Genomic DNA, 282603 nt, shown 5'->3' with positions numbered 1-282603 from the left:
AAGTCCTCGTGCAAGAAAGCATTTCGTATATCAAGCTGATGAAGAGGCCAACTCTTGGTGACAACAATCGAAAGGAGAAGCCTGATGGTTACATATTTAACCATCGAAGAGAAAGTTTCAGAGTAATTAAGACCGGGTTGCTGATGGAACCTTTTGGCGACCAGTCTAGCTTTGCGTCGCTCAAGGGTGCCATCAACATGCCTTTTGGTCTTGAGAACCCACTTACAGCCAAGGATATTGAGTTTGGGTGAGGGAGGAATGAAATCCCATGTACGGGTATGGAGTAAGGCATGAAACTCAGTGGACATGGCTTCACGCCACTCAAGGAATTTTGCAGCTTCAATGTATGAAGTAGGATCCTCAGGAATTGAAGAGGCAGTAGAAGTAGTGAGGGAGGCTATTTGCGATCTAGCCATGGCACGATTTAGTCAGAACGAAGGAGAGGGCAGTGAATGTTGGCCTTTGAGCGGGTAATCATGGGATGGGAACCATGGAGTTGGGTGGAAGGTAGTGCCAAAGGGAGTTGGGTTGAAGGAAGTTGAGTGGAAGAGGAAGAAGGAAGTAGACCAAGGTGAGGGTTTGGGGATGAGTCTGTCGAAGGAGAAGAGGAAGATGAATCTGAAATTGAGTGGTGATTTTGAAAGGAAATGGGTACGGGTTGAGAGGGAGTTTGTAGTGACTGAGAGTTTATTGAGGAGAGTTGAGGAGTCGTGGATAAGGGGATAGTAGGACTGGGCAGAGTTGATGAGACAATGTCCGTGGACCGAATAGAGGGAGAATGAGAGCTGGGTAAGGCAGCAGGCCCGGAGAAAAGGTTTTGTTGATTTGAAGTGGAAGAAGATGTAGGCCCAGTGGGAGTAAAGGGAAACAGAGACTCATCAAACCGAACATCGCGGGATATGTAAACATGACCAGTAGGTATATGAAGAAAATTGTAACCTTTATGATCGAGATTATAACCAATAAAGATAAAGATGAAAACGAAGATCAATTATATGTTTGTTGAAGGGTCGGAGATTGGGCCAACAAACGGACCCAAAGACACGAAAACATGAGTAGTCCGGAATCTGACAAAATAAATTTTGAAATGGTGAGACATTGTTAAGTATTGGAGATGGCATGGAATTAATGAGAAAATTGGTCGTTTGAAACGCTTCTACCCAATGTTTATTTTACATGGAGGAGTGAGCTAAAAGGGAAAGGCCTATCTCGACAATATGTTGATGACGTCTCTCAACACTCCCATTTTGTGGGTGAGAGTATGTACATGTAATGCGATGAGTGATGCAAAAAGTTTTAAGTAGAGAATGAAGAGGCCGAAACTCCCCTCCCCAGTCAGTTTGTATGGCAATCACATTTGAGGAAAATGTATTACTCACATATCGAAGAAAGGCAAGAAAAATAGCAACAACATCAGATTTGACTCGTAAAGGGAATAACCAAATGTATTTAGTATAATCATCCACTATGGAAAGATAAAACCGAAATCCCTTAGAGGACAACACAAGTGCTGGTCCCCAAACATCTAAAAATAAAAGTTGAAAGGGAAATTGAGAACGGGAAGGGAAAAGAGGATGGGGGAGAACATGAAATTTAGCTTGCAAGCAAGCTTGACACTTAAAAGTAGAAGTTGCAGAAGAAACAAGTAAATTGAACTAGAATAAAGTAAATGAGGTAACACGAGGATTGGGATGTCCTAAAAAGAAGTGCCATGTCTGTGTGGAAGTTTTTTCACTAATTAAAGCTTGCGATTGTAAGACAGAGGAGGATCTAGTGGATTGAAGATGCAGTTGTTTGGCCTCAGCATCAGGATGAAGTACGTAAAGTCCATCTTTAACAGGTCCTTGAAGGAGTATCTTCTGAGTATGTAGATCCTTCACAAAAAAACTAGAGGAATGAAACTAAAAAAATACAGAATTATCAACACAAAATTGGCTAACAGATAACAAATTTCTAGTTAGGGCAGGAAAATGTAAAAGATTTTTAAGAAGAAATTGACGAGAAGGAGTAGTAAATTGAGCCGTGCCAGTGTTCTGGATGGAGAGAGAGTAACTATCACCAAGACTAACTTGATCAGCACCATAATATGGAGTAGGATCTAAGTGAAATTTAGAGAAGTCAGCTGTGAAATGGTTGGTTGCAGCAATATAGGGAAACCAGTTTGAAATGGAGGGATTTAGGTTAAGGAAGGCAGTGTAGTGAGCTTGAAGAGAGGATGGAGGACCAGATTGATAAGTGTGGTTAAACCGATGATAGCAAGACAACACCGTGTGGCCAGATTTTTGACAGACTTGGCAGGTTGGACGAGGAACATAGGATTGATTAAAGAAGGTGGGATGAGATGGAGGTCCTTGACCCCTGCCACGACCACGACCATGATAGGACCCACGTCCACGACCTCTATTAGATGAGGAGAAGAAGACTGGGACTGTGTGGCAGTGGAGTTGACAGAGATAGGACTGGCCGAGAGCAGATGGTGGGTTTGATGAGCAAGTCTGGACTCATGGTTGAGGAGATAGCTGAAGATTTGATAGGAGGATAAGGGTTCTGGTCTGGTGGTAATGGAGGTCACGATGAATTCATAATCAGATCCTAATCTAGCTAAGAGATAGATTGTAAATTTAGAGGGAGGAAGGGGATGGCCAGCAGCACTTAAAGAAGAGGAAAGAGCGGTAGCTTTGTTGAAGTAAGCAGAAATGGGTTCATATCCTTTCTTTAGGGTAGCTAATTGGAATTTGGTCTGCATAACATGTGCAGAAGATTGTGCAAAGAAGAGAGTGAAGCGTGGTCCAAGCAGCACATGAAGTAGAACATTCAAGCACTTAAGCAAGCATCGTATCAGTGAGAGATGAGTTAATGGCCGAAAGAATAGGTTGGTCCTATAGGACCCACTGGTTGTATTCGGGGTTAGGAACTCCATTAATGGTGGAAGGTGGAGCAGCTATAGTGCCATCTATATAACCAAAGAGATGATGACCTATGAGAAATGGTTGGATCTGGGCTTTCCAAATTAGATAGTTGTCAATATTAAGTTTGACAGTGATCAAATTGGTGGAGAGGGATGAGGGAAATGGATAAATGGATTTCTTAGAAGGGGTGGGTGATTCGGAAGCCATGACAGGTACAGGAAGATACAGACATGAGTCTGTTTTCAGTCTCTTGATACCATATTGAATGGGTAAAAAGGACCGAAAGGACTTGCACAATAAATGCTTGACAAAATTCCTGAAAGGAATAAAACCTTCTTGAAAGATATTCCTATTTCTTGTATTTCCCTTGTACAGTGAGTACTCAGTCACTGAGTATTTATAGACAATTTCCATAACATAAAGAATATAGAGATCAAATCTGCACTGTACACCTCAGCACAATCAGTTTTGCCAATTTCTTTGAGAGTCTTCCTTTCTTAGCATTCTGCAGTTGGTTATTTAAGGGCTGAGTCATGTAGGGCTTTTTGGTATTTCATCGTGGGCCTTTGCTTCAATATGAACCAACTCACAGTACACAGAGGTGATCTCAGGTGCTTGTAAACATAGCCATCATTAAACAACAACAAACTTCGACAAAATACTCTCCTCATTATCCCCATTTCTGTTTAGACAAGGGTTGGAAGCCCCTTCCACAGTTATTGTAATGCATGTTGGAGAAATTGCTGAGACTGCAAAAGAGAGAGAAAATGGTACTTATATTAGACATTAATATAGAAGTCGAAAGGATTACATGTTTCTTATTTGATTGATCATTGAAAGGTATTAGAGATTAACTAACAAACATATATAGATGTATAGTATACACACAACAATATATTAAACATAAATGCCCATCCTGTCCATTGATTATTCAGGGGAGGGAGTTGGCATCCACTCCCATTGTATAAATGATAAGACACCCTTTATAATCCTTCACATGTCCAAATGTTTTGACATTTTGTGTCATTTTTTTCTCTCTTTACAATTTTCAGTCTTCAAAAACTCTAATTCATTAATCTATAGCAACTAGCAAGGGCCACCCCTTCACCATGATCCCTCCCTTATCTTCTATATTTAGTTGGTAGAGGCTGATTCCACAGTTTTTTGTACGGGTGGGCAGCGGGGCCCCGTCCCCCGTCTGCCCCACCCTCGTGTGGGTGGGATAGATCCCCCGTCCTCCAGATGCGGGGGGCCGGTGGCCCCGCCGGCACCTAGCTCCCCCAGAGGGGACGGGTGGCCCCCCGCCCCGCCCTGCCCCTGCATATATAAGGGGAAAACCCCCCCTCCCCCCTTCTTCAGTAGTTTTCTGATTTTTGTTCTCGAATCTTCGAGGCTTCTCTGTCGATCTCTCTCCTAGACTAAGTTTGCGCCTACTCCAAGACATCGTAGCCTTCGTCCTTCTTCTCTCTCGATCTCTCTTCCACTATCCTTATGATTTGTTAGGGTTCCGACAGAAGGAATGAAGAAGAAATACAAGGACTTGGGAACTGAGAAGAGACTTCTGGACTCTGAAGGATCTGTTGAAGTGTGTGTGTGTGTGTTGCGAAGTGATGAAATTTGAAGAAGAAGAGGTTCAGAGGATATGACGTCATGGAGCAATCTATTACCTGGGTAAAAGTTGTCATTTAAGTCAGGGTGCTGCGCACCGTTTCGTGTTGAGGTGTTGCGCACCATTTCATCACTTTCAATCACTTTCCCTTGATACAAACAGCAACCAACAACCAGGTTCGTTTGCAATCTCTCTTTCAATTGGAAATGCTAGCCTTTTACTATGATCAACTTCGTATTCTTGAAGCTTTTGTTTTGCTTATGAGTTGTGGAATTGTTTCTTCCATACGACACCAACACGTTCATGAGCTCCACAAAGGGCAGAGTAGTTAGGGAGGGGCAGAGGGGCGAACGGATGGAGGTCCACCCCCGCACCCCTTGCAGCGGACCCCGTCCCGTAGGAGGCGATTAGCACCCCTAGTTTTTTGTCTATCCATAGCTTCAATAAAACTCAAAAGAGAAATTCCAACATATATATCATCTCATCTCATCTCATATAATCATTACAACTTTCTCAAACTCTCATACAAAATATAATAAACAATTCAACTTTTTCAAATTCTAAAATAAAAATTATATTATAACAATATTTTATTCAATTTTTAATAAAACATCTCATCTTATCTTATCTGAACTGCATAACCAAACGAGGCATAAAAGTCTTAGCTTCGACACATACCTGTGAATTTGTTTAACCTTGTCTAACTTAGAAATCCACCGTCTGTCTTAATTAAATAGGCAAAGATATTGAATTCATCAGATGGGAAACAACGTTCAATCATTTAGAGACAAAGCTTTATTGCACTTTCATATAATCCATCCTCAACATACTCTCTAATCAACTTATTAGCTAGCTGATGAAGTCATGAAACCCTAGTTAAAGGATGATCATCCAGAGATCCGGATTTGAAAATTGATCTATGAGATGCGTTTTCCTCGAACTATACTGAAGTGTGTCACACTTTGAGTTCAGTTCTGATTGAGAAGGATTACGTCTTCTGAGAAGGGAATTGGGCCACTAGGCCTGGCTTGTGTCATGGGTTGTCGAGTTGGGTTATTATATTTATAATTAAGTCTATGTTGTTTTCTTTAATTCTTTAGATTGTGAGTCCAATGGGCCGGTCCATGTGTCAGCCTTATATGAGGCACAATCTGGATTTTGTACGTATGCAAATTATGCCACGTTTTATGACAATTTAGTTATCACTTTTTTCCTTTCTCTCTCTACCTCTAGAGACACTCACCCTCGAAGTGAGCCCTTTCCATGCACTATACAAGACATGCCTGAGAGATTAATGAGATTGGCAATAGGTTTTTTCCGTACTCTGGTTCAGAATCTCCATTCTTTCGAAAACGGAGTTGTCTTAACACATCAAAATGCCTTCAATTTGTAGTTCATCTAAGGAGCACCTTTTTCTCAAGAAACAAATAGAATTCAATTTGATGGATAGACAAAAAGTTTATGTCGAGCAAATACAAAATAGGGCTAGGCGACGGGCATCGCCACTCGCCCCACCCCATCCGACATCCACCTGGCAGGGGCGAGGGCCCCGTCTGTAGACCTGGAGGGGCCATGTGGGAGAATGCTACCACACAGCTGGGAGCCAAGAGTAGGGCTCGAATTAGGCCCAAACACGCCTGAGACTTACTTGTCCACCCAACCTAACCTATTTATATATATATTTAAAAAAATATGTTTCTTTAATAAAGCAACGTTGTTTTGTAAAGTTTTCCAAAACAATCTCATTTTACTTAAGTTTTATTTTTTATTTTTAAAATAAAATGACGTAAACGACGTCGTTCAGGATTAGGTTTAATTTAAAACCAAACCCCCTCCTCTTTCCTCTCTCTCTCTCTCCCTCTCGCCGATGCGGTGGTGCCCACGTTCTCTCCTAAGTCTCCTCTACTCTTCTTCTTCTCTTCCTCTTTCTCTTCTTCACCTTTTCCTTTTCTTCTTCTCCTCCTCCTCGGCTTATCCTCCACTTTTTCTTCTCCTCTTCCTCCTTCTTGAAGTACTAATGGTCATGGGTTTGAGAAGAGACGCATGACAATTGGTTGTGAATTTACTTAAATCTGTTGTTGTTTTGATTTCTTTTGTTGTTGTTTTGAACTTTTTAGTATTTTACGATTGTTTTTCGTTATGGATGGGCGATGAGTGAGGTGGGGCGGACGGTCGTGTGGGCCAATCTGTGTCCCGGACTGGGATACCACTCCACTGGAGGCGAAATTGAGGTACGAGACCCAAACTGTCCTGGACTGGGGATGGGGGTACCAGTCCATGATGGGGGCACCTCGTTGTAAAACTCTGTTAGGAACTTTATCTAAAGACCGAAATGTCCTCTCTCTCCAAAGTAGGCATAAAACGGTGTCGTTTATACGGTGTTTTTTTTCCCGCGACACTCCCACTTATAGACTACAGTTGTTCCTCAGTAAACACCCCCCCCTCCCCCGGCCCAATTCTTGACGTTCCAGCGCCGACGGCTTCTCTGAGTAGATAATGGAAAACAATCCGTCCGGTTCTCCAGCGAGCTTCGTCGATCAGTTAGTCGTGAGTACACACACAGACACTATACTTCTTTCTTTTTCTGTCCTTTTCCAGTTCGACATCGTACAGTGGCTACAATTGTTAACGAAAATTAAGATTATATTCTAATGGGTGGTGGTGGCGGCGGTGGTGGCGGGTTGTTTAGGTACCAGGGGATGTGGTTCTCGATCTCAACAGCATGACTAACCAAACCATTAAGCTCGGCGGGGGTCTCCGTCAGGTCTGTCACTAGGGTTTCCTTTCGCTATTCAATTCCTCTTTTTTAATAATTAAAACTAACAATAAGTGGTTTTAATAATCTCCCGTTTTACTTTTACGCCTAATGTTCGTTCAGAATCTATTTTATTTTGCTGCAAATATTAATCGAGTGGGAAAAAGTTTTTCTTTATGGGGGAACAATAGCATATAGCAGAGGGTGTGTATTTATTCGTACAATATCTGCGTATTAGAGGTTCATCGGTATTCATCGTGGGTAAATCTCCAGGACTGTGATGCTATTGCCGTTACGAAGGCAGGGAAGCTGAGGTGCTCAAAGCCAAACAAGTACTGGGTCGAAAGCTCCCAGAAAAGGGTTAGTATGGTACTATAATGTAGGCTGGCTGTGGATATCGACAATATATGAATTTTCGTGAGTTTTATTTGTCTGAAAGTACGTTTACGTTATTATAATTCATGATGTTTGAGTTCTTAACTATGGTTGTGCATTGCTGAAGCCAGATTCTTTTAGTTACTCTGCATACCATTTTGGATTTTCTTGCTTAGAACTTTCTTTTTTAATACTTTATTCCGTTGGACCATTATAATTGATTTGATTGGCATGACCTTTCATGAATTTCTTGTATCACTAGATCATCATGCATAGGTGATACTCTTGTATGTATCCCGTGTACATGGGCTATTGCCTATCATTGTTATCAATAACATTTTGTTACAGATAAAAAAATTGCTATATATTATGGTCGGCAATGGTATTAAAACAACAGCGGGATTAGCATAATTTAGGCCACATTTCCATCTTGAATACTTTCATACACACACACACATGTATATTTGTTACCGAAACCTTTCTTTTTCTTGTTTCCCCTTTTTTCGGGGGGCAGGGGGAGTCTATAGAAAATTGATCAGTCTTTGTATTGAAAATGGATGCTTATTTATTTTAGCGAAGCTATACTCCATTGGTGCTTCCATTATTTTACTTAGAGTGGGAGCTATTGATATTTAAATGTTTCATAAGCTTCAGTTCTTTCAAGCGGCTTTCAATAGTTTAACTTGTTCTTATTTTATTATCTTATTTTATTGTCTTAATTTTTCCTTTTTTTTTACAGTATGAGCCTCATGCAGGGGATTCTGTTCTTGGAATTGTCGTAGACTCTAAAGCAGATGTAAGAAATTTATTGAATTTGTTCTTATTAATTTTCTAATGCTAATAGTAATCTTCTGTTTACGCATGTATGTTACTCTTTTGAATAGATTGTATTTTTCTTTTTTCCATTATAAACTGTGAGGCCAGTTGCAATGTCTCCTAAACTTTAAGTTTGGGCAATCAGCTCCTTAATTTATGGTGTCAACAGCCGTTAGCATCCCTCTATTTTCTGTTATACTTTATCCTAGAAGTGAAGGGGTTGATCGCTCACATTAAAGTTTATCAGGGAGCAATCACAGACCTTAGGCCTTAGGGTGGTAAAGTGCACTTTACCCTCTTTTTGTTGTTTGTCAGTGAGTGTGCTGCATGTTGAACAGATCAATCTTGATGATGATATTAATTGAAGTCATTTTAGGAAGGGGTTCCATGGTTGTGAGGAAATTTGGCAACAAGGCGATACATTTGGTATGGGTATAGAGGCTCTTGTCTTTAACATGTGGGCCATTTGGACCGAAGAAATAGTCCTTCTGATGGAATCGTGGCCCCATCTGGCCAGATATATGTACGCCACTACTTAGTCTGCTCCAAAAGCATTGGATTTTCACCTTCTAGATTCCATAGAAGAAGAGAAAGGTTGGAGCCAAAAAGAATATAAATGCAATTGGTATAGCTGCTTTCAAATGGAATGGTTGTCTTTTCAGCGGTAATGAATTATATGTTGGAATAACTTGTCAAAAAGAAGAAAACATGATGTTTAGATCAACTTGTTATATATGTACAGCCAATGCCTCGCAACAATGTTGACTTGAGGATTACAGTGATTGATCTTCTTCCATCAATATAGTTTTACAAACCTTATCAGAGGTGATGCTTAGGGAGGAGAGGAGAGAAATATCAGGGAGGAGAATGGTTCAATCTTCAACTTGGAATGTCCTAGTTGGAAGAAATGTTTTTTTACTTTTACTTATAAATAAAAAAGTTGGAAGAAATGTTTTTACATGGGAGGTGATGCTACCTGTATCTTTCTACTTTTTGTTTCTAGTGTAGTTTGTTATTGAGATATGTTTTTCAGGATGCTCTAGACCTTATTCTTATTCCTTAATAGAGGTCAATATCTCCTGTGCTATATTTGTTCAATAGCGACATACCCTCTTCTCTGTGCAAATTGACTTATTTTGTTCTGTCTCTTTGAAGCATGTAATGTCAAAAATGTTATGTGCTTTTGTGATTTTAAAACTCCTTCCTGTATTTTTTGTCCTTCATTTGCAGAACTTTCTTGTGGACATTAAAGGACCTGCTTTGGCATACTTACCTGTGCTTGCATTTGAAGGAGGAACTAGGAGAAACATACCAAAGTTTGAGGTGTGTGCAAGTTAAAGGTCATATGCATGTCAGTTGCAAATCTTTACCTCTTAAGGCAACTTGAATAGTTGGTCATGATTTTGCTGTTGGTGACAAAAATCTAGCTGCAAGATGTCGAGGATCTTCTTGACCTAACTAGAAACATAAATATCAAGTCTGTGCAGGAGATGTTTGTGAAATATTGGTTTATATGTGTGTAATGACCTAACGAAAATGCTAGCTACATCTACTTTGTAATCTAAAAAAGACTAGTCAATTTGAAGCTTCTCTAGAATCACTTATAAAGCCCAGTTTATTTAGATAAAAAAATTAAAAAAAAAAAAAAAACCGTATAAAGACCAGTTTCATCCAGTAAGTAGCCAATGTGGCATGTCGCACCGACTACTATCTTTATAATCTACCCACTGTGTGTGAGTTACTCCTTTATCGGATATGGGACCAGGTGTTATAAACTCCCTCTTCATAAGTTCCTGGCATCCTCTTCGGGGTCATGTAATACAGTGCCCCAATAATACAGGGAACATCCCAGGGAAAGCTCTAGCCATGTTTGTGCTATAAACTACAAAATACTAGTCAATTTGAAACTTCCCTTGAATCACTTATTAAACGCTGTTTCATCTAGAAAGTAGTCAACATGGGATTTAATGCCCATGACTATCTTTATAACTTATCCTCTCCATGTGATTTATTCGTTTTCCCAATCTGGGGCCAGAGCGTTACAATGTCTGCCAACTACTGGACAACTTGGTGTTCAAACTTTTACACAGACAAGCTAGTGAAGCTGTGTAGTAGAAATTACTCATTATGTATCTCTTACTATCTAGCTGCTTTTCTTCCAACAACTTGGTTCCTTAAAGAATGAAGTGAATCTCTGAACTGTAGAAATTAAAGCCTTTAGATAACTTGTAGCTGCTAAAGGATTAAGTTGAGAACTTTTTTCGTGGATGATATTTAGCCATGAGGTAGTTGCATGAACCTTTTCTTGTTTGAATCCTCTGAGTGCCAGCTGTGCACCGTGATCAGTTCTTTGTTATAAATTACGATATAGTCTTTGAAACATCTTTATTTCTAAGAAATTTTGATCTCATTATTTGAAATCACCTGATGCCACTATTTTTTACCATTGGCTGTTTATTCTTTATCGTCTTGTGCTTTATCCAATCCACAGGTAGAAAGTGATTATTGATTAATATAACTATGCACTTGGTGTGTATTGTGTTTCTGCCAATATTTCATTTTTGTCATCGCATCTTGCTACAGGTAGGTACTTTGCTCTATGTTCGGGTTGTGAAGGCAAACCCTGGCATGAATCCAGAGCTCTCATGCACTGATGGTTGGTTTTCATCTGTTATTTGTTTTTGTTGATGTGTACCACAAATACATTATGGTTCTGACTTCTTCTACTAGTTTCTCAAGGTTCCTTGCTGATTTTATTTTTTCATGCACTTGTGACCTTTTTATTTCCTTGTCTTGCATTTTACAGCCAGTGGGAAAGCAGCAGAATTTGGCCAGCTTAAGGATGGTTATATGTTTGAATCTTCGACTGGTCTATCAAGAACGTGAGAATTATGCTCCCTACTCAACTCATTTTTGGTGTTTGATAGATCTTTCTATTGTATCCTCTAGCTAGGCATTTTTTCATGTATATTTCCTGTGTACTTGGGCTTTGCCTATTTCATATACTTGGGCTTTGCCTATTTTTATGAATATATTATCTTTGATTACCTATAAAAAAAAAAAAAAATATCTTTCAAATGCAAATGGTTTCCATGTCTGAACACATTGTCACTACGCATAACTTTTTCCTTTTTCCCTTTACCCTGTCGGTAGGTAAACTTAACTGATGCAGCCTGGTTTATAAGCATAGTGATAAAGCTTGAGATTGTCTTTCTTCTCTAATCTGTAATGATATAACTTTTGTCTTTGATCTAGTCTCCTGAGCTCGCCAACTTGTCCCGTTCTTGATGCTTTAGGGAAGAAGCTTTCCTTTGAGATAGCAGTTGGATTGAACGGCCGTGTTTGGGTATATACTTCTTGAGGCACTATCTTATTGTTGTTGGGCTAGACTGTCCCCTAATTCCATTTCTTTTGTTCTATTACCTTCTCTTGACTTGAGGCGCAATGTGGGGCTGGACTTAAAACTGGGTCATGTTTTATGCTACCTTGAAGACACTTCCTGATACAAAACTCACAATGTTATACTAATTTGTAGGTTAATGCCACCTCTCCATCTGCAGTCATTGTTGTTGCCAATGCAATTATGAACTCAGAATCGTTGAGTGCGGTACAGCAGAGAATTATGGTGGAGAAATTGCTTCAGAATTTGAAGTTATCAAGTTAGTCATAGAAGTTTGTGATTCATATTCATTGACTGCTCATGCTCAAGTTATTGCCTTTTACATTTTACGAACGTAGAATTCTACAAACTACGCCTTCATCCTACTCCTATGATCCTATCCCATTATTATGGTGAGTTGGCATAGCCCATCACCTTTAAATTTTTCTTTTAAAAATATGTTGGAAGATTATCATGTTCTCAGGGGATTTGTTACTGGTATTCTATAAGTGAGAGTATTTTAATAAAAATTGAGACGGATCACTCTTGTACATGTGAGCTCAGTTCTTCATAAAAAAAATTAGAGAAAAAAAAAAAAAGTGTCGCATTTTATTGTAATGGGATGGAAGTAGGGTAGAGCGTAGACTAACATTATTCTAAAAAAAAAAAAAAAAAATGAAACAAACTTGTTTAACGTTTTCTCTGCAGCGTGAAAATTAAAGAAGTGCATGCTCTGTAGCTGTCAAATCTACCGAATGTTGAAGAGCATGGTGACGTGGGGTTACGAAGACAACAAAATTTCTACGCAAGCCGATGCTCACATAATCTTGAGCATTGGCCCTCTCTGCTTATTCTGTCCACCCGTCATAGAATCCCATATGAAATGAGTTGTCAATACATTACCGTTGTGGGTTTTATTTTTATGTTATCCTTAGACCTCAAAGTTGTATTCAATTTTGCATTACTTCGAGGCAGATTAATTTATAAGAATGGATCTTATTTTTTTGTCTTTCTGCAGAGCGGTCTCTAGTGAATTTGGATGTACTTCCAAATGTTTTGGAATTTGGATTCAGTTCTGCCTAAACTTCTACTTGTCTGCACTAAAGAGCTAATAAAACTCTAGTTGGCACTCTCTTTTTCGCTTTTATTGTAGTGATTACTTGTTCATTTTCTTGTTCTTTTTTCATCCGCCGCAGGAAAAGAAAAAAAGGAAAGAACTGTACAGAGAAAATATAACTTGAAAGCTGAACTTATTAGCTACTCTTCTGATGAATCTTTGAGCACCAACTCCTAGTCTAATTATGTACTAGGGTATATAATGAGTAATACAGTCGTGAAGTGCGTAAATATTGTGAAGTCGTTTTTAAAAAAAGTGAGGTTTATTATTAAAAAATTAGTTTATTTTTATGTGAGTCTTGTATTTATTTATTTTTTTTAAAGTGATTACATAATACTTATATATTCACAACTGCAACTATTATTTCTTAGTAAATATTATTATATGACCAATTTGTGCGCGTTCAAAGATTATAAATTTATAAAAGGCGCCCTTAATTTCACAAACACCCCATCTTTCTGGGTTGCATCTAGACCTCCTCGAATACTTCATATATTCTGTTCCCTAATGTCCCCCTTTTTTTTTTTCCTTTCTTATGTAAAGATCTGTCACGGTTTTGCCTAGTTTGGAGGGCAAAGTTTCATTTTTCAACCGAATGAATATGTATAAAATAAGAAGAAGAAAGACAAAAGAATCATTAATGTGTGGAGTCATGTCAATGAATAAAAGGAACTGCGAAGCAGTGTCCGCGGCCTTAGCAGTAAACAGGAGGTCAGGTTGAAGCAAGCCACATGCATGCATTAAATGGTTGTATAGATCTTTCATTTCATGCAAGTTACAGCCTGTGACTGCCCGGGTTTTCCTTGCATTAAATGGTATCAAGACCTTCCATGCACATCTTGCCTGTGAGAATGTAGCGACCCACAACCACAAGTTCATGTTCTTCCCACATGCCACAGGATTAGTTCATTAAATGCTTTATAGCTTCTGTTTGCCACTCCAATCCCTCCCTATTTCTCAGGCCTGAATTGGGTCCAATGTTTAGTAATATATACATATATATATATATATATATATATATAATTTTAAGTTCTTTTCACAGCTTTGAAGAGAAAATATACAGAGAAAATTATTAAGATGTACATGACCTGATGATCATCAGAGCATTTAATTTGAAAACATGAGTCAGAGAAGCCCTAGCTAGCTAGCCGCGATGTGAGTTTGATGTCGCAGTTTCAGTACTTTTATTAGGAAAATGCTATTCTTACCTGCAAGGTCCTTATTATTATTTTTAACTTAATAATTAAAGAAATATTTTTTAATAATATTGTGAAAAAATTAAAAAAATGCATGAAGAAAAGAATAAAAAAAATTATACGTACGTCCGGAGGACATACTAATTTGTACGTAAGGTACTTAACAAACATGATGATAAAATTTGAAAAAATAGTTGAAAACTGCTTCCCATTTAAATAAATAAATAAAACATCAAAACAATTTTGACCTAGCTAGTAATTTATCTCGAAATATTTCTGGACAAAAAAATATATAAGAATTAAAACATTTTTCTCAAAAATTAAGTCTAAACATATTGATCATGATCTCTATGATTTCATTATTTAATTTCGCATAATTAATACCTAGCAGGTCGTTAGAAGAGATTTGAATAGTGAATTGAGATGAAAGTTAAAGTTAAATAAAATATTATTCGAATATTATTTTTTAATAATATTATTATTTTAATATTTTTAAATTATTTATTATATTTTATATAAAAATTTAAGAACGAGATGAAATGAGGTAAAAATATTTTTTTTTTAAACCTAACCTAAAACTCTCTCTAAAACTTTCAAAACAAAACTAGATAATCACAAAAAAATATTATATATATATATATATATATATATTTATACACACACTACCAGTGGCTAAACTTGTGAAAAATAAAGTGTGACTCCAAATATTGAAAATAGTCTAATGCATAAGAGTAAAATTACTGTTCATTCGTGTTCATCATTTATTATAGAATTTAAATTATGTTGAAAATTCAAATTAATTAGATAGTTTTATTCTCTTAAAAATGTTTAGCAAAACTTCATCATTTATTTAATGATGAAAAATTAATATTTTATAAATTAAAGTTGATTTAAAGTGTATATATAATATTTATATTTTAATTATCTATTTTATGTTAGTTTAAATCAATGTTTAAACCTCTACTGTTAGATTAAATATGAGAATTCAAGATGAAAGGTTAGGATTTAAAACCCCAAACCTAACCTTTTCCCTTCACTTTCCCTCTCTCACTCTCTCTCCTTCCCCTTTAGCCGCACGTCTTCCCTCTCTCTCATCCGATCTCCTCCCTCAAGCAGCCCAATGCCACAATGCGCCACCCTACGATGTAACCAACCATCTCATCAGCTTCCCATCACGCTGGCGAGCAAACCCTACCGTTGAAGCCCCTTGGCAGCTCCTCTCTCAGCCGCATGCGACCAACTCAAAATGGGTCTCGATGCACGGGTTCTCCACCCTTGCGCCACTGCGGCTCAGCTCCAGCTCTACCAAACACTACTACCGAGTTCCCCTCACGCCATGGACCACTTCCATGGAACCCACCACCCGTAGCTCCTCCCTAGCCCCGCGCACGCAGCCCCTCTACATGCACGAGTTTCTCCTTGTAGCGCCGCCGTTAGTCACCCTTACGCCACTGCACCACCACCAGCAGCCTCGTCCTTCGCCGACGACCCCTCCATTTCCTCCAGCCGAAGCCCCAACTCCTCTCATGCACTCTCTCTTTACGGAATCTGTTGATTTGTGATTTGTATAGTGATTTTGTGATTTGTGCGAAAATTTATTTGGTAATTTTGTAGTAATTTTATTGTGAGAATGTAGAAAGGAAAATAAAAAGAAGAAAAATATAAAATAAATTTACTGTTCATTCCTATTCATTGGGTGATAATCGCTCTAAGTATAAGGAGATATGAGCATGATCTGGAGTTGCCCACTTTTGCTCGATCGATCTCAAATATTGGTCTTTCAGAAATAAATGTATGTCTCCCCCACCCCCCACCAACGCGTCTGAACACTTCATTGGCCTGACGATGAAGCTGTTGTAATCAGTAGGTGCAGATTGATCGATGTACTCCGTGCCCCGGAGTACGTACGTACCAATTAACCTGCATTAATTAACTTAATTTACCCTATTCAATGTGAATAACTTGTATGCATGCATGGCTAGCTATCTATATATGTATATATAAAATTAGCTTCCTATAACTTTTTGTAAAGAAGTAGGTTCTATTAAAAATAATAAGTTTTTTTTATATTTTTTTAAAGGTAATATCTATTTTTTTATAGAAACTTATATGAAATTTATCTAATTAAATTTATACAAATTATAATATATTATATGAAAAAGTATTGGCATCAGTCCACTATTTGGCATCGACCAAAACACATCCTAAGTGGCTTCAAGTGAAATGACCAAAAACTCCCTACAACAAAACCCACGCTCCCTCTCATTTCACCAATTTCAAATTATTTTTACTTTCTCTCTCTCTCTTCTCCCGCGTCGCACATCCTCCCCCTCCCCTCGCCCGTCCTCTCCCCTCACCCCAACCACCCACGTCGCCCAAGGCCTCCCGCCTGTCCCCATCCCCGCCACCTGTGTCGCCCAAGGCCCTCCACTCGCATTGCCCATTCTCTCCCCTACCCCCGCGTCGCCCATTATCTCCCCCATCCCCCCCACGTCGCCCATCTCTGCGGGATCTGAAAGGGGTGGTCATGGAGAGGCTACAGTGGAGCTGGTGGTGCCGTCGACTGTCGAGGTGGCGGCATGGTGGTAGTGGTGGTGGTGTAGATTTGGTCATGTGGGAGAGAGGACCCTTGAGGGAGAGGGCATGTGAGGGAGAGAGGAAGGTCGGTGTGGGCTGGGGAAAGAGGGTATGGCAGAGGCGTGGAGATCCAACGTGCTCGTGGGGGGCAACGCGCGGCTGTCGGTAGCGAAATGTGAGCCGAGACGCGGGGAAACTATGTAGAGAGAGGGCGTGAGTGCGTGAGTGCGTGCGAGGGATCTAGGTTACGACGGGGAGGAGGAAGGGCTCGGTGGTGGTGGTCGGTGGCTGAGGTGGGAGGCCCAATCAACTGTGGCGGGGGGTCTGGGCTACGACGGGGACACTCGTGAGAAGAGAGAAACGGGAAGGAGAGGAGGAGGGGCTGCGAGGATCGGTTTTAAGAAAAAAAAAAAAAAGATTGCCACGTAAGGTGTGCAAAATTGCACATCACTACTAGGTTTGATCTCTATCGAAACTCATATATATATATATATATATATGCACACACATGAGATCAGCTTTAACCAATGTTGCGTACGTTTACACAATTTCACTCTAATCTCTCTCTCTCTCAATTTGGGATGACAATCAATCACGAGGCGAGCTTTAAAAAAAGCTTACATACCCCAAAGAATTGAGCTAAAAATATATATAAGCATGAAAAATAGTTTTTAGCCTATATATATATATATATATATATATATATCATATATGAATTAAGATAAAGTTTGTCAACGAATTTCCTTAAAGTATATAAGCAGGTTAAATATAGTTTAAATGTTTTTTCATAATTCAATTAATGCATCGTTTTTCAAAATAATTCATAAATTTTCCGGTAAAATTTCTCAATTTTCAGGCCGGTAATTGATTAGCTAGGGATCGAAGATTACCTCATGATCTGAACCATAAAGCTCACGATGATTCATCAATCATCATCTCTGTATATGCTTTTGGATTTATTCTAAATTAATTACTCTCATGCACCTCTGGTTAAAAAGAAAAAAAAACAAGAAAAGAAAAGAAAAATTTCACATGTACGCTACAACACATGCATTTTTACCGCGAGTCCAACTCATGGCAAATATATCAAAAACTGTAGCAAAAAGTATTTTTGCACCGAATTCCATCGCAAGTTAAACACAGAAAAAAAAAAATCATCTCAGATGCCTCATATTTAGGCTATGTTTGGGTACTTTCACTACTAGTCTTTACTTTATTATTATTTTTCAAATATTTTTTTACTATTCATTACTTTTTACCTACTATTTATTATTCTATTATTAATTTTTTACTACTTTTTCATTACTATTCACAAACATTCTCAACACTTCTAAGGTATTCTTACTATCCAAACGTAGCCAAGGCTGCGTTTGAATATTGAAGTAAGTTGAGTTGAGTTGAGTTGAGTTGAGATGATAAAATATTGTTAGGATATTATTTTTTAATATTATTATTATTTTAGATTTAAAAAATTTTAATTTTTTATTATATTTTATGTTAAAATTTAAAAAAATTATGATGATGATTTGAAATAAATTTGACTTCTAAAAGAATCCTAAGCCTCAAATAGGTGCGCGGAGAATAAACCCCTGTTGCGAGCAAATTTTCTGCAGCTTATGTGATCACGCAGTCCTCGAAAAAGGATTTGCTAAACGTGGGCAAACGGTGGAAAAAACAATTCATTTCCTACGTTGATTGGTTCGATCCGTCGAATGGAGGTTTTATGGTTTTTCAGCAGTTTCAGTTGAAGATGCATTCCTCGAAAGGCCTTTGCTGCACTTGGGCAAACGGTGGAAAAAAATGACTTTTCCTGTGTTAATCGATGTTGTCGAATGGGGGTATATGAATTGAATAATGATAGAGTTACTATCTTACTACTATATATTTGATTTTTTTTAATTTTTTATTTTACTTAATGATTAAGGAAGTGAGTATTAATAAATTTATATATATTTTTAATTTTTTCTTAGTGATTAAGGATGTTAAAAAAATACTTAAAAGAAAATAATAAAAATATTTGAAATATATTTAAATAATAAATGAATAATAATAGAGTAATAAACCTATCAGGATTTCTATGCAGTTTTGATTCTGTCGGCAAAAACATGCTTGCCTGTGTGAGATTTTTCTAGATTTTCTGCAGTTTTTTTGTTCTGTAGGCAAAGAGGTCACTCTTTCTACAGTATCAATTGATTTGTGATCTCCTGCATGCAGTTTAAGAATTCGGTGGATAAAGAAAAATTCTATACATCATACTATCGTCTTATTTTTATTTTATTATATATAATGTAATATATTTATCATTATTAAATAATTTTTTATCATTTAATAATAATAAATATATCACATCTTATATAGTAAGATGAAAGTAAGATGATAGTGTAATGTATAGTATTACTATAGACAAAACTTGAAATAATTGAGACCAACTATTAACTTTCCTGCAGTTTTACAACCGTCGAAATTGGGGAAGTTCTTTTGATTTATTTTTTTCCCAGCAATAAGCATTAATTTGTTCTTCACATGCTGCAATATTTGCCCAGACTTTTTAAACTAGTACTACAATTGCAACCGCTTGAAGAGCATTTTAACATTCATTATTATTGGGATTACCAATTATGTATAAAAATCATTAATTTTTCAGAAATTCCCTAAAACTATATCTGAGTTACATTTCTGGAAATTTAATGATCCTCTGGTATGAATTGAATTTCTGAAAAAAAAAAAAGAACTATGTCAATATCTCTATGGTACTCTTGTCTCATAGCCCACATTCCCCAACCCAAAATCATGGTATGGTTGTAAGACCAGAATTATAAAGCTACAAAGTGCACATCATTATATATATTATAAACTGCACAAGGTACCTTCTCCAACATATATACACATCTAAACTTATAGGGACCTTAAAGTAGCTGATGATATTTAAGTTAAGAGCAGTGCTAATTTGCTATCTGAGTAGTACTGCTTTAAGTGACCATCAGGTCAAATCGATATTTTAATTATTTTTTTAATTTATTTATTTATTATTTTAAAATATTTTTAAAAATATAAAAATATATCAATACATTAATAGTTATTTTTTTAGTCGTTAAGTAAAAAAAATTAAAATAAATAAAGTGTCTGTCAAATTTAAATATCAAAGTAGTATTTTAACTTAAATTCAAGGGCAACACAACCCGCTTGTATTGAACTAATAAATTATTACGTAATAATTTGAAGTGGTCACCAGCTCGAAAAGTGAACAAACTTCCAAACGAGAGTAGTCTCTCTGTAGTCTGTGCGTTTTCTTTTACAGGCTCAGCTTGATCTGCACGAATCAACCGCCACCCATTCACTGCCGTTTTGAGATCTGTGCATAACAATCATGCACAGAAAGAAAGGAAAAAAAGAAAAAAAGAAAAAGAAAGAAAGAAAGACTCGTTTTTTCTCTTGTTCCTTCTGCCATGCATGCAGGCGGGCAGGCAGGCATGCCTTCCTTCCTAGTTTATTATATAAGCATCAGCGAACAAACAAACAAATCTTTATTTCTGCTGCTTTATTATGTGTGTGTATGAGAGAGAGAGAGAGAGATACAGCTTTTCCAATCACCGTACGCACAATGTCTATCATACCATATATATATACATGCATCATAGCGAGCAAGCACTGCCATTAATTATTGCTAGCTAGCTGCCCAAGGAGGATCGACAACAACGGGGGGACCCTTATCCCCCATACACACACAGTTTTCTTTTAATGAAAACGTACAATAAAAACAAAAACAAAAAAAGGGAGAAAGTTATTCATAAAAAATCCATGCAGCGGTGAACACGACTAATAGCGAGTTTGATTGTTAATTACTGATAATTAATTTTTGTTCAAATTATTTTTTCTGTACGTACAGGTACAGCTTGGAGTACTTGGAGCTAGCTAGCTAGCTAGCACGTGCACGTACGTAAATATTCCAACCATGTGTGAACTTCTTATATACAGTGCATGGATCATCACCATGCAAGCTAGCTAGCTAGCCTCAATATATAATGATACGCGTACATTACATGATAGGAATCATCAAGAATTCCATGGATTAAGCCATGACATGATCAGTACGTACGTAGTAGAGTTCCATATTCTTCCTATTAATTATTTTCTGCGATCGATCAGAACATTAATACTCCCAACACTTTCTTATTCATTAGATGTCATGTATATATGTCGGATGGATATTGCTTAGTTTTCCTAGGACGGGTTTTGTTCATAGCCTCGGCCCTCAGAAGGTACTAATTAATATTCCATGCATGTCCGTCGGTTTCTGAGCAAAACCAAAACAAAGCTTCACGTGGCCAGGCCAGTGCATCGATCATGCATGCACGGGTAGTAGCATCAAGAATCTTATAACAAGAATCCAATGGATATAATCATGTCACGTTGCATCAAATCAAAGCGAGTACAATTTTGGATGAGTATCATGAGTTTTGATTAATAATGATGCAGACATGATTGGGACACTGTTTATCGAAGTTGGAATCAATACGTTTTGATCCAACCATTAACTTTTATCTTCTTTTTTTTTTTTTTTAATCGGGTGTATATATGAATTAATGAATATAAATTCTCTAATAGAGAGATGAAAATTATGAGTTTCACCAGCCAACTAATTAAAATCAAAAGTGCGGAATCTAAGTAGAAAGGAAAATATTATTTTACCCGCTCCAGGCTCAGTTACTGTTGAAGTGACCGATCAATCACGTAGTTAAATATTATGAAAGAAAAAACAAGAAAGGAAACCAAACACGAATAGAGAGAGAATAAAGTCGTATTTGAAATTAGCTGAATGTTACAAGGAAGTTTTACACTACATACATCCATCTAATTATCACGTGATTTGTTATTTTTATCATTCTATTTAAAAATACATAATACACATGATATTTAAATATTAAAATAGAAAGAAAAAAATAACAATGGATAGACAAGTACTCGAGAACCTGATCATAAACACGAAAAGATTGATCCACATTTTCGGTTTCTTTTATATTCCCGGCCCGAGGTTTCTGGTAAATTAACCAAGGTCGAGTACGTACACTCGGTCTCTGATTAAGTACTGCATGAGAATTTCTTGGCATGCTGATAGTGATAGACCAACCGCTTCTGTTTATTCCAATTCGATCGCCTAGGAGCCCATTTGACGGCCTCAAGTACTGTTACTTCTGGTTTTGATTTGGTTTTTTATCTTTAATTTGTTTCCTTTTTAAGTCGACTTAGCTCATTAATGATTATGTTTCTCTATAACTTTTCTCCGGAACTTTTCACTGAACTGAAACGAGGTTTCATTTCGACATTTGCATGCCACGTACGTCTAGCTATCGAGTGGGCAATATGGGTGGTCAGGTCACTTGGAGCGGCCGATCAGTAGCTAGCCGCTCTCAAGTAGAAATTTTACATAAATGAATTTATAACTAATGTGAAACACTAGCTACATGTTTGAAATTGCAGTGAGTAATGCAGTTTTTAGCTTTAGGACTTTTAGTTGTAGAGTTTTAAGTAACAAGTTCTACTATTAAAAAATTATTTATTGTTTGATAACTATATATTTAAAACACTTTCAAATATATTACATTTGTTTGAATACAATCGAAAAATGTACTTTTTGAAATAGATATAATATAAAATGTCATTTGAAAGTTGTATGTAACGTCATGCTTGTGATAAGATGAATTAATAGCAAATCTATAATTATCTAAAAATTACATGGGTATTTTTGCATATTTAAAGTCTTCTTTAAAATTAGAAGTACATTTTGCATTATTTAGAAAAATACGTTTGAAGAAATTTAACGCTTTTACTGAAATTTACTTTTTTAAATTTTTTAGATTAAAATTATTTTAATATGTATTAACCAAATAACATAATTTTATCATTAAAGAGCTTTTGAGACTATTTAAACAATTTTTATGACCTCTAGCGCAACCCCAAACAGGCCAAAATCTATTTTAAATTAAAAAAAAAAAAAAAAAAGCTTTACAATCTTATCTCTCACGCCAAATCATATCAATTTATAAATTTATTTTTATAAGATTTGTATATAGACTAAGTATTTCTCAGTTAAAATATTATCTTCTCGGCACTATTTATTACAATTTTTTCAATAGTCCTCCAATAAGATTCTTATCATTATAATTTAAGCATGTGCTTTTGATTTCTTGTTGTTAAATACCTCTTGTTAACATAGCTTTTGTGTGCGTCGTACTTTTTGTTTTTTTTTAAAGGCTTGTTTGGAAATAGATTTCATTTCAAACTTTTCATCTCATCTCATTTTCAAACATAATTTAAATACAGAATTTTCAAACCAATCATTACAACTTTTTCAAACTAATCATTACAATTTTTCCAAACTTTCAAACAAAAAATAAAAAACAATTCAATTTTTTCAAATCCCTGAACAAAAATAATATTATAAAATTATATTCTAACAATATTTTAATTTTATAATTTTTTTATTTAACTTTTTCTCTCTCCTTTTCCAAAACCTAAAAAATACTCAACTCAAACGATTTTATTACTATTCACAAAATTCTCATATTATCTCACTCCCCAAACACCTTAGGCTTAGTTTGGATGGGTTGAGATATATTTATATTTCATCTCAATATCCAAACACTATAAATGCAAACTCTTTTTAATTTCAAATTTTTAAAATTTTCATTTAATAATTACCTAATTATTACAACTTTCATCTCATATCAATATCCAAACACCACAAATACAAACATTTTTCAATTTAAAATCTTCAACTTTTTCATCTAATCATTGCCTAATTATTACAACTTTCATCTCATCTCAATATCCAAACAGTACCACAAATACAAACACTTTTCAATTTCAAATCTTCAATTTTTTTTATCTAATAATAATCTAATTATTACAACCTTCCTAAACTTTTAAACAAAATACAAAAATAATTTAATTTTTTTTAAATCCCAAAACAGAAATAATATTAAAAAATTATATTTTAACACTATTTTAACTATATAATATTTTTATTTAACTTTTTCACTCTCATTTTTCAAAACCCTATAAAACATTTTAACTTAAACAATTTTTAGCTCATTTCATCTCAATTCAGCTCAAATATCTTAGTACTATTCACAAATCATCTCAACTTATCTTATCTTGACTTACTATCCAAATTAGATCTAAATGAATCCAATACATAAAATAGTGAATAAAATGAGAGGTACAATTCAGAGTCAACGTTAGGGTTGTAAGGAGTTCGACTCCAAACCGGTCGGTTTCGGTTCCATAAATTATAGATCAAGAAAATTCGGTTCAGTCCTACGGTCTATAAATTTTGGACCAGACCAGACCGGATCGGACCAAACTCCTATATGTATTTTTAAAATATTTTTAATAATTTAATATATTATTTTTATATAGTAATTATATAAGTTAATGATGTAATTTTCATCTAATTTATTATCATTGATCAAATAAAATATTTTTTTAATGAGTTAGTTACATAAGACACATTAATAATTCACTTAATTTTAATTTAGCAATTTAAATAATTTTTTTATTAATTTATTTGAGAAAAGAAGAAGAAAATAATAAAAAATAATTAGACTAGACCAAACAGACTAATAGCTACTGGTCCGGTTCAATCTAGGAAAAATAATTTCTATCCATCACCCCCACCCCAGAATGGACCGACCGATTTACAGTTCCCCTAGTCGACGTCTATATTTAAAAGCTCCACCCAAATCACTTGTCAAATTATCATAAAGAGATCAATTTAATTTTATCTCACTAATAAACATCCATGACCAGAGGACGAGTAAAATTGACATCAAACAAAATTAAATTATTTTGACGGTAGTTATCAACAAAAAATTAATGAATTAGGATTAAAAATAGACACTTTTTTTTTTTTTTTATAAAGGGGTGAGAGGTTTCGAACTCAAGTTTTTTATTTAGAAAATCGGATAATATGCCATCGGGCTCTTGGTGGAAATAGACACTTAAGATAGAAAGAAAACCTTCAAAATATTGATTATTGATAAAAGTCACATTTGTTAATGAATTCTAGAAGTCAAGCCTAAATAGCTTTGAAAATCTGAAATTACGAGAATTTTTCCCAAAAGGTAAAATCCTAATTATAATTGTATAAGAATTAAATATGTAACTAAACAAGAATCATGGCACAAATCTGGCTAAAATTGAAATTATAATCACTTCCAAGAGTTTAAACAAAATATTTTCTTAAAAAACAAAAGCTACCGTAAATTGATAATTTGAGGTGGAGACCGTTGATGTCATCAGGCAATGGGCATAACTATAGATCACGACATGAGAGCCAAAATGAGCTCCTTTTTTTTTAAATTGGGATCTAACACGCAATTTTGATATTTATATCAAAAGTTATAGTCAAAATAGAAATGTATGTGCAATATTATCTCAAAATCTATATTATTTTTAACTACATTTATACTGAGATGTTTTCTCAAGATGGTACAAGGCAATTCCTTTATGGAGAAAAAATAATAGTTGTAATCGTGAGTATACAAATGTCATATAATCACTTTAAAAAAAATAAATAAATACGGTACTCAAATAAAAAAAATTAATTTTTTAATAACATATTCTATTATTTTTTAAAACGACTATATGATATTTATATACTCCATAACTACATATATCATTACTCGAAATAAATTCATATGCATAAAAAAGTCATACTTAGTATAAGATTCAATATAAAATATCCAACATTCAAAGTAAAGCACGCACAATGAGTATCAATGTTTATTAACTTTCTAATGGATTCAACGCACGTGATTATATATACAAATAAAATATATGTATACTGTTGATGGATGAAAAACTGCCCAACAGGTTGGAAGGAAAGAAAGAATTATTCCCGATCCGCTATGACAATTCGACCCTCAATCGATGTTTGTTGGAGCCCTCGACAGATGTCCGGTGCGGCTGTACGGTTTTGGTACGTACATATATGGCAATGACTGAAAAATAAGTGTAGAGAAAATAAAGAGTAAGGGACACAAATTTACGTGATTCAGCATGTTACCTACATTCACGGGTGTTTATGGAGGGAAAATCAACTATAATATTTACAATCTCTCAAAACCTCTCATTTCTCACTATACAATAGGAGCTAGAGATCTACTTGATGGAGAAAAGATGTTTCTCTTTGGAGCTCTCCCTCTAGAGGTTGAAGAAGAAGTTAAAGAAGAAGCCCTCTTCGAGTTGTCTAGCCGCTTGCTTTTATCTGACCCTTTTCCCGCGTGCACCTCGGTAGTGGTGAGAGATATCTGCTTTGCGTATCTGACCGTCTCCCCTCCATTTCCTACTTTCTCCTGGCACCCTCACCCCTTGTCCCCTCTCTCTCTCTCTCTCTCTCTTCCAGAGAGGTTCGCTCGAGCGATATGTCGAGCGAAGTCGAGCAAACCTCTCTGGAAGAGTTCTGCTCGAGCAACATGTCGAGCGGAAGTCGAGCAAACCTCTTCCAGAGAGGTTCGCTCAAGCGACATGTCGAGCGAAAGTCGAGCGAACCTCTCTGAAAAAGTTCTGCTCGAGCGCCAAGTCGAGCGCACATCGAGCTCCGATCTTATGTCGGCGCTCCTATAGGAGGTCGGAGCTCCGATAGGATGTCGGAGCTCTGACCTCCGATCGGAGTCGGACTCCGACTCCAATTCGGAGTCGGAGTCGGAGCTCCAATTTGGCTCCGACTCTTGTCGGAGTCGGAGGTCGGAAACGAGCACTCCGACTCCGTCGGAGTCGGAGCCCAGCCCTAGCAGGAGGTGTACTTGACCGAGTAAGATGCGAGCCCAGAGCTCAGCTGTGGCGGGAGGTGTGCTCGACCACGTAATGTGCGTAGTCCGGCAATGCGTCTGTATGTATGCCTATCGTTTTTGGAAAGTGTATGTTCGCCCGATGCTTTTGTTTTCAATTTTGTTGGTGTTGGAGTTTGTATGAAGTGATCCGCGTAAAGTGGTAAGAGGGCCCGTCAACCCCCTGGGTCCACCTTAGGCAGTTGTCAAGCTTGTCGACTCATTCCTGAAGGTAACCCACGCAACACGGTTGTGGAGCTCAGAGACCCGTTAACTTCGAAGGCTCGTTCCCGGAGGTAACCCACTGGCAACGGTTACGGCTCTATGCTCAAGTCTAGGGACTCGTATCAGTGTGAAGGTCTGCAAGTCTATGGACTTGTATTCGAATAGCCTTCTAGACAAGTCTTGGGACTAGTGCCCGGCCTAAACTTCGCGGCCAGTCTTAGGACTTGGCTTGATGGCACGAAGGTCGGTAAGTCTAGGGACTTGTGCTCGACTGGTCGTGTGGGTGAGCTCTCGGACCTAGCCTGACCAATACATCGTGGCGAGTTTAAGGACTCGACTTGGTGGCACGAAGGTCGGCAAGTTTAGAAACTTGTATTCGACTGGTCGTGTAGGCGAGCGCAAGGGCTTGAGCTTGACCAATGCATCGTGGCGAGTCGAGGGACTCGACTTTGCTGGAGCGAGAGTCAATAAGTCTATGGACTTGTGTTCGATAGTTGTGTCATGGCGAGTCTAGGGACACCGCTTTGCTGGCACGAGGGTCGACAAATCTAGGGACTTGTGTTCTATTGTTGTGTCACAGCGAGTCTATAGACTCAGCTTTGCTGGCGTGAGAGTCGACAAATCTGGAGACTTGTGTTTAACCGTTGTGTTGCAGCTAGTTTAAGGACTCGGCTTTACTGACGGAGGCGCTTGTTCGTGCTAGAAAAAGCCAACTCGGTCAACATAAATGACCCAAATCACATATTGGCAAACCTGAATTGCTCTGCCAGAGCGTGACGAAGGTTGGAGATGTGCCGATGAGGCTTGTGGATTGTCATATTTCGAAATGACGGTGGTTCGATGTGCCCACATGCGCCAAACAATTTGTCTTGAATGAGTCATATTGGGCGTCTGGGCAGTGCCTGAGCAGAGCCACGTGGCCAATGTTCCACACCATATGAAGTAGTTTTGTAAGTAGAAATAAATTCACACAAATTTTGAGAGAGACAAAACAGAGTTTTAGTTGCGGTAGTTGATTTATGCTTGACTAAGAATTGTCCATAGCCAGTTGCAATTTCTCGGCCTTCCGCTCTCATCCCTTCCTCTTTCTTCTCTCTTTTCCCTTTTTTTTTAGAACCTGTGCAGCGCCATATAACTTTCTTGTGCTACAAGCCTTGGCCACATGGGTGACTGTGCAATGTATGGCCTGATGAGTCCCATGCAGTCGAGAGGTACTGCACTTGATCAAATGGGTCCAGTGTATCTGAGGAATTGCCCAGAGCAAGTGAGTCCCATGCACCTCAGGTACTATCCCAAGCAGGTGAGAACTCGTGCAGCACCATATCCTATCCCAAGCAAGTGAGAACCCGTGCATATGAGTACCAAGCATAAGAGGTGAGTCCGAGAATATGAATCCCGAACAGACGAGTCCCTAGCAGAGGAGGTGAGTCCAAGCATATGAGTCCTGAACAGACGAGGTGAGTCCGAGCATATGAGTCTCGTGCATCTCAAGGGCTGTCAACGTGGCCGTGGAGCTTGTTCTGATTGAGCACTTGTGCTGTCGCTAGGTGGCAGAGGAGTTTGAGTTATAGCTGAGCAGGGTGACGCAGGGCACTGGCCTAGCTGCATACTTGCTCGCATGAGCATGGCCGAGCAATTCTGACCGAAATGCGTCTGTGCATGATGTTTTGTGGCTGAGCAAGGAATGCTTAGGCAGCAGGTGGCTGAGAAGCTAGTGATCAGGATGATGACCGAGATGGGTGACCGAGTTGTTCCCCACATCGAAGAGGAAGGTGTACCCGCCACTGCATGGCCGAGCAACCTGCTCACCACTGGGTGGTCGATGTGCTGGCAATCCTCCAATGGGCGAGGAGACCTTGGCTGTGAGTTGGCCGAGGAGTCCAGTGCATGTTTCGTGCACTCGGTGCGAAGTCACTGTTGGCCACCGTGTGTCGAGGCACGAAGGTGGGATTCAGGCAGGAACAGAACATGCAGGAGGTCCACATGGTGGTCGCCGGCACCCCCACTATGCCACGGTGTGACTGGACTAAGGAGATATAGGCCACATGCATTCTCATGAACGCGGCCGTGCGGCGAGGTCCCCGTGGTGGCCAGATTGTCGTGGACCATCTCCAAGGAGACAGACGGCGTCGACGATTCGTTTGGTGACCTTTGGCACAGGCCCCTGGCTATGCCACAATGAGGGATATGCTGATCTTGGCACGTGTTGCAGTGCACAATTGTGCATGGCCCAAAAGCTGGGTATAACTCCACGGGTAGGGGCCATAGTGCGTCAGACAGAAATCGCTGATGGTTCATGTGCTGGCCGCCGGCGAGTCAACGGGCCTTGTGGTGGATTGCCGCAAGGCTCCCGATGCAGGTTGTCATGTGTCTGTTGTGCACTGTGCGTGCCATGCATAGTTCATATGTGCATGCATGACACAGTACACTTAAGTGCATAGTATTTACCCACTGTATTGGTGTATGTGTACAATGTATTTAACGTGCATAGAGCATTGTGTTAAGGGTTTAGGAACTATGCATTTAATTGCACAGTATTTGCCCGCCAATGCATATGCTATGTGTATTTGTCCCGTGCATAAATTACACCCCCTGGGTCGGGAATATAAGTGGCCCGGTCACTCAGCTGCAAGTGCCATGTGCAGGCACTTAAGTGTATAGTATTATAAACTACATGGGCGAGGAAGAGTTTATTCGCCTGATTTTTGTGATGGCGTTGTTAATAAAAATAAGAGTAAGAAAGCTGGGAGTACTTATCTGAAGGAAGCTTCATTTGTTCATTCAGGAATTATTTTGCGTATCAAAAAATCGTCATTCTCCCACCTCTGACGTAAAAAATTAATCAAATTCCACAGATGACACCAACTGTTAATGTAAGAAAAATATTTCAACAGGCTGGAAGGGGAAAAAGAGTCATTGTCGGCCAGCTATGGGGATTCGGGTCTCAATCGGTGTTGTTTGGAACCCCTGTCAGTGGTTCGGTATGGTTGTATGGTGTCAATGCGTACATCTATAGTTATGAATGGAAAATAAGTGTAGAAAAAATAAAAATAAATGGACACACAAATTTACGTATTTCAATATATTGTCTACGTCTACAGGCATTTGGGGAGGAAATTTTCACTATAATATTTACAGTCTCTCATAGCCTCTCATTTCTCACTGTAAAATGGGAGTTGAATATCTACTTGCTGGAGAAGATATATTCTCTTTGGAGCTCTCCCTCTAGAGGTTGAAAAAATCAAAGAAGAAACCCCATTTGAGTCGTCTGGCTGCTTGCTTTTGTCTGACCCTTTTCCCGTATACGTTTCGATAGTGGTAAGGGATGTATGCTTTACGTGTCTGACCATTTCTTTATTTCCTACTTTCTCCGGACACCCCCTATCGCATGACACCCTCACATCCTTGTCTCTTATTTTCTTTTCTCTTATTTTGTCTTCTAATGATGGCCTGGTGGGCTGGATTGGTGTATTTTATCCCTCACAAACATATATATATATATATATATGTATGTATGTATGATACGCAATGGATGAACGTAACACCAAAACCATTATTGATAAAGATGAAGTACTGCAGCCTGACCCCATTTTCGTACACTTGTGCTAGCTGATGATCTAGAGGCTCCAGCACATGACCATCTACACTACCATTATAAATTCAGACCACAAAAGAGGTGAGTGGACTTGCCATAACGCAACTCCGACTGTGGAACAAATTCAAACCCAACCCGGCAGGCCATCTTCTCTCTCTCTCTCTCTCTCTCTCTCTCTCAGCTGCAACAAGAATGGAAGGCCGTCATGGGAATCATGAATACAAAAAAGGGTTGTGGACAGTGGAGGAGGATCGAATTCTAATGGAATACGTAAAGGTGCATGGAAAAGGGAAGTGGAATCGCATCGCCAAAATGTCAGGTTTGTAGTAATATTTTTATTTTGCTGGAAAAAGTACTTTATTTGTGCTTAAATGATCATTTAGCTGGAAACATGGGAGCTAGCTGCAGGTTTGAAGAGGTGTGGGAAAAGTTGCAGACTAAGGTGGGTGAATTACCTAAGTCCTAGTGTAAAGCGGGGTGATTTTTCAGAGGATGAAGAAGACCTCATTATTCGCCTCCATAACCTTCTGGGAAACAGGCGAGTGATGTTCTTCATATATAATTCTGATCTCCATGCATATTTATCTACATTAATTTTCTTACATGTTAATTGATCTATATGCCAAAACGTACTAAAATCTGTGTTTTATGATCATTAGGTGGTCTTTGATTGCTGGGCGGGTCCCTGGCAGAACAGACAATCAAGTTAAGAACCATTGGAACACTCATTTGAGCAAAAAGCTCGGAATCAAAAAGGAGAAAAATAAAGTTGGTGTTAATGCAAGGTTATCTTCAAGAGATCTTGGCGGCGACAATCGTAATATCTTCTCGAAATTCAATTGCAACGAGACTTTCAATGACAACGTCGGGGAAATTGCAACCGAAACAGTGACGAAATGCGATTCTCATGATGATGATGCATTCAAATTTATAATTGACAGACAAGAAGATACAATAGATTACAATTATGGGAGTTCTTTTCAATTGTTTAGCGATGATCTAAGTTCACATATTGCTTATTTAATGGAGCCCCTAGATGCATATTCTCTTGATTTCGTTTGGGATGGTTAATTTGTAGACTTTCATGCCTAATTGTTTGTAGATTCTTCTTATTTAATGGAATTTTCTTTCATGTTGTCTCTTCGAATCTTTACCACAAACATATAAAATTGTAAATAAACGTGACTACACGGTGTTCTTTCGTCATGAATAAGGGTTTCAATAAACGCGAGAGGTTTAAAAAAAAAAAAAACCATTCGAAATTGATGAGTCGTTCGTGATCATAAAATCATGATTAATTATTAAACATTAATATAATTTGAACTTAGACGTGAAGTTATATTTAAAGAAAAAAAATAAGAAATCATATTATTTGAAGAGTAATGATACATACAGTTGTAGAATGCACAAATATTACATAATCGTTTTGAAAAAGAGTGGACTACAAACTCATTAAAAAAAAAAAACAGGGGAAGATATAAAGTTCCATTTTTGTCGTTAAATTTGATCTAAAGTTGAGTTCCTAAAACTACAGAATTAACTGAAAGAGATTTGTTACAGGTACAAAAGATTAAATAAAAATAAATTTATAAATTGATGTAATTTTATAAAATCCGTTAAATCTACTTTACATTAAAAGTAACTTTACAATTTAATATATTATATCAAATTACGTCAGTTTGTAAATTTATTTTTACATCATCCTTTTATAACTAAAGTATTTCTCAAATCTATTGAGTTTTCTGGCCATAAAACCAGCTGGGATTTTTTTTTTTTTCTTTTTTCCCATTTGGTTTAAAGACGACGATGAGAAAGCTGGAAAGTTTTGGAAATAATTCGCGACATAATATTATAATTCGAGAGTTGAACTTTTGTATGGGCATCCTAAAAGCCGCAGCTAGCGAGCATCGTGTCAGGCTAATTGCCTCGATCATGCGCAGTGAAAGTTGATCAGGACCAGCTCTGTTTTTCAGTCTCGTGAACGCCATAATCTTGATCACATTCCTTTTTCTAGATCAGTATATAGATCAATATCATACAAAAGTACGTCCATTACTTTTTGAATTTTTCTCAAACGTCTGAGAAGAATTTTTGAAGATAATTTATCAAAAATATGTTTAGTTGAGAAAGTTTTTTTAGAGATGTTTTGCTGAATTTTTTTTAAATCATTTTAATTTTTTTAATTGTAGAAAGTCAAGAGATAAGATATTTTGATGAAAATTATTTGGTCCAAAATACGATTTTTGAGTTTCGTTGCTTTTTCATAAAAGTGAACAGATAATTTCAACTAAAATGTAGCGAATTAAAAATCGATAAAAATACTCAATTACGACAATTTCAGGCACTTTTTGTGACAAAACTGGATGCTGAAAAAGACTCATTTTCTTGTAGTTTATATACTCAAGATAGAAAATAAAGACAATGACAAAAGATATATTTTCCATGACACAAAAAAATAAATAAATAAAAAAGAAAACTCGAGGTTTGCTTAGGAAATCTTAGAACCACAAATTTGCACTGCCAGCGGTGTGTCAACCAAAGTCAATTATTTTACTTTTTCATCGCTTTGATGCTGTGTTTATGGGTACTACTCATGAGTTCCTAGGGTTCCCTATATGGTGAGTCCCAACTGATCATTGATTTTTCTTTTTCTTTCTTTTTGTTCTTCAAGCCATTCATCATTCTTCATATCTTTAGTCGTGATTGTTGGGAGAAAAAGAAAAAAAAAAGAGGGGGGCAGAAAAGGTGGGTGTAAAAGATAGGAAATGCAGGAGGGGACTCTGGCATATATGAAATAATTTGGAGGCAGTATGACAGCAAAATGTCTTGAGAGACCCATCAAAGGTTATGATTGAATGGGCAAGGCCTCTGATTTGTGCCCTAAAACTCAAAGGATGGAAGTTGACCTTGTCCTTTTGAGTCCTATCCTAGATGCAGCTCAGTATTTGGATATTACTCCTTTTTTCTGTGCATTTGGAAATTAGTCCCTTGGATTGGAGTGACTGTTCCCCACAAATAATTGCCTTTTTGAATGCTGCTGTAAAAGGTAACTCATTTCACATGTATCTTCTTGAATTTGATTTCCCTTTCAATAACAAACTCATTTCACTTTGAGAAATCTCCCTTCTCAGTTCTCTGTTATTATACTACTCCTAGCCTTTACTTTCAACCTTTTACCAAGTATTTTGTAGAAAATATTCCAATAGTAGCAAGGAGGGAGGGTGCTCTCACAAATTCATCAAACAAGAATTTTTATAGACTTAAAAATGATAGGTAAAAATCACTAGATGTGAGCCAAACTAGAAAATCAATTGCCTTCAATCTCTGAGATGATCAACAGTACAGTACCCTCATTAACATGATATGGATAGCCGTAGAAGGATCCCAATGCATTTAACTCATGACTGGGCAAGAATTTCAGAGGAAGAGTCCCTTCCAAATGAAAGGAGTTCTTGGCAACAGTGTGGTCCATTGCAATAATTTTTTGGATTTCGACCTACCCACCATTAAGATTGAGAAAATAGACTACTCCATACACACATGATATATTATATGCTTGATATGTTGTTTGATCTTTTGCTTATTGTCTGCATGTGCTTCTCGTGGGAGCCTCTAGCAAGCAAGCAAGCATGCATACACGGTAATGGAGTATGGGAAGACCCTACAAATTAAGGCAACTTTGAGCTCTCATAATCTCGAGTACTGCTCCAACTTCAGCCACTTATAATGAGATTTGGAGTTGTTTTTCTAATCATTATGCCGTGTAATTTTTTTGGCTACTAGTGGAGCACTCATCAAAGGGTTTGTGCTGGATACATTAATGCAGAAGATTTGGTTTTATTGCAACAAACGATCCTCAATCTTGAAATGTTTTGGTGCAGGTTAATTTATGAGCAACATATATAGAGAGCCTTCTGCAATGTAATTAAATGCAGTGTGGTCCAATTGCAATCATTCTATGCAGTTAAATGCAGGATTATTCATTGTTAATGCAGGGAATATGTACACCTACACACACACGCATATCACATATGTATATATAAATGTATGTATGGCTCAAAGGAGTTCTAGATAACATGAGTGGTCCATTGCAATCATTCTAGGTAATTAAGTGCAGGATTTTTGTCATTCATGATTTCAACAAACATTATCTTCATATTAAAATAAATAAGAAAGTTGTTTCACTGTTTCAAACTACTTCGAGTTTATGAAAGGAGATTTTGCACAATTTTGAATTTTGCACTCAGTATTTTGGAGGGTAACAAAGAGCAACAAGTAGAGAGCACGCAAAGAGCTGATCTGCTTTAATTAGTGGAAAATATTATCCATAAAGGCAAACACATTAGTACATATTAGCATATTTGAAGTAAATTAAACACCAAGGAAAATAGCTACAATTAACACTCGTATGGGTATGGATATATCACAAAAATCATTGACTTTAAACCATAAGAAAGCCTTCTTGTTGAGAATGATATGAAGAAAAAGTAAAATAAAAACAAAATCAATCACATATGAACACAAGATTTACGTGGTTCGACAACATGCCTACGTCTACGGAATTGCAGAGGATTTTATTCTCTTCAAAGTTAAATACATAGTGAGGCAATACAATAAGCCGTCATACAAAAATACAATATATATATATATATATATATTTTTATATATTTATATGTATATGCGTCGTGAAAGCTTAATTAGGATTATTAGCAGGTAAACCCTAATTAAGGGTTAGGTCAGACTGATTCAAGAACAAAAACCGGTCAAAAACATTTCCCAGGAGTAAACCCCCACAAGGTTTGTCCATGTTCGCTTTGACTTGGACCAATAAAGCATGTGTTCCATGGCCCAAACCTCATTGAAAATCCACTCAAAACCCACAATGAATTATTGTCTGATAAGATCATGGAATCAGGCCACCACAAAACAGAACCAGGCTCCACACACAAAATCCAAACACTTGTGTATTAGTGTATAATTGAAACCAATGCATTTTTCTTCTTTTCTTTTGTTGTTTCTTTCTGTTAATTAATTGCTTCAAGTTTGGTTTTCTTTTAAAAAAAAATATGACTATATATATTAGAAAAAAACTAGAGGATAAGCTAACCCATTCACAATCTTCTCACTTTTGCTTAAATGGAAACTAGCCAAAGTTTGCTTTGACCATCCACAGGGTAAGCCTCTTTGTCCTCACTCCATTGACTATGTCCTATATCACACTCCACATCTATGGAGAATGAAAGTTTAGTGAATGAGATTATACATACATTATCCATACATTGACAAGTTCTTTTGAAGTTTAAATCCTGATGTGTATTGAGTTTTCATTAGGTCATTAAAATGCTTAGCTTCCTTTAAAACAATGTTCATGATAAAAATACCATAATCACATTTGATTTTGATTTTTGATTTTAGATATTGTATGCATGAACTGATCAACTCATGCCTTGGGAGTTTTAAATTTGCAACTTGATTGTTGCGACTCGCAATAAGCAGATCTAACACGTGAAATACCAAACTGAAATATGAATTAAAAGTAAAAGACTACTACTACTACACCAAACAGAATCGACAAAACTCTAGGGCAGAGGCTCCCAAACAGATCAATTTCTAGGTCTGGTGCTTTCTCTCTTTTGCTTATTAGGGCCCAGGGTGCATGTGCTTGACAGCGTACTGCACTGTTAAGTGTATGTTGGGGCCTAAAATACACGACAAGGGCCTACAAAGTAAGGCAACGGCCTTTAATGACTTCCTTATCATAGAAAGAACACTTGGGTTCTCATAATGGTCACTCCAACTTTTAACAAATTTTGAGATTTGGAGTTTTAGATACATTGGCTGCTAATTAAGCGAGAACTCGTCAGAGTTATTAGATACATTGGCAACACAGTTCATTCGATTAGGCAAATGATCTAATATCTTGATCATATAGGAAGTACAATAAATTATTGTTGTACCTCACTCAAACAATGAATAACATAAGGAGACGAATCTCAATCGCCCCGGGTCGCTTTTACAAAGGTTCTTCGTAGGTCTTGAGTTCAAACCTTTAACGTAACAAAACCAACTAAATCCACTCTCGTGACATGATCGAAGTTCGATCCACCATTTTGAAGAAAGAGATGAGACGGTCTACCTGTCTTTACACATACACGAGAAATCACTCACTGGTGGACAAGAGGTGTCGACAATGGCTACTGCATGATCGTAATTTGGAGAATTGCAGAATTTGATACATTCATTTTGGAGGGCAAGAAAGAGCAACATGCAAGAGAGAGCATGCCAAGAGCTGCTCTGTTTTATTTAGTTGATAAATTGTCTAGAAATGCAAATACAATACAGTGCACATGTGAAGTAAAAATGCAAGGGAAATAGTAACTTGAGGAGTTGATACAATTGAGACTCATTGCATGTCGACGGTAGGTGAAAAGCGAGTCTCAAAATTCCAGACATGAAAAGATCCTTCAACAAAATTATAGTAGCCACCCATTAACTGCAGTTTCTTCTTTGCAATCCCAGTTCGGACATATGGATAAGTCAGTAAGTTAATCAATGACAGCTTCACTGCCTCCTGCATAATATGTATTCATGACTATCATTAGTTTCCAACATGCACAGGAAAGCCTTGTGCATAAAGGAAATGTTTCTCTTCATCGTAAATATTGTCCATCTTCAAACGTATTTACGTGACATATTATAAGTAGTTCATATGTCAACCATTAAAATGGAAGAAAATGTATTTGCAATCGTGAATTGTGTAACCATCGCGTAATCACTTTAAAAAAAGTGAATAAAACATGAGACCCACATGAAGAAAATTAATTTTTTAATAGTAGACCCTACTCTTTTTCAAAATGATTATGTGAAGTTTATGCACATCACGATTATAAGTAGAATTACTCTTTTTGGTAAAATGGGTGGATCTTTTGAGTTCTGATTAAGAGATAAAGCAAGGGGATAAAGCCAACCCGTTCACAATGTGCACATTGTTCCTCAATTGGTAAATTGCCAAACGTTGCTTTGACCTTGGCCGCTGCAGGTTTTCCGATTTTGACCCACTCGTCGATGAAATCACTGCACATATCAATCGATTTCAATTACAATTTTAGCATAACCCTCTCCCTAATTTTTTTTATCCTTCTTCTTTAGAACAATTTTCCAGAGAAATTACTTCAAATTTGAGATGAAAATAAAAGTAAAAACTCGTGCTTTATAGCCTTACAAAGGTAGAGAACCATCCTCAGGATGAGTCATAAGCCTCTGTATTCCACCGCAGCGACTATGTCCAATGATCAGGATATTTGGTACCTAAAAATTATAAAAAAATGAAAAAGAAAAAAGGGTAAAAAGAAAAAAGGACAGATTTTGCAGAACCAAAAGAAGAAAATTGGTTTAAATGAATGATATTTCATTTCACCTCGAGTACTGAGACAGCATATTCAATGGCTGCACCAACTCCAGAGTATCTTAGCTGTGCAGAAGCAATTGTAATAAAATGTATATATATATATGAGAAATAATTAAATTGAATGGGAAGTAGGATATATGTGTGTGTGTATATATATATATATATATATATATATGAGAAACCTGGTCAAATGCAGGAACCATGTTAGCAATGTTGCGGACCATGAAGGCATCTCCTGGTTTGAAGTTGAGGATAATAGAGGGGCTCACTCGAGAGTCTGAGCATGCAAATACCAGAAACTATACACCACCATAAAATTAAAACCAGAAGTACTTAGGCTTTTGCTTATATTTTTGTGCACTTTAATTGTCTAATGGAAGCCTAGACGGTACCTTAGGATGCTGGCTTTCGGCAAGCTCATGGTAAAATTCTCTATGCTTGCTGCAAAAAGAATCAAACCAATTGAAGAAAATTACAAAGATTAAAAGAGAAAAACAAAGTGGTAGATTTTCTTGTTGGCTCTTTTGAATTAATTCAGCCTCTGTCAGTACCAATACTGGCAATAACTATAATCTAGTTGCAGAGAGAGAGAGAGAGAGAGAGAGAGTTGCATGTCATACTCAAAGTTGTTGGTCTTGAAGTAATTAAACCCTCGTTTAATCATTTCAGTTGGGTCAATGGGAGCAACATCTATCCGTCGTAATTCTGCAGTCAGTTTCTCAATTTTTGCAGCCACCTCCTCATTCGAGTCTTCCTTCTCGCTGCAGCCAATCAATATATATATACACACACACACACACACACACACACACACACACACACACATATACATAATCATATATCATTGTCTTCAAATTTGTTGAAAAGGTTACAAATAAATAGGGAGAAGAATAAATAACATTTTGCAAATTCTCAACCTTGGCCTACTCAACTATATATGTATGACAATTGACAAAGATCGTACATATGTTTCTTTTGTCATCTCTGTCCATATGATCCAAAAGTTTTAAACTCAATCATATTGTACTAAACTACTAATCATTAACATGAGACATGACACTCACAAATGCTGAATGCACATAGGACAAATGTTTTCTGAGATTCTCTGAACCATCATCAACTTCTCCTGTTTTGTCCTTTGAAGTTTACTGTTTACAATCTTGCCTTTTTTTCACCTAATTACATAATTATTACCTAGTGGAAAATTCTTAAACTTGCAGCCTATGGCAGATTTTAGAGATTGTTGGGATGAAAAATATAGAATTACCTGAGAAACCTCTTCAGTCCTTCAACCGCTGCCTCCAATGACTGCTTCCTAGCCATAGGTGAAGCTTAATCTTCTGCAAATTCAGAAGAAAGAGGTAATTCTGTATCTTTGCTTGGTATATTGTAACATCTACAAACTGATCTCTTGGTTTATATTTTCAACAGAAAGCTCCAATTTTATGAGTTTCAAGGAACCAGCTAGATTCGCAAATATATATATATATATATATATAAATATATGTATGATAAAATTCTCTTCCCTAGTTCGTAAAAGGGAGAACTAATATTTGGAGATCAGGCTAATTAACTGTCTTACATGGCAATCGAAGTAAAGAATTCACTGAACATGTAACTTAGGAAAACTAGAAACAAAGTTTACCGATCTTCTTTATAAAGATATATACATCGAGAGGGACATGAATTACTGAAGAAATAATATATGGACAGAAAAATTGGAAGGATTCTTACTTCAATTTGCAGCCTATATTGACTCACAGCTAAATGTAAAAACAACACAACACTTTCGATGCATCTTGAAGTGACTGAATGTCTCTATTTATAAGCGAAGTCTATGCATGCCTCTAACTAACATGCATGCATGCATGGCTTCCTCATAATTGAGCATTATTCACGTGGAAAACACCGTAAGTACCGGTTAAATTTGTCAAGGCGATAGAGAAAAAGCACTCTTTCTTTCATTCTTGCAAATGCTGTCTTGCTCACGATGTTGGCTTGTGGAGCCGGTCTATTCTTGTGATGATCCGATTTGATGACTCGACCCAATAAGGATTGGTTATGATTTTTTGGTAGATTTTCAATAAGATTTAAAGTGAACATGGATAAGCCTCATGGGGTTTTGGGGCTAAAAATCTTTGACATGATTTGTGACTTGAGAAACATTAGACAGAAAGTTCTTTTGACGTTTGAGATATAAGTCGTTCAAGAGAAGCTTGGGCAAAGAATTTGCTTAGGGCTCGCTTGACACTTCATTTGAGTAAATAACCAAGTAATTGTGAAATTACGGGTTTCCGTCATACGTACAACCTTATAAATATGTAATTAATGAATAGTATGGTTGTCTAGAATAGTATATTTCATCCCAAAGTGTATTTTATCATTCATTAAAATAATAAAATCTTCTATAATTCTGTAGACGTAGTCATGTTGTTGAACAAGCCACATAAATCTTTAAGTCATGTGATTATTTTTTGTTTTTTAGTCTACTTGTTTATCATCGTTTTTCAAAACAAACTATGAAACAAGTCTCTATTTCTTGTTTATTGAACAGGTCTCTATGCCTTATTTATTCTTTTTCTCTCGTTCCTGTGTGCTACGTAACTAATTCAGTACAATGTTTAAAACATTTACATTCATTTTTGTCCATTTCTCGACCTAACTCCATTGTGCATGCACGAGTCTGCCTACTCCTTTGTGCATGAGGGGGCCTACTTCTGTCTACCCTTCCCACCACGGGAGGTGCCAAAAATCAGTCTGCTTCTAACGTACGTTGACGCGAAACTAGAACTGGCCAGGCAAAATGCATGGGATAACTGGGAAGGTACAATTCATTACCGGAAAAACCTCCAAGCTGGTCGGGTGCAAACCGGTTTTAATACCGGCCAATAGCATTTTGTCACGTAGGAGGTGCAACAAATCTCCATCTACACTCACATGTACTAGATTCATTCTTTATTTTCCATCTCTTCCTCCACCCCGCTGCAACTTCTCTCTCTCTCAAATATGTTCTCTCTCTCTAAAATACACTCATCTATAAGTCATTGCCTATGATCAATTAATAATCATATTAAATTCATCATCATCTTTCTACACGTCAAACCAGTCCAAAAGATACCCACAACAAAAAATGACAATGAAAATCTAGACCTTAGAAAAAAAAACAAAGATGTTGCTAATTATTTGAAAAAAACAAAAAGACAAAGTAGCAAACTTTTACTGCTTTCATAGAGAGCTAGGCGGCCTGCAAAGGAGAGTGAGGAGAGTGTATTTGAGAGAGAAAGAGATAGGGGTGATAAACGGTCCGGTTGGACCGAACGGACCGACTGTTTCGGTCCAGACCGGACCGGACCGAGACTTGGTCCGGTCGGTCTCGGTCCACATTTTAGAGGACTGAAAAGTTTCGGTCTGGTCCACGGTCCATGATTTTTCCGGACCGGACCAAATGAAAGATAAAAAATATATATATATTTTATATATAATAATTGTACAATTAAAAATATAAAATTTTAAATATGTTATTAATACTTGTTAATATTCTATAAATTAACAATATTTTATATATATCTTCATCTAACCTATCACTATTAACAATATAAAATTTTAAATATGTTATTAACACTTGTTAATATTCTATGAATTAACTAATATATAATATCAATTAGTTAATTATATAGTAATTATATAAATTAATAATATAATTTTCATCTAATTTATTATCATTGACTATATAAAATATTTTTTTATTGAGTTTGTTACTTAATCCACATTAATAAGTCACTTAATTTAATTTAGTATTTTAAATAAATTTTTTTATTAATTATTTAAAAAAATAAAAAAAATTAGGCCAGACCGGCCTGACCGGACCGATAACCATTCGGTCCCTTTGGGGGTTCAGTCCGATCCCGGTCCAGCAATTGACCGAAAATATTCGGTCCATCACCAGACGGGACCGGACCATTTTCACCCCTAGAGAGAGAGAGAGAGGAGAGTTTAAGAGAGAGAGGGGGAAGTTGGAGCGGGGTGGGGGAGAAAGAGAGAGAAGAAGGGAAGAGATGGAAAATTAGGAAAGAATCTAGTGTATGTGAGTGTAGATGAAAATTTGTTGCATGTCCTACGTGGCAAAGTTTTATTGGCCGATGTTCAAATGGTTTTCACCTGATTGGTTGGGAGTAGCTCTCTTCGTTACCCTGTATATATAGTGGCTGAGAAATAATATTTGCATTCGTAGAGTGCATAAGCTCTGCACGATATCTTTGAAAAAATTAAGTAAATAGTGGGCCACATGAAAAAAAACTAATTTTTTAACAAAAACTCTACTTAGCCTTTGGTCTATGGATCGCACGCCACACACCCACATGGTGAACCCTGTATGTGTGTTAGGGATCCCGGTCTTGTCCCTAAACAATAAGTCCACGAGCTCGTCTCGGTGGGGATGATGACCGAGTGACCTTACCCTCTTGCTTGGTCTTTGAACAATAATTGCAATGAAGGGTTCCTAAGTTGATGAATGTTTAGTGTTTGAGTGATGGAATGATAATGATGATGATGGAATGGGTGTTCTAAGAGATGATTATGAGTGTTTGATGCCATGTGGACAGCTTGAGGATTGCCTTTGATGTTGGGGCCACTTAGATGATGATTAGGGTTGGAATGGTGAAGTGTAGCTAGGGTTTTGTGTGGTGGCTAAGGAGGATTTCGAGATTAGAAGAGTTGGCTTAAGGTTGGAGTGTAGGATGAGTGGCTAGGGTTTGGAAATGATGTGGAAGAGTGAGACTAGGGTTTGGTGGCTAGGGTTGGCCGAATATGGTGATGGATAATGTGATCCCTAAAATGTAGGATCAAGAATTGAAGGTTTCGGTTTTGGCAATGTGAGGCAAGTCTTTGGTTGACTAGAGTGATTCTAGGGAATTAGAGATTTGTGGGATTGATGGGATGATCGGAGAAATTGAATGATTCAAAGAGTTGAGAGATTTTAGGGATTGGATATAGTAAATGAAATTTGAATTTGGTAAGAGGAGGGAAGTCTTTGTTTGACTCGAGAGATTCTAGGAATGGAAGGCTTTTAGAGATGGAAGGATTCGAGGGAAGTTCCTAGAATTAAGGGATGTGATTGGGATGAGTAAACTTTTCTAGAATTAAGGAAGTTGCCAAATGGGACTCTTGAGGGATGGCTAGGGTTTATGGAGATGATGGAGGCTAGGTATGGTAAGTGGCTATTATGGGAAGATGGAGGCAATGTGGATTTCGGCTAGGGCTTAGTTGGATTGGATGAAGGGTAATTATGAGATATGGACAACTAGGGCAAACACTATAATTGTCGAATTATAGTGTATGGATGGATTGAAAGGGGCAATGAAAATATATGGATGAAGAATATGGATGAATACGTATGAACATTCAAGAACACAATGATGAACAAATTTAACACCAATTCAAGAATGCACAAAGATGAAGGAAACTTTTCATATATTGAATAAACTAGAATCACACATATCCACAGATTTCAAAGTGATGAAACAATAATCAAAAGATAGATAAATGGAATAACACTTATTCACGAGTTGCAAGGTGATGATCATCTCCTTGGTGTTCACGAATGTCACCCAAGTAGCCCAAGTGCAAATGTACCAAAGTGTTCACAAGAACAAGCCAAATCATCCACAATGGGAAAAATGTCAAATGATCAAAAGTTCTAAACCAAGGTGCTAAGGGTCCTATTTATAGAGATTACAAAGTGGAAACCCCCAATAGATCTCTTGGAATATTATTAAATAAAATAAATAAAAATGATAAAATGATAAGGCCTTGCATGACCAAAGTGGCCCATGACATATGTTGGCCCTTGGTGGTCTAGGCTGGCCCATGACATGGGCCATGGGCACGGCTGGCATGCTGGTAGGTTGGCCAGACGTGTGGCTGACATGGCCCAGGCATGGCTTGAGCGCTGACCTGGTTGGCATGGTCCAGGTAGTGTCCTAGGCGCTGGGGCTACACGTTAAGCTGTGTCGAGCGCTAGGTTGCATACGCTGGGCGTGCTGGCCTGGTCACCAACCTCATGGCATCTTGGACTGTCATGGTAGAGCCCATGGCATGCCCGTGGGCCTGTCCAGCCTTGTCTCGACATGGCTGATGGCTTGGCCGTGGGCTACAACACATGGGGTCCTGACAATGTGGCCCATGTCACGGTTCTTTTCTCTCACACCCATCACTCTCTCGAGCTTCCCTCAATCATCCATCTTCTCCCTCAACGCCAAAATGAACTTCTCCCTCACTCCAAGCACCCCAGTACCCACAGACCGAAAAGTATCTCTTCTTCCTCACCCCGATCGTCAGACTCTTCCCTCACCCATCACCCTGACGCCCCTCCCCTCTGTCTCTTCACGTTTCTCTCTCACCCTTGAAACCCTAAAAGATTTCATTTCATCCTTTACTCGTTCATTTCATCCTCAATGAAGACCCTGTCTCCCTCACCCCCTTCAGTTCCGATCTTTCTCACTCATTCCTCCTTTCAGTGGCCTCTCTCTGTCTCTCTGTCTGTCTATCTCATCGAGACCGAGACCTCTCTCTTGTAAGGATCTCGTGTTAACCCCAACCATCTCTCTCGCACTCAAACTCTAGACGGTGGGTTGAGGTGATCTTGTAATATCCAGACGTCACAGAGAAACCCAGATTCCTAGATCAACAGTGGCATCACGGTAACACTAATTTCACGAAGGTTTTTTTGTTTTCGTTGATTTTGTGTAAGTTTTTTGTGCAGGAATATCATTCACTGTTTTTTTGTAGATTTTGTCTAAGTCTTTTCTAGTATACATTGATTGTGTAGTTTGGTTGTGTAGATTTTGTCTAAGTTTTTTATTTGTGTTTAGGTATTTTCTAGTATACACTGATTGTGTTGTTTGGTTGTGTAGATTTTGTCTAATTTTTTTATTTGTGCTTAAGTTTTTTTGGTAGATTTTGGGTAAGTTTTTTGTCCAGGAATATCATTCACTGTTTTTTTTTTTTTTTTTTGTAGATTTTGTCTAAGTTTTTTCTAGTATACACTGATTGTGTAGTTTAGTTGTGTAGATTTTGTCTAAATTTTTTATTTGTGATTAAGTTTTTTTTGTACAAGGGTGAGGTTGTTGTGTAGTTTGGTGAAGGTTGTTTTTTGTGGATTCTGTGCATTGAGAAACAGAGGGGAAATGACAGAGAATCATCGGATTCATGGTGATTTCTGATGAAAAAGTATAAAAAATAAATAAATTAAAGATACCACACTTGAAGATAGGCTTCTTTTTATCAATAATTATTTCAATAAAATCTGAAAAATTCCTAGTTTTTTATATGCATCTTTTTGATAGTCAATTATTCTCCAAACCATAAAAAAATATCCAATAAAATCTTGATATGCATCTATCTTAATTAGATCTACACAGAGAACAACAATACCAAAAGATATCCAACAACAAAATTAGAAAGATATAGGTCCACTTTACTACTTCTTCTTGATTGAAGAGGTGAGAATTGAGAAGGGAGCGGCATGGTAAACATGACATGACGTAGAGGGACCAAATTTATGATTGAAAATTGTTAATTGTACTTAGAAAAAAATTTATAAAAAAATTATTTCTTTGTGGGTTAATCATTGATATACTAAAAATTATGAAATCTAAAATTTAAATTTTAAATTTAAAAAAAAAAAACTGACAAAATAAATATTATACACGAAATTATAAGTAAGATTGATAAAAAAAAAATGGACCAAGTCAAGGGTGAAAACAGCGAGGTTTTTGGCCAAAATCGACACCAACTAATGTCTGAAAAAATAAAGGAGCAACCGACTGTAACCGGTCGATGGGGAGGAGGAAAATCGGCCGGCAGTTCTCAGTCTGTGTTCGATTCCCCTATGGCGAGCTTGTTCAGAGAGAGAGAGAGAGAGAGTTGCAGAAGAGAGAAATTCAATCGAGGAAAAAGCCTGGGGAAGAAGATGGCCCCATCTTGAAACGATGCCATTCCATTTTTTTTTTTTAAGTAAGTTAATTTCATTAAACATAAAAAGTGATACATGAGGAGGGGGTGGGGTTTATTTGGGACCAATATCTTGGTCCCTACCCCTGTCCTACAATAAGACGCTGTCTTATATAAAGACGGAAAAGTGTTCGCAAAAAAGCGAACAACGGTGTAGGTGGCGGGTGCACTGTCACATATTGTCTGGAGTGTATTTTTGGAGAGGTCCACGATCCCTCTTACAAGATCACTGGTTAGAGAAAGCAGTAACATAGAGCAGCCGGAATCTAAGCCAAGTCGGCGGCAACAGACCAACACAAGTGGTGGCGGCGCGTGTAGGACACGCGCCACCTGAGGAGGTGAATGGACGAGCAGATCTGAAGGACCTGAAGCCTCTGAGACCAATGGGACTGCGTGTCGCTGCCAAAGCCCTTCTAGTACGCAGCTGTGAGTGAAAAACCTGCACTGCAGTGGCGCGCGTGTGTCGAACTCGCCGGGCAGAAGCGCATTCTTCCTCTACGAACATGAAGATCAATGACCAAAGAGGCTGAACCGGCGTCGCATATTGGTCGGAGGTTGTCGGAAGGCAATAGATTAGGGAGGATCGGTGCTGAGGAGAGAAAACTAGATAAAAAGTTAGGGAAAAAAGACAGACAACAAACTATATATATGAAAATACCTCTGGGGCTGGCTAGGGGAGGAGGTGGTCGGAGCCTAAGCTCCGAACCCCCTCCACCTAGTGAAAACAAAGGATCGGTAAACTTTAGAGAGAAAGAGAACTAGGAGAGAGAAAAAGGCCAAAGGAAGAGATAGCTTATAGCAGGAAACTTGCTTAGGCGCTTCCTGTTCCATTTAAGTTTAAGTGGAATGACGTCGTTTCATATATATATATTTGATACATTTTGAACAAAACGACGCCGTTTGGTATCGTTTCCATTATGTTTTGATAGTTTTGTGTAAAACGACGTCATTTCACTTAAGCTTAAATGGAACGGCGGCGGCATTTTGATTAGGGTATATTTTAAAAAAAGAGTTTTATGTTATTGGCCGGTTCAGCAATATGGTCCAGTTTCAAACCGAGACCGAACTACTGAACGTCGGTTACTTCAAATTTCTACCGCACACTAGTCGAATCTCCATCGGTTCCAACCCGTTCCTGACACGGCTGTTCCCATCGGTGGTGACCAGTTGCGTCGGTTTCTATTCACTCCTAGACCAAGTGTTTCTTTTGTGGTACAAAATGCACAAAGGTTGCTGTCTCAATAAACTCATAAAGGGGCTGGACCAGCTAGCATTCCAGCCTATGCCCGTTCTCTAAAGAAAAATATTACTCTCATCGACAATTGGGTCCGATTGGGTCCCGATAATTTTTTTTATTTAATAATTAATGAAATATTTTTTAATGATGTTGTGATTTTTTTTTTAAATATTTAAAAATATAAAGAATAAATAAAAAATAAAAAAACTTTTTTACCCTCGCCGAGACCCGTTCCGAGCCTGCTCTTCCAAAACTGGACTAGGAGAGCAAGAGACAATGGATATGTAAAATAGGCCTACAGAGAACAAAATCTGGCCCAAGACAACAAAATAAATGTATTGGATCTGGATTAAAATTGGAATTCGAATTTGACAACGCCAAATAAAACTCACAACATATGAAATGAATTTTAAAATATCTAATTTTTTAAAAAAATATTCATGCGAATAATAATAATATGATAAAATTTATTTTATGTATCTATTTTTTTTTTTTTACTTCAGACCATATTGAGAATTGTTTTGCCTTTTTAATTTTTATAATATTTATTAAATATTAGATGTTATTTAAAAAAAATTAATACCATTAATAATAAATATTATAATTATATGAGTATTATTTTTATTTTTCCTGGAGGCGGTGGCACTCTCAGATTGATTTATGGTTAGACTTCTTCTATTTAACAGCCTTGTATCACACATTTATTAATGTGAATTTTATTTTTTATCTTTATATTTAAAAACAAATTTACTTAAAAGTCTTACACCACAAATATGTTAAGGAAAAAAAATAAAAAATAAAAAAAAATAAAAACTGATGTGCAGTGTTAGGATACTGAATAAAAAAATTCTTTTATTTTCATTCTTCAACACGTACGTTATGTAAGAATCTAAGAGTAGAATTTTTTTCATGATTATATATTATTATTATATTTTTTTTTTCACGTAAATCTACACCTTTTTTGTCGTGTATATATGGCGCAGCAAATGCAAATGCCCGTAAATCAATTAATAATTTGCTCTCCTACGAGATGAGCAAAGCACACCTCCGACTCTGAGAGCCTCTCTTTCTTGCGTTGCGACTCTCGAGTCTCATCCCCTTTTATGTAAGCATCTCTCTGACGTCAATTTCTGATCTTTACTGGTATTTTTTATAGTCTTATCATTATTATTCAGTTCGAGGCTACAGCACTGTTTCCTCTCACTTGGGTTTCGTTTTCTTTATTTTTTCTTCTATCTTACAGTCAGAGGAGGTCGCTAATCGGCTATGGCGACTCAATCCGGCGCTCCTCCCAATCCAACGGACGGGAATACGCAGAACCCTGGTTTGATTTTTTTTTTTTTTTTTTTCTATTTTTTCCTTTTTCGCATATTTTTGGTTTGGTTTATTCTCTTTTTCTTTTTCTTGCTGTTAATTTGTTTTTGGTTGTCGAAGCTGTAGTGTATCGGACCAGTCATTAGAGCCTCTATGTGTGTGTGTGTGTGTGTGTGTGTGTGTCAGCCGCGTTGATGTTCTCGATCGATTGGATGAACAGAAGCCTATGATCCTAGAAGTCTATCTAGTTACTTCCACTCTTGAGGCGTATACTCAAGATTGGGTGAATACAGAATATGTTTAGTATTGAAAAATAATTTTTGTAAATTTCGGTTGCAGAACTTGCACAACAAACGAATCAGGATCAGCAAGAGTCCAGGGCAGAGGCTCCCAAACCAAGTATTACACCATCGGTGTTTGTGAACTCCGAGCCAATGCGAGAGGAACAAGTGCAAAATGCAGTGAAATTTCTTTCTCACCCAAAAGTTAGGGGCTCGCCAGTCATCTACAGAAGATCGTTTCTTGAGAAGAAGGGCCTCACAAAGGAGGAGATAGATGAAGCCTTTAGACGTGTGCCTGTAAGTATGTTATTTAATCTTTGTTTTATTTCCCTCCACACTGCTTTTGGATCTTCATCTAGAGCATTCATTGGAATGCAACTTATCCATGTCCGTTCTCTATTTTGTGCCTGACTTTATTTTGGAAATTACAGGACCCACAGCCAAGTGCACAGGCAGGCAATGTTAATCAAGGTAGTATATATTTAGTATATATTAGTGTTACAGTGGGAGTTGGATTTTATTAGAGTTTGACTAGTCCTTTTATGACTATTGTCAGTGTGTAATTTATCGTGGTACTAACAGATGGGCAGGTGAGGTCATCATCAAACAATCAGCCACAGGCCCCAGTACAAGCTCTACAGCCTGTAGTAGCTGCTCCTACTGGTGCCATGGGTGCTTTAATGCGGTACCAATTTCACTGGTCTCATGCTGTTTTGGCTGTCGGATTACTGGCTGTTTCAGGTGCTGGAACAGCTGTACTAGTTAAGGTAGCAAGGTTTAATCCTCCCTCTTCTATCAGGCCATAAGTCAGACATGTGAACATGTTAATAGCTATTCTATCAAATGCTGATTGCATTTGATGGTTCTTAACCAACTTCTCTTGTGGCTGACTGCTACTCAGAACCAGTCAGCCACAACTTATCAAAAAAAACTTTTGGCTGACTGGTTCTGAGTAGCAGAATTTTGCTAATTGGTATCTCAAGCTTGTTCACATCAATTGATTACATATTCCCTCTTCTAGAAAGCCATTGTTCCTAGGTTGAAGTCTTGGATACGCAAGATTGTGTCGGAGGAAGAAAATGACCTTGCAGAAAAACGGGATTCAAAACCTAGTTTGGCAGAAGAAGCAACCGCTGCTGCAAAAGCAGCTGCAGCTGCAGCTGCTGATGTTGCAAAAGCAAGCCAAGAAATGTTGCAATCAAGAAATGAAGGTGGGATAATGCTGGGTGTTCAGCCTATTTTTTCTGAAGAGATCTGTATCATATTTGCATTTGTTCTCTCTCTCTCTCTCTCTCTCTTCATTTTTCGCTCTGCAATGTTTGATGGTCAGAAAATCTCTTTTGATTGCTTTACCTTGTTCTATGCATGGCCAGAGAGGAGATATTTTGAAGAATTTACGAACGTCTTAGATGTGCAAGTGCAGGAAATGAAGTCCATGACTAATGCCATAAGGAAACTGGAAGGTACTGAAAAGTTTCTTTCCAATTAAATAAGCATATATACGTGCCTAAAAAAACATTTTGCATTAATTTTATCTGCAATTCTGAGAAGAGTTTGTTCTTGATTGGCTGCCCTAATCAATTCACGTTACACTTTCTATATGTTAAGGTTGAGTTAGGACATCTCTTTGGCTCTTGGGAATAAAGGAATTTAATCCCCTAGTCTTTCAGCTTCCAACTAAAGGACGGGTCCCAGTTGCTCCCTTGCATCATTACAACTTCCTGTGTGTGCAAAAGAACTTCTAATGGCTATGTATGTAGGTGTAGACATTAAAGACCCAAGAAATTGGGTCTTGGATAAGCATAACTTGGGTTTGTGGCCCACATTATTGGTTGATTGCACTATGTATGGTCCACAGTTGCCCAAGAAAAAGGACACTGAAGGATCCTTGGGGGATGCAGATGGCTTTCTTGTTATTTGAAGGATGCATAATCCACACTTTGCCCAAAAGCTGTTGTGTTCATTATACAAGCTTTTTTTTTTTTAAAAAAAGTATTAAAACTTCATTCACAAAAACGCAAAAGTTACATCCAGGTGCACATGGGTGCATATAAAGGCAAGCCAATAGCTTCGGTTAGAGCAAAAGTCTGTACCCCTCTCAGAATGGTTACTGGACAAGACTATACAACTAGATTAGGCAAACCTTTAGGAGTTAAGCCTATTTCAAAGAAGAAAAAGATTCAAGAAAATCTTTTAAAGCTAGCATATTTTCTATAGAGGCTGCCCAAAGGAAGAGAGTATTAAAATGTAAAATTTTGAGCTCCATTCACAATCCTCAAAATTTCTGTTGTTCCGTTCCTGTCATTTCCCTAGCTTTATGAGATTTATAGATGCCATTACACATTTCCCTCTTCTACTGGCCAAATAATGGAAAAAATATAAAGTAAAAATGATTCCCCTTGGTTTGTTTTTAAACTAAAATATTGGCAAAGCTAGACCTTAGGAGAGGGGGAGGGAGAGAGAGAGAGAGAGAGAGAGAGAGAGAGAGAGAGTATTTTACTGCTGGAAACTCACGTCTTGTTCACCTGGCCTTGTGAAATAACAGGACATATGTTTGTTTTGTGACCATCTTGCAACATGTCACATATATTATGAATGCCTGTTAGTGTCACATGGATACCTAGTTTAGTGCCCAAGCAATCTGTCTAGTTATTGTCTAGGTGCCTAGACTGGTCTGGCTATCTATGCTGTTGCATAGATTTGCGTAGCATTCTGATATGGTGCTGAATTTGGTGGTATCTTGATGGAATCCTCTCGCTCACTGAGATAATATCTATTCTGACATATTCTAAATAACCTGTTTTCTAAGTTCAAGGACATATCTACAAATTATCTCTCACCAGTTTCTCGTAATAAGCTAACCTTATAATTGCATATCCTTTCTTTCTGCCTAATCACCAGGACAAACAAGTGCCCAAGGGAGATCCTCCTTTGTTGATCAAGAAGATCATAAAGTCACTATATCAAGTTCACAGGTGAGCAAAACATAGGCATAAGTTGACAGTGTTTCATGCTCCATCAAAGATTTGGAACATACTGTTCTCTCGTTCACATTTGACTTGTCTAAATCTACTAATTCAAAATGTGATGCAGCAACGACACGTAAATGGCAAGGCAGACAATGACTTGCACACAGGTTGTTTTCTAGGGACCTTGTGCCTGTACTTTTTGTGTAACTTTTTGAAGGGTTTAAATTTCAATGTCTTATGATTTGAATTTTTCTTTACAGTGAGATCTTCCTCACCTCCCAAAACTGCAGAACCATCAATTGCTCCTCACCCTAAGTCATATATGGATGTAAGCTATTAAACCAATCTTTCCACTGATGAGAAACACTACTGAAGAATTAATTCTTAATGCATGGCAGTATCCTGTACTGTTGTCTTTAATGATAGGCTCACTACCTCCTACCACCCATTTACTCCTAACCCCTTTATTCTTTTTAATTTTCTTTTTATTATTTTTTTTACTTAATGGTTAAGAAAGTGACTATTAGTGAAGTTGTATATATTTTTTAATTTTTTCTTAATAATTAAGGATGTTAAATACTTAAAAAGAAAAAAAAAGTTTCAAATACACTATAGAGTAGTAAATGGGTGGTAGGAGGTAGTAAGCCTATTATTATCTCTCTATATATATAATATATATATATATATATAGAGAGAGAGAGAGAGAGAGAGTTGTGTGTATGAATTTGTCTGATGAGAGAGATCTGTGCCTAGTGTTGCATATTATGATGTAAGTCATTTTTTGAGTCCTACTTGCAAGCTGGTGTGGAGGGCACACCTTCCACATTGTTGCCATGGAAATATTTGATTTGTAAGAGAAGTTTATGATAAGATTCTGTTGCTAACCAAATCCTGTCATGTGAATGGTTCTGATGTTCTCCACACCGGCTTGAAAATATAGTTTTTCTTATTGTTCCAACTCACAAGTGCTTAGTGCCAATAAATGGTCCCTTTTTTTGTGTTTGATTAATTGTAAAGCCAGATAAATTTTTAGCTCCAATATCAACTCAAAGTCTTGATTAGGGTTTTAAATGAATTCTGCTCATTGGAATTCTATAATGGTGTTGCAGATTTTGGCCATGATCCAAAGAGGGGAGAGGCCTACTAATATCAAAGTAAACTCTGTAACTATATATTGGCATCAGCTAGTTTGTGAGGTCATTGCTAATACTTTGTCATTCTAAATTCCTACGCAGGAAATAAATGATCTACCCCCAAACCCCAATCAGCAACCATCAAATCCTCGTTTAGCACCCAGAGCTAAGGTTTGGTTCTAACCATTTTTAGTTTGAACTAGTTCATTTTTCTTTTTTCCCTTCTTTTCAAGAATAGATTTTATGGACTAAGGAAGACTAACTGGATTGTATAAGGAATATAATTTTAAAGTTGGAATCATTTTGTTCATTGAAGAGTTTGTGACCGCTACTTAGGCTGAGGAACAGTAATTAACATTACCAATTTTGGAATTCCAGCATTACAACAGGTGGCTGGATGAGTTAAAATTGATTGTACCCTTAGCACAGAACATGTTTAATGGCTTGGCTCTTTTTAAATAAAAATTGATTTAATGGCAATTGTACTTTCTCTAGATAATTCTGAAACAGTTTAGACTTTTATAAGCTTTATAATTTGTTTTGACAAGTCAATATCTATAAAATTATAAATAGAATCATTGTTCAATTTGCTTACTTTAATCTCTGTTTAAAAAGACTAATCTGAACATGCTTGCAATCACATTGCATAAAACTGATTATTGATTTTCTGTTTATAAAGAGAGTTAACTGATAATTACTTTTATGTCCTCCTGAGTAGCCGTGGGAATATAGTCAGGCCCAGAACATGTCAGGCCAAGCACTTCAGTCACAAGTAAATGGGGAAGGCTTGATTTCCAACGTACAAGACAATGGAATAAACTCTCAGTTAAATGGTGATAATTCAGTACCTTGGTGGACACGGAAAAATGTCAAAATCACAGAGATTGAAAACGAAGATGAAGTCAAGGCGGGGTCATACACTTCACAAACCAGTGAGAAACCAGTTAAGCGTACCTGGGTCCCTCCTCAGCCACCCCCAGTTGCAATGCCAGAAGCAGCTGAAGCCATCCGTCGGCCAAAATCATCGGTTCAGAAAGAGCAGTTGGCCGATGATCAGTCAATAGCACATCCTTCAGATGTGACTGATGATCTGCAGAGGATCACAAAAATATCTGAATCTGGAGGGGCTGTGGAAATTAATGGTGGGAGCTCAGTGTTGAACTCCACTGAGATACAAGAGCATGGCAATGGGTTTGAACAGAGTGAAATCGGGATAGAATCTGTTTAATCCATTTGAGTTAAGTAGCCCACATATTAGATAGATACCTTTCAAGTTTGTTGTAGTATCCCATGGAATATTTTGGATCCACTTGAAACGAATAACATGATCGAACTGCTATTCTGTGTTTGTAAGTGAATTTGCTAGGTATCTCAAAATAATTTAATAAGAGACAGTTACAATGGATAAAGAGGGGGAACCATTAATACATTATTTTCATTCATTGTATGCAAGCATTTGTGGCTTTTTTTCTTCGTTCTATGGGTGTGTTATACTTGTAGCCTATTTGCAAAACTTTCATTGTTAATTCCTAAACTTCTCAGACTGAAGAATGTTTTATGGTAGATAAATGTTTAGCAGCTGATTCGAGTTTCACATTGATTTTACGAGCTAAACAGTTAGCTGCTGAACAGCTAAATCTGAAGTTTCTTCAGAACCAATCCAATCTGCATAGTATGTCCCAAACCAATTCAGGCTTAGATCAAAGGGCTTGGTTTCTCTTCAATGAGATATTGTATACAATTTCCTATTTGTTATTTTGCTTTTTATAACATCAACTGCAAACATCCCAGTAGGCTATTTTCTGTATTTACGGGCTTTTTGCATACTGACTATAATAATTCAGCTTTTCAATTTTCTGATGTAATATTGCTATTCATCATTCCATAACGTGATATTAAATAATTGGACAACAATTTATTATGTACTACTTATCTATCAATCATTTGATATCATGGCAAATAATGATTTAAGGGCAGTATGCCTAAATTTAATCAACCAGTGAATGCACCGAGTAGTTGACCATGGGAACACATTTCAACTGCTGGGCCTTCTGAATTGGATGCGATTACAGTTGTTCTTCATGGAGGATGCAAGGCTGTACGAGACTCGGGAGGAAAAAGCTGTGAAAAGGGAGGAGGTACTGGGGAGTCTGCACCAGATCGTGAGCGACTGGGCTAAAAAGGGTTTAATTATTGACGAAACTAGAGCAAGGTCTGACCACTCGTTTCCCTGTTTCAGAACCTCCTTCATTGCTCTGCAGATGAGTGTTCCGATGAATCTGCTAAAAGTTCATTGCGAAAACCGCTTATCAAGTTAAAGTTTACATCTTTAGTGAAAGCGAACTCTTAACTTGATTGATTCAGACCATATTTTGTATTATTCTTTCCCTCTCTCCACGTTGTGTCACTCCTTTTGCTTGTCTTCTTCCATAAGAACTGATGCCATTTAAGGACCTAAATCTGCTTGCAAATTTGTCTGGAATCCACGCACAAGTCCGGCTGTGGAATCTAAAAGGCTGTAGAGATTTGGGTGCTTTGTTGGCTTTTAATTCCCTTATTCCTACTTGAGAGTTGATTAGTTGTTTAAGTACTTTGTTATTTTATTGGAATGTCCTCTAATCTTGGTATTTCTCCGCTATAAATGAGAGTTTTATTTATCAATAAATCTGGAGATGGGGTCACTCTTGGACATGTAACCTCTCCTTTTTAAAAAAAAAAATCCCATATTTCTACTTGTCCCTGCTTTATTTTTTGAACTCCTGAAAAAATATGAGCAATCTTTCATGCTCCCCAAAAGAAAATTTAGAGCGTGCAGAGTCTCATCCACATTTGAGTCATCAAAATTTCAGTCTTTAGCTAAAGTCAAGTGTGCTGCAGCAACCAGTTAAGGCAGTTATTTACGGGTCAAAATTCAAATGCCTGTTCTATACTGTTCAACTTTTCAAAATGGTTTAAATGTCATGAATGTTCTATAATCCAATACCAGAATTAGGATGGAAGATATGACTTTCATGGCTGAACAAAGTTGAAATAGATAAAAGCAGAGAGTGCCATTACCATATACCAACCAGCATGAATAGCATTTTAATTTTCACTCATTATATTACAAGCATATCTAGACCCAGTACCACTTATTCTATATAATCCCTTTCAGGAAAAAGCTGAATGCCCACCAATTTTCACTGCTATATTTGACCGCTCGAAATTTTTTATTTTTTTATTACTTGATGATTAAAAAAATTATTTTAAGTGTATTGGTATATTTTTTATTTTTTAAAAATATTTAAATATATTAAAAAATGTAAAAAAAAAAAAAAAAAAAAGTGTTACAAAAGCCTATCTTCCAGGTCTTGTCTGCAGAATGGATCTGCTTTATGGGTAGTCAAAGCTTGGCCGAAAGCATTATCTAAAAAACTATATATTATACTGTCAATCTGTCTGTGCACTCTCGGTGCATGTTCCTGTAAACAAGCCATTCACATTTCAACACATGGACCAATTTCGATTATTTATGTTTTGGGGTGCATTAAGATTAGACAGACACTTTTGCCGACCATTGCTTGACTGAGTCGAATGAGAGGTGTACGCGTGCTGTGCTCTTCCCCAGTAATCTTAACGACTCGTGCATGATAATATCTAAATGCTTTCTCTGGTAATAATGCTTTTTGTTTAGGTATTGCTTTCGGTGATCATGGTTAATTATCAGAAAAACTGTTTCTGGCACTCATGTGCTGGAAATGTTGCATAGATTTTATGTTTTTTTGGCTGTCATTAGTGGAGTCACAGTAGGATATATATATATATATATATATATATATATATATAATATAGTGCATAGGTATTCTCGCAAGGGCGTGCATTCATATCAGTATTGCATTGTTGCAGTCGGATCATTGTTCTATGTTAAACTTGCTTTTATATTTTCTTTCTTTTTTTTTCTCTTGTTTTTAATAACTCAGAACAAGAATTTCTTGGAGGGAGTTCGAGTTGGACCCTTAGTTCGTACGTAGTCGTACGTTCTTGGTCACATTCATGATGATGAGCCAAAATTATATAAGAAATGAGGTACGTACGTACCTTCCTGAAGAGTTTCAAGTGGAACTTTTGTTTTCCTCACCAAAGGAGAACATTCACCGATAAACTAACGGTTACAAAATATAAGGTTTAATGAGGTGAAAGTTTTTTACAGTCTTTCCAAATCAACATATTACAACAAAAAAAAAAAAAAAAAAGATCTGGAACCAAAAGTATGGCTCTCACCAATTTCTCGTTTGGTGACAGTTTTTATATAATCTGATAAACAGATTATAAAATTGTGACTAGAAGCCGCAGTAAAGAGTTTTGTGCTAAAACTTGTTAGTTTGGACTAGTTAGAAGAAACTTTCACGTCCACTTTTACTCGATCCTTGATTAGGGAGAGCGGGAACATAGCGTAGCAATAAAAAACTGTGACGAATTGCCGACCGGGGGTCGTTACTAGCGGTGGCGGCACGTGCAGACCACGCATTACATCTAGAGTAAAGAGAACAATCGGATCTGGAACGTCTAATGCCATTGGTCCCAACTTTCAAGTGGAACTTGGTTTCACAAAATCATATATCGTTTGTTCATAATATTTTCCTTATACTTTATACGACTGTATATTTTTATAGAAATAAAATCTTATCGTATAAGTAATGTAGATTTATAAATAGAATAATTCTTTATAATTTTATACTTAACTACTTGTAGACTGGCGCAATGTGCGGAAATAATTAATATTATTCTAATTAATCATCATGAATTTATTACTTTATATGGATGAAGATATTATAAGGTAATGTGGCGAGAAAATGTTATTCATAGGAAGAACATGATAACTTCATATATATACTTCACACGGGTGTCCAATATAATTTTTTTATAAATTGTCTGAGGTAAAACTATATTAAATTACATTTTTTTCCCAAACGAGGGAGTAATAGATTTGAATATCAAATGACAACTAATTTTCCAAAATATATTAGCTGTAGTTCGAGACTGATACAATTGACTTTGAATAATTATTTTCATAAGTTACTATTTACTGTACATACCCCATACTCTATAAAAAAATATTAAAAAAAAATGTCAGTTATGAAGTACGGAGGTGAATAGTAGTTTATGCATAGTAAAATCTAATTGCATAACAAAGGGGGTGAATAATATTGTTATAATATTATTTTTAATATATATTATTATTCTTTTAAAATTTAGAAAAATTGAATTGTTTATTATATTTTATATGAAAATTTAAAAAAATTGTAATGATGAGATAAAATCGTTTTTATGTCCAAATAAACCCTTCAAGTTGTACTATATAAAATATGAGAGGCACAAACAAACTACAAGCATACGAAACAAGTACTACTTGTTGAAAATAGCCTGCAATGACATTAAAACATGTCTTTTAGAACATGGATGCATGCATGCATCATGATTTGTCTGATGACTAAAAAAAACTGTCATTTTCTGTGAACGTTTTTGCCCAACTTGAATGATTCATGTTCTGTCCTCACCTACTGCCTCTTTGTTTCTAGCGAGCGAAGACTCGTCTCACGAGTAAAACAAGTTTTGGCCTTTAACATGTTTTAATCGACGGACAATCTACTTAATTAGCTAATTGGCACCAAGACAAATTAGTACTATTAATATTAATATTAATATTAATATTTTTTTGTTGTTTTTAGCCATAGGAATATTATTGGTTCGTGATTCCTGAAATTCCATCTCATTCGACCATTAATATATATGAACTAATTAAAATTAATTTCGTGACACCATTTTAATATATAGTTAGATCATATTAATTAATGGTGTAATTAATTGAAATTTTTTATAGAATTCCTCCTTCGTTATTATCATTATTATTATTATTATTATTATTATTTTAGAAAAATCATACTTCTTTTTGTAATTATATGAGTATGTGACCACCAAACTATCAAAATTGTCGCTTAATTCTCAAATTTGAAACATAAATTACATATTAAATATAAATAAATGTGTTATCGCACGATTTTATGATTAATTAACTATCAAAGAAAGGAACAAATTAAATAAAAATCGATTGACAATTTGGTTGTTAATTTGGAGTTATTAGGAAACAAGACATGCATCATGGCAGTTTTTGAGAATAAGTTTAAATTTATTTTTGCTTACTATTCAAGGGATAAGCATCTATATATTTCACATTATTCAAATTCCCCAAGTAAGTATCATAGAGATTAAAAGTACTTCTTCTCCCACTCGGACACAAAATTGCTAGCCACCCCAATCCAGAGATCGAGCAATGTGATGCACGAAGCATGCATGATGCTCGCCACCTCAGATATCATGAGGAGCCACACACATGCCTAGCACTTGCCGCCCCGGATGCATTAGCTTCGGAGCACTTGACATAATGATTTAAATAAAAAAAAGTAAAAAAATCGGTAGTTTATTTGTTTGAAAAAAAAATACAAGATTAAAGAAAGACAAAATTTAAAAATTAAAAAAAAACTAAACTTTAGTAAAGTATGAGTATTGGTCTGTATTCATATTAGATTATCTATTTACTCTCTATATAATAATAAAATATTATTAATTTTTTATTTTTAAAAGAATTGAAACAAAAAGAAAAGAAAATGAGTACACTATCAGAACAAAAGGAACATGAACAAAAGACTTCAGTTCATGTGCACCACAGGGCTATTAAGGGCCTTTTGGTAAAACATGATCATTCATTAAATTCTACAAGAGAACTACACGTCAAATAGTCAAGATTCTTAAGGATCTTTTGGTAAAACGGGATCATTCATTAAATTCTACAAGTGAGCTACACGTCAAATGATCAAGAGTTTAAGGATCTTTTGGTAAATTAACATAACTTAACGGACTTAACGAAAAAAATAAAAAAATTTAATAAAAAAAATAAAAATTACTATTTAGAATTAAATAACCACTGACTATATATATATATATATATATGATGCTTTCGGTCAAACTTGATATAGGATGGGTCCAAGAGTAGCAAACAAACAATTGCTAGAGCATTTTATAATAATTGCTAGAGCAAAAAATGAAATGAAATTCATTCCGACATTTATAATAATTGTTGCGTTCGGTATAAACCCATATTCATTCTAATTGATCTTAATTATAAATTATAATGTCAGCTTGCAATTTATACACATAATAAGTATTACTTGAAAAGATTCCGCTAAAATATATTTATCACTCTTGAATTATAGAGCATTTTACACATTGTATCCTTAATTATTAAAACTAACACATTACATCGTACTCTTAATAAGAAGAATATGAGGAAAAAAACCAACGACAACTTCTTCAAAATTTAAAAACTTGATAAATAACACGTTTGTCTAATTCTATCTATTAAGATGGATAAAAAAAAAAGTAATCTAAAGATGCGCATTGTAACTCTTTTATAGTTCGAAAATACAATATGCCAATTTTAATAATTAGAAATATATAGTAAAACTTGTCTATCATATTTAGAGTAGACAATGATTAAATTTAGCGCTTCTACGAATTAACCGATAAGTCTACCAATAGAATGCACCGATTGGAGCATTCTTAATTTTTTTCCTTAAATATTAAGAAATATATTTCATAATGTTTAAGAAAAAAAAAACAATTCAGTGCATTTTTTAATGTTTAAAAAAATAAAAAATAAAAATGCACCAATCGATATAAAACATCGACCAATCTACCTAACATTTCTCGGTTACATTATGCACAAATGCAATGTCATGTCTAGTCCATAATCCTAGAATAATGTTATGGCAAGTACCCTAGTGGATACACATGCTAGCTCCATTTAAATAAATATAAAAAAAAAAAAAAAAAAAAAAAAAAAAAAAAAAAAAACCAAAACCCAATACACATGCTAGCAGTGCTAAGTACGATACACATCATACTTAGTGTGATAAAAGTAAGATGAGAGTTATGGCGTATAGAATTTTTTTTAATAATAATAATTATTATTGAATTGGAAAATAATGGTTTAAACTTTAGTGGAATTCAGTGCTAGATTACTACTCTAGAGGACCTCAATCTTTATTTTCCCACATTAATTTTCAACGGTTTCTGGTTGGACATCACTATTAATTGCGTTGAATATAAGATAATGTGAGAAATACAATGCCAAATGACTTATAAGAGATTGAAAGCACTTTCAAAACCGTATCTGACACGAAAACCCTACCAAGAGATTCGATTGCTTCCCATAGTAGAGTAATTACACTATTGTTATTTTACAACTTTACCTTAAATGGAGAGTATTTATGTAAAATTGAAATTAGTTTTCATGGACTGACAGAATTTCATCGGTTGCTTGTAAAACAGTTGTAAAAAGAGTTGTAAGCTTATTATTTTTCTCTACTATATTACCATGATCTTATGATATGTATATCTTGTTCTTGATCTAAATGGAGTCAGTCACATTTTTACAACTTTTTTACTAGGTAGCAAAAATATTGAGGTTGGAATTTTTCGGTCGAGAGCTTTCTTATAGTACTATGATGATCTATATGTTCCCTATCCTCGGACTAAATGGAGTTGGTAAATAAAATGTATAAAGGAAATAAAACGGTTTGGATTTAATGTTCACATTTTTAAATAATTATCTTTTCATTTTAAATAGGATTGTAAAATAGTTGTAGGTTTATCATTTTTCATCTAATAACAAGTTTCTTTAAAAAAAAATTAAAGATTTCTAAAACAGTAAAGAAAAATGACAAACACAATACTTTTTACAACATATTTTCACAATTATGTTTTAAAATAAAAGATATTATTATAAAATACCATATAAAAGTAATATTATTTTATAAAAATACTCTCATTTTACATCATGTATTGTGAAAAATATTATAAAAAGTATTATGAGTATATCATTACTCAGCGAGTGTGGTGTATTAAACGAACTCTCTATCTACTACATCTCTTATAGGAGTCCAGCAAACTCTTTCATTGTTTTTATCTAATTTTGAATAAAACAAAACCAATTAATATTTAAGTATTGTCCTTAAGCATTGAAAAGCATAAAAGAATATATCTATTTTATAAGATTTATCAGGAGTTTTTCTTGTAGTTAATTACCAGCAAAATGTTAGCTGTAGTATTTTTATTTTTTTTTATTTTGTCCGAAAATGAGTTTGGACCGAATGCAAAGGAATCAACGCAAGAGCGATCTCCAGCATCCCCACGTCCCCAATCAAAACGACGTCATAGAGTTTGGTTCCCCTGCCGTCTAGCGTCCTTATCCTGCTTTCGTCCTTTTATGGTAGCGCTATCCCTCGCTATCCCCCACTTCGCATTTTGTTTGGTTGCATAATTATATAGCACTTCTGCTTCTGCGTATACTATATATCACGATCAGCTAATGCAGATTCTGTGGCTACAAATTGGCCTAAAAGCATCTTTTTTCAAGTCTCTCCAGTCTTTCTAGCATTTCCGGTTCTTTGCCTCTGAATTCAAACCTTTTTTGAATCAGAAAGCTGAATACTTTGATGGCTCTGAATTTGGTTTCTCCGGCTGAAATCAAGGCCACCCCCTTCTTGGGTTCCGCCAAGTCTACCTATTTCCCCAAGCTTCCAGGTGGGTTCCGTTTCTGCCATAAAAATAACTTGGAAGAGTGATCATAAGAAAAGTTGCTTTACGCTGCTTGCTTTTGGTTTTAGCATAATTCAGCGGAGAGTTCTGTTTCTTTCTACTCCAGTCCCCCCCCCCCCCCCCCCCCCCCCCAAAAAAAAAAAAATAAAGTGCAAAACGTGGGAAAAGAAAACCGTTTATTGTTGGACTTCGTAGCTTTTTGCGCATTAGATTTCCATGTTTGAGCATGGAATGAGAAAAAATATCTTCTCTCTTTCGGCAATCTCGAACTCGTGGGGCCTTAATTTTATGATGTTTATTTCTTATGATGTTTAGCTGGGTTTGCTTTAAAGAGGAAGGATTGTAGAGAGGTATATGGGAGAAGAGTTTGTTGTTCTGCACAGCCACCTCCACCAGCATGGCCAGGACGAGCTGTTCCAGAACTTGCTCGTAAGACTTGGGATGGTCCAAAGCCTATCTCCATTGTAGGATCAACTGGGTCGATCGGAACTCAGGTTAAAAGATACTTAATTCATGATTGAAGATAAAACTATAATTCAGGAGCCATTTGTGGCTGCACTTCTGTGAAACATGTTTTGTTTTTAGAATTGTGAATTCTTCTAATCATGGGATAATGTTGTTGATAATAGCTAGATATTGCAAATCATGATTGAAATAAAGGTCAAGAAAAGAGAATTACAAACTGACAACAATAGCAGATTTTGAGATCAATAAAAATTGATAGCACCATATGTTACCGAACAGGCACTATAAAGAAATAGCTTGAGACGAATACATTTTTTCGTTTTCTTTTTTCAATTATTTTGCTGAGCAACACATCAATAAGGCATTTACTTGGCCGCTAATTGAACAACTCTGTACTGCATATGGGTTGACCGAATGAATTCTCATTTTCAGTATCAATTCCATATTCTACACATTGTAGTTTGAGATGAAGGTGATTGTGCAATTTGCATTGACATGGCTCTTTATCTCTAGCTCCTTTTTTTTTTATCTTCACTAATTTTTTAGGGCAGATGTTTTTTGTTTCAGGAGTCAAACTAGTGCTTGGCGTTACATGTATGTCTTAACCCTTCATTAGTTGCTCATACTCAGCTTTGGTACTGTTTTACAGACATTGGACATAGTGGCAGAGAATCCAGATAAATTTAGAATTGTGGCACTTGCAGCTGGTTCAAATGTAACTCTTCTTGCAGATCAGGTAGCAGTTTATACAATCTCAGCTAGCACTATAACAAACTGGGGTTTAACGACTAATGTCCTAGCAATCTGGGGTTTAGATGGCATGATCTAAATCTTGTTCTTACTTGTTTTTCCTTAATATCAAACTAGCACTATAACAAACCGTCTTCATATACATATTTGTTCTTACTGGACAGGTGAAAACATTCAAACCTCAATTAGTTGCCGTAAGAAACGAGTCTCTAGTTGATGAACTCAAGGAGGCTTTGGCTGATATTGAACAAAAGCCTGAAATTATTCCTGGGGAGCAAGGAGTCATAGAGGTTGTTACCATCTTCGTCCTTGGATCTTTTTTTGGCTAATGAAAGACATTCTTGTTATTCAATAGATACTTTCTATTATTTTTCAGGTCGCCCGCCACCCAGATGCAGTCACTGTAGTTACAGGAATAGTAGGTTGTGCAGGACTAAAGGTAAATCCCTAAAAAACATCCGTAGGGTCAAACTAAACCTGATACTTTTTTATATATAAACATACATTAGCTAACTGAAATGATCTTGTTATTCTTTCTCAGCCAACAGTTGCTGCAATAGAAGCAGGGAAAGACATAGCTTTGGCCAATAAAGAGACTTTGATTGCTGGAGGTCCTTTTGTCCTTCCTCTAGCTCAGAAGCATAACATAAAAATTCTTCCTGCTGATTCAGAACATTCTGCCATATTTCAGGTATGAAAACACGATTATAAATTGCTAAGCTTATCCAACAAATCATGCATATTCAGATACCCCCATTGCATTTATTTTTGTTTTGTTTTTGTAGTTCAATGAAGCATTCCTAAAATAACTTCTTGTCTCTTGCACTTGAACGATCATCTTATTATTTTGCCTCGAAGTCCACTTATTAAAAGATCTCCTTTCTTCAGTGTATTCAAGGCTTGTCTGAGGGTGCACTTCGGCGCATTATTTTGACTGCGTCTGGTGGGGCTTTCAGGTATTTAAGATACCACTTAAGCTTGTAACAACAATTGTATATCTCTTTTGCAAAATTGGAGCCAATATGCAATTAGTACAATTCGACATCATTTGGATCTTTTCCTGTATCTTGTTTTGTAAGTATATAGAGCTCAATGGTTGTTCATTTATTTGAAACTCAAAATAGTTTTAGTGAGCTAGAATATACAGTCTTTTTCAAGAGCAGATAGTAAGCACAAATAAAATCTTTTCTAAGAGTTCAATAATATATTTTATTCCGTTTAATTCAAACATTGAAAGCTCCTTTCCTTGCATGTAAAATATCTGACTGGTATAATTCTTTCATGGTCAATTTCAGAGTATCACATTTCCTACCTCTGGTATTTAAAACATTTAAGAAACCTGGATTGAACAATTTGATTCCTTGGTTACCGACAGGGATTGGCCTGTTGATAAACTGAAAGAAGTTAAAGTTGCCGATGCCTTGAAGCATCCTAACTGGAATATGGGGAAAAAGATTACTGTAGACTCTGCTACCCTTTTCAATAAGGTTTGCACCTTTATGTTATCTGTAGTTCTAGTTGGAATACCATGTTGCCATTCCATTATCAGCTAGTGTATTTGTTGCCTGCAACAAGAAATTAAGTTTTCTTTTTTTTTTTTTTTTTTTTTTCTTTTAACAGGGCCTTGAAGTCATTGAAGCCCATTATCTGTTTGGAGCTGACTATGATGATGTTGAAATTGTGATTCATCCACAATCTATTATCCATTCAATGGTTGAAACGCAGGTTTAATTTCTAGGCTCTGCGTAGTGGATGCCTTTCATCATGTAGAAGATGTCTTACATGAGTAAATGCTTTTGTATAGAGGCAGTGAAATAGAATTGATGATGTTTTTCAATATATATATATATATATATATATATATATATATATATATATATATATATATATATATATATACACATATATATGTATGTGTGTGTGTATTTATATCTTAAAAATCTTCTTTTATCTATCTCTAATTATTTCTTTTTATTTACAGGACTCATCTGTTCTGGCACAATTGGGGTGGCCGGATATGCGCTTGCCCATCCTCTACACAATGTCGTGGCCAGACAGAATCTATTGTTCTGAAGTAACTTGGCCCCGCCTTGATCTTTGCAAGTAAATAGCCTTTCCCCAATCATCTTATGATTTTAAGCTCAATGTAATTTTCTTTCCAGACACCCATGGGGTCTCTTCCATAAATTACCCGGTTTAATTGCCTCCCATGAATTACCATAATTCCCTGGATAAAAGTGAGAGGTTTCAATTCATGCATTTCTAATCCACTTCGTTTATATGTACAGATGAATTATCATATTGGACTCTCGTATAAAGTCAGAAAATTGTGACTGGAATTTAGGGACCTTTTATTTTATTTTTTCTTTTTCTAGAGGGGCGGCTTAGGCAAGCCAACCCTCTAGAAATTATGCCAGCCATATGTATTGATAGCCATAGTCGTGGATGAGAGAGGCATAATTAGCCGACCAACCCTTGTTATTTTAGTTCTTCAGGGTCTTGAATAATCGTTCTCACTTAGAAAAGTATTCATCCACTTGCCATGAGTCGATTAGGTGTGATGACTAATAAGTTCCAAGTAATTCAAAAGGGTCAACATGTTTATAACTTCTTGTCTGTGCTCTTTTTTGATTATATGCGTTGAAATGGGTTTATGCAGGCTTGGTTCGCTTACATTTAAAGCCCCTGACAATGTAAAATACCCTTCTATGGATCTTGCATATGCTGCTGGACGTGCTGGTGGCACCATGACTGGGGTTCTTAGTGCTGCGAATGAGAAAGCTGTGGAGATGTTTATCGATGAAAAGTATGTATATCTGTTTCTTGGTTTATACAAATGTATCCATTCAAACATTGGTTTCCTCCTTAGTGGAATTATTGTTTGTCCAGATAATGTCTAGATCTATTTCTTGATAGATCTACATTGATAATGCGATCTTGTGCTTATATAGATAAATTTCTTGATGTCTGAGCTTCACGTTTGCCTGCCTACAGGATCGGCTATCTAGATATATTCAAGGTTGTGGAGCGAACATGCGAGAAGCATCGGGAGGAATTGGTGGTTTCACCTTCCCTTGAGGAAATTATACATTACGACTTGTGGGCAAGAAAATATGCTGCGAGTGTGCTTGAGTCTTCCAGTTTAAGACCCGTTCCTGCATGAGTGAACAGCTAGCTCTTGATGGCCTTGACAGAATTGGCTCGATTTGGGGGAGTGGAGAAGGTGTTGAATTCCTGCAAGAAGTAGGCATTTTGCCAAGGGTTTTGGCGGGGAGGGAGTTAACTGTATCATACATTGGATTTGGGTGGGAAGCCAAGCCATTGTATCAAACATAAAAATGAAAATGGTTAAGTGAAATCTGTGTTCCAAGATAGATTCGAAATGTCTGAATGTGTTCACCTAGCCATTTGAGTCTCTGGTCAAGCGCTCAAAAAAAAAAAAAAAAAAAGTGTATTTATGTACTTAAATTCAAAGATATCGAGGGGAATCAATCTTAATAGGATAATGGAGTAAAGCTCTACGATTACAAGCTCTAGTATGAAAAATTCTATTTTCTACTGCAATATCAAACATGCAGAGTTTGGAAGCTTAAAAAGTGTTTTTTGACAGAAAATATTCATTTGCTGCTAGGGGTGTTCATCCGGGTTCCGACCCGGGAATCCGGGTATACCCGGACCAGAAAATATTCATTTGCTACTGTAAATCCCAAACAAACGTTAAATGGATTGAGCTTGTGCTTTGGAAGGCCTTTTTATAAATTTTTGGACCCAAACTAAGGATGGGTTTTGCCCTCAAGGCCTAGCGCAGGTATGGACACTTCACAAACGGCCTGTTTTGGTTGAAAACCAGATCGTTCGAGGCACCACCGACTAGTTTAAAATATTAGGACCGAAAACTCATACCAACCCAACCCAAAAACACGTAAATATTAAAAACTTCAGCATTAAAACCTCAGATCTTCAGCTATTATATTGTTATGCAAAAATCTATTTTCAAACATTTTTTTATACATCTAACGCACCATTTACGTGAAAACCTTTTATATCAGTTATACTGATTTTTTTTTTTTTTTTTTTTTTAAGTTGTAATGAGTTCTGCAATCAACTTTTAGAAATTTTTTACCTAATCATTATTCAAATACAAAAACTAATACAATTTTACAAACCTAAAAATAAAAATAATATTCAAACAATTTTGTTTAACTTTATAATATTTTTATTCAATTTTTTCTTTATCATTTCTCAAAATCTAATAAAACATCTTCACTCAAACCATTTCAATACTATTCACAAAATTTTGAGATACTTAAGTTTCTAAACATGACCTAAAACTAGGATGAAGTTTTTATTTTCCTTCTCTTTTACTGAAAACTCAATTCTTGTTTGCTGGTCTATGCATTAGCATGGACGTTGTAATATGTTCCACCTATAGAAGTGTAATGATCTGGCCCAATAATTCTAATGTCGGAATATTGATAATTTTTATTGGACCTAAATTATATTTAATTGGTCATATTGGATAAGTCCGCAAGTGATAAATTATTGAAGTTGATTAAAAGTTTCAATTAGGCTCAATAACTCGGTTAAATTCCAATTAGTATTTATTGAACAAGTTAGACTCATTTTAAAATTTAAAGACCGGCTATTAGAAATTTATTTCAATTTAAAATTATCGTTGATTGAAGTCCCATACGCAATCTCAGTTATTATCAATCCTACATTGAATGAACTGCTAGATCATATTTTTAAATTCAAACTGTCTTCTTAGATAATCACAACTAAGTGTTCAGCATATTAGTGTTACTACATGTATTAACCGAGTCTAACTCAAACTCACTGGCACCCTTTCCCAAATCTCTTTATAAATATCTTCATTCTGTGTGCTATTTGAAAAAAACTATAAATCTCCATAAGTGCAGCAATCAAACCCAAGATACCCAATCCAACAACGTTATCGATTTTGTGTTGGAAATTTTAGAAAGCAACACTACAAGGTAAGTTGCTTGATCATAAATTGGGATTGATATACATTAGCCACTTATATATATTATTATTAAAACTAATTCTTTAGAAGCTAGTGTTTACGTACCATACATATCATGATATTTGTAAGCACGTCATTCATCATGTTTTATTCTGCATGTTATGGTTATGTATATATTATGCATTTCATACATCTCACGTTGTATAAAACACATATGCTTTCATTAGATCAAGTGTAAGATAATAATAGTTTGATATAATGACCATTCAGATGCATGGTACCAATGCGATTTATGGGTGGACATGCAAGTCACGGACCTAAGCGTGGTCCACCATAGTATGCTAGAATACTATTAGCGGCTCTTCTTGCAGCCACAGGATGTGGGGTTGGTGCACAACCTTGTACATAAAGTTAAGTGTGAGGACCAATAAAATAAGTATGATAAGTCATATAATTTAAGACAAGTCATGCATTACATAAGCATAGTATGAACAATCATAATTTTAAGTTCTCAGTATTAAAAAATTTTTATGAAAACCATATGTTAATTATGTTTACGTTATGATGTGTTTCTTACTGAGTCATCGACTCATTTTAGTTATTTTTATGTTTTTAAAATTACTCCAGGTCAGAATATTTATGAAAGTAAAGCTGCAAGACGACACTTAGTCCATGGAAGCATGACAGAGGTTTAAATCATATACAAAGATTTTAAGTTATAATTTTTATTGCAAAGATTTTGAGAAATTTTAATAAATGCTCCCGCACACACTCTCTTATAATCTCAATATTTTAATAAAAAAACGATTTTATTTATTATATAGAAACTTCGTATATACACAAGTATAAGAAAATATTTTTTTAGTCAAACTCAATAGTAGCACTCCGGCTCTCCAGATCTTTAAAAAAATAATTTTATTATTAACCGTGAAAAGTAGAGTATTACAAGAAAAAAGAATGAAATTCATATGTGATGTAACAAAATAGGATAATAATATACCTACAACTATTTTACAACTATTTTACTACTCACTTCAAATCAACTAATATAATTGTTTCGTTTCATTAAAAGATATTTTCAATTTTACATAATCATCCTTCATTTTAAATAGAGTAGTAAAATACTCGTAGACTAGTTGAAGTTTATCATTTTCCAATAAAATAAGGAAAGTAGGGTCCTTTTTCTAGATTTTCCATTGCATCTAGCCGTTGAGAGGTATTTATGCTTTTTATTAAATGTTTTTGGGGATGATTGAGACTGGTCATTAAAACTAGAAGATAATGGGAGATTTGAGAAGAAAGAACATCAAAATGGCTCTCTTTGTGAACATGGCCAGCAATTCTTTAAGGAACCTTACCCACTCTGTTGGACAAAATTAACCAATCATAGAGACAAATACACATGGTACCAACTACCGATATAAACTATTTTCTTTTTTGTTTTTTTTTTGAAGATTTTCTTTTGGAAACTATTCAATTAATTAAGTGATGTTTTGCAAGTGGCCTGGTGGAAACATGGCACACTTTCAAAGGAAACAGGCCAGAAAGTTTGATTGGGACCGCCCTTGAGAAACCTTTTTTGATTGAGAATGACTATGATCATTGATTGATAAATTTGTAATTGGTTTCTTACAATTAAAAGAAGGGACGAGAAAAATGCTCTCCATTAAATAGTTTCATACTCTAGTCTCCAACTAATTTGACATATTCTATCTAATTCTTTAAATCAATAACTTAAATAAAAAAATTTAGATGCGGTTTTGATAGTGAGTTGAGATGACAGTTAAAAGTTAAATAAAATATTATTAGACTATTATTTTTTAATATTATATTATTTTGAGATTTGAAAAAGTTGAATTATTTATTATATTTTGTGTAAAAATTTAAAAACATTGTAATGATAAGATGAGATGAAACCTTCTTTGTATCCAAACGGGACATTAAAGTGTGACTGACATGACAAAATTTAGTTCAAATATATCCTTTTTTCAAGGTCAATCAAATACTACAAGAGAATTTCTTTTTTCTTATTTCCTTAGGTTGAATTGAACCAGCTTGTTGATAATTATTTTGGACGGTGAAATAAAACTTATACTAACTACGACACCACCTGCTCTCGAACTTATCCCGTTCTAAAATGCTTTCCTAGTAATAATATCACTATGACATAAAGGGCGCCATAAGCATGCTCCAGGAAGTCGATTTCAAAGGAAAAACAGCATACAATGGCAAATATAAAAACAAAACTTTGGAAGAATATTAAAGTTGATGCCGATGGGTTATTGGTTGGATTTAGATTGAACCACAAAAGAAAAAGGCAAAGCTAACATTGGTTGGAAAGTAGAAAAAAGTGTTTCTGGAAAGTGGGATTGGTGAGTCATGGAGGGTCTGTATCCTGTGCAAAGTATCCCAGATAATTTGGGTAATCGTGAGAGTTTTACAGGCTTTGGCATTTGCATTTATGCACCAAAAGATGTATAGGAAAAGATGTAGACCTGGATTCCTTCTGCATGCAACATCTCAGTCCCTTCTTTCTTTTCTTCTTCTTCTTCTTTATATAGGAATGTGTAGAAGAAGCTTGAATAAAGTAATTCATTCCAATCATTTACAGATAATCTTTGTTTACTTTATTCCTCGTCATTCTGTATTGATTTATTCTCCCTTTTTTTTTTTTTTTCTTTTTTTTTTTTTATATCAAACACTTTTTAAGTTTTTAACACTCCTAAACTGAGATTATTGCACTAAGCTCAGTTTTGATTCTGCTTTGGAATCAACAAGGCTGTTCTCTCTTTCACTTCAAATTATCAACTATCGGTCAAGTCTGGAGGGTATATGGTGGCTGCTCTAAGTTCTAACTTCCCCTACTTGGGATTAGAAGAGTGGAAAAAATGAACAAAAAGACAGAAAACAAGACCAAGACCCTATGGGACCAAACCTAATGTCTTTCTTCTTCTTCTTCTTCTTCTTTTTTTTTTTTTTTTTTTTTTTTTTTTTTTTTTTTTTTTTTTTTTTTTTTTTTTTTAGCTAGTATATGGTGTAGGGATGATGAGTAGAAAAAATCAATTAGTTTAGTAGGAATAAAATTTTAAAAATTAAATTAAATTAAAACATGTATACTGTATAGTATAGGAAGCTGTGTAGCAAAACCCTGTTTGTTAAAGTATTGAGTTTTGGTCTAAATATATTTTCTCCGTGGAAAATGATATTCTTTCTTCTTAATCTTATCATTCTTAATTACACTCTTAATTACACTAGTTGATGTAACATATTTAATTAGTAATTTTCTATTAAAGTGGATGACATAGAAAATCATTTATACCGTGTCGCTTTACCTAATGTATCTAGAAAAAAAAAAAAATTCTTTTCATCAGCTACTATTCACCACTCTATACCCCACACCTTATGAAAAAATCCACATACCCTATAAAAAATACCCTCACACGGGACCACACCCTATAAAAAGGTTATAGGTATGAGATATGAGAGTGAATAGTGATTGATGCATATAATTCCTCATTTAGAAATGACAAATTTAAGATAGAGAGTGGTTGGTATTGCTATATTAATTATATTGGCTTGGTTTGTTTTTATTTTATTTTTATATTTTCTACATATTTGTATAGATGATAAATCATAAGATATTATATCGTCTCAAAAAGATTTTTTGTTTTTATTTTTTTAATAAAAACCCATCATTTCATAAGAAATAGAGAAAGTGCACGTAGAGAAAATGACAGTATCTTCTCTTTTAAGTACTAACAAGCCTTTAATTAGTACGAAGTTACTTTCATTTGGTCTCATAAAGGACGTTTTGGTTTTGTTTAAAGGCCAGAGTGCTAGAAATATCTATATATACCTCCTGACCTTAGGGAGTCTCCAATGGTGTATTTTAAAGACCAAACTCATTAAAATTTATTGAAAATTAATGTTGAGTTGTTCGGTTTTAGACTCTCTTAATTAAAAATGATTTATTTACGTTTGCAAAAAGCTCCATTTTTCTAGCTGAAGAAAATTCTACAAATTAATGTGATAAGGTAGTTTTGTTAATTAATCTTTAATCTTTCTTTAAAAAAAAAAAAGATAATCGATAGAAGTGTCACATTTTATATAATAAAATGAGAATGAAATGAAAATATAATTTGTAGCTTTATTAAAAAAATGAGAACCCTTTTTTATTCTTTGGTTGGGATTAAAATAGTTTATTAATGGTTCATTTGGATATTGAGATGAGTTAAATAAAATATTATTAAAATATTATTTTTTAATATTATTATTATTTTGAGATTTGAAAAAATTGAATTATTTATTATATTTTGTGTGAAAATAATAAGATGAGATTGGTTGAAAGTATATTTGAATCCAAATGGGACCTTACTAAGAAAATATTACCATAAAAAAAAGCGTGCATATGATTGTTAGAAAAGATCATAGTTGAGAAAGATAAATGTTTCAAAACATGATTGTTGAAAAATAATAAAAAATGATATTTAAGAAAACTGAAGTTTATTCTTCAGCCTCAATTATTTATATTATATATCCATCCTATTATTGTATACAATATAATTATATTTAAATAACATATTTTATAATATTTTTTTTACAATTACTAATCATGAATGGGATAATACCTGTTCTTAATAACGTAGTATATTTTTTATAATATTATATACAGTTTTAAAATGTGTAAGTCTCGCATATTTTAAAAAAAAATTATAATATATTTATATAAATTTTAGATTTATCCAATTTTTTCAGATAGAATATACAGAACTTATATACTTAAAAATTGCAAATATCGTTAACATGCAATAAATAATCTGTCGAATTTTTTCTTCTCTCGCCACAAAGACTATAAGAACCTGTTATATGTAAATATATATATATATAATTATTTTTTGATTAAACATGCCATATTAATTATATTTAATTCGATAACATGATATATAATGCTGAAAAAAATATTTAAATCCGCTTGAAAATGATGAAAGCTATGTTTGTAATACCAATTAATGATATTGATCTGACCTTTTTTAGAGAAATAAAAAAAAAAGAAGAGAAAATTAACCAATCAGAGTGTATCCCACAAAATGACACAAAACAAATATATAAAAATGTTTCCGTGAGTGATGTATGATCATATATAGTTAATTAATTAATTAAGCCACCAAAATCATGTAGTACTCGGCCTTATCCATTTTGAAGTACTTGTCAAATAATCCAAACTTTAATTAATTAAATATCATCATGACTTGGACGCAACTGTCTCTCTCTCTCTCTCTCTGATTTTCTTCTAATTAATTTAATTTAAAACAAGGTTGGCTGAATCATGAAAATGGAGTACCTACACTCTTAAGTTATCTGTTAATGATGTGAAATTGTTCTCGCGTTGCGTTTTACGCCTTCCCTTGCGCCGTTTTGAGATCCAGACGATTTCTGATCTCCTCATCAGTAAGGAAACTAGAAAGGAAAGCTGCATTTTCACACGCATTCATGATCTTCCCCGCCGCTTTCACTCACGGTTCCCACCCTCCTCACGCGGTGCTAATTTAATTTGAAATTTAAATGAAAGGTGCATGCGGTCATGGATAACGTGCATCATACTTTATAAAATTAAAAAATTATTATTATTATAATGCATTAATAAACGGATTTAGAAGTTTTATTTGTTGTTAATCTAATTATAAAGACATATTTTTCAAAGAGGCAAGAATATTATTACTATAATTAGAAGATTGGAACCATTTTATGGGTTTGTTTAATCAGCTTAATTTGTAATTGGATGAGAAATGTATACAATTTATAATCACGAATATTGTCTATGTATAATTTTTCTTATCAGTCATTATTCATTTGATTCACACTCCACATTTTATAAAGAAAGAGTAATATTACTCATCATCTTAACTTTCATTATCATTTCATCATCCTATGATGTAATATTAGATGATTATAAATTATTTATTATATTTTACTTGTAAACCTATCATTTAATGCCACATTATGAAATGATGAGAAGATGATGAAAGTTAAAATAATGAATAGATTTTTTCATCTAAAATACCAGTTCTTTTTGGTCAAGATGAGGGGATACATGCAATTCATAAAACATAAGAACACCATTAAAATTAAGCATTATACGAACACTCAAATTCAACATAAATATTTACACACAAACTAAACCAAAAATTACAATTAAAAAAAAAAACATCTAAAATCATATATAGTATATATGTTTTGTGTTTTCTAGGATGGATTTTGATTCACAAAACCGACCCACCCACCTCTCATTTTTTTCACACTCAAAATTATTTTCAATCTTTTAGAAAGGCTGCAAACTCCTACTCAGTCCATTGACGTTAGCGAAGAACCCTACCAAGTCCTTCCTGTACGGCAAGGACCTCTTATCCCCTTCCTTCACTGCATTCCCTTTCTTCCCACTTTCCGGCGACGCCTCGTCCGTCGTCTTTACCGCCGTCCTCTTGCTCTGCGTCAAGAAGACGAACGTGTCTTTCCCCTCACTGTTACTCCGGTAAAGAAGGTCCCGGAACTTCCATCTCTTGGAAGAGCCGGTCGAATTGCTCTTCTTGCAGCTACCGGGCGAAGAAGGTGCAACGTTGGCTGGTGGTTTTGTTGGGGCCCACACGCAGTAGGTTCCGGTTGGGATTCCGTCGAGCTCGTCGGCTTCGGAGGATGAGCAAGACGCTGGCTCGCGGGCTTCTTCTCGTTCTCGCTCCTCTGTCATGAGCCTTCTCAGAGGAAGACGACGAAGCTTCGAGGTATTTGAAGAATCAGTGCTTGTACGGGAATCGTTAACGAGTAGGCTCTGGTCGAAGATCGGGTAGATGGGTCTGATCTGGCCGTTGTAGAAAATCTCGTCTGCTGGGATAGGAGACGAGACTGGCTCTCTGCACACAAAAGCGAACTCAAAATCGTCGTCTTTGTCCTCGTATCCATCCTCGTCCTCGCCGTTGTTCTTGGACATGTCTTCTTGTTGTTGTCGTTGATGAGTTGCAGCGTTTGAGATAACTCGAGATGAAATAGGTGGGTTTTCTGTAGCCCAGGGAAAGATGTTAGTGTCGGAGTCGGCTTCCTGGCGAAGTTCCTCCACGACTCTGGCAGCGATCTCAGCTAGTTTACCGGGGGAGTAACTGTTGAAGCTGGGAGAGAGCGAGACCACTGAACCCCCCTGCATTTGGAGCTCGATAGCTAACTATTTCCGCTTCTTTTGCAACTCTGTTTTGCAGACGCTCCGGCACTTGAGATTGAGAGAGAGAGAGAGAGAGAGATTGAAATGGCGGAAAGTGTGGAGGGTTGGGGCCAGGGTTATATAGGTGGGAGAGTGGTTGGGAAATGTGAGCAAAAAGATAACCTACAATCACTCCAATATCGGCTCTAATTATCATGACAAAATTAATTAATTATAATCAATTTAGCTATTTTTGGTGTCAATAACTCAATGATATTTACTTTATAATTAAGATTTTAAATACATAACACTAAATCATATTTTATTATTAAATAATATAATTTATATTTGTTATTTTTTGTAAAATTTGTATTGTTTGAATATTATTTATAAGAATTAAAAAACTATTTGTTAAAATAATATATTTTTTTCAATGGTAGATAACATGTGTGTGCTTGTGGTGGGGACATGTGAAAGAGTGATGACTTCTGAGAGAGTTCACACGTGTTGGAAGGATATTGCAATCTAGAATGCTGGTGGGGTCCGTGTGAAAGGTGAGGATGGGACCCGACCACAGACCTGAGACCACTACTGTTTTTCCCTCGTCCTTTGCCATCCATTATCTGAATCTCACTTTAATAAATGTAACCCTGTATACTTTGTTTGGTACAAATAATTCTCGGATTCTCCAATTTTTTTGTTTTTGTTTGTTTTAATTCTTACTATTCATTCGACCTAAGGTCCTAAACTGTTTTGTTTTTCGACATTACTTTTCAATGTTAAAAATTTTTATTTATAATATATTTTGAATAAAATAAAACCCGAAAAAAAGCTTCCTATATATTCTTTTTTCGAATTTAATTATAATAATGGAGTTTTTGTTGATCAGAACGTACAGGGATATGAATAATGAATATGAATCTTGTTTTTTCAATTGCAAGGCTTATGGAGACTCAGAGCACATGTTCTGATCTCATATACTAAAGTTCGTAAATTTTACTGATTTACTAAGGGCTCGTTTATTTTCGAAGATGAGATGAGATGAGTTGAGATTAAGGTTAAAAAGTTAAATAAAATATTGTTAGAATATATCTTTTAATATTATTTTTGTTTTGGAATTTGAAAAAGTTGAATTGTTTATTTTATTTTGTATTGAAAGTTGAGAAAGTTGTAATGATTAGGTGAGATGAAATGAGATGAGATGAGGTGTTTTCTGAAAACAAACGTGGCCTAAATTAACCAATTCTTACATAATATTGGTCATCAATATCATCTTTATGACTATAAGTATAAGTAAACGAGTAATGTCAGATATAATTTTAGCTGTTAGAATGTACAAGTCTAATATTTTTAAGATGTACAAGTTTCGTAGACTATTTTTAAAAAATGAGAATCATAATTAAAAAATAATTTTTTTTTTTATGTAGATCTCATATTTATCCATTTTCTTCAGAAGAGTAATAAGAAACTTCCATAGACTATATAAATTATTTTCTTTAAGTAAATAAGATAGCTAGACAAGCCTCTTAAATTTTCAAGTACTTTCAACTTGATTTGTTTACTATATGAGTTGTTTGCTAACATAAAATCTTATAGAGTAGTGATATTTGAAAACATTTATATCATACACACACCATCCACATGTTATAATTTGATTTGTAAGACTTAAATTTTAAAATTTATATTCCAAATCAAATTAAGTCACGTAAATGGTGTATAATATAAAGACTTTCAAATAGTACTACTATTACTGTATAACTTGTATACAGCTATAGTATATACAAAGTGAGCGAGACTAATGATCTCAATATAGATTTTCAGATGTAAATACAACATATAGAACGTTTATTTATATTTTGTTAAGTCTATTATTAAAATGATAAGATATGACATAATTAATCTAATTTATAATAATAATAATAAGTACTGTTTCTTACAAATATAAGATTTATCGAATTATCTTTTACAAGTTCATCATATATATATATATGTGTGTGTTAGTTTACATATATAGCTAACTTAAATGTTGTAATTTTAATATAGTTAATAAGTATTAAGTAAGAACCCATTAAAATAAACTTATAAAAATGTAAAAGATTTCATTAATGTAATTCATTTTTTTTTTTATAAAAGAGATTATGAATTAAAAGACGGTGGTGGAGCTAGCTCAATTGGTAGAGATTGTAGCCAACAATCGTGCAAAAATATAATACTGATCATGTACGTATATCAACTTTATAGGTAGGAACTATGGATGGTATGGGCGTGAAGGACGGCGCGCGGGCACTGACTTGTACGCATCATATTCTGCGTACTAAGTCGTGACACGTGTCAAGTAGCAGATCATCTGTACTATTTTTTTTTTTTTTTTTATATACAAACAAGTTGCTATGTACATATAAGTTTAAGTATTAACCTGCGTATTAATATTATTATCTTTATATTTTAAATTTAAATTATCAATATTTTTAATAAAATTTATTTTCTGATCAATCATATTGAATAATTACACATATTAATATATAAAATCACTTATAATTAAATTTTTCCGTATACATAAATTGCATAAGCCGCTCTTCTAACCAAATTCATAAGAGCCAATTTTGTTAGTAGATGAGCAATTTCATTTGTTTCTCTATAGTTGAATATCACCTATTAAGGCCATTCTTTCAACATTGACGTAGTTTCATACACCAAAGATATATACTCTAGTTAAAATCTTCGTTACCGTTAGTCGCCTTTTCAATAACTTGAGAGACTCTTTCAAATTCTACTGTAACAAAACCAAAATCTGCACATATCTCCATCGCCTTTCTTAAAGCCATACCTTCAGCTATAAGGTTCCATGTTATAGCTAAAGTTGCTGCTTCACCGATTTCTTGAAGCTTCGCATTTCTTTTTTCCTTATACCTTTTGGTTACAAAGGACACAAATTAGTTTACCTAACTTTATATATCTAAATTTATATCTAGTTTCCTTATATATATATATATATATATATATATATCTAAGTTTGTATATATATATATATAATTTTTGTAATTTTGTAATTCGTAAAAATTGATATGCCGTATATTATTTTAACTAATATAATTAAAAAAATCTATTATCAAGTCAGTATGTAGAGTATATTTAATAAAGAAAATGATAGTATGCTCCTCATTTTGATTCTTCATGTATTTATTTTCTTAAATTTTTTTTTATTTAATGGTTAAGGAAGTGACTATTAGTATCTTGATTTTTTTTTTTTTTAAAAATGTTTAAAGATTTTTAAAAAATATGAAAAAAAGGAAAATAAATAAATAAATGGGATTTAGCTTAGGAGGCATGCCCAAGAGTGATTGCTGGGCGGCACCCTAGCAGTACCCATTTAATAAAGTGCTTATATATCATAAATTGATTTAGGAAATAAATCTTAAAATTTAAATCTTAAAAAATCAAATCTTACTATTTAAGTCATGTGGATAATAAGACAATTATAAAAAGTAATTTATAATATTACTTATATATTCTCATTACTCGAATTAATTCAATCTCTTTGAATTTTGAATCTGGATCTTAAGATGAAATTCGAAAATAAATTTACATGATAACATATATATATATATACACACATATAAATAATTTACATAACCTTATATATATATATATTAATAAAATAAATATCTAAAACTGGATGATAAATATGTGGGTATTATATATTAGAGAGTCACATCTATTTGTCGGCAGTTGATCTAGAAGAGATTTTGAGGAATTGATCAATTGCTAGCTAGCTGGAGTCCGTAAGCTGTATGATGTTGATAGGAAACCTACCCAGGTTTGGGATCCAGCATCCTAATTTTAATTTATTATTAATTACCAACCTAGCTAGCTAAATCACACCAATTGCAACATAATAATCAGAACAAGAAGTTATAAATTGGGTGATGGCCATATCATTTCTTGTTAATTATATGCTATGATTGAATATGGCATATATAAATATATATATATATATATTTTATAAAAAGTTGGGTGGTGAAGATCAAAAAATCAAAAGAGATGAGATATATATATATATATATATGTTCTAATTAATTTGTTGAACAAGCTGTTGAGTACTACTAGTAACATTATTTTTTGAGTATATATGTATGAATGATGATTAGAAAGGGTTTTAGTTGACTAAAACTTGATTGTTTGTCTAAATTAGAATTGAGTGCTGCTACACTCACCGCTCCCAGCGATAGCTGGGAGCTACCGTTAGTTATAGGGTTTTATTTTATTTTTATTTTATTTTGTCTTTTTATACATGTATTTTTTAACACTTTTAAATATTTTTTAAAAAAATAAAAAAATCATAATATTATTAGAAAATACTTTCTTAATCATTAAGTAAAAAAAATTAAAAATAAAAATAAAAAAGCAAAGCGATAGAGTTGAATGGTAAAATGGAGAGGGAAGAGTAGTATTATCTATTAGAATTTATTAGGGTACATCAATCATCACACCCCCGAGGTGGCACCGATATCGATCGTGGCCTAATGCGATTATTGTTTTGTCAAGCTAGGCATATATATGATTAACTTATGCTAATCAAAATATATCAAACTTGTGGACAATGATATATGTAATCAAATCAAAAGAGTGGAGGAGTAGTAGTTACTACATATATATATATATGTTGTAAGTTTAGAGAAACGACAGAGTACTGAATTGGTGTAAGTCAAGGAATTAGCTAGGTCGTTTGTCATTTTGTTGATAAATTATGACAACCTGCGGCATGATTAGCGGCAACTTAATTATGTGAATGAATGGAATGATTTTGATGCAATATTCCTCGATCGTCACTTGGATTTCACTTTTATCATTGATTTTTAATGTACTTTTTGTTGCAGCTAGCTTGTGGTTTACATCATGAATTGCCAATTAGCTAGCATGGGTAAAGAGAGAGACAACGTCGTACATATATAGTACTAGTACTACATTTTCTTTTCTTTTTCTCTTTGAGGGTTCTTTGATGGTTGCATTATTTCTTTGGTGCAAACCTATCTTCGGTCCCCTTAGTATTTCCCTTTTGCTAATTAATCATTTGTACTTCACTTGTTAACATCATCGCATTCCTCCCCCATCATAGTCCATGGATCCACCGCCACCCTTTGCTTGATCGAGTTTTATCAGTTTTAAAAGACATGCAAAATGATATACACAACTATTTTTATAACTCTTTATAATAATTTATATAACTCTGTTTTAAATGAGATACATTTTTATAAAATAATTTATAAAAATAACATCACTTTACATAAATATCACAAATACTTTTTAAAATAGGGTAATGATATCCTTATACTCCCTTTACTAATGACTCAAAATGTAGAAGAATGTCAATTTTTATAAAATTAAATTTATTTTTAATTAAATTACATGATTACGTTAGTTGATTGAATGTATTTTTTGCTAGATTATGAAGAAGGTCATGTTCTAAGAATTTTAATCCAAATTTAAAGAGTAAATGGAAAAAAAAGTAGATAATAAAGCAGTAATAAATAAGGTGTAAATATATCATTATCCTTTAAAATATAATTATATAAATAATCATAAAAAAGACGTGCTTGTATTAATATTACTATACTCTTTTAAAAGTTAGTAGAAAATTATTCGAATGATATACGTACGTCACCTTTGACGTCGTATTTATGACATTTGATAAGTTTATTAATAACCAATGTACTGATTATTAAAAACGAAAATATAAAAAACATGCTATTTTATAATTTCACGCAGTTAAATAATAAAATATAAACATACCATATTTTTATACCTGATCACCATATTCTAAATAAAGGGCATATAGTTCTTATAAAACAAATCATAAATAATTATAAAAGTCTAGTCAATTTATAAAAATATCTCTATTTAAAATGTGATTGTCAAAAACAAATTATAAAAATGATTGTACGTATCGTATCTATATACATGTACATGTACGTATTATTTGAATCCTCTACAAAATGCATGCCCGTGAGAATTATAAAATAGGCAAAAATAAAATAAAAAAGAGCATAGATTCAAATAAAATGATATATAATCTATTTCAGACCAACTTAGACATGATCGAAGCTTTTTCTACTAGTCATTAGAAGACTTTGGAAACATTTTTCCCGTATGACGTAGGATTCTGCATTAATTAAATAGCTAATTAGAGTACTACATGACAAACTGATCATGCAGAAGCACCACTAATAGATATAATTAGATTTTTTTTTTCCTTTTTCAAGTGGGGGCTTATTACACTAAAAAAATATTTGTGACGAGTTATTTATAATAAAAATAATTATTTACGGCGAGAATGGACTAATTTTAGTAAGAAATAACTAATCATTTTCGTAACAAATGACTGACTCTATATACATATATATATATATCTGTTCAGGCACGGGGTTCAGGGTATCATTATTGTATCTCTCCAGCTGTTCTCGTGGGTAGCTACTTTTAGGCACAAAATGATAAAATACTATTCGATCGTCTCTGTATCTTTCAATTATCTTTGCTGTTACTTTAGGTATAAAGTGACAATTATCTCACAGAGGACTATATATATATATATATAGACACGAAAAGTTAAACTTTACAAACCCTAATTGACGGCTGCAAGAATAATGGACAATTTCAAAAAGAAGATTCTAATTTCATAGAGTGGAATACGGTACCCAAAGAGACAGATAGAAAACTAAGACACTCAATTTTCTAGAAGAAATTATATTATTGGATTTCGGTGAGTTTTGGTGGGACAAAGGAATTAATTTGCTATATATATATATATATATATATTTGTAGGACTGAAATTCAGTCTGAAAGCTCTTGTTGTTAGAGGGAAAAGCTTCCTGACTATTATAATGTATGTACAAAGAATAATAGTAATAATAATAATAATGACAAAGACCCTTTATGGATTCAACAATTTGAATTTTCTTGGGTATATATATATATGCTTGCTTGCTAAATCCGCATTAATTATATATATATATATAGGTCTGTACGTTGGAAAAGTATTAGAAAATAATTCCTTTGACTTTTCTTGATCGTTTTTAATGTGAAAATACAAGGACAACGGGTTGACCTTTGAGGAGAAAAGAATAGATATCCCAATCAATTAATTTATTAAAAATAAAAAATAAAAGCTTTGTTCTTTTTCACTTGTCTGGTACTACGTGATTATATTTTATAAGAATTTCGTTAGTTGATCTCATTTTATTTAATTATTATAATTTTTTAAATTTTATATAAAATAAAATAAATAATTTAACTTTTTCAAATTTTTAAATAAAAATAATATTTATTTAACTTTTAATTTTTATTTCAATTCATCTAATTTCATTTTATCTGTAAAAACAAAGGGGGCCAAATCATTCACTTTGAAGGTCATCCTCTTCGTCATAAATGGTCTCTTTGTCTCGAAATAATATAACTCAATAGAAAAATCTCAATTTATTGAGCCTTTGATACAATCAATTACGAGTAATTTAAGAGTATTATGTGATCATTAGTTGATGTAAAAAAATATATAATTCAAATAGGCAAGTCAAAAATAGATGTTTGAATCATATCGATAATTCTTTTTTTTTTTTTTTTAACTTCTATTTCTTTTCATGGATTCTCTCTCTTTTTCCTTTTTTCAACTCCTGCTAAATATATAATAATATGTGCAATTCAAAGAATATTATTTACTATTGAATGCTGAAAACTAGTATGGATTTCCATTCTAATTCTTGAGATAAAGTGAACAAACAGATGTTATAAAAATAAGTTTACAAATGTCAGTCCAATGTGATATATAAAATTTTCTTTACATTAAAAATAAGTTACAATTTAATATATCATATCATATCACATCAATTTATAAATTTTTTTAATAAAACTTCTTTATATGGAAAACATCACTTTTTTATTTATTCATCCTCTCTTTTCTTAAAAAAGTTTGGGCTACCCAAATCCCAATGGCTTGCTAAAATTTGTGTTGACACACAACTATATATGGGCTAGGCTTAGATAAAGTGTCGTACACCCAATATAAATTGTAATAGAGGTGATGGACTAAAGCTGGTTCACATGCAGAAGGAATTTGCTCTAGGCCCACTGAAAATGAATAGCCATAGCGCATCTCCCTCTGTGTCTATGGCTGTTATTTCTTACCTTGGACTCTAAAGGACAGACCTTTGAAGGTGGAGGATTTGATTTTTCCTGTATCTTAATTTGATTTCTACCTCAGATTCTTGGTACATTGCAAATGCAGATTCTTAATTAGGAGTGTTTATCCAGATTCCAACCCAGGAACCCGGGTATACCCGGACCGAGTTGGTCCGGGTCAGACCCGGGCAGGATCCCAAATAGATTTGGATTTTTTGAAACTTGGAAATATGGGTTCTGGGTTATACTTGGATTTTTTTTTTTTACAAAAACTTTTTTATTATTAATTGGACTTCAAATATTTTGTCTCCATATAGAATTTCAAATCATATTCTCAATTGAAAACCCATATAAATCTCTTTTTAGTCTTACTTCTTAATACAACATAAGCCTATAAACAATTAATTAACTTTTTAACTAAATGCATGTAAAAAAAAAAAAAAATCAATATTCATTATGTAAAATGCATGCGACATATAAGATGCAATCAGCTACATATTATATTGTTTGAACTAATTTGCTAAGAATATTACAAAATACATACATTACTTTAATCAAACTCTAATACACATCAAATTATTTACAAAAAATAAAATTTTTTTTCTATCAATTAGCTTTTCTTCCCACAATCATAGGATAGTGGTTTTGACAAGCTCTCCTGGCTAAATCAGAAACTAGTATTTGATGCGGTTGCACACCATATGGAAAAGGAATAGGTTACAAACTAGAAGCAATATAATAGGTGTACATTAACCTAACAAAAATAAAACTCTAAAAATCTGCTTGTTTGTAGAATTTTATTCTCTCACCAAGTTTCCTTCACTCTCCATAGGAGAAGTCCCAATTCTTAACTCTCAAAAAGAGCATCAAGAAACAAACACACTAAGGCTCCGATGCTATAAAGGAAGTGGAAAACCCTGCACAAAACTACAATGACAATGGCATCTTAGTTTCATGCATGAATGGATTCTCAATCAAAGCTCTCTCAAGTCCATTTTCCTTCAACCCCATCATTGTCTCCATCATTATGAATTAGAAGGCTTTGAGCATTTGGAGCTAATAGTTCTAAATGCTGAGCTCAATCCCAACTAGATTTAGAGTCAACAAGGTTCTTCAGTGTTATAAGTGGGTAAGAGTGCAATCATGATCACGTGTAAGGTTCTTCAGTATTAAAAGAGTTGTAAGCTTTGATCTCACATCAACCCTAATGAATGTTCTAAAGAAGAAGAAAAAAAAAAAAACCTTAACAACCAAACTGGGTCCGAAGGCTACCAAGAGGGCTTCTTATTGAAAATACCAGAACAAGATACTATAAGATTGACCAATGAAAAGATGCTTTAAGCAGTTAGGTTGGCAAAAGGTAGCAAAACTAAGAAATAACAGCATTCAAGATTCGAGAAAGAACAAAATAGAAGCAATGATAATCATTTTCTAAACATCATAAATAGCTGTAGCCTTTAGATTATGCAAGAAGAAAGCACTTACTCCAGATTTTTTCTAGCATGAATGGGAAGAGAGACTCACAGCAGCCTCTGTTGAAGATGAAATTAGATGATCATCTAAAAAAATATTAAAAATGAGTTAGATAGATAAAAAACCGAGATAGATAGATATTAAAAAAATATTTCAAGTTTCAAACTTACCTTCAAAGTCTATCGACTATACGTATTATTCCAATTCCCGGATGTCGACAGGTTGGGTCCTCAACCAATTTTGAATGCAAATGAGGGTTTCGACAATCTCTAGAGACAATGAACTCCTAAAATCATCCAAGATGCTTCCTCTAATACTAAATGTGGACTCCGAGGCAACAGTGGAAATGGGGGTGGCTAACACATCATGTGCTACCTCAGCAAGAACAGGATAATTGGTGGCATTAACTCTCCACTAATCCAAAATATCAAAACTGGGTATTTTTGTGCACACCTCTCCCACAAATGCCGATCTATTTCTGATCTAAACTCCATAAACCCTTGCTCTTGAAGGTATTACTCTAACCTCATATCAAATTTAGTCGATGTAGTAGTAGAAGTAGAAGTAGTGCTTGGCCTCTCTTGAGCCACATTAGAACTCCCCCCACTACCCACATGAAATTTGTTATACTGCTCAATCAAGCGGCTTAATAAGAGTTTAACCTTGGCCTCTATCCTATCCACCAACTCATCCCCTTTGCACTATTTCAACCAAAACTTCATTGCTATCATTTTATATCGTGGATCAAGCATAAAAGCAACATATATAATCAAGTTGAACCTATCTGTGCTACCCAATACTTTTCATACTTACTTTTCAAATTTATGCTCATGGTTCTAGTGATAATATCATGACTATTGCACCGGGCTTGTTTGTGTTTTTCAGCGGTACTCAACATAAAATACGTGGAGTTCCATCTAGTAGGAACATCTAAGCAAGCCATCATTCCACTAATATTTTCCTTTATTGCACAAGCCATGAACTTGGCAAACCTCGACGGTGAAGACTTCACATATCTAATGGTATCTCTAATCCTTATTACAAACTCATAAACATCTCTCAAGCCATCCATAACAATCAAATTCAATATATGGGTAGCACCCAATATGGTACAATCACTATCCTTTATTTTCCTCCCCATGTAATTAACAGTAATATCATTAGATGAGGTATTATCAATTGTGATGATCAAAATCTTATTAATCTCCCAATCATTCCTTAATTTCAAGATACCATCAATCGACATAGCTAGCACCAAAAGGCACCAAGCAAGCTTGTATACTGCATGCAGGAACTAAGCTTGTTTTACCCTAGAAGTTCAAGAGTTTCAGTGTTACTGCAATAACTGAGTGTGTTTGTATGATTCTGTTGTTGTGGAATCCGACCATCTCAGGATTGAGTTTCTGTTCTAATAAAGTTTCTTGCCGGCTAGACTTGCGGTCCCATTATTAATTGAGTAATGATACACACAACAAAAACCTCACATTTATTGCGGAACAAAAACCGTGGTCATAATTAACCATCTTGGGATTTAAAGGAAAATTCCAAAACCTAGGTGTGCACAGTTTTTTAACTATCAAAGACCAACACGAAAGCTATCCTGAGACCCATCACTCAATTTTGGGTTCTGATCAACAAAATCAAATCCCATTTAAGGGAGTTACCAGTTTGCCATCAACAACACCAAAAGGCGGCTTTGCTGCAATATGCATTCTATTACTAAGAGCTAGGATCATAAGGTTGTTAGAAAGAATATGATCAAAACACCTTAATAATAGTGTGAGGGGAGTAATCCCCAGGGCCGGGCCCGGCCCACAAGGCTCGAGCAGTTCTAGGGCTTGAGGACAATGGGTGGGTAGGGCTAGGAGGCCCGAGAGGAGAAGCAATCAAGCAACACGCATTGGCTAGGGGCTGGAAGGCAAAATTTTCTGATACCACTATTGGTCAACAACCCCAATGCGTGAGGTCAAAGAAATTTTTTGTCCCTGAACCCCAGCGTCTGGACAGGCCTAAGGAGTGGACGCATCTGACCGAGGCCACGCCACATTTAATGAATGGTGGAAACAAGCACTTTATGACAAGGAGCCATGCCACATTTAATGAAGTCTGAGGATAGGCACGCCATAATGTGCCTCTTAGGTTATCAGTGGTCACCAAGATCCAGTCTGGCAAGTCTGTTGTACAACAGGGAGCTAGCAGGGACACACAACCAGAGTACGGAGTGACACATCCACAATCCCCTTCCCAAGGATTGCCCCAGACCAGGTATATATACCCCCTCCCTCAGCGAGGGGAGGGGTTCAGACACTTTGATACTTAAGATTTCATAATCCTCTTAAGGAAATCGCATACTGATTTCGGCATCAGAGTTGTCCCCCATCACTCCGAAGCTCTCATTTCTTCATAGCTGTAGATGGATGAACTGGGCTCCCGTGGAGTTGCTCGGGCCGCAAAACACGACATCAACAAATAGTTATCTGTATATAGTATTGAGATTGGAAAGGAGTACAAGTAATGTGGATCACACCCAGCACCATGTTGCACCATGTGCACCATGTGCCATGTTTTGAAAAGCAATTCTAGACAAATTACTATATTGAAAAAACAAAAAGGGTACAATCAGTGTGGATCACACCCAGTTGGAAACACGAGAATGCTTTGGGAATGGACGGATAGAAACGAGGAGGAGGCCACAGACATTTTGACTCAAGATCCATCAGTGAAATTATGTGCTATATAGCTTGAATTTGGGGGAGGAGCATTTGGATGTGATTTGATCGATGATGTTAGGAATGTTGAAATCAACTACTTGAGTGGGGAAAGTCTGAGTAGCATCCATCAAAACCTTGAAGTCGCCTTTGGAAATGATGTTACACAGTCTAAAATGATGTCATTTAAGACTTGGATTTAAGCGCATCTGAGATGATGGGTAAGAACATTATTTAGGCTTCAACAGTACTGGGATTTAACATCAACCTGGGGCAAGTGTGTATGATACAGGTACCTTCAAGAGGCTTTAGTGCCGAATCTCATAATTTTTTTTTTAATTTTTTTTTCAATGTTATCATTGAGCGGTTCCCACTTCTCAACCATCTTTGACCCATCGAACAACCATCGATCGCCATGAGTGGGTATCAAGGAAGGCCATCCGATTTGTTTAGATAGTCTAGTCAAAAGACTCGGCAACCAAAAAAAAAAAAAAGACTAGTGACTCGTAGTATAGGAATTCTAATTCACGGATCATAACAACAACAGTGACTCATAGTATGTTAATTATCTTTCTTTGAAATGAAATTGAGGACATAGCTTGGAGATACCGGCGGGTGGTGGTGGAGTCCACTTGGGAAAGTACTGTTTGGGGTTGACGGTTGAGGACCAGACTATTCGGATCCACATCTGTAATCATACTATTAAGAAAAGTGTTAGATTCATAAAAAAAAAAAAAAAAAAAAAAAAAAAAAAATATTTCATAAAATTAAATTCATAAAATAGGGTGATTAAATTTGATACGTTTAATATTTTTTATCCGATATACTACAATAAAACACGTTAATTTATGAGTTTAATTTTGTAAAATCTATTTGTTGACCAAACATTTCTATACTGTTAGATGTACTGCTTTTGGGCTTCCCACAGAATCTTACAAAACTATTGAAGTAGAGAGTCAAACACTACATTATGCCAACTCCTGTTGATGAAGCATCTATCAGCTTGTAAAGAGTAGTCAATTCTGTCCTACTAATTTCAAAGCCGAATCCATTGTTTCTATGATCTCAAAGTTGATATGCCAAGTTGTTTCATTCACATGTAATTTTCTTGTACGACAATTTAATTTCCTGGCTTTAAAGCTCATATCCTTCAAATATGCAGCAAAGATGATGGATGACCTTTGCATGATTATGGATCAGCACAACATGTCCTCATAAAAGAGGCAGAGCATATGACAATGTGTGCACAGGGTTACGAGGTAGGTGCGTTTAAGAAGGTGACCAGAATTTCAGAATCTGGACCTGCCTCCTTTTTTTCAGGGATGAAGATTAATTGAGATTAAAATTAAAAAATTAAATAAAAAATTATAAAAATATATTTTTTAATATTATTTTTATTTTAAAATTTAAAAAAATTGAATTATTTATTTTATTTTGTGTGAAAATTTAAAAAATTGTAATGATGAGATAAGAAATTTTCAAAATTTTCAAAGTTTTGAGTTTTAATTTTGAAGTAAAGTCCGTTTGTTTTTGCAGATGAGTTGAGATTAAAGTCAAAATTAAATAAAATATTGTTAAAACATATTTTTTAATATTATTTTTGTTTTGGAATTGAAAAAGTTGAATTGTTTATTTTATTTTGTGTGGAAATTTAAAAAATTTATAATAATTGGAGGAGATGAGATGAATTGTGAAAATATACGAGTGCCTCACGTCCTCACCTCCTGTATTTTGCTCAAAATTGCATCCTGAAATGCTATTACGAGTTTGGCAAAGATAAGCACAAACGCACAGAGGATCCAGATTCCAGCCCCTAAAAGAAATGTAAATTTGTAACACTTTCTTTTATCAACCACAGTTGGTAATACACCATGCGATTACAACTGAAAGGACACCATATGTAGAACTCAAAACATCTAAAGTATGAAATCCCACTTAGCCGCTCAAGTATCTGCTGCGTCCCTCATCATCTGCTTCCCTTAGAAGCAGCTGATCAAAAGTATCTGCTTTTGTTTCGTTCATGTTCTTGACAGCAACTGACAACTGCACTTCTTATCCTCCAAACAAAAGCAAATTAAGCAATCCATTTGTAATTCCTGCACTTATATTACAGAACCCATTCGAACCCTCACTTCATCAGAGCCACCTTTTATGCAAGGCTGGTTGGGGTCTTGAGTTCCTGGAGAAACAAAAATATCAGAGATCTCACTCGAATAAAATTCTCTTACTTTAGGCAAAACGTGAAATCTAAAATTCAAACTTAGACTGGAAAAGATACCAGCAAGTATAATTTTTTTTAAAATCTGAATCAAATAAACCTTTACTCTATACACTACATAATTACTTAAATCTCACAAATTAACTGGAAGCAAAAAGAATAACCATGAACTAGCAATATGAGTTCATTTTGATGACAGTAGCAGGCATAAGCTGGAAGACCTGCACTAGAACAATGGCATAACTGCATAAGGGAATATAGCCACCAAGAATAAAGGAGACGATATAAGCATAAAGTGGAGATAACAGTTATGCTCCACCTTAATTATTCCCCACTCGGACAGAGCTTTCATTCTACTAGCACATCCTCACCCCATATTATCTAATGGTAGAGAATTTGCTTACTGCAATGCTTGAAGAAAAACCATTCTCCAAAAGTAGGATTCTATACGCCCTAAAGACTAAAGCTACCGCAAATATTAAACAAGCAGATTCTGCAAGGTAAACACATTTTGCTTCAAGCAGATTCTTCTGGATAGACAGATATCGTAATCCAAAGAACCTTTTTTCTGGCCAACTTTAGCTCCTTGTACGACTTACACGCATATATTAAACAAGTAGCAACAGATGAGGTTTCCCAGATGGACGGACCTTATAAACAAAATAGATTTTTATTCAAGTTCCACCTCCCAAGATCGATGCATCAGCAAATTGTTGAACAATAGAGGAATTTCTAAATTCAAAGAGGCCTTGTGTCAATTTGTACAACCTACAAGTGAAAATCAACTACATAACCAACGTTTTTGACACGGCTAAGTAAATTTCCAATTTGATGACAGAAGTGGTACCTTGGATTTGAATGACTTGATAATAGCAATCAACAACTTATCTCCGGCTATTTGTCTGAGTTTTAGTACCAGTTGATTTCGTGATATCTTCTTTTCCTAGAGATAGACCAAAAGTTCAAGACATCAAAACATATAATATTAAAGGATATCTGAAAGAAAAGGAAATTAATTATTTGTGGCCTGTGATAAAAGTGCAATCTGGAGTACTTACTTTGTGAGCTTCATGATATTTGCTGATCACCGAGACGGTGTGAGGTGGTAAGAACTTCGAAAGTGCAGAAATTAGAACTGGAAATGGAACCCAAGGTGAAGTGGGAACACTCGATGGTTTTGGAATCCTTGCAAACTCTACAAAATTATACGTACAGATAAATCCCTAATTTCCCAGTCAAGGACATCCATAAACACACATACACAAACAAAGGCCAATTGCTGACCTGCCAAGCAAGACGGAGCTCTGAAACTTATAACAAACTCAGGCAAAATATGAGTATTCATGTGGGTACTCCACACAATATATTTCCTAGGAGCTGAAAGATTATCGACGGCTGAATCGAATTCTTCGGAACTTGGGTGACACTGCTCGGAACCGATCTGCACAAGCTCTGCCTTCCCCAATATAACACGACTCAGGAGAAGATATCGCAGACCGTCCTTGTCGACTACCGAGTTGCACGCACTATACATAACGATGTTAGTATTGGCATAAACCAATTACACTGGAGAAAGAGACGCACTGAAAGAAACTGTGATAAACAAAAGGTTGATTACCTTTCCAAAGGTGAATAATCCGGTGAAAGATAAACGCCGCCGCCAAACAATCCATTATTCTGAGATATCCCACAATGACCAAAACCATGTGAAGCAATCTTAACTATGTCATCCTTGGAAGCACCATACCAAGCATACCTGATATTGGCATTGCCACCGCATTTCTTCTCCATTGCCTGGCCATAAATCCGGAACGTATTCAACCTCGCTTGTCCCATCAGACCGCCAAAACCATTTCTATGAATACCGACTACCTTTGCTTGCACACCAAGCGAAGCGAAACCCAACACGAATCTCCGTTTGACGAGGTCGTATACTCTATCTCCTTCAGCCAGCCTAACCAAGTCGTCGAACACCGGGAAATGCTCAGTAGGGGAACCGGAGACACTGCTTTCGCAATCAGAAACCGATGCTTCTTGATCAGTAATGGTGTCAGACTCCGAATCTTCCACACTCGTTTGCCCAAACTGCTCGTCGGATTCTTGTTCAGACAAAGAGTTAGAGGTCGTAGTCTGAAACCCATGAGGAGAAGAATTCATGTTTCCAATTGGAGAGAGCGCTAGCCGACATTGGTCTTGATCTCCGTTGATATTCTCCATATCAGCGAAAGAGCGTGAAATCGCAACCGCACAGTAAGAGAAATGCAAGAGCGATTTGTACAATATAACCGCCAAGACAAAACAGACTAAATACACAGGTAGAAAAATGGGAACAAAGACCACCCACCCAGAAATCCAAATGGAAAGAAAACAGAAGCTGAAATGGACCGAGCGGAAAGGACTAATCGACGAATTCAGAGAACGCAACGTATTTGCATAAGAATGGATACTAAAGAAGAAAAAAAGAGAGTATCAAATCCAAAAGAGAATGCAATTTGAAGATATGGAGATTTATATAGGAATGAAAAGACAGGGTCGCATCAATTTATTATATGGAGGAAGGATTAATTAAACGAAATGAACAAAAGGAGATGTGATAAAGGAATAACTTGGTGTAGAAGAAGAATCAATGCATGTAATTGAAAGACGTGCGAGTGTGGTGACGGTGAGATAGTAACTGAATGGAGAAAATATTGTTACTTACGAGTTTGGGAAGAGGAAAACAGTCTTTTCGTGTTATATATACCAGAGAATATAAATATATATGAAGTAAAGGAACCGCCCAACGATTTGGTAATATTACTAAGGCGGTGAAAGGCCGCCCAAAGATTTGGTAATATTACTAAGGCGGTGAAAGCGGCTCAAACTGTTTTTGCGTGTGAGAGAGAGAGCCAGTCGTTTTATTTATGTTTTACTTTTCCCTCTCGAGGCGAGGCGGTTACCTCCGTCGGATTCCTCTCCCCCTGATTTGATGTCGAAACCCCATAATGCCCCTTCATAGTCTTTTTCTGCACCTGTATGGATAATGATTATTTTTTCTTCTTTCCTATTTAATCTAGATAAGGATTCATTTGATTTAATAAATAAAATATATTATAATGTAAAAAAAATTATAAAATGGATTATAATTAATAAATAATTTATGATAATAATAATAATAATAATAATAAAAATAAAATGATAGGAACACAAAACTCTGATCTGTGAATTACTTGGGAGACAAGTCAATATCCTCCTCATTTGGTGTTCCAGAATAGGAAAAAATAAAAAAAATAAATAATAAAAGGGCAACCTTACACAAGTGACAAGACTCCAGCTCAGACAGACTATGGGCTTTGGTCTTTCTCGTTTCAGATGATATTTTAGGAATAATCCTTTATTATCAATTACTATTTATTATTTCACTTTTATAAAAACATTCCACACTTTATAAAAAAATATTCCCATCTTATGAAAAATAAATAAATTATAGATAGTATAAAAGTAAATAATGACTGGCATAGAATTTTTCGTTAGCAATTAGCAATCCCATCTATATAATTAACTCAATTGAAATGAGACAAAAAAAAAAAATCATCTTTTTTTTTGTGTCTTGGACCCTACTTTAATAAATACAATAACATTAAAGTCATTGGATGCTGCTACAAGACGTGTTTGTTGAAGAAGCGAGGCCCAGCTTCTTCGCAGAGGATTGGGTAAAAGGCTAAAGAGGAAAATGGGTAAAAAAAAGCAAAGCCACCCCTCTGTACGGCTTTAGTCGTTCTATTCATGTCATTTACAATTTATGCAGTTATATGTATACACAACAACATGTATGCGTGGCTGCTGCGTCCCGTTTCATCACATCCAAGAAGCCCATCCAGGAAACATATGACACAAACGCTCCGGATCAATAGCATCCTGTATCAGCTGTTGCACCTGCAAACGAGAATTCTCTTTAATTTTACATCAGATGATATATACCCAAAGTGGACGGAAGAGGTTCCAAAATTCTGTTCGAAAGCCAGTCCGTTGCATATGGTTCGGCCTTCAACAAGAATTCTCTTTAATTTTGTTTTTTTGTTTTTTTCAAAAAATTATCCTCAAATATATATTTTTATAGGGGAAATTACATTTTGTACCTTTGAACTACCATCCATTTTTAAATTTACACCCTACGCTTTTTTCTTTTTTTTTTTTTATTGGCACCGGCCGTCCAAGAATTTAGTCCTCACTAATCCTCGATTACACCCTAAACTACCCTAAGTTTTCGATTTACACACCAAACTACACAAAGATTGCAATGTGCACACTAAATTCAATAGGTTTCAATGTGACTTGCGTCTATCTAAGGGGTTAATTCGAAGTTTATGAAACCAGTTTTAGGTCAATACAACAATTTTCATAATTTAGGGTGCAAAAGTTAATCTAATGGTACTTTGGGGTACAAATTGAGCATTTTTAGAGTGTGTACATTGTTAACATAGAACCCTCCACCCTGCAACCCCAGCACAGATAGGAAGGCTGATAATGACCCACATGATTGTCTTGTAAACATCAACTTAAACTGAAAACTATACAGAAATTAGACCACTGTTACCAACCTCGTGGCTATGCTATGAACTAGAACTTGAAAATGGTGATTTGGCTAAGAGGCTATATGAACCATTGAGCAAGAACACTGCTTTCAAAAGCTCATATTAGACCGAGCAATGTTTAGAGATGGGACACACCCATCTACAAAGAAACCAATGGGAAGAAAACTTATTTCTAATCTTGGTGTATCATCATGCTCACTAACCGGCCAGTTGATCTTACAAGCACAAACTTAAACACCGTATGGGGAAAAATGAACAGATTTATTCGGCTGTGATTATGTGCATTGGAAGCAACATTCAAAATTACCTGCCCATGTACACTTCGCATTTCACCATCTTCATATCCATCTAGTTTTTGTTTGACACGCATCAGTGCACGTGCAGCATCCTTGTTACCTTCATACTCATCATGTGAGCCTTCAAAGATTTCCAGATCGTCATCCATTTCCTATCACGGGAAACAAAAATGTGAATGGCATCAAGCCTATGCATACAGTTTGGCCCAGCACCCGCACTCTTTCCACTCTTCTTCCCTATTTTCCATGGACCTTCCTTGCACTTCCATGGACCTTCCTTGCCTAGAGCATTTTTATTTATTAAATCTTATCAGTTCAGGTTCTGTTCAGCATTTTCTAGTTTTAAAGAGTGATTGCAAAACTTTATGCAATTTTCTGACAATAGACCACAATGGAACATTCATTTTTATAATATAAGCACATAATCGGCTGGTTGAGGCAATCTCTTCATTATTTCATTGAGTATATTCTGTACAGGTGAGAGGAAGCGGGAAGGATAAAATTTGTTGAATTTTTTCCAGAAAGGGACTTCTACGATGCACTCAACCTTCAAGTTTGAGGTTCATTCCTGTTGAAGAGCATAAAGTAATGAAGCTACTTTGAGGGTAGCATTCTTTGGTTGGACAGCAGTACTTCAAAAGATTCTCACGGCGGATGATTAGAGAAAGAGATGGGTGATAATAATGGATTGAGTAAAAACATCGATTACCTTCTTCACTGCGAGGTGGTTAGGGAGTTGTGGGCATTGATTTTTCATATTTCTGGGTTTGAGTCAGTCGTGCCCCAACGGGGGTGGTGGAGATATTAATGTTTGTAGGATGGTTCCTCTGTGCTTAATGTGGTGCATTTGGCAGGAGTGCAATGCTAGAGCCATTGAAGATGGCAAGAGGACAGTGTAAGAGTTAAAAGCCATATTCTTAAAACCCTCCATAGATAGATGGCTGCCACCATTGAAGGTGGATCTGTGTGCATGTGAATGCAGCATTGAACAGATTGGAAACCAAGGTTTTCATATTTTGCAGTATTTCACCCCTTTTTAAGGTCATTTTCTTTGTATTATGCTATTAGAAATGCTCATTTTGGACTTGTTTATCCATTATTAACTTTCATAAGATAGAATATTTAAAGAATTCTTTTCTTTTCCTGGTAGATCCCATATCTATTTGAATTTAACTTGCTAAACCATTATCACTACACCTTGGACTGCGTTATCCTCCCTCCAGCTTTTTTTTCATATGCAGAAGATAGCATGCATCCATATGGATAGAGAAAGAGAAGTGCTACAGCCACAAAAAGATTTCACAAAAGTAAACTCACAAACTGACATGACTTCTTGTGATCCGTTAGATTTCCTTTACAATAAAAGTAACTTTACAATCTGACGTGCTACATAAAGATACATCAGTTTGTAGGTTTACTTTTGTGAAATTCTTTCGTGGCTAAAGCATTTATCTTAGAGAAATTTCCAAAATACCTTTTGACGCTGCAAGGCCTTCAGAGGAGATAATGCCCACTTGTATAGGGGATCATGTATAAAAACCTGCAGAGAATTCACATCTGTTATCATGAAACTTAGAAATTGCAATTGTTCATTACTGAAAGAATCTGGTTAAAGTCAATACTTCAACAATTGTCAGTAATGCTTCTTTATTTGTCCGCATAACAGAAAGAGTTTCCTCACAACATCTTCTGAAAACCCCTTCCACTCCAGTTACACCCATGCCATCAATGATGTCTCTTGTAAGCCTGAATGGAACCTGCCCAAGTTGACATAATATTAGATTAAAGCATAGAACAGTGACTGACCAAAGCAAGCAAAGTGAAAACAGAGAAGAAATCTTCCATTAGGGAAAACGAACCCTCTCTGGTGTCTTAAGCATCAACCCTTGCTCAAAGGCAACACCAAGATCTATATGAACAACTTCAGCACTGGCTTGATCAATTAAAATATTCATGGCATGTCGATCTCCAAGGCCAACAATGTAACCAACCTGAAAACGAAGAAAGTCAGTATTTCATCAAGGTTCAAACACTCCACATGTGATACTTAGCCAACTTTACACAAGGAAAAGATCTTTTCACAGATAGTTACAGACGTGGTTGGGATTTGAGCTTAAAATGGTATTCGGACAAATTGGATGAAGTTCTCATGCTTGGTTAGTTAAGCATCTTGGGGGTAGAGAATCAGAGTGTAATGGGAAGAACAATATCCACACTGATTCAATTACATGATCAGAACTGTCCGTAATAAAGTGTTCTGGCAACACCACAATGGTAAAATTAGCAGGCAATGTGATACAAAGAAACATGAAGACAGCATGGAGGTAAATTCTTCCATCTCTTCTACCAGCTTGTGCCAAAAGCACATCATGTGTATTTAATACAAAAGCCCAACATAAAAAAGTAAAAATAAAAAATGCAAAACTGCTCGAACAGACTTCCAAGTAGTGTATAATGATACTCAACTAAATATCCCCTAAAAAACGATATTCCACTAAATATTAGAGGAAAAGTAAATCCTCGAAGATGAAAATCATTCTCGTATTCCACAATATAAAGAATGGTCATTCTCAAATAAATATAGGACCCAAGTCAACAACACCATGAGGGTAGAACACACCAACCATGGAACTAGCAGCCACACTCCGTGTATAAGCAAGTCTCTTCTCAAACCAGTCAGCTGGTTGTAAAAATCTCTCCAAAAAAAAGTAATGCATGACAGGCCTGCATAAGGTGTCCAAGAAAAAGGTGGCTAAGTCCTAAATGTGAAAAAAAAAAAAAAAGGTAGTTTCTACCCAGTATAAGGGTTTAAATTTGAAAAAAATAAATAAAAAAAAAGGAGTTTCTACCCAGTAAGGATTAACCTGAATTTCTCATAAACTTCTTGAAATGCCTTGCGCTTGTCTTTCTCCTATATAAAAGATCAATATCAATTTATTTACTTGAAGGTGAATGACAAATACCAATAACAGTAAATGACAGAATGAGTCAGTGTGTAAATGATAGCAGCACAACTTTGGCACAACAATTTCATGGCACTGCCATATGATGAAATTATAATTCTTTTAGTATTGGAAGCATTTAATTATTTGGCAGTGCCATGTAGGCGGGATGTGTAAAGTTGTGTATAAGATGTATATCATTACTCTTTCCCAATTCACTTCCACCACTATCAAATGAGTAATGCTAGGTACAACTCTCGAATAGACAAGCCATATACAAGCCCTTTGTAAAAAAGTGGGTCCCACTAATAAAGAATAGGCTTTTTTTACACTTTTTTAAGGTGGGGTCCTTTTTTTTACAAGGGCTTGTATGGGATTTGTCTATTTGGGGCTTGTACAAATCATTTCTCCTATCAAATTGCCATGCTTAGTCTGAGGTTTGGAATTGTCCACTGTGGGAACAGAATATTTAACTAAAAGTAACAGATATGAGAGAGTTCTCATATATGCTTTTGCTAAAGCTTTCCTTGATAACATTTATGACACGGTTTTGAAAGGCATTCATAAACTGGACATCAAGAACAAGCATTGCACTGTGGTTTAGCCTTAGCATTAGATTATGCATGTGAATTAAAAAAGAAAAGCGAATGTTTAGACATGATGCTACAAAATTTTAAAGATAATGACTGAACTTTTACATTGTCAGCCTCATTTTCCCATCCCTTAAAAGCAATATATCTTTTACCCAGTTAAACCCCTAGAGACCATGCAAAATCAATATAACTTTTACCCGGTCAAACCCTGAACTTGTGTAACAAGCCCACATCACACAGATCAAGTAAATCATCAGCTTTTCCCAGTGCAACAGCCTAAGGAAGGCCCAAGCCACATCTTAAAGCCATACTCCAAAGGACTAGTCAATGTTACAACTTTAGCTCCTTGAAATCATTATAAAAGGCAAGCTTCTTTCCGAGCAATGAGGGATTCCATTCAGTTATACAAGCTCCATTCCTTAAAATCTCTGACGTCCTTGTTGGGCAAAGTCCATCGTAGATGGCACGGCTTAAGTCTTATACTTCTAGTCTTGAGATTGACTTTGATACCATTTATAATAACCCAAGGAAGGCCCAAGCCCCCCTCGGAGTCATTATGAAAGGCAAGAACTTCTCCCTTCCAATCAATGTGAGCTTCCATTTACCACCGTCCTATACTTGATCCGGGGCATTACACATAGATGGATTGTGGCCCCGAGAAATTGTTTTCACCAAAGGGTTTGAACCTTACATCTAGTGAAATGTACACACAAGACTAAGACCCTTACCATTTGAGCCAATGCCTAGGGTTTAAAGAAGATTTTCAGAAAGAAGAAATGGTAAAAAAATGCAATACCATATCGATATTAAATTGTGGGTTAGAGGGACAGAGCTTGGAAATAATATAAGAGCACCCTCTTGACAGCCTTATTTTTTGTACAGATGATGAATCAAAGCATTTATATAAGAAATTATATTTAAAGATAATTATTGTTATTATTACTGTTGTTATTGTTGTTATTATTAATCGTTTACTAAGAGTGTTCATTAATTTCCCTTTGCTTAAAATTCCCCTGCCCACTATTCTTCAAAGTAAAATTCTTTTGATCATCAAAAATAATTTCTTCTACAATAACGTTGAATTTTGTGACCCAAAAGTTCATCTTTGGGGGGACCAAACTGACATTTTAGTAATTGAATATTTTTTTTAAATAATATCTTTTGTTATATAAATAATAATAAAAAAAACGAAAAACATATTTCAAAATACAATGTTTTTATCAACTTCAGCATAAAAATGGATATTATTTAATGTCAAAGTTTTGAATCAGAAGGCTAAAGTTTTATTAAAGAAGAAATATCTAAGTTTGTCCACCGAGTGTTCCTTGTCTTCAAAACACTGGTCATTTCTCTCGAAACAAATACATCACGCCAGACATAAAGGGATCATATTCCAAATTGCGGCAATTTCAGAGTTACCCCTTAAACCTCTCCAACAAGCAGAAAGATCCACAGCCCTCCTAGGCATCATCCACACCACTCCAATCCTGTTAAACACCTCATACCATAACTCCGTTGCCACATCACAATGAAGTAACAAATAATTCACTGATTCTCCACATTTTTTAGATATTTAATACCAATTGATAACAATTAATCCACGCGTCCTAAGATTATCTAAGGTCAGAATTTTCCCTAGAGAAGCTGTCCAACCAAAGAACATGACCTTTGAAGACACCTTACTTCTCCAAATACACTTCCAAGGAAAAGAGTGTACCCCATTCAAACTAGTCAACATCTTGTACATGGAGTGAACTATAAACTTCTTATTAAACCATCTTATCCGTCTCAGCCGGGCCAAAATTTGTATCATACAACAAACCAAACAGAAAGAGATTGCATCCATTTCCCAATCATTCACTGCTCTAGAAAAATGTACATTCTATTGAGGCGAACCACTAGAGCAGTCCAAAACATCAGCCACTGAAGCATCCTGATTCTGAGTGATTCGAAAAAGACCTGGAAATACAACATTAAGGGCCCTACCACCATACCAAGGATCATGCCAAAAGCTAGTCCTGGAACCATCACCAACTGCGAAACTAACATGTTTGGCAAAATCATCCCAACCACTCCTAATATTTTTCCACAGTCCCACACCATGTGTACCTCTAACGTCACTAGAGCACCAACCCCCCCTAGCACTCCCATATTTGGAATCAATCATAGCCCTCCACAAAGACTCACTTTCCTGATGATACCTTCATAACCACTTCCCAAGAAGGGCTTTGTTGAAGGTCCTCAACTTCCAAACCCCCAACCCTCAACACGACATTGGACTACAAGTCTTATCCCAACTAACCAAATGAAACTTGGTTTCCACCCCGATACCTCCTTAGATTAAGTCTCAAAACATCTTTTCAATCTGGTTAGCCACGCCAATTGGTAGGGGAATAATGAGAGAAAGTAGGGAGATTAGAAATATTGCTTTTGATTAAGGTGATTCTTCCCCCTTTTGACAAGTATAACCTCTTCGCCTTCTCTCTACGTTCTCAATCACCCCATCCCAAGCTGCTCTTGCCTTAAAAGCAGCCCCCAAAGGGAGCCCAAGGTATCTTATCAGTAGTGATGAAACCCGGAAACCCAGAATGTTTGCCAAACTTCTCATATTTCACATTGGGCCCACCGGAACGATCTCGGATTACCAAGATTCACCTTAAGGCCGTATACAACCTCAAAACAAAGCAAGAGCACTCTCAAAATTTGCACATGACCTGGATTCACATCACAAAAAAGTAATGTATTATCTGCAAACAAAAGAAGAGAAACATTAATCAATCCATTATAAGACCTTCCCACCGAGAAACCTGCCAAAAAACCACCATCAACTGCAACCCCGAACATTCGATTGAGTGCATCCATAACAATGACAAAAAGGAAGGGAGACAATGGATTACCTTGTCTCAATCCATGTGAACTATTAAAGAAACCCATAGGGGAGCCATTCACCAACTTGAGAATCGTGCAGTTGAAACACAATGCTTGATCCAATTACACCACCTCCCCCCAAAGCCACATCTCTCTAGTAGATAAAGAAGAAAGTCCCAGTTAATGTGATCATAAGCATTCTCCATGTCAAGCTTACATAAAATACTCGACTCACCCGATTTAATTCTACTTTCCAAACATTCATTAGTTATTAAAATAGAATCCAGAATTTGTCTCCCTTTAACAAACGCCTTCTGAGATTTTGATACAATCTTCTACATAACTGTGCTTAGGCAGTTGGCAAGAACTTTGGAAATGATTTTATAAACCCCATTGACAAGACTAATGGGACGAAAACCCTTCACATCAGAAGCCCCAGCCTCTTAGGGATAAGTGCAATGAAAGTTGCATTTAGACTCTTTTCAAACTTCCCAAAAGAATGCAATTCATGAAACACCTTCACGACATCCTCCCGAACAATGTCCCAACTAGCCCGAAAGAAGGCCAGGGTAAAACCATCTGGACCAGGCGCTTTATACTTAGCCATCCCTCTTACAAATTGTAAAACTTCATTCTCCTCAAAAGGTCGTTCAAGCCATTGAGCACTAAAGGGGCCAATCTAGTAAAATGCTAAAACCATCAAGATTTGGCCTCCAAACAAACTGCACCATGAGGATCTTGTCGTAAAAGAGACAAATGTGCTCCTTGATCTCAGACGGATAAAAAAAACAACACCAACCTCAATCAACTCAATAGCATTGTTCCCCCGATGGGAATTGGCTACCCTATGAAAAAACTTTGTACATTTATCCTTTCTTTAACCAAAGAGCCTTGATTTTTGCCTCCATGAAATCTCCTCCATCAAGATCACCCTCTCAAGTTCTGGTCGAATGATACTTTTCCTCGAGGTCTCCTCATCCGAAAGAGTTCTACCCTCCGCCCTACTCTCCAAACCCTACAGCTCCTCAAGAAGAGATTCCTTACATCTATCCACATTCCAAAAGACTTGCTCATTCCAGTTCTTCAAGTCCTCTTTCAAAGCCTTTAGTTTTCCAGCCAATATAATACTCAGGGTACCTCTCAACTGGTAGGATGACCACTGTTGTTTAACTAGGCTTTTAGGATCTATTGTTTTACAGCACGTACCTAGAATAGCTAAAACATTTAAAATGATCCAGTAGACATTTGAGATCAGCATCATAACGTAAATAAACTACATTTATCGCGTGAAAAGCATTGAAGCATCTGGTACTTACATTTGTCATGTGCTCTCGGCACTTGGGAAATCGCCAGTCACCTATTCCATACCGACCATGAGCACCTCCATTTCTTGTACTACAAATTGAAGACAATTTTATAAGTAAATGAACATTTTTTAATTAATAAGAGCTAATGATAATACCATATAAAGATCTCATTTTTTTTAAGTATATAAAGATCTCATAGACCAAAGTTAACACTAAAAGCTTGCACCTGTTGGAATTTACTGACCTCCCAATAAGATATTCCCCAAGAGGAAGGGTGCCATCAACCCATTCTAGAACACCAGCACTTGGAGTAAAAGGAACAACCTATTCCATAAAATATGAGATTTTCCAAACTTAATGAACACCACAATTGTTTATAATTAACGTTAAAATGTTTCTGCACATATCTATATAACATAGATAACCAATAAGAATAATTGCAATCTTTTGTTACACAAGACTCCGTATACCCCAGAATTAGTTTTACAGAAGAGGACTACTAGAGTGAATTCCATTTCGGATAAGTTTAAACTTTTAAGATAATTGGTGATCTGACATGATATCATAACAATAGTGCTAAGTTAAACCCTTGACTTCACACTTCACCCTCCATTCTATATAAATATTACATATGTTGTTCCTCACTAATTTAGGAGTCTGGTGAAACACATGGACTTTTTCGCAATGGAAATCCATAGCAGTTTTATTTCATGCAAAAGTTTGAAAAAAACTAACGTGTCCTTCACCAGAACATCCATCCATATAGTTATGCAAAAAGGTGTTAACCATCTAAGTTATCATATTTGAAAGGAGAAAATACCTTGTATGTGCGTATTCCTAATCTTCTTTTCCAGGTATCGCGATGGTTCTGCAAAAAGGTGTTAACTAAACCAAAAAATTGTTCCATAACCTACAATTAAATCAAAAGAGATATACCATCAGTATATATGTGGGGTAAAATAAGAATACTTTCATCCAAGTAAATATACATTAGAGCATTTGAGAACGAAAACATGAGGAAATGCCCAGCAAAACCAAGGTTAAGACAATATCGTTAAAGAGTCTGTTACATCTGCCATTGTAAAGAAAACAGTTTGCACAAGAATGGAGAATGAATAAAGGAGAGGATAACGATGATTCTTTCTCTATCAACATTCTATCATATAGGGATCAAACATCACTTAGGGCTCGTTTGGACACTTGGAGTATCTCCGAATTCTGTAAATAGTAGTGAAATGGTTTGAGTTGAGATGTTTTATTAGGTTTTGGGAAAGGAGAGAGAAATAGGTCTTTGGAAATGTCAGCACACAAGGGAGAGAGAATTCTTTCATTTTGCAACACCATTTTTGTGCGGTGGGTAAATACGAGATTTCTAATGAACATCGCCTTTATCAGACAAATCGGTAGAAAAGGGAAGAAAATCAGTCTTTGGAAATGTCAGCACACAAGCAAATTTCTCACCAAAATTGGGTTTTAATTTCTTTACGAAAAATTTGAAAGATACTGAATGAAAAAAGTTAAAAATAACCGTATTATTTGAGAATGATAATCCACAAATGTAACGAAATAAAAGAATCTATTTGAACTGACATCATACATTGTAATGGACTAACTCAAAAGGCCTAGACACGCAATAGGCACGAACGACACATGACAATGCCTTTTCGGTTGGCACACCTCACAATCTAAAGATGACACATATGACAAAGACTGATAACTTAAGATTCAATACAGAAGAGAAGGATGACAAAATGACAATATCATTGCAAAGGTGATAGCAAAGACTTGAGTGCTCAAGGAGGAGCTACCATGTACAGATAGGACAGACCACTGATTTCATACCCCATACTAACCATCCTCATTGCTTTAAGATCTTGAACTATATACAAAGACAGGTAAAACCTTAAAGAGCACTAAAAGTTTGTGAAATTGTGCTGGTAGACAATGCATGAAAGATAAAACAGAATTTTGAAGGGCATAGAATAGGTCCATATCAAGACTAAGTTGTGTGATTCTTGGCCTGCAACTTTTTCTAGGACCATAAACAAGAGTAACAATTTGGGGTGCTCATATTGATTGACCCCACCCTTGTCTTAACTCAATGACGGCCTCCTATCGATCAACGTAGCCCGTTCAAGTCTGGAATTACTTCAAATAAGTGATAGAAGTTCAAAGCTGCCTAAAATCTATACACAAATGTGCTCATATTTCATCCAGCAAGCCAACTAGAAAGCAAACAACTTCAAAATCTAGTCATTTGGCAAGATGAAACATTAAAGAGTGGCAAATAGATATTCCACTTTTCACACACCCAAAACTTTTGAATTATATTCTTTGAGAGTGAGGATCTACTTGGCAACATAATTGTTTTCAAGTATTCTTAGATATTTCCTTTCCAAATATAACTCAAACATAAAACACTTTCAATTTCAAATATTCAACTTTTTCATATAATCATTACAACTTTCCCAAACTCCCAAACAATACAAAAAGAAAAACACTACCTTTTCAAATTTCAAAACAAAAATAATATTCAAAAATTAAATTCAAACAATTTTCTTACTTTATAATATTTTCATTCAAATTTTTTTTCTATTCTTTCACAAAATCCAATAAAACATATTAACTCAAACTATTTCACTACTATTCACAGATATACTGAGATATTCTAAGTCTATAGATGGGCCCTAAGGCCTCGTTTGAATAACGAGGTTTTCTCAAAACTTCTCATAATTTCCTTCCCAAACATTACTCAAATACAAAATACTTTTCAATTTCAAATATTCAACTTTTTCATTTAATCATTACCTAATTATCATCCAAACACAACCCAATACAACTTTCCTAAACTTCCAAACAAAACACAAAAAACAATATAAAATTTTCAAATTTCAAAACAAAAATATTATTCAAAGTTTTAAACAATTTTTTAACTTTATAATATTTTTATTCAACTTTTTTTCCCTCATTTCCCAAAACCCAATAAAACATCTTAACTCAAACCATTTCACTACTATTCACAAACTATTTCACTACTATTCACAGAATTCTGGGATATTCTAAGGATGCGTTTGGGAACACAAGTATTCTAAGACATTTCCTTTCCAAACATACTCAAACACAAAACATTTTCAATTTCAAATCTTCAAATTTTTCATCTAATCATTATCTAATTATTACAACTTTCCCAAACTCCCAAACAAAATACAAAAGACAATACAACTTTTTCAAATTAAAAAAAATATATATTAAAAAATAATATTCAAACAATTTGCTAACTTTATAATATTTTTACTCAACTTTTTCTCTCTTCTTTCCCAAAACCCAATAAACATCTTAACTCAAATTATTTCACTAGTATTTACAGATATTCTGAGATATTCTAAGTATCCAAACAAAGTGTCCAAACGAGCCCTAAGATTGCTCTTCTCAAAAGTATGATCCTATTTTCACCTCAAATATCCGATTAATATTTTCCCAAACTAAAGTATTTATGTTGAAGCCAATCCCATATGGCACAAGAAAACTTAAGACGAGCAACATAGAACGGATGTTGGGCTCGCTAGTACTGATGATCTTGATGGATATGATTTGAGCATTGTTATTTCCATAAGCAAGCGCGTAGATTAGTGACGTGGGCTTTATCTGAGGTCTAGCAGCATGAGGCATTTACCTATAAAAAATATCTCCCTAAAATCGAGCTCATAATGCATAATTTTTCCAATTAAGTTTCACTAAAGTCAGTGGGGGCATTAAACAAAGATGCCAAGTTAGCCGAGTCAAACTTAGTATCCATGTACTTGTTGAACCAAAAACCAAACAACAGCAAACAGGTGTGGTATACTCTGAAGCTGTCAAAACAAGCCCAAAAGTTGTTGAAGGAAGGGAAACTTAATTGAAAGAGCTCACAAATGCAGGAATAAGACTAAACAGGCAAAAACACTACAAGGACACCTAAATATCACTAGAACCGGTTGAGAAGTAAAATTACCAAAAACCTATGAAACCGGCTGAAACAAATGAAAAAAAAAAAATCTGAGAACAACGGGAAGTAGCTAATATGAAACTGTAATTCCGAACATCAACTGAATTGGCAAAAAATGAGAGTCGGCCAAAACATCAGGTCCAAATGACCCGGTAGTTTGGATCCAGCACACACCCTGCTTTCTTCTTCAATTCTACAGGGAATCTATGAGTCTCTTTGAAATTGCAAGAGCACAAGAGGACCCTCACACTATCACCGTAAGAGCTCCACTCCCATGAGCACGGAGAAGATTGGTAAACAGACAGAAGACAATCACGAGAACAACCATCAACGATTATAATAGTTGAGACACCACAACAGACACCTCTCTAAGGGAATCAACGCACAATGCCAAGTCACCTCCACCATCACTAAGGCAAACGGCAACAGCCACAGAAAGCACACAACATATAGCACTGAACATGCCTGAGGCAAACAATTTCTTAGGTGAAGAAGAATCAACACAGCATTCATGAACAAGTTCTGTTGCCCACCACATCAAAAAAGCACACCAGCAATGATTTCCCAACAATCATTACGTCATCACCTTTGTTTACAAGTATAGGTTTTAAGCTTAGTCCTGCCACCTGAGCCTAGTTGCACAACCAGAACAAAGGAACAAAAAGAAAAGGAGGCTAAAAAATTGAGGGTTTTGGAAAAGAGAAAAATATATATCCTAACAGCTTGCTCTGATACCATGTAAAAAACGGTTTGCACAAGAATGATGAAGCATGAAGGAGAGGAAAAATATGATTAATCCTCCTCGTCAACATTCTATTATATAGAGATCAAAGTTGACCTATTTATTGGCAAGTTGATATTCTCCCTATAGACTTTCTTCACTACAAAAACTACATAACAAACTTTCCAAAACAGGAATAATCATACGCAATTGGTTCCCAAAATTCAAAATATTAGCAAGGAAGAAGAACATGGTAAGTGCTTGACACAAATGAGCAACCCCCCATGATTCCGATTTATTTACACGGTTCCCTGCAGATGGTCACTCCATAATTCTATAAACACACTCTTGGAACTGCAAATATGGAACCACATGCTGCCAAGCATGGTCGCTTGGAACCTTATGCTTTCCGATTAGACTGATTTTGAACTTTTGCATCTTTTCTCAAAATTTAATGGTTAGATGCTAAGATAGAAAAGACAGTGCCGTGTGCATGTGCATACCTGTGTCCGCATGAACATACACGTGTACGTACATGCACACAAATACATATGAAGACATCCACGTGTGAGCGTGTGTAGACACATACATATACATACATCCATGTGTGTGTCTACAGAGAGAGAGAGAGAGAGAGAGAGAGATTTTGATTCATACAGCATCTTGTCGTAGATCATCATTTCCAGATTTTGCCAGCTGTCGATATTTGTGACCATCAGAACCAAGGCATTCAACCACTTTTGGAGCATTAATGCCATTCATTACCCTGCATGTCTCACCAATTTCAATTAGATACAAGCATCACAACAGGTACCATTATTGTAGTGAGAAAAGAAAAAGAAAACAATAGTTAACTGATATTAAATTGACTTATATCGTCCAATACATACATAACAGAATCTGCTAAACCTTTGAAGTATGGAAAAGAGCCTTCGTGATACCGACAGCTACGGTCAACTGGGAAGGTAGCCGTCACTACGGGTACCTAAAGAGTCAACATAAATGCATAATGCTAAAATTTTAGTACCATAATGGCGAGATAAAGGGGGAAAAAAAAAGGAGTAAGGCAATGTCAACGAAAACATATATAATGTCATCAAACATTAGTCATGAGAGATGCAAAAATCGACATAGAAACTAGGGCATATTAGCATAATTTCATAGGGCGCCTAATATTAACATTTTCTATTCCGAGTAATATAACATGAATCACCTGCAAATGGTGAAAGATTCAAAAATGGAAAGAATCCTTTTTTATCTTTTTTTTTTTTTCCTTTTTTGGGGGGCAGCGCGGACTGATTACTGAAAAAGTAGGGGTTCAGCTGAGTCAAGCTCTGCGTTAAGTTCTTTGTTGTTTAACAGAAGTGTCGCAACATATAAAAACTGGTCTTGCATTTTATAGCAGTCATCTGGCAATCATGTAATGATGCTATTGCTAAGAAACATAATCTGCATGGGGATTTATGAGGAATTCAAAAAGTAGTCCAAGGGATGTATGTGTCATCCTCAGAGTAAGCTTGCCCGAATGAACTTATGGCCGGGGGAATAGGTGGATTAAGGGTTTGCATAATGTCTTCTATGCACTTGTATCGTGTTGACTTGATGAGGAAAAAAGGGCATAGATATCGGACAACAAGATATTAAGATTGTAAACATAGCACTGTTAAAGAGAAACAAAACCTAGTCCCAAATACAGAGGACGTCAAAGTACTTGCAAGTTCCACTCTCTCTTATCATTTATGTGGTGTCATGTTAATAACCCATCATCATATCTATACAAAACCTAAAATTCACAAAATACAGATTGCATCTATGTACTTACAAGTTCCAGCGGTCGAAGACCACGTATTTCTCTTGGTAGTGCCATCCTTTTATTGGTGTCCTGTTGACATGAGCTAGTTAGGTAGGTGTCAACAATTTAGAGATTCAGCTTTTATGCTAGGAACCACAATATTGAGTTTTGAACGACCATAACTAAGAATGAAAATTTGGAAAACAAATTAAGAACATTGAATAGATTTGACTAACCTCTCTCCTCGTTTCTAGTTCTGCAAGTTTAATATAGATCTCCACCATTTGTTTCATCTATACATACAGAGAAAAACCTCAATTGTTTAATACGAGACTTTACTTAAGAATGGAACCTTTTCAAGATGCATTTATAGAAGTCAGAATGATGGAAATTACTTGTAGTATAATAACTCCATGATTTGCTGATAACTCTTGTAATAGTTTCTCCGCTGCATTTTTTTTATCCAAATCAACAACAAATGAATTCCGGCTATGCTGTTTGTCCTTGATACGGTCACCATTGGCAAGAGCTAGAAGCTAGTGTCAACAAAAAATGATAGTAAAACAACTAAAAGAAAAAAGAGGGTGGAAAAGGCCACATTTGCAATACATCCAGTCAAACATGCATGGTTGCATATGATAAAATATGATCCGTGAGATGAAGGTTCTGGTTACTCATTTAACCTATCAGTTGCCACACAAAATTAATCAAAAGACAAATAACACTGGAAAGAAAACTGTATCCCATGCTGTATGCTTCAGAGCAGTAAAAGAAGTAGAACTTGTATACCTGAAAGATTGCATGGTATGGATGGTCAATTGCCATTTTCTTCACCAGAGAAACCAAAGCAAACTGCATAGCCCGACAATCCATGGTAAATAATGAACCCCAATTTCAAAAATAGAAATAAAAACATCACCTCAGTGTCAAACCTGAAAATTACGAGGCCCTGAATGGTCCTTTGAGCTACCCATTCTTGATGCAATTTGATACACTAGAGGTATAAATTTGTAAGATTGAACCTACAAATATATTTAAATAATGCATCAAACAACCCAGAAGATAATTATCTGAAGAACAAAACCCTTTTTAATTAAAGCTGCCTTTACAGTGTACCTCATCAATTGTGCTAAGTATGCTATTTACAACATTCTGTCTAGAAGAAAGACTGAACCACAAGGAAACTAGTCGAAATACCTGAAACCACATATGTTAGGTCCTCAAAGGAAGTTAAATTCACTTGAAAGAAACAATATACCCATTAAATTAATTAAATAGGAAACAATTTCTCACTGGCATTCTAAATAGGTTCAATTCAATTCAAATGTAAAGTAATTGAGATCTAGTGTTATAATATTTTCATGTATCAGACTACCAAGCTTCTTAACCTCAATTCTCCACCTATATAGTGCAGAACATATTTCAATTTAATTCAAATAGAAGATCTCCATAAATAGGTTCATACCACTCTCACATCATATTTGTCCCCTATAACCAAGCAACGCTTATATCCCTCCAATGACAGGCTGAGAAAATTGTCTCTGTCATCCTGTAAGGTTAATGGGAACCAACAAAACAAGTGGGGTTATATTTTTTTTATCAATAAATAAGAATTTTATTAAAATAGGCATAGGCAAGTACATGGGACATATACAGAGCAATACGCATGCATGAGTGTCTAAAGATACAAGGAAGTCATGTACTTTCATGCCATTAAAGTCTATTACAATCAACCAATGGAATAAAGTATTAAGAAAAATGTTTTAATCTCATCCATTGTCCGTTCACGATCCTCAAAACTCCAACCATTCCACTCCATCCATATGCACTACCATAATCAGATCGGAATCATCTTCCACATAGCTGCCATTTGAGAGTTACCTCAAATGCCTTGCCAGCAGGCCAGAAAATTAACGACCCTTCGTGGCATCACCCAATTGAGCCCCACTCTAGCAAAGATATCATTCCACAAACTTATGGCTACATCACAATGCAATAATAGATAATCCATAGACTCCCCAATTTTCTTACACATATAACACCAATCCAACACAATGATCCGGTATTTCCTTAGATTATCTAAGGTGAGAATCTTCCCTAATGAAGTCGTCCACACAAAAAAAAGAAGCTTTTAAGGGGACTTGAGACCTGGTTTGGATAGTGAGATGAGATGAGATAATCTGTGAATAGTAGTAAAATGGTTTGAGTTAAGATTTTTATGGGGTTTTGGGAAAGGAGAGAAAAAGTTGAATAAAAAAAATTATAAAGTTAAAATATTGTTATAATATAATTTTTTAATATAATTTTTGTTTTAAGATTTGAAAAAGTTGAAAGTTTTTCGTGTTTTGTATGGAAGTTTGGGGAAGTTGTAATGATTAGGTAATGATTAGATGAAAAAGTTGAAAACTTGGAATTGAAAAGTGTTTATGTTTGTAGTGTTTGGATATTGAGATGATATGGGATGAGATGAGAGTATCTTGATATCCAAACCAGGCCTTAGTCTTCCATATGTTTTTCCATGGGAATGGACTTGTAGAAGGGTGTCGGAAGGGAATTATAATATGATTGTACAGTAAATCTCCCCTTCTTGGATAGTGATCACAAAAACTAATCAGCTTCTCCATTCACTCTACAATCATACACAAGATTGAAGAAATCTGTAAATGTGTCAATTTCCCAGTCTTGGGGATCTCTAAGGAAAATGATATTCCATTGAAGAGAGCCACTAGATAGATCCATGAGCTCTGCTACTGAAGGCTCCTACCTTCGTGCAATGCCGCATATTGATGGGTAAGCTTCCTTTACGATTCGATCTCCATACCATAAATTATTCCAGAATTTAATTATGGAACCATCCCCAACAGCAAAGTGTGTGCATTGATGGAAGTTTGTCTAGCCTCTTCTTATGTATTTCCAAAGCCTGGCCCAATGTGATCCACGCACCTCATTCGAGCACCATCCTCTCCATAATCCACCATATTTTAGGTCTATGACTTCTTGGTATCTCTACAACTGCTTGCCCAATAAGGCCTAATTGAAAACCAAAAAGTTCCGAATACCCGTCTCGCCTTCGTGTATTGGAGTACAAACACCATAGCCCAATTCACCAAGTGAAACAGATAGAGTACTTTTTATCAATGTAACTCCACCACCTTTGGACAATATATCCTCTTCCAAATAGCTAGTTTATGCTCCATTTTTCTAACACCCCATCCCAGATAGACTTCGACTTAGAGGAAGCACCCATGGGAAGACCGAGATGCTTCATTGGCAAGGTGGAGACTTTGCACCCCTAAATACTGGCCAAGCTCAAAACACTTGGAACATTTCCAACTGGAACTAATTTTGACTTGGCGAGATTCACTTTCAAGCCCGATGCTACTTCAAAGCAAAGTAATGATTATGGCTAGCACCACAGAAGACAAGAGCATTATCCACAAATAGGAGATGAGTCATCTCAAGAGTGCCGGTTCTTTCTTCCCCTACTACAAATCCAGATAAAAATCCACCTTCCATGAGACATGCGATCATTTTACTAAAAGATTCCATTATGAAAACAAAAAGTAATGAAGATAGGGGATCACATTGCCTCAAACCCCTCGAACTTCCAAAGAAGCCCATTGGAGTACCATTCACTAATATGGAGAACGATGGAGATACAAAATTTAATCCAAGAGCACCATCTCGCTCCAAGGCCACACCTCTCGAGCATGTGTAACAAAAAGTTCCAGTTAACTCAATCATATGCCTTCTCCTTGTCGAGTTTGCATAATAACTTTGGTTCACCCGACTTGATTCAACTATCCAAACATTCATTGACAATGAGAATCGAGTCAAGAATTTGTTGACCTCGTACGAAGGCATTTTGGGGCTTGGAAATAATCTTATCCAATACCGTACTTAATCTATCAGCTAATACCTTCATAAGGATTTTGTACATTCCGCTTGCCAAGCTGATAGGATGAAAATCCTTAATTTTCACCACCGAAGACTTCGTTGGAATGAGAGCAATGAAAGTATATCATTAAGGCCTTTTTCAAATTACCTCTTTCATGAAACTCATGGAAGAAGCTCATGATATCATCTTTAACTACTTCCCAGCATGCCTGAAAGAAAGCCATAGTGAACCCATCCAGATCCAGAGCTTTATTGCCTGGCATACTTCACCACCTTGCAAATCTCCACCTCCTCGAATGGCCTCTCTAGCCAACTTGCTTCTTGATGGTCAAGCAACTCAAAAACAAGGCCATCCAAACTCAGTCTCCAAGAAAACTGCTCCAAAAGTAGTAGTGCATAGATGTTGGTGATGTGATCCATTATCTCAGACGGATTCGATGTAATCCTCCAATCTACTAATAATGACTCAATTACATTGTGCCTTGTATGTGAATCAACAATGCGATGGAAGAACTTGGTGCATTTTTCCCCTTCTTTTAACCATAATGCCCTCAATTTTTGTCTCAAGGAAATCTCTTCCATTAAAGTCAGCCTTTCAATATCCAAGGTCACAAGCTTTTTGTGAGCCTTTTCTTCTTCTGAAAGACCCCTCTCCTTCTCCACATCCTCTAAACCCTGTAATTCGTCAAAGATGGATTTTTTTTGGTGTTCCACATTCCCAAAAATCTGCCCATTCCACTTCTTTAGGTCCAAGCCTTCAGCTTACAAGCCAGCACGTAACTAGGATTTCCTTGTATGAGATGGGTTGACCACCATTGTCTAACTCTCTCAATGAAGCCTTCTGATTTCAGCCACATGTTCTCAAACTTAAAATATCTTTTACCTCCCTGGATGCCTCCACAATCAATGAGAATGGGATGTGATCCGAGCACAACCTTGGAAACCATTTCTAGATTAGATCTGGAAAATGTGCTTCCCAATCGGAGGAAACAAGGAATCTATCAATTCCTGACCAAGCTGGATCTCTCTATTACTGGACCACGTAAAAGTGCCACTAACCAGAGGAATGTCCAAAAGATCATAAATAAATTCAGAAAAATCCGCCATTGCTGAACTAGAGCTAGGACCTCCTATCGCTCACTTGGGAAGTGGGTGACATTAAGATCACCCCCAATACACCAAGGAAGGCTCCATAAGTTACAAAAACCAGCCAATTCATCTCACAAGCCTCTTCTCGCGATATTAGAATTAGGACCATAGACACCGGCAAAGGACCATTGATAACTTTCTTCCACATTCTTGAAAGAAAAGGCCACTGTATATTCCCCCACACACTCATCCGTCTTTTCCACTACCCTTTTATCCCACATTACCAAGATGCCTCCCAAAGCCCCTTTAGAAGGCAAATACAACCACCCCACTTGACAACAATTCAACAAACTCTGTATGATGCTAAGGGAGATGAGTTCCAATTTTGTCTCTTGTAAACAAACAACATCAACTTTCCAGACTCGGAGCTGATTTCTTACTTTGGTGCGCTTCTCCAGAGATTATAGGCTTATTATACTCATGTCAATTTGAACAGGTATACATGTAGTAAAAAATAAATATGAATTTTCAAGAATGATTTGCAGATTTCAAAAATAAATACATGTCGTAATACAGAAACAAGTAAAAAATAAATATGAATTTTCAAGAATGATTTGCAGATTTCAAAAAATAAATACATGTAGTAATACAGAAACAAGTAAAAAATAAATATGAATTTTCAAGAATGATTTGCAGATTTCAAAAATAAATACATGTAGTAATACAGAAACAAGTTGGCAGATTCATATGCACTAATTCTGACTTTTCAGGTCACCAAAGGCCTGTGCAGGAAATATGCAACAAAGACGCATTCTTGTACAATACTTTGAGGGAATGAAGGAATAAAATTAATACCTGCAATTTTTCATCCTCTTCCTTGTCCATTGTAAGTTGCTTTTGCAGATCTTGTATTTTATATGAGTAATCAATCTTCTCCCCCTAAAATATTGCATGTGAAAATACATTACGAAGATAAAGCAACTTAATAGGCAATAAACACCACTATAGCACCAACTGCACAGGAATAAACATCTATTGGGAGTTAGAATTTACCCTTGATGAACTGTTTAAACGTCTAATAAGTGCTTCCAACTCTATTGTCTGCATAATCAACTTACCCATGAGAACACAAAAAAAGGATAACAGACTTCAATTTCTGCATATAAAGCTGATCGCTCTCTCAGTTTGGTACCTTGTGTTTTCTTAAACGCATTGCCGCTTGCCACTCATTAGAGTTAAGCCTTTCCTCGTAAGACCTAAATAGAGCATCTGCGTAATGTGCGAGGTGAAAATGAGCCAGGCTTCGTCTTTCCATGGACTTTTTATTTGTAGTCTTATGATCTTCAGCAAGTGACACAGCAGGTTTCAAATACTTGTCTAAAATAGTTCTTGAGCTGCATTTTCACCGAAGTCAGTATTAAAAAAATCAAGAAAACCAATTAATTAGTGTTTCAGAAACACAGAGATGGTATCCAAAACAAAACTCCTAACTTGCTAGATCGAGTTTCTGCCAACCACTTTCCAACCAAGCGATATACATCTGCAGCTTCTTCAGCTGACTGGTAGTTCTGTATGATATATTTTGCAAGGCTGATAGCCATCTCATCCTGACCTTGGGCACGCAAAAGCTTTGCTTCTTCAAGCTGCCATTATATAAAAAATTAGAGGAATGCAGGTGCCTACTATTTCTGAGACATGTCTCAGTAGTAGACAGCAAAACCAATGCTCACAATTTGAGGTGCAAAATCCATGTATTTAAGTTGATAAATGAGGTTCTATAAAAAATATTTTAGGAGTTATTTAGCTCCCTATTCCAATTTAGGATAATTCATAGGTAAATCATTTTGTTTCCACTAAGGCAAAAAGGGACCAGTCAAAAGATTCGCTGCACAAAGGTTAGCGAGAGTTTAAAGGGAGAAAATTATGATGTTCATAGTTGCAATGGCATTTTAAAAAATCTACAGAATATGACCAGCAGGAAAGATAAGATATTGATTTTCAATCGTGTCAGAAGCATACAGGAGATGTCAACCACTATATACAAGCTGCTGTATACGAATTGGAAGATGAAGCACTAGGCAAGTGAGGTTCGTTATAGAAGCACAAAAAAGGCTTAATTATGAGTACGTCTCCAACATCCGGAGATCCAGAGCTGATTCATCTTCGTATAAAAGATCAAGATAAATCATCCTTGAGAAGATGAAGTGGGAACACACTAGCCATCACTTGTAGACCTGGACCCACCATATACATGTCTAAGACTATGATCAACTGATCTTAGAACTTTTTTTTCAATTACACAGAACCTCATCAAGATAAGGCCCTTCAGACACACCCCTGGGGGAGTAACCCCTCGATACACAACCCCACCCGCCAAAACCCTAATAAACTGACCTAAAAACTGCTCAACTGGATTTGAACTTCATCAAAACTAATGTTTTATTTAAACATTGGCAAAATAAAAATGAAATATAAAAGACCTGTTGGAAAGTCCAGATTAAAGCTTAATAACAACTATCCAGCAATGATCATGCACTGTCAATAACAAATACTAACAGTAGCTCTTGACAGTATACAATTCACACAAAGTTGCAAAGTTTCTCAAATAAGGAAAGGTTTAACAAGCTGTCTACCCTTCCAATCCAATACAAAGTTGAGTATTGCTCTCCAGTTTCAACACTGAGGAACTTAAACTCATGCAAAGCCGCAGCTGCCTGAGAAAACCTACAGCCCTATAAAACAAACAAGCTATCAGAAAATGGATCAATTCATGGTTTGCATATATTAAAATGCTGATGATACCTTACGAAGAGTGGATGCAGACTGCAAAAGATGCTTCATCGTACTGTCTTTACAGCGTAAGATTTGAAGCAGAACTCGCCTGAATGCTATAAATGGTTCCAACAGATTCATATGTAGCTGTGTTCTTTCTAAAATGGAGTCCCAATTCGTATTCAACCACGACAACTAGTTAGCATTCAAAAACTTCCATCAGAAGATCAGAATTCCCCACTTGATCTTCCTTATACAAATAATTTGAGTGCGTACAGAAAATGTGAAAAGATTTTAGCACAACAGGCCATGATAATCACAGCTTCTTATCTCCATGACAAGCAGGTTAAAAAGGAATAAAGATGACAGTTCTTCACAGAATATGGTGACAAAAGTTTTTCATAAGGACCTAGGAGTGCCCCTCTCGTTGGCATTATGTGAACAGACAAGGCTCAAATCTTGTTCATAAGAAAACAGACCCAACTGACATATTACCACTCACCAAGAATGGACTGAGAAAGTATATTTCAAAAAAATTAATATCAGATATAAGTGGAGTTGAAAAAACAATTCTAGTCAGTGCATTTTATGGTAAGAAATAAGAGATCTATAAAAAGGAATTGCCGAATGAAATATATCTACAAACAAAAAAAAGATTCAAGTGATCTATAGAATCCAAAGAAATGAATATGTTTGATTATTATGATCTATAAAAGAGAGATTAATAAGAAAATACCAGCTCTGAGGTTGGAATTACTGGTTCAGAAAATACTTTCTTCTTCTCTGGGTAGTATTTTATTCTCTCATATGGAGATGTTGTCCAACGTAAATCCCAAGCTATGCCAAGATGATAAAAAATCTGAACAGGGGGATATTGACAGATAAGAACATTCAAACAGGCACCATATAAAAGGGAAAAAAGATTCCGCTCATCATGATTGGCTGACAAGATTAAGATTTCTTTTTTTTTTTTTAATTAATAAGAGATTTTATTACCAAGAACGGGTATAGCCCAAGTACACATGAAGTATACAAGACGAACAAGATTAAAAATCAAACACCTATCCAAGTGATTTAGGCTTTTGAATTTCAAACATGAATGCTAGGCTTTCTGAACGAGTTATATATTCATTTGGACCATTCCAGCACATGACAGACTGAGTTTTGTAATTGTAAAATATTTTAAAAGTCTTTACAGGTTTTCTAGAAGTTCAACTACCAACGTTGACTAAAATCAATTCCAATTATCCCAAGAGAAGGATAGCAATGTTATAAATGTCAAGATAAGTCAAAAATGATATATGAATGGCCGAATCGTTGGCATTGTGATTTCTCTCTATTATATAAACTGTACAAAAGAATTCTATACATGGAAAGAACTACGCATATGCTAATGTTATCCCTATACAATCTGTCAAATATTAAGCTAATTATTTGGAAGAGTAAATCAAGGAAACAAATATGAAAACAAGTATGGAAACAAATATGGACAGCAAAGACAGTAAAAAACCAGAAATGCTTTGGACTAAAATCAACTACCGATAAAAAAAACGTATGCTTCATAATTAAAACAAGACTGGCCATTGGCCTAGATGTTAAAGCATTGTAATACCTGGAGCTTGACTATTGTTGAGTAGATATATTCGGTGCTCTCTTCACTCGCATGGGAAACAGACAGCACAAGCTCCTAAAGTAAATGAAGCACAAGCATTTTAGATAAAGTCCAGCAGCCCGTTTACAAACTCGGCACAAGTATTTTAGATAAGGTCCAGCAGCCAGTTTACGAACTCAAAAGCTGATAAACATTACCTGCTTTGCATCTTTCAGTTTTGTATGGAATTCATCAAAATCTCCCTCCTTCAATGCCCTCAAGCAACTAATTTTCCAAAAGTACAAACAAAAAGATTGAATAAGCTGCAATTTGCTAGAAATATGCTGCTTTCTTGCTAACTCATTACATGCATTGAATAACTATCAACATATGCATGCATCTATATGGCATCCCATATCTAAGGACGCTGACCACATGTGATCTCAGCATGAGTGACTTAATATTTTTATGCTATGCTTAAAATCTAAAAACAATGTAGTATACAGTATGCCTTGTTGCAGCATTGTTCAATTCAATTGTCAACGTTTGAAATATATTGGGAATAATTTATAGGGGTATAGGGACTGTTAACGTATACAATTTAGGATTAAATATACAATTTAGGAATGTAACTCTGTTAATATTAGCTGTACAGAATATATTTACCATGTATAGATGCTGAATATTAGGAATAATTTAGATTTTTCCGTGTATAGCATATTATCTACTTTCCTTGTATAGATTGGTGATTACGTTGATAATGAGAGGTGGCTGAACTGTGATAGCCAGTTTTTTCCCAAAAAGCTCTCTTCATACTCTTGGTTTCTGAGTATTTTGACATGGTATCAAGAGCAGGTTCATAGTTTTCCTGTCTTCTACAATTTTATTTTTTATTTTTTATTTTTTTTTACCTTTCTTGCATTTTCGGTGCTGTCTGAGGTCGTGTTTGGCCTTTCGTGTGATTGTCGGCGCTGTCTAAGTCGAACTCTGGGGTTCCTTGTGGCTTTAGGCGCCATCTAAGTGCTCCTTGTGGATTATCGGTGCCATCTGAGTGGATTTCAGTGCTTTCTGTGAGAGTTCTTGGCTCTGTTCTGGGTTTCGACGTTCTCTGTGTGATTTCTTTGAGTTTCTGCTAGATTTGGCGCCGACTAAAGTTTTATTGGTTTGCATTATTTTTTTTTTCGGCACTTTCTATTAGTTTCTGTTTGGTATTTGGCACTTCCGGTTGGATATTTTATTTTTGGTTCCATCATGTCATCAGATAAGTTAGACTCGTCCCCTATTCATTTTATTGGCAAAAATATTCTGCTTGGGAATTTCAGTTTCAATTATTTGTCAAAGGGAAAGAATTGTGGGGTCATATTGACGGGAGTGATGCCGCACCTAGAAATGTAGAGGCTTTGTCTAAATGGGAAATCAAGGATGCTCAGGTTATGACCTGGATTCTTAGCTCAGTTGAGCCTCACCTTGTTCTCAATCTGAGGCCTTTGATATGTGGAATTACCTTAACAAGGTTTACAATCAAGACAACACGGCTCGGCGCTTTCAATTGGAGTATGAGATGGCTAATTTCACACAGGAAAGTCTCTCCATTGAGGAATATTTTTCTGGTTTTCAAAATCTGTGGGCTAACTATTCAGGCATTGTTTATGCTAATGTTCCCACTACAACTCTCTCTGTTCTTCAAGCAGTGCATGAAACAAGTAAGAGAGATCAATTCTTGATGAAGCTCCATTCCAACTTTGAAATTGCTCGTTCTAATCCGATGAATCGTCATCCTGTACCATCTCTGGATGCTTGTTTGAGTGAACTTCTTCATGAGGAGCAGCGTATAGTAACTCAGGCTACCATGGAACATCAGACTAATGTTAGTGCACCTGTTACTGTGGCCTATGTAGCACAAGGGAGGAATAAGGGTAGAGACATGCTGGTTGTCCAGTGCTTTAGTTGTAAAACTTTTGGTCATATTGCTCGGGATTGCCCCAAGAAGTTTTGTAACTACTGCAAGAAACACGGTCATATCATCTCCGCTTGTCCCATTTGCCCTGAAAGCAAGTAGGGTACTGCTTATCATGCCTTCGCTAGTGCCTCTAGCTCTGCTGCATTGCCTACTGCCTCGCCGGTTGTTCCTATTCCTGCTCCTACAGCCTTAGCAAACCCGAACACACTCACTCCTTAAATGGTACAACAGATGATCATTTATGCTTTTAGGCTCTCAGGTAATCATAAAGTTTCTTCTAAGCCATGGTATTTTGACTCCGGAGCCTCTAACCATATGACCAATACAGTTGTTCCTCTTTCCAATGTCAGAAATTACGATTTGGTGATCTTTCATCTTCCTTAACTGATGTTTTTGTATCTCTTGACCTCTCCACAAATCTTATTTCTGTTGGTCAATTGATTGATAATAATTGTAATGTTCATTTCTCTCGTTCTGGTTGTGTTGTGCAGGATCAAGTGTCAGGGAAGATGATCACGAAGGGGCCTAAAGTGGGACAACTCTTTCCTCTCCACGTTGCTCCTTCCACCATTATCCCTATTTTTGCTTTACTTTCATTTGCCTGTAATGTTGTTAGTTCTGGAAATAAGATGTGGCATAGATGTCTAGGCCACCCAAACTCTGATGTTTTTCGTACTTTGTTTAATTCTGGTTTATTGGAAAATAAAGCATGTTCATCTCTTGATCTTTCTTTTGATTGTACATCATGAAACTTGGCAAAAGTAAAGTTCTACCTTTTCCTCATCATGCATCTCGTGCCTCACAATGTTTCGATATTATTCATAGTGATATTTGGGGGATTGCACCTGTTGTTTCTCATGCGCATTATAAGTACTTTGTTACCTTCATTGATGACTTTAGTCGCTTTACTTGGGTTTACTACCTACGGGCTAAGGCCGAAGTTTTTTTAGTATTTAAACACTTTTTTGCACTTCTTGAGACTTAATTCTCTGTCAGCATCAAGGTCTTACGCTCTGATTCTAGCTGAGAATACATGTCTAATGTGTTTCAAGACTTTCTTCAAAGCAAAGGGATCATCTCTCAGCGTTCTTGTCCTTCGACACTGCAATAAAATGGTGTTGCTGAGAGAAAAAATCGTCACCTTCTTGATGTGGTAAGAACCCTTTTATTTGAATTATCTGTTCTTCCTCGTTTTTGGTGTGAAGTGCTTTCTACTTCACACCAATTGATCAATCGCTTACCCTCGCCTACGTTATATAATGTTTCTCCTTTCTTTAAGTTGTTTGGCCATTCTCCTTCATATTCTTATCTTCAGACATTTGGTTGTTTGTTTTGTGCATCTCCTTTCTCATGAACGACATAAACTTACTGCTCAATCTGTTAAGTGTGCTTTTCTTGATTATGTTATACCTCAAAAAGGTTATGTTTGTTATGATCCCATGCTCGTCGTATAAGGGTTTCTAGCAATGTGGTTTTCTTTGAAAATCAATATTTCTTTCCATCTCATGTTGAGTTGCCATCTTCATCTTTATCTATTATGCCTAGCTTCTTTGATTCTCCAATGATTGTGGAAAGGTTTAAACCTGGTTTTGTGTATGAACGACGTTGTCTTCATGAGTCTGGTTCCACCTCATTTGTGCTCCCTCAAGATCTCGACCCGGCGCCTGATCCTGCTCCTATTTCTACCACTCTTCGCCGGTCTACTCATCCTTCTCGACCCCCTGATCGGTATGGTTTCTCATCCCCTGTCTCTCTCATAACTACTTTATCCTCTATTTTCATTCCTTCCTACAAATAAGCTATGGAACATGAGTGTTGGCAAACTGCAATGCAAGCGGAACTTCACGCACTTAAGGAGAATCATATTTGGGATATTGTTTCTTGTCCTCCTACAGTCAAACCTATTGGGAGTAAATGGGCTTTATCTGTAAAGCTTCATTCTGATGGGTCTTTGGACCGATACAAAGCTCGCCTTGTAGCTCTGTGTAACAAACAGGAATATGGGGTTGACTATGAGGAGACATTTGCTCCTGTTGCCAAAATGACCACGGTTCGAACCATCTTAGTTATTGCCACTTCACAATCTTGGCAACTACATCATATGGATGTGAAGAACGCATTTCTTCATGGTGATCTCCAAGAAAAGATCTACATGAAGCTTCCCTCTAGTATGACTACTTCTTCTCCTCACGATGTTTGTAAGCTAAGGCGTTATCTGTACAGGCTCAAGCAGGCTCCCCGGGCTTGGTTTGAGAAGTTTCGTAGTACACTTCTTACATTCAATTTTACACAAAGTCAGTATGATTCTTCTCTTTTCTTCCACAAGTCTGATGCGGGTATAGTTCTTCTCTTGGTTTATGTGGATGATATTATCATTACTGGCACTGACTGTGGTTTGATTACTAAGCTTTAGAAGCTGTTACATGCAACTTTCCATATGAAAGATCTTGGCCAACTCACATACTTCTTGGGACTAGAGGTTCATCATCGGGCCAATGGTATTTTCTTGAACCAACATAAGTATATTCAAGATCTTATCACCTTGGCTGGTTTGGAGGACACTTCTTCTATTGATATATCTATGGAGGTAAATGTCAAATACAGGAAAGATGAAGAGGATCTTCTAGATGATCCTACTCTCTATCGGCACTTGGTTGGGAGTCTTATCTACTTGACCACTATTCGACCGGATATCTCCTATGCCGTTCATCAGGTCAGCTAGTTTATGTCTTCTCGTCGGCACCTTCATCTTGCTGCAGATCGCCGCATTATCCACTATCTTCGGGGGTCACCTACTCGTGGGTTATTCTTTCCTACAAGCTCATCTCTTCAACTTGTTATCTACAGTGATGCTGATTGGGCTGGGTATCCGGATACGCGTCGATCTACTACGGGTTGGTGTATGTTTTTGGGTGATGCCTAAATTTCTTGGAGATGTAAGAAACAAGATCGTCTTTCTAAATCATCTACTGAGGCTGAGTATCGACTGAGGCTGAGTATCGTGCCATGTCTACTGCTTATTCTAAAATTGTATGGTTACGGGGTCTTATGGAGGAGCTTGGCTTTCCTCAGACTAATTCTACCGCTCTTCATGCTGATAACACTAGTGCTATTCAGATTGCAACCAATCTCGTCTTCCATGAACGCACCAAGCACATTGAGGTTGATTGTCATTCTATCTGAGATACCTTGGAGAGTCGGGTGATATCTCTTCCTTACATTTCTTCTGGTCTCCAAGTAGCCGATATCTTCACCAAAGCAATGACTCGATAGCAGCATCAATTTCTTGTTGACAAATTGGTGTTAGTTGACTTACCAGCATCAATTTGAGGGAGGATGTTAACGTATACAATTTAAGAATAAATATACAATTTAGGAATGTAGCTCTCTGTTAATATTAGCTGTACAAAATATATTTACCATGTATAGATGCAAAATATTAGGAATAATTTAGATTTTCCCGTGTACTACGTTCCTTGTATAGATTGGTGATTACGTTGATAATGAGAGGTGGCTGAACTGTGATAGCCAGTTTTTTCCCAAAAAGCTCTCTTCGTACTCTTGGTTTCTGAGCATTTTGACAGGGACATCAGATGTATCTGTTTTTAGTCAACATAGTTACTCTTGAAATGTTTACAATAGACAACTATTAAGAACAAGACCAAACCCAATTACCTGTGCAAGTTTTCGTTGAAATGGTCACTTTTGATTTGCTGACTTGAAGATGGAGATTTAGTTCCCACATAAAGTAAGGAGAAATCCCAGTTTCCTGCACGCCAAGCAGCCTCATACTGCAAACAGTTCAGAAACAAATGTGAGGAAATTAAGAAGTCAGCATCAAACTATCCCAGTAACTTGCTACAACCAGAAATACAAAATTGTTACTCTCCCCTGCTTAACAAGACTGAAAAATTAATAAAAGAAGGCAAACCTGCAGTTCAGTGAATTCCTGATCATGCTGAAACTGACTGTTCCGAGAAGTCAAGCCTTGGCAATACAGATCCAGCACATGCATACACCCAACTTGCTGCAAAGATCTAATCAACCCTTTGTAAGGGTTCCTATTTGTAATCTCGTCTTCCAATCTGAACCCTGAGAGATGATCTGCAGGTCGAATCTGTTCCAGTGACAAATATGTGGCACCACCATCCATTTTCACTGAGGCATCTGATCGTACTTGCAAGTCATAATATTCAAGAGCCTTGCTCCAGTTCCCCTTGTGCTCAAAGGTAATGATTTGAGACAGCAACTTTTGATGCCATCACCAAAAAAACAAAAACAAAAGAGTGCAAGACTGTGAGAACATACTCATGTTCTGAATGTATATAACTACTAAAAACCAACATATAAAGTCAATTTGTCATGAACAGATAAAAAGTTACAAACTCAGACTTTCATTCATCTAACCTAAATTACAGAAGGGTGTCTTGGTCCCGGTCAGCTATGCATCAAACCAGAAGAATTGATGAAAAACATCAGCATTATCTTTGTCATTCTAATTATTTATAAGAAATGTACTTCTTAAAAAAGATAGGAAGCATTCAAGAAAACCTCAGAAGAAAAAGAAAAACAGCAATTTGAACAATCTGAAAAGCTAGAAAATAGAAAAGTATCATGAGTTGCTATCCATGTATAAAGGGCAATGGGGAAGATCTTTGTCAGCTCTACAACGAAAGCTTGCTTATCTTTAAAGGTCCATGCATTTCGCTCTCTCAGAATGCACCACATTAAGCATCAAGGAGCCAACCTCCACATTATGAAAACATTATCATGCCTCTGCTGTCCTCCCCAGAGTTACCAATTCACCACAGTAATGTTCTGCTTCCTTAGGTTGTCCAACATCCAAATCTTCCCCAATGTTGTTGTCCACGCACAAAAAAAAAAAAAAAAAACAACAAAAACCCACCCTCAAAGGACCTTCACTCTCCAAATGTTCTCCCAACAAAAGAGAACCTGTAGGTAATGTTAAATCCTTATAATATGACCGCACCACTCACACCACCTTGTCTTACCCTGAAATTTGAAAACCCACACCACACTTCACGCCAAAAACCAACCTTAAAACCATCACTCATCTGAAATCTAATAAATTTTGACAAATAATCTCTCCCCCTTTTGACATGTTTCCACAAACCTACACCAAAAGGCCACGTTACCTTGATCAAACACCAACCAACCCTCAAACTGCAATAATTTGTATCTATCATCTATCTCCATAAAGCCTCCCCCTCCATTGCATAATGCCTTAACTATTTACCTAATAATGCTCGATTGCATTGAATCAATTTTCTGACCCCCAAACCACCTGATTTTATTGAAGTACAATGTACAATTACTCGATCAAGTTACTAAATCAAATTTAAGATCATCACCAATTCCTTGAGTGAGGAGTCTCTATAAAGCTTTTCAAGCCTATTAGCAACTCCTACTAGAATGGGGAACAAAGACAAATAATATGTTCGCAAATTTGAAAAAGCACTTTTTATTAGAGTCAATCGACCATCCTTAGACGACTATAGCCTTTTCCAAGTATGCTATTCTAAATAGATATAGCTTTATAAGAAGCACCCAAAGGCAAACCCTAATATTGCATCGGTAAAGAAGAAATTTTACAGCTAAGAATACTGGCCAAACTTCCACATCACCAGCAGGAACAATATCAGATTTCACCTAATTGATAGTCAACCCTGAAATTGCTTCAAAACAAAAGAAAATAAAACACAAGAATCGGAAATTAAAGTATCGCCAAATTGATCTTGGTCATTACAATAGCTACTAAGTTTGCCATCTTTTAATGCAATTACGTTACCTAACTAAATCACAATGTAACCGAAACAAAAAAGTGATAAATGGATCAAAGGATCGACCAGGAGGACATTTGTTTTAGAGATTAATGTAGTCATAATCATATAGAACATTCAGTAACTATCCAGACAGCCAATCAAACTCAGAAAAGTTTGGTTATAAAGTTTAACATAGAGAGGAAATTTGTCATCAAACAGTTCTCCGAAGAAAAAAGCTCCTAATGAGTCTCATGAATCAAATGAATATGTAGTGGATAAGAAAATTATTGATCATGCAAAGGGCCTTGTTTCTTTTGCTTCTCATGGGCAGTAAGGCTTGAACCGTCTGTCCTTTTTTTTTTTTCATTTTTCCCCTTGTACCTTTCGAAAATGATTTATACAGTTCTATGGTGTGCATGCCCCGTGCAGTCCCTTTAAAAAAAAGTGATGCACACCTGGGACCCACATGAAAACAAAAACTCACTTTTCTTCAAAAGGGACTGCTCGGGACTTGCACACTCTATGACTGTATCTATTATTACTCTTTGCGTTTTAGCTCTAATTGTCATTTCTTTCCTGGTGGGGACAAGGGGGCATGTGGTAGGGAAAGCAAGGAAACAGTGAAATGCAAAAGTCTCATCTCAAAGTGGTACATAATGTGTTTTTTTCATAAGTTCAACTTTATTAATTATCAATACCGTTTAATCTAGTACACAAGAGTATACATGAGAAACACCAAACGAGAAAATGAGAAAGAAGTCAAAAGTCCTAAAAACTTGAAATAGAGCCACTAAAATGAGCACACATGCAATTCCCATCGCAAGAAACCCACGCAACTGTGATAATTTCCAAAAGTACAACACTACTACTAGTACTATGCAAATGATAAGAACTAGGCACAAAAAGAAACTGGTAATGGGAGAGAAAGGACTTTCAGAAAGGTAACTGATAAATTGAACCACCTTGTGCGACTGGATAATCCCGTATAAGCTGTCAGGTTCATTGATTTGAGTGACAGCAGAGAGAAGTATTCCAATGTGAAGTGGTAACTGGTAATAAAGAAGATCCAAACAGAAAAATGGAATTAAGAGAACTGTAAAGAATGTAGAGAAGACAATGATAAAAAGAAAACTGTTCTAACATACTTAAGAATCGCACAGATTGTTTGCGACTTTCTATTGCTCTAGAAAAATCTACTATTGGCATGCCCATGAATACCAGTTATAAAAGCTCATATCCTGAAACAGTATGGAGCACAGCATCACCATAGAAATTACCACTTCAATATGGGAGAAATCTGGGTTCCCAAGTGTGAGGTTGCTGAAATGCTCTTCACACCAATGCTCAACATACATCATAGATGTAAAATATGAACCACATAGCTGTGAAGGGACACAATCCATGTCACAGAAACTGTCAGATAAAATTAAAAAAAAAAAAAGTAAAAATATAATAAATAAGAATCAAGGGAAAGTTCAGCACTCACGACTGCGGATTTAGCAACAACAAGGTAATCAATGCAAAGCCAATAAACCTGGGAATGAAAATAACTTGTCAGGAAAAAATCTACGCTCAAGAAAAGTTGGCACCTTTCAGGAACTCAGTTAAACAAAGACTTAAACCCAACTGAATCCAATTTTTTATTTGTTACATTCCAACTCCAGAAAGAAAATAAAAACATATCCATTTTGAGTGCATGTAGCACAGAAGACCTTGTCCCATAAAGCAGTTGGCGTCGTCTCAGCACTCGACATAGAAACTGAATCTCTAGCCTTCATGGATGTGGAACAGGATTTTGAGCTATAATTTGAAGCCTTTGCACACTGCAGAACAAAGCATAATTACCGTCTCTTTTTGGCCCAACACATTTATTAAAAAAAAAAAAAAAAAGCAAACTGATGTAATTAGCACTCATGGTTAGATTGTCATCGTTAAACCAAACTGTAGAAGCACAAATGCCATTCAATTAGATTAATCCTTTCAAATATAGCACCATTTAAGACAAAAAACGTAATTCGTATGATTAGCTTCACCAAGGTAAAAAGTTCTTAGTTAGCACTACTTTCAAGTTCAGTCAAGCATAAATATGTACTTCACTCTTGAGAGCAATGACATCGTGCAGGAAACTAAAAAAAAAAAAAAAAAAAAAGAAGAAGAAGAGAGAGAGAGGACCAGCTCACCCATCTCAAGACCAACTTGGCTGAACATGGACTCAGTAATGCTTTACAAACTTTGGCAACTTACAAAAGATGGACCTCATCCCATCAAGAGCAAATACCAAAACTTCCTTTTTTATATAGGAAAGGACCAAAACAAGAAAACTTTTCCCCCAAAAATTTCCTGCATTTATTTTCCTCAAAACTCTTTCTCAATAAGCATTACTTACCCCCACCCCCAAAAAAATCTCCAACAACCAAACATCTCTCCTCCATATATTTCTGACAAATCAAAGAAAATTTAATAAAGCAAAGTTATATACAAAAACTAAGGCATAATATAATATGGATAGATGTTTCTGAGAGGAAGATATTAAATTTACCAACCACTACCGAACTTAAAACTTAACAATCTGAGAAAATTAAAGTAAATAAGTAAATAAGCATCAAATACAAACTATAACTATGGTTCAACAAACTCACCTTAGAGCTTTCTCTCTTCATTTGTCGAGAAGAAGACTTTTCCATAACGTGACATAAACGTAGTTCATTAAAGACATTTAAGAAGACTTGAATTGATTTGATCAACTTGTTAGACCCTGTGAATATATGTTCCTGCAACTGTATGTGAAACCAAGTTAACAGAGAAACTATGTTTGAAGAACTCAAAAGATAAAGCAGACTAGGACTTCAGACATGCATGACTTGAGTCATTTTATAATGTAGCAAAATCATTATTGTTTACTGATATGCAATATGTGAAAAGTCTATTTATTTCAGATCATTATTAAACAAAAATATAAATATAAATTTTTTTAAAGTAACAGAAAACAAAATATATTAAACAAAAATATAAATAACAGAAGACAAACTTAATTCAAGGCAAACAAAGAAGAATGCAGTAAACTTGAAAAACATTTTACTAGCTCAGAAGAAAGAAATGTTATCAGTTTAATCTTTACAATAATGATGCACATGGGTCGGTGGACCAGTGTACATCTCATGTTTCGGTCACCCTTCCACTTGTCTGTAAAAAGTTTCTTTTCCTGAATGATGCCTAGCTATCTAGTTCAGTATACGTACTCCTAATTTGTTTTGGCCTAAATTACATCTTGTTCTCAAATGGTGCCACTTTCTTAGCTTATCACTTGTCAAATAAACTTCCTCCTTTCACTATGTCTTATACAATAGCAATGCAAAATATTTGAAATTTGGAGTATGGCTGACCTTATAACTATTAGTGGATTATATTTATTTGAATTAATTCCTAAGTTTATCTATGTATTTCGGGTATAGACAGATTTGTACAGCTGTATAGGATTTATAATTTGAATATTTAGATTGGGTAGATAAGTATGGGAAACATATCTCATCCAAGATTTGAATCCCTTTAGGATAGGAAGTCAGATTTCGAATTTCTGATCTATGTAATCTATTTGTTGCTATTTAATGAATGAGAAGGAACAAGAGGAGATATTCAGCCAAAGAAAATTGTTATGGTATCAGAGAAAGGTTAAGAATTCTAGGTTTTTCTGATTCCAAGATTTCGGCTAGGATTTTTCTGTTTCCAGAGTTGCGGCTATTTTTTTCTCTAGTCTCAAGGGTTGCAACTAGGGTTTCTTGTCTATCATGTCTTCTGAAATTAGAGATTCTTTTCTGATTCGATTCAACGGAAAGAATTATGCTGCGTGGTCTTTTCAGTTTCAACTATTGGTGAAAGGAAAGGAACTATGGGGTCATATTGATAGGAGTAGTGTGGCACCGGAGGACAAAGATCGGCAGGCTTCTTGGGAAAGCAAGGATGCCCGAGTCATGTCTTGGATTTTTGGATCATTATCTTGAATTTACACTCATTCAAGAATGCTCGTGATATGTGGAATCATCTCAAGCGGCTGTATACTCAAAATAATGCAGCTAAGAGATTTCAACTCAAACTAGAGATGTCGAATTTCTCTCAAGGAGCTCTCTCTGATTTTTATTCTGGTTTATGTAACTTGTGGGTTGAGTATACAGATATTGTATACACTTCAATTCCAGCAACAAGTTTGTCCGATATTCAAGCTGTTCATGAAGCAAGTATGCGGGCACAATTTCTTATGAAACTAAGGCCTGAATTTGAATTTATTCGTGCTAATCCGATGAACCGAGATCCTATGCCTCCCACTTGATATGTGTTTGGGAGAGATATTTCGAGAGGAGCAAAGATTGATGGCCCAAATAGCCATGGACAAGCTACTCCAACTCCTGTGGCATATGCAGCTCAAGGAAAAACCAAAGGGAGGGATTTGAGCACTACTCAATGCTATAGTTGCAAAGGTTATGGGCATCTCGCTGCAAAGGAAAAATCTAATTGTAAGCGATTATGCGCACTAATACGCGCACTTATTCAATATGATTGGTCAGAAAGTAGATTTTATTGAAAACAATGCTAATTTGAATTTAGAATATGAAGGCAACAACATTAGTACGCAGATTGGTATGCAAACTTGCTTGTACATAGCAAAACTCCGCTGCAAATTGCTCTAAGAAAACTTGCAACTATTGCAAGAAGCAAGGACATATCATCAAGGATTGCCCGATACGTCCTCCACGTTGCCAAGAAACTACTTCTTCAGCTGCTGCCGAGGCTACGAGTGCTGCCAACTCTACCTTGGCCACTTCTTCTCATGCTCCAGCTTCCACTTCTCAAAATCCCACCCCTATTACACCAGAAATGGTCCAAAAAATGATCATCTCAGCTCTTTCAGCTTTTGGTATTTCAGGTAAAAACAAATCAGCCTCTAAACCTTGGTATTTTGATTCAGGTGCCACCAACCATATGACAAGTGCCTCTCACTCTCTTGTTAATGTCTCACAATATGCTGGTCCACCTAAAATTCACACGGCAGATGGTAGTTCCCTACCTATCACTGTTGTAGGTAACATTTCTCCTTCCTTAAATACTGTTTTGGTGTCTCCTTCATTAAATACCAATCTGATTTCTATTGGACAATTAGTTGACAGCAATTATAGAGTGTCATTCACTTCTTCTTGTTGTCTTGTACAGGATCAGGTGACCGGGAAGATGATCGCGAGGGGTCATAAAGAGGGTCGGCTGTTTCCTTTATGTTTAGATTCAAAATCTGTTGAGTCAAAGTCTTTATCTTTGTTTTCTTGTAATGTTGGTACTTTGAGTATGAAGGATTGGCATAGGCGGTTGGGCCATCCCAATTCTCACATACTTCATAAGTTGTTATCTTCCGGTTTAATTGGCAATAAAGGATCTCATGCCACTCGTGCCTTTGATGTTATTCATAGTGATGTGTGGGATATTGCCCCGATAAAATCTCATGATCGTTATAAATATTTGGTAATGTTTATTGATGATTATACTCATTTTACGTGGATTTACTTTCTTCGCACTAAGAATGAAGTATTTCCGGTATTCAAGCATTTCTTGGCTTATCTCACTAATCAATTCTCTGCCTCTCTTAAGGCTCTTCACACCGATTCAAGAGGAGAATATATATCCACTGAGTTTCAAATGTTCCTTCAAGATCAAGGAATTATTTCTCAAAGTTCTTGTCCATATACTCCACAACAAAATGGAGTAACTGAAAGAAAGAATTGTCATCTTCTTGATATGGTCCGGGCTCTCCTAATTGATTCGGGTGTGCCCTTTCGTTTTTGGTGCGAAACTTTGTCTACTGTTGTGTATTTAATTAATAGATTACCTACTCCAGTATTAGACAATGTTTCTCCTTATTCTTTGCTATTTGGGCACTCCCTAGACTATTCTCAATTGCACTCATTTGGTTGTGTTTGTTTTGTGCATCTTCCATCTCACGAAAGACACAAACTTTTTGCTCAATCAGTCAAATGTGCCTTTTTAGGGTATAATTCTTTTCAAAAGGGTTTTGTTTGTTATGATCCTCAAGCTAAACGCATTCAAGTTTCTCGCAATGTGGTCTTCTTTGACAAACAACAATTTTTTCGTACTCATCTAGACCCCATTCCTCCTAGTTTTTGTGTTTTGCCAAATTTTTCTAATGAGGATACAACTTCTACACCAGCTTCCACTCGGTTTAAACCTAGTTGTGTTTACACCAGGCATAAACCATCTCATCCAGCAGATCTGACCGCTCGTTGGCCCCCCTGAGCATCCGCGCATGGCTCCTGATCAATCCCTTGACACATCTTATGATCCACCATCTCGTCGGCATACTTCTAGAGTCTCCAAACCCCCGGATTGGTATGGTTTTTCATCTCATTCTTCTATGTTTGCTACACTTTCTTCTAGTGTTATTCCCTCCTCTTATAAGCAAGCTATGAAACATGAGTGTTGGAGGAATGTCATGCAAGTAGAAATGGATGCACTAACGTCCAATGACACTTGGGATATTGTGTCTTGTCCTTCTTCTGTGACACCTATTGGTAGTAAGTGGGTGTATTCTATGAAGCTTAGATCAGATGGGTCCTTTGAGAGATATAAATCTCGTTTGGTAGCTTTGGAAAATAGAAAAGAATATAGGATTGATGACGACGAGACATTTGCTCCTCTTGCTAAGATGCCGACTATTTGTCTCCTTCTTGCCATTGTCGCTTCTCAGTCTTGGTGATTGCATCAGATGGATGTGAAGAATGCTTTCATTCATGGTGATTTAAAAGAGGACATTTACATGAAACTTCCTTCTAGTATGCCCCTTTCCTCAGCTAATGATGTTTGTAAGCTGAAAAAGTCATTGTATGGTCTAAAACAAGCTCCCAGAACTTGGTTTGAGAAGTTCCACAATACCTTACTTGAGTTTCAATTCACTCAGAGTGAGTATGATGCTTCTTTGTTCCTTCATAAAAGTGATTCTGGTTTTGTTTTTCTGTTGGACTATGTGGATGATATCATTATTACTAGATCCGATATTGAATTTATTCAGAGGGTTCAGATGCATCTTCGTAAGGTCTTTCATATGAAAGATTTGGGACTGTTGGCATATTTCTCGGGGCTGGAAGTTCATAATCAGCCACAAGGGTTATTTATTAATCAACATAAATACACCCAAGACTTTATTCAGTTGGCTAGGTTGGGGGAGACTACTTCAGTTGCTACTCCTATGGAAGTCAACGTGAAGCATCAAAAGGATGAGGGTGATTTAATTTCAGATCCTACATTATATAGGAAGCTTGTTGGGAGTCTAATCTACCTCACTATCACACGTCCGGATATCTCATATGCTGTCCATATTGTCAGTAAATTTATGGACACTCCTCGGCACTTGCATTTAGAGGTTGTTCGTCGTATTATCAGATATTTGATTGGGACTCCTAACCATGGGTTATTTTTTCCTGCTGGCACTTCTCTACAACTTATGGCTTATAGTGATGCCGACTGGGCTGGTTGCCCAGATTCTAAGCATTCTACAACTGGTTGGTGCATCTTTCTTGGAGATTCACTCATCTCCTGGAAATGCAAGAAGCAAGAGTGTGTTTCTAAATTCTCTACTGAAGCTGAATATAGAGCTATGTTAGCAACTTGCTCTGAGGTGATGTGGTTGTGGGGCATTCTTCAAGAGCTTGTTTTTTCGCAAGACAAGCCAACTTGTTAGACCCCCACGTCGAGTTGCCTCTAGAGGAGCCGCCCATGCCCTAGTCATGGTGGAGACATGCACCTTGGCTAGCCTACAACCATGCCTTGGCTCGTGGGATGACATGCACGGGGCGCCCAGCATGCATGCATGCCTTGGCCCGCGCGATGGCACCCACGGGGCGCCCAGCATGCAGGCTAGCGAGGCTAGCAGGCGCACGGCAGCATGCGCAGCACAGACCCGAGCGCACATGCGCGCAGCGCAGGCCAGCGCGAGGCACCAGGCGCCCCAGCGGGCCGCACGCCCAGACTCTTCGCAGTGCGCAGATCCGTGCGCACACCAATGGGCCGCATGGCGCTGCGAGCACCCAGGCGCCGCACAGGCAAGCCAGCCCGCGCGCGCGCGCGCACACGCCCAGGTTGACCATGCCGCACACCCGCATGGCCTTAGTAGCCCCTGCCGCACATCAGCTTGACCATGGGCCCTTGCCGCATGCCAGCACGCCCACGCCCACCCTGCAGAGCACCAGCGAGGCTAGTGGCACGCCCCATGGCGTGCCATCCAGCGCACGGCTCCAGCCCGTGCCATGCAGCCAACGTCCAAGCCACCCACTTGGACCATGCCGAACCAACACTTAGCCATGGGCCAACCAACCAACATGCAACCACTTAGCCCACCATGGGCCCGTGCATGTCACACCATGGTTTAGTCCATGGCTCTATTTTATTGTTTTATTTACTTGATCCTTTAATTAATTGTTATTTACTTTGAAGGGACCATTTTAGGGTTTCCAAGTTGTAACCTATAAATAGGAACCTTAGTCATTTCATGAACATCTTTTGGCAAATTCCCTAGTGGGTAGACTTTTGTTCTTGAGATCACATTTCGGTGCTAGAGCACTTGGGCTTTTTGGGTGCAATTCGTGAATCCCAAAGAGAGGATCACACCTTGCAATTCGTGAATAGGTGTGGTTCATTTATCTATCTTGTTTTACAACTTCGTGCAATTCGTGAATCCAAGTTGTTGTTCTACTTTTTATGTTCAAGTTCATCAATAAAGAGGTTTATTTCATCTATGTGCAATTCGTGAATCATAGTTGAATTGGCTATCTTTTGTTCACTTTGTTCTTGATAATTATATCATTTGTTCATCATTTGTTCATTGGTGTCATTCACCCCATTACATTCATTCAATCCAAACCAACACCAATTTCGACCAACACAAGTGTTAGTCAACTTCTCATAGTTGAGTGATTACTCGTGTTACCCTAGCCGCATCCTTCCATAATCAATCAAGTCAAATTCGGCAATCACTTGCCTAATTAGACTTGACCTAGCCGACCCTCATACTTCCCATAATTAGAGTTCCTATAATTTAGGAACCCTAATTGACCATTTCCTACCATATCCGGCCATATCCTTGTTTCCTTCTAAATCCTACAAATTTAGGAAACCTTCCTAAATTCAAATCCCAAGCCGTCCAACTCCTCCATCCTTGTCCAAACCCTAGCCAACAACATACCTTCCCAAACCCTAAACACCAACCCGAAGTGGCGCCAACCCTAGCACCTCCTAGTGCCGTGCGCCCACAACCATTCCTAGCCATACACTACCTTGAACCATTTCCTTGTTACCATCATCCTTCTAGCCTAAACACCTAACCTCACCATATCATATCAACCTATTGGTCACCTTGACCATCATTGGACGTGGACCAAGCAAGAGAAGAACTATGACTCGGTCACATTGAGGCAAGCTTTGGATTGGCAAGGCAAGTGTTTGGGGACTAGACCGGGGTCCCTAACACAACTCCTCTTCATGGTGACAACACTAGTGCCATTTAAATTGCTGCCAATCCAGTATTTCACGGGCGTACCAAACATATTGAAATGGATTGTCACTATATTCATCAAGCCTATGAGGCTATGTCTATTATTCTTCCTCATATCTCTACGGATCTTCAAGTAGCTGATATATTCACAAAAGTGATGACTAGACAGCGGCATCAATTCCTAGTTAACAAATTGATGCTAGTAGATACACCAACATCAATTTGAGGGGGTGTATTAGTGGATTATATTTATTTGAATTAATTCCTAAGTTTTATCTATGTATTTCAGGTATAGACAGATTTGTACAGCTGTATAGGATTTATAATTTGAATATTTAGATTGGGTAGATAACAATGGGAAACATATCTTTGATTTGAATCCCTTTAGGATAGGAAGTCAGATTTCAAATTTCTGATCTATGTAATCTATTCGTTGCTATTTAATGAATGAGAAGGAACAAGAGGAGATATTCAGCCGAAGAAAATTGTTAACTGCCACCTTATGATATTGTCCATTCTTACATGTTCACAATGAGCACACCAAAAGGCACACTCTACAACAAGAAACAAGTTCTTTCAGCTGAGAGTCTCCTTTTGAAGATTTTAAACCAAAAAAAAAATCTAAATATTTTGGTTTTAAAATTGAAATGGCAGAAGAATAAAATTGGAAAGTGACAAAAATTACTCCAACCTGCAACGAGATAATTTTGTGAAGATCAACATCCATATCTTTCCTGCCAGCCAGATTGACAACAACACTTGGCAACAGAAGCTCAGCAACTTCAGATTTCAGCAACACAATTTCTTGACATAATCTGCAAGCCAAAGGTCAACCTAACTAATTGTGCAAGGCAACCACAATGAAACACCAGTAAACACAACTTGATTTAGGAATTCACAGGAAACTAATCATAAATCCAATACCTTAGAATCACATCATTGCAATAGCCAATAAGTGAGTATACAAGCTGACAAATCCACACCTCAAAAGTTTTACCATGCGTTACCCATAATGTGGATTTCTCCAAAGAAATTGCTTCAGCTGATAACAAATGCAATCAGTGGCAAGGAAACAAGAGCAGGACATGAATTATTAGAAAGCAAAATTCAAGGTATAACTTAGCCATGTTCCCAGCTTTCTTGTGGACAACAGACGAGCATTGATGTCACATACAGTAATGGTAGATAGCATAAGTGCAGAAGAAGAGCCAGCAAAGCTGGGTTCCTATGGATTACATGATCCATCCATATCTAAATGGAAAATTCTACAAACAAATTCCCCCCACTTTCATCCCACTATGATGAAGTGGCATTGCCAATCAACCTTTAAGTTTTTCTTTAAACAAATATAGGATGATCCAAGAGTGATAAAAGTGCCCCCTTTCACATAGTGAGATGAAAGTAGGATGGAAGTGCAGTCTGTAGCATTACTGTATCTGCATCATCTTTACCTACAATATAAAGGACAACATAATATACATTCCAACTAGCAATCATGAACATCACTTGTCAATGAATAGATTTCAACTTCCTTGTATCATTTTCACTTTGTTATCACCATATGAGCCCCCCATGCATATTCAAAAACTTATAATGTGTACTTTAAAGGTTAGTTATATCATAGTATATAACTAAATAAATTTATATAGATAGATACAACTTGTGCATATTTAAGAAAAATTCAAGGCAATGATAAAGTAGAAAGAAAATACCAGTTTCTGTTGTCCCAATAAATAGATCACAATAGAGAATTAAAATAGAAATAAAGGATATGAACAAGCGAAAGGCTAGAGAGAGAAGCTGACTCCGTGGAGGTATCCAAGGAGGGCGCCGGTACTTTAAGTTTGAAAATATGTGGCTGAAAACTGAAGGCTTCGTAGACAGGGTCAGGCAATGGTGGTCCTCATATTAGATACGAGGAGCCCCTAGCTTCATCTTTCCAAGCAAACTCAAAGCTCTTAAAAAATACTTAAAGCTTTGAAATACTCAATCTTTCGGTGACATAAGGAAACACAAGAAAATCAAGATGGAGGAGATTCAGAAGTTAGAGAGGATACAAGAGGAGTGGGTTCTCTCCAGGGAAGAACTATCCCGAAAGACAGAGTTGATCTCGGATTTAGAGAGGGTTATCTTATTAGAGGAAATTTCTTGGCTTAAAAAATCAAGAGTATTGTGGTTGAAAAAAGGGGATCGAAGCACGAAATTCTTCCATAGAATTGCTAACTCCCATAGGAGAACCAATACCATTGAGATGCAGAAAATTGACGGGGTGGATTGTAAGGAGGGTCAAGTGATTCGTGAGCATGTTGATTTTTAGAACATTTGCTTTTAGAACAAGATGAGTGGAGGCCAATGCTTGCTGGCCTTGGTTTTCAGTCTATTGAGCCGCATGATGCCTCTTGGTTGGAGAGGCCTTTTGAGGAAACGGAGGTTCATGATGTAGTGAGGAGAATAGTCAAAGACAAGGCACCAGGTCCTAACGGCTTTTCTATGGGCTTCTTTCAAACATGTTGGGAAGTAGTTAAGCAGGATTTTAATGAGGGTGTTCTAGGAACTGTTCTCGGCTAGAAGATTTGAGAAAAGCCTTAACGCTACTTTTATTGCATTGATACCTAAGAAAGTTGGGGCATCGGAGGTAAAGGAGTTTCGGCCCATTAGCCTTGTGAATGGGGTATACAAGATAATCTCCAAGGTGCTTGCAAATCGCCTAGGGGTGGTATTGGGGAAGATTGTTGCAAAACCTCAAAATGCATTTGTACAGGGTAGACAAATATTAAATGCAATTCTCATCGCCAATGAATGTCTGGACAGTAGATTAAAAGCTGGCACTACAGGGATCCTTTGCAAGTTAGATAAAGAGAAGGTCTATGACCACGTTAATTGGGATTTCTTACTTTACCTACTTTTGAGGTGTGGTTTTGGAGAGATATGGCAGTTGTGGATCAGATGGTGTATTTCAACAGCAGAATTTTCAGTTTGGATAAACGGCAATCCAGTTGCCTTTTTCAACAGCACTCGAGGCTTAAGACAAGGGGACCTGTTGTCCCCACTTCTCTTTGTCATTGTAATGGAGGGCATAGTAGAATGATCTCGGCACTGGTTAATAATGCTTTCATGGTTGGTTTCTCAATTGGTGAACCCAATAGGGGTACTATTAATATTTCTCATTTGTTGTTCACAGATGATACATTAATCTTTTGTGAGGCAGACCATAACCAGGTTCAAGATCTAAAGGCTCTTCTACCCTGTTTTGAAGCAGTGTTCAGTTTGAAGGTGAATTTTGACAAATCAGAAATGGTGCCAGTTGGAAGTGTTAACAACACAAGGCAAATAGCTAGCAAGCTGGGATGTAAGGTTGCCTCTCTTCCCATGAACTGCCTAGGCCTTCCGTTGGGGGCTGCCTCAAGAGCTATTCCAATATGGGACACAATGATCGAGAAGATAGAAAGAAGATTAGCAAGCTGGAAGAGACTGTATCTATGGAAAGGTGGTAGGATCACCTTAATTAAGAGCACACTATCTAATTTACCAACTTAATTCTTGTCTCTATTCCCTATTCCAGCAAGTGTGGCATACCGGATTGAGAAACTTCAGCGTGATTTCTTGTGGAGTGGAGTGGAAGAGGAATTCAAATTCCATCTAGTCAGTTGGGAGCAAGGTATGCTCCCCAATCTTCTCTGGTGGGTTAGGTATTAGAAATATGAGAATTTTTAATCAGACATTACTTGGAAAATGGTTGTAGAGATATAATATGGAACCAGAAGCCCTATGGAAGTTGGTAATTGAGTGCAAATATGGAGGTTTTTTTCTTTTTTTTTTTTTTTTTTTTGTTGGGGGGGGGGGGGGGGGGGGTTTACTCGACATACAAGATTCGTTCTGGGTGAGGGCTCTAGGATTAAATTCTGGAGCGAGATATGGTGTGGAAACAATGCCCTAATGGATTTATTCCATTGTGTTTTCTGGGTTGCATGTGAAAAAGAAGCTTCAATGGCTGATCTCATGGTGATATAGGGGGAGCAAGTCCAATGGAATATGAATTTCAGTAGGGCGGCCCAAGATTGGGAAGTGGGCAACTTTGAGGACTTTTTTAGCCTATTGTATTCCACAAAACGAAGCAACCAGCGAGCTGATATGTTGTGGTGGATACCCGCAGGCAAAGACATTCTCGGTTCGCTCTTTCTATAAGTCTCTCACACACTAGCCTATCATTTTAATAAAATTGTTTACTTATAAAAAAAATAAAAAATAAAAAGAAACTAACTTCTAATAAGTTTCTCTGGGGTTGGGGGTGTACTAGAGCTTCAGAAGAAGATATAAACATGTGGCTAAAAGGCTGTTGAAAGAAACAACTACGAAGCACCTAGGAAAATAATGATACATCTTCCTTTTATAAAGGAATTAAAAATGTTGATTATGGTAGGTCATTCATGGCTGATAACAAGCAAACCAAATATTTACATGTCAACAAAAACTTAATTCCCACAATTACAATAACTTCTAAAACACCAAATCATCAATACAACAAAGCTTCAAAAAGCACCTTTGAACTTCCTTTCCAGATCTGAAATGAACTTTTCCACTAGCTTGATATTAGTGCCCTTGGAGTGAACCTGCAAGAAATAACAATACAAGAGTTTTTAGTGCACAAACTACTCCCTAATTGTCAATATTGGTCTGAATACCTCTTTCCATTGTTTTCCTTCATTTATATAGAAAAGGGTTACAACCGAGCACTGATTCCAACGCTTAATTGCTGCTGGTCTTACTATACACGTTAGCTGCTATTTACACATTAAGTCTATTTACTGTACACAAAGAGTCTATTTACTGTATACGTTATCTATTTATCTGCTATACTATCTAGATATAGAAAGCATCTCCGTAAAAGTATCTCTGTAACACTAATGATAAAGAAGATAATATCAAAATCAAGAATATAACACGTTGACTGTATTTAGTAAGTTACAAGATCTGAATTACAATTATAAAATTGCACGCAAAAATAGCATGAAAAGCGTGCTAAACCTATTTTCCCAAGCAATTAACCCACAATGCTGAAGTAAAAATAATGTGAGTGCAATATCTTCCAACATGGTCAAACCATCATCATTTGGTTTCTCTTCCCATTCAAACTACCTTTTCACTTCCAAATATCTCATACAAATGGGATTCTGAACCTCAATGTTGCGTCCAATTCCTAACCAGTGAAAATAACTCCTAAAAACTTTGACTCATCCTTAAGGTGAAGAATTCAAGATGACATCACTTCCAGCAATAAATGTGGCAAGATACCCAACCAAAGTAAGATTTTAAGCCTCTAGGCCAAAACAAGAACCTCAGCCCATACGGCCAAAAAGATTTACAGCATTTAATGAGTTGAGAAAAAGAAATTTTAAAAAATATATATTATAAAGAGAAGAAGACTTACCTCAATAAGAGACTTCTCATAAGAATCAAATGACATCAAAGCCCTTTGACCACTTTCAGTTGAAAGTATTCCCTGGTTGGGGGGCAAAAACAAATGATGAAAACAAACAATAAGCTAGAGAATCAGAAGATAATTTGACAGGATCTAAGCGAATCTTTCCAAGTAAGCATCTTTAGATAAAGTTTAATGAGTAACTAAAGATTGTTTACAAGAAAGGTACAGATGCACAATTTTGCTTTTTTTATGTCGAGGAATCCTAGAAACCATGCAAACAAAGCGTGTCTTTAACACAGTTAAACCCAAATCTGTGTAACGGGCCCCCATCACACAAATCAGAGTAAATCATTGGCTTTTCACCGACGGGATGTGGCTCTTAGAAATTTTTTGCACCCAAGAATTCGAACCTTAGACCTAGAGGGAGCATATACCACCAAGACCAAGGCAAAGACCACTTGAGCCAACCCCTAGGGGTTCGCTTTTACATTCTCAAACATGGATTTGAACATGCAGATACTCAAAATAGATTTCTGACATATACAATTAACTGTCATGAGCATGAACAAGGTCTAGAAAACAATAAAAATAGCATGCCATGTCAATGGACAGCTTTGCTGTCCATAATTATTCTTCTTTCCTTAATCTTCTTTTCTTATTTTACACCTTTACGACAATTACTTAGGCTTGTACAGTTAGCATATTGACAGAAGATATAGTTTCCATATTAGGCTAGAGTGCTAGAATCACTCGGCAATTAGTTTTCTTTCCATGTATAGTTCTCTTGTAAAGTTCATATATAATACACAGATCACTGAAAGGCCATTGATCCGGCTATTCACACAATATTTTGACTCACTTTGACATGGTATCAAGAGCTGGTTGAATTTTTTTTCTCTCGGTCTCCTATTTCGGCGTAAATTTGTTTTTCCTCTCCTAGGTTTCGGCTGTCGGCACTTTCTGTCTTGTTCTCGGTGCACCCATAGTCCCAGCTTCTTGTTTTCAGCCTCTGGTTTCTGGGTAGGTGCTGTCGGCACCTTCTGTCTCTGGTGTGATCCATTTTGGCAGCTTCTAGTTTCGCATCCTCTGCTTTTTCTGGGTTCGTGTTTCTCGGTCTCTCAGCTTTGGTCTGTTTTTTTGTTTTCGTGGCAGTTATAGCAACGTGGGCATTTTATTTTCTCGGATTTGTTGGATATTTTTCGGTGGTTCCAGGTCCTTCATTTTTATTTCGGTCTCCTTTATATTTCTGTGTTTTTTTTTTTGCTTTGTCTTGGGATTCCTTTATTTGTGATGGACTCTGCACCTGTGTGTGTCAAGTTTACAGGCATAAATTACTCTACTTGGGCATTTCAGTTTGAACTTTTCCTCAAGGGAAAAGATCTTTGGGGTCATATTGATGGCACGAATGTTGCCCCAAAATCCGATACTAATAAATCCAAAGATCTTGGGGCTTCTCCTTCATGGGCTGTACTTGATGCTCGGATTATGTCTTGGCTTCTTGGTTCGGTAGAGCCACATATTGTCACCAACTTGCGGGCTCATCGCTCTGCTCAATCCATGTGGAATTACTTGAAGAAGGTTTATCATCAAGCTAATGATGCTCGTCGCTTTCAGTTAGAACATGCGATTGCCATGTTTCAACATGGTAGTCTTTCCATCCAAGACTACTACTCGGCATTTCTGATTCTTTGGCATGAATATACTGATTTGGTTACAGCGGATGTTCCTGATGTTGCTCTTTCGACTATTCAGACACTTCATGAGACTAGCCGACGTGATCAGTTTCTTATGAAACTACGCCCAGAATATGAATCTGTTCGCTCCTCTCTACCGAACAGATCTCCTGTTCCTTTTCTTGACATATGTTTTGGTGAATTACTTCGCAAAGAACAACGTCTTAGTACTCAAGCTATTCTAGAGCAATCTCAAGGCAGTTCGATAGCAACTGTGGCTTATGCTACCCAAGGACGAGGATCCCCTCTAAATTCTAAAAATTTGCAGTGTTTCTGTTGCAAGGAATATGGGCATATTGCTGCCAATTGTCCTAAGAAATATTGTTCTTATTGCAAGAAGAAAGGTCACATTATCAAAGAATGTCGTATCCGCCCCAGAATCGTCAGGCCCAAGCACTTCAGACTTCTGTTATTGTTCCTCCAGCAGCAACTTATGCAGCCCATGGCTCTTCCTCAGGTGCTTCATGTAATCTTGCACCTCCTGCAGCAAATTACTGCACACCAGAAATGGTGCAACAAATGCTAATTTCGGCATTATCTGCAATGGGGTTTCAAGGTAAAAATTCTACTAAACTCTGGTATGTAGACTCTGGGGCTTCTAATCACATGACGATACTCCCATCGCTCTGTGTCATGTTCGGCCCTATGCTAGTCAATCTGCCATTCAGACTGCCAATGGCAGTTCTTTGCCCATAGCTGCTGTCGGAGATGCCTCTTCTCAATTTACTAATGTGTTTCTTGCTCCTCAGCTTTCCACGAATCTTATTTTTGATGGTCAATTAGTTGATAACAATTGTGCTGTTAATTTTTCTGGTGATAGTTGTGTTGTGCAGGACCAGGTAATGGGGAAGCCGATCGCGAAGGGACCTAAAGTGGGGCACTGTTTCCACTATTTTTACCTATTCCCGCATTTTCTCCAGTTTCTTCTATTAAGTCTTTTGCTTGTAATAATGTTCCTGATCTGAGTATGGTGTGGCATCGTCGTTTAGGCCATCCCAATACTCAGATCTTATCTTATGTATTGCACTCTGGTTTTCTTGGTAATAAAGAACGTTCTTCTTTATCTCTTAAGTGTGATTCTTGCAAACTTGGTAAAAGCAAAACTCTTCCCTTTCCTTTGCATGCTAGTAGAGCTTCTCACTGCTTTGATCTTATCCATAGTGATGTCTGGAGACCTTCCCCTGTTAGTTCACATGACAAATTTAAATATTATGTGACTTTCATTGATGATCATAGCAGATTTACTTGGGTCTATTTTCTTCGCTCTAAATCTGAGGTTTTTCGTACTTTCACTGAGTTTTTAGCGTATGTTGCAAATCAATTTTCTGCAACTATTAAGACATTACACAGATTCTGGTGGTGAATATTTATCTACTGAGTTTCAGGCATTCTTGGCTTCTAAAGGTATCATTCATCAACCTTCATGTCCCGCTACTCCCCAATAGAATGGAGTAGCCGAACGCAAAAATCGTCATCTTCTTGATGTGGTACGTACTCTCTTGTTAGAATCCTCTGTTCCATCCATGTTCTAGGTCGAGGCTCTGAAAACTGCTACTCACTTGATTAATCGTTTACCTTCCAAAGTCTTACACATGGAGTCCCCCTATTTCCGCTTGTTTGCTAAGCAACCTAGTTATGATAATCTTCGTATTTTTGGTTGTGTATGTTTTGTTCATTTACCTTCTCATGAGCGACATAAATTATCTGCTCAATCTGTTAGATGTGCACTCTTGGGATATAATGTGTGTCAAAAGGGATTTGTTTGTTATGATCCTACATTGCATCGTACACGCATTTCTAGGAATGTCATTTTCTTTGAAAATCAACATTTTTTTCCTGTAACCTCTGTGCCCTCTCCTTCTACTGTGGTACTCCCCTCCTTTGAGCAGCAATTCTCTGATCTTCCTCAAGTCAGCTCTCACTTTAAACCAGGTATTGTGTATACGAGACGCTCCCGCCCACAGCCTCTCCTGGTGGCTCATCCGATATCTAATCCTACCATGCTCCAGAACCAGTCAGTTACAGTACCTCCAGTGCCTTTGGTACGTCACTCTCCTTGAGTGTCGGTACCCCCAGATAGGTATGGGTTTACTTCTTCCAGTTCTAGCAGTTCTATTTCAGCTCTTACTGCTGCATTGTCCAATTTTGATATTCCCACTTCCTATTCACAAGCTGCCAAGCATGACTGTTGGCAACAAGCTATCCAGGAAGAAATTGCCGCTCTCGAGGCCAATCACACCCGGGACATTGAGTCATGTCCTCAAACAATTGTTTCTCTAGGTTGCAAATGGGTTTACTCAGTCAAGGTTCGATCTGATGGAAGTTTGGATCATTACAAAGCTCGGCTTGTTGCACTTGGGAATATTCAAGAATATGGTGTCAATTATGAAGAGACCTTTGCTCCTGTGGCAAAGATGACTACTGTTCGTATGATTCTAGCTCTTGCTGCTTCCAATGATTGGCCACTACATCAGATGGATGTCAAAAATGCTTTTCTTCACGGGGATCTTAAAGAGTGCATATATATGAAGCCACCCCCGGGATTGTTTTCTTCTTCGACTTCACATGTGTGTAAGCTTCGTCGCTCCCTTTATGGTCTCAAACAAGCTCCGAGGGCCTGGTTTGATAAATTTCGAACCACTTTATTACAATTCTCATTCAAGTAAAGCAAGTATGACACTTCCTTGTTTCTTCGGAAATCAGACATGGGTATTGTTGTTCTTTTGGTTTATGTTGATGATATTGTGATCACTGGTTCCGATTCTGTTTTACTTGGCCAGCTTAAGATTCATCTCTCTGAGTCCTTTCATATGAAAGATCTTGGGTCTCTCACATATTTTCTCGGTCTTGAGGTGCATCGTAGTCCATCTGGTATTTCACTCAATCAACATAAGTATGCTACTGACCTTGTGGCTACAGCTAGCCTACAGGAGGCTACCTCTGTTAATACTCTCATGGAATTGAATGTCAAGCTTCGCAAAGAGAAGGGTGATTTACTTGTGGATCCCAGTTTATACCGGAAGTTGGTAGGTAGTCTTGTCTACCTCAGCATTACTAGACCGGATATTTCCTTTGCAGTACAGCAACTCAACCAATTTCTTCAGACCCCTTGTCATTTTCATTTGGCTGTTGTCCGTAGGATCATACGCTATGTTCAGGACACTTCTGCCCGTGGCTTATTCTTTCCTGCAGGCAATTCTCCTCGCCTTACTGCTTATGGCGACGCTGATTGGGCCGGTTGTGCTGATACACATCGATCTATCACTGGTTGGTGTGTGTTCTTAGGTGATGCATTGATCTCCTAGAAGAGTAAGAAGCAAGACAGAGTTTCTAAGTCTTCTACAGAATCTGAGTACCGGGCAATGTCTCTTGCTTGTTCCGAAATTATTTGGCTTCGAGTTTTTTGCTTGCTGAGCTAGATTTTTCTGAGACTGATCCTACACCTCTACATGCTGATAATACGAGTGCTATTCAGATCACGGCCAATCCTGTCTATCATGAGCGCACGAAGCATATTGAAGTCGATTGTCACTCTATCCGTGAAGCATTTGAAGCTCGTGTTATCACTCTTCCACATGTTTCTACTGAACTACAAATTGGTGATATCTTCACTAAAGCTCTGACTCGCCATCGACATTGCTTCTTAAGTAGCAAATTGATGCTTGTTGATCAACCCGCATCAATTTGAGGGGGCTGTTAATGGACAACTTTGTTGTCCATAATTATTCTTCTTTCCTTCTAATCTTCTTTCATTATTTTACACCTATACGACATTTACTTAGGCTTGTACAGTTAGCATATTGACAGAAGATATAGTTTCCATATTAGGCTAGAGTGCTAGAATCACTCGGCAATTAGTTTTCTTTCCATGTATATTTCTCTTGTAAAGTGTCAAGATTGGTCTGAATACCTCTTTCCATTGTTTTCCTTCATTTATATAGACAAGGGTTACAACCGAGCACTCATTCCAATAGCTAGTCTTACTATACACGTTAGCTGCTATTTACACGTTAAGTCTATTTATTGTACACAAAGAGTCTATTTACTGCTATACTATCTTGATATAGAAAGCATCCTGTAACATCCCCCCTCAAATTGATGCTGGTGGATCAAGAAGCATCAATTTGTCAACCAAGAATCGATGCCAGTGCCGAGAAAGAGCTTTAGTGAATATGTCTGCAGTTTGACGTTCAGTGGAAATGTGAGGGAGTTTAATCACATGTTTGTCAAATGATTCACGTATAGAATGGCAATCGACTTCGATATGTTTCGTACGCTCATGGAAAACAGGATTAGCAGCGATCTGAATAGCACTGGTATTATCAGCGTGAAGAGGAGTGGGATGTAGCTAAGGAAAACCAAGTTCACCCAATAACCCACGAAGCCATGTGATCTCAGAGCATGCAGAAGACATAGCACGATACTCGGACTCAATAGAGGACTTGGAAACTCTGTCTTGCTTCTTACTCTTCCAAGAAATGAGTGCATTGCCTAAGAACATGCACCAGCCAGTAACAGAGCGACGAGTATCTGCACATCCGGCCCAATCAGCATCACTATACCCCACCAACTGTAAGGAAGATTCTTTAGGAAAGAACAACCTGCGTGTAGAGGTGCCCTTCAGATATCGGATAATGCGACGGACAGCGGCTAAATGAAGGATGTCGGGGAGCCTGAATAAATTGACTAACTTGCTGTACAGCAAAAGAAATGTCAAGACGAGTAATCGTCAAGTAGTTCAAACTCCCAACAAGCTGCCGATACAAGGATGGATCTGATAGAAGCTCCCATTCTTCCTGTCGCAACTTAAGATTTACCTCCAAGGGAGTAACAACAGAGTTACCTGATTAGAGACCACCCAATGAAATGACGTCCTGCGTATATTTGTGCTGGTGTAACAACGTACCAGTTGGAGTAAGCTGTACCTCAAGGCCAAGAAAATACTGCAGGGGACCAAGATCTTTCATGTGAAAAGAGGCCTTGAGATGCTATTGTAATTGCTTAATTAACTCAGTATCGGAGCCAGTGATCACAATGTCATTGACATATACGAGAAGCAATACGATTCCTGCAGAAGTCTTGCGAAGAAAAAGAGAGGAATCAAACTGACTCTGAGTAAAATGAAAAGCAAGCAGGTTAGAGTGAAATTTGTCAAACCATGAACGCGGAGCCTATTTCAGTCCATACAAGGATCGGCGTAGCCGACAAACCTCTGAGGAAGGTGTAGCAAACATGCCAGGAGGTGGGGACATATAGATTTCTTCCTTCAAATCCTCATGTAGAAAAGCATTCTTCACATCCATCTGCCGGAGAGACCACCCTTGCGACCCGGCAAGTGCCAAGATAGTTCGCACAGTAGTCATTTTGGCAATAGGTGCAAATGTTTCTTCATAATCAATACCATACTCCTGTCGGTTCCCAAGAACCACAAGACGAGCCTTGTATCTGTCCAATGAGCCATCAGCTCGAAACTTGGTTGAGTAAACCCATTTATAACCAATAGGTTTGACATCAGAGGGACAAATTATAAGGTCCCAAGTGTGATTGTCTTGAAGAGCTTGGATTTCCTCTTGCATGGCCTGTTGCCAACACGCTTGGGTGGATGCCTGGGTATAAGAGTGAGGAACATAAATAGTGTCGAGAGTGGCAGTAAGCGAGATGTGTAACCCGGGTGGACTACCGAGGTATAGGATCCGCAAAATCAGATGACGGATCAGTGTCTGGAAGGGGCGTTGAAATAAGGGGAAGACGTCGATGATACACCAAACCTGGTTGAAATCGCTTAATAGAAGAAGACACATCATCAAAAGCGGGAAGAAGAGTAATAGGAGGATCAGAAATAACCTGAAACTGAAAGAAATATTGATTTTCAAAGAAAATCACATTCTGTGAGATTCGGGATTTATTTGCATGAGCATCATAACAAACAAATCCTTTATGAGTAGGACTATATCCCATAAAGGCACATGTGACAGACTGTGCAGCAAGCTTGTGACGCTCAACAGGTGGCAGATGAACAAAACAAACACACCCAAATGTATGAAAGGATTGATACTTGGGAGATATGCCAAATAATCGAAAATATGGAGAATCATAATCCAGAGTAGTAGTAGGCAAACGATTGATCAAATAGACAGCAGCAGATAAAACTTCTACCCAGAACTTAGAAGGTACAGAAGAATCAATCCATAAAGTACAGACGACATCTAAGAGATAACGATTTTTATGCTCAGCGACTCCATTTTGTTGAGGAGTATAAGGACAAGAACGCTGAGAAATGATCCTCTTTTGCTGAAGAAAAGTTTGAAAAGAATGAGACATGTACTCTCCCCCTGAGTCGGAGCGTAAAGTTTTGATACGAGTACTAAATTGTGTCTCAACAAACGCAATAAATTTTTGAAAGACAGAAAATACGTCATCTTTAGATCGGAGAAAATATATCCAGGTGAATCGAGTATAATCATCGATAAACGTCACAAAATAACGATACTGACCATGAGAAATAACAAGACTCACACCCCAAACGTCAGTATGCACGTTCTCAAAACAGTTAGAAGCACGACTACCATACGCAGGAAAAGGTAAAATTTTACTTTTACCAAGACGACAAATAGCACAATCAAAAGATACAGGAGAAGAAGAAAATGAATCTTTATTGCCCAAAAAACCATGTTTCATAAGATGAGTCAAGACAACAGAATTAGGATGACCTAATTTCTTATGCCAGACTTCATTGGTATTGGCAATAGCCGTACAAGCAAGGGAAACAACATGAAGAATAGAAAACTGTAAGGGAAATAAACGTCCTATTTTAGGCCCTTTGCAATCACCGTCCCCGACACCTGATCCTGCACAAGACAATCACCACGAGAAAAATGAATATCACAATTATTATCTACCAATTTTCCAACAGAAATCAAATTGGTAGACAATCCAGGAGAGACAAAAACATCGCGAAATGAAGAGTCCAAATTACCAACAGCAGTAATAGGAAGAGTACTACCATCAACGATCTGAATATTTTGCACGCCTCTATACTTACGAACACCATGGAGACCCTTTATATTACTAGTCATATGATTAGAAGCGCCCGAATCAACAATCCAAGAAGTTGAGTTAGTACTCGTACCTTGCAGGCCTAAAGCCGTAAAAGTAGACACAATCATTTGTTGAACCATTGCTGGTGTGAGAACAAATGAATCAGAGCTTACAGTAGGCGGCGCAGAAGATGAAGAAGAAGACTGTACAGCAGCCTGAAAAGCTTGGGATTGGCGATTCTGAGGCCGTACTCGACAATCTTTGATGAGATGACCTTCTTTCTTGCAGTAGTTGCAAACTTTCTTACGACAGTTGCGAGCAATATGACCAAATTCCTTGCAACTGAAACGTTGCAACTTGTTCCTCCCTCTCCCTTGTGCTGCATAGGCTACATTCACAGTGTCAGAAAAGACCTTCTCAGAAGTCATACCTATTTGAGTGGATAACCGCTGTTCTTCACGCAACAAATCTCCCAAACAAATATCCAAAGAAGGAACCGGATTACGGTTCAACAAACCAGCTCGAACGGGCTCAAATTCGGGTCGAAGCTTCATTAAAAACTGATCCCGTTAACTCTCAGCATGAACTGCTTGAAGAGCCGCGAGTGCTGCAGTGGGAACCTTAGCATGAACAATGGCAGAATACTCGCACCAAATGTTAATAAAACCAGAATAAAATTGTGCGATAGGTAAATTGCCTTGACTATAATTACTAATTTCCAATTCTAATTGGAACTTCCGAGCACTATGATCTTGGTGGTAAATGCAGTGAAGATAATCCCACATAGCCTGAGCCGTAGTAAAACATCGAAGATTGGTCACAAGGTGAGACTCAATCGTCCCCAATAGCCAAGAGATTACCTTGGCATCCTTGACCTCCCATTGAACAAATTCTTTTTCATCAGTGGGAATTTTAGCAGAATTATCAATATGATTTGATAATTCTTTTCCTTTCAAAAATATCTTAAACTGAAATTCCCACGTAGGAAAATTCTTTCCAGTAAAGCGAACAATAGTATTTTCAATAGACATGATGAAAAGCACTTAGAAAAATATGCTCTAAGTAGTCAATCAATTAAGCTGCAAGCCTAACTTAAATTAGGACCAAAATAAGCCAAAACTGATAAAGGCCCAAAGTCACGGTAATAAGTCTACTCCCAAAATAAAAAGGCCAGCCCAAACAACTGAAATTCCCACGTATAGAAAGCAGAAAATTTCACCCAGAAAATTTCGATACTCACCAAAGGAGACACCCGCACAAATGAATCGGCAAACCGATAGGCCCGATATCACGCAGAGAAGAAGGTGCACCCCGCACCGACGTCAACCAGAGGAAGCCGAGCACCTCGCAACCGCCACAGAAACTGCCGTCTGCCACAGAGAGAGCCGACAGTCCCACAGTGACCCAGCCACCACAAAACAAGCACCGCGAAAGAGAAGAACTTGCCAGGAAACAAACGGCAAACCAAACCACGACAGAAATGACTGATGGTCACTCAGCCACCCACAGACAACGCCGATGGCCACAGACGGTGCCGACATCCACACAGCCACCAAAAATACGAACCCACCACCGAGAACAACCGAAACAGCCGAGAACCACCACAAATAGTTCCGACGCCACAACCAAGAACAACCGAGAGCAAGAAAATCTTGCAGAAATAGAGGGAAAAAAAAATTCCTCCTGTCGCACACGAAGGATTTAAACCACAGAGATGAATATCAGGTTAGGGGCTCTGATACCATGTCAAGATTGGTCTGAATACCTCTTTCCATTGTTTTCCTTCATTTATATAGACAAGGGTTACAATCGAGCACTCATTCCAACAGCTAGTCTTACTATACACGTTAGCTGCTATTTACAGGTTAAGTCTATTTACTGTACACAAAGAGTCTATTTACTGCTATACTATCTAGATATAGAAAGCATCTCTGTAACATAAAGTTCATATATAATATACAGATCACTGAAAGGCCATTGATTCGGCTATTCACACAATATTTCGACTCACTCTGACATGCCAATTACCACAGACTCAATGAAACAAGAGTCATTGTAATAACACCACATTTTTTTTATAGGTAAACGATTAAATTGTTATTAATAAGAATATGCATAGCCCATGTACACAAGGGGGTATACAAGAGATAACACCTATTTAGGAGGAAGAAAGAGAAACAAGAAACTCATGAATATCAAGGCCATTAAAATCTATAGCTTTGGCCCAAAGAAAAAGAGTTCTAACAAATATTAATATTATCTCCTCCATAGAATGCTCCTTGTCTTCAAATGTCCTGTCATTTTGTTCCTTCCAAATGCACCATAGAAGACATATAGGAATCATTTTCCACAACGCTGAAATTTGTGGGATACCGCCGAGATGTACCCAACATGCCAAAAGCTCAGCCGCTGTAGCAGGCATAAGCCAAGCTAGTTATACCCTGCTGGATACATCAACCCAAAGTGCTCTAGCAATCTCGCAATGTAGTAGGAGATGGTCCATTGTCTCCCCACTTTGTTTACACATACAACAACATTCTACAATGATCACCCCAAGTTTCTGTAGGTTATCCCCAAAGCCACTGTCTAGGCAAAAAAATCCGCCCTCGGGGGGGCCTCGTTTCTCCAAATTCGTCTCCACGGAAAGTGATTAATTTGCAAGTGTGTGAGGGCCTTATAGAAAGAGCAAACTGAAAATGTACTTTTCCTAGTAGGTGTCCAGCACAAAGTATCAGCTCCTTGAGTGCTCGGTCTCATGGAGTATAAGAGCTAGAAGAAATTCTCAAAGTTGCTGACTTCCCCATCTTGGGCCGCCCTAGTGAAGCTCACATTCCACTGGAATAAATCCCAAACCCTTTCCATAAGTTCGGCCACTAAAGCTTCTTTCTCACGTGCAATCATGAACACTTCAGGCAATAAGTCTTTAAGAGCTCTGTCGCCACACCATATGTCATGCTAGAATTTAATTCTTGAGCCACCTCCCATCACAATTCTAATATGACGAGCAAAAGCCCCCCACCCTCGCCTGATATGCGTCCATAAACCCACACCATAAGTCTCGCTCACCTATTTAGAACCCCCCCCCCCCCCCCCCGACCTCCATACCTAGAATCAATCATCAACTTCCATAGAGCTTCAGGTTCGGTATTATGGCGCCAAAGTCATTTCCCAAGTAAAGCCCGGTTGAACAATCTCAGGTTTCATACTCCCAAGCCACCAGAAGGGATTGGAGAGCATATTGTGCCTCACTTAACCAAATGAATGGGATATGTGGATAGTACCTCGATGTGTATCACCAACCAAGAAACCAATCAAGAAGCCACTGTTAACCATCACTGACATCATTTTGCTAAGTGCCTCCATGACTATGACAAAGAGAAGTGGGGACAAGGGATCCCCTTGCCTTAAGCTTCAGGAACTGTTAAAAAATCCAATTGGACAGCCATTCACCAAAAATGAGAACCTCACTATCTATATGCACCATCTAATTCATGTAAACCACCTCTCCCCAAAACCACATTTCCCCAGCAAGTCCAACAAAAAGTCCCAATTGACATGACTGTAGGCCTTCACCATGTCTAACTTACACAAGAGACCCAAATTACCCACTTTTATTCGACTATCAAGGCATTCGTTAGCTATAAGAACTGAATTCAAGATCTGTCTTCTCGTACGAATGCATTTTGCAGTTTCGTAATGATCCACCCTAAAATCTACTAAGTCGGTTTGCGAGCACCTTGGATATAATCTTATATACCCCATTCACAAGGCTAATGGCCTGTAATCCCTAACCTCTGATGCCCCATTCTTTTTGGGAATAAGTTTAATAAAAGTGGTGTTAAGGTTTTTCTCAAATTTTCCAACCGAAAAGAATTCATGAAATACCTTCATTAAGTCCTCCTTCACCACCTCCAAGCAGGTTTGGAAGAAACCCATAGAAAATCCATCCGGCTCTAGTGCCTTATCTTTTACCATGTTTTTTACCACTTCATGAACCTCGGCCTCCTCAAATGGCCTCTCCAACCAGGTGACATGCTGCTGTTCAATGGACTCAAAAGCTAGCCCATCGATCTTTAGCCTCCACCCCTCAAGTTCGGTAAGTAACTGCTCAAAATAACCAGCCACATGATCCTGGATCATCAGGATCTCCATACAAACAGCTCCATCGATATTCAACATCTCGATGGCATTGGTTCGCCTATGAGACTTTGCCACTCTATGAAAGAACTTTGTGCTACGATCACTTTCTTTCAACCGCAAAGCCCGTGATTTCTACCCGAAGAAATCTCCTCCAATAAGGTGACCCTTTCTAGTTATGAGATCAGTTCTATCTTCCAAACAAGTTCCTCCAATGAAGTTGATTCTCTCCTAAGCCCTTTCAAGTTCATGAAGCTCCTCCAGTAGTGACTTCTTGCGGTTACCTACATCACCATAAACCTGCACATTCCAAAGTTTTAAATCTTTTTTCAGAGCTTTCAACTTACTTGCAAGAATGAAACTAGGAGCGCCTTGGATCTGGTAGGAGGACCATCATTATCTAACCCGTTCCACAAAACATTCCGTCTTTAACCATATATTCTCAAATTTAAAGTATCTTCTTCCTCCTTGAATTCCTCCACAATCTAACAAAATAGGGAAATTATCAAAACAAAAGCGAGGCAATCGTTTTTGACATACCTCCGAGTAATGAATTTCCCTTTTCGGGGAGACTAAAAATCTATCCAATCTCGATCACAACTTATTATTGGACCATGTGAAGATACCACCCATAAGAGGAAGATCCACCAAGCCAGCTCAAAAATACAGTTCAAAAAATTCACCATGGCTGATCGCAACCTGCTATCTCCTGATCTTTCACTTGGGAATCGCACAACATTAAAATCCCACCAATGCACCACGGCAAGCCCCACCAGCTGTATAACCCAGCCAACTCCTCCAAAGAAGGGTTCTACTGCTGTCCACTGTCAGCCCATATATTCCAGCGAAAGCCCACTGTTATCCTCCACATTTTGAAATGAAACAGCCATTGTGTACTCCCAAATATACTCCTCTATTTTTGTCACCACCCTTCTATCCCACATGACTAGTACTCCATCTGATACTCCAGTTGAAGCCAAAAAGACCCAATCTACATATGGACAACTCCATAAGCTTTTGACCATGCTTCGTGGAATATATTCCATTTTGGTTTCCTGCAAACACACAATATCCGCCTTCCACTCTCGGAGCAAGTTTTTTATCTGCAGGCGCTTATTTAGTTATTAAGCCCTCGGACATTCCATGATATAATCTTAGGCTTCATGGAGACCCCCTCCCTCTTGGTCTTTCTCGACTTGAGCTACCCTCATAATTGATAGACCACGTCAATCTCTTGAGCTCCCACTGTTTTTTTGCGCCAGATTTAGACCTACAGTCCAATTCATTAATTTTGCACAGAGGATCTGTCAACTGTAATGTTTCCACATTGACTTCCCCCACACCATCAACCATCGCTATTTCCACTTCCCCACCCTCTGTGCCTTCCATCAGCTAATTCTATCCACCTCAGCAAGATCGCAATTAGCCAACACGACAGAAATTGAGATATATGCAGGTAGAATCGTCAACTCCACCATAGGCTGACCCACCAGAGAACATTCCTCCATGAGGATCAACCCCTGTTCCTCTATGCTCTCTGTCGGTATCTTCTGTCCACTCCTTGCCAGGAAAGAGTCGGTCGTCATAATGGGTTTGTGAAAAACCGTGTTTGCTACCGAGACGACCCTCTCCAACGGCATATCTACCATCACCTCCACTGTCGATGGATCCACTGTCTGCGAGGAGACCACTGACACCCAAGTCCTAGGCCCAAGCCCATTTTCCCTTTCCCTTTATCTCCTGATGGGCCCCCTTTTTAACTGCCCACTTGAAGCAACCCTCCTGCACTACCCACATTTTTACCTCCTGTATCAAAGCCCATCTCTCGAATGAGGCCAGATTCATTCACACTAGGGCCCACTTCAATACCCCTTTTCTCCAAGCCCACCCCCATATCTCTTTTCTCCTTTTCACATTGTATTCACGTCCAGAAGCACAGAGAGTACGTTCCCCTCTGCCAGGCCGACAGCTGGCCTGCCACAGCCACCCTTCCTCTGCACAGTGCCTATCCATATTGTACGAGGATCGCTATACCCCTGTCCATTACCCACACTTGCAGAGGCTCCTCTTGGAACTTCCTTGGCACTACTACCTCCACCATTGTCACTGGATTGCGCCAGCTTCGATGATGCCACCAAAGCCTCCCTATAGGAGCAATGTTGTTGTTGAGGCTTACGGTTCAGCCCTCTTCCTTCTTTAACGAAATCCCACAGCACCTCCATCATCCTCCTCCATCCCTTCCCTTCCACCTCCTCTGGTACAAAGATGAAACTATGCCTACTACCACCACCATATTCCACTACTGCCATGTACCAACCGCAAGTGTTAGAGCACCTCAATGAGATGAAACTGCAGTTCCCTTCACGTACAGTGGTATAAAAATCCTTTGTTGCACCCTTCAAAAAGTCCTCTATTGCTTTGGCAAGCCACTACACCGTGAACAATCCCAATCTCATCTTATTCATGACCTTCCAACTTCTCTCAATGATGAGGAGTGAACTTCCTTCCATAGAAAATGAAAACACCTTTGATTCAACCAGTAAATGTTTTGGAAACCTCAGTTTGGTCACCCCTAAAACTCTAAGCTCACCGAAATCTAACCATCACCGAAAAGAAACCACCATCTTGGTTGTACAGAACACCTAGATGCGATTGGTTGTACAGAGAGAAGATAGAGAGTTAGACCCTTAGCACAAAAAAAATTTAACACCACATTTACAAACTACACAGCAGTAAATCCCTTTGCCAATATCTTAAATCTGTACATAAAAGCATCAAGGTAATCGTTTCAACTGAAAGCTCCCAAGCAATTATAATACATAACCACCCCGAATTTCCTTTCTTTGCAGGAATTTCTAGAGATCCCATCTTCATGTAGGATTGGGTGCCTAGTAAGGATCATTTTACACGCAGTAGAACACTTGGTTATTACATTTCATAAACATCTCCCTATACAAAGGGAAATTGCTTGGGGCACAGACCCAAGCACAAAATAGAACATGTGATGGGCAAAACAGATTTACTGTTCATGCACAGTTCAAACTCATGTTTTGTCTCTCCCGTGTTGTATTTTGTGTTCAAGTCTGCGCGTGTGGCATGACTCATACAAAAGACATGGCACAAAACCCTCCATTTGCCTTTCTTGCTCCAGATATCAAGATGACTGAGAAGGAGCTGTCTCATCTTATAGATTCCAAAACTACAGTTTTATTAAGATCAAAATGAAACTAACAATATGACTCTGTAGATTGAATAAACTGAGGTATAGTTTATCACCTACGCACAAGTTGTGCAAAGAACCAGACACTTGATTTTGATCTTCTACAACTTTACATTTCTAAACCAATCAGAGGCCAGGTATCAAGTGCATTGAAATAAAAGCAACCAAGGGAAGCAAAACTATACTGTCCAATGCCATTCGTTTCCAGAAAGGGTAGAGCTATATGGACCTTTGTTCACTTACCCGAAGAGCTTGTGCAGTCATATCAACTATCTTAACAGAATCATCCATCAGGTACTTTTTCAGAAGTCTCAAAACTGCAATCAATAGTTCTTCAGATACGCCAGTAACCATGTGAAAATTGAGTTCTGTAGCAGAGTCATGATTAATAGGTCGCCAAACATGCATGTGACTAGACTCTCCAGGAAAATGGAAAACAACACAATGTGGGTCCCCAATACCAACCTGCAGTCACAATCAACACAGAATGTTGCAGGTCCAGTTATATGAAGCCTATAATACTAATTACAAATAGAAATGATTTAATAGTGATACCCTAGAAATGAAATCAGACACCAATGCTCTAACACTATCAGCGTCATCCGAACCACATAAACGGACAAGTGTCCAGACTGCAGGCACAATCTCATGGTCACCATCCCAATATCCATTTGTCACGAGATCTTCTGCATTCATTCCTATCCGAAAAGTTTCGTCCATGAGTAACTTCTTGTGCAGTGCCTGGAGACTGGAAGAGCATACCAAGTGTATACAGCATATCAGCCGCACTTGCAAGCCATTTTAGATCAATAGAATTTAATTGACAAAAAATATACCTATATACATTATATAAATTGCAAACAGAACAAATAATATGATAAGCAGTTTAATAGCATACCAAATTCCCAGTATTTTATCAAAATATGAAGTTCTTTATACTTTATTTACCATTTGAGGCAAAATCAGACCATAACTCAGTTTCAATGAACTTTGCAAGTACAGACAAGAATGGAAGACAGGAAATCACCTCCACAAAAGTAACCTTGGTGGAAGGTAGAAAGATCTCTTCACAAACTAAAAAGGCCAAGTAAAGGGGGAAAAAAGTTAAAACAAGATGTGAAGTAAATCTAAATCTCTATAATAGCAATTTAATCCATTAATAGTTGAAAATATTCTACCTTCAATAAGTGGTCTCTAGGAGAGTAGGCTTGGCACAATTCCTGATGGAACTTTCTTATTCCCTCAAATATATCTATCTCAGGAAAGGGTTCCAATTCCTGCCATAACAAAATTGCCAATTCATAGACTGTTTCCACCAGGTCGAGTATAAGCCTTAATTACACATGAATGGAATCTACTTCCAAGGACTCGAACGTACTCTGATATAATCGTAAAGAGCCGGATCAGAGTCCACAGTTAGATGGAGAAGCAACGACAAAACTTGAGATGATCTACTGCCTGAATGTTCTCCATTAGCTTCAGATGGAATGCAACATGCCACCAACTTTGACACCAGAAACTGTAATGACACAAAATCAGAAGGGGGACAGAGCATGTTTAGGAAGATTTAGAAAGAAAAGAGAAAAATAATTGTGATTTGAAGATCAACAATCAACAAATACCTGAAGTTGTTCACCGAGCACACTGACAATTTCTTTGGATGGATTACTTCTAAAAGTACTTAGCAATGTGGAGATGATACAACAACATTGGTCTTGTAAAGCATGGCAACCAATGAATTGTCCAACCAAGTTGAAAAGATAACTGGCATCAGAAAGCAAAAATGTTAATATAGACCAAATATAGAAACACAAGGAAGCACCCCCAGACCAAGAAAACCCTTAACTGAAAAGAGGTTAAAGCAGATCAGAAACAACCACCACAAAATACACCAAGAACCCCAGCAAACAATATACTCTTGAACTTTCCTGATCGATCAATAGAAGCCAAGCCAGAAGGCTTTTTCCCACCCGTAAATAAATACCTCACCATGAAAACTGCAACTTTTCATTTCATCCAACCACCCCCCCCCCCCCCCCCCCCCCCCTCCCCCAAGGTGCAGGCACAAAAGACGAGAAACAAACATGACACTTGCGAGAAAAAAAAAATCCTGTAATGTTTCATTAAGAGAGAAGGTTCTTCAGAAAGATAAAGCAGTTAGTACAAATAAAAAGACGAAAAAAAAATGGTATAATGAAAGAGGGTGCTACATGAATTGCTTTTGATGACAAAGCAATTATAACATATTTCAAAGCCCAAAGTTAGTTAAAGCTAAAGAACCCACAACATCTAAGAAGAGCTTTTGACGGAAATTTAAATGTAAGGGGCCTCAAACAACACCTCCACCACCTCTTAAAACCAAAAATACATACCAATTGGATAAATTCTCAGTACTAAACACTAATAACTAAAACATAAGGTCTCTCAATCTGAACTCACGTGGAAGAGCTTGAAACAGCAGCTCTGTGCCAAGAATATTGATAAGCACCTCAATTCCAGCCAACCGATGGCATTTATGCCTATGATGAACTGCTGCTGCTATTTTATAATGCATTTCCACTATAAACTGCATGATGAAAATAGTAATTCATTTCAAAAAATGAAAAGGAAATGCTGAGAGCTGATGAAGAGATCTGGAATTTAAAATTGAAACTGAAAATATCCAGAAAAGAAATATCATTATGAAGTTGTGAAGTTGTAGCATCACCATGAAAACTCTATCTGGCCTAAAAATGTTAATCTTGTCAACAACACTAGCAGTTATAGGATTGTCCTCCCTGCATAAGTCCAATGAGGAAAAAAATGGGAACATAGAAACTAAAGAAAGGAAGACAGACAAATGAAAGAGTGGTGAGGCAATGCACATTTCCAAAAAACCATCAACAACTGTTTGAATCGCATGTGCTATTGTATCTCTGGAAAAGAAAGGGACTGGAGGATCTGATGCACAAGAGGCAAGAGACAGAATGTAGCTGACAATTGATACCTACAAATTCAAAGCAGCATGATGACATATTATGAGCAAACTCCTCAAAGTTCCCTAATTCCAGAAAGGAAAAAAATGAATTAGATCTAAATCTCAATCAACCAAACAAACCAGGCATTGGATAATTAAATACAGCAAGATGCACATGGAAAATAGTATAATTCTAAAATGACTTGATTCTCACATAGCATTAATTTAGTAGTCCAACAAGATGTCCAAATAAGAACATAGGATTACTAATTCTTTGCCTTGAAAAAAAATTAAATGAAAGGAAGCCATTGTTTCTTGAATTTCACATAATTTCTTGGACTAAAAACATGCTTCCTTCTACCATATAGTAAATTATACTACTTATCAAAAAATAGATATAGTAACTTATACTATCGAGATGATTATTTGAAGAGCCATGAGATGATGTGATGTGTTTTAAATTAGGTTAACACTTTTCATGCATGCCATAGAGCCTAAACTCACATAATCATCAACCAATATAATTAAAAAAAAAAAAGAGAGAGAGAGAGAGAGACAAGAAAATCATGGGCAAACCATATGTTTCTTTATGAGTTTATAAAAATAAAAATAAAAATAAAATAAAATAAATAAAAAAATAAAAAAACAGAGAGACAAGTAAATCATGGGCAAACCATATGTTTCTTTATGAGTTTGTCACGTTCATTCTCAGATATCTCAGCAAGATGCAAAATCGAACTCTGAAGAACAACTGCTCCCTTTTCCCAACCAGATCTCCTACTGCAATGCAATGCCATACAAACAGCGAAGATTGGCACAAACTGACTTTTAACCAGAACTGCCAGTGGTTGAGAAGCAACCTGGTATAAATTCACTGTCAGATGAATGACAAATTATGCAGCAAAATACTCGAGACAGAAAAGAACCAGAGACAAGAACAATCAACACAAAAGTTTCATGCCCAGAAGGGAAATTTACACAATATATTTCCTGTTATCATTTAACAATGACATTTAGAAACATGTGTTCAACCCAAGAAATATATATTACAAGCTGAAAAACTTAAGAGGTTCCATCCCCTCATAAAGAAAATGGAATGGATATTAGAAGTTGCTAATACCTTTGCAACCCAGCATAGGTTGGACCTATCTCCGTGCAGAACCAGAGCTGGAAGAAGCCAGTGGCAAAAATACTGGATGAAATAACTAGGTTCAGCATCTGAAACAAAAAGTCGACGTACCTACAAAGAACAGTTGCAACATGTTCAGACGGAATGAAAAAAGATGCAATATCGCAAAAATAAAATAAATATTAGGAAATATAAAACTTCAATAATGCAATAGACCATATAAGATAGGTAACATTTGTTTTAAAAGTAGGACAGGTAACATGGAAATTTCAATCAGTTGAGCAACCACTATTGCATGCACATATATGGAACTAAAAATAAACATGTAATTAGATGCAATTTTTTTTTAACTCATCAAAAAAATTTTATTTCCAACCACCAATTTTGATCTCCACCTCCCTCATTCTGTCCCCATCTTTTTCAAAAGAAAAACCCTACTTATCAATGAGAATGTTATGCAAAAATAATGCAAGACAGTTTTGCTCACAGATTATAAGAAAAAAAGGGGCAATATTCTAACATTTCGTTATTGGTGGAGGAGAATCTATTGTAGTCAGATTCCTCAATAAATATGTTAAATTGTGGACACATCGTCCCCCAATAATTTTTTAGCAAATTGTTAATGGCTGCTACTTTTCTACCATGTTGTATGTAACAAATGTATTTTGATGGCAAGTGTCAGTTCAAAATGTTCTTCTCCTGTCTGGGTTTAAAGGTACAAAGGTGTCCTAATGTAAAAGATAAATACATAAATAATTTAAAAAAAAAAATTGCAACTGAATCAATTAACCTGATTGAAATCCACCTTTAATTTTTGCTAAAAATTGCAAGACTGAATATTTTGACTCCGTATCTTTATAAACTTTGTGCTGAACTAACATTAGGTGCAACATGTGTTAAATATGATAGCAAGATCCCTACCTATGTTTAACAAAATAAATTCAACAGTCGTTGGGGGTTGCTCGAACAAGCTAAGACAAATTAAAATGGTTCCTAGGGGAAAACGTAGTATATTACCTCCACAAGTGCAGCTAAACTTACACCACAAGCAACCCAGCAAAAGATTATCGATCCCATGAGTTCTTCCATGTACTGCAAAAGGGAAATTCAATATTACTAGAGAGAGGTAAACTTTCAAGTAATCTTGATCATTAACATAAATGTTCTCAAGAATCTTTAGGGCAATAAACAGTCCAACCAGATTCAAGAAATTTTACTTACTGCCAGAAGAAACGGCTAATTCACAGGCCAAGATTTTACAAAAATCAATAAAAGAACTCATAGGATTGTAAGAAAAAACCAGATTCGGGCGTTAAAGGCACTTCTACTTTGCTTTAAAGCTGTATCCGGTTTGAAGTGAACTTATCGAAGTCAGAGTTGGTTCCAGTTGGTAACGATCGCAACATCCGGTTGTTGGCTAACACTCTTGGATGTAAAGTCTCCACTTCTCCTATGAAATACCTTGGCCTTCCTTTGGATGTAGTAATTGTAAAGTCTCCACTTCTCCCATGAAATACCTTGGCCTTCCTTTGGGGGTAGTAATTGAGAAGATTGAACGTAGATTGGCAAGTTGGAAGAGATTGTCTTTGTCGAAAGATGGTAGGATCACCCTAATCAAGAGCACTCTGTCCAATTTGCCAACTTATTTCTTATCTTTGTTCCCAATTCTAGCGAGTATGCTCCCCAATCTCTTATGGTGGGCTGGGAATTAAAAATATAAGGGTATTCAATCGGGCTCTTCTTAGGAAATGGTTGTGGCGGTATAATATGAAAGGGGAAGCTTTATGGAAGTTGGTGATTGACTTCAAGTATGGATGTTTGTTGGGAGCGTGGAGCACTAGTTAGGTACGTAGGGTTTACGGAGTAGGAGTATGGAAGCACATTAGAAGGAAGAAGGGGGGGGGGGGGGGGGGGGGGGGGGGGGGGGGGGGGGGGTTTGCTCGCCACACTAGAATTGTGTTGGGAGACTGATCTGAACAAAATTCTGGTATGACTTATGGTGTGGAGACAGCACCCTTAAGGACTCATTCCCTATAATTTTCAGGATTGCATATGAGAAAAAAGCATCAGTGGCTAAACCCATGGTGTCTAGTGACCTAGTCCAATGGAATGTAAGTTTCATCAAGGTGGCCCACGATTGGGAAGTTGGCAGCTTTTCGGATTTTTTCAGACTCTTGTAATCCATGAGACCGAGTACTCAAAGAGCTGACACTATGGCGGGTACCAGCTAGAAAAGGTACATTTTTTGTTTATTCCTTCTATAAGTCCCTCACACATCCACAAAACAATCACTTTCCATGGAGAAGGATTTCGAGAAACAAGGTGCCTCCCAAGGTGGCATTTTTTGCTTGGACAGCTCTTTTGGGTAAGACTTTGACGATGGATAATTTACGGATACACAGGGTGATTATAGTGGACAGGTGTTGTATGTGCAAAAAAAAAAAAAAAATGGTGACACTGTGGATGATCTTTTACTGCATTGTAAGATTTCTAGAGCGTTATGGATAATGTCTTCAGAAGGTTAGAGCGAGCCTGGGTTATGCCTGCTACTGTGGTCGAGCTTCTGGCAAGTTGGACGAAGCTGGGCGGTATTCCACGAATCACAGCTATGTGGAAGATGGTTCCTAGTTATATTCTATGGTGCCTATGGCAGGAACGAAACGATCCAACTTTTGAAGACAGAGCGCTCATTGGAAGAGATTAGATTACTCATTGTTAAAACTTTATTCCTATGGGCTAAAGCTGTATATTTCAATGGCCTAGACTTTCATGATTTTCTTGTTTCCATTTGTTCTTCTTAAATAGGTGTTACCTCTTGTATACCCCATTGTGTACTTGGGTTATACCTATTCTTATTAATACAATCATTTATTTATAAAAAAAATAAAAAATGATTGTAAGAAGATGGTGGCTACCTCAAAGATTTTACGTCAATTTCAATTGGACTGTTGCACATTATTGATCTTATTTCCAGCTCTTAGGACTTTATGCTCTTTTTCCCTTTTTTGCTAGGTGCACCACTTGTATACCACCCCTCCGTACTTGGGTATCACCATAAATTTTAACTTATTTATCAAAAATTAAAAAAATAAAATAAAATGAGGCTTATATTCATCACCTTTAATATAGATGTATACTTGAGCTGCCGAGATAGATTATGAAGTACTGCATAGACCAATTCCCTGAAGGAAAAAGACTACTGATTTAAAGAAACTAACCATAACCAATTGATAATGAAAACACAAAATATAGAACGGGGTTTTGCACCTCTGACAAGGATCAATAGCAGCAACCACGCTGATCATAAATACAGCCTGCATGAGCAATAAAAATCACGGAATAAATACACAGAGATATCTTCAAAAACCTGCAGGATGTTATAAGTTAACAGGTTTACATCGCTTAGTTACTACTCTGCTGAACACTGATTGAAACAAGTTTTTAAACATTCTAGGAAATTAACCATAACAGGAAAATGAAATGCATCAACGACAAATAGATTACTTATAAAAGAATTTATATATGAATTTGCATAGGAAAATTGCCTGTCACTAGAAGTCATACTCATCTATCATGTACAATCATCAGACATCCCTCCACTTTGACTGCTGAATGCAAGGTATAGATCATAGCCATTATAATTGACACTTTGGGAAACCAAGAAGCTAGGCCTTTCACGAATGAACATCTTCACCATCTTTGCATATTCATTTGTCATTTTGTGGAAGTAAACATATTAATTTGGGGCCTTGTTTCACATTCTAATACAGTGCCTTTATTTTTCTTTTATTGGACTGGTTGCGCTTTTCCCCACATACCAGATATGTTCAAAAGAAAAAGAGGAATGCAGAAAATAAAAATCATGCTCCAAATTAATATATATTGAAAAGGCAAGACAAGGCAATATTTACCTCCAACTCCACTTTCTCACTATACAAAGCAAGATGCATAAGAGTAATAATAACAGTCTCCATTAAGGGACGAGGCTGAGGACCAGCAGCTAGGACTTCCTGTGCAGTAACAAGTTTTTCTTTTGAGGAAAGCACCAAAGCAACCCCAAAATTGGAACTAGAAAGAATATTAATAATTGTTAGTATTAATAATCACCGTGCGGTAATCTAAATAACAATATATGTTACTAAAATCTCACACATCTATGAAAGAATCTTAAGAAAAGTAATGATAAGGTTTCAATCAAATGCTATATGGATAATCCATTACAGGAATACGGACTTTCAGAGAATGGGATTTTGTGCCTTCCCTTACAGATGGTTTAAACAAACTCACCAGAGAATGGGACAAAACACCCATAATATCATAGCCAAATGTTTGGTAATATCTATGCAGCAATTCGAGACATGAGAACATGCATTAAAGGCATTGAATCAAGCAAATAATCTGGGGAGCAACAGTGCTGCTGTGTTTTCATGAGAAACCAAGATCACAGTTTGATGATTGGAGAACAATATAATAGCTAATATATTCTTGTGATAATCATTGCCAATGGACAGCTTTGTTGTCCATATTCGTTTCCATATTTCTTTCCTTGATTTACTCTTTTGTACAATTAGCATAATATTTGACAGATTGTATAGGGATAGAATTAGCATATACTTATTTCTTTCCATGTATAGAATTCTTTGTACAGTTTTTATAATATATCAAAAATCTCAAGGCCAGACAATTCGGCCATTTCATACAATTTGACATGGTATCAGAGCTGATTGCTAAGCTCTTTGTTTCCTTCGATTTTTTCCTTCTTAGTTTCGGAGACTTTCGGCACGTCTATTCATTTTGGGTCTGGGTGTTCTGCCGTCACAACAGCATCTCGTGGGATTTTTTGGCTTCGTTTGGGTGTTCTATTGTCGCATCATAATCTCGTGGGTTTTTCAGCTTGGTCTGGATTGTTTTTGGTGAGTCCGACGTGAATTTCTCACCTTCTCGGAATTGCGCTTCTTGGTCTAGGTGTTTTCGGCACTTCTGCATCTCTATGACTCTCACAACTTGTTTCTGGTGGGCATCTCGGCACTTCTATGCCTTCGTGATTATCGCAGCTTGCTTCTGGTGGGAATTTCGGCATCTTTTTTCTTTTTCTTGGTGGTTATCACAGCAACTTCCTCGACTTCTCTGTGTGTAGCTCTCGATTTCTCTTGCTGAACAGTGACTCGTGACCCCTGCTTCCTCTCACAGACAACTAAAAGGTCCTTATCTCATTTCATTTTGGACTCCTTTGAATTTTTTTTTTTTGTTGTTTTGCTTTGTCTCAGAATTTATTTATTTGCAATGGACTCCGCACCTGTGTGTCAAGTTTACGGGCACAAATTACTCTACTTGGGCATTTCAGTTTGAACTTTTCCTCAAGGGAAAAGATGTTTGGGGTCATATTGATGGCACGGATGTCGCACAAACATCCAACACTGACAAATCCAAGGATTTCAGGGCTTCTCTATCATGGGTTGTACTTGATGCTCAGATCATGTCTTGCCTTCTTGGTTCGGCAGTGCCACATATTGTCACCAACTTGCGGGCTCATCGCTCCGCTCAATCCATGTGGAATTACTAAGAAGGTTTATCATCAAGATAATGATGCTCGTCACTTTCAGTTAGAACATGCGATTGCCATGTTTCAACATGGTAGTCTTTCCATCCAAGACTACTACTCGGCATTTCCGACTCTTTGGCATGAATATACTGATTTGGTTATAGCAGATGTTCCTATTGCCACTCTTTCAACTATTCAAAATCTTCACAAGACTAGCCGGCGTGATCAGTTTCTTACGAAACTACACCCGGAATATGAATATGTTTGCTACTCTCTATTGAACAGATCTCCTATTCCCTCTCTTGATATTTGTTTTGGCGAGTTACTTCGCCAAAAACGACGTCTTACTACTCAAGCTATTCTGGAGCACTCTCATGGCAGTTCAGGGACGACAATTGTGGCTTATGCTGCCCAAGGACGAGGACCACCTATATATTCTAAAAACTTGCAGTGTTTTTGCTGCAAGGAATATGGGCATATTGCTGCCAATTGTCCTAATAAATACTGCTTATTGCAAGAATGGTCACATTATCAAAGAATGTCGTATCCTCCCCCAGAATCGTCAGGCCCAAACATTTCAAACTCCTGTTATTGCCCCTCCAGCAGCAACTCTGCAGCCCATGGCTCTTCTTCAGGTGCTTCCTCTATTCCTGCACCTCCTGCAGCAAATTACTACACACCAGAAATGATGCAACAAATGCTAATTTCAGCATTATCAGCAATGGGGTTCCAAGGTAACAATTCTACTAAACTCTGGTACGTGGACTTGGTGGCCTCCAATCACATGACGAATAATCCCACCACTCTGCATCATGTTTGGCCCTACGCTAGTCAATCTGCCATTCAGATTGCCAATGGCAGTTCTTTGCCAATAGCTATTGTCGGAGATGCCTCTTCTAAATTCACTGATGTGTTTCTTGCTCCACATTTTTTTTTGGTCAATTAGTTGAGAACAATTGTGCTGTTAATTTTCCTAGTGATGGTTGTGTTGTGCAGGACCAAGTAGCCGAGGAGCCGATCGCAAAGAGACCTAAAGTGGGGTGCTTGTTTCCACTACTTTTGCCTGTTCCAGCGCTTTCTCCAGTTTCTTCTATTAAGTCTTTTGCTTGTAATAATGTTTCAGATCTTAGTATGGTGTGGCATCGTCGTTTAGGCCATCCCAATACTCAAATCTTATCTCATATATTGCATTATGGTTTTCTTGGTAATAAAGAACATTCTTCTTTATCTCTTGAGTGTGATTCTTGCAAACTTGGTAAAAGCAAAACTCTTCCATTTCCTTTGCATGCTAGTAGAGCTTCTCACTACTTTGATCTTATCCATAGTAATGTTTGGGGACCTTCCCCGGTTAGTTCACATGAAAAATTTAAATATTATGTGACTTTCATTGATGATCATAGCAGATTTACTTGGGTCTATTTTCTTCACTCTAAATCTGAGGTTTTTCGTACTTTCATAGAGTTTTTAGCGTATGTTGACAATCAATTTTCTGTTTCTATTAAGACATCACGCAAAGATTCTGGTGGTGAATATTTGTCTACTGAGTTTCAAGCATTCTTGGCTTTTAAAAGTATTATTCATCAACGTTCATGTCCCGCTACTCCACAACAGAATGGAGTAGCCGAACGCAAAAATCAACATCTCCTAGATGTGGTACGTACTCTCTTGTTAGAATATCCATGTTCTCGGTTGAGGCTCTGAAAACTACTACTCACTCGATTAATCGTTTACCTTCCCAAGTCTTACACATAGAGTCTCTCTATTTCCGCTTGTTTGCTAAGCAACCTCCGTACCTTTGGTTATGTATATTTTGTTCATTTACCTCCTCATGAGCGACACAAATTTTCTGCTCAATCTGTTAGATGTGCATTCTTGGGATATAATGTGTCAAAAGGGATTTGTTTGCTATGATCCTACATTACATCGTACATGTAAGAATGTTATTTTCTTTGAAAATCAACATTTCTTTCCTGCGTCCTCTATGCACTCATCTTCTACTGTGGTCCTCCCCTCTTTTGAGCAGCAGTTCTCAAATCTTCATCAAGTCAGCTCTTGTTTTAAACCAGGTATTGAGTATACGAGACGCTCCCACCCACAGTCTCTCCCGGTGGCTCACCCGATATCTGATCCTACCACACTCCAGAATCAATCAGTTGCAGCACCTCCAGAGCCTTTGGTGCGTTGCTCTCCTCAAGTGTCTATACCTCCGGATAGGTATGGGTTTCCTTCTTCTAGTTCTGATCATTCTATTTCAGCTCTTACTGCTGCATTGTTCAATTTTGATATTCCCACATGCTACTCACACGCTGTCAAGCATGACTGTTGGCGACAAGCTATGTAGGAAGAAATTGCTGCTCTAGAGGCCAATCACACCTGGGACATTGAGTCTTGTCCTCACACCATTGTTCCTCTAGGTTGCAAATGGGTTTACTCAGTCAAAGTTCAATCTAATGGAAGTTTGGATCGTTACAAAGCTCGGCTTGTTGCACTTGGGAATAATCAAGAATATGGTGTCAATTATAAAGAGACCTTTGCTCAAGTGGCCAAGATGACTATTGTTCGTACGATTCTAACTCTTGCTGCTTCCAATGATTGGCCACTAAATCAGATGGATGTCAAGAATGTTTTTCTTCACAAGAATCTTAAAGAGTATTTATATGAAGCCACCCCTGGGATTGTTTCCCTCTCCGACTTCACATGTGTGTAAACTTCGTCGCTCTCTTTATGGTCTCAACAAGCTCCGAGGGCATGGTTTGATAAATGTCGAACCACTTTATTACAATTTTCATTCAAGCAAAGCAAGTATGACACTTCATTGTTTCTTCGGAAATTAGACATGGGTATTGTTGTCCTTTTGGTTTATGTTGATGATATTGTGATCACTGGTTCTGATTTTGCTTTACTTGTCCAGCTCAAGACTCATCTCTCAAAGTCCTTTCATATGAAAGATCTTGGGTCTCTCACATATTTTCTTGGTCTTGAGGTGCATCGTAGTCTCTCTGGTATTTCACTCAATCAACATAAGTATACTAGTGACTTGTGGCTATAGCTGGACTACATGAGGCTACCTCTATCGATACTTTCATGGAACTAAATGTCAAGCTTCTCAAAAAGGAGGGTGACTTACTTGTTGATCCCAGTTTATACCGGAAGTTGGTGGGTAGCCTTGTCTATATCACCATTACTAGACCGGACATTTCTTTTGTTGTACAGCAAGTCAGCCAGTTTCTTCAGACTCCTCATCATCTTCATTTGGCTACTGTTCGTAGGATCATACGTTATGTTCAGGGCACTTCTGCCCATGGCTTATTCTTTCCTGCAAGCAATTCTCCTCGTCTTGCTGCTTCTAGCGATGGTAATTAGGCTAGTTGTGCTGATACACATCACTTCATCACTGGTTGGTGCGTGTTCTTAGGTGATGCGTTGATCTCCTGGAAGAGTAAGAAGCAAGGCAGTTTCTAAGCTATCTACAGAATCTAAGTACCGAGCGATGTCTCTTGCTTGTTCCGAAATTATTTGGCTTCAAGGTTTGCTTGCTGAGTTAGACTTCTCTGAGACCAATCATACACCTTTACACACCGATAATACAAGTGCTATTAAGATCACGGCCAATCCTGTCTATCATGAGCGCACAAAGCATATTGAAGTCGACTGTCACTCTATCCATGAAGCCTTTGAAGCTCGTGTTATCACTCTTCCACCCATTTCCACTGAACTACAAATTGCTGATATCTTTACCAAGACTCTCACTTGCCATCGACATTGCTTCCTAAGTAGCAAATTGATGCTTCTTGATCAACCCGCATAAATTTGAGGGGGGCTGTCAATGGAAAACTTTGCTGTCCATTTCGTTTCCATATTTCTTTCCTTGATTTACTCTTCTGTACAATTAGCATAATATTTGACAGATTGTATAGGGATAGAATTAGCATATACTTATTTCTTTCCATGTATAGAATTCTTTGTACAGTTTTTATAATAAACAGAAATCTCAAGGCCAGACAATTCAGCCATTTCAGACAATAAAATGGTGTTACACTGCTGCTGTGTTTTCCAGAGAAACACTTTGACTACTGGAAAACGATAACGAAAGTTCATGTATTCTTGTGATGATCATAATCTGGAGTTTCAGGTACACCAAAAATGTCATCAGCAACGTTCTTGCATTGTAGCATTCTCCTTGATAAGTAATGCAAAATTGTATCGAAAGAGCAGAGGGGCACAACCCATGTTCAACAACTATTTTTACCAAGAGGAAAGGTGAAATGAGTCAACTTGTGCTAATACAAATCCCCCGCCCAGGGGAAACCAGAGTGTAGGGCAGCAGGGATCAACCAGATATAGTAGATTTGTTAGTATAACATACCAGATATCCTGGAATAGCTCTTCATGACCATCCCATGTTTGAAAAAGAACACCCAATCGCCTAGCGAGGAAGAATCTAACTCGATAATCGGGATCTCGGAGCAACACAAGCAACCCTTCAATCAGCGTCTATAGATATGCCACAGCGACCATAAAATGAAAGAATGGAGAAGAAAATAACAGAAATAAGTACATGCAATCAGTTATGATGACCACAAAAAAAAAAGAATCATAATGGTCTCACTAATCCTAAACATCAAACTTACAACCAAAATATAATGATAAAATAAAACTATTAAAAAACTCCAAAGCAACAGGTCAGCAAGGTGTCAAAGGTTCACAAATCCAAACTATTAAAGCAACTAGTAGCATAAATGTTATATAATTTCTCTGATACTCATTATGTTCAAGCAAACTCCATAATTAAAGTGAACACCTCACAACAGGTCACCTGGCCAGTAAACTAGAGACACATAGTGGATGTGTAAATACCCCTGACTGTGTCTTTGCAACTTAAGGGATTCAAAAATACATAATCCTACTCATGAAGCATTGTTGGACCTAAAATCCTCAGCATGGATGGTATAACCAGTTTCAGCCAAGCTGATGCGATTAAAATTTAAAATATTTCAAGCAGAAAAGGGAAGGTACCAGGAGCAGTTATATGGGAGTTCCAGTTTCGGATTAAAATTGTCTGTTATAGAATGTTGGAGTGCAGTTAGGTTGGGGCACCGAAATGAGCTTATTTCCTCTGGTTTTATTTCCTCATAATGCACTTAGATATTAATGAAAAGGTTCCAAAGAAATTTGATTTTAACATTAGGTTGTTGGTATCTTGGAGACTGAGTTTTTTAGAGTTTAGTCATCTATGTGTGTCTATGCACACATACATACATGTACGTATATATGTTGTGACACAGATGTTGGGGGACATTTTAGTTCAACCAAATGTTTCTTGTTTATTTTCTTTGCTTTCCATCTCTTTAGGGTTTTACTTTTTATCCCCATAGCTGGTTCTTGAGTCTTATTTGTTGAAATCATAGAAAACTGGAAATATATCAAATCAGCATCTTTTCAGACATAAACCCAACACTCTAATTCGGTCCTCTGCAACCTCAATTTATGGTAATCCTTCTGATGACAGATGAATATTTTATCTGCCCATCCCCTTCCTTCAACACACCTAAACAAGCATAAATGTTTAATGCCATTGCTCTCTATGTCAAGTCCATGACAGTCTGTGTCTCATACCCCTGTTTGTACTTCATATTTTCCATATAAAATATGTGTGTACATGTGCGTGTGTGCATCACGACAATATAATCACCTGGCCAATCTGAGGATGAAGTAAAACAAAGTCGCAGATGCAATCAATCAGCCTAACACGACCAAACCAGTCAAGAAGTTCTAAGACAGAGACTTCGTTCACCAGATCTCCGAGATGTGCCAGTCTCTACAAAACAGATCAATCTATTACTCAATTTAAGTATAAGATGAACTCTACATTACAGGAACTAAACAAAGACAACCCAAGAACAATTCATCATGAGAAGTTTAAAAAATCATAATAAATCAAACAGAAAAAATTGAAGGGTTTCATCTGATACATTTTCTTCGCTCTCACCATGTCATTAATTATCCACTACACAATTAATCAACTCACCTCGACAATTTTGGATCAGTAAATAATAATTTTATTGATGATAGAATAAATGAATATTTTCTACTAAACAATTAAAGTATCAAAAACAATAATCACGGAATATGAATTTAACGAGAAAGATATGCAAAACCAGTTCAGAATCCACCTCCTCCAGAGATAGACGAGCAAATTTATCCTTTCTGACAGTGTCCAGGGATAATAAAGAAGATAGCAACCCATGAATTGAAGCAAGTATATTAACACAGTCGACCTTAAGACTCACTTGCATCTTAATCATGTCATTAATGAAATTCACCTGCAAAATAAGGCAAGTGTAGAACTGTGAAAAAATAATGCATATATCTCAAGCTAAAAAGCAACACGTCCTTCTTTTCTCTAACAGATTCTTAGATGGGATTTTGTGTCCAGCTATTTAATTACCAAATCTGTAACCTTTGCAGAAGAAGGCCAGTAGGGGTGTTGACAGAGATTGTATAGAATTTTTTCGCACACCTGAATTAAAATATAAATAAATACATAAGACAAAAAAATAAAATATATATTCAATACACCTATCCAGAAAATACAGATTATAAGTTTGGACTACACCTTCCGATCAGATTCTTTGCCCATGAGTTCAAATAGGACATCCCATGTAACAACTTGTAAAACTGGGAAAAAACTTGAAATAAGTGATATCATGCCCAACTTCCACTTCTCTGAAGAAAAGGACATGCCGGTGGAAATTTTCCCACCAACAGTTAAAATTTCCACATCGCTGGAATTCTCATTCACATCCAACTCCATGTCCATAATCCTACTTTTGTTGCTATCAGATGGGAGAAAATCCCGTACAAAATTATCAGATGCAGATAAGTCTTGCAAGCTAACATCAGATTGGAAGTTTCTTGCAATAGAATGCTCTTCATAAACTTTCGCCAGGGCTTTTAACAGCCTTTCCATGGATTGGACTAATGAACCATAAAGGAAAACATCCAGATTGTTTTCTTCTCTCCTTTTCGTGAAAATTGGACAGCAAATGAAACATTGTAATGATGCAGCAAGAGAGTTTGTTCCGCCAAAAATGAAGTCAGACCCTAAGGAACCGAGAGATTGAAAATCACTGTGATTTTCTTGAATGAAGCTAAGAGCACAATCCAGTAGCTCTAACAAGTACTTGCCCATTTTGGACATAAATTGTGAAACTTCTTCGCTTTTCCTGACAAAGAAAACATAGCCCATAAGCACACTTAACAGCGAATAAGAACTATAAGGGCCTACATCAGATGTCAACAGTTGCAAAATACATCAGTCATTTTCCATAATATGAATGGCCTCATTAATATGGAAGTGCTTGGGGGCTGGTTTTTTAATGAGGTGAAGGGCGTATGGTGTGGGTTTATGGAAATTCATTTGGAAGGGTTGGGAGAGTTTTGCCAGTCAATTATGTTTTGCGGTTAGAGAGGGTTCTAGGATCATATTTTGGCATGACATTTGGTGTGGTGACCGTGCACTCAATAGGGTGTTCCCTGCCCTCTATCGCCTTGCTTCTGATCGAGACACCTCAGTGTCGGATCTTTTGAACCGTTCTAATGGTTCTCATCAGTGAGATGTTCATTTTACTAGAGCTGTGCATGATTAGGACATTTAAGATGTACCTACATTTTTCAGTCTCTTACATTCTATGAGGTTTGGTAGCAAAGAAGGGGATAGGATGCTTTGGAGGTCCAATGGGAGCAAAATGTTTACAATTCGAGCTTATTACAAGGTTCACATAGTCATATTTCTTTCCCTTGGAAGTGTATTTGGAGGTGTAGAGTGCCTTCCAAAGTAGCTTTCTTCATTTGGACTGACTCTCTTGGGAAAATCTTGACTGTGGACAATTTGTTAGGAACCCCAGTCTTGTCCCTAACACTAAAGACCACGTGCTTGCCTTGGTGAGGATGATGACCGAGTGACCTTGCCAACTTGCTTGGCCTTCCACAAAGGGTTGGTGTTTGGGTGATGGAATGATGGAGATGATAATGAACTTGGGTAGGCTAAGTGTTTAGGGAGGGTAAATCAATGTGGGCGTCTAGGGACTTGTCCTTGAGTGTGGCGCCAAGATGATGGGCTAGGGTTGGATGAGTGAGATGAGGTTAGGGTTTTGGATGATCTAAGTGATGATTATGAGTGTTTGATGCAATGTGGATGGCTTGAAGGGTGCCCTTGGTGTTTAGGCCACTTGGATGGTAATTAGGGTTGGTATAGTGAGGTGGCTAGGGTTGATTTTGAGATTGGGAAGAGTTGGCTTAGGGTTGGAGTTTAGGATGATGCTAGGGTTTAGGAATGAGGTGGAAGAGTGAGGCTAAGGTTGCCGTGGCTAAGGATGAGGGATTAGGGTTTTGGATGTTGGATGGCTAGGATTGCCGAAATGGATATGGTGAGATTAGGGTTGGCGAGTTGGAGGGAGTTGGCTAGGGTTGGATGATTTGAAATGGATATGGAAAGATTCTAAGATAGAGGAATCTTTTAGGATAGGTGGAGGATTTGGGTTTGGCTAGGATGGTAAGTCAATAGTTAACTAGAGAGATTTTAGGAAGAGTGATTTAAGGAATTGAAGAGGATTTGCAATTCCTTAAATTAAGGGATTTGAAATGGGATTTGAATTTGAATGTGAGGAAGTCAAGACTCCTAAAAGAAATGAGTTACCTTATAGGGGCTTGAGGTGGGCAGCTAGGGTTTGTGGAGGGGAGGCTTATGATATGGCCGAATATGGTAAGTGTGGTATATGGCTAGAGTTTTGTGGATATGGAAAGATTTATGGGCAAGCCACTTCTGGTAAGTAAGACTCACGACTAAGACAAAATGGAATGAGGAAATAATATGGTGGCCAAATATAGATGGAAGCCAAATATGGGAAGTGGACTTCGGCTAGGGCAAGTTGGATAATGGGAAGAATTTATGGAAAGTGGCAAACACTTTAGTGGTTGAGAATGAGGATATGGAAGGATCAAATGAGCAATGGAAGAATGAACACCAAGAACAAAATGATGAACACCCAAGAACAAAGTAAAATACTTAAGAACTTGAATGAACAAGAGGTAACAAATCAACTAATGATTCACAGATTGCACAATAGTTAAAATAAACCTCATGAATTGATAACTTGATAAAAACAAGGATAACAACTTAGATTCACGAATTGCACCAAGTTGCAAGAACGAGATAAATGAATCACACCTATTCACGAATTGCAAGGTGTGATCCTCTCTTTGGGATTCACGAATTGCACCCAAAAAGCCCAAGTGCCTAGCATCGATGGTTGATCTCCTAAACAAAATAATCCTCCTCTAGGGAATTTGCCAAAAGATCCCAATGCAAAGACTAAGGGTCCTATTTATAAGGATTACAATTTAGAAACCCTCAATAGGTCCCTTAGAAAATAAATAATTAAATTAAAATAAACAATAAGCAATAACATAGTTGGCATGGACTAAGTTGACCCATAGCATGCATGAGCCCATGCGTGGGCTAGGCTGGCCCATGGCATGGGCCATGGGCATGGCTGACATTGCTTGCAAGGCTGCTGGCATGTGGCTAACATGGCTAGTGGCTTGGTCATGGGCCATAAAACATAGGGTCCTACCACAATTTGAGGAAGTGTGGTTTCATTATCATGAACTGGTGTTACATGTGTAAGAAGAATGGTGAATTTGTGGATCATTTACTTTCGCAATGTGAGTTAGAAAGAGCATTATTGGATGAGATTTTTAGTAGATCCGGCATTGCTTGGGTGATGCCTTCGAGGGTGGTGGATCTCTTAGCTAACTGGAATGGTCTTCATGGTTGTTCTCAGGTGGCTATGGTTTGGAGGATGATTCCTTTGTGCCTTATGTAGTGTATCTAGATGAAAATGAATGGTCAGTGCTTTGGAGATAGGAAGCGCACTTTGGATGAACTTCCGACATCTTTGTGTATGCCTTATTGCTTTGGTTTTCTACCATTGTGCTCAATGGAAGTAGTGTTCATGATTTTCTTATTTGATATTTCATTTTCAGGCTCCTAGAACATATTGAGGTGTTTTCTTTTGTATACTCTCTGTGTACATGGGCAACACCTATTTCATTTGTATTAATAAAAAAATTATATGCATGGCCTTCAACTGCACAGCTGTACAACATGGCATGGCATAAACTTGAAAAAGCATAAGAAATTCTTAGATCAATCTTTTCAAACATAATGTAGGTTGCACATGGAAAATAATCACAGTTTAAATCCAACACATTGACAACGGTTCATGTGAGCACAAGTCCAAAGCTGACTGATACCATAGAAGAAGCACAGATGCAAAACAAAGACAACCATGAAGGACTGCTGAGATTGGCACATACTAAAAACTGAAATAGTAGCTTGGAGGTATGCCTGATCCAGCACCACCATGCAGAGCCTTTTATTGTATTTAATTAACAATATCAGTTAAAATAGTACATAGATAGCTTTAGAAAGAGAAAATAAAACATAAATTTTACCTCACCAACAAAGCAGGGAAGATAATAACTAACTTTCTGGTACAATAAGACCCAAAAGAGTTGATAAGATGAAACAAACCTTGTCAGATATGATCCATAAATCAAGTTTGAGAATAGTGAACATCTAAGTAAGATATCTGACATCATCCTATTTTCGATTTCCTTGTCTACAAAAGATTCAAGAATACAAGTCTCCATTTCCTGCAGCAGCTGATCCCTCAACTGTCGTGGAAGACGTACGCTTTGAATGCTTTGAGATGGGTAAACCTGAAAATGATAAAAAGTTTCAAAAACTTACCTCATAATATCCAAATAGATTACGTACAGCAAGAAAATCCAAATAGACAAATGATTCTCTACATAATATTTCAGCACCTCAACACCAGAGTTGTCATCAATTCTCGCGAGAACTTCGATAGAGCACTCAAACAGTTCATGCTGACTACGATGCTCAATGTCTTCTGTCTACACACCATCAAGTTGTAGTTTCTAAGTAAAATCAAAATGTGTATAGGAAATCAAAAGTTGGATGGTAATCAGAACAGATCAACACATGCCTTCACCAGATCTACCATGGCTTCAGTGTCATCCACAAAAGAGTAAGATTGTGAAAGCCCTTTGTAACATTGTGTAAAAGGAGAAGAACCGGCACAAAGAGCATAGACTGCTGCTGGCAAGAATAATACTATCCGCTCATTTAATCCAGAAGACTCCTACGCAAAAAGTGAGCAGTTATGCAGACAATACCATTGTATCCCAAAACAGATCAACCTAAGATTTGTACTAACATAATTTATGAACATGTCCAGTGTGCAAGCTTAAAAAGTGAAGAATATACACAAAATAAAAGAAAGGAAATATAAACAAGAAGAACTAATAGGATAAATGAAAAAACTATGGTCCACATGCAAATCCAAAACGTAAATCCAGGATACAAGCTTGCAACATGAACATGTTCATAATCCCAGACCACTGAAAGGATAGATGAAGTTTATGCTTCATTATCTTTGGTTAAAATCAATAAAGAGCAAACCTATAATTTTTTTTTTTTTTTTTTTTTGTTGCAAAAGAAAAACCATCGATTTAATTTGTAGGTGTCATAATGGGCATACTTCTTATCATGCCCACACTAGGACCGGCAGTGATGTTCAAGGTAAGTGCAGGCTGGCAATATATGTCCACCTACTTATAAACTTTACAAACAACACCAGACCCCCCCTAATTTTAGGAACAAGAAAACTGATTAAACAGCTGAATGACACCTTCATTCATCAACAGACCAAGGCAAGCTGTAGTGAATCATCTCTAGTACAAACAAAGTTTCCGAGACATAAACAAACAGGACTGGCGACTACAATTGATGAAAGTATGTGACATCCAGACCCCAAAAGTGTAATTTTTTATTATTATTATTATTATTATTATTATTATTATTACTATTTTATTGTTATTTTTATTGTTATTATTTTATTAGATATGTTTTGAGGTAGTAATTTGTTTTGAATAGTATTTCTCTACTGTTAAACTATACGCCTCTTTTATTTTTCTGTTTGGTCTCCCAGATTGGGTAGTTTCCTGATTTGAAACTAACTTTCAACTCAAAAAACTTCAAAACTCTTATATCCTCTCAGTGTTCCTTTCCTTGCGGGAGCAGTTTTCCAAAGTTTAGTCGAATTCAAACCTCTCTCCAGATCACTCACGATATCTCCCCTACCCCTCATCTATAAAACCCACGAGACCCTTAACAAAAACCATGAAACTTTCACACACTAGCCACCATAGCAGCCTTGGCAGACACAGCAAAACCCACAAATTGAGATACCTACCTCGCCGGAAACCATCACTAAGCACGCCAATGGTGAGCCTTCCTTCCTCCACTGCGTGCGTGACCCATAAGTCCTCTGGGTCTTTGTTTTCTCCCCACCGAGAATAAAAACAGCCCCTACATTTGTTCCCAGCCACCATCAACCAACAGCCACCTCGTCGGACCACCTCCCATACCACCACAGAAATTGTTGACCAGCCCAACCCCGTCGAGCCCACTCCCTTCTGATAAGCCCATCACCGTCGACCACCATTTCGTCCCTAGTGCTTATCGGCTGGACAGAACCTCTCTCTAACTCTCTCACCCTTTTCTCTCTCTTGTGTCGCACCACTGCCCAGAGACACCAGCTGCGTCACCGGTCACTCCCAGCCACCCAAAGCTGCCGTTGCACTCAGCCCCTCTCTCGGTGAGTAATCGCACAACCTCCTCTCCCGTAAGCAAGTCTCCTTCCTTTTATTCTTTTGTTTCAGCCTCCCTAAAATACCCACGCATTACTATAAGTTTTACGGAAATACCCCTCAACCTAGTCTTACCGTAAGATGTGTCTCCTTTTATGTGTTTTGTTTTCAGCCTTTCCCAAAAAGCCCCTCCACTAATTCTGTAATTACCTGGATGCCCTTTTGACCCTTGTTGTGTAGCCTCTTGAGCCTCTATTCTCCTTGGGCCTTAAGCCCAATCAGCTAGTGTTTCTTTAAGAGGTCACCAGTTACGACATGAGATAGTGGAAGTAATGCTAAGAGATAATTAGTATGATCATTTAATTGCACGTGTACTGTAAATGTTCTAATTGTATATGAAAATATGATGTTTGTCTACGCTACACTACAAGCTAAGTCAAGGTTAGATCACTTTCATGATATTCGAAGAATTATAATGATATGCATGTAATTGAGCTTATGTATGTTATGCTATTATGGATTGCGATTTGATAGATGATATGTCATGAAAATCACGTGTATGCCATGCAATGTAATGTAATGAAGTATTTAGATCATATAAGTCATGTAATGTTCATGTAGTTCTCAGACCATGTATGCCATGAAATGTTTATGTTCAGATCACATTATGCCATGTCATGTTATGCTATGTACAAGTATATGCCATGCTAGAAAAGTTCATGAAGTCCAACAAACTTCTCATGCATTAAAAAAGATCAGATGTTAAGGGTGACACGAACCTAAGCGTGTTCACCAAAGGTTATGATAAGGGTAACACGGACCTAAACTTGTTCACCACAAGTTATGTTAAGACAGTGCCATGGAACTAAACGTGGTTCACCATATGTTAAGTGAAACACGGACCTAAGCGTGTTTCACTCCAAGTTATGTTAAAGATGACACGGACCTAAGCGTGTTCATATCAAGTTATGATAAGGATGACACGGACCTAAGCGTGTTCATCACAAGTTATATTAAGGGTGACACGGACCTAAGTGTATTCATCACAAGTTTTGATAAGGGTGACACGGACCCAAGCGTGTTCACCACAAGTTATGTTAAGACGGTGCCACGGACCTAAGCATGATTCACCATATGTTAAGAGAAATACAATATAAACAAGTCATGTATGATTGTTAGAAAATGCATGAAGTCAGTCATTTATGCATTCACATTACATGTTTGTCATGATTATATATGATTCCGCTCAAGTTAATGATGAATAGATATTCTATGTGAATCTGTGACAATATATGTATGTATGTAAAGTTTTTCAGAAATTAAGCCTATGTTAAATTAAGTTATGTGTACAGTAAGATTGTGAATCTGTGGTATATGAAGTCTTTCAAAAATTAAGTTTATGCTAGGCTAAGATGTATTTTACGGTATGATGTGCTATTTACTAAGTATTCAACTCATTTTTGTTTGTTTCTCTATTTTCTTCTATGTTTAACTATCACAGATGATAAGTATGAGGACTCAGAGCTGGAGGGCTAGGAATAGATCTGGTGTAAAAACTTAGAAAGGAATAAGTGTTATTTACACAAGAATTAGTTTAGTTTATGTTTTTACTTTATGTTTTCAGTTTCATATTTCAAAAATAGTTATGTTCAGTTTAGTTGACGTTTTTGAGTAAATGAGGTATTTTTCATACGGTTCGAATCTCTTCACCGGGCATTATGTTATGAATGTTAGTAACATCTCTATCCTACGGGAACGGGGTGTTACAAAGTAATTTTACTACTAGTTTTGCTAGGGAGAAGCCGTATTTTTAACACACAGGCCACACCACCCAGCGTGTAGGTCACGTGGAGATGTCCGACTAAAACAAAACAATTAATCCCGAGCACTTGAAAAAGATCATACTCTGCCAACTCTGAAGCTGACCCAAGCACCTCCTGGCTCTGAACAATTATTTCAAGATCAGATTTTGATTTTCTGTGTTGTCTTTGTGTGGATTTTCCATTTAGCTTCCTTGAAAGGGTGTTTGGAAAGAAGGAAGAAAGGAGGAGAAAGAAAGCTGCCCAAGAAAAGAAAGAAAAATAGAAGTTTTGATTTGGGAACCGACAACTTGAAAGAATGGCCACACTCTTACTTTTGAGACTGTTGTTGCCTCTGACCACCACCACCACTTCTTTCTCTCCTCCCTCCCCTATTTCTTCTTTACCAGATTGTCCTTGCAACTCCCTGAAAACTCTCCTTTTTGGAAGCCCCAATTTGAGTCTCTCTTCTCCCTATTCCCTTCATCTTCATCATTCACTCATTCTCACCATAGATGTATTTGACAACACAGACACTGTGTGGGCGCACGCACACAGAGGTGAATTTAAGAGTTGGGTTTTGTAGATTGAGATGTTTTAGATGCAAAAGTTAGTAAACTTTTTAGCTTTGGAGAGTTTCATATCCTTAGCTTCTGTTCAAATGCATAGGCTATACTGGGGCACGAGAAAAGGGGGGTTTGGGGGGGAACACTACGTGCAAGTGAGGGGTGTTGAAATGTTGGGCGCCGAAGGCAGGCAACAGAGAGCTCACAGGAATAGGGAAGGAAGGGAAGGACTCAGGAGAGTTGCCTTCCAGAGCTTTTCATTTATTGAGTGGGGGATTTTGGTCTTTTTACTGTGCCAGGGTGGCAGGTGTGGATGGTGTATTAAAACTAAGGCCGAATAATAGATTTTTCCTTTTACTACAATTGACGAAAGTAATTTTACTACCATTTTCAATTACTCATGATAAGTTTGCAAATTCATAGAAATATAGATGCCAACTGACCTTCCAATTAATATGACCCAAAATGGCTCTCAAAAGACTTTTCCTGAGGTGTGAAATGTCACGAATGTCACCCTGCTCAATGATAAGATAGTATATGAACACAAACATTTGTATAGATACATAATCGAAACTCATGGCATTGAACCCCCCCCCCCCCCCCCCAATTATTGAGTATCACGTTGCATTGTGTACTCAAATTCTTGAAGGACCATACGAGGAAGTAAACCAGTCCCCGATGTGTATAGCCAAGAAATGTCCTGACTCATTCAAAACATAATCATCCAAACCTGCATGAAATTTAACATTCCACCACTCCAGCCCAAGCTTCACAAAGCCAACATGTACGTCATGTTTAGTTCAGCTTAGGCTAGCAAGACCTGTGAATGATACTTTTGCATATAATTTGTCTTTCTCCAACAAAAAGTTGGGGAGTATTAAGAGGGATGGTAGAGGAAAGGATAAGGAGCCTCTATTCCCTATTATTCAGCTGTGTAGAAGAGAAAGAGGTTTTACCTCCCTTCTATTTGGGCATGAACAAGGAGAGAAACAGTGAAACACAACTATGCATTTCACGCTTTTGTTTATTTAATATTGGATGAATGGGTAGGCTCTCCTTCCAATATACCTCCCTTTTAACCCACACATTTGCATTATCAATTTTGGATGGATGGGAAAGGGAGACAAAATGAGCACGATCTCCTTCAAAATACCTCCCTTCCTCCCCCCACCCCCCACATTTTTCCCCTTCTTTCTGGCAGAAACCCCCTCATAAACACAATGGTGGGGATACTACTCTAATTCATAAAACAAAATCATCTGTATCAATAAACACAACTTGAGCCAAAAAAAAAGACAAGAAAATTCCAAAGATAAAAGCTTAAGACACTTACTTGAGAACCTTTCCTTGAGAAGTAACAAGAAATGAAATACAAAAGAGACCTGAATACAATTCCACACAATTAGATAAATCCATGCAATAATAGGAAGTGCCAACATTTGACTTGAAATTCCATGGTAAAACATATAAAAGCAATTAAAGAGAAAAAATAAAGGGCAAGAGTATCATGTATCAAATTGGACACTTTCAACTCTGGCCTTCCTCTAAACAAGATACATATGTTTTTTTTTTTTTTTTCTTTTTTGATAGGTAAATAAGATCCATGTGTCTAAAACATCATTGCAAACCCCTAGGGGTTGGCTTAAGTGGTAAAGGTCTTAGTCTTGGTGGTATGCTCCCTCCAAGGTCTAAGGTTCAAATCCTCTTGGGTGCAAAGAATCTCTAGTGGTCATCGAACTAGGAGATTTTCCCCTTAAATTATCCGATGTGCACTTGCGGGAAACTCCTTGCCGAAAGCGTGTGCACCCTCGGAATTAGTTGAGACCTTGTTCTCAGACACCCGGTGCCGTTCAAAAAAAAAAGACATCCTTGCATTCTAGATGAAAAACTGACTTTAGTTTGTTGCTCAAGGGGAGTCTAGTCGAGCCTGCAGATTGACTGCTATATAAGGCTTCCTTGGTTAGGCAAGTTTGGCAAAGCAAGGTTAGAGTTTGGTCTTCAACGATGTCAACAGAGTAATATTCTTGAAGAAGGATCCTGGAAAATAATTATTATGCAAAGTTCATGGGCACCAAGGGTTGGTTTATTGAAGCAAACTGGGATTGTTCTATGTAGAAGGTCTACAAGAAGGTATTTTCCATTACCTGAGGGAAACATTGTTACTCAGGAAAAATACGAAGAAAAGTGTAATGGCTCTAAGATACTAGGCACGCAGAATACAGAGCAAAGGCTCATATTACATTTGAGTCGACATGGTTGAGGAATCTACTGCAACAAATTGGATTTCCAGTCCCTGTGTAATTATTTTGTGATAATCAGAGTGCTCTTCATATTGCTTTAAATCCAGTTCTTTCATGAAAGAACCAAACATATTGAGGTCACTTGTCGCTTTTTTCAAGAACAGATCCTCTCTAAAGGTATCCTTAGATCCTTTTCAACACTCAGGATTGATATTTCCACTGTCTTACTAAAAGGTATCCGTACTGCATCTTCCATACTGGGACTATTGCTAGCATGAGGGGGACAATCAAGATACATATGATGTGTTATGTACTACTATAATTCATTGAGCATATTTATGTCTTTTCTTTACATATATGCATAAATGAGAAATGTGAAAGGTAGAGAGAGATTTTTTAATGCCCTTTTATCTCCTTCCTTTCTTTTCTTAACCTAAAACTTTAAATCATAGTTCGTCAAATCTAACATAAACACTGAAAAAAAAATGAAGAGGACAATAATATAGGAATGCAGGGATCCGTTGCTCAAACCAAATCACGCCAACATTATGGAAGTTCCTGGATTGTGCGAAATAAGAGTAGCACCAAAGGCACCCTATGATTTAATAATCAAAACTGGAAAATTGGCTATGGAGATTCTGTGCAGTCAAAAATTCATACAGACACAAAGGGGTTCGACAGGAAAGGTTGACAATGTGGTGGTATTTAATTGGTTAAGTCATGAGCAGCTCAAATGTTGACTTTTATATTTCTAGGTCTTGACCCAAGAGAGTTATTAAGACATGCTTTGAAACTTGGGTTTCAGCAATGATGGATGATTAAATGCAAACTTGGAAAATTAACGATCTAGGAGTAAATATCAAACTATTTTTGTCATCTGACTTTCTAAGTAACAGAAATGTTCTCAGTTCCTTTATTTAAAAAAACAACAAAGAAGCAAGGAAATGATATCACCAACGAAATGAGTGCACTCTATTGTGGAGGATGACCCCTTCTTGCATATTGTGGAGTGTTTAAAGAAAAAGAAATGAGTGCAGGTTTAAAGATTATGAAATGTCCGTGCCAGAACTCAAATCATTTGCTGAATACCCTCTTTCATTCGGCAGTGATCCACAACAATGTAGCTTACTTTGTTTCGTCTTGCCAAGATTTTCTATCACCTTTTCCTTTTCTTAGGTACATCAATCTCTTATATACTTTTTGAGCATTGCAAAACACTTATCTTGGGCAAGAAAAAATATGTAGCCTGAATAAAATGCACTTACACGGACGGCATTCGTTTGAATAAACTAAGATCCCATACATCTTGAGGCACAACATATGTATTTATTAGATCCTGGAAGAAGAATATTTGACATAAAAACACTTTTAGAAAAATAATAGGCATGCTGGTGTAAATGGATTGTTATAAAAGGCATCTCCTAATTGCTTAGGGAAAAAAAAGCAATACGCAAAAGTGCAAGAACACAATCTAATAGGATATATTTCTCCCATGATTGACAAAATCAAAGAGGATATATTTCTCACACTCACATATGAGATTATGTTACCAAGAAGCACCAAAGTAGCATCAACCTGCATGGAAATATCAAAATGAATTAGCTTTCCCCCCATTTCTCCCTCTTAGGGGGATTATTAAACAAGAAGAAACTTGTAGGTTATATTAGCAAAATTTCCCCACAATTAGAGGTCATAAGCTGGGTTTATTTATCATCCTGACTATAATTCAGGAAGGCATACGAAAAAAAAAAAAAAAAACCAGTCAAGCATAAGTGTTATGGAAAGTATAAGAAGAAAAATCAGTTAAAGAAATTTACAAGAACTAGAACCCTCAATAACTCATATCGACGATACCAAAGATGATTATACAAATGAAACTTACAACTGCAGTTACATTACTGAAAATTGGCAACCCATGCATTAGACAGCTCCATATTACTTGCCAACTAGAGTCAAACTGCAAAAAAAAAAAAAAAAAAGTATGTATAGTGTCATTTGTTAATCAGGGCAATAAAGCAGACATAGACTCCAGTACACCGGACGTGCGCAGAAGAATCCCATAGAAAACTTACAGAGTTTTACAATGCTATACAAATATAAAACATAGGCCTGGCCCAAAGGAATTATCAATCAAATATAGTCAAGTACTCCAAATATAAGACAGATTTTGGAGTTCATGGGGTCATGCCTTTAAACTAAATGATGGAACTTCAGAAGCTGTCTCAGTTAAAAATACATTCAATAAAAAGGCTGGAAAATATATACCTCATTCAAAGTAGAAGATGACCTTGATGAAGTCTCCCCATTCGAATCTGGAACCAGCAATAGAGAAGAGAGTTCCTGCAAACTCCTTTTGATGAAAGTAAATATATCTATGAGCTCAGGACCAAGAAGTGAGGGGCAGAGAAGAATCTAACCATGCTATGCGGCAATCATAGAAGGAGGTGATTGGATCTGGCCTAGATACCAAAGTGGTGGATGATTAACTCATTGCATGGATTAACTAGAACTTATCGCATATTTGGATAAGATGGATTCCTAAATAACCAATAGCCACGATGCATTCATATGGACATCACAATAGGGGTGAACTACTAACACTGCCTAATGTTGAAACTGACAAGCAGACAGTACCTCATATTTATCATAGATGTGCTTAAAGACACATTTTAGATAAAAAGTAATGTATGGTGATTCAGAGTTTATACCGCAGAGTCCACAGCAAACCATCATAAGCATGACCCATGTTTGCATCATTCAAAATTCTGCAAAACATTCTCACTTGTCAGTCCATAAGAAACCTAATCCTCTTTTTCATGACAACATGCATGGCTATGGGACGAGGCCTGATCAAAGGGGCAAAAGTGTGGGTTAGGAGATTCAGATAAAAGGAAAGGAGGGCATGCATAAACAAATAAGGATTTGTAACTGTGTTACCATGAATCCAATAAGAGAACAAGAAAATCTTAAAATCCATTTATTGTCAAGTATCCATTGTCTAAACAAGCATGCATAGATGCACAATTTCATGCTGACTTAAAAAGTCCTATCAGAATTATGCATGGGTACATGCAACTTGATAAGTTGATTGATAAAATAATACAATAGATATGAAACCTTCCTTCCAAAGGCAACAATCGACGATCTAAGTATGAATCTAACGAGCTGGGTTTTAATAATTCATAAAAAAGATTATCATATCCCATCAAATTAGATTAGATTTTCATCTATTAATGATCATGAAGTTCATGGATTTGTGTGTGACTCCATAAATGTCCAAGTACATGTAGCAAGAAAACTGAAAATTCCAAATATGATATTAAGATTTTAGTAATGATTAAAAGCATTACAATGTGTGATTCCAGAGTATCATGGGTAATAATAATCAACAAGAAGAAGGAAATGGAAGTGGTGACAATTAGAAATGAGGAAAGCTTTTGAAAACCCCATGTGAGGTATCTTTTTCAAAGGGAAAAAACATTAAACCTGTTGCAGAGATAGGAACATAGCAATAGACAATAAATCTAATAAAACTGAAGCATATCACAATCACCCTATCTATTAGATGCAAAAAATTACCTTTCAAAGCTTGAACATAAGCCCTTGAACCAGTAGACAAAAACATCTTTACAAATGCAGGTGTGGTAGTTGCGAATGAGACAACAGAATGCAGCATTCCTGTGGTGCAGGGCCTTCAAATTAATATAATGCAATAGATTATAATTATATGAAGAGAAATGTCAATGATCATATGCAGCCATGCATAAACAAATAAACACATGCACAAATAATTATATAAGAAAGATAAGTCCAAAAGAACTTTGTCAATCACCCACAACCACCTCAATTAAAAGACGCTAGATACGACATAGATCAATACAATGTAATTCTCGAGAATCTGTGTTCTTAATAACTAGTGTTCATGACTTTCTGTTTTTAATTTCTGATTACTAGAATGTATTTAGGTGTTCTTTTGTATACTTCATGTGTACACGGGCTTCGCCTACTTCATTCGTATTAATAAAATTTTTATTTTGCTTATCAAAAAAATAAGTAGGGTATTTTACACTTACAAAGGATTTCTCTGTGGTTCACTTAAAATACATATGATGAAGTGCAAGACAAAGGTTGCTTAACAATCTGACTAAGACATCTTAGTTAATTCACAATGAAAATGAACAGTCAACCCTTAAGTAGACCGTAATCGCCCAGTCCTGAACATTAACCTGCTCCCAGACCAATAGAGTATTTTAATATTCCTGTTTATGAAGTCAAACTTTCCTTCCCCAACACAAACACAGGCCCAAACAATAAGTCAATAGAAACAAAATGACCCAAACGAAAGATAAGACACAGAGGATCTCCCTAAAAAGATGTCCACTTTCGAGAAGTGTACACAATTATATAACTTGTCAAATACCTTCAAATGTTGTCTTTCAAAATTTTTAAAACCCTTAAAGGTAATTTAAGAATCTATCTTTTTGTTTAAGAGATAAAACAATAACTGCTTTGCCCCAAAAAAGTTAAGTTGAAAAATATACAGAACCGGCATGAGATGGAGGGAGTAACATACTGGTCCCATTGGAACATGATAAGAACTTTATTCAATATCCATCCGTAAAGAATAGGTCCAATGGCAAGATTAAACATCAATATAAAACTTCAATATAAAACTTCAAACATATTTGAAACTTACCATAGCCATTTCCCTTTCACAAGAGCTTCTCTTAAATGGACAGATACATGCTCCCTCTTGATCTGTTTTTGAGTCGATGGTGCTTTGCTTGTGTCAACACATGCCTAAGGAGTGAAATCATATTAACCAGCAACCAGGGCTTCTTTTCCACCAGAAGAAAAAAAGAACAAATAAAATAAATCACAACTCTTCTGAAGACTACTGCCACTCCGAAGTATTTAAATGAAAAATATTAGAAGCCAAGAACCATATATAAATTGACATCATTGGGAAATTTTCAAAAGGTGAACATTGAACCAATGAAATTTATCAAAAATTCTGCAAGACCAAGGCGGCCAATTTTTCAAGTAAACAAAAAAAATGCATTGTTAACGAAATTTATAATCCACAAAAAGGGAACAAAAGTCCTTGAAGTTAGTTTATGTAACCTTCAGGTCGCCAAGAAGCACCACGATAAAGAAAAACCAAAGCAGCGATTGCACAGCATCAATAGCTAAACTAAAAGCAGGTAAAAAGTACAGAGCATATAAATAACTACCCGATAAAATACAACAGCTGCAAGTTCCACTAAACGACACTGTGAACTACTTAGAGTCCCAAGCTTATCATCTTTAGTTGAATCACTCCTGAAAGCAAAAATTTTATACACAAACATCAATCAGAGCCATACCAACCCCTCCCCCCTCCCCCCTCCCCCCCCCCCCCCCCCCCCCCCCCCCCCCCCCCCCCCCCCCCCCCCCCCCCCCCCCCCCCCCCCCCCCCCCCCCCCCCCCCCCCCCCCCCCCCCCCCACCAAAAAAAGAAATAAAAATACTCACCAAGGCACGCCAGTGCTGGATATATTGCTTTGATCTAGATCCTTCCAAACTACATCCAAAAGTTGTTGTACCAAAGAATTCCCATCAGCACCACCTCTAGTTAAATTTAGTTGTAACCTTGCGTAGAGAATAAGTGCATCCTGCAAAGAAAAATACTTGTAGTGTTTATATATGGCTAGATTACCATTCTTCAATCAAGTTGGATTAGCTTGAATCATGTCTAGAAGATTTGTAGAGCTTTTTTATTCTTGTAGAAGGCTAGGTGATAACCCACAAATTGCTACAGTGTGGAATATGGTCCCTATTTGCATCATCTGTTGTAGTTGGAAAGAAAGAAATGATACAACCTTCAAGGACCACGGTCAGGCAATGGAGGAGTTAAAGAATTTCTCTATCAACACTCTTTTCCTTTGGACTGCATCAATAGACTTTAACGGACTTAGCATGCATGAATTTTTTAGTTGTGTTTCTCTGTTCTTTTATAGTAATAAAATTTATTTAAAAGGTTCAAAATGCATACTCCAAGTACACCAGTTGTATACAAGAGATATACCTATCTAGAAAAAGGAAACGATACAAGAATATCATGTAAATTCAGCCCATTAAAGTCCATAGTAGTCCAAAGGAGCAAGTACTGAAAAAGGTCTTGAACTCCTCATAGTCCATTCCTGGTCCTCAGAAGTTCTAGCATTTCTTTCCCTCCAAACACGCCATAAGAGTTCCTCCATGGGTCTTGAGCTCCTCCAGGATGTTTCTCCAATATACTCCTTATGTACTCGGGTTACGCCTTTTGTGCTTATGAATAAAGACTTATTACTTCAGAAAAAAGATATATATGTCTACATATATTCCTTCAGAATCTAAGGTAAGTTTCAATTTCGCTTCGTAAATATAAAATTCTTTATTTCATTCCTAATTAAGTCTACTCTGAGCAACATGGTCCCTCAATCTATCAACCAAATAACACTAGCACAATGATTAATGACAGGGTTTGTCCGCAATTTTTGTGATGGCATTGACAAATATTTAGATGAAAGGTACATTGTTCAAAATTTAATTTCTAATGCTAAAATTGGATCTTTTGTATTTTTTTTTTTTTTAAAACAAACAAACAAACAAATTGGAACCTCCTAAAAGTTTTAATGACCAAAAAGTATACTTTAGCCACTTAACAAAAAATAAAAGCATACTTTAGCCAGAAAGAATGAGAAGACAAAATCTCTAGAAAATGCATCATAAGGAAACCTTAAGCGTTCGATCATGGGTTGTTAACCAACAACGGATTACAAATTGCTGAACGGCATTATGAATTTCCAAGGACTGGCAGCCCAAGTTTGGGCCATCCTTTAACAAGAACGTATTTATACATTCAATAAGCTTGCGTGAAATCTTTCCCTCATCCCTGTACAAGTACCAACAAGGAAAGACAGAATTGCACACAGCCATTATCAGCAAAAATAAATCCCAGTAGATCAAAACCAGAGAGAGAGAGAGAGAGAGAGAGAGAGAGGGGGGGAATTGAATTCATGCTTTACCTTATGAAAGAGAAAATCCCAACAAACCCCTTAACAATATCTTCCCTAAAATTATCAGGGAAATCACCAGGAGGATTTTCCAGAAGTGAATGGAGAGTAAGGACGCATCGAAACACCTCCTCTTTGGGATTATATTCACTGTCTTTCCCACTAAAGCTTGCTTTCAACTTCTCCATGTAAAGAAGCACCAAGCCTGGACGAAATAGAATAAGCCAAGATTGATCAATGACAGTGTTGTTTAATAGTTAGAAAGAGATGAGTGCATCAGAACTAATTTGAAAGAAAAACTCACTGCAATATATGCGCCTTCTCATGTGAAAACGATAATCTCTAATTGCCAAAAGATCCCGGAGAATTATTGAATACTCCGACTGAAAGCTTGGAGCATTGCTTAAAACATCCCATATGTGATTGAAAAGCAATTTGATAGCAGATAACAAAGTCAACATTTTTCCTGGAATGATGATGAGACAAAACAATGAATTTGCTCTTATCATTGATAGTATGAAAAGCTATTTCTATTAATGCAACACCTAAGTAGATAACATGCAAGCCAGATGATAGAGCATAGAATTCTTTAAATGACCCCCCCCCCCACACGTCCTTCTATGAAGGCTATGAACTTTTGTTGACTTGCAGTAAACAAAAAATCTGTAGCTCTCTACTTGTAACGACCCAATCCAATATTATTAGGGATGAAACATGGATAATTTATTAGGCCTATAATAGGTTAATGGGCTATATTGGATAAACCCACGAATTATTATTTAGGCCCCGTTTGGATATTTGAAATGAGTTGAGTTCTTTATGAATAATAGTGAGTTGAGATGGTCGAGTGAGTTTTATGGAGCTCACCTAAGATGAGTTTAGATGTGTTTGGATGTTAAGATGAGTTTAGATGCATTTATGGAAAGTTGAAAAAGGTTGTGGGTCTCACGTGTAAAGAGGTGTTAAGTTGAAAAAGTTGTGGTTCCCACGTGTAAAGAGGTTTTGAGTTGAGTAATGTTTAGTGATTTGGGAGTTGTCTTTGGATATCAGAATAGATCTAAAACAGAACCCAACTGAAATGAGATGAGCTAAGCTCATTCAAGAATCCAAACAAAGCCTTAGTGAGGTTGGTCAGGAATTTTTATTAGGCTCATAGACCCAAGAATTTATTTTAAGGTCCGTTAAGGTTGAGTGGGAATTAATGGATTGATATTTTAGAAACTCAATTGTCATTACTGAATTTTTGGCCCATAAAATGAACCCAAACTCGTAAGGCCCAATGTCTGTTCTCTACAACTCTAAGTTCTCTATAACTGATCTAAGCCATACACGTCTCCACTTTCCACAAGGATTCACTCCCAATGGAATTCTCTCCCACAAGGATTACAACTTTACAAATCATTTTCGCGTTAAAACTCTTAAATTGACTCCTTATATATATACTTAGTCGCATGCACTTTACGTGCATCTCATCGCTCTTCAAGCCCTAGTGTAGTTTTCTATTTACCCTCAAGACGCCGCAACCTCCAAGGGATCTCAGCCCATGGCAATATTCTCTCTCTCTCTCTCTCTCTCTCTCTCTCTCTCTCTCTCTCTCTCTCTCTCTCTAACTTACTTGACAAGTATATTCAACAATAATACAAAGCATATGAACAACCTACCCGAAAATTTAGCATCTTCAGCTCGTTGCACAACAATTCGAAGAGTCTTGGCATATATCAATTTTGGCAACCGTCGCTTGCTTGAGGATATTTCCGAGGATGCGCATTGAATCAGCAAAGTAACGAGAAAAGGCCATGTTTCAGCTGCAGAAAAAATACAAAACCATTCCACTTCTGCTTTCAACAATTCTTGATGAAATGATCATAAAAATACATTTACTTCTCACGAAATTTTGATCTTACAATGAGGAATTTCATCAGGTCTTAGCCTTGCAGAGTTCTGACCAAGAAATTTACAAAAGGCAACCGATCTTTCTCCATCCAACCACGTATTCAACAACCTTATCCCTTCCTATACATGCACATGTAGCAAAATAGCAATTAAACAAACGAAAAAAACAGAAACATAAAGTAGCATTCATTTGGTGGCTCATAATTTTAAGAAAAACATAGGAGACTGAAATTTACAATTATTCGCCCAAGAAAACAAAATCATTCACAAAACCGAGCAATCTGGATCAATTGATTTGAGTACTGTACTCATCCTTCCAAATATAATTATGGGAATAACGTATACAGAAATTCTTGTGTATGGTTTTCTGGATGAAATGAAGCAGAAACAAACACACATTAGTTCACTCTGTTCCTTGCCGGGAAAGTGTAGGCAATTAAGTAGACTGAGATTATTAATTTCAGATTAGTCTATGGCCCCGAAAAAACAACTATCGAAAACAAACGCACGCGAAGTTGTCTACCTGCCAAGAAATTTAGGGAAACTTTAAGATAATCATAGTTAATGAACTTGAATTCATTATGCAACTAGCGAAACAAGAATATCCACTCAAACAAATCCTTTCATACTCGTATTCACTCAGTTGAGTCGACATTTTTTGTGTTTTTTCTTTTCTTTTCTTTTCTTATTTTTTTTATTCCGACAACAATGATTCGTTATATTTCCTATTCGGCACTTTCTTAGCAACCAATCGGAGAGCGGCTAAAGAAAATCCACAAAGGAAACGGAAGTTACTTCGCGAGCTTTTGCTTTATCGGATGAGAGCTTCGAGACAATTTCCTGCACATCCCTCGAAGTGACCATCGCTGATTTTGGGACCGGAGCCCCAATCCCGACACTCCGAGAGCGACGAGTGATGGAGTCACCGAGCGAAAGAAGAGAAGCTAGCTCTTTCTGCTACGTTCTGAGAGTGCTCTGGGTGTTTGGGGAGCGAGAAATGGCGGGAAAATGAAGTGTGGGCCTCTGCGTGACTCTCTGGGCTAAGGGTGGGAGACACAACGTAGACGTTTTTGTGGACTATAAATACGTCCAAGACTCCAAAGTCCAAAGCGTGTTGTGAGGAAAATTGGGAGAGACGAGACGACGATGAGGAAATTACGATCGTCCCCCCGGATGTTTCTTTTAATTCCAAATACAAACCGTCGTCGTTTGCCTTCCCATATTCAATAAAGCCAACCCCATTTTCTGTGGCGACATAAAGGTGGTCAAGTCGCCTCGCGAAAGTTTGATCAGGCGACGAAAAAGAAAACCAAAAATGCCGCCTCAATAAGTCTGATAAAGCATGGAAAATTGAAAATTTCAAGATTTTAAAAAATATTAGCATTTTTTTATATGAATTTATGCTAATGTTTTTATATGAATTGCTAATTTATGCCGCCTCATCACTAGCACTTTGACACTTCTTTTGGTTTTAATTCCTTTTAGTTCATTTTATTGCCTACATTTTTTCTATGGCCATGGCTATATTTTGCATGGAACATCCATGTTAATTCTTATTGTTCAAAATTATATTACTTAAATAAAATTTCAATTGTTCAGAAAAAGAAAAAAAAAAGATATATAATTCCAATTAATTGGTAAGATTTGATTTGTAATATTTAAATATATCTTCAAAATCAAATTATATCATGTGAATATTTTACTAAATATATTCTATACGTCTTAAGAATAAAGTTTTTCGAAATAATATACTAATCTTGTTTAGGTAACTAAGAAATACTCAAAAAGGTTTAACCTTATTTAATATTTTGCATATTTTCAAGATGACATATTTTAACGTTAACAATCAAAACAACATTAAAAATGTTGGGAATAAAAACAACATTAAAAAAAAAAATTACATAAGATAAAAATAAAAAATAAAAGTAGCCACCCCGGCCTAAACGTGCGGTCAACTTTTTTTTAATAATATTTCTCAAACATCACAATGTGCATATACGTCGGAGCAGCGGCTCGAACAGATAAGTATTGCGTGCTGAATCTAACTGTCATATTTCTCAAGCATCAAATGCTCAGGCAATGCGTACGTACTTTAAAAAAAGGCAGATTCCATCGTGAAAAAGCTTTCTTTGTGGGATTCATATTTTTATAAAAATATTTAATAAGATTCGTGCATTTAAGATATGTACCTAATATTAATCTTGGAATCAGTTTACATATATCTTTTGCAAAAATTTAACTAAAAAAGGTATATAGGGTATTTTAATTGATCTAATTTTTATACATCCCACGCTAGATTGTCTATAATAAGTGTTAATATTGTGTTTCGCATATATTTGAGCCAAACTCTATCAATTCAGATCTTAGAAAACGGGCACTACACAACGTAGAAAATACTGCGGCTTCGAGAGGGTGATCTTTGGGCCGGGAAACCTCCTATGCCAAAGTTAGTAAATATTCTTGAAGTGTAGTAAATAAGTAAAAAATTCTAGAGATTAAAAGATATTCTCGTACCTGGGATCTACTATTTATACTACAGGCCTGAGGAGCAGATCGTGCCTTCTTTCATTAAGTTCGCATTCCATGTACTGTTCCTTTTGTCAAAATCTTTAAATATGGCATGGCTTTGCGACGGTGTCATTAATGTGACGTATTGTCCGGGTGGCAAAACCATTAATGCGGCATGTTTCTCCAACTTTTTCCTCTTAATTTGTTTTCCTTCTGGTCCGTTCATGCCTTTTCTGTCAGTAAATCAACGGTTCTCCGTAAATCACGCCTGCTGTGTGGGCGGGCACTCTAGGATCGGACACTACTCGAGGATTCCTCAGATCGACGAGTCACATCCTCTGTAGCAATATCCCTCCTGTAAGTTATATACAAAGGAGCCTCCTAAAGAGTTGGGTTCGTGGTTTTCTGCTCTAGGCTAGGCTTGATCGGGCATTTTGAGCCTCGTGGGGAAAATTTCCTTATAATTACCCTACTAATTCTCACCAGATAAGTACGGTAAGAATTCATCACAATTTGGTCCCGCCTTCTTACCAAGGCCAGAAACTTTATTTAGGCTTCCTGAGATCCGAAAGGCTTCTGCTTATTGACATTTATGACTGCGTTGCTATCTTCCATGATGGGCTCACATTTCATTACATCTTTTCAGCCTCACTAATGAAGGGGTGTCAAGCGGCTTTTCACGTTGACGTCGTTTCATAAACCACATCCCCCAAAACCAAAACGGCTAGTATCCTTATCGCTATGATTTATGAGAGTCTAACCGTCACCTTCTTTTTATAAAACATGGGAGTGAGACCTGATTTTCGTCCATTACGCTGTGATTATCCCTCCATTCTGGTTCTCTTGATTTTTCATATCTTTGATCAGTCTTCTTTACTACTTTGTGCTCTGGCAGTGATGGTTTATGAAAAACCTGTTCAACCTAACATTCCCAGCTGGGGCTCTGCTAACATTGGGTCATTGTTTTTGGGTAGTGGATGGCACTCAACTACCAACAAATCAACGCTGGCCCCCTTAGCCCTTACCTTCCAAGTACCAAAGTCCATTTCCTTTGAAGTTTCAAGCCCCGATTAGGGCGCCATCTATGCAGAGGGTCATTCCAGTAAGGTAGTCCTATACCCATCCATGTTTTCATACGGCTTGAGATTGTCGTTCCCTCGCCCTATTTGTGACCTTCTAGATTGCCTCAGCTTGGCTCATTCCCAACTGCATCCAAATACCTGGAGATTATTGATTTGCTGCAGTATTATTTGGCGGTGGTCTTTGTTGGAATCCTTTCCGAACAACGCGGACCTTACTAGCCACGAGTTTTTTCTTGCCCATAAGGTGTTACGCCTAGAAGGGAATGCATGCAGTTTCAAGGCATCACATGCTCTAGTCACCTTAGAGGCCAGATACCACAAGGCAAAAGACTGGTTTCCCAAGTTCTTCTTTGCATCTAGCCACGGATGGGAGTTTCTGGTGGCCCAAGTGAATCGCCGGGAGTTTCCCATACGGAGAGACCAGGGAAAAATTCTGGAAGATAAGGTAGTGCGTCCTACAACCACTCCTTATGAAGTGAAACGTCTTGCAATTGTGTGAGAATGGTTGCAAAACCATCCCAATAGTGTTTTTCCCAAGGTTCTCCTTTCTGGGGAGAGTTTGAAGAGTTCTCTGCCTCTCCCGGGACACATTCCTTCTGATGAGAGGTCAGTTGCTACGCAGTCCCAAGTCACTCCGCTTCGGAAGCATTCCTCAGGCGTTCCTTTGCTGAATAAGGGGAAAAAAGCTCGTCGAAAGAGTGTTTGGGCCAAGGATAGGCCTCCTCCCGGGATACAGGACCCCTTAATACGGCGATCGGCTACTTTGGAGACCAGCCATCCCATTACACCAGTGGTCCCAATGCCAATTGTGGTGGGCGAGCAGGCGAGCAATTTTCCTGTAGCGTCTCTTCCGGAGGTGACTATTGAGGCGTCTGGAGGCGAGGTCAAGATGGACACCCTCCTTTAGAGTATTTTTGCGGCTACTACTCCGAATGAGGGACAGCATTCTTCTTCTTAGGCCTCTCCTCCTTTTTCGTCTCATTCGGCTATAGGGAGTCATTCTCTTGAGGCGGCTGATGAAGGGGTGGAAGCTTCTTCCAACAATCGTGTGAAGGCAGAAGATTATATATGTGGCGCCCCCAATCTCCCTTATATAAATACACAAGGATCGAGACACCAGAATGTTGACAACACGGTCACGCATCCCAACGAAATGTGCTCAAGTGTGTGTGCAACATGTAAAGGTGCACAATAAAAGTCGCAGCGGATAATATAAATAAGTCAACTAAGTACCAGAAATTTAAATACAGGTGTCCAAAATAATTTATCTTTAAAAAGTTATACAGTCATCACAAATATATTACAAAAGGTAAATACATAAAAGACTAGGATAATAAATATCGATGCACGAGAGCAATCTCAGATCGCTCTCCCAACGGAGCCAAAGCCTAAGACTCATCATCCTCATCTGCATCAAAATCTGCGATACCATAAAACGGTACCGCAGGTAAGTATAACCCAAATAACCACGTAATATAAATGCATTAAATGCGACCAACATGCATGCATAAAAAGAATATACATTTCTCTCAAAACATCATTTTTCTCGAAAACGATTAATTTCAACACACGCCAAAATCCAATTTTGGCCCAAAACATTAGTAAAATACTTTTCCAGAAAATGGTTTACACAGAACCCAACCATGTATCGGACACTGTAGGCGGGACTCACAGGCGGGACTCTACCACCATCCCTGCTTACCACCATCCCTACCACGTGCACCGTAGGCGGGAATCACAGGCAGGATACAACCACCATCCCTGCTTACCACCATCCCTACCGCGTGCACCGTAGGCGGGAATCACAGGCGGGACTCTACCACCGTCCCTGCTTACCACCATCCCTACAGTTCCTTTCCCTTTTTTCTCAAATCAGTCAATCCAAACAAATCCAATTTCTCACACATGAAATCATAACTTTTCCAAATCACACATGCACATGAATGCAATACACGAAAACCCAATTTTCTTTACAAACATGATCATGCATGAAATATTGATATGTACATGCACCAACACTGATCCATAACAATCAACAACTAATAACCAATTCAATCAAGCAACCAAACAACTCCAATCACAATTCCATCCGACCCCCGAACTCCTCGGACTCAGTTCGGCATGTCAAACAAATACAGTGTAATATGTTAGTGTAAAAATACATTTCAATTACGAAAGTTCGTTGGAGAAATACTTACAGTGTAATATAACAATTTCCGAAGGATCACGAAGTTGAAAAAGGCGACGTTTGAGCAACACCACAGTGTAAAATACACTGTGGCCGTGGGTCACAAATACTAACTTTCAAACGGAGGCAAACGAAGACCCAAGATTGATAGGGTAGGGCCTAGGGAGGTCGGTGAAGCCAATGGTGGTGGTGGTTTGCTGTGGGTGGCAGCGGAATGGGCGGTAGAAGACCAAAATACCCAAATTAAAAATGTAGATGGTGGAGCTTCACCGGTGGCGGATCGGAGCTGGGGTTGGGTCCAATGGGTTGCCAAGAGGTTGAGGATGAAGTGGTGTGAAGATGGTGGCCGGAGGTGGCGCGACGGCGGCGCTGGAACGAAAGTGACGCCGCGGCTTGAAGGGCTACTGGTGGTTAACGGCGGCGCGAATGGAGGTGAGGTTGGTGGGGTAAGGTCGCCGGTGGCAGGCGAACACAATGGGGTGGGCGGTGAAGGCCACCGCTGGCTCACGGCGGCGCTAGCGTTGAAGCCGACGGACTCACGGGGGAGAGGGAGAGGTTGGGTCGTGCGCGGGAGAGAAGGAAAATAAGGAAGAAAAAAGAAAAGAAAGAAAAGAAAATGAGAGAAAAGAAAAAATGGAGGGAAAAGAAATGAGGTCCAATCCTCATAACTTGGGTCACAAAAATGATCCAACGGAGATGATTTTAAAACCATAAGTTCAATAAAATAATTCAAACGCAATGGTAAAGTCAAATTGAAATAATTAAATCCCACAGTAATTAATTTAAATATTAAAAGTAATTTAAATGCATAACAATAAATAAATATTTGGAAAGCACATAAAAATAATTTTCACCAAATTAAAATCATAGAAATAAACTTACTAAAAATTCAACCAATTTTAAAATAAGAGGATAAATTTTTGAACAATCAAAAATAATCCTTCAATAAAAAAATACACTAAAATACGGGGTGTTACAATATAGAAGGTAAGTCTCCTCCAAATATTGCAGTCCCCGAGGGCCCGAAGAGTCTTGCTACGGATTCCTCTGTCCAGGCCGCATTCCCAGAGAGGGGGAGTTCCTTTGTGCATATTTCAACTAATGATGGTCTGAGGAGTCCGGTCATCAACTCATTTGTCCAAATTCTGGATGATGCGACAGGCCCCTTCTGGGGGGTTTGAGAGGGGACCCACCTGCTTCTGCTGAAATCTCTATGGGATTACCTAAGTTTGTAGGCCTTGCAGAGGCCTTTCCTTCTCTATCTTGGCTGGCCATGGAAGTAAGACATCGGTCGGGCTGTTGAGTGCTTGTCGGGTTTTTTCCATGAGATTTGATCATTTCTTTCCCGCCTTTACTCTTTTCTTTTTTCTGCTTCCTTTTTTTTAGCCTTTCCTTTATGTCGCCAGGGTACTTCTCAACTTACGGCTTTTATCGTGGAAGATCAAGAGGCAGCCATTCATGAGAGTTTGGAGGAGAGGGAACAGTTGAAGCGAGAACTCAAGAGGACGAGACTCGACCTATCAGGTGAGCGCAAGAGAGTGAAGAAGTCGAAGCACTGCCAGAGGAAGCACAAGTAAAAGTGCGAAGAGGAGAGAACCCGACTGGAGCAGCTTAATCAAAGTTTCTAAGGCGACTAATCTTAGGCGCAGGAGGAGAGGGACCGGTTGGAGCAGCTGAACTAAAGTCTCTAAGGTGACTTATCCTAAGCGCGGGAGAAAAGGGAACGGTTGGAGCAACTGAATCGAAGTCATCAGGGCGCCTTCCTTTCTTTACAAAGGCAACTAAGGTGGGTCTCGAAGTTTCACAACGACGCGTGGGGACGCGGGTAGTTGAAGGTTGTAGATCAATGTGGGCATTCCTTTTGAAGAGTTCGGAGCTGCGTTCAAGAACTTTCACCAAGTATCTTTAACGGCTTGCTTTTGCCGAAATTCCCACCAATGAGGCATCATTTGAAACCAACCGTAAACTGACAAAGAAAGAGATACCGAATGCTTTCCCTGGTCCCGCCGTACTTGTTCTAGCATTAGTGGAGCCGACCAACCTTATTCTTACTGCCGCTGAGCCGGTCAACCTTGCTCCTGTTGTCGTTGAGACCAATGCTCCTGGCCCTGAGACTTAAAGATTGTATTTGTTTCGTTATACTTTTTTTTTTACACATGTATCTGTATTTTGTTGCTCAGTGGTTGTATATATACACACATTGACTAATATACATATATTGTTTGTCATGTCTCGTCTTTGCCTATTTTTCCTTCCTTCTTTTGTTTTTGTGCAGCCGGCCTGGGAATCATCGAAAAAGGGTCCGCAGAGCTCCTACCTACCCCACTGACAGGTCATGCCATGCTTGCTTATCCTCCATGGATAGTCATTCTAGAAGTACGGGCATCGTTTTAATCGTTATTCGGGCGATCATGTCCAGTCGTGCCTTTGAAGTTTCCCTGTCTACCCCGTTGGCATCTGATTTAACCTTTTCGACTCCACTAGTTGCTTAACCATTGAAATTTCTCGGCCTACCCTGCTAGCATCCGATTTAACCTTTTTGACCCCATTAGCTGCTTAGCCTTTGAAGTTTCTCGGCCCACCCCGCTGGCTTTCTTAGCTTTTTTCTGCATAGTCAGACTGTTAGTTTCTATTGGTGAAGATTCATTTGATCGAGATTATTCTGTTGATGGAGATTCCACTGATGCAGACATCGTTTGTGGAGATTCCGTTGATAAAGATTATATTTTCGGGTGGTCAAGGGCCGACCTACATTTCTCCGCGAGAGGGATAGGCAACATTTTAGGCATACATTTCCATTTTTGCTTCGCAGGGAGGTAAGTTGTTGATGGGGTTCCCATTTAGTAGAGTTGACTTTACCGATTGAAACTAGTCGATTTTCACACTACAGAAAATAATTGCATTAATGAAACAGAATTTACACAAGCTTTTAAGTAGACAAACCGGAGTTGTTTAGCTGCTGCGACTAATTTTTTGCCCATTGTTGTTTGATTTTTTCCTTCCTTCATTGCTCATCATTTTTATTTTCGCTTCCTTTTTTTTTTGTTTGTGCCTTGTGCAAATTTTTGGGTTCTAAAAGCGAATACAAATTGTTAGGCTGACATGCCTTGTCGCCTATTTAGCACCCTCGGGTTAGGTAACGGTTAGAAACCCAACGGGTTCTGAGTAATGGGAATAAATCTCATATAGTTATCCCGCTAGTTCTTTATGGATGAGTTTGGGAAGAATTCATCTTATCTCCTCCCTCATTTATGTCCCGTCAAGTTCCCTTCCTGCCTGGTCACGTGTTGAGTGACCATTTGTATTTTACGTACATGGCAACACAGTGCTAATTACGTTTCCACATTAAATGGCATCCCTTCGATTTCGGCATCATGGCTCCGTTCTTTACTGGCATTAACTATGCACATTGTATCAGTAGATCAGCTCTGCAGATGTTTTGATACTCAGGGGATTATGGTTCTCTTGGGGGGGACACATGGCATGGGTTCTCTTTTATTCTGTGACTCTTTCTCTTTTAGGCCTTGTGGGGAAAATCCGCTTACAATAAATCTAGTTAAACTATTAAAATAATATCTTTTAATATTGTTTGTTATTTTTTATTTATATATTCAACCGTCTTGTTTTCTAAATCTAACTTTCATATTTATTACTTTATTTATTTATTTTTTATTCAACGTTCATTTTTTCTGACAGTAATTTTGAAGTAATTCTTTTTTTATATATCAGTGATGGTCTTCATAAAATTTATCAAGGTGAATGTGAAGTTAATTAGAATGACAATGACCTTCAAGGTGGTAACTCAGTTGGTATGAGTTAGTATTTCATGGCTTTGAGGTTAGGATCGAGTTCGAGTCAGGACATAAGTTGAAACCACTTGTAGTAGTAAAACCTAACCTTTAGGTCATGGATTGGGTTTTAGATTAGCTGGATACTTTGAGGGTGATGTGGTGATGGGCTTGCTCTTAGGGCAATAGTTATGGCTCAAACCAGACATTTCGCAGCGGCGAGGGGCTCCTATGATCACGTCCAAGGATGGTTGTTACGCTGGTCGCCACTATCTCCCCTTTCTATTGAGGAAAAATAAACTAAAAGGATAGTGATCGAAATGCAATCGGTAATGACTATGAAACTTTAGTGATGATCAATTAAAAAAAATGATTACGGCTTAAGGGCTTGTTTGGAAAGTGAGATTATTTCATCTGGTCTCAAAACTTTTTATAATTTCATTCTAAAATATTATTCAAACACAAACACTTTTCAATTTTAAATATTAACTTTTTTTTATCTAATTATTATAACTTTTATAGCTAGACTTCTAAACAAATTTAAAAAACAATACAACTTTTTCAAATTTCAAAATAAAAATTATATTAAAAAATATTTTATAATAATATTTTAACTTTATAATTATATTTTAACAACATTAAAGGCTAAGGGCTCGTTTGTATAGTGAGATGAGATGAGATGTTTTAGATGAGTTGAATAAAATATTATTTTTTTAATATTATTATTGTTTTGATATTTGAAAAAATTGAATTTTTATTATATTTTGTATGAGAATTTGAGAAAGTTGTAATGATGAAATAAAATAAAATAGATCGAGAGTATTTCTATATTCAAATGGAGCTTAAATCTTCATACTACACATTACATGACCCTACTGAGCAAGCGTGAAGGATCTTTATAAGAGATGATCCCACAAATCATGCACCAAATCAAATCACACAAGCAACGGCAAACTACTCCAGCAGATCTGGGAGTAATCGCTTTGGTGCGATGTTGTCAAACAGCAATAATGTCTCTCAGGGCTTCAACAAACAGCAAGGAAATAAAACTCACAATGGGCCGCGTGACACTAAAAAGTCATTCACTAATGGAGCAAAGCCCACGGGCCAAAGACGTTACCAACCGAAGTGTTAACTCTGTGATCAACTCGGCCATATAGCCAAACAGTGTCCAACAATGCATTCTTCGGAGCCCACTGCCAATTGTGTCTCATCCTCTCATCAAAAGGACACCAAATGGTTAATTGATTCCGCTGCTTCTTATAACATTACAGGTGATTTGACAAATTTATCAATTCACTCAGAGTATGATGGCACAGATGAAGTAGTAATCGGTGATGGTTCAGGTTTGCGTGTCTCACACATTGGTTCTTTGGTTTTTCATTCCCCAAACCATACCTTTCAATTAAATGATACCCTTTGTGTTTCGAGTATTCGCAAAAACTTAATTTCTGTCCATCACTTCACTACTCAAAATTGTGTTTTTATTGAATTTTACCCCTCTTATTTTCTTGTTAAGGATCAGATCACGGGGGCGATTCTTCTCAAAGGTGCATGTGAAAATGGTGTTTACACGCTTCCGGACTCATTGGTGGGCTCATCTCCACATATGGTTGCAAATATGCATGAGAGGAGGTTGATTGATGGGTGGCACAAGCGGCTTGGACATCCATCTCAAAAAATCATAACTTATCTTGTTAATGCTTTTTCTCTTCCCATAAAAAAAGAACATCAAGTGTCAAATTTTGTATTTCTTGTTCTATCAATAAAGCACATCAACAACTTTTTCATTCCAACAGTCTCCAAAGTCATGCACCTCTTGATCTTATTTACACCGATGTTTGGGGTCCTTCACATATTGATGGTCTTGATGGCTCCGGCTACTACTTAATTTTGGTTGATCATTTTACTAAATACATGTAGTTCTATCTTATGGCAACCAAGTCAAGCGTAAGTAGCATATTTCCTCAATTTAAACATCTAAAACAAGGTTTCAAGCCAAAAGAAAAAGTGTTTATTTTGACAACGGTGGTGAGTTTGTGGCTCTCAAAAATTATTTTTTAATACATGGAATTAGCCACTACACCACTGCTCCTCATACTCCCCAACAAAATGGCATTGCCGAACAACGTCATCGTCATCTTGTTGAGACGGGACTAACTCTTTTAAAAGATGCCGATCTACCACTCTCATATTGGCCTCACGCCTTTCAAACAGCTGTTTACCTCATAAATCGTCAACCAACACCTCTTTTGCAAAACAAATCTCCTTTTGAAAGTTTGTTCCAACAATCACCAAATTATCTAAAATTAAGAAAATTTGGTTGTTTGTGTTTTCCCTTAACCAGGCCTTACAACACTCATAAACTCCAACCCAAAGCTAGCCCATGCGTGTTTTTGGGCTATTCTCAAACCCAAAGTGCGTATCAGTGCATGGACGTAAAAGGCAAAAAACTTTACCTTTCACGGCATGTCCTTTTTCACGAAAACACAGCTCCCTTTTCTTCTTATTCTTCCGAAAATCCTCCTGGAACCCTTGCTCTTGCGTTCCCGTCGCCAACGCCCATCGTGCCGCCTCAAGTGCCGCAACCGCCCAATTTTTCCCCTAGATTTTTTTTTATTTGATAGCAATTTTTCTCCTAGATATTGGATATAGTAGTAGTGTGTCGTATATATGGATAATCTTTTTGAAAGTCTGCCTGCCACTACTTATCATGATTACAGTAAATTATCTTATAGAGAAGCTACAAGTATTGACCAAAAGAAAGACAAGGGAACAATTACGGGCAAATCTTCCCTTAGATCCGATTCTCTCGTTAATTGGTACGTCTGATGATCTTAGAACATTAGTAGTGGACTCAACAAAGTTAAATTTTGGTCAAAGAATAGCTAAAGTGTAAAATAAAGTGTAAGAGCATTGGTATTGACTTCATCAAAAGCCTAGCCAAATGCAAAATTTAATGAATTTCATTAAAATAGGGCTGAATTAGATTTGTCAAATAGATAAATGTGAAACTTTGAGTTACAGTAAATGTATAGGTTTCTTCAAATTTGAAGATCTACTATTCATTCATCAAATCTATTTTTTATTCACTTTTAATCTCTTAAGGTCTTTTTTATTCACGTTTTATCTCCAACCGTCTTGTAATAATAATGTAAAAATCAAATTAAATTGTTAATCAACATATGATTAGTGTGATTGTAAAATATGAAAAAAAATAAAAATATTTTTATTAAAAAAATAATATTATATTATTATTTTGATGAATTCAATAACTAATTCAATGTGGAGTTATGACTATGGAAGTTTTGAATTTATAGAAATTATGTACTTTTCATCAAATTTTAAAGATAACTTTGATGAAGCCAATGCTCATGCTCTAACAATAGACTCAACAAATGAACACTGATTTTAGCCATACATTATATCACTAGCCAAATTTGTTGAGCTCAAGGGACTGGCCAAATATTATTTTTGGATTAAAAAATTATCTTCCATCTGCTTCTTGCCTCACTTCTCTCCTGTGCATAATCAGTCGCTTAAAATTCTTTTACGTAAATGAGGAGATTAGTCCACAATTTGCCATTAATGTTGAAAAGTCACGTCTATCGAAGGAACCATTTTTCTTTTTTTCTTTTTTTTTAATCTTTTCAAAACTTATCAAAAGAAACAAATGAGATAAAACATGATCAAAAGCAACTTGTACTGCTTTAGCTAGGTGCTAAATAGTCCGGAATATCTGTAAAGAGTAATGATACTTTAATACAACAATAAACTTTAATACAACTATAAATTTTAACACAACTATATATCAATTGAAAAAATATGACCGTTATAAAAAAGATCGTTAAAAAATTATATTCGTTAGAATAATATGAACGTTAAAAAATTAATGTATAATTTTTTAATAACGAATAAATATTTAAATTACAATTAAAATTAAAATAAATAAAAAGTTCAAAATCAATATTTTAAGAGAATAACATAGATTTATTGAGTCTGTTATTTAATATTATTAAAAAATGACTAATTAAATTTATAAAAATAAATTTTCTAATCAAATTTTAACCAAAGTTTATTCAACCCACTACTAATGCTCTTATTCGTCGTGTCTGTAATTTGTGTTTAGGGACAAATATATATAATATATAAAGGAGCCGTTTTATAAAGTCAAATCATGAGAGACTTTGGAGTAGATTTTTGAAACAGAGCTAAGGTAGCTAGGTACCTAACCTAGCTATATATGCACAGCCAAAATATGTATTAGATTCTTTTTATTTCAAGTATATTGCAATTTGTTAAGTTAATCCATGCTTTACCCGTCCAACCATATGGATAATGTTCTAGCTAGGTGCTACCTTTTATTTACTATCAATGATCACCATATATATGTAAATTACGAGCTCATGAAAGCTAATTGTCACGATCATTACAACCATTTTAAGTTGAGAATCAAATTTGATTTTGTGGAGCTTGATTTATTTTTGTGGAGGTCCAATTTGATAACCTAATTTGATAATGATTTTCAATGAGACTTAGGTCGTAGAGTGAGGCGAAATTTTTTTTAAACTGGTTTGTTATTCGAGAATCTCTAAATAAAAAGCTTACTCGATATTTACACGATAGGTCACTTGAGCGAATCTCATATATAGAGTTCGCTCGAGCGAACTTTAAATAAAAAGTTTGTTCGACGTTAGCTCGACACTTCATTCAAATGAATAATTCATAAATCGTGAAAATTAAGATTTTTACAGTACAATCTTATATATATTTATTATGAATTGTATATATAGCCGTACTGAATATTGTAATTTCGCTCCACAATATACTTTAATATACATCGAGAAAATAAAATTTTTTGCAGTTTATGTAGACATAGACACGTTGTCAATAAATAAAGATCGATTGTTTCTTAGTTTTCACAGCAGCAAATTCTCACGATCAATCCAAAAACTTCTGCCACTGAACTTGGAATCAAGGAGATGGTGCCAGCCAGAGGACAGGACCAATGGTCGGCTCCAAGAGGCTAAAATGGGACCCACAAATATGATCAGTTGGATATAAATTAATAGAAAAAACAGGACAAGTTGTCCACCAATAATTCTGGGTGCATGCGACTATGCGAGCTAGAAGTGAACAAAGAGATAAAAAGCAACAAAATAACAACAAAACTGAGTGTGTGCGGGTATGATATTTAAGTTCACCCTGTCCACCGGCCCCAACAGGAATATAAATTGTCTTGGACTTCTGGTCAGAGGGAAGAATATCTGTAGGTACGTGACTTATTCGATAAATAAAACATGCGCCGCAGTCACCGTCGGAAGTGTCGCGCATGCGTATGAGTTGTGACTAATTACTGCGAGTAATACAATATATGCATGTGAATGTCGTATTACGTACAGCTAGCCCTGGACGTGGACTTGGTACGTACTTCACGTGTAGTGGTTCTAAACAAACCGCATTTACGCACTCGAAGAGAAGTCATGCCAACAAACAAGCTGAACTTTTATTCCTTTTAAGTTGTCAACACATGAATGATCTTATATTTCACATGCACGAACATATATTTATAGGTTAGCTAGACATGACGAACTTGGACAATCTACGTTGCATGTCCATGATCCTCAGTTCCCACTAAACTCAAAATTACTTCGTTTAGCCAAACGGCAAAGGAGTCGTTAGATCAAGAGAGAGTTAATCTATTATTAATGTTGTGTTTCGCATGCCTTTAGATTGAGTTCTAGAAACTCGGATATTCGAGATCTCACTTGCACACCTTAAACAAACATGAAGAATGGAGGCTGGTGAATCTCTGATGCTAAAATTAATATATTTCTTTAATAATTTGTGTGTAAGCTAATTAGAAAAATCAGAGAGAGTTCTTCGAATCTAGGAATCAACTTTTATGCTAGATTTCAGGTGAGAATAGCTCATCCCTGACTTTAAGGGGTCTCATCATTTCCACTGTTCAGAGTAATTTAATATGATGTGTAGTCTGAAGAATGGTGCCATTAATGCAGCGTGACTCTTGACTTGCTTTATCCACCTGTTAAGCCTTTTTCATGCCCACTATTAGGAGATTACAAGTTCTTCCTATTTCCCGGCCGCCTACTTGAGCAGATTCTCAAAAGTAAGGTGTTAGTGGGGTGGTGTCAGGACGATGAGTCTCATCTACCCTTATCGTCTGCTTTCTCTATGCAAAGATTGCTTTTGGGGGTGGGTTGCGCTTGTGGGCCGAATGTTTTGCATAGGCCATCTGACTCTTCTTAGTGGAGGTTCGTTGGACTTGACCGGACCCTCTAACTTACTTCATCTTGGGCTCGCAATTGTGTCGATAGGGGAAAAACCCTTGCATCCATCATGCCGACCCTTTTTTAGCAATGATAATATTGGTCCCAAAAAGGAGCCAGAACCAAGTTTTTCGTTTCTCTATTGAAAGCATCATTGCCCTACATGTGGTGTGGATAGCTTAAAGCTTAAGGACCAAACAGGCCTTATGGTGGGGTCTCTAGCCTTCCTATTGTTATCAACTTGACTGCACTAACTACGAGGGATGGTAATTTGACCATCACCACGATGACAAAGAACGCCACAGAATCTGATGATCAAAGGGGTCGAGCTAGCAGCTAGATGCTCTCACTTTGAAACCGTTTGATTGTGTGTCTAAAGGGCCAATCCCAAATGCGTGATCATAACTTGAAATTCAAACCGATGTTTTATTTTAAGACTCTAATTAATATTGGTTATTCAATGATCCTCACCTTTTCTTAGAGAGTCCAAAGATACCGTCGGCCTAATATTGCAATGGTCCTCAACAAGGCAGCACTGTAACTGCATTTCCTTGCTTCTGTACGTCTTGTATATATGTAATTTAATTCCTTGATAAAAAGATGCATAAAGGATTTTTGAGTTAAAGAAAACAAAAAAAGAAAAAATAACTTTTGAATTGATGTGTTAATCGGCCTTTCCGAAACTTTTATTTTGGTAATGGAAACCAATAAAGAAGAAAAAAAAAAGTGAAAGTAAAATGTAGATAAAGATAGATTATAGGATGCTTGAAGTTGCTTGAGACTTACGACTTCCCTTATTTGTTATTAACTTAATCAAGAGGAAATATTACTTTGAAAGTGAACGTGTTTAAGATCATGAGGATCGATCTGATCGTTGAATATACAAAGCACAATGTTGCAGGCAGGCAGGCATGTCCTAGATATGCTTAGGAAAATGCAATAGGCGTTTGAGTTTTTGTAGTCCCACAGTACTATAGCTACTAGTCCTTTTAAGCACCACTAAATTTACACCTAAGGATGACAATATGGCATTCTTATGATTGACATGTTAATATTTGTAAAGAAAGAAAGAGAGAATGATGAACTGAATAATTGGCAATACTGCCAATAATGCGTAATCCACTCCATACAAAAAAAAGGAACCCGGAGTCAGGTGTACGGTGGAACGTGGGCACAGGTTCACTTTATTCACCTGACAGTGTGTGTACTTTGGGCCCTGTTGACTGGAGTGTGTTGCTCACGCCATCTCCCTTACATATTGTTCTTCTCAGCGGTTAAAGCGTCCTCGCTCCCTTGCTGCTGCGTGTATCACGTCATCTTCATGATGAGGGCTTCGAATCTTCTTCATTTTAAGATATCAGCACCAACCCGCCCAACTCCAATACAACTTTCATTTGAACTTGGAATCCAATAAGTTTGGATCAAAATCTGAAAGAATAATTATAAAAAAAAAGTGCCCTGTCGTTAAAACTTCAGCTAAGAAACTGAAAAATTAATATATCCTTCCTTTATCACTTTTTAATTGTGTCAAGTTCAGCATTATTAAATGAGCAAATTATGGTCTTGAATAATACAAAAGTAGAACCCTTTTCTACCTCATTTCAATATCCAAATTGCCAGAAATTATGTACCAGATGTGGACAAAACTAATAGGTGGAACAGCAGAATAATGTTTTCAGCAATGGCTGAACTAGCTAGTGCTGTGTAAGGTTGCAAGTGAAGTGGCACTGAGGAGGGTGGTACAGAGGAAGGACGGACGCATGAGGCACGTGGCATTGGGGGCTGGGTCGTGACTCCTGATGACGTGTGAGGGTGGGGGAGAAGAAATGAGAATCTCCTTTGCTTGCAGGAGGAGAGAACGAGTTGGGGTCCACTCGTTTAGGGTAACTCGTTTTGGGCCCCGCAAGTTGGAGTGCCCTTTCGGTATGCTCTCTTTATCGAGGTCCCAAATATTCACTCATCGGCTTCTGTCAATTCAGACACCGCTAAATGTGACGACCAAGCCGCGATATCTGACGTCTAAACCCCTAATGGTCACCATCGCACGGCCATCCTCGTCACCTGCATGCCCCCACCAACACAAATGACCGGGGATGACATAATGGCCGTTCGATTTGTCAGTTGAGATTTACTCAAGCTGATGTAATGTGTGGGGTTAGTGTCGGGACGTGAGGCAGTGGTGGGACCTACCTGTTTGGCCACCGACGGTGTATTGATGTAGCTGCAGAGTAGAGCTGCTCTCCTAGACTTGCTTTTTTCTTCTTCTTATTTACAGCCCCTTCGGCCCCTTCCCCAAGTCGCTCAAACATACAGACAAGACTCTTCGGTTTCTTTCTCATTCTCCTCCTTCTTAATCATCTGTTTCTCCGAGAGACAGACACCTACCTACTTTATAGTTATAGAAGTGAAATAGTGATATAGATGGAGTGCTTCTGAGTACTTGGGTCAAAAGGAACTGCGTTTTTAGCTGTTGGGGTGTCAGTTTAATGGGTCTTGCTTCCTTGCAAGTTTGCATGGATTCGTCTGACTGGTTACAGGTATGTTATGCCTTGCATTAATTTGAAAGTTCAATTGAATAGCTGATCATAATCATTTATAACATCATTTAGTTAATATCCTGTCTTCAAAATGCCGTTCAAAACAAATAATTCAGTTCAATTTTGATCCTGAAAACACGCTTTGTTCTTGTACAAAACTAGATGGCACACAAAGTCGAGGAAGATAGCAAAACCGCGTTGATGTATGAAGTAGGACGCTTGAAGAAAAAAAATGGAGTTGTTTTCTTTAATAGTGATCGTAATGGCATTATGTTTTACATGATTAGAATAGCAAGGCATCTGTATCAGTTGCAAATGAAGGGTACTAAGTTGAAGTTTAACTCCAGACTTTGATTAGAGAATATTTTTCTAGTTCCAGATTTTTTAAAAGCTGGTTTCACAGATAAAGAAGCTAATAACTAATGGAAATATGCCATAATACTCTCGGTTTAAGCGTAGCTCCTGCAATATCTATTAATTCAGACATTCTGATTGACATCCGAAGGGACAAGGAATATTGTGTTAACATCCTCATTATTCGGCAGCAGAAAGGACGTAGAATGTCTAGGCATTTTCATTATTGTTTTGGCGCAGTTTCTGACATATTTCCTTTATTCTTGTCCTTTTTTATTCCAGGGCACGATTCACGATGACTCTGGGATGAATTCCTCCTCGCCGTCCGAGGACATGCTCACATGCTCGAGGCCCTTGATGGAGAGGCGGCTGAGGCCACAGCACGACCAAGCTCTCAAATGCCCAAGGTGTGACTCAACCCACACCAAATTCTGCTACTACAACAACTACAGCCTCTCTCAGCCAAGGTACTTCTGCAAGACCTGTAGGAGGTATTGGACCAAAGGAGGTACCCTCAGGAACATTCCTGTGGGTGGTGGCTGCAGAAAGAACAAGAAGGTTTCTGCTAAAAAACCCAATGATCAACCCATGAACCAAAATCACCCAGGATCTTCATCCTCCCACAACCCTACCGACCTTCAACTTTCTTTCCCTGAGGTGCAACTTTCTCATCTTACTCATATTCTAGGCACGCATGGGACGCTCGGGAACCCAAATTTTATGGACACCAAGTATCATGGGATGCTCGAGAACCCTAGGCCTATTGACTTTATGGAGAGTACTAAGATGGAAAATGTTGCTGGGAATTCTAGGAACTACGATTTTATGGGGAATGGTGACTTGGGTATGGTTGGTGGGCTGGGAGATTTGAGCAGTGCCCATGGTTTGGCACCAAATTTTCATGGTCTTTGCTCTCCATATGGAATGTCCATTGATGGAAACAGTACTGCCGGAACTTTCATGGAGACATGCCAGAGGTTAATGCTGCCATATGATGCAAATGATCATCATCATCATCATCATCATCAGGACCATACTGCAATAGATGTGAAGCCAAACACCAAGCTCTTGTCCCTTGATTGGCAAGACCAAGGTTGCTCTGATGCTGGAAAGGACTCGTTTGGGTATCTCAATGGTCTAGGTTTGTGGACCGGCATGATGAATGGTTACGGAACATCTTCATCCAATCCATTAGTCTAAAGTAATCTCAGCATGCACTACTTCGATCTCCACATGAGTCAAAGATCTACCAACCATGCATGCATGATGAATGGTTACGGAACTTGATCTTGATCATCCAGTCCTTTATCTAAACTAATCTCAGCATGCACTACTTGGATCTCCACAGTCAAAGATCTACCAACCATGCATGCATCCCCATTCAATCTCTTAAGTTTATCCAACTATTTGTATGTATGCCTGTGATGGAAAGATTGTGTTTTTTTTTTTTTTTTTTTTCCGTGTTTCTTGATTTCTACGAACGTGGTCTTCCATCTCTATGGACATGAGACACGAGTGTGAATGAGAGAACATTATGGTCCAAAAACGACAGCCTGATTAATTAGTGTCTCAATTATTATGGGTTTATGTAATATTATATATATTTCTTATAATCACCTTGTCAAAACTTGTCTTGTGTGTACGACATTCAAATCTCTAGGATTTTGTTGTAAGACCGAGGAAGATATGATAGTACTCTGCATTTTAAAATTGAAAAAAGTGCTTGATCTTGCATAGTCTAATATTTCATGCTGCTGTCTTTTTATATTGTGACAAGGGATTAAACTATTTTATATGCAAAAGCGTTCGAAGTGCCTTTCTTTTTTACATGAAAAATTTTACTTTATTTTCTACGCCACAAATTAACATGGAATTTATCTTTTTTACAATTTTATTTAAATATATACATATTAATATAAAATGATACATATATATTTAAATATAAAATAAAAATAACAAATCACATATAATCTAAAAATAATAAATAGCATTTCTCACTTACTAAAGAAGAGAGAGCAAGCTTTTAGAAAAGCAAACATTCTCTCTAAGTTGAGTTGTCGCTACCTTGTGGCTCCAAACCGCATAACAATAATTCTTTTACAATTCCTTTGTATAATTATATTTTTGCCTCCTTCCCTCTCTCGGGAAAAAACAAAAATTAATAGCTTCATATCTGACTTCTGCGAGGAGAGGAGAATTCGGACAGTTGTGAGATTCAAAATTTTAATCTCATCTCATTGTTAAAATATTTTTAAATTTTTACATAAAATATAATAAAAAAATTAAAATTTTCAAATCTCAAAATAATAATAATATTAAAAATCATATTTTAAACTTTCATCTAAAACTAAAAATTCTTATCTCATTATTCAAACCTACTTGGCTTCCTCCGCATCCTCCCTCTACTTCCCTCCTTCCTCCATTCACGCATCTTGTATATCATGATTTTTTTTGTTCAGTTTTATTTTACTTTCTTCAAGGTCAAAAATGACAGATCTACAAATTTCCAAAAAACTTCAGCAAAACACGCGCAGCACAAGCAGATCCACAGGTCGAAAATTGTTTGAATGAAAGCGATGGTTTTGCGAAAACCACCACGCATGGTTCTCACCCACCACCCACATTTGCGTATGATTCTCACGCGCCACCCTTTTGGCAGCTCTTCTTGACACATATCATATCACCGTACTCGCCACTACTAGACCTTTAATTCAGATCTGACATTTGTACTAAAAATAGACAAGTGTATTGTTTTCACGGTCCATCACAAGACTCCAAAGTATAGCGAAATTGGTCCAAAGTGTAATCCGTCCTTTTTCGCATCTATCTTATTACTTTCCTTTTTGGTTTCCTTATTGTTCATTAAAATAAAAAAATAGTTCGTCTCTCAGGCTTTTCTTTAGAGATTGAGTCGGTGAGATTGAGTCTCTGTTTAGGTAGAGAATGTTGTCTCTTGGACATTTGTCTGTAGAGAGTATCAGCAATAGTGAATATCAGACTAATCACAAAGGATATAGTGTATTGGGAGAGCTCCAAATGCATTATTTTGATTTATGATGTCATGTTTGACATGGAGACATCCCAGAATATATCCGGTCATGAATGTAAGTTTTTCTGGTGAATAAATGATGACAGTCTCCCCTTAAAAAAATTTATATTTTAAATGAGATATATTTTTAAAAAAATATTATTTTATAAATATATCTTTATATTAAAATATTATTATAAAAATAATTATACATGCATCATTACTTATTAATTATTGTTTCATTTTGAAGAAGAGGAGTCTCCTAGCTAGTCTACTGCTCTCTTCTTTCTTTTCCTTCCTCTTGCGGGATCAATACTTTTTATTCATATATTTTTTTTTGTAATTTAAAGATATATATATATATATATATATCATGTATGGTTTTTGGACATCAAAAGCTTAAATAACATTATTATTCATGAGTAGTATGAACCCCACCATCAAAGATAATAAGATGATCAATATGTTATGTGTATAGTTCTGATCATTTAAGTTCAAAAATTATAAGAAATATTATCAGAAGACAGTATGTAGGTATGTAATGATCTTATTTAGGTATATATACAATTATATATATGATATCTCTAATGAGATACTTTAATTATAGCAATATTTTAATTAGCTTAATTTAAGGAATGCGATTTTCTAAACTAGGTAATTTTCATGTATGAAAAAAGTATGGAGGTCAAGTCAAATAATTTATCGAGTAAATAATTTGCATGCATGTTTAGCATAGGAGTTATTTTTTATATTTTTGAAAACTTTTTAAAACGCATATGAGTTATTTATATAAAGAGACGTGTGTTTTGCAATAAGGTCATCGAGAAGTTTTATATTGAATGTTTCATCTTGCATGAAAAATTGGAGGTCCGGCTCGCTTAAGGCTTGTATGGGAAGTGAGATGATCTCATCTTATTTCATAATTTTTCATAATTTTTTTTTATAAATTTCACTCAAATTTTTTTACTTAATCATTATAAATTTTCTAAAATTATAAACAAAAAGCAAAAAAAAAAAAAAAAAGAAAAAAAATCCAGATCTTTTAAATTTCAAAACAAAAATATATTAAGAAATCATATTTTAACAATATTTTAAATTTATAATATTTTTATTTAACTTTTTCTCTCTCATTTTTCAAAACTCAATAGCATCTTAATCCAAACCATTTTACTATTATTCACCAAATTCTCATATCATCTCATTACCCAAACATGTCCTTATAATAATAATCATTTCTTTACGTTTCTTCTCAATCTATTAAAAAATGAGCTCCGAAATTCCTAATTAATACTATGGGATGGATACCAATGTATAAATAATATTTGGTTACCATGTTACAAAAGGCCATAAGTATTATATGATTAAGTACTCCATATTGTGCATAAAAAAAAAGTACTCCATATTGCTCCAAATTATTAAGAATAGTTAACTTAATTAATAATAAAAAAGTTATTTTTTAATTGTTTCCTTTAACTTTTGATTTAATTTTGATATATTTAAATTTTTTAAAAATATTATTTAATTGTGAATTTGTGAGCCGGTTTGTTAGTGTATCAGTGCTCTATGTACATACATCTTCTTGGACTCAGCATGTCGGGAAACATAATGATTGATCAAATTTGTATTTCATTTTGTCACAAAGATTTGCTATTTATATATATACCTTGCTCTTTTTTTTTTTTTTTTTTTTTTTTATTGGGTTTTTATGGTCTTTATTTATAAAAGGAAAATGGACGGGTTAAGCATATACATCTTCTTGATGGTCAAATTCAGCTTAAGTATATAAGCACACGTCTGGCCCAATTTCAATTACGCTTTCATATGTCTTGGGACAATTCGTGAATTGTCTCAAATTAAATTGATGTATACAATTTTAGAATATGTAAATTTTAAGTATTTTATTTTAAAAATAGATAAATTTAAAATTTATATAAAAAAATTTATTTTTAATAATAAATCTTATTATTTCAATACTCGCATGAAATGATTACCCCATGATCAGACCCAGATGGTGTCTTAAGCCCAAACCAACCCAACCCGTGGAAAAGAATTAAATGATCCAAAACGACGTCATTTTGGTTGAAAGTCCTGACCCTCTCTCTCTCTCTCTCTCCATTGTGCTGCAGCCGTCGTGCACTGCCACTGCCAATGCCTTGTTCCATAGGTTGCGCCACTGCAATCCTTTACCATCACCAGTTACTGCTCGTCATGTAGGTATGCTTCTCCGAAAATCTCTCCTCTATTCCCTCGTCTGCTTCTCTCTCTCTCTCTCTCTCTCTCACACACACACACACACACACTCAAACTTGTGTCTCCCTCTCCCTCTCTCTTTGTCCACAATGAGTCTTTTGTTGATGCTTCCTGCCGTCGTAATCCCCTACTGTCTCCGAGTGCAGCTTCGTCACGCCGACCTCCCTTTCCCCCGCCGTTCGTCCAGCCCTCTGCCTCATTCGCCTCATACTTCCACCCACACTGTTTCCAGCACTATGCTAGACTTTGCCAAAAACAATTGTGAGGCAATTCAGTGTTGTTAACAAGTCAGGTATGCGCTAGTCTTATGCTAGACTTTGCGAAAAACTAACTGAGGTTGATTGTGTGGAAAACTTGCATATTTTGTTACGAGAACAATCTCAGTCATTTTCTACACTCTTCTTTGTATCTTAACAAAATAATGAAATATTTTTGTCACAACTGGTTTGGACATTAGCATTTTTTACTCTATTCTCAACTGCATAAAAAAAAAAAAGCGATTATGAATTCTGAAATTTTTATATGATTATATGATATTCCATCTGAAAATCGATAGACGTTTTGTTTCTACTTTTGTTCTAGTCTACCACGAGTGTAAAATTGTGTCCTTTGTTATTATATTGGTACCAACATTTCTATTTCCGAGTGCACTCATTTTGGAGACAAAGTGGCTTTTTGCGTTGTCTTTTCTGCGTGTACACTCGGCACGCCGAGTTTAAAAGAGAAAGATTTCACTTTTGTTTCTACTTGGTTGGCTACAGGGGTTTGCACAACCCTACTATATGGGTTAAAAATGGTTTTTGTCTATATTATTATTGTACAGATCATGCTAGTCAACCACCCAGCTCTTACTGCTGGGCGTGACTGCTAGTTCATTCTTTTTTTTAACAAAATATTTTTAAACATCTTTAAACATTTAAAAACAAAACTCACAAATTCACTAGTAGTAACTTGTAACGTTCCAATAGAAGGCCCAAACTACATGATCTATACTCTAAAAGGACTAATCAATGATACGATTGGAGCCCATTGAAACCTTATAAAGAGCAAGAACTTCTCATTCCCAAGTAATGTGGGATCTCATTCACTATCTACCTTTATCCTTATCATATGAGGTATCACATAACTTTTTTAAACGTTTTTTAAAAAATAAATTACACTAACTAATAATTTTTTACATCATCAAAAAACTAATATGAGTTTAGAGGGTTAGGATTTAGTACCCTAAAATTCAAGTCAAATTAAGATTAGATTAGATCATAAAAAAAAAAATGGATCATGTTTATGAGGTGAAGCCCTACACATGTGAACCTGAATTTGCCACACTAGACTTTTCAGCAAGTCGGACTCAAGCATTTTCAGTTACATTTCGGTGGTTTAATCAAATTACGGACGCTGGAGGCAGGTCTGGCTCTTCCATTAGGTAAATTAGGCAGTCTCCTAAGGCCATTAATGGAAGGAGGCCCACCAAAAAATTCTATGTAGAATCTTTCAAACGAAAAAAGCCTCAATTAGAGAAAATTGATTGACTGAATGAAAGTGTAATGCCCCGTTTTTTCCAAGGTTATGAATAAAATTACTTTTAGAAATCTTGGAGAACCAGTGCGCTACTAACTTTGACTTCAAATTTTTTCTTCTTAACAAACCAACAAACATAAAAGATTTCATAAATAAATAAAGTCAATCTTTGTTAAAGTACTTAAAGTCTAAAAGAGTATGTGAAAGCAGATATTAAAATCAATCAAGTCCCATGTGCTTATCAGATATAACTTATTAAATTGAAATCATGAAACTGAGCATGTCATAAACTATTTGGGTCTCTGCCTTGTCTCCCTGCCCAAATCTCATCCTGTAGTTCCTCCTGCATAAAGATCATCACTTGGGGTGGTTAAAACATAGAAACAAACAAAAATAAGTTGAAAACTCAGTAATAGCACATCATGCTATAAACATAATTTAACTTAACCTTAAAATTTTTCATGCGTAATCATACATATATATAGTACATGAATTGATGCTAGCTGTAACTTAGCAGATTTTAGGAAGTAATCAAGACAATACATATAATAGAGATGAATGAATGATTGACTCCATACATCTCATATGAATTAATGCATGACTTGTTCAACTTGTCTTTGACTTGCATAGTGACCATCATAACATATGTGCATCGGTCCAATTGTTGTTGACTAGATAGATCATAGAATGACATATGGTGAACCATGCTTAGGTCTGTGACACTGTATAAATCATAGCATAACATATGGTGGAGCATTCTTAACTCCGTGTCACCGCATACATCATAGCATAACATATGGCAGAGCACACTTAGGTCTGTGTCACCGCATACATCATATCATAGTATATGGTGGATCAAGCTTAGGTCTGTGACTTGCACATCCACCAATAACATAAGGCCAAGCATTAAAGCTTACATATCGTTTACATGACTTCTTTCTTATCTTATCTTATCATAATGCATGTGAACATGTTGAATTCATGAATTTTCATGGCGTGTTATACTTGTATGCATGGCATAACACTAAAATGGCATATTAGTTTGAGCACTACATTACATAATATAAGTATGATTTTCATGACATAACATCCATTCTAACAAACAATCAAATCAACATAGCATACATAATTGCCTCACAAGCACATTGTCATAATTTATTGAGGGTTCATAAAAATGGGCTAACACTTAATTGGTTGTACATAGCATGGGTAAAACGCACATTTTCATGCAAAACTAAATAGTTACAGCACACATAAAAGTTATAATCATGCTACTTACCTTATATCAATAATCCAATATTTCCAAAGTGAAGCTGATTACCTATAGAATATGTACGTAACTTATATCAACTTCTAGTCAAATACATACCTTGTAATTAAAACCTAAAATACTAAAATAACCTATATTTTCTCAAATCTAAAATCCTCATAACCTTACATATCATCACACTCAAAATAATTGATTCCCAAGCAATTTCTCCAAACAACTACACGATTAAACCCTAAAATATTCTAACATTTCATGGGCCCAAATTCTCATAAACTCATATACCCCACATAAGCCATACTAACAAGTTTTACATTCAATCCCGTGACACCCTTAGTAACTACCAACCTAACATATGCTAATTATTAGCTTGCGAGAGAGGGAGTGAGAGGTGCTATGGGAGAGAGAGCGAGAGAGAAATATGGCACGGATAGAGAGAGAGAGAGAGAGAGAGAGAGAGAGAGTATGTTTATGTGGGTATAGAGAGTTACGTGGAGAGAGATAGTGTGTGGAAATAGAGGGAGAAATTGAGAAAGAGTGAGGGCCATACCGTGGGGCAACCAAGAGGGGCTGGCTTCCATGGTGGTTGGCCTCTATGTGCGGTGGCTCTACGTGAAACCTCGTGGTTGGGCTGCATCCGTGTGGAATCGAGGGTGGAACAACTCGTACGTATTGCAATGTAAATGTCTTCCGTTGACATGGGAGGTGTTGGACTCATGGGAGACGCGACATGTAACGGTTTCTGTTGTGGTTCCCGATGGTGTAAGGCATTGCAAGGCGAAGGATCAAGAAAAGTTGCTCCATTTCGCTTCCTATAAACGGGGTCATTGTGGCTTTTGGTGGTGGTTACAGGGGTCCTATAAAAATGTTTATTAACAAATGGGTTGGCCCACTTTGAGTGATTCAAATAATCTCATGGGCCTCCTATATTTTTATATGCCAACTGTTCAATAAATTCTAACAAGTCTGGTCTTGAGTCCAAAATATGCTCAACTTGTCCAATAAACATTTTTGGGCATTTAAAATAATTATTGGGCCTATCACCAATTAAATATGCCTTACTTGATCCATAAATATTAATTGACCTTTGACCCAAGTATTGAGCCTCGTAAAAAAAATCTCATAATTGACCATAATAATTTATGGGTTTGTGGCCAATTCAATATTACTCAATAAATTTCAATTGAGCTTCTATAAAGATTGTCTTATTAATATCCTCCAAAACCATTCACTAAACCTTAAAGTGCCTGAAACAAAACTGTTGGGCCTGTGGCCTAATTAAAACTCTTAGCCAAACTCAACAAAATTAGAGCTAGTAAACTTACCCAAAATAGCTCATTTAACTTAATTTAGGTCTAATAAATATATCCTTATAAATATTGGACCGAGTAGTTACAGAAAGAACTTCTAAAATATCAAATAAATCTTATGTAATTGGTCATTTCTCTAATTGATTTATCATATTTATCTCTTCTTCTCAAAATTCAATTTTTATTGAACTTTTCTTGTATTATAGATTTTTTGATTTGGGATATTTTAGCTCAGGATCAAGCCCTTTATTTAAATATTAAGTCATTGATTTATAAAAAAAGGGTTAGTAATGTTCCCTAGTTACTGAAAACGTCCTCATTAGCATGATTTTTATTTTTCCACGAGTATCATTTATAATTACGTTTCTAAACCTATACGTTGATTTGGAATTTCTTTTTTCTTATTCTATTATGTTTGAGTTCATTTGATAGTGACGAAATTTTTCTCTTGTTCATCCTCATTTTCATTTCTCTCATTCTAAGGGTAAACTTGTTTTTTTTTTCACTATCAGTTTAATATACAATATAAAAATTATAAATAGCACAATATATTACTTTTCGAGCGTTGATAAAAGGGTTTTGTATAAAAATAAACTATAGGAATAATTTTTAAACTATTCGATAAAATAAATTCGATAAAATCTTCTATAAACTATAGGAATAATTTTTAAATAAAAATGTAATATAAAAATTAAAATTAAAATATAGAATTTTATTTTCTAAACATAAAAAAGGCCTCACTGGACATTCTCGCCTTAGGCCCTACAACCTATTGAGCCGGTCCTGGCGGGAGGGAACTCAGGGAAGCTCTCTGATATTGAAAGCCTCCATCTCCATCTTCCTCAGCTGCCTTCCTTTATCTGCAGAGCCTCTTAACGACGCCGTCACAAGAGCACCATCTCCTGTACTAATACTTCTTCAGATGGATGACTTGTGGAAGAACCGATTGTTTGCAACCCATGCGATTGCTGCCACAGGGTCCGTGACATTGGGCATAGCTGTCACTTACCCTCTTGATACTATCAAAACCCTTGTCCAGGTTCCCTGTATTTTCGTCCATTGTGCATTTAAGATAATTTTCATAATCTTTTCTTTGGTTCTTCCCAGACTGCTTTCTACCTAAATCCTTAATTTTTTCCTCCTTTCATGATTATATGTGCGGCGATGAACAGGTTGGTTCAGGTTCCGGTAAACAGTTGACTACTGCAAAGGTTTTAGACAGAGTTCGATCATTATCTGGAATTTCAGGTGACTTCTAATTTTTTAAAAACTCTGCTGATTTTCTAAGATTTGAATTATATTTTTAAACACTTGACTAGCTTGCAAAGCTTTTGTACAGTGGGGCATGATGTTCTACCTCTCACTCCCAGACTGCTTTCCTTGAACTGTTTGAAAACTTAGGTTTTATTGTAATTTTTGGGTTTCTAATATGACTTCTGGTTTAGTAATTTAATCTTTTGTATTTTTTATCGACTATGAATTACAAATTTCTAAATTGGTGTCGTTTTTTTTGGATCATAAAATGAAAGTGGGTTATCAAAACTCTGATTATTATCTTTTTGATGCTTTCGTTGTTGTGTGAGAACAGAGATACAATGCGTTTTGATCTTCTGTTTGGTGTTTTTAAGTCCTATTTAATTTCTCATTGCTGATTGGTACTTCCTTTGATGCCTGTGGGAAATCTCTTTTCTTATACATTTGCGGAATTACTTGCATATTTTCCCTACTTATATTATATAAAAAAAACTTATGTATTTTCCCTCTTCTTTCTTCATTACCCTTATCTACTACTGAAGTTTTTTTGATAGGATCTACTACTGAAGTTTTGCTTGTCTTTTATAGGTTTATATAGTGGCTTTGGGTGGTTGGCTTTGGGGAGAATTTTAGGTGTTGGATCACGCTTTGGAATCTATGAAATTTTGACAGCTTTTTATAAAGGTACTTCAGTTTTCCTTTATTTATTTCTGTAATTAACTGTCTTATATTTAAAATTTTAGTTGGTGAACTAGTGTCACCCAGTGTTGTCATATGCATATGCTAAGTCTACCCTCATATCATAAATAAAAATAAAAGCATGAAATGAATGTGAATTGCAACATGCTATTTGTTGAAGTTGCTATTTTGTATTAAATGTATAAAAAAGTTTATCCAAAATACATTTTGGCCCCTTTGAGTTTTAGTCTGCAGTCAATTTGGTCCTTGAAGTTTAAATCTGATCAATCTAGTTCCTGAAAATCTTGGGTTGCAAGGCTTCTTCTTTGCCTATGAAGTACCTTGGTCTTCCATTGGGGGCCCTTCATAAATCCAAGGTAATATGGGATGGTGTTCTTGAGAAAATTGAGAATAGATTGGCTGGTTGGAAAAGGATGTATCTATCTAAAGGGGATAGAATAACTCTTATTAAGAGTATGTTATCTAACCTCCCTATGTATTATTCCTGATTCCAGCTGGTGTGGCTAATAGGATGTAAAGAATCTTCTGTGCTTTCTTGTGGGGTGGATTGGGGGACGGGAAAAAGTTTCGTTTGATTAAATGGGACAAGATTTGTACCCCCATCTTGTAGAGGTTTGAGGATTAGAAAGTTGAGCATTTTCAATGGGGTGGGGCTACTCTGCCGCCCCACGCCCAACCATTTTTTTTTTCCTTTTTTCTTTTCACATTTTTTAATACATTTAAATATTTTTAAAAATAAAAAAAATACACCAATACACTTAAAATCACTTCCTTAATCAGTAAGTTTAAAAAAAAAAAAAAAGAAGTCAAGCGGTCACTTTGAGCGGTCAAAGTGGGAGGCAAAGTAGTGTTTTCCTTTTCAATAAGGCCTTACTCGGGAAATGGTTTTGGCATTACCATCAAGAAAGTGATGCTTTATGGAGGACCGTGGTTGACGCTAAATTTGGAAGCATTTGGGGAGGTTGGATTTCTAACTAAGTGTGCGGATCGTATGGTGTAAGAGTTTGGAAATTTATTAGGAAGGGCTGGGAGGATTTCATTCATAATTTCAGATTTGTGGTGGGGCATGGAACAAAGATCAGAATTTGGGTCGATGATTGGTGTGGTGATGCAGCTCTCAAGGAGGTTTTTCCTTCTCTTTTCAGAATTGCATTGCATAAGGAAGCCTCTGTTGCTGATTATATGGACTCTTTGAATGGCCTGTTGCAGTGGAATGTATCATTTATCAGAGCAGTTCAAGATTGGAAAGTGGGAGATATTTCTGATTTCTACAGCACCTTGTATGCATTGAATTTGGAGTGTGGTGTGGAGAACAAACTGCTGTGGATACACCCCGGGAACAAGAATTTCTTAGTTAGATCTTTATACAATGCTTTTTCTACCCATCCTTCTTTTGTTTTCCCTTGGAAGCGCATTCGGAAGTGCAAAGTGCCCCTAAAAGTTGCTTTCTTTGGTTGGCTGGCCTCTCACGGGAAATTTCTGACCATAAACAACCTGAGGAAGCGTGGCTTCTTCATAATGGATTGGTGCTTCATGTGCAAAAGGAAAGGCGAACAACAGACCATCTACTTCTCCACTATGATGTGGTGAAGGCTTTATGGGATGAAATCTTTGTAAGGCTGGACATTACTTGGGTGATGCCAAAGAGAGAGAGCTGAACAAATTTGAGAGGCATTCAACAAATCAAAGCAATGTGGAAGATGGTCCCGATATGTATTCTGTGGTGTCTATGGCAGGAGCGCAATGAACGGATGTTCAAAGACAAGGAGCACACAATAGTGGAATTAAGAGCTTTGTTTACTAGAACTCTATGTACATGGGCCATAGCTCTACACTTCAATGGCCTTGACTTTCATGACTTTCTTGTCTCTATTGCTTCAACATAGATAGGACATACCTTTGTATATCATCTTGTGTACACGGGCTATGCCTATCATTATTCAATAAAATTACCTATAAAAAAAAAATATTTAATCATATTTTATTTCTCATGGAATTGATGTGTATTTCACATGATATCTAATGAGAGCAACATTATGTGGACAATGTGTCCATCTGTTGGACTTTAGGCCTTTTTGTCTCTATATAGAGAGAGGTAGAATAGAATTGAAAACCTTAAAGACAAAAGAGTTGGAGTCTTTCACAAAACTCGAATATCCTAAGGTCCATGGAGAAGCAATGCAACCCTATTGCTGCTACAAAAGGCTACTCTATCAACACTACAACAGAGGGATATGTAGCTAGCAAGCTGCAAAAGCTGGACCAGCAGCCACCATGATAAAGCAAGAGGAACCTGCAGCATGCTTTTGGTGCCAGAATGTTCATGCTGTTGCTCTACCGTTTATGTACATTTTGCAGAACTGATTGTATTCTATAAATAGAAACTTAGTTGTCTTTTTCCTCTTTCCTTAATCTTTGTAGCCATATGGTTTGTCGGTTTGTGCAATATATAAAGGGATAGTGTGTAATGCAGAACATCAATTAATGAAAAGAGTCAAACATTTTTTTGGCCTCAGTTGCTCTCTCGATTTCCTTTCTCATTTTCTCTTCTCTCCAGGTGCAATTCTAACATGGTATCAGAGCGGGTCTAACCTACTTGTTTCATCCCTATCATCAAACATCATCTTCATCATCTTATTTGTAGCTTATTGCTCCTATGGCTGAGGCCGAAACACAACATAAACCTTCCCTATCTGAGGACCCCAACAACCCCTTCTTTTTGCACCACAGTGATAATGCCAACACTGTGGTGGTCACACCTCACCTCACAGGGCCTAACTACCTCTCTTGGAATCGCTCATTCACCTTAGCCATTTCCATAAAAAACAAACTTGGTTTTTTGGATGGAAGCATTGAAACTCCTGCACTCACCAACACCCTTTATGTGCCTTGGCTCCGCTGTAACAACTTGATCCTATCTTGGATTCTCAACTCAATCTCAAAAGAAATTGCATCTAATGTTCTATATGTGAGCTCAGCCAAAGAAGTTTGGGATAAGCTTAAAGCTAGGTTTGCACAACCTGACAATGTGCGCATCTATCAACTGCAACAACAACTAGGGTCCATCAATCAAGGAACACAATCCATGAGTGACTACTTTACCCAACTTAATGCAGTGTGGGAAGAACTGCACAATTATAGGCCACTACCCCATTGTTCATGTGGCCTGTGCACTTGTAAAGCCTTAGAATCCATAGGAGAAGTCCAACAAACAGATTCAATCTTCAAGTTTTTAATGGGGTTGAATGATACCTATGATGCCATTAGAGGTCAGATTATTCTTATGAGTCCCATACCCTCATTAGATAGTCTTTTCTCTAGTGTTGCAAGAAGAAAGACAAAGGGAGGCTAGATCCCTTGTGATGCCCCCAAATGAACCATCAGTGCTGGCTGCTTACCATGGTCAAGCCAAGAAGAAGGACAAGACAGACATTACTTGTTACCACTGTGGCAAGATGGGCCATACAAGAGAGAAATGCTATCGACAAGTTGGATTCCCACCCAACTTCAAATTCACCAAGTCTAAACCTGGGTACTCAACTAATGGACCAAACACTCACTCAGCAAACCAGGCTGCTGCTCAAAACCAAGAAAACAACAGCTCGAGTGCCCCACAACTTCCTTTGACTGAGGCACAGATTCAGCAGATAGCAGCTCTTCTCAATGCTCAGACTTTTCAGCTCAACTCAAAGGAGATGAACATGCCAACCAACCATTCTAGCCCTGACCTCCAAACAGCCACAGATGCCAAGTCTCCTAGCTATCATTCCTCCAACATGGCAGGTATAACCCTTCACATAGAAACTGTCTTACAAGCATGCCATCTTTTTCCTGCAAGAAACAATCAAAAATCAAACTCACAATGGATCCTCAACACTAGAGCCAGACCACATGGTCTGCTTCATTTTATTGCTCACCACCATCACTTGTAAGAAATACACTCAAGTCCACCTTCCAAACAAAACATATGCTGAGGTGACACATATAGGCACTGTTAAAATTTCAGATAAACTCACCCTCACAAATGTCTTATGTGTGCCCAGTTTTGCCTTCAATCTTATATCTGCCAGCAAGCTCACCCAAGATTCTTCTCTTTGCATCATTTTTCTTGAGAAATTTTGCTTCATATAGGACCTATCTTCATGGATGACGATTAGTCTTGCTGAAGTTTCCAATGGCCTCCATTTCCTTAGACCACCCCTTTCCTGTCATGTTATTCAAGGCCTTCCATCAAACACAGAAACTTCCAGTCAGCACACCAACAATCAAGACTCAAGCTCTAGTCAACAACAAAACTTTGATCTATGGCATTTTAGATTAGGACATGTATCCCATCAAAGGATGAATGTTATTCAATCCCATGTTCCTAATGTAAAATGTAATAGTGATATGCAATGCACAATCTGTCATTTGGCTAAACAAAAGAGGAAACCTTTCCATTAGAGCTCCATTTCCACATCTACTCCTTTTGAACTAATTCACTGTGACATTTGGGGGCCATACTCCCATCCTTCCATTCAAGGCCATTAATACTTTCTAACCATTGTGGATGACAAAACTCAAGTCACTTGGGTCTACCTAATGAAGTTCAAATCTGAAACAAGAAATATCCTACAGAATTTCATTTACATGATTAAAAATCAATTTGATGCCAAAATTAAGCAAGTGAGGTCTGACAATGGTCTAGAATTTCAAATGACGGACTTCTATAATTCACAAGGCATTTTACGTATAAAAAAAATAATAATTCACAAAGCATTTTACACCAAAGACCTTGCATCTACACCCCTCAACAAAATGGGGTGGTGGAGAGGAAGCATCAACATCTTCTCTCCACTGCCAGAGCCCTTCCTTTTCAAGCTTCCCTTCCACTCAAATTATGGGGAGATGTTGTGTTGACTGCAGCACACATCATCAATAGAATTCCTACACCTGTCCTCAACAATATGTCTCCTTATGAAACCCTCTTCTCATCTATTCCCTCCTATTCTCACTTAAAGGTCTTTGGATGTCTATGCTTTGCATCCACTGTCAAGAACCATAGAAGTAAGCTGGATCCTCGAGCAAGAAAATGTATTTTCATAGGCTACCCACCTGGAATCAAAGGATACAAAGTTTATGATCTTGAAGATCACTCGTGTTTTGTCTCAAGGGATGTGATTTTTTATGAGTCATTGTCCCCTTTTCAACACCAAACTTTTGATACCACCCCGCCAACTCAAAACCTAGTCCTTCCAATACCTATACAAGAATCCATCTCCTCTCCCTTCACATCCCAACATTTCACTCCTTCAACCCCTACTGAACTGAATTTACCTCACAAAATGATGAACACAACCTGCCTCCACCCTTCTCACCTTACACACAATCACCTGCCTCTCCACAAATCAACACAACACCTATCACCCTCAGGAGGTTTGATAGAACTCGACACCCACCTGCTTATGTTCATGATTATCACTACCAGACAGCTCATACCAACCCCTCTTCACATTCGCTTCATATCCCTATTGCTCATCCTCTCCATCACTACCTCTCCTACAAAAATCTTTCCCCTCATCACCATTCTTTTGCTCTCTCACTCTCCCTCCTTCGAGAACCTCAAACCTACCAAGAAGCTGCTAAGTCTAAGTATTGGCAAGATGCCATGAATGTTGAACTCAAAGCCCTAGAGGAGAATGACACCTGGACAATCACTGTGTTGCCTGAAGGAAAAAGGGCAGTGGGATGCAAATATGTCTATAAGATTAAACTCAAGTCTGATGGTACAATAGAGAGGCCTAAGGCTAGATTAGTAGCAAAAGGCTGCACTCAAAGGGAAGGATTCGACTACCAAGAAACTTTCAGTCCAGTTGCAAAACTCATCACCATTCTTTTGCTCTCTCACTCTCCCTCCTTCGAGAACCTCAAACCTACCAAGAAGCTGCTAAGTCTAAGTATTGGCAAGATGCCATGAATGTTGAACTCAAAGCCCTAGAGGAGAATGACACCTGGACAATCACTGTGTTGCCTGAAGGAAAAAGGGCAGTGGGATGCAAATATGTCTATAAGATTAAACTCAAGTCTGATGGTACAGTAGAGAGGCCTAAGGCTAGATTAGTAGCAAAAGGCTGCACTCAAAGGGAAGGATTCGACTACCAAGAAACTTTCAGTCCAGTTGCAAAACTCACAACTGTCCGCGTGTTTCTTGCCTTAGCTGCTACTCTCAATTGACACCTTTATCAATTATGTGCATAATGCCTTCCTTCATGGCAAATTGGATGAGGAAATATATATGGAATTGTCTCCTGGTTATCACAGTAAGGGGAGTCCACCACCAAGGGAAAGCTGGTTTGCAAACTCCACAAATCACTCTATGGACTCAAGCAAGCTTCTAGGCAATGGCACTCCAGATTTTATGAATCCCTTGCCTCCATTGAGTTTCAACCCTCAAAATCAGATTACTCTCTCTTCAGTAGAAACAATGAGGATGGTTTCATAGCCTTGCTTGTCTATGTTGATGACTATCAACATAGTCATCAACCAACATCAAAGAAATTGATAAAGTAAAGGTCCACCTACACTCTCAATTCAGAATTAAAGACCTTGGCATCCTCAAATTTTTCTTGGGATTAGAAATTGCAAGGTTAGCTGCTGGGAGCCACTTGTGCCAAAGAAAATACTGCCTAGAGATCTTAGAGGATGCAGGGCTTCTTGGGTGCAAAACAGCAAGCACACCCATTGAAACAAATCACAAACTTTCACACTTAGCTTCAGATTCACTGAATGATCCCTCAAGCTACAGAAGGCTTGTGGGAAGACTGATTTACCTCACCATAACCAGACCTGACATCACTTATGCAGTAGGCATACTCAGTCAATTTATGGACAGACCAAGTGAGGTGCACATGCAAGCTGCCCATCAAATTTTGAGATATGTGAAAGGGTCAATAGGGCAAGGTATACTCTTCTCCTCTCAATGTGATCTACACCTCAAGGCCTTTAGTGACTCAGATTGGGCAGCCTGCCCAGAAACAAGGAGATCCATAACAGGTTTTTGTATCTTCATTGGTAATTCCTTGGTTAGCTGGAAATCAAAGAAACAAGCAACTGTCTCACATTCTTCTGCAGAAGCAGAATATTGAGCACTAGCTCACACAAGCCGTGAGCTAGTATGTTTAATTTCCTTATTAAAAGATGTTAACATTATGCATACCAAGCCTGCCACCCTATACTGTGATAACCAATTTGCTTTGCACATAACCAAGAACCCAGTTTTCCATGAAAGGACCAAACACATCGAGCTAGATTGTTATTTTGTTAGAGAAGAAGTGTTGGCCAAGGTTATCACTCCTTTACATGTTGATTCAAGGTTTCAACTTGCAGACATTTTCACTAAGGCACTGAGCACTGCAAATTTCCAGTTTCTGTTGTCCAAGATGGGCATCTTAAATATCTTTGCCCATCTTGAGGGGGAGTCACAAAACTTGAATGTCCTAAGGTCCATGGAGAAGCAATGCAACCCTATTGCTGCTACAAAAGGCTACTCTGTCAACACTGCGACAGAGGGATATGCAGCTAGCAAGCTGCAAAAGCTGGACCAGCAGCCACCATGATAAAGCAAGAGGAACCTGCAGCATGCTTTTGGTGCCAGAATGTTCATGCTGCTGCTCTACCGTTTATGTACATTTTGCAGAACTGATTGTATACTAGAAATAGAAACTTAGTTGTCTTTTTCCTCTTTCCTTAATCTTTGTAGCCATATGGTTTGTGCAATATATAAAGGGATAGTGTGTAATGCAGAACATCAATTAATGAAAAGAGTCAAACATTTTTTTGGCCTCAGTTGCTCTCTCGATTTCCTTTCTCATTTTCTTGGGACCAGTAATTTATATGTTGTAATGATTACCTTTTTGTTCTATTCACTGAATATTTGTAAGCATATGTAGCAACGTCACGTCTTTTCACATTATTACCACAAGACAGCTCAATGTGTTCAAGTTTCCATTGACCACTTATAGTTTGACCATCTGATTATGGATGGCTTGTGCTGGAAATTTTCAATTTTAATCTTCTGCCATAAAGTTCTCCATATCTCTCTTAAAAATATTGGACAACTAATATGGTGTTTTCTTACACCCCTTTGGAAAAGAATTCAGCAATATGTGTAGCTTCTGAAGTCACAGGATGAGGGAGCATCAGATGTCTTCATTTATTTATGGTTGACTAACTTTGAAGCGTCCATATGGATGGTGTGGTGTATAAATACTATATTCTTAGAATTTATTTTTACAAACATTAAGTGTATGGCTTCTGACAAATAGGAGAAAAATACTTTCTGGCAGATGGGCGGGAAGACAATTTTGTCTCTGTCTCTGAGGCCCTATTGGCAGGAGTTGCAGCTGGTGCAGTAGAATCACTCATAAGCTGTCCCTTTGAACTTTTTAAACTTCGTGAGCAGGTCAAATCTGCTTCTCCCCTTCAAAGCTCTACCTCTGTCATTGGAAAGGCAACTGTTGCACCTGTGATTGCAAAATTACTGCGAGGATACTCCCCGGACAACAAGGCATTTAATCATTCTGTTGGCCTTTTGTCCACACTAGCAACCAAACATCCCAATATGATGGGTGCATTACAAGAGTACCCATGGATGATTACTGGGTCTGGGAGGCCACCATCTGTCTACGATGTTAGGAGGCCATCAGATGTCATCTCTTTGGAAGGATGGGGTGCATTATGGAGAGGTAGCCGGTCAGGAGTTGTTCGAGATTCTGTCTTCAGTGGCATTTTCTTCTCTAGCTGGCAATTTCTTCACCGAGCAATGCTTGACTGGAAAGCAGTTGGGATGCATCCTTCACCCAGGTTTAGATTCATACCTCAGTGAACCATGTTATGAGATTTTTTTTTATCAGTAAATAAGAATTTTATTAAAATAGGCATAGCCAAGTACACGGGACATATACAAGAGTAACGCCTATGTATGAGGGTCTAAAGATAGAGATTTGAATTGCTGGACACTCTCTTTTGTGCATTAACTCTGGTTTTTGTTAAGAAAGTTGCTCAGATCTAGTATCTCCTCACCATTTTGAATGTTTAATTGATGAACTAAAGTCTGATTTGATGAAAGCAAATGAATATATATATTTATATATTTTTGTGGCCGCTTAACAAAGCGTTGCTGAATCTTTTGTATGGGGTAGATACTGAGTCTCTTTTGTATGTGGTTCTTGTCTGGATTATCTTTAAATGGATATTAAACTGTAAGAAAATGATTAAATTCATGCTTTCCCGTAATTTAAACTTTTGGGGCAATTACTGATTTGATAAGTATCTTAGTGTGGAGTCCCCCTTACTGAGAGGGAATTTTATCCTACTAGAAGAGTATTAGAATATCCATTAAATGATTACATTCATAATTTTTCATCAGTTTGAGCTTTTAAGACAATTGATGATTGACAATGATTTCTTTTATTGTTAGATTGGTGTCTTTGTGGGGACTTGATATGCATATGGGTTTGTATTGGTGGGGCCTTCTCTTTCTATGTCTCTCTCTTGCATTTGCAACTACCGGGTGGTAGTCTCTAGCTTTCCCAAATTGACCTGATTTGATCACTTGGGTGATCCATTTGTATTTGCTCATAATGCTTCTGGTTGAGTTGGCATTGTGATCCTGTTGTTGGGTTATTGTACCATTGGATTAAAGTAACATTTTCATTTTCTACACTTGTCTTATTTAAGGTCTTATCTGATTATTTACGCTAGATGTTAGATATCTGATCCTCATTTAGTAGCACCTATATTTAAAATTTTGCATCTGTTCATGTCTCCTTTTTTTTGAAGTAATTGCTCTCACTTAGGTCAGATGAAGAAATCGGGCCTCTGTCTCCTTTAGGTGTTAGTCTTGCCGCTGGGTTTTCTGGTTCTGTAGCTGCTGCAGCTTCTCATTGTTTTGACACTGCAAGAAGTCGATCGCAATGTGTTGTGCTGCCCAAGGTATGTCACCTGTTATTGACTTGGTTTGTGTACTTCCTTGATTATAGTATAAACTTCATGATTTTATTTTCAAACCACTTGACACTGAAAAAATGGTTTCTGTTTCATTTGCCACAATGTGCCAATTGATTATATTTTATTTTTCTGTAACTTCTTTTTCTTTTCTTTTTTTGATAAGTTCCGTAACTTCTTTTGCTTTACCTTCTACCATGCGCTACCGATGAGTGCTTTTGGTCTGGGCAAATGGATGAAGTGGAAATGCATTGATCCCTTTCCTCGTATGTGTGTGTGAATGATTGCATCTGATCACTATGGTTCCATGTGTTACTGTTTTGCACTCCTGTATTATGGTTCGCTCTTCTTGCTGAATTTAATTTATATGCCTTAGGGAGTCGGAGGGACTACCATCTAACACCATGTTTTTTTGGAGAAGTTGGAGGAGGCAACGATAGGAGGGAAAGGATTCACAAAATCTCTTTTTTGGTTAGGAGGGAGAAAGGGAGGGAGAGGAAGGAAAGACGGCCTCTTAAGACAAATGCATGATGTTTTAACTTCATCATGCAAAACTATTTAATTTGGGGCATAGCTGTGAAAGTAAATTTGTACTTTCCGAGTCTCTCTTTTCTTTCCTTCCTATCAAACAACACAAGGGACAATAGGATGCTCCTCACTTTCTCATCATTCCTTTCTCTCCTCAGTCCTCACCCTCCATCTCTTCTCTTCAAATCTCTATCAAACAGTGCGAACAATTTCATGGTCATAAACCATAACAGAAATTGTCGTGATTCAACCGATGTCACCATCCTATTTTTGGGCTATAGGCTGTAGGCTTTGACCAGACTCTGCTTTCTTACCCATACTTTGAAGTTGCTTTTCGTTCTTTATGATGTGTGTTTCCAGTTTTGTCATCTATGCAAATAAATTTGAAGGAATGCATATAAATGAATGTAAAAATGCTGAGGAATGCTATGATTATGATCAAGAGTTTTCTGGTCTCAGTATGTCGCAATGGAGAGGCAGCATCTCAAATGGAGCCGGCCGGGGAATCGGTTTGAGAGAATTACGGGGATTCATCCTGCAGATAGGAATCTCCTGTTCCGTGGAATCTGGTTGAGGATGGCTCGCAGTGGTTTTGCATCATTCATGATTGTGGGCAGTTATTTCTTATCAGTTGATTATCTTGTTTGAATGGAGAACAAAATGGCATAGAACTGGCCATCATCTTTTTTTCACAGGCAATTGATTTGGCAAATAATGCTTTCTCAAGAGAAAAGGATAAGGAAAATAGAGGAAGATTTTGATTTGGGCAACTATAAATTCAGCAGTGTTGTGCGTTACCTTCATGAAACAACTTATCAAAATCGTAGACATTTTATTTATCCGATCACCCATTGTGGCTTATTTTTAAACTCGAGTCAATTACCCCATCCTCTCATTTGCTAGATCTGGAAAAAGAAATTGACACATAGCATTCCACAGGCGAATTGATCTTGCATTCAAGTTCTTGTTATACGGTTATGCTACTTGTTATTCCACACCGTACATTATATATATTTTAATTTTTTTTAATTTTTTAATAATCAAACTCTAGTCGAAGAAGATGAATTTTATGCATAAGTTACTATTCACTTTCACACTCCACATCTATAATTTTTTTTTTGTAGATTGTGAGTATTTTTTATATAGTGTGGAGTAATAAATAGTGATGAATGTGAATTATTTTTTTCTAAATATATGGTCAATTGGGCCGAACTTTGGTTGTTTGTAGCTGCTCAATCCACGAATTCCACACAACTGAGACCCTAATTCGACCGGACAACAAGCGATTCCTTTTGCATCAAATACGAAACGGGTTAGGTGCCTCTCGTTCACGTAGTTGGAAGCCACATTTTGTTAGATTCCGAGATTTCATTGTGATGGACGCAAAACATTATCTTAGCTTTTTTCCCCTTTTTGTTTTCTTGTTGGAATGGTTGGTTTTTCTGATCCAAATAAATAATTCTTTTAGCCTAAATATGAGTTTTAGAGTCAAAAGTATTATTTTCAGCTCAAAACCCCATGCATATATGTACTTATCGAAATATATATATATATATATATATATATACATATTATACTTATACAATATTATATATGTAAGTGTATAACTTAATATGTACGGATAAATAATAACATGTAAGTAACTTAATATTAATATTCATGTTTAATAATAAGTTTCTATCAGGAAGCATAAATAATAAGATTAAACTTCCATGTTATATTAATTTTAGAATATTCATAATATATGTAGCATGTAATATAACAATTAATATATCTGTTTGATTTGGTCCAATTAGGTGTTCAAATCATGAAAATTGGGACTGAACTGGTTTTTAATCGATTTCAGTTCTTGAGCACTAAAATTCACTAAATCAGTATTGAACCGGACTGAATCGATTTGATTCGATTTGGTCAGTTTTTTCTTTTAGTCCTACTTGCATTGCCAAATTTTCATATGAAAATGGAAAACTTTGAGTTGCTTGGGATGCTAAAACATCTTAGTTAAAGCATACTTGTCATTAGGGGTGTAAGTTTGGACCGAAAAACCAGAAAATCGGTCTGGTTTAGTTTTCCGATCAGAAACTGGTTCTTTACTTGCACAAACTGGTCGGACCCGCGGTTCTGGTTCCGTGGTTCCCGGGAATGGCCCTGTTGGAAAAAAATTTATAAAAAATAAAATTATATATATAAGTTTTATACAAAAATAATATTATGCAAAATATTTTATATATATAAGTTTTATATACAACATATAAAAAATCACTATAACTAATACTAATAATCTAATATAGACAATATTTATACTTATACTAATATAGTTATACTAAATCACTATAACTAATACTAATAGTCTAATATATTATATAGTTATACTTATACTAATATAGTTATATTAAATCACTATAACTAATACTAATATATAACTAATACTAATAGTCTAATATTAGTACTATTATATAGTCTAATAATTACTATAACTAAATCACTATAGTCTATAACTATGTATTAAATGTATTACAAATATATAAAAATCATGATTATCATTTAAAAAAAAAAGAAGAAAAAGAACCATCTACATAGAAGAAGAAATGTTATATATAAAAAAAAAAAAAAAAAAATCTACATAGAAGAAACCAACAGGAAACGGCGCCGTTTCCTCTCCAAAACTCCAGAAATCAACATTCTAACGACCCCATTTAGGTTGCGTTTGGATGTTGAACTGAGTTGAGTTTAGATGATAAAATATTATTAGAATATTATTTTTTAATATTATTATTATTTTAAGATTTGAAAAAGTTAAATTGTTTATTATATTATATGTTGAAATTTAAAAAAGTTACAATGATGAGTTGAGAGGAGTTGAGGATCCAAACGTACCAACTTCCAGAAGGCAATAATGCCAATAAATATTAAGGTTGTGTTTGGATGTTAAACTGAGTTGAAATGATAAAATATTGTTAAAATATTATTTTTAATATTATTATTATTTTGAAATTTGAAAAAATTGAATTCTTTATTATATTTTATATTGAAATTTGAAAAAGTTGTAATGATGAGTTGAGATGAGTTTATGAAGCAAACGAAGCCTAAACCCTAAAGGCTAAAATCGAACCTCACTCTTATCTCTTCCTCGCCTCTCTGTAGACTGCCCCATTCTCATCTCTGCCTCACCTCTCTGCCCCACTCTCATCTCTGCCTCTCCTCTCTGTCTCAGATTCTCGCCTCTCTTCCTCGCCTCTTTGCCTCTCCTTTCTTCCTCGCTGCACAGACCTTCGGCCCACCTCACAGTAATGTTTTTCGATTTTTTTTTTTCATTTCATTACTTGTTAGATTTAGATATTCATTTCGGCCATGTGACAGAGAACTAAGACCTAATTGAACCCACAGATTTTCTTTTTGTCAGAGAATGAAAGAGTGATTTGTGTCCACTTCAAATTTAAATTTCACCCGCTTGCAGTTATTATGCAACTCAACAACCATGTATATAGGACCCAACTACTTTTAAGTTTCTGTCATAAGTATTAAGTATATGTAAATTGTTGGGTTAAATTTCTGAGATTTTTTTTCTTCTTGGGATGAAAGAATCAAGGTGGTATAAAGCTCACAACTTTATACATTAAAACAGAAGGACGAAGACTTCTATCACCATTAAAGAATGTCGACAAGTATTTCCTAGTTATTGCACAATTATAGAAAGTACCTACAAAAAGTTGGTGTGCTCAACGGAGGAACTCAAAGAACAGATACAATACAACAATGGAGAGAAATAATTCTAAATAGAACTGAAAGAATACTTTAAAAAATATTATTTGCTCACTTTTTGTGTTATTGAAAATGCTAGCATTTTTTGTTTCTGAGTTTGGGAGAATATAAAAAATTAAATTTATCAGTGAAATGTAGAGATCTTGTGTCCAGTTCAATACTCCAGTTCAATACTTCAGATCTCTTACACGCTTGAAATCTTCTTTCTATTCTCGACTAAATATTTTTTGAAGCAGTTTTTTTTATTAATAGATTTTTAATGACAAACTAACATTTTAAAATATAAAAAAACTGGACCGGATCAGAAATTGGTAAAACCAGAGATATCGGTTTAGGAGGGTAACCAATGCGTAATCAGTTTTAGAAAATATAAAATCAGTACATACCGGTTCGATCTTAAATTTTATCTAAAATCGGATCGGTTACACTCCTACTTGTCATGACCTAGCCAAGCCCATTAAGTACATTGGAGTATGCTCTTTAATAGGGGTGGCAATTCATGTTCGCGGATTGTGTCTACTTTGTGTCAAATTATAAATATTTGACTATATAGATCAAATCCAAACGCGACCCGTTAAGCTAAATTAGTCAAATCTTTAAACCCTGACATGGTCTATTTAAATAACCGGGTCGTGTCGTGTTACCTATTTTTACCTGTTTAATAATTAAGTTGAAATCGGTTAATACTACACGATTTATTTCAATCCATTTCATGTAAATGAGTTGAACTAACCCACATAATCAACTTGACACGATTAACATAATTTTATATAAAAATTAAAATCTATATTTATTAGTAGCTACAATATCTCAAAGAAAAACAATAAGATTACCTACTAACAAAAAAATCAATATTTTTCAGACTTTAACCTATAATAAAATCAATATTACAAACACAACAATAAAAATATAAACATATTGAGAAATATAAATATTATAATCCAACAATAATAAAAATTTAATTTTGAAATGAAATTTAAAATGTTTATTGTGGGTTGATTTTGGGTTAAGCGGATTGACTCATTATTGATGTATCTATTAATCATTCCGTAACAGGTTAACCCATTTTGATTTGAATATATTTTTTATCAAACCTAAACTCGTTAATTTTGTATTGAGTTCGTATTGAGTTCATGAGTATCATGTATTGCCACCTCTATGCTCTTTGACCTATTATTTTTTTTTCAAAGCTCATTATGGTTATTGAAAAAATTTATTTTAAAACTTAAGGCCTGGTTATTTTTTACAAATCATCTCATCTCTTTTAACTATTATAATTTTCTCAAACTAGGAAAAAAAAAATACAAAATAGAATTTAACTTTTTAAATTCTAAAAAAAAAATTATATTAAAAAAATTATATTCTAATAATATTTTATTTAATTTTTAACTTTCATTTAATCTTATCTATGAAATCAAACGAGAAGATAAATATTTCTATGGTTTATTTTAGGCCTGGCCCGTTGTGATGAATCTGCTAGACAACCCAATGGGTTGGCCATAAATATTTAATAAGCCTTTTGACGCGGTGCTGATGTGAGTGGGATAGGCCCAACCCATTAATGAATAATCTGGCGAGCAAGTCGCAACGGAGCTCTCTCTCAATAGGGTTACAACTTACAACAACCAATTCTACAGCCCTCTTCACTTGTTGGGAATCTCGATTGTCCGTCTCTCTCTCCGTCTACCTATCCCTCTCGGGTTCTCTCTTCACTCTCTCCATCTCTCTCAGTTCGCTCTCTCTCTTCTCCCTGTCGTGCGGCAGCCCGCCGTGTGCCGCGTCTGCCCAAGCTCTACACTACCAGCACGCCGTCCCTCCCTTCGCCACTAATACACTTCTGTTTCTCCTCCTTCTCTGTGAACGAAGCTGCAACCCGTAGCGGCTTCACGACCACTGCTTCCAGTCCCTCTACCCTGCAGTCGCCACCTTTCATGCCTCGCACTCCGTCCATCCAGAACACGTTGCCGTTGTTAACACGTCGTACCCCAGAGCTGGCCGCCACACCACATCCAGCCTTGCCGCCTCAATCTATCGATCATCTTTCACGCAGCACCATTCGCCCCACAAATCTGACCTACTAGAACTCCGAGTTGGGTAAGATATTCGTTTGCTCTACCCGTGTAATATACATCTATTTACGTGATTCAATTGGTTAGTGTTTACTTGAAATTAGGACTGTGTAGGATTGTAGGTTTGACTTGGGTTTTGGTGATAAATTCTAGGCTTGGAAATCTTTGTTGCTGACTGATTTGGGATGTTTCGCTAATGGTTAACTGTGGATATGGAGTTTTGTTGAAGTGGAGCGTATTGGACATGGCTTTATAGTCAGTTTGGGATTTTGAAGGGGTAAGGTTTTCCTTGTTACGTGTAAGATAAGGTTGGTTTTTGCTTAGTTGTATTAACCTAAATATTTTTGGAAAGGAGAGGTTTTGGTTCGTACAATGGTTAGTACGTTACCTTTGTGTTGAGTGAAGGTACTTGGAAGAAATAGAATTGTATAGATGGTTTTTGCTAAATTCGTGTCATAGGTGAATTGGCCTTCAAGTGCATTTTAATGTATTCGGGATCATTTAGAATTTGATGGGAGTTTAGGTATGATTTGTTTTATTTCTTAAAAATGGTGTTCAACTTTGTTAACTCAGGTTCATGGTAATTATATTTAGGTGACGACTGATATTCGCTTGGTACTATTGTGAGAAAATTTTGAGATGTTAAAAAGCCCAAGTAAGCGGTGTTCCTATGTTAGATTTTGCCAAAGTCTCTATATCTGAACATTGAAACATGATATTTTATCATGACTGGTGTAGACATGAGCAGTTTTCTCCTTTGTTTCTCTACTGCATAAAATGGGAACATGAAGTCTGAAATATGTTATCTGATTATATGATATTATATCCAATCATTATACTATTCTGTTATTGCATTGTATTTGAAAACTTTGAGTCAGAAGATTCTAATCTGCTTTGGTTACGGGCTCTACCACGGGTTATAATAGTGGTCTTTGATTTCTAATCTTGCCATGGGTGTAAAACTGTGGCCTCTAATTTCTGATCTTGCCACTAGTGTAAAATTGTGGCCTATGATATTTCTGACCTTGCCGCAGGTGTAAAATTGTGGCCTCTTATTTCTGACATTGCCACCAGTGTAAAATGGTTGTCTCTGTTCTGAGTGCAATTACTTTGGTGACAAGGTGATATATATTCTGCTTGGCTATCTGCAGAATGCACAACCTTGCTACGAGGGTAAACATGACCTCTGTTTTGAGTGCACTCACTTTGTCACCAAAGTGATCGATGTTCTGCTGGGCTATCTGCATATATGCACAACCTTGCCACGGGGGTAAACATGGTCTCTGTTTCTGTTTCTGTTTCTGTTGTTGTTTCAGTACGCTTGTGCCTAATTTCTTTTGTATATATTATTATTGAAAAAGAAATGTGACTTATCAAAAAAATTATTGAAAGAGAAATGTTTATTAAAATATCACTACTATTTTTTATAGTTGTTTGTTTCAAGGTTTTGAAATCCATTCGGCCAGAATTTTTCGTACCGGAACAGTAACTGTCACAGGGCAGATCATTGTTCCGTACTGGCTCAAATTCCAGTTATTCCAGTCCATTATGGTATTCCAGTTGGAATGTGGATTTCGGTCTGAAATTAAGGTGAATGCCCTGAATGGTCTTTTTGTAAATTACTTGAAAAATGAGGGACAAATTCACAAAATGGTATTTTGATTCTTGAAGCCCCAGTCGACTACCCCCATTTTCTCCCCCCTTCCCTTGTGAAATCAGATTCTCAAATGAGTCAAATCTCAAATCCCTACCCAGCCACACTCTGCCGACTGGCACCCACCACAATCAACATCGTTGCAGCTCGAACCTCCTGACGCCATCGCAGACTCCGTCGCCATTGCAAACTCCGTCGAACTCTTTCCCGTGTGTTGTCTAGAGGTTAGTTTGAACTTTCAGTTTAAACTTTAGTCTGTTTCCTTTCATGAAACCCTCTTAGATTTCCCGTGTGTTTCTAGTATTCTACTTCCTTAGATCTTCTAGCATTGTTTCCTTTCTATGGTTTGGTAGATTCATGTATTGCTTTCAGAAATATCTTTCTATTTTTACCTAACAACGAGGGTTTCAGTTTCAAAAGAAAATCTAGTGCTCTAGGATACATAAAAGAACCTGAACCAGGATTCTGCAGTTATAGCATTCCAACAACATCCAAGTACCTAGCATGTTTCTCAAACTACTAATAGATCATATATGCGATTAACATCTATTTTAAGTTCTCATTGGAATGCATGTATTTCAAAGTGGCTTGGGATAGAAGAAATTAACAACAGGGGACTTTTTTAATTTATATCAGTGAAGAAATGGGACTTTTTTTAATCTATTTCAAGGATGTAGATTGTATATCAGCGAAGAAAGGGGACTTTTTTAATGTATTTCAGTGAACGATTTGCATTTGGATGAAAATTTTATATCAAGATATTACAAACTTTGAATGTAGAAATGTTTTATTATTTCCCAGAAGAGGGGATTTTTTCAATGTATATCAGTGAAGAAGCAACAACCAATTTTTTCTGTTGTGTGCATATTTTTTTTGTGCAAATTTTTTCCTACTTATGTTTATGTTGTTTATAACATTTGGCTGTGTTTCCCATTGCTGTTATGTTTATCACTCACAAAAAATGGTGTTTCTTGTGTAGAAACTAGAAAGCCTTGTTTCCATTGCTGTGTTTGTCTGGGTTTCCCATTGTTGATTAACATTTCAAATGTTGATCCTTATTGTCTTGTTGATGAATATGAGTGATTATATTTTAACAGTTGGATTGAGAATTTAGAAGTATTATAGAGTTTTACAAATGTGTGTTTTTAAGACTTATATTAAGAAGTATTATTGAGTTTCTTAGGTGTGTATGTTTTTAGTACTTGTATTGATGTTATTTTGAAATATAGTTTCTTTATATATATAATTTATTCATATAACGTCTATTCCGAAACGGTACACCAAAACGGATCGGTACCGAAATATTCCATGAATGCCTCAACCGGAATGGATTTCAAAACTTTGGTTTGTTTCTGCATTCTGTAAATAGCTCATGTTTACACACTAGTATAAGTTTATTGCTTGCTGAGTAGGTAGACTCACCCGTTTATTCACCATTTTTTTTAATACTTGATAGTTGTGACAGTTGGAATAGATGGCACGTGACAAAATTATAAGAGAAATGTGAGATAAGTGCCTATGACATAGGTGGATTAGTCTGAGTTAAGAGAAATTTTGTCAGTGTTTAGTTATTCTGTTTGGAAGAATTTTTGAGACATTTGATTTTGGAGGATTATTGTACCTAAGTTTAATATTTTGTGGATTTCAGGTTAAAGGGTTCACCCCTGGGTACGAGGCGTGACATTACTAGTTTTAACGATCTCTAGTCCATGAGTTATTGGCTTCATTGATCTACAAAACCATGAAGCTTATTGCGCTTGCAAGATCCATTCGTGTTCATCGCATACTGCCTGAAGGAACTGGGCCTTTGCAGTTCCGTTACTTCCAGTCTGATTTTGTTCCCAGAGATCCCAAGGCCAAGCCGAAAAGGTTCAAATATCCACCATCCTATGACCCCTATGGCCCTAGACCCCCACCCTCTGAGAAAATTATTAATCTTTCTGAACGGATTGTGGCACTATCCCCTGAAGACCGCAGACAAATTGGTCCCACTCTCAGCAACAAGCTAAGGCTTCCAAAGCTGCAGCCAGTTTCAGTGGAAGGTATTGACTTGGGCACACAGGGAGGAGCTGCTGGATCTGCAAAGGCTGAGGAGAAGAAGGCCGAGAAAACAGCATTTGATGTGAAGTTGGAGAAGTTTGATGCAGCTGGCAAAATCAAGGTAATCAAAGAAGTCAGGGCTTTTACTAGTCTGGGATTGAAAGAGGCGAAAGACCTGGTTGAGAAGGCTCCCGTTTTGCTTAAGCAAGGGGTCACCAAGGAGGAGGCAAATGACATAATAGAGAAACTAAAGGCTGTCGGAGGAGTTGCGAGTATGGAATAGAATTCCGGGGTGTTTTGATTGGTTTCTGGGATTTTGGAAAGTTTCGGATATTTAAAAATATCAATTTTGTAATGCGGATGGATAGCCATCAAAAGAGCTTTTTGGAGAATAATTTATAGTTGAACTTATTAAGTTGTGCTTGATTTGAATAGAGGCCGGTTGAGCATTTTTTGTTTTGACGTTGAGATGAGTTTAATTGAACTGTGAATAATATAATATTTTGTGGATGTCATTGCAAGAATTGTGGCCTGCAAGCTATCATGGGCAAGAAATTGTCCACTTATATTAGAGTAGTGCTTAATGTTGATTGTCAGTGATCAGTGCGCATGCAGTACTGATATTAATCAGCTTCGCTTCGATCGATTTTATTCTGTCTTTGACTTTATATACTACGGCAGTGGAAGTAGAGAATTAAGCTGTGGATATGGGATTGGATGGACTGTTCAAAAATAAAAAGAACAAACCTCTCTGCACTTCCTTCAAGGGTCTCTCCTTTTGTGGCAAAACATGATCGGGAGACTCTTCAATATATGAATCGAAATAAAAGGACCATAAAAATATCTTTAACAGAAGTGCTATTCATAGTAATATCTTATTTAACATCCATATCAGGCTACAACTAATTCTGTAATATCTTAGGTTACAACGCTTCTGACGGTTAATATATAATTCCGTAACGTCTTTAATGAATTCGTTATAATATCTTATTTAATGGTTTATAATCAAATACTAATTGAGAGATTCTAATTCCATTTGCTTTTGAATATAAAGAGTAGCACAACTCAAATACTTACTTTTCCTGATTAATTCTTTTATTAGTAAGTCATTAATTTATTTTTTGCAATATTGTAGAAGTTCATTATTCATTTGAATTGATCTAGTTTTTGTTGGCATATTTTTCTTTGAAAATTCTTTGTTGTATGGTAACTCAACTATACATTGTTTTCTATTTCAAAAAGCATTTGGTAAACTAGAGCATATTTCTTTTTCTATTATTGTTTTGAAATTATTAATTTTTTAGATTAATAATGCATGTGTTAATTGTTCTTCGGTCCTTTTATATTTTATGAATTTATTTGTTTTTCTTTCATGTTAATTTTATGTTTTGTTGGAAATAAAAAAATTGAATTCAATTTATTGCCCTAATATACGAGTAGTAATTCATTCATTTGTTACAAAAAAAAGGATATAATAAAGTAAGAAATGGATCTCCTAATATAACTTTTGCATTAATATTTTTTACTAAAATAAATGTGGTTTTAAAACAAATTCTATTATTATAAATATGTGCATTTGATAGTTTATAATTTATATTTAATTTTCTGCCATTAGCTTGTAATAATATCTTTTTTATTTTCTCAAAATATTTAGAAGGTATTAATCCTCATTGAATATTTAAAACTTTAAATCTGTCCCAATATCTAATAATATAATTTGTTTGAAAGAATATTCTTAATTAATAGAAATTGTAATTTTGGTATACCATTTTTTTGAACAATTTCATGCCACAACTTCTCCCTTGCCCTTCACCTCTGGTTCAATTAGAAAAAGTGGCACCCAATGTGGTTTGATAATAATAATAAAAGAGGCTGAAGGTTGTGGTAATGGTGGATGACTTATAATTTGAGAAGAGGGAGAAGGAGAAACTACTTTCGAATAAGTTGGTGATTTTGTAGAGGTTGATGGTGAGAATTGGTTATAAGAGGGTTGTACTGGCGGTAATGATCCTAGCTAGTACTGTGTAAGGTCTTGGGGATGAATATTCTTTTATACATATTAGATTAGTACAAGTTGCTATCAAACCATTTACAAGAAGTGGATTAAATGCTTGGGAGTATGTCATTAGTCGACATTCTTCTTGTAACAATATTAAGTTTTTAGCACGTCAAGTTCCAGTAAAATGGTAGAAAAAGTATTACTATGAACATGTTACGAAGATGTTCTCGCAAGTTATCAAAGCTCCTAAAGTGATCTGATGAGAATGACTTGATAACGGGCTATTTTCATCATCATTGTCAGAAACTTGTGACATAGCTTCTATTAATTTATTTAATTCCATTTTGCTTGTCACTGAAGCTAATTGGACCTGAAATTTGCTGTGCTGAATTAAAACTTCAGGAACTTTGATAACTTGCAAGAACATCTTTACAACATGATCTACCTTTTGTATGAAACCCGTAATTCTTTAACATGGATAAGCATTTATTTAAAATGTGTTACGTTAAAAAAAAACAATAAAAAAATGAATTTAAGAACCCGAGAAAAAAAGGTACACCGGCCATGAACAAGATAAGATGGCTGTGGTCCGACATCCTCTGCACAAACTGGGAAAGTGCTGGAATTTTACCAGTTCTTACTCCCACATAAACCTCAAAGAAATGATGATTGATTTCAAACACTATATAATCGAAAGAGAACACATTTGATATGAGTAAGAATCTTGCGATCCATCAAGTACATTCCATTAAATACTTAGAAGTCAGACTATAAAATATTTTTCATTTTCATCATCAAATTACATAACATCAAGCTTCAGCGGCCTTCTCTGCCGTTGCACTGCTATCTGATTTGGCACGTTTAGCTTCATAATCTTTAACGGCAGCCTTGATTGCATCTTCAGCAAGCATGCTGCAGTGCAACTTTACGGGTGGGAGAGAGAGAGATTTTGCGATTTCCCCAAGGAGATTAGATAAAATAATGCCTCATTTAGTTGAGATAAATCTCTCAAGAAAAAGATGAAAGAAAATTTCCTCAAAATAATACCATATGTGGGACTTGGTTTGACTATGTAGGTACTCAAACGATCTTTCTTACATAAGAAACATATATTTCTTTCCTTTGAGTAAAACAGGAATTAGGCTCATACTGCATGTCACTCAATCAAAGCTTAAACAGGACAAATTAATGAAATATGTACAAAAACCATCCCTTCCTTTCACAATGTCTCTCTCTGGTATATAACTACATTATTTATTTATTTATTTATTTATTTTTATTATTATTTTTTATTTTTAAATAAGGCCGTAACTACTCATAAAATCCTTGTTGAATATATATATATATATATATATTTTATGTCGGGGAACCTCCCCAAGGCAAGAGACCTTCGGACCCATCCTTGCAGAGTAAACTCCGGCTCCGTGTACCGCACCCTCAAAAGTTTTCCTACACTGAACTGGTTAAACCGCAGACTTTTCATCAGGAGGTGTGGCTCCTAAAAATTGTTTGCACCTAAGGGGATTTGAATTTTGGACTTGGGGAAGCAAACCCCCAAGGCCTTTAACACTTGAGCCAACCCCTAGAGTTTAACAAAAATCTTTCTTTTGTGCTTCATTACTTCCAAATCTCATTTTAAATCTTTCTACACAAACTATAAAATTTAAGATTGTTTCATACATCACACATGGTATCTAGATTCATGTTAATCTCTTCTGTTTATGACAAGAAGTAAAAGGTCACTTATTTTCTTCGCGACAGCAAGTAACAGGTTAAGAGACACAAAAATAAAAAGAGTAATGCTACTCATCATCCAAACTTCTATCATCCTTTCATCATCTTATGATGTGACATTAGCTGATTGGAAATTATTTATTACATTTCACTTATGAACCTATCATTTAATTCCATATCATGGGATGATGGGAGGATGATGTGAGTTGGGATGATGAATAGATTTTTTCAAATAAAAAAGAAGTAAAAGACAACCCCTCACAACAACTAACTACAAGGTAATTGCAAATACAAAGCAGAAAGATGCACAATCATACATTTATAACTACGGAGGCAGACATATATAGTAAGGAAAAAAAATAACTCGAAATAGATTTAGAGACAAAGGGTAGAACTCACGTGTTTTTATAGTCACAACTTCCTCCATTTGCTTTCCCTTCATCCATTCAGAAGCTGGTAAATGAGAGAGCAGAGCAATTAGAACAATCCTTCGAGTAAAGGACAATAAGCTGAATCAGAGAACAAATAACAACTTTATAAATAAGATAAAACATCACATAATTCATGGTAATTTCTAACTCAAGGGCACAAATCTGGATTCTCTATATCGCCGCTATATCCTAAAACTTTTTATAAGGAGCCAAACAAGTAACCACATGCAATAATCTAGGGGCAGTCTCATTACTTCCGCTCATATGAGATACAGGATGCGAAGCTTTGGCATCCTATTCACCATTGATGACTTAGAAAGGTGTTAAAAGGATGCATATATGAGGTTAATTGTAGTAACAAGGAAACATCTCTTTCTCGTTCTTTCTCTAGCTCCCTCTCATGACTTTTTATTCTTGCCGGGAATAATTCCTAATTTTGGATTCCTTTTAGTGTTCTGTCTTGGTTTCTTGTCTTGGATTCCTTTCTTCTTTTGTTTTTTTCTTTTTCCTTCTTCTAGCTTTCTCGATGATAGGTGATGATGGAGTGTAGTTTTTGGATTGAAGCTAAGCAGTTCGTGTTCAGAAGAAAAGGGGGAACCTTTTTTGTATTGTAGAGAAGTGTAGAAAGTTTACGAATGCCCTATACCTTAATGGAGATGTGCTGGTTTGGATGGCTAAGGTGGTTGAGGAATGCTCGAAGTCCTCTGGTAACAAGGTACCTTATCAGACTAGAAGGGAGGGAAAGAGAGTTTTCCTGGTCCAAGTTTGTCAAAATTCGTATGGTGGGTTTGTGAAATTGGTTGAGTTGGGCACGGGTAAGGGAAATAAAATCATTGCAATTCCTGAAGGAAGGAATGGAAGTGGATGGGATGGTTTTGTGAGGAAGATGAGAGAGATGGTCGGTTTAAGTCCTTATATTTTTGTTTCTAAAAATAGAGGTGTCTTTAACAAAGATGCTACTAATAGGGTATCTAAAGGAAAAGATGTGAGTTTGGTCACTTCTTGTAGAGGGGTGTCCTCTTCTCAAGAAGCCCATTACTTGTCAGCTTTGACGTAACCTGTAAAAGATAATCTTGGCCCTAACAATTTAAATGGAAAAGTTAAATTCAGGAAGGATGTGGCAGTGTCGACTGTAAGGAACATGAATGTAGTGTTCCAGCAGAATCTTCTTGATGATGGGGTTGACGGTTGGCATCCCGAGATGTTACAGAAGCTCGGAGAAGTCGAAGGGTCATTTTGGCATGTTCAAGTAGAGCTTCTTAGATGGAAGGACAAGTTGGATTCTATGTTGAAGATAGTAGATGATGGATTGGGGTCTAATTATGGGCTTGGGTCACATCCCAAAATGTAATAAAGAAGCTGCAGAGGAGGTGAAGGGGGGGTTGAATGGGCCTAAGGCTTTTAAAGTTAATAAGGGTACTAGGTTGGACATAGGCCCACTTAAGGGGCCTGTTTTATGGAAACCTCAACCTAGTGGTGGACTGAGGCCCACTCAGGGATTAATGAGCTTGAGAAGTGAGTTGCCTTTGCCCAAGTCAGTGGCGGCTCCAAGGGTTGGTCCATCTTCACAGAGTGGGTCATCGTCGGCTGGCCAGTTTTCTAGGGGTATATCGGCGACAAGATCTGCTACAGTGAATATGGCGAATGGGTTACTTAATCTAGTGTGGGATCAGCCCAATCATGTGGTGGATCCGATTCAACTTTTGTTTTCACAAAAGAGGTTGACGATAGAAGGAGACCCTATCGGCAGTAACTCGACGGTGTGCGTGCCTCAGGCGACTCTCCAAATAGAATCTCGTTCTCCAAAGGGACATATTTGCAACGTTTTATTGTTCAAGCATCTGATGGCTCTGTTGGATGAGTCTGTATCACAGAAGGGTGCGATGGAGGTTGGAGGCTCTTTTAGTGATGCTTCTAGTCGTGCGATGGAGTTTGGGAACGAGGTGTCTTAAATAGGTCCTGTGTCAAGGGATGTAGAAGGGGAAGAAGATGACTGCTGTGAGGGATTTGGGGGGCTGAGAAGTCTGTCTCTGAGGTTCCATTTACTCAGTTTAATCTAACTAATTTGCAAATGGTGATAGGTGGTGGTGAAGGTTTTGAATTTGTTGAATCTAGAGAGTTGTTTGAATTAGTTGAAGACCTCAATCTTATTCCTTTGTGATCCATTAATCCAGGTATAGAATGGCCAAACAAATCATCTGATTGAATGTTGAGGAAGGTGGAAGAAATTAGGAATTGTGTGGGGATCTCTTGTGACCGATTTGAGGAACCGTTTAAAGCTCTCTTTATTGCCATTGAAGCTGGTCAACCTGCCCTGGCCAGATCCAATTCTAAAAAGGAGAGGGAGTTGAAAAGATTAGAGTGTACTATTAATTATAATATTAGGGAAGAAAGTGCGCCTTTCAAGACAAAGGCAAGGAGAGAGAGCTGTCGACAGTTTTTCATGAAGCCCAAGATCATTTCTTGGAATGTTTGGAGGCTAAATGACTATAGGAAACGTCTCCGAGTGAAAAATATGGTTCATCAGTGGAAGGCTGAAGTTATCTATTTTCAAGAAACTAAATTGAAAATAGTCAATCAATCGGTGGTTAATAGTCTATGGAGTTGTCATTGTGTGGGTTGGGTTGAGTTAGTTTCTAATGGAGCTTCGGGAAGTATCATTGTTATGTGAGATAGGAGGGCTGTGGAATTAGTAGGATCATTATGTGGGAGAATTTTTGGTTGCATGCCATTTTAAGAATGTGGATGATGGAGTTGAATGGGCATTTGTTGGTGTTTATAGGCAAACTCGGATTCTAGTAGGAGCATTTTATGGGACAAAATGGTGGGACTTTGCTGTTGGTGGGATCTTCCTTAGTGTTTTGGAAGGGATTTTGATATTACACAGTTTCCTTGTGAGTGACTAGGGGATTCTCAGATTACTAATGCTATGTCTGTATTTTCAGATCTTATTTTTGAGCTTAAGCTAGTTGATTTACCCATGGTGGGAGGGGATATTATGTGGTCAAATGGGAAAGCATAGTTCCGGTTGGACAAATTTTTGGTTTCAGCTTTTTGGGAAGCCGCATTTTTGTAGTTAAGTTAGAAAAAGTTGTAGAAAATTGTGTTTGACCACTATCCAACATGTTGGATTGTGGGGCATTGTTAGTGGGAAGAAATACTTTAAATTTGAAAATGTGTGGTTGGAGGATGGGGGTTTTGTTGAAAGAATTACGAGGTGGTGGGTTCATATCATTTTACTGGTACTCCTAGTTTTGTTTTAGCTAAACTTAAGGGACTAAAACTGGATTTGAAGAGATGGAATGCAGAGGTTTTTGTCAATGTTGAAAATAAAAGAAAACTGCTTATGGAACAGTTGCAAATTTTGGAGGATAAGGAGATAGTGGGAGAAATTTCCAATGAGGAAAAGGAGATGAAAAAGGGTGATGACAGAAATTGAAAAGCATACTCTTATAGAGGAAATTTCTTGGAGGCAAAAATCTTGAGTCATTTGATTGAAGGAAGGTGATAAATGTACAAAATTCTTTCACAAAATGACAAATTCTCACTATAGATACAATGCTATTGAGGTTCTTCATGAATGTGATAATGTTCTTACCAATAATGGGGAGATTGAAAATCATATTGTGAATTATTATGAGAAGTTTTTTCGGGAAAAATATTCCTGGAGACCAAAGTTAGATGGGCTGGTTTTTGAGTCCATTGATTAATTAAGTGTAGATTGGTTGGAGAGAATTTTTGAGGAAGAAGAAGTACTAGATGTGGTTAGAGGGATGTCAAAGGAAAAAGCACGGGGCCCGGACGGTTTTTCCATGGCGTTTTTTCAACCGTGTTGGAATATTGTGAATGATGATATTATAAAAGTATTTGGTGAATTCTACTCGTTCCTGAAATTTGAGACGAATATTAATACAACATTCATTGCTCTCATTCCCAAAAAGGCGGGTGCTGTGAAAATAAGGGATTTTCGTACTATTAATTTGGTAAATGGGGTGTATAAGATAATTTTCAAGGTGTTAGCTAATTGTATAAGTGTGGTTATGGACAATATTATAACGAAGTCTCAAAATGCATTTGTGAGGGGAAGACAAATTCTTGACTCGGTTTTAATAATAAATGAATGCTTAGATAGTAAAATAAGAATGAGTAAATATTGAATTTTAGTTAAATTGGACATGGAAAGGCTTTTAATCATGTCAATTGGAAATTTCTCCTTTACTTACTTGGAAGACTTGGTTTTGGTGAGAAGTGGTGTTCGTGGACTAAATATTGTATTTCGACGATTAGATTTTCTATATTGGTAATGACACTCTGGTTGGTTTTTTTTTAAAACTCTAGTGGATTGAGGCATGAAGATCCTTTATTTCCTTTCCTTTTTGTATTAGTTATGGATGCTTTGAGTCGTATGATTGAAGTGGCTGTGGAAGAGATTTTTTTGTTCGGATTGGTATGATTAGTAGATCCTTTATCTCCATTCCACAATCCTTTCCCTCAAATCTTAACTATGTTAGAATTGGTAGATCTCATGATTTCAGCAGTTCTAGCTTGGTGTTGAGCAGTAGATATGTTCTTCTTGTCTAGCGTAATTACAGTATATTGGTTAACATCCCCCTCAAGTGCATGGGAAGTTGACGAACCATGAGCTTATCTCTTAACAATAGAAAACGAGTTGTAATTAAACCTTTGGTAAACACATCAGTAGTTTGATCCATAGAAGGTATGTATTGTAATGAGATGTCTTTATTGATGACCTTTTCACAAATGAAATGGTAGTTGAACTTTATATGCTTGGTTTTGGCATGGAAAATTGGATTGGATGCTAGAGCTAGTGCATCTATATAGTCACACCAAACTGTAGGAATTTGATGAAGAGGAACATGTAAGTCACGAAGTAACATTCGTAATCAATATATTTTTGCAGTGAACAGTGCCAATGATTTATATTCAGCTTCTGTGCTGGACTTTGATACAACAACTTGCTTTTTAACAGTCTAAGATACAAGACATTGACCTAAGTAAAATGTCATAACCTGTGGTAAATCTTCTATCATTTGTGGAGCCTGTCCAATCTGGATCACAAAATGCATACAAGCTAAGTAAGCCACGAATGAAGTGTAGTCCATGATTGAGAGATCCTTTAAGGTATCTAACAACTCTTTTAGCAACTGTCCAGTGAGTAGTGTTAGGGGAATGCATGAATTGGCACAACTGGTTGACTAAGAATGTTATTTCTGGTCTTGTTAATGTGCAATATTGGAGGGCACCTACAATCTGCCTATACTCAGTTCCATCATCAAGAGAGACTTTATCAGCTTGAGACAGTTTTGAACCAGAGACAATTGGAAAGTAATAAGGTTTTGTCCCAGCCATTTTTGCTTTGCTAAGAAGATCCATTATGTACTTGGCTTGATTTAAATGAAGCCCATCATTGTCACGAAGTACTTGAATGCCAAGAAAGAAGGACAAAAAGCCAAAATCCTTCATTGCAAAGTGTTAGCTGAGATGCTGAATAAGCTGCTCCATGTGATTTAAATGTGTTCATGTGACGATAATATCATCTACATATACAAGCACAAATATATGAATGGAGTTAAAGTGGAATGTGAAGAGTGAATGATCCATTTGGGATTCATTGAAGCCAAGATCAGTAAGTGCTTCTGAAAGCTTATTAAACCAAGCCTGAGGGGCTTGTTTAAGGCTATAGATGGATTTTTCAAACTTACAGACATGATTTGTAAATTTTTTATCTACAAAGCCTGGTGGTTGTTCCATGAAGACTTCTTCATTTAACTGACCATGGAGGAAAGCATGGTGCCTGGAAGATCTAGGCCAACATCTTCGTATAGAAGAAGAAATCAAGCTTATAGTGTAAGGAAGAGCATGACTCTTTGACCTTTAATATGCACATGGTAGAGTAAGATAAGGTCCACAAACTCAGACAACCCAATCAATTTGGATGTGAAAATCGAAAGAGAAATAATAACTTTGGAAGATAACAAAGTTACTTCTAAGGCAAGAATCAGAAGAAACTAAAGGTAAGTTGCTTCCATTGTGGAAAGCCAAGCCATTACAAAAGAGACTGTTGTTTCTTAAAAAGAAACAACAAAACTCTGACTCCAAAAAGAATTTTGTGCATGATTTTTGAGGTCAATATTATCGAATGAGATAACTCTTGGTGGATTGACTCAAGAGCAACAAAGCATATTTGGCAAAGACAAGAGTTTGTTCCAAAAGTAAGAGACATCAGAAGATGGATGTGTTATCTACATGGAAAATTCATCCACTGATACAGATAGAGGCAGAGGCACAATAGATTTGGAGTTCATCTCTGGAAAAGTGCTTACTCTCAAAGATGTGTATCATGTACCAAAGTTATGAAAAATCTTATATCTGGTGGTCTTCTGAATAAGTATGAGTTTAAATTAGTCTTTGAGTCAAATAAATTTGTGCTGATTGAAGGGGAATTTTTTGGCCAGGAAAGCGATATTTGAGTGAACGCATGTTCAAACTCAATATTAATAATTAACATAATCTTCTGCTTACATGCTTAATTTATATTATTTATGGCATTGTTGTTTAGAACATATTAATGCTAGAATACTAAATGGCATGGCTAGTTTAAATTTATTTATTTTATATATGAAATATATGATAGATAAATGTAAAAAAAAAAAAAAAATGTGACGTATATACGAGTTATCTATATATTGTTGTGTTTATACTATGCAATTAAAGGACCAAGTTAATTGAATAGTTATACACAAATTTTTAACGTATTGGAGAATACCATGAATTATGGTATTGAATACAATAAGTTTTCTTTGATGTAGAAGGTGGTTTCTTTTTGTTCTAGAAGGATATACTAATGCTAGTAGGGAAATGCTTAGTGGTGTAAAGAAAATGAGAAGCTGAGTAATAAGCTATTAATAGACTCATAACAGAGTTATGTTAAAGTGTTTAGTTACAAGACACTTTCGATAAGTTTATCTATATGAGTGTTGAGGGTGGTGTCGTCTCTTATGTAAATTAGACTTTGTCTGTAGAGCGCTTATAAAACTAGGATATAGACACAAGGTCAATCCACATGTCAACTTTTTTGAACTACTCAAAGAGAAGAAAATTTATATGTGAGATATATTCAGCTAATCACATATAACCGCTAGTTTAAAGCATGTCTACTATACTATCCTGATTAGCTTTGATGTGTTTACACTATATAAATGTTAAAGTCCAAAAGATACCTTCATTTATATATAAGTTTTCCTATTCTAACTAAGATGTAAAAAACTATTTTGCCTCCTAATTGTATCGCTCAATTTGATTGCTTGAATTTTTTTTTATTTAATGATTAAGGAAATGATTTTAAGTGTATTGTGATATTTTTTTATTTTTTAAAATATTAAAATATATTTAAAAAATGTGAAAAAAAAACCAAAAAGTAACAAGCGGTCAATTTGAGCACTTCGAAAATGGTGGGGGATTGTTGCCTATTGGAAATATTTTCAAAATAATTATATATTATATTTATTACTAATATTATTGTTAGGATTTATTTTAGATGTTATCAATTATTTTGAAAAGATAGAAATTATAGAGTATTCTTATGCTCTACATGGGTGGACCGTGCATGGAGCCATCCCACATGGGCCTGGGCGTGCGGCACAGTAGCCTAGGGCTCACAGAAACTTTAATGTAATAAGAATAAAAACCAAAGGCCTATGCCTTGTGGGATTCGAACTTGGGTCATTTGGTAATAGGTGCATTATATATACTTATAAAAAATCGATTTTACTTAAACGAGAAGTTTGCATCATTGGGTCATCTATAAATAAATCATTTGGCTTGCAAATTAATAAATCTTAGAATCCAAATTCAAAATTCTCTTTCTCCCTAAATATCTTTTTCTTTAAAAACTTGTCATTAAGTTCTGTTTATTTGCATAAACAAATTTCTAATCTCTTAGTAGAATATCAAAATCTGAGGGTATTTGGGTTTAGTATCATTTGTGCATAACACAGTTAAATAAACGGACTTGTTTTGAACTTCATTATATTTTTTATGCAAATTCGCTTGCAATCCATGTACATACCATTATTAATGGGGGTAAATATTGTGATCTTAAGGAAAGTAATATCGTAACACGCATTGAAAAAAACTTTTTTATCACTATTTTCTTCTTTTAATTTGCAGCCCCCTTTGCACCAACATACCCTACATTAATAATTAATATTCTAATCCATAGATTGATCTTGTCCTATATATATTGGATTCCATGTGAAAGGTCAGCTGCCCTTTCACTTCAATGAGCATTTATATATATATTATTGGTAAAATATACAATAATATAATAAAAATTATAATAAAATTAAAATTAAGATGAAGTCAGTTATGATTGAGGCACGAAAATCTCGCTTTCTTTAAGGAGATTCAAATTCGCGGTGTACAAAGTCTCAAATTAATCGGTACAGTAGAACTTATCTTGACTTGACTCATTCAGGATACAATAACCCAACTGATCATCGTATGACTTAAGTTTACTCTACATAAGTAGTTGAATCCAAAGTTCCACTCAAAAGAACACCTCTGTTTTATCTGGAAATACTTTAAAACATATATACTGATGACTAAGCTTATTTTTCTTATCTCACTTTCTCCCGTACAAAGAACTAAACAATATAAATATATATAAGACTAAGAAGGAACCCAGGATGTACCAAGACATAAACGGAAAAAGAATAACAATGAAATAAATGGCCAACGTTAACAAGTTTTTAAAAATAAAATAAAATAAAAATCAACGTCTACAATTTAATTAAAAACCCTCTTTAATAACCCTTTAAAGCCCAACGTTCTTCCGAAAGAAATAAACGGCAACTGAACAATAAATAAATTAAAACCTTCGGAATGTTAAAGAAATTAAAATTACAACGTCTAAGGCATAAAACCGCTTGAAATCAAAAAACGGTTTGAACACTTAAAGATCAAATCTCTCCCTAACGGCAATGTTATTAACTACCAACAAAAAAATGAGAGAAACTCAACGGTAAATAATAAACATCATTAAAAAATACCAACATATATATATATATATATATATATATATATATGACAATTGATGCTCATGTCAACTTATAATTTACGACATACAGCTCTTTCAACTTTCATGTCTTTCAACCATCATATCTCTTTGGTACGTGACTGCTGGGAATGCAATTTTTTTCCAGTACTTCACGATTTGTTTGGACTCGTAATAGGTTTTAGAAGACTATATTACATGGATGCATGCTACTACTATATTCATCTAGCTAGCACTACTACAACTTTATAAATTTTTGTCTCTACAAGAGAAATGCAGCTAGCTATCTAGCTGTACGTGGATGCATGATATATATGCTTCTTCATTATTGCATCCAACTCTCTCTCTCTCTCTCTCTCTCTCTCTCTCTCTCTCTATATATATATATATATAGTGTCGTCCCTTCATCCTCAAAGGTGCATGTTGAACTTCAAATAGTTATATCATTGACCCTAGCTAGCTAGCTAGCCCTGCAACAAACTCGACAGAATTATACAAAGGAAAAAACAAGAACAACCATGGTACGTATATCATGATCAGTAAAGAAACAATAACGATGAAACTTGCATGCAATTTACTTTTTGAATATTATGACTGTCGTTGTATAAGTACATGCAAGCATGTATACTCACACACACACATGACACACACACACACATATATTCGTTAATCTTTTATTCTGAAATGCATTTTCCATGTAATTAATTAATTAAACTCTAACTAGTTGACACCCGAATAGTAAAATATGAGCCTGTAAAAGAAAACTGATCGACGAGAAAACAAGAGTACTACTCGAAAAGCTTAAATTAAGAAAATTCTAATATAAAAGGAAAACCGTACGCGGCATACATGGCGTGCCTTAAATTTAAGAAAACCAGTTAAATAAATAACAATATCATGATAATGTAATTAATATGTCCTTTTCTTTTCGGATAAACGTCGATTTGTGTCCACCCTTGCTAGCTAGCTGCATGCAGGGCAAGCCATGATCTAGTCCTCCTTGGTATTGATCATGATGTCCATGCATCATCATCATCATGATGATGTATAGAAGTGATCCGATGGTACGTAATTCATCACTAGATATTCTCTTTTCTAATTACTTTGATCATAACTTCCAATATTGTACTTAAATAAACTTCAAAAATAAAAATCTGAGGCAATTCCGAACACTTGCTGAAGTTGCATACATAGAGATATATAAAATTGTCTTATTACCTTCATAAGGGCGGGGTACGGCCTATTTTTAATATGCTTTCATGGATGCTGGCATTATTGTTATTTAAAGTACTACGTACTAAGATCAAGCTTTATATATAATTAAGATAATATGTAATAGGTGATCACAGTAATCATGCATATCAATCTCCCTTGATTTCAATGGAGCATAATTCATGGAGTTAATTTTGTTTACTTCCTCAATTCAAGCTCTTGTAATATTCTGTATAGCAAGCAACTTAATTGCTCATTCCTTTTTTGTAGCACTGTTCATCCAGGTCCTGGCCGAAAATCTGGGTATATTCGGACTGGAATCCGGGTTAGCTTGGGCAGACTCGGGCCGGAATTTGAATAAATCCTGATTTTAAATCTGAAACCCAGATTTACAACCTGGTACAAGCAGCCAATGCATCAATTCGATGAACTAACGAGATTGCAATGAAGACGCTTGTTTCTCCTACTGGACTGGGCCCAGGCGGTGAGAAACTGCAATGGAGTGGAGATTCCAGGAGGATCTAGTGGATGAGCAAATGGATTTAAGGCATCGAATTGCCATGGGTCACTATAACACAATTGTTTTTTAGTGACGGTTAGGAAATTGTGACAGTCCCTAGACCGTCACTAAAAGGTATTTTCTGTGACAGTTTCTGCAAACCGTCACTAAAGATAGAATGAGATTTTTTTACGTTCCAACGTATGGGAAATATGCGTTCGAACGTTACATATACGTTTGAACATTATGTCTGTTTACGTTTGAACGTAAAATGTTTTGGCGCAACCGTTCGAATGTTATTAATTTTACGTTCGAACGTAAAATGTTTGTACCAATGTTCTAACGTTAAGTAATAACATTCGAACGTTCATTGTAAATTTAAATTAAATGACTTTAATTTAAAAATTATGTGGTTTTTATTGTGCATAATTTGTGAACAAGTCTAAAAAATTGAATTGTATATATTTATATATACACACTTTGTAATATATAAATATATATTATTGATTTATATATATTTGAAATGCAGTGATTTAGTATTAAAGTTGAAAAATATAACATCAAAGAAGATTAAAAATTGAAATTAAAAAACGATAGAAATATTCAATAATATTTTTCGTTACAAATATTAAAAATAAAATACAAAATTTGATATTAACAGTCAGATGATAATGTTATCCACAAAAGTCGAACTCCGTACCTCCTCAGTCAAGGTATCAACCTTGTCGTTAAGGATAGTTACACGATGGGTGAGTTCGGCAACAGACGCCGATATAGCCTCGAGCGATCGATCGATCTTATGATCGATATGCGCAGTCAGCTGTGAGATGACCGCATCAACCCAAGCAGGCCGCACATCTCTTGCAGACGTACTCGGCGTATGCTGACTACTACTCCCGACATGACCTGGCTCAGGCTGCGTCGGAGGAACTAGATCCTCTACAGGGGGTGGCTGACGTCCCCTCGCCTGTCCAATGCTACGTCGATGCGTGGTCATGTCGAGGGGGCTCATCTGATCTTTGACCCGCTCCTCTGGCTGGGTCGGCACTCCCCGTGCAAGTAATAGTCGGCTGATGAGGACACCATATGGGAGATTATCCGTGGAGACGATGCTCGCCTCGTAACGGATCCTCTGAAAGATGTGCAATGGCAAATCTATAGGATCTCCACGTGCCACTCGTATCAAAAATTGTGCCCGAAGCCGACTAAATGTGGTTTTATGAGCCACAGGATCGACATTTGTTGCAACAATAAGGTGCAACATGCGGAAGAAATGCAGCAGATGGTTCTGGTTGAAGGCGTTCTTCCGCTCGATCTGCATGCGATCCCTCCCGATGAGGATGTAGAAATCCTCGTCTCGGTCATCATCCCGAGCCTCGACGCCAGTATCCTCAGCCTCTGACTGGCCTGCATCTCTGGCTGATGCTGGCTCACATCCCCGACCAGTAGATGATGTAGAAGTGCCTACATCCTCACGGGGTGTCGAGTGTGCAAATGTCTCCACTCCTCGACGAATCCCAAGGTGCTCGCAGATGACATCTGCTGATACCTCAATGGAAACACCGCGTACAGTCACGGTGTGAGAGGATGCATCCTGAGGCATGTCACACATCCCCATATAGAATTCTTGAACCATTGAGGGGTATACCTTCCCCCTTAATGTGCAGATATTTCCTCAGCCTCTACTGAGGAAAACATCTCTCAGGTTCGTCTGCTGCCAATAGAGTTCGTCGAACTCATTAATTAAGACCTCTCGCTTTACCATAACAGTACGAGCTCCGATACGGGCAGTGTCCGACGTGGCTCCTTCCCTCCCTCGTTTCCTAGTATGCAGTGGAAGAGCCATATCCTGAAAATAGAAAAGGAAAAAAAAATTATTTACAATAATACATTTTTTTGTATTAATTTTAAGATGCTCTGTCGTAACGTTCGAACGTTTTATCTTTAACGTTCGAACGTTAAAGATAAAACGTTCGGATGTTTATTTATACGTTCGCACGTAAAATAATGTCAATATATTTACATTCGAACGTAAAATAAATACGTTCGAATGTAACAATGTACGTTCGAACATAAGTAGTAAATAAATATTGGCTGACGTACGTTCGGACGTTAAAACAAATACGTTCGAACGTATTTGTTTTACATGTGAACATAAATATGAACGTCCGAACGTCGAAGCATGAATAATGTAGAAAATCATTACGTTCGGATGTTATAATTAAACGTTCGAACGTGGAAGCCGTAACGGCTCTGTAATTTAAACGTCGTACGTTCGAACGTCTTGGTGAAACGTTCGAACGTTTCGACGCAGAATGGCTGAGTCGACTCAGCCATTATTGAAATCTCAAAAATTTCTCTACACGGTTCTAAATACCGAAATGTCACCGTGCAAATGAAGTATACACTTCAAGAAACATTTCTACGGTGACTATTCGGCCAATGACTAGCCGTGGTGGCCGGAAAATGAAGTTGAAAATCCGGCAACCACTTATCCGGTTTTAAACAAAACTCAATCCAAATCTCAATAAAATACATGTTACTTGAATAAAAGATGAATGCCTACCTTCAGTGACGATTGTGGCGGAGTTGACGGCGGCGGTGAAGGAGGCGTGGCGGCGTGCTAGGAAACGACGATGATACGTATTGGAAATGTCGTTTCGACGTTCGGTTTTGGCCTGATATACACAGAACGTTCGAACGTACTTATTATTACGTTCGAACGTTTTTCAATTTAATATTATATTATAAATGTTTATGTTATATATTAGGATGTTATATAATATTATTGACAATTAGATTATTGGTTTTTTTGTGAGTGCTTGTTATATTTCTAAAGTTTAGCAATATGTTTATACATATTGTTGTGATTTTATGCTTACTCTTGAAATAATTGTGATTATTGTTTGTGAATTTTGTGAATAGTTTATGAGCTTATGGTGTTTATTGATGATTTAATAAGTAGTATATAGTTATAGATAGATATATAAAATATAGTATACATATTATATTATAAGTTAGTATATAATAAAGAATTTAATAAGTAACAATTTAATATATATTATTGATTTATATATATGGTATAATTTATATATTATATACATTTATGTTCTCATTGAAAGTATTATGCTATCATACTATACAATGTAGTATATAGTTATAGATAGATATATAAAATATAGTATAAATATTATATTATAAGTTAGTATATAATAAAGAATTTAATAAGTAACAATTTAATATATATTATTGATTTATATATATGGTATAATTTATATATTATATACATTTATGTTCTCATTGAAAGTATTATGCTATCATACTATACAATGTAGTATATAGTTAGAGATAGATATATAAAATATAGTATACATATTATATTATAAGTTAGTATATAATAAAGAATTTAATAAGTAACAATTTAATATATATTATTGATTTATATATATGGTATAATTTATATATTATATACATTTATGTTCTCATTGAAAGTATTATGCTATCATACTATACAATGTAGTATATAGTTATAGATAGATATATAAAATATAGTATACATATTATATTATAAGTTAGTATATAATAAAGAATTTAATAAGTAACAATTTAATATATATTATTGATTTATATATATGGTATAATTTATATATTATATACATTTATGTTCTCATTGAAAGTATTATGCTATCATACTATACAATGTAGTATATAGTTATAGATAGATATATAAAATATAGTATACATATTATATTATAAGTTAGTATATAATAAAGAATTTAATAAGTAACAATTTAATATATATTATTGATTTATATATATGGTATAATTTATATATTATATACATTTATGTTCTCATTGAAAGTATTATGCTATCATACTATACAATGTAGTATATAGTTATAGATAGATATATAAAATATAGTATACATATTATATTATAAGTTAGTATATAATAAAGAATTTAATAAGTAACAATTTAATATATATTATTGATTTATATATATGGTATAATTTATATATTATATACATTTATGTTCTCATTGAAAGTATTATGCTATCATACTATACAATGTAGTATATAGTTATAAATAGATATATAAAATATAGTATACATATTATATTATAAGTTAGTATAGTAGGAATCGTACGTTCGAACGTTTCAAGTTAACGTTCGAACGTTAAAATAAGAGCGGGAAATTTTCCGCTCGATTAAGGTATCTGTGTGATGATTCAGACGTTCGGACGTTTAGACTATACGTTCGAACGTTATTTGATGAAATCACCAGAAAATTATGTACATTCGAACACCAAATATGTTAACGTTCGAACGTTAGTTAAATTAGTGCGGGAAATTTCCCGCTCAAATATGGTAACAATTTGATAAAATGTACGTTCGGACGTTTAAGTTAAATGTTCGAACGTTTATCTGTAAATTTACGAACGTTCGAACGAAAAATTGTGATACATTCGAACATATATGATGAAAGTGCGGGAACTTTCCCGCTAGATTTTATGTTATAAATAAGAAGGGTACGTTCGAACGTGTACTGTAAACGTCCGAACGTTATGAGCGGGAATAATTTTAGCAAATAACGTTCGGACGTACAACTTAAACGTTCGAACGTTTAAACTAATAATTTACGGTATTAATCAGTACGCGCACAGGAGGAAGCGGATCATTTCTTCTTCTCCCGTGGGCGCAACAGACAGAGACAGAGAGAGAGAGAGAGAGAGAGAGAGAGAGAGAGAGAGTTAGTGAGAGAGAGAGTTGAGTTAGAGAGTTAGAGAGAGTTGAGTTTTGGTAAGAAAAAATTTTTATTTCTTGTCTTTATTTGAATTTTATGATATTTATACAATGTGTTTTTGTTATAGAATATTTCTAATAAGTTAGTGTTGTATTTATTTGAAGGATTGCTTGTTTTGGGAAGTTGGAAGATTTTGATTTGTAAGAGGATATTGTGAGTGCTAGGTATATTTCTAAACTTTATCAATATATTGTTGTGATTTTATGCTTACTCTTGAAATATTGTGATTATTATTTGTATAGTTTGTAAATAGTTTGTGAGTTTTTGTAAATATGTTGTGATATGAATTTGAAATATTGTGTTTCTTATTAGAAATATATTTTCATTAGGCTTTGTTAATACATGTTTATTACTTACTCAACTTTAAAAATATGTTAATACATGTGGCATGTTATTTTGTGAATATATTGTGAGTTATTATGAATATATTGTGATATGGACTTTAAATATTTAAATTATTATTTGTGAATGACGTTTGAATATATTTACATTATTACAAATGAGAGACTTTGATGAAATGTACGTCCGAACATTTAAGTTAGAGAGAGTTGAGTTTGGTAAGAAAAAATTTTTATTTCTTGTCTTTATTTGAATTTTATGATATTTATACAATGTGTTTTTGTGATATGGATTTGAAAAATTGTGATAATAATATTTCAAATGAAGTAATAACAAATAAAAGTAACTCTTTAAGAATTATAATAATTAAAATTATTGTATAACCATTGAAATTTAAGAATGATAATTAAATATTTATAATAATATTTAAAATTAAGTAATAACAAATAAAACTAACTCTTTAAGAATTATAATATTTAAAATAATATTATACTTCTTTTACAATTTAAGTATAACAATTTAAATTATATTTTAAGAATGATAATAATTAAAATTATAATATAACCTTTAAAATACTCTTCAATAAAAAAGTCTTGAAACTACTAAATAAGTAGAGTTTGAATATGTAAATATACTTATTTATTATAAACTAAAGAGAAAGGAAATAAGGATAAAATATATTCTTATATAAAAATTATATACTTATTGTCTATATAAGTAAATAACTCACTCAATTAAGTATAACAATTAAGATTATAATTGTGGAATGATAATAATTAAAATTATATAATAATCTTTAAAATTATATATAACAATTTAATAAGTAAATTTTGGTCTAATTGCTTGACTGTCATAGTCTCTTCGGCCTTGAGAGGAGAGTCGAGGTCGGACAGTTTGTGACGGTTAAGTAATTAGACCAATTTTTAAACATTTCTTTAAGATCATTCTCCCTCGTTGTGTACAAGACACGAAACGTAGGGTCACATAATCTTCCATCCCTCTTTAGTTTAACAATATGGAGATATTGTTGTATGATTATACTGCTAGATGTGTGTGACATTGCATAAATACCCTTAGACCCGTTTGGGAATCAGTGTACATTTATGTGTCCACTGATTCCTGAATTGTCCAGTGTGGACAGTTTGAGATTATATTATCTGTATTGCACATTTTTGTTACTCGCTACTTTTCACGTTTAATATGAAGTTTCGGTATCTTCTTCTATTGTTCTTCGGGTATACTGTTCGTAGGGTCACAATCCCGATATTTGAACATGTATACTTGGAGAATTATGAGGAGGTGCTGCCGAAATTTCTACTAACGTAGAAATTAGTAGAGTGACGAGATTTGTGCAATATGGAGAATATAATCTCGAATGGGATAGGACCAACTACCTTATCAAAAAAGTAATGACAATTGGAGCATGACATGCATGTGAATTTTCAATGTACGTGTTATTAATATATAGATGTTTTTAGAAATGGACAAAAATTGGATGCGTCTGGACGATAGACTTGGAAAGGATTACGTACCCTATGCATGTGGAGTAAGAACTTTCATTGATTTTGCACGGGCTTCTGCTGATAGTCGTGGTTACATTAAGTGTCCATGTCGAGGGTGTAAAAATTTGTGTGCAATAGGATTGGATGAAGTAGAGCGTCATATATTTGTGAAAGGTATGGATCTGGGGTATACGCGATGGGTACTGCATGGTGAGCCGTATGAAGGGTCAGCAGATGTATTGGTCGATCATCACAATTATTTGCGGCACATGGATGATGATTATGAGCACGATGAGATGGAGGAGATGTTGGGTGACATTGGAGCTGGGATGTTTATGGATGAGGTTAACGACAATGCCTCAACTGGTGGATCAGGGACTGATTGTGATAATTTCCCTTCACTGTGGGAAGATGCAAAGCGCGAGCTTTACCCAGGTTGTACAAAACATTCCAAAATGTCGTTTATTGTGCGGTTGCTTCACATTAAATCATTGTGTGGGATGTCGACGAAAGCAATAAACATGGTATTGGACTTATTTAACGAGGTTCTTCCCGAAGGGTCTGCATTGCCTAAGAACTTTTATGAAGCAAAGCAGTTGAGAAAGGGATTAGGATTTGAGTACAAGTCCATACATGCATGCAAGAATGATTGTGTATTGTTCTGGAAGGAGAACGAGGAGAAACAAGCATGTCCTGTATGTGGAGAGTCGAGGTGGAAAGGTAAGAAAAACGTCCCGGTTAAGGTGTTGCGGTATTTTCCCTTGAAACCTAGGTTGCAAAGACTATATATGTGTAAGAAAACAGCTCATGATATGAGGTGGCACGAGGAGAAAAGAGTTAAGAATGACGGGTATATGAGGCATCCAGCTGATTCACTTGCGTGACAGTCTTTCGATAATCAGTATCCAGAGTTCGGGTTAGAAGCTCGGAACGTGCGCCTGGGACTCACAACCGATGGATTCAACCCTTTTGGGAATATGAGTACAAGTTATAGCACTTGGCCCGTGGTATTGATTCCGTACAATCTTCCACCATGGAGGTGCATGAAGGCGCCAAACTTTTTGTTAACTTTACTCATCCCTGGCCCTAGATCACCTGGGAATGATATTGACGTATTCATGCAGCCGTTGATTGAAGAGCTGAAAGAGTTATGGGAAACAGGGGTTAGAACTTATGATGCATCTAAGTCGACATCTTTTCAGATGCATGCTGCGGTAATGTGGACCATAAATGATTTTCCGGCGTATGGGAATCTTTCCGGCTGGAGTACGAAAGGGAAGTTAGCGTGTCCAACGTGTAATAAAGAAACTGCTAGTGAGTGGCTAAAATTTTCTCAGAAGTTGTGTTTCATGGGTCATCGACGTTATTTACTAGCAAATCATGCATGGAGAAGAGAATGTGCCAAGTTTGATGGAAGAGTAGAGGATAGGATTGCACCAAAAGAGTTGTCTGGAGAAGAGATAGTGGAACAATTGCAACATGTTAGAGCGAACAATTTTGGCAAAGGTCGGGGAAAGAACAAGAGAAAACGAGCCGTACAAGAATTGAATTGGACAAAGCGTAGTATTTTTTTTGACTTGCCGTATTGGTCGTCATGCAAGTTGCGACATAGTTTGGATGTAATGCACATAGAGAAGAATATTTGTGATAATATACTGGGTACATTGATGAGTATTAACAAAAAGACGAAAGACACGATCAAGACGAGGAAAGATCTTGAGAGAATGAGAATTAAACATAATCTGCATTTGCGGGTGGAAGGCAACAGGGTGGTCATGCCGCATGCATGTTTTACGATGACGAGGGAGGAGAGGATGGATTTCTGCAAATGGTTGCAAGGTGTGAAGTTGCCAGATGGTCATGCTTCAAATATTGGTAGATGCGTGAGTCCTGATGATTGGAAAATCAATGGATTGAAAAGTCATGATTGTCACGTATTTTTGCAGAAGTTATTACCTGTGGGAATTCGTGGGAAGCTTACATCTAATGTACGTGTGGCCATATCTGAACTATGTATGTTTTTCAAGGATTTGTGCGCTCGGGTAGTAAATCGAGATGTGTTGTCGAAATTGGAAGAAGACATTGCTACTATACTATGTAAATTCGAGCAGATCTTTCCACCATCATTTTTTGATGTCATGGTCCATTTAGCAATACATTTACCGCGAGAGGTACTTCTGGGTGGACCGGTGCAGTTCCGTTGGATGTATCCAGTTGAAAGATATTTGGGTCGATTGAAGCGCACTGTTGGGAATAAAGCCAAAGCTGAGGGTTCAATAGCAGAGGCCTATATACACGATGAATGGTTAACATTTTGCTCTCTATATCTTCGTGGTGTTGAAACACGATTTAATCGTCAAGAGCGAAATGCTGATCTTGCTACTCCGCCTCCTCGTGAGCTATCAGTGTTTTCCCAGAATGTACGACCCTTGGGTGCACAAACAGGTTACGATTTAATTGATGGAGAGTTGGGTAAAGTTCGGTGGTATGTGCTAAATAACTGCCGAGAGATTGATGATTATCTTAGGTATGTCATTTCATTTCTTTGAATAATTATAGTTTTCTTTAAATTAATTAGAATTGTTGTGCTCAAAATATACTTCTTTTGCAACATGTTATAACAGTGACCACATGGACAAACTTAGGACGGAAGGCGTAGAAAATATAGAGGCAAGACACGAGGAAGAATTTCCCGGATGGTTTGAAGAACGTGTATGAACTAAAATTATATATATGTTATATTGTGAAATTTTTAACTCTGGATAATGAAATAATAAATATATACTATTTCAATTTATAGATTTTGGAACAACGTGCTCGTGATCCCGGATCAATTTCTTCTGAATTGTATGCATTGGCCCGTGGTCCCTCAAATAGAGCACTTCGATATACTGCATGTACGGTTCGAGGTTATAGATTCCATACTTTGGACCGTGAACGTAATAGAAAGACTCAAAATTGTGGTGTGTTAGTCGAGGGGAGTCATGGAACAGATGATATTGACTATTATGGTGTCATACGTGATATTATCGGATTGAAATATCTGGGTGGGTCTGTAACATATGTCTTTAAATGTGATTGGTGGGATCTAGGCGGTGGTCGGGTTTCGATACATAGGGATAATCACTTTACGAGTGTCAATACTGCATCTAAATGGTACGAAGATGATCCATTTGTATTGGCTTGTCAAGCTACCCAAGTCTATTACTTGATTGATCCAATGAAAAGTGCTGATGAAGATAGTGGGGAGATAACTTGGCGAGTCGTACAAAAATTTGTTCCTCGAAATATATATGAAGCAGGAACGGGTGCAGATTACGAGAATAGTGGAGATGAAGATGACACTCCGATTGTTGAGGCATACCAGGAAGATGGAGAGGGTATTAATTTGTTTGTTGACCTCGGTGCACTTGAGTTGCTCCCCTTGTGTAGAGATGATGTCCCACCCGTACATCTCGACCCGTCTGTATTAAATGATCATTCAATTCAAGTCAGTGAGGAGGAAGAAGAAGAAGACGAGTCAGAAGATGAAGACGAATCAGAATCCGGGCAGGAGGTGGATAAAGATGATGAAGAAGAGGTGCATGATGATGATGAAAATGTTATTGATGGAGATTCTGAAGCAAGCATGGAAAATTCATCTGAAGAATAAAAGTACTAAATATTTTATTCATATAGGTGACTAAAATATCTTGAATTTTCATAATTTCTTCTAATTAATTTTTTTTGATATAATTAATTATTTTCAAGAATGCCGCCAAAACGACAACGAAGAAATGTGCCTCCGCCAAGTCCAAGTCCTGAACCCATTGAGGACTTCCCACTCGAGGAATCCGTTCCTGAAGATGAAGCTAACACAGAAGAGAACAACAGCCAGTCGACACCTACCAGTAAGGAAATATTGTCGTTGATAATTATATATATAGTTAATATTTTTTCCTCAATAACTATATAATTATAATTATAGTATATCTATTATCATGTAGTTGATGCATCTGCACGTCGCGGTCGTGGCTATACACGTGGAATCTCTCTTGAAAAAAATAGAAGGCATGGTAAACTGAAGATCACAATTCCTGATAATTCCACTGGAGGAGTGGATGATAGTGCAGCAGCGCTTTCCTCCTATATTGGCACAGTAGTTCGAGCTTATGCTCCATTTTATGTGCGCTCATGGCGAGATGTTCCGATAGAGATTAAGGAGCACATTCGAAGTCGTGTGCTGGTGAGTTTACTTTTCAGTACATTTTTTTCACCTAGATTAATATATTATATTTTTTACCTGATTCCCTTATTAGGATGAATTCGACCTCGACTTTGGCCGTAGCGAGGATTTGAGAACCGTGAATGAGTTGATGGCTACACTATTCCGACGTCACAAAGGACGATGTCATGACCACTTCAAGAAGTTTGAGACGTTGGAAGAGGCTGCGCAGTCTCCTTTTCAGCAGATGAAGTTAGATGATTGGAGAAAGTGTTGTGATCTTTTCGCATCTCCAGATTATCAGGTATTTTACATTTATATCTTTTAATTATTTACATTCATATTCGTTTTATATATTATATGTATATATATTACAATTAACATTTTTAATATATTTTGTAGCACTTGAGTTCTACAAATGCACAGAATAGATCCGTTCTGACTGTCCACCATCGTGCCGGTTCAAGGTCATTCCACCGTCTTGCTGAAAAAATGGTAATTAAAAAATTATAGAATTCATTTATTTTCCTGATATTATTTCTGATAAGTACTAATATTATCTTTTTAAAATTGCTAATATTCTCGCTTTGTTAGAAACGTGATGATCCTGAAAACTTTTCCCTCATTCATGTCTATGCTGCTGCTCACACTAATGAGCATAGTGAGTGGATGGATCCTGTCGCTGCAGATAACTATGTAAGCAGTGTTAATTTTGTTAAATAAATTATTTATATAATATTTTAATAGTTTATTTCTTATTTCTATTTCTTTTAATACGTTACTAATTATTTACGATCATTACCTTTTAAATTGCAGAGCAAAATGTTGGAGATGCAGTCGGCTTCTGAGGAATCCTCTCCTAGTGACATAGACATATTCACGCAAGTGCTCGGGCCGCAGTCTAGTATGGCAAGAGGTTTGGGACGATCTATCAAGCATAAATGTTCATCCTCCTCAACCTCATCGGCTTCACAAATTAATAATCTTACGGCAGATTTAGAAGCTGCACGGCGTGAGAATGAGTATATGAGGTCGAGACAACAAGAGTTAGAGTCTCTCTTAGAACGACAGTCTCATTTAGAGACGCGTTTGCAGGACCAACAGAGAGACCAGGAGGAAAGAATACGCAATGAAGTGCAAGAGCAAGTGCAACGGGAGATGATGGTGCAAATGGAACGTGTTATGTCGTTGCAACAGAATCCCCGTGGGCGAGGGAAAAAGAAGAAATAAAATTTATCAATATTTCTGACTAGTTTTAATATCTAATTTTGTACTTTTATAAGACATTGTTACTTGTTAATTGGGTATGTAATATGATACAATTGGTATTATGTTTTTAAATTTTATGAAATTAGTATTTCCGATCTGTACGTTCGAATGTAAAAAAAAATCGTTCGAACGTTGGTTCACACTGTAACAAACGTTCGAACGTAAATACAATTGAATCGTTCGAACGTACTCACGCTAAAACGAACAAACCGTTCGAACGGTAAAGCGACTAACGTTCGAACAAAGAACTTGCATTCGGACGCTCCTTCATTTACATTCGAAATAACGTCCGAACATTAAATGCGCTACGTTTGAACATTTACGTTTACGTTCGAACAAATATTCGAACGTTTAATGTAATTAACGTTCGGACGCATTAACATTCGAATGTAAATTTTATACGTTCGAACACGATATCCAACGAACGTCAACTTCTCTCATTCGAACGCCAATCGGTCGGGTATAACGTCCGAACGTTTGATTTTACGTCCGAACGTGATTTTCTGTGACAGTTCATAACCGTCACAAAAAAAGGAACGTTCGAACGTTGTACGAACGGAACACTTCCAACTGTCACTAAAAATATTTTTTGTGACGGTTGAACAGTAAACCGTCACCAAATGTTTTCTGTGACGCACTTTAGGTGACGGTCATGGTGACAGTTTCAAACCGTCACCAAATATGTTTAGTGACGGTTTGCCATTTTTTTGTGACAATTTTCTCTGTCACAAAACACACATTCTGTTGTAGTGGGTACATACGCCTCGTATCTCAGCTCCAAGATTGTTTTGCCATCGAAAGAGTCGCGTGTTGTTCCGGAAAAGGTCTCTATATATGGCACCAGCTTGTGGGGCACTTACATAGTTTATGTATTTGGCAAGGTCAATTGGATTATGCTCTTCCAAGATTTCAACCAGAGTCTTCTCCTCATAGGCGGCCATCGTTTTGGCTATTGTACTAGTTATCTTGAGCTCCGAACAATTATGTAAATTGGCTACTGTTGGATTGACAGCTAGCACTTCATACAAAAAAATTCAAACTTAAAAAAAAAAAAAAAAAATCCGACCCGGATGAACAGTCTTATTTTTATCTAAACAATTACATGTGTATATATAGGCATCTCTCTTGTAATACAGTTGATAAGTTTCAAATACAACACCAACGTGTTCAATACTCTTATAATTTGCGTACAGTACTCACAAATATTAATCTTTGGTGAACTCGTTTCTAGATCTTATATATCTGTATATATTGTCGTAGCTAGCTAGGTCCTGAAATATTAGTTAGGCTAAATTAAACGTGTTGCATGCCCATAAATCAGTCAATTATAAATGCAAAAGAAGAAATATATCGATCAGCTAGTACGTACTAGTATACGTAGTACTTTTGTTTTCCTTTTAGATATTGAAATATATATATATATTTAATTATTTGCATGCATGGTATTCATATCAGGCAGTAGTAAATTATCCTTGATGATCTGTCCTTCCCTAGCTAGCTAGCTAGATATATTATAATCCTAATTAACAATATTCAATCATTTCTATATATAAATGAGAATGATATATGTAAACCTTTAATTTCTTTAATTATATATATATATATATATATATCGAGTGGCCGTGGTTGTTTTAAGGAGTACTCTGTTTATATATATTATCCGTCATGTGCATGGATGCAGCTAGCTAGCTGCTTTCCAACAGAGCAGATGGCCCGGCTTCAAAAATTTTAGAAATTAAGTACTTATAATGATTGACCTAACTTCCGGTCTGCACAGTAGCTGGCTTTTAATTCTTGCCTCTATTTCCGGCCAATTCTAGCTTGTTTGTTTTTGTGGACGTGTTTTTCAACTAATTATTCTGATCACAATGAGATCAGGGCCCTTCCCCCACTAAACGAAAGTGAGTCAAGACTTTGGACCTTATTTATAAGTTATTATATATATATATATATATAAGCTGGAAGCTGCCACCAAACACATGCATGATTCATATATATAGATACAAAGGAATATATAACAACCCCAATAATTCTCATCATGATCATGATGATGTATATATTTTTTACGCATGCATGCAGGAATTAATATATGCACAACTAGTTGGCTAGCTAGCTAACCATGATCGATCATGCGTTGTTCATGGATGTTATATACTCATGCTTACATTAATTAATAAGACTGATCATCTTTTGATCTTTTCGACGTTAGTCATCTTAAATATATATGCACAAGGCCGCTGCCTGGATAAATTAGTTTTTATTTAATTTAAATATTCGATCTTCTTTAATTTTTTGTATTAATTATTCTCAAGCTTGCGTACGCGGTATATATATGCAGTTCCCACTGATCAATATCTTCTTATAATAAATTATAACTAGAAACGTAATTAATTAGGCAAATTAATTTATAATGTGTGGCCAACGGGCCAAGGCCGGCGGCAACATACGTACGGTTAATAATTCCTAGAAAATAATTTACACATAATATTTTTTATAACATTTTACATAATTATGTTTTAAATGAAGAGTATTTTTATAAAATATCTTATAAAAGTAATATAATTTTATAAAAATATCCTTATTTTATAATATTATTATACAATATATTATATAATGTATTGTATATATATCATTACTCATAATTTCTCGCTTCTATCTAGATCTGAATCCGACAATGGACTGTTTATTGATCAATTAATTATCAAAGTCAAACAACTTGAATCAAGAAGAAGAAAATAAGGGACCTATATATATATAGCATGCATGCATGCATATGCACGTCAATTGTCACCGTTAAATTAAGAAGATATGATTAAAAACATGGCCATAGATATGCATCATCCTCGACCAATTGAAAATGGTATTTGCTGCCCGGCCTAGTACGTACGTAAGCGTCTCATGTAAAGACAAAAATGCTAGATAACTAGCTAGCTCCATTATTTTTTTCACGTACCAATATATATATATATATATATCACTTAAGTCACGTATCAAATCATGTTTATTATAGTACTACTCCTAACTTAGTTTGGGGACCATTAATTAATTTCCGGTCGGATACAACCTAATTTTTCGAGACCCAAATGTCTTAATCACTCTCGGGATCATCATGACAAAAATATTGAAGCATTATATATATATATATATATATATATATATATAGTACTAATGGTCATTTTTGTCTTATAATTAACCAATATTGCTGGCCTCTTTTTGCCGTAGTATACGTGATCAAGAACCTAATTTTTCGAGACCGGCCCAAATCATGTACCTTAATCACTCGATCGTGGGATCATGATCATGAAATTGGAGCATTATAGTTCATATATAGTAATATTCATTTGCCTAATTAATAACCAATGCTGACTTTTTTCCGTACATCATAAGGAAGCTAGCTAGCTAGCTAGCTAGTTTGAGATCGATGATGATCAAGAGAATCGATCTTTTTTTTTTTTCAATATTATAAACCTACCTTTTGGTTCAGCCACTAAAGAATTATTAATTACACACTTAATATAAACAGTTATCTTCTTATATATATATATATGCATGCTTAATTATGTAAAGTGGCAAACAAGCTAAGAAAAAAAGGGAGAGATGTTTGCACCTTTTTTTCATTCATTTTAAAAATATGAGCAAGAGATCAGTACGTACGTTAATTTGCAATTACTAACTTGTACACAAGGTTATATATATATGACTTGGCTTTATATAGTTAAAATCATGCACTTATCATATTGTATGCTTTTTTTTTTAATGCGTGGTACACGTCAATGTATGGCGTTGCAGAAAACAGTACTATTATACATATATGTATGTATATTTGATGTTAGCAAATAAAAAAGATCTTGGCAAATAGTATTTTCAAAAAAGGGATCATTAATTGGTCGTTTCGTATTTTGCAGCGATGTTTTACTTTTTGTGATGAATAAAATCACTGCAATAATAAAAAACATGTTGCAGCGATTCATTGTTCGATGGAATTGCAAAAGTGGCATTTTGCAGCAATTTTATAACTTTAAAGATCACCGCAAATATTAATTAGGCTTCTTCTAGCGATTTTACATTCGTCACAAAAAAAATTATTATTTATTTCCGGCGATCTCCAAGTCGCCGCTTAATGTCTAGTGCGAAGTTGGAAAATAATGTACAATTTACTTTTGCGGCGAATTTTTTACTTGTTGCAGTGATTTTTGTCGTGGCAAAAAGAGAATGTGGACTGTTGGGCATTAAATTTCCATCGATTAGAAAAATTGCCCGAAATTTAATATATATATATATATATATATATATATATATAACATTGTATACTTTCATATTATATATGTTATAACTTCCACTCGATCGATGCAATATGATCAATATTGATATATAATAGAATCATGGGCAGATCACCTTTATAACCTTTTCCATTATATATATATATATATATATGTGTGTGTGTGTGTATGTATGTGTATGTGTATATATAGAAAAATAGATCTCGAAAAATTGAATGAAATTATGATAAAAAAAAAAAAAAAAAAAAAAAACTCTCTGATCCCTGCAAACAGATCACAAGTGGCTGCATATATATATATATATATATATATATATATATATATATAGTGTGTGTGTGTGTATGTATATATATAGTGTGTATATATATATATATAGTGGTGGTCTTTAATTTATATAAATTAATTAAGCCTTAATGCATTCATGATTTGTATTTTTCTCCTCTAATCTAACTATGAATATTAATATATATTATTTTATATTTTCCTAATTAATTAGTCAGAGTATTAATTATATAATAAGTTTCTGATAAAGTAGATTAATTAAAAAATTTGTGACGAAACGTACGTACGTCATGTACATGTTTGATGGTCCAGCTTGTTGGTCATGTTAGAGATATAAAAATTCATCAAGGCGAGAAACTTTGACATTACCACATGATATGATCGATCTAGTTACACTTATAAAGGTTGGGGATCACAATCTTATTCCTTTGAAAGACAATTAATTAAGTCTCACTTTCGGTTAGGGGAAAAACAGTACGTATATATATAAGTGTTGCCAGCTTCCAAGTGTTTTAGGGATATTCTTAGCTAGTACTGTATTTTCTTTTTACCTCTAGAACTAAAAAATCTTGAAAATAACCCTAAATTCTACCTGCACTAGCTGAGGCAGCTCCTTGAAACGGCCAGGACAGATTAAATTATTGAAAGTTCTGGGTACGTATTTTTCGTACAATATATACATGCATATATATGTGCCTGATCTATCTTGAGCATCTCCTTCAAGACTCAAGAATATATATATATATATATATATGTATTATAACCACGTTAAAACCCAGACTGCAGATCAGAGCTACGCACGCGTATATCTGCAGTCTGGATCAGCAGTGCAAATGCTTAATTGAGAATGGAGTTAATTATAAAGATGTAAAGATAAGGATCATCAGTGTCGCGTTGGCAGCAAGTTAACAGGAAAAGATCACGGAATATTTCCAGTTTTGTCGATTTTTTCCTATTAAAAAATGGTTGCTTAACGGCAGAAGTTGGCGTAGCCAACCCTAAGATGATCATACAGTACTGATGATCCGTACGTTGATCATCATGATCAGATGATACAGAATATATATGGTGGTGGGGATGACGATAAGATTATGCGTGTGGTCATCTGCATGTACTAGATCATGATAAGATTATGATAAAGATAGTGATAATTTAGAATACATGCAGTACTTCAAAGAGTTAGGTAAGTGACGGATTATTAATTATATATAATTTATGATAATGGTGCATGCTAGCTGCATGCATGGATATATATATATATATATATATATATATATGGTACCAAGGAATTATATATATATATATATCTATATATAATGCATGCATACATGTACATGAAGCCACTTTTGGAGAGGATGTTTTTGAACCACCTTTTTCAAATACCATTCTAAAAAAGGTTGTATTAATAGCTTTTGATGAACTGTTAAGATATCAAAAGCTTGATCATGATCATCTTGCTCTTTAAATGTTGTTAACGTGAAAAGAAAGGCTTATTGACCCAAATTTAGAATATTGCTTTCACCTTTTACTGGAAAAAGAAAAAGAGAAAAAGGAAACAAATAAAAGAAAAAGAATCTAATTAAAAAAGTGGCCCTGTACTAACATGCAACAAGTTTGGTGTTTACAATGGATCAGAATTATAATATATGGTTCAATACATTTTTTATAATAATTTAATAAAGAAGTTCTTAAAATTCTATTACTTCCAACTAGTTTTTTCATCTTAGCATACAATTGTTCTGAGATGAGTTGGATTAAAGACCAAAAATTTAAGAATCCAATAAAACTTTTGAAATGCGAAAACTTGTAATCATAAATGATATTCATAACATATTTGTGAAATTGGTTTTGGTTATTGTTGTTTTTTATGGATAAATAAGGATCAAAATATTGTGATAACTCCCTTTAGGGTATCGGTCTCAGTACGGGTTGCAGGTGGAAACAGAGGAATCAAAGTGGTTTAACAATTACACAAAGGGCCTTCTATTTATAGACTTATTGGCAACAATTAGCAAGAATCACAATTGTTGGATATAACGGAACATTTGTGTTTCTTCACATACCTCCAAACATCACCCCCATGGGACTCTGTCACAATGAGGAGGATGAACGTGCAATGGGGTGCACACTCTTATTGTGTGGTTACCCCATGTCTCTACACTTTCCACTTGAACACACAAGAACAATGACTAATGTAGCTAAGCTTGTTTCCCTTGGTACCAATATTAAATTTGCCACAAGTCAACTCTAATCCATAACACCTGCGGATCGGCGTCAAATTATGACTAGGCCTTATGTATGCACGCTTTTGTTATTACATTATCTGATCGCATCCTTTACCATATGCTCTTCCACTAATTACATATTAGGAGTGATTTCATTTTATTATAGTTTAGTGAATGACATCAATTTTCTATGATTGAGTAAATGCTGGTGCCACAATTGATGACTTTGGTCAAATACATGAAACATGTACCAACTTGCATTAAACTTTTATCAAGTACTTCTTCCAAGGTCATTTCTCGAGGTTTCCTTAACTACCTCATTAATGACTTTACAAATGACCAACTATTTTCTTTGGTAATATCACATAATCATATTCATCTAGGTGTCCATAAAACTTGTGATCAGTTATCTCTGTTAATCATATGGCTACTCTACCGAGGTGTTTTTCAACCCCATACTAGCCAATTGCTCTCTAGATATTCTCAGAAACCATTGTTCATGGGATCGACTACCATCTCAATTGAGGAAATAAAGTTGACATTAACCTATCATCTTTTTACTATATCTAAAATATAGTGATAATGCACATTAATGTGTTTTTTTTTTTGGAACTCTATACTCAATTTTTTATTAACGAGATAGCAGACTTATTGTCACAAAACACATTGGCTAGTTTAGTGGATATATTCAAACTTCAGCTTTCAATAAAGCGTTTCTTCTAGATCACATTACTAACTATAGTGCTACATGCAATATATTTAGGCTCCATTGTGAGTTTTGTAACACAACCTTGTTTCTTATTAAATCAAGAAACTGTTGTACCACCGAATAAAAATATGTATCTAATTGTAGATTTTCTAATCTATATTATTTCCAAAATCAGCATCACTATAGCTAATTAATTTTAGATTAGCGATTCCAAAAGCATAATTTCATATCTTTAGTACTTGTAAATACCTTAATATTTGTTTCATTACTTTCCAATATTCCTTGCTTGGATTAGATTGATATTTATTTACCAATCCTATTGCGTGACAAATATAAGATTTTATACTTGTCATTACATACATGAGACTCCCCAGAACTTGAGCATAGAGAATTTTATGCATTTCACTTATTTGATCTTCATCTTTCATGCACATACTTTTACTCATAGTATTTCCTTTGCAAATAGGTGTACTTAAAGATTTACAAATTTTTTATTTTTAAGTACCATGTCTAGATATTTTCCTTGATCTAAATATAGAATTTGTGAATTCCTATCTCTTGAAATTCTTATGCCAAGAACATAGGTGACTTCACCCATGTTCTTCATTTCAAATTTAGATCTAAAAAATTCTTTTATTTTATTCATCATATTTAGACAATTGCTCCCAGCAATATATCATGAACGTACAATTATAATATTGTTAATTTATTGTCACATTTCCATGTGTATATACAATCACGATCAAGTGGACCTATTTGAGATTTGATTTCTAATATTGTATGATGAAATTTCAAGTACCATTGTCTTGAAAATTGTTTAAGTCCATATAATGAACTCTTCAATTTGTAGACTTTGTCTTCATGTTTTTCAATTTGGAATGTTTCAGTTGAATCACAAATATATATTCTTTCAATTCATCATTAAGAAAAGTTGTTTTAACATCTAATTGATGTAATTCCAAATTTATTTTTGCACTTAAAGACACGATTATCCTTACAGATGTGAATTTCGATACATGTGAATACATGTTTACAAAGTCTACACCTGGTTTTTAAGTGAACCCTTTGGCCACTAACCTTACTTTATATCTTTCTAAACTTCTATCAGCGTTAAATTTTTTTCTAAGTACTCACTTGTAAGTAATAATTTTTTTAATCATTTGGAAGTTCTTTTAACTCTCAAACTTCATTTTTATTAATATATTCTATTTCTTTTTCAGGTCTTGAAGCGATTTATTTGAATCAATATTATTGAATGCGTCACAAAATCTTTTTAGATTTTCAATACTAGTATCAAAAGCTTAATGATCTTAAAATAATGATGGTCGTCTAGTTCATTTACTCTCACTATCTCCAATATTAATACTTGAAGATTGATTTTTCATTAGATTTCCTTTTACTTACATTACTATGTACTTGAGTAATGTCAGTATCTAAATCATTAGAAATTGTAGAAACTTGTTGATTTTCTAAATCATTTAATGAACCAATATGATCGATTGGAGTAATAGGTCCATGTTCTTGAGGAAAAAAAATCCATACTTTCTATCAATTTTCTTTCGGAGTGATGAAATCGATAATCGCATCCGTTTTCTACATACCTTATAAACCTACACTCTTACGTTTTACTTTTTAACTTATTCGTTAGTGGTCTTGGGATAAGTACTTATGCCTTGCAGCCCCACACATTGAGTCTATTTAAGTATGGTTTATGACCCGTCTATATCTCGTAAGGTGTAAGGGGTTTTAGTATGGTTTTAACTCTATTTAATATATACTCTGTTGTTGACAATGCTTCACCCATAAATATGTTGGTAGATAAACATAAGCTATCATAGATCTTGTCATATCTAATAGAGTTCTATTTTGTTTATTTGCAATGCCATTTTGTTAAGACTTATATGATATAGTATAAATATGTTTTATACTATTTGATTTGCAGAAATCATCCAAATCTTTATGTTTACCTCCCTATCACTATTCAAACTAATAATGGGTTTACCCAATTGGATTTCTACTTCTATTTTATATTCTTTGAAATTTTCTTGTGTCTCAGATTTATGATTAAGTAAATGTATCCATATCTTGAATAGTCATCAATGAAAGTGATAAAACACTCTATTCCTCTATGTGTCTTTGTTTTAAATGGTCCATAAATATCGGAGTGAGTTACTTCAAGTAAATTTGTTGACTTCAAATCTTTAGAAAATGATTTACCAGGGTCTCATTTGGTTATACAGATGAGATGAGATGATATGAAAGTTGAATAAAATATTGTTATAATATTATTTTTTAATATTATTTTTGTTTTGAAATTTGAATAAGTGAATTGTTTATTGTATTTTGTGTGAGAGTTTGAAAAATTTATAATGAATAGATGAGATGAAATTAAATGAAATATAATTTTGTGTAACCAAACGAGACCTAAGTTTACCTTTGATACTTGGTTCACACATATCAAAGTCATTTAAATTCACTTGTGGTATTATTCCACTTTTGTACATTCTGATCATTTTATTTTTATTTATATGATCAAATATTAAATGTCATAAATATATATAATTAGTAGACACATCCAAATAATCAGGAATAGGTACTTCATTATTAATATCAATATTCAGTAAGTACATATTGTAACTTTTCAGACCTTCAACTATGTAGCCCTTTTGATCTATTACAAACATAGATATTAAGTTTCTGCGCATATTAGACACATACAATACATCATTTAGTAAAATAGTAGACCCATTTACAGAAAATTTTCAAGTACCTAACCCCAAGCCATCACAATATTTGTTGTTACTCATATATACTCTGTGCTCGCTTGCTTATTTCTCTTCGAGTTTCACAAACAATTCTTTATTTTTAGAGATATGTTTTGTTGTTGGAAAGTCAATTCACCGAGAATCTGACATTGGTTCCACAAACATTACTTCTAAAATTGTCATAACAATTTCTTTGTTCTCTTTACATTTTCCTTTATTAAAACATTTTGATAAGTAATGCTCATTCTTTCCACACTTGTAATAGTTTTCAAATGACTTATTTCGCATTTTCTTCAACCATTTCTTTTTCTTAAATTGCTTTGGCTATATTTTATGGTGAGTAGGCCGCGTGTCTTGGGTCATCAAAAATTGGATAATTTATTTTTTTTCTTTCTCATTTTTATAATTTCTTCCTTAAGTACCAATAGTACTGGAAGAGAAGTCATGGTTATTTTCTTTCCACTATGTGTTAAAGAAGCAACAATATGCTCCTAAAATAAAGAAATGCTATTAAGTATAGTTGTAACTTGAATTGGTAACGGTTTTCGAACAAACAAAATTTGGTTTGAAAAAACAAAACGATAAAAAAAACACTCAAATACGTTCAAATTGGGTCAGAAAATGGGTCGAGCGATTCATATTTGGGTTAGGCGCAACAGATTCGATCTTGACTTGCAGATCAGTTTGGTGGGCGGCTTGGCTATCTGGGTTAGCAACAAGTCAAATAATGGTCAGTGGGTCTCTAATCAGGTCAATTCCTTTTTGGACTTGGATAAATTCTTATATCAGTCTACAATCTTCAATGAAATGGGTCGGAGGTAAGATATGTTTGTGGGCCGTTTTGTGAAATTTCAATCTAGTATGAACATCGTAGTTTGAGACTCAATGTTTTTCATCCAAAACGGTGTCATCCATTCTCTTGTGTGCAGCTTCTTGGGTTCTTGGAAGGTGTTGTCTCTGTTGTTGCAAAAAAAAAAAAAACTCCATCGTTTGCAACCAAAACAAGAGTTACTGACACAGGTAAAACAACGTTGTTGTTTTTGTCAAAATTTTGAATATCAAGCTGAATGCCAATGTCATTTGGGAAAAAATTTTGAATCTTTGTAATTGTTGGTTGAAACAACACATTTTTTTACTAACAATGTCGTCTTCAACCTCTAGATTCTATGAACTCGAGTCTGAAATCTTGAATTTTCTCCCTCTTCCAATGTCTTGAGTGACAATGATGCGGTGGGTGATGAGTTCCCGATGTCCTCAAGCCTCGACGGAGGTGAAATGCTTCGGTGACTGGTCGTAAAGTTTTATTCAACGTTTTGATTAATCTCTATTTTAGATATGACTTGTTTCCCGCTTCAAAGGAAAATGCTCTAATAATTCTCTTCGAAATAGTATTGGGTAACAAGATTTTGCATGACCAGGCTATTGTTTGTCATGCAAAATCTGTGTGGGGTCTGAAACTCTCCTTAAATAGTTGTAATATGCAAATGTGGTTGTCAAATCAAACACTTATCTATTGATTGTTTTCTCTATTATACAAGAAAACAATCCCTCTTGTGACATAGCCAAGCTCTTGATATCACTGATGAAAAAATAAAGATCAAAATATGGTGAGAACTCCCGTAAAGATAGCAATCTCATGGCCTGGTGAAAAACATTGGGATCAAAGTGGTCT

General features: G+C 36.5%; 11 protein-coding genes and 2 long non-coding RNA genes across 17 annotated transcripts; 9 read left to right on the top strand and 4 right to left on the bottom strand.

Moving 5' to 3' along the window:
• The first annotated feature begins 6919 nt into the window (after positions 1-6919).
• LOC121236098 (putative exosome complex component rrp40) lies at positions 6920-12974 on the top strand. The gene is made up of 10 exons (XM_041132595.1): positions 6920-7065; positions 7208-7282; positions 7547-7633; positions 8388-8444; positions 9695-9787; positions 11048-11120; positions 11271-11346; positions 11720-11810; positions 12000-12123; positions 12552-12974. The coding sequence occupies exons 1-10, from the start codon at positions 7015-7017 to the stop codon at positions 12554-12556; spliced, it is 732 nt and encodes a 243-aa protein (XP_040988529.1). The 5' UTR covers positions 6920-7014; the 3' UTR covers positions 12557-12974.
• A 17488-nt stretch (positions 12975-30462) lies between these two features.
• On the top strand, positions 30463-31530 carry LOC121233943 (transcription factor WER-like). The gene is made up of 3 exons (XM_041129718.1): positions 30463-30702; positions 30792-30921; positions 31043-31530. Exons 1-3 carry the CDS (start codon positions 30576-30578, stop codon positions 31452-31454), a joined length of 669 nt encoding a protein of 222 aa, XP_040985652.1. The 5' UTR covers positions 30463-30575; the 3' UTR covers positions 31455-31530.
• Positions 31531-36647: 5117 nt separating this feature from the next.
• LOC121234590 (carbonic anhydrase 2-like) lies at positions 36648-39114 on the bottom strand. Its single transcript, XM_041130585.1, has 8 exons — positions 39059-39114; positions 38412-38552; positions 38184-38232; positions 37974-38090; positions 37801-37854; positions 37606-37691; positions 37352-37457; positions 36648-36954 (listed from the first exon to the last, which is right to left on the bottom strand). The coding sequence occupies exons 1-8, from the start codon at positions 39112-39114 to the stop codon at positions 36787-36789; spliced, it is 777 nt and encodes a 258-aa protein (XP_040986519.1). The 3' UTR covers positions 36648-36786.
• Positions 39115-48015: 8901 nt separating this feature from the next.
• On the top strand, positions 48016-54144 carry LOC121234882 (peroxisomal membrane protein PEX14). 2 transcript variants are annotated; one of them, XM_041131016.1, is made up of 13 exons: positions 48016-48143; positions 48282-48362; positions 48692-48930; positions 49065-49104; positions 49216-49400; positions 49655-49844; positions 50007-50096; positions 51535-51608; positions 51727-51769; positions 51863-51930; positions 52712-52756; positions 52838-52906; positions 53454-54144. In XM_041131016.1, the coding sequence occupies exons 2-13, from the start codon at positions 48305-48307 to the stop codon at positions 53961-53963; spliced, it is 1611 nt and encodes a 536-aa protein (XP_040986950.1). In that variant the 5' UTR covers positions 48016-48143; positions 48282-48304; the 3' UTR covers positions 53964-54144. The 2 variants fall into 2 exon arrangements, with proteins under 2 accessions (XP_040986950.1, XP_040986949.1); XM_041131015.1 differs by having other exon boundaries at positions 48039-48181.
• A 7965-nt stretch (positions 54145-62109) lies between these two features.
• On the top strand, positions 62110-67122 carry LOC121235032 (1-deoxy-D-xylulose 5-phosphate reductoisomerase, chloroplastic). The gene is made up of 12 exons (XM_041131233.1): positions 62110-62356; positions 62687-62865; positions 63486-63572; positions 63751-63876; positions 63963-64025; positions 64128-64277; positions 64475-64542; positions 64962-65073; positions 65207-65311; positions 65568-65689; positions 66246-66392; positions 66581-67122. Exons 1-12 carry the CDS (start codon positions 62269-62271, stop codon positions 66747-66749), a joined length of 1416 nt encoding a protein of 471 aa, XP_040987167.1. The 5' UTR covers positions 62110-62268; the 3' UTR covers positions 66750-67122.
• Positions 67123-74667: 7545 nt separating this feature from the next.
• Positions 74668-75919, bottom strand: LOC121235887. Its single transcript, XM_041132318.1, has one exon. The coding sequence runs from the start codon at positions 75760-75762 to the stop codon at positions 74890-74892; it is 873 nt and encodes a 290-aa protein (XP_040988252.1). The 5' UTR covers positions 75763-75919; the 3' UTR covers positions 74668-74889.
• A 13344-nt stretch (positions 75920-89263) lies between these two features.
• LOC121235325 (probable inactive poly [ADP-ribose] polymerase SRO5) lies at positions 89264-93116 on the bottom strand. 4 transcript variants are annotated; one of them, XM_041131666.1, is made up of 7 exons: positions 91943-93111; positions 91609-91850; positions 91383-91519; positions 91172-91267; positions 89946-90285; positions 89809-89862; positions 89264-89412 (listed from the first exon to the last, which is right to left on the bottom strand). In XM_041131666.1, the coding sequence occupies exons 1-5, from the start codon at positions 92539-92541 to the stop codon at positions 90256-90258; spliced, it is 1104 nt and encodes a 367-aa protein (XP_040987600.1). In that variant the 5' UTR covers positions 92542-93111; the 3' UTR covers positions 89264-89412; positions 89809-89862; positions 89946-90255. The 4 variants fall into 4 exon arrangements, with proteins under 4 accessions (XP_040987600.1, XP_040987599.1, XP_040987602.1 ...); XM_041131665.1 differs by having other exon boundaries at positions 89809-90285; XM_041131668.1 differs by lacking the exon at positions 91383-91519 and having other exon boundaries at positions 89809-90285; positions 91943-93116.
• Positions 93117-93900: 784 nt separating this feature from the next.
• On the bottom strand, positions 93901-194582 carry LOC121234092 (serine/threonine-protein kinase ATM). The gene is given in 80 exon segments (XM_041129908.1): positions 93901-94239; positions 95206-95346; positions 96669-96734; positions 96817-96951; positions 97054-97185; positions 97819-97918; positions 98059-98105; positions 102914-102992; positions 103149-103228; positions 103725-103814; positions 108268-108376; positions 108501-108595; positions 109433-109492; positions 109639-109695; positions 109798-109938; positions 110192-110254; positions 110335-110424; positions 110519-110599; positions 110868-110951; positions 115244-115327; positions 115442-115489; positions 115581-115782; positions 115880-116031; positions 117022-117120; positions 117191-117355; positions 117897-118019; positions 118773-118847; positions 118970-119036; positions 124387-124502; positions 124643-124960; positions 127457-127543; positions 127772-127876; positions 127981-128028; positions 128207-128317; positions 129134-129271; positions 136730-136853; positions 136963-137080; positions 140579-140648; positions 141467-141538; positions 157832-158053; positions 158144-158336; positions 158616-158662; positions 158767-158865; positions 158967-159107; positions 159211-159352; positions 160028-160058; positions 160061-160154; positions 160296-160365; positions 160453-160574; positions 161219-161404; positions 161665-161784; positions 162691-162765; positions 164792-164855; positions 164941-164987; positions 165585-165741; positions 171582-171709; positions 172908-173033; positions 173374-173538; positions 173664-173735; positions 173832-174441; positions 177813-178000; positions 178109-178198; positions 178291-178446; positions 182765-182836; positions 183655-183703; positions 185827-185897; positions 186095-186136; positions 186444-186518; positions 186827-186911; positions 187270-187326; positions 188141-188239; positions 189258-189361; positions 189796-189883; positions 190075-190214; positions 191320-191476; positions 191610-191802; positions 191902-192063; positions 193259-193402; positions 193502-193610; positions 194286-194582. Coding segments are annotated over 80 exon segments (9111 nt in total). The 5' UTR covers positions 194355-194582; the 3' UTR covers positions 93901-94161.
• Positions 94191-96324, top strand: LOC121234093. The gene is made up of 2 exons (XR_005934301.1): positions 94191-94341; positions 95672-96324. It is a non-coding gene; the product is annotated as an uncharacterized LOC121234093 (long non-coding RNA).
• LOC121234094 lies at positions 181519-201801 on the top strand. Its single transcript, XR_005934302.1, has 3 exons — positions 181519-181726; positions 197102-197108; positions 201791-201801. It is a non-coding gene; the product is annotated as an uncharacterized LOC121234094 (long non-coding RNA).
• A 9579-nt stretch (positions 201802-211380) lies between these two features.
• On the top strand, positions 211381-213850 carry LOC121236037 (dof zinc finger protein DOF5.6). Its single transcript, XM_041132529.1, has 2 exons — positions 211381-211883; positions 212520-213850. The coding sequence occupies exons 1-2, from the start codon at positions 211833-211835 to the stop codon at positions 213435-213437; spliced, it is 969 nt and encodes a 322-aa protein (XP_040988463.1). The 5' UTR covers positions 211381-211832; the 3' UTR covers positions 213438-213850.
• Positions 213851-217601: 3751 nt separating this feature from the next.
• Positions 217602-234922, top strand: LOC121234836 (mitochondrial aspartate-glutamate transporter AGC1). Its single transcript, XM_041130952.1, has 7 exons — positions 217602-217807; positions 222370-222649; positions 222783-222858; positions 223453-223548; positions 231888-232404; positions 233400-233535; positions 234535-234922. The coding sequence occupies exons 2-7, from the start codon at positions 222533-222535 to the stop codon at positions 234721-234723; spliced, it is 1131 nt and encodes a 376-aa protein (XP_040986886.1). The 5' UTR covers positions 217602-217807; positions 222370-222532; the 3' UTR covers positions 234724-234922.
• Positions 234923-241578: 6656 nt separating this feature from the next.
• LOC121235787 (50S ribosomal protein L7/L12) lies at positions 241579-244096 on the top strand. The gene is made up of 2 exons (XM_041132202.1): positions 241579-241784; positions 243209-244096. Exon 2 carries the CDS (start codon positions 243302-243304, stop codon positions 243881-243883), a length of 582 nt encoding a protein of 193 aa, XP_040988136.1. The 5' UTR covers positions 241579-241784; positions 243209-243301; the 3' UTR covers positions 243884-244096.
• The last annotated feature ends 38507 nt before the right edge of the window (positions 244097-282603 follow it).

The sequence above is a fragment of the Juglans microcarpa x Juglans regia genome, chromosome 6D (assembly GCF_004785595.1).
Source record: "Juglans microcarpa x Juglans regia isolate MS1-56 chromosome 6D, Jm3101_v1.0, whole genome shotgun sequence".
Taxonomy (NCBI): Eukaryota; Viridiplantae; Streptophyta; class Magnoliopsida; order Fagales; family Juglandaceae; genus Juglans; species Juglans microcarpa x Juglans regia.
Note: the sequence above shows the minus strand (reverse complement) of the source record. Positions and strands in the feature narration are given on the sequence as shown.

Coding starts and splice junctions, on each gene's coding strand:
- LOC121234836 (XM_041130952.1), top strand. CDS start 222,533: ATGGATGACTTGTGGAAGAACCGATTGTTTGCAACCCATGCGATTGCT. Junction 222,650..222,782: donor CTATCAAAACCCTTGTCCAG/GTTCCCTGTATT, acceptor GGCGATGAACAG/GTTGGTTCAGGTTCCGGTAA. Junction 233,536..234,534: donor AATGTGTTGTGCTGCCCAAG/GTATGTCACCTG, acceptor TTCTGGTCTCAG/TATGTCGCAATGGAGAGGCA.
- LOC121235887 (XM_041132318.1), bottom strand. CDS start 75,762: ATGCAGGGGGGTTCAGTGGTCTCGCTCTCTCCCAGCTTCAACAGTTAC.
- LOC121234590 (XM_041130585.1), bottom strand. CDS start 39,114: ATGGCTAGGAAGCAGTCATTGGAGGCAGCGGTTGAAGGACTGAAGAGG. Junction 38,091..38,183: donor CCGAAAGCCAGCATCCTAAG/GTACCGTCTAGG, acceptor GGTGGTGTATAG/TTTCTGGTATTTGCATGCTC. Junction 37,855..37,973: donor TGGTTCCTGCATTTGACCAG/GTTTCTCATATA, acceptor GCTTCTGCACAG/CTAAGATACTCTGGAGTTGG.
- LOC121235032 (XM_041131233.1), top strand. CDS start 62,269: ATGGCTCTGAATTTGGTTTCTCCGGCTGAAATCAAGGCCACCCCCTTC. Junction 62,866..63,485: donor CTGGGTCGATCGGAACTCAG/GTTAAAAGATAC, acceptor ACTGTTTTACAG/ACATTGGACATAGTGGCAGA. Junction 64,026..64,127: donor TAGGTTGTGCAGGACTAAAG/GTAAATCCCTAA, acceptor ATTCTTTCTCAG/CCAACAGTTGCTGCAATAGA.
- LOC121233943 (XM_041129718.1), top strand. CDS start 30,576: ATGGAAGGCCGTCATGGGAATCATGAATACAAAAAAGGGTTGTGGACA. Junction 30,703..30,791: donor TCGCATCGCCAAAATGTCAG/GTTTGTAGTAAT, acceptor AGCTAGCTGCAG/GTTTGAAGAGGTGTGGGAAA. Junction 30,922..31,042: donor CATAACCTTCTGGGAAACAG/GCGAGTGATGTT, acceptor TATGATCATTAG/GTGGTCTTTGATTGCTGGGC.
- LOC121235787 (XM_041132202.1), top strand. CDS start 243,302: ATGAAGCTTATTGCGCTTGCAAGATCCATTCGTGTTCATCGCATACTG.
- LOC121234882 (XM_041131016.1), top strand. CDS start 48,305: ATGGCGACTCAATCCGGCGCTCCTCCCAATCCAACGGACGGGAATACG. Junction 49,401..49,654: donor GAACAGCTGTACTAGTTAAG/GTAGCAAGGTTT, acceptor TCCCTCTTCTAG/AAAGCCATTGTTCCTAGGTT. Junction 51,931..52,711: donor ACCCTAAGTCATATATGGAT/GTAAGCTATTAA, acceptor ATGGTGTTGCAG/ATTTTGGCCATGATCCAAAG.
- LOC121236098 (XM_041132595.1), top strand. CDS start 7,015: ATGGAAAACAATCCGTCCGGTTCTCCAGCGAGCTTCGTCGATCAGTTA. Junction 7,283..7,546: donor TCGGCGGGGGTCTCCGTCAG/GTCTGTCACTAG, acceptor GTAAATCTCCAG/GACTGTGATGCTATTGCCGT. Junction 8,445..9,694: donor TCGTAGACTCTAAAGCAGAT/GTAAGAAATTTA, acceptor CTTCATTTGCAG/AACTTTCTTGTGGACATTAA.
- LOC121236037 (XM_041132529.1), top strand. CDS start 211,833: ATGGGTCTTGCTTCCTTGCAAGTTTGCATGGATTCGTCTGACTGGTTA. Junction 211,884..212,519: donor ATTCGTCTGACTGGTTACAG/GTATGTTATGCC, acceptor TTTTTATTCCAG/GGCACGATTCACGATGACTC.
- LOC121235325 (XM_041131665.1), bottom strand. CDS start 92,541: ATGGAGAATATCAACGGAGATCAAGACCAATGTCGGCTAGCGCTCTCT. Junction 91,851..91,942: donor GATTATTCACCTTTGGAAAG/GTAATCAACCTT, acceptor CGTTATGTATAG/TGCGTGCAACTCGGTAGTCG. Junction 90,286..91,171: donor TCAAGTCATTCAAATCCAAG/GTACCACTTCTG, acceptor TTGTTTCTCCAG/GAACTCAAGACCCCAACCAG.